General features: G+C 42.9%; 5 protein-coding genes and 2 long non-coding RNA genes across 8 annotated transcripts; 4 read left to right on the forward strand and 3 right to left on the reverse strand.

The window, feature by feature from the left end:
- The first annotated feature begins 1,031 nt into the window (after positions 1 to 1,031).
- LOC137321247 (neuroendocrine protein 7B2-like) lies at positions 1,032 to 20,116 on the forward strand. The gene is made up of 6 exons (XM_067983576.1): positions 1,032 to 1,139; positions 1,548 to 1,767; positions 9,377 to 9,526; positions 11,608 to 11,720; positions 17,285 to 17,338; positions 19,383 to 20,116. The coding sequence occupies exons 2-6, from the start codon at positions 1,569 to 1,571 to the stop codon at positions 19,479 to 19,481; spliced, it is 615 nt and encodes a 204-aa protein (XP_067839677.1). The 5' UTR covers positions 1,032 to 1,139; positions 1,548 to 1,568; the 3' UTR covers positions 19,482 to 20,116.
- A 1,125-nt stretch (positions 20,117 to 21,241) lies between these two features.
- Positions 21,242 to 75,308, reverse strand: smc2 (structural maintenance of chromosomes 2). The gene is made up of 24 exons (XM_067983575.1): positions 74,940 to 75,308; positions 70,065 to 70,214; positions 63,876 to 63,998; positions 61,879 to 61,917; positions 60,612 to 60,722; positions 47,782 to 47,826; positions 46,941 to 47,174; positions 46,124 to 46,273; positions 45,465 to 45,698; positions 44,331 to 44,490; positions 43,830 to 43,947; positions 43,149 to 43,287; positions 42,852 to 42,971; positions 41,338 to 41,542; positions 39,578 to 39,713; positions 37,204 to 37,328; positions 34,437 to 34,630; positions 33,388 to 33,531; positions 33,092 to 33,286; positions 30,153 to 30,353; positions 28,402 to 28,518; positions 27,355 to 27,515; positions 24,817 to 24,964; positions 21,242 to 21,708 (listed from the first exon to the last, which is right to left on the reverse strand). Exons 1-24 carry the CDS (start codon positions 75,105 to 75,107, stop codon positions 21,523 to 21,525), a joined length of 3,603 nt encoding a protein of 1,200 aa, XP_067839676.1. The 5' UTR covers positions 75,108 to 75,308; the 3' UTR covers positions 21,242 to 21,522.
- A 6,912-nt stretch (positions 75,309 to 82,220) lies between these two features.
- dnajc25 (DnaJ (Hsp40) homolog, subfamily C, member 25) lies at positions 82,221 to 97,110 on the forward strand. Its single transcript, XM_067983577.1, has 4 exons — positions 82,221 to 82,545; positions 85,514 to 85,666; positions 88,091 to 88,561; positions 90,436 to 97,110. Exons 1-4 carry the CDS (start codon positions 82,231 to 82,233, stop codon positions 90,556 to 90,558), a joined length of 1,062 nt encoding a protein of 353 aa, XP_067839678.1. The 5' UTR covers positions 82,221 to 82,230; the 3' UTR covers positions 90,559 to 97,110.
- A 3,030-nt stretch (positions 97,111 to 100,140) lies between these two features.
- On the forward strand, positions 100,141 to 118,291 carry gng10 (guanine nucleotide binding protein (G protein), gamma 10). 2 transcript variants are annotated; one of them, XM_067983579.1, is made up of 3 exons: positions 100,141 to 100,491; positions 113,042 to 113,194; positions 116,725 to 118,291. In XM_067983579.1, exons 1-2 carry the CDS (start codon positions 100,411 to 100,413, stop codon positions 113,165 to 113,167), a joined length of 207 nt encoding a protein of 68 aa, XP_067839680.1. In that variant the 5' UTR covers positions 100,141 to 100,410; the 3' UTR covers positions 113,168 to 113,194; positions 116,725 to 118,291. The 2 variants fall into 2 exon arrangements, with proteins under 2 accessions (XP_067839680.1, XP_067839679.1); XM_067983578.1 differs by having other exon boundaries at positions 100,152 to 100,491; positions 113,042 to 113,173.
- Positions 118,292 to 122,819: 4,528 nt separating this feature from the next.
- LOC137320672 (protein shortage in chiasmata 1 ortholog) lies at positions 122,820 to 183,182 on the reverse strand. The gene is made up of 18 exons (XM_067982351.1): positions 183,161 to 183,182; positions 180,038 to 180,274; positions 177,380 to 177,694; positions 171,812 to 171,931; positions 170,591 to 170,767; positions 167,853 to 167,960; positions 166,705 to 166,889; positions 165,589 to 165,661; positions 164,166 to 164,232; positions 161,640 to 161,824; positions 155,669 to 155,786; positions 153,228 to 153,339; positions 149,615 to 149,736; positions 148,550 to 148,643; positions 145,821 to 145,952; positions 143,501 to 143,650; positions 136,622 to 137,852; positions 122,820 to 123,411 (listed from the first exon to the last, which is right to left on the reverse strand). Exons 1-18 carry the CDS (start codon positions 183,180 to 183,182, stop codon positions 123,311 to 123,313), a joined length of 3,549 nt encoding a protein of 1,182 aa, XP_067838452.1. The 3' UTR covers positions 122,820 to 123,310.
- Positions 183,183 to 187,034: 3,852 nt separating this feature from the next.
- LOC137320590 (uncharacterized) lies at positions 187,035 to 195,115 on the reverse strand. The gene is made up of 4 exons (XR_010962594.1): positions 195,056 to 195,115; positions 194,085 to 194,204; positions 189,854 to 189,983; positions 187,035 to 187,121 (listed from the first exon to the last, which is right to left on the reverse strand). It is a non-coding gene; the product is annotated as an uncharacterized lncRNA (long non-coding RNA).
- A 2,279-nt stretch (positions 195,116 to 197,394) lies between these two features.
- LOC137320591 (uncharacterized) lies at positions 197,395 to 209,429 on the forward strand. The gene is made up of 3 exons (XR_010962595.1): positions 197,395 to 197,745; positions 203,854 to 203,909; positions 208,726 to 209,429. It is a non-coding gene; the product is annotated as an uncharacterized lncRNA (long non-coding RNA).
- Positions 209,430 to 250,350: the final 40,921 nt, after the last annotated feature.

Genomic DNA, 250,350 nt, shown 5'->3' on the forward strand with positions numbered 1-250,350 from the left:
TCACACTTTAGGAAGGATGTCAAGGCCTTAGAGATGGTGCAGAAGAGATTTACTAGAATGGTACCAGGGATGAGGGACTTCAGTTATGTGGAGAGATTGGAGAAGCTGGGATAGTTCTCCTTAGAACAGAGAAGGTTAAGGGGAGATTTGATAGAGGCGTTCAAAATCATGAAGGATTTTGATAGAGTAAATAAGGAGAAACTGTTTCCAGTGGCAGAAGGGTCGGTAACCAGAGGACACAGATTTAAGGTGATCGGCAAAAGATCCAGAGGCAACATGAGGAAACATTTTGTTTACACAGCAAGTTGTAGTGATCAGGAATGCACTGCCTGAAAGTGTGGTGGAAGCAGATTCAATGGTAATACAAAAGGGAGTTGGATAAATACTTGAAGGGAAAAAAATTACAGGGCTATGGGGAAAGAGCAGGGGAGTGGAACTAATTGGATATCTCTTTCAAAGAGCCAGCACAGGCACAATGGGTCGAAGGGCCTCCTCCTATACTGTACCTACTATGATATGATACATTGCTACCTCGGTCCATTGGGAGTGGAGTTTAGAACTATCTCAAGTCCATACTTTCTATCTGCTCTCTCTTCCAACAATTGTACTGAGGATAGAAATCAGGAATCATTCCAGGATCCTGCCCATTTCCATTGTTAGTATTATTGTGAGAATGTTATGAGTTGTGAGCTGATTCGGTCACCATCTTAGCAGCCACTAAATTGGTGATGGCAGCTGCCATTTTGTAATCAGCCAGCTTTACAGATCCTGCAGAGATCCTGCTGACCCTCACGGAGACATTACATAGACCAGTTAGTGATGAGGCAGTCTTTAAATAAATGTACACTGGCAGAGTACTTCACAGATAATAAAAAGGTACATTATTTTTTTTTAGTGACAGTCAAGCAGAGACATGCACTCATCCCATTCTTGGTTGCTGCATTGGTAAAAACAAATGGAAAATTCACTTCATGCACCAGCTGGGCCTCTAGACAAGTGATGTCACTGACCTGCTGCCTAGGCAACAGCAAATGAATTATTCACAGCAGATAAAAGAAGCCGGCTCAGAGCTGCGGAAATAATACTCCCATCTGTTTTTCAAAGACCACATTTGCCAAGCTACCATACCTGCTCAAAAGGTAAGTCCGTCTGTCTGACACATTTTGTAAATGTTTAATTCTAAACAGAGATACATCTTATGGTAAGAGAATCAGGCTACTAAAAATATAAACCCAATGTTGCAGTAACTGCTTTAAATGTATGATTATGAGTGATAAAAATACAATGGAGAGATGCATTTCACCAATATCAGCCTTGGTTTAGTAACATTTATTATGCTAATGCTGGACTATTCTTAGACTGCCATTTTAATGTTATGCTTTGTACCTCATTGGCCATCACAGTGCTGCTTCTGTTCTGCAGTATTTGATTTAACGATATTTAATTTCAAATGCTTGTTGTGAATGTTGTAGATAGTGAGTGAGAGTGGTTCTCCCACGTACCGGTTGTCTGCCGGTCATATCTCCCCTCTCTCTGCCTGCCTGCAGGTTGCCGTGCCCTCGGCTATCATGTTCAAGGCAGTGATGCTGGCAGCGCTCGGGTTGGCTCTATCTTCAGGTCACAGCTCCCGGGATCCAGACAAGGTGACTGAAGCAGACATTCAACGGCTGCTGCACGGAGTCATGGAGCAGTTAAGCATTGCTCGGCCCCGAGTCGAGTATCCGGCCCACCAAGCAACCAATCTGGTTGGACCACAGAGCATTGAAGGTAATGGGTTCTATCAATATTCTGGAGACCGCTGTGTTGTGTACAGGTACCTACGGATCTTTTTATTGTTTTGATTTGCAGAAATAAAAGTAAATCCCAGAAAATATGAATGTAACATCAGATAACAAAAAAAATTATTCTTACTGTAGCTATACCTTTTATTGAAGAAACTTAAAAGATTGTAATACCAAAACTTGTATTTATAATACAGCTGAAATAGTGAGGTAGTCCTGCCACTTTATAAATCATTGGTGCAGCCACACTTAGAATATAGTTTATAGTTCTGGACTCCAAACCTTTCTATGAGACCCACCTATTGCTTCCTAAATCTCCTTTCCATTCAGCTCTTGATCACTCAACTACCATTTTTGGCTCACACGCTAGCTGACATTGTTAACGGTTCCCTTCCCACAAAAAAATCCTTCTGTCCTTCAAAACCCCATCTGTCTTCTCTTAATTATCGTCCCCATCTCTAACTTCCCTTTCCTCTCCAAGGTCCTAAAGCGTGTTGTTGCATGGTTCTACTCCTACTAATCTGGATGCAGCCAACACAGCTCTAGTGATGGCTTCTCTTCCCTCCTTTGCACTGTCACCTCAGGAGTCTCTCAAGTATCTGGTCTTTGGCCTCGTCCATTTTTCTCATCGTACCCCGCCCCTCGGTGACACCATCAAGCAGCCATGGAGTCAGCTTCTGTATGTATACTGACAAAACTCAGTTCTACTTCGCCCCCTCTTATCTCGTCCCCACAACCACTTCAGTGCTGTCCGACTACCTGTTTAACATCAAGTCTTGAATGTATCACAACTTCCTTCAAGCTAAAGTGAGCACGGCCAAAGCCGTGGGTTTTAATGGGTGACTAGGGAGAGACCGTTTCCTCTGGTTACAGAGTGAGTACGAGGGGTCATCGATTTAAAATTGTCACTGAGAGAGGTTAGGAGAAATTTCTTTACACAGAGAGTTGGAATGCTTTTCCACTGGGAGTAGTTGAGGCAAAGGCCACTCCGTCTTTTAAGGGAAGAGTAGGTAAATATTTGAAGCAGAAGAAGATGTGGGGTTATGGAGAGAGCATGGAACAATGGGAATAGTTTGGGATTTCTCCAGCAAAAAGCCAACGCAAACACAATGACCTCCTGCTGGGCTGTAAACTTCGATGGTTCAAAGTACTAAATGGTATAAGATAACCCTATGTTATTGCTTCAAAGTACACCAAGAAAGGAGGACCAAAGAAAATGAAAGGAAATTAATGGAAATTTATGAGATATCAAAGAAAAAATTGTTTTTATTCAAGAGTGAAAAATATTTGGAATAATCTACCAAGCAAGGTAAATAAAGTGAAAAACGCTGGGGTTATTCAAAATACAATGAGATGACGGGAGAAGTGGTGCACTTAAGGGATGAGATTTAATTGCCTTTTCTCATCCCTGACTCTTCTTATGTTAATGCAAAGGTCTTCTAGCTGGTCATGAACCGACAACATCTGCTCACCTAAACAGGGCAACTGATGATAACACAAAGCAATTCCTTTGAAAAAGTAAACCAGCTGCCCTACCCGTACACATAGACAGTGCAGGCACCACCTCTAAATATATGTTGTTTCAGACAAAAACACAAGAAATATCAAGATCCATTTTCATTAATAAGGACGTCAAATCCTTGTCTGTGTCATCTCTATTTTAGTCAAAGAATCACAGATTTCACATTTGCACCCTTGAGTGATAAAAATACAATGGAGAGATGCATTTCACCAATATTAGCCTTGGTTTAGTAACATTTATTATGCTAATGCTGGACTATTCTTAGACTGCCATTTTAATGTTATGCTTTGTACCTCATTGGCCATCACAGTGCTGCTTCTGTTCTGCAGTATTTGATTTAACGATATTTAATTTCAAATGCTTGTTGTGAATGTTGTAGATAGTGAGTGAGAGTGGTTCTCCCACGTACCGGTTGTCTGCCGGTCATATCTCCCCTCTCTCTGCCTGCCTGCAAGAGCATTGCTTTCACGATATTACTTGTCAAATGTTTTATTGTTAGGGAAGGGAGAAGAGCTAGAAATTCCATGATTCATTTTCAACTCATTAACGCCGTGCCTGATGTGACAGAGATCTGTGTCAATGCAGTGTAGGTCAGTGCCCCGTGCATTTGTAAACAAGTGAAACAGGGTTCAGCAAAGAATCTTTCATGAACACAGTGAGCTTTTAAATATGACAGTATGAATGCAAGTGCCATCACTCCTTAATGCTGATGCTGCAGAAAAATCTCTTGATAAAATTCGATATGAAATTGGCCCTTAAAATGATCATTTTGTTTCTGTTGTTCACCTCCACTAATCAGTGGGGAAAAATGTTTTGCACCTGCTCCTGGCACCGTGATCAAAAAGAGATCATAGAGCGCCATTCTCTTGTATCCTTGACTGTGTGAGAAAAGGGAGTCGAGCCATTCTGAGTTCACCTTTAATATCCCCCAGAACATAATGATCTGAAGAAATTGAGTCCAAAACTCGAACTGATGAACGTGAATTTTGAATGTTAAGGTCCCGCTCATTGAAAGATCAAGTAAAACGAGATTAGAGTCCGAATCTGAAGATGGTGTTATAGGAACATAGGAACAGGAGTAAGCCATTCAGCCCCTCAAGTCTGTTACGCCATTCAATCAAGTCATGGCTGCTCTGTATCTTAACTCCCGCCGTGCCTCCATATCCCTTAATAGCCTTGGCTAGCAAAAACCTATCGATCTCAGATTTCAAATTATTAATTGAGCTAGCATCTACTGCGTTTTGTGGGAGAGATTTCGACACTTCTACCACCCTTTGCGTGAAGAAGTGTTTCCTAACGTCTCTCCTGAATGGCCTGACTCTGATTTTAAGGTTATGTCCCTTTGTCCTGGACTCCCCCACCAGTGGAGAAAGTTTCTCTCTATCTACCCTATCAATTCTTTTCAAAATCTTAAAAATCTCAATCAAATCACCTATATTCCAGGGAATACAAGCTTAGTTTATGTAACCTCTCCTCATAATCTAACCCTTGTAACCCTGGTAACATTCTGGCAAATCTGTGCTGCACTCCTTCCAAAGCTAATATATCCTTCCTAAGGTGCGGTGCCCAGAACTGTACACAGTACTCCAGGTGTGGTATAACCAGGGCTTTGTATAGCTGTAACAAAACTTTCTCCCCTTTATATTTTAGCCCTTTAAATATAAGGGCTGACATTACATTAGCATTTTTGATTATTATTTGTATCTGACCACTACATTTTAGTGATCTGTGTACATGGACCCCTAAATCTCTTTAGATTTCCACTGTTCCTAACTTTTCACCATATAAAAAATACTCGGATCTATCCTTTTTTGGTCTGGGACTTTGCAGAGTTTGGTGAACCCTCACAGCAGTAAACAACACAACAAACAAAAGACAATTTGCTACAGTTTGCATGACTGTGTAGCACATAATAATTTCCATAAAAGGTCAACTGTGCACTGCTGAAGTCCTAGTAAGCTTTTCTGTTAAGCCAATAGGAGACATTTTCTTACTGTATGTAAACAAGCACAGCTGGAGACATGTTATTTCTGTACTTGTGAACAAGCACAAATAACTGGTACCCTGAACTAACAGCCCATTACAGCTGGCATGGTTTCAGTCATCTGGAATAAATAGGGCACATTTAACCATTTAACTGACCGTCTGTATGATTTTTTTTCAAAAAATATACTTTATTCATAAAATTTGCAACAATACATACAATACAGTTGTCATATCACATTTCAAATGTACACAATACAGATTATACAATTTGCAGGTTACATCAAGTACAGTTCAATGAACACATTGGACATAATTACAGTTCATGACACTCTAGGATGCCTCATTGCATCACAATTAATACAGTTGATTCATTACAGGTACATTACATTTCATTACATCAATTTGAATTTTACATTCTGCCTGAGGGGTTTTTCCCTGATTTCAACCCCTCGGTATACAGTGGCGGGAAGGATGTTAGCTAACCATATGGATGGATTTATTCAACAAGGCAAGGGTAAAATATCAGCATCAGCCGTGGCTCAGTGGGTAGCACTCTCACCTTTGAGTCAGAAGGTTGTGGGTTCAAATCCTACTCCACAGACTTGAGCATAAAGTCCAGACTGAGCCCATAAACTCCCAGTGCCAGTACTGAGGAAACGCTGCATTGTCAGAGGTGCTGTCTTTCAGGTGAGGTGTTAAACCAAGGCCCCATCTGCCCTCTTAGGTAGATGTAAAAGATCCCATGATACTGTTTCAAAGATGAGCAGGGGAGTTCTCCCCAGTGTCCTGACTAATATTTGTCCCTCAACCATGTTTCCTAGAAAAGTACTTCATTGGCTGTAAAGTGCTTTGGGATGTCCTGAGGTCATGGAAGGTGCTATATATAAATGCAAGTCTTTCTTTTTTCATTTAAAGGCATAGGTAAAGATAAAGGCATCAGCATTGTTATGAAATGATGTAGGAAATTAGGCAAAGATACTTTTTAAAACAATGGAGACTTGGCATATTTTAGGTTGAGGTGGAGCAGTGAACCATGACAATCAGCAGCTAATGAGACCCTGTTGCTGTTGTTGCTTAATGTGCACTGCCTGTCCTCTATCACAGAAATCTTAGAGGACAGCAAGCGGGAGAGCATGGATCGGTCACTGACCTTGGACGAGCTGACAAAGGCCGTCCAGTCTTTCGAGAAGAGTAGAACTCCTACTGGAAGTGTATGGGGGTTTGCATCTGGCAGGCAGCATGTCAGAGGCATCATCACCCTCATCTACAAGCGGAAGGGACAGAGGGAAGAAATCAAAAATTGGCGACCCATTTCCTTGCTAAATGTCGACTACAAGATTCTGCCTAAGGCCATCGCCAACAGGTCAAGTCTGCTCTGGAGCGGGTGAGCCACCCGGATCAGACCTGTTCTGTACCCAGCAGGAAGATCTCTGATAGCCTTGCGCTGCTTAGGGATACGATGGTTGCGTGCAGGACGGGGGGTGAACGCCTGCCTCATCTGCTTGCTCCAGGGGAAGGCCTTTGACAGAATCTCCCACACGTACATGATGGACGTGCTCTCCAAAATAGGTTTTGGGGAGGGAATCCGCGATTGATTCTGACTGCTCTACTCGGACATCCGTAGCGCAGTCCTAATCAACGGGTGGGAGTCGGTGCCCTTTCCGATCAGATCTGGAGTCAGGCAGGGCTGTCCTCTCTTCGCAGTCTTGTTCGTATGTTGTATCGAACATAAGAAATAGGAGCAGGAGTAGGCTATCCGGCCCCTTGAGCCTGCTCCACCATTCATCAGGGCTGATCTCACTGAATGGCGGAGCAGGCTCTCAAGCCGTTTGCCATGTCCATGAGCAAGGACACAGGTATCGGTGGTGGGTGGTGGGGGAGGTGGGGTGGTGGTGACGATCCCAGGCAGCGGAGGCTCTCAGGTTAAGGCCTCCCTGTACATGGACGACGTCACCGTCTTCTGCTCCGATCAGCAGTTGGTCCACACACTGATGGGCATCTGCGACCATTTCAAGCTGGCCTCAGGGGCCAGAGTGAACCGAAATAAAAGCGTGGCCATGTTCTTTGGCACGTGGTGACGGGGTCCCTTGTCCCTTTCACCGTCAAGTCCGACTATCTGAAGGTGCTGGGGATCTGGTTCAGGGGGCCCCGGCCTGCACAAAGAACTGGGAGGAGCAGACCGCCAAGGCCAAACAGAAGCTTGGTATGTGTTTGGGGCGATCCCTCTCCATAACCGGCAGGATCCTGGTGATAAGGTGTGAGGTACTCGTGGTGTTGCTCTACATGGCCAGGACCTGGCCCGTTCCCCACAACTCCGCCGTCACAGTCACCCGAGCTATCTTCCACTTTGTCTGGAGGACTAAGGTAGAACGCATCCACAGGGCCACCATATACAAGCCCCCATTCAAAGGGGGAAGAGCGTCCCCAATGCCGCTCTGATCCTGACAGCCACCTTTGTGTGTGGCTGCCTCAGGATGTGTGTAGAGCCCCAGTACGCAAACACCAAGTGTCACTACGTGCTGGGTTTCTACCTGTCCAACACACTGAGAATGCTGGGTCTGACCACTCTGGCCGAGCAGGCTCAGGATGTCCCGTCCAGCTGGACCGTCCTCCCCCCACCAGTCCCAGGTGGAGAAGTTCCTGAGGAGGAACCCCTTCGACCACAAGGCCGTCACAGTGATCGACATGAAACGTTCTAAGAGTCCTGCAAGGAATGGAGAGGGTGGACTCGATCGGTTTCTTCCCTGACCAGACAGCCATTTGATAGAATGTCTCGTCGCCAGAACTGACCAACAGGCACCACGATGTAGCCTGGATGGTGGTGAGAAAGGCCCTCTCAGTGCGGTCCTTCCAACACACATGGAACCTCAGCGCCACCGCGAGCTGTCCTCGAGGCTGTGGCCGGGGGGGAGACTGTCTTCCACCTCCTGATGGACTGCCCCTTTGCGCAGAGGGTGTGGAGAGAGATGCATTGGTATCTGTCCCAGTTCATCCCCAACAGTTTGGTAACACAGGACGCTGTGCTGTACGGACTGTTCCCCAGGACGCACACTGAGACAGATATCACCTGCAGCTGGAAGACCATCAACTCAGTGAAGGAAGCCCTTTAGTCCACCCGAAACCTGTTGGCCTTCTAGCTGAAGGAGCTATCCACGACCGAGTGTCGCTGACTGACACACTCCACGGTCCAGGAGGACGTGCTATGGGACGCACTGAGGCGCGATTCGACCTACGCAAAGGCTCTATGGGGAAAGGCCACCATGTAAGGCCACCCCACCTTGTATTGTACACCATGAATCGTAAGAAATACTGTGTTTGAATTGTGATAATGAGATCGCTTTGTGTACGATCTGTAGTGTTTTGGTTTGAATTGTACTGGTTTTGAATTGTGATATTTACATTGAACAGCGTGTATCCTTAAATTCTATGAAATAAAGTGTATTTTGAAATTTATAAAAGCACTTCCAGCAGAGGTCACTAGATGGTGATCAGGAGTGGGAGCTATGGCCAGCATTCCATGCCTCATTCCAGAGATGCTGGAGACAATTACAGCTCCCCTGCCTCAGCCCCTACTAGGATCAGCTAACTCAACGCAGATCAAGCATCAAAGCTAGGACTTTCCTGTTCTTCAGGAAAAGAGAGGAAATGTGAACAATTGGCATGAAAACAAATATGATCTTTGTAAAGGTTAAGAAAATAAACACATCTGTGGATGAAGTTATATTTCTGCACAAATAAGTAACCCCCACACACACATGTAGAAAGTTCAATTATACTCTTCTCAAAACATTAGTCTCAGGAAGAAAAAAATAGAATGTGATTTTATTTTGCTTCAGAATTATTACCAGCTAAAGTCCTTTTCATGATTGTTAAAAAGCCTCTTCAGTGCACAGGCTAATCAGTTTAACAGTTTGTCTCAATATTTTGACTTTTTCTCCATTTCACTGCAAACATATCATTGCAATACGCTGGGCTGTGATAATGATTACTAATGCATTTTATATTTATTAAAATACCTATATGTCGGCAGAGTGTAACAGACAGATATTGCTGAAGCAAAGTCCTTTCTTCCCTGTGTTGCCCTCAGGAGGCGCTCATGAAGGATTGCAGCATCTGGGTCCCTATGGCAACATTCCCAACATTGTGGCAGAACTCACTGGAGATAATATACCAAAGAATTTCAATCAAGATCAAGGATATCAAGATCCACCTAACCCCTGCCCGCTGGGAAGAAAAGGTAATTCATATACCTTTTCTCTAGAGAAGAGAAGACCGAGGGGTGACCTGTTAGAGGTCTTTAAGATTATGAATGAGTTCGATAGGGTAGACGTAGAGAAGATGTTTCCACTTGTGGGGGAGACCAGAACTCGGGGCTATAAATTTGAGATAGTCACTAATAAATTCAGGAGAAAAATCTTTACCAAGCGAGTGGTGAGAATATGGAACTTGTTACCACAAGGAGTAGTTGAGGCGATTAGCATAGATGCATTTAAGGGGAGGCTAGATAAACACATGAGGGAGAAAGGAATAGAAGGTTGTTGATGGGGTTAGATGAAAAAGGGTGGCAGGAGGCTCGTGTGAAGCATAAACACCGGCGTAGAACTGTTGGGCCGAGTAGCTGTACAGTCGATGTAATTCTATGTAATATACATCATGAGAGGCTCTTTCACTTTCAATACAAATATCTAAACTAAACAACGATTGAACATTTATAACAATTACTTTTGTAACGGTCTTTATTTAACATCATAACATTTTAGTGTTGCTTATTGAACCTTACTGTTGATGTCAGCAAGAATGCTTTTCTGCAGTTCATCCAAGGCTGGTTTTGCTCATGATTGAATGTAAGATTTCCTATGTGTTGGTTCATATTAGTATCTATGAAATTGAAAACAGAGAATGGTATTTTTCTGAGCAATATCTATTCAGTATTTTGTAAGCAATCAACCAATGGCTCAACTGAGTCTCAGTTGATTAAGACAGGCAGTAGCTAAGCCATAAAGACCAGGAAGGTCTCAGGCTTGACTTTTTCCCTGGGGTGGTTACATCTCACTGTTCAGGGAAGGTCCTTACAATCCAACTGACCTGTATGGGATCGGTGTGAGTAATCCAGCACTCGGCCTGATCAATGGCAATCTGCTTCAGACTGAAGCGACCCTGACTCCACTAGACGTGCTGAGGAGACTCGGGCGTGCGGAGCGATCGCATTCCGAACTCGCCCTCGTTCGGACGGAATCTCTCATCGGTGCCGGGCCCCGAAACCTCCCTCAGGACCCTGCACCTCACAACTTGAGGAGTCTCTCGGAAATTCCCCTCCTGCCATTCCACTCTCCGCGGAGGGGTTTCCTGTACAGGCTGATCCTGCACACTCTACTTCCTCGCCTTCGTCTTCCATCCGGACACGACCTGGTGTGCCACCTTGCCGTCCACTGGAGACCGGGGTCCCCAGTGGAGGGCTCTCTACGCGGGAGTCCTCCCCTGCACCATTGGGGATCTGGGGCGGAGAGTGCTGCGCGAAGCAGTGCCATCTAATAGGTTTTTAAGTCATTTTACGGACTACCCAGGCCGCTTGTAACTTTTGCGGCCTGGTCGAGACCGTTTTTTTTCATATTTTTGTTTATCGTGAGAGGTTTGCAGCCCCCTCATCCGCTATTTAAAGGGGGGGCTGCTCCTTAACTTCTGGCTCCACTTCAGTCTCACGCTCCTGACCTTTGACCTCCCCGTGCAGAGTGGGGACGTAGCAAGTCGGAGGACCTCCTCGTGGATTCGCTGCTGGGCCTGGCCAAGGCGGTCATCTACGGGCCCAGGTTAGATGCGGCCCGTGGGGAGGCGGTGACTGCTCTGCCTGCCTGCCTCTCCTCCGCAGTTCTTGTCCGCGCCCAGGTGGCCCTGGAGAAGGAGCACGCGGTGTCCGCTCGTGGCCTTCCGCAACCGGTGGGCACCGCAGGGACTGGAGTGTATAGTGGACACCAGGTACTAATATTATTATTTAATTTTGTAAGTTTCCTATGTTTTATAATTAAGTTCTTATCTGTCGTTTGGTTTTTGGTTGATGACACTGGGGCAGCCCAGGGTCTCTCTATTAGTTATTTTAGAAAAGGCTTCAGACTTAAATTGCAACTCCTATTGAAGACTCTGGTTCATTTGGTGATGCACACTAATTCTGCCGTGCTTACTTTATCGATTAAAACTTTTCTTCAAGGTTGCCATTGGCAGCAAAGTAAATGGTCTATAAATAAATTGGGTTCAAACTGACATATGCTGACATCAATGCAAGAGATGATGAAGCACTCAGGAAAGTGTTATGATTGCTTCCAGCTGCCAATGGGTGCCTGGAACACACTCCTGACACGGCCAAATTCAGCAGCGAATACCAGGCCCATCAACACCTCTTTAATCCCGAGCGTGATTACCCAGCTAAGGGGAAACGGGTAAGCACTAGAATAGATTCTATTTCTATTTTATTTCAAATCCTGTCTGGACATTCGTAATTACACACATGTACTCTGCACATTATTTGGTCAGCTCATTTGGCTAGACTGATTTAAGTTGATCAGTTGATCCTCCTCATTGAGTAAATATTTTTATTGAAGTTATTCATTGATTAATCTGTTTAGGGCTCGAATTGCAGTCATATATTGTATAAATAATGTTATTTCAACAATCTAGCCGGTGACAGCAAGTTAAGAGAACATAAGCAATTCACATTTTTTAATTATATCCCATTGAAACTAAAAGATTGCAATAAATGGAACAACACAATGAGGTAGAGTTTCCGCTTTGGGCACAATTGGGAAATTGTGCTGGTGGGGTTAGGCATAATCACAAATGTAAAATCTTCCATGCAGTTGGGCAGCATAATAGAACGTAATTGTTTCTTTTTTTTTCCTTTCCATTAAAAAGTATTCCTTGATGTATTTAGGAGTGGTAACCTGTTGCAGTTTTATTAATACAGCTGAAAATGGGTTTATCACCAAAAATAAGCATTTTTAATAAGGGTGACCTGTGAGTAACCTGATTTAAAATCACTGAAAATGACCATTTAATAGTTTCATTGGTGTAAGTTAATCAGTTTCTTAGTAAATTAAATGTTTTGAATGAAAAAACTTTTAAAACGTACCTACTAGTGCCTGTGCCCCGAAGAAAATTAGCGCAATTTGAAAAGCCTTCCCCAACCAGTGTAATCAGCAGAATCTCCCAATTTGCCCAGTTTTGTGGGCAGGGCCTGACCCGGGCAAATTGAATCTTGAACCAGCGTAAAAAATCACGGAAAACACGGATGTAAGTGTTTTTGGGCATAACACACTTGCGTTTAAAATCCCCCGATCTTTTGCGCTGGTTCAGCTGATTCCACCCAGATTGCACTGATATAACCAACGGGAACAAGCGGAAACTCGGCCCCAATGTTCCTACTGGTGGAGATAAACACAAATGCTAGAAATCTAAATAACAGAAAATGCTGGAAGTGCAAAGCAGGAGCATCAGCATCTGAAAGGGAGAGAGATTGACTGGGGTGCATTGTATGTTCAGCATGTTCTTATTAGTGCTTCACTGAGAATTAATGACAAATACATGCGGAAAAAAAATACAATTCACTTACCGGGAATTGATCTGTAAGATCAGCTCAATCCAATATCACTAATGGTTTGAAATAAGCATCAATCAAGGAACAAAGGCTGTTAAATGAAGGGTGTCTGGAAATCCAGTCAGGCTTTCATAGAATAGAATGATACAGCACAGGAGGCCATTAGGCCCATCATGCCAATGCCAGCTCTTTGAACGAGCTATCCAATTAGTCCCATTCCTCTGCTCTTTCTCCATAGCTCTGCAAATTTTTCTCTTTCAAGTATATATCCAATTCCCTTTTGAAAGTTATCATTGAATCTGCTTCCACCTGCCTTTCAGGCATCTAGATCATAACTCGCTGTGTAAACAAATGACTCCGCATCTCATCTCTGGTTCTTTTGCCAGTTACTTTAAATCTGTGTCCTCTGGTTACCAAACCTTCTGGAAACAGTTTCTCCCTATTTCCTCTATCAAAACCCTTCATAATTTTGAACATCTCTATTAAATCTCCTCTTAACCTCTGCTCGAAGGAGAACAATGCCAGCTTCTCTCGTCAGCTTCACAATACAACAAAAAGAAAGTTCATTGCTGCTATTTTTCAGTAGAGCTAGGTATCCAAAATGTTTCTCTAAGTGCACCAGAGTTCCATGGTCAATAAATTAATAATTAGAATATAAAACACCAAATTCAAGGAGTATTTTATGTTGAAATAGTCAGTATATAATACTTTTACCAGTTAGATATTTTATATATCAAGAATTTTTGTCAAGGCCAATAAAAATTGAAAGCATAAAAGCCACAGGTAGTGTAAAGCCTATCAACATAGCAGTCCCCAGACCTCTGTGTGCTGGTTGTCTGTTCCATGCTTACATTTTTGCTACCACTGTTCCCCACACTCCTTGTCTCCACTCCTGCTGCTCCCCACACTCCTTATCTCCACTCCTGCTCCCCACACTCCTTGTCTCCACTCCTGCTGCTCCCCACACTCCTTGTCTCCACTCCTGCTCCCCACACTCCTCGTCTCCACTCCTGCTCCCCACACTCCTCGTCTCCACTCCTGCTCCCCACACTCATCTCCACTCCTGCTCCCCACACTCCTCATCTCCACTCCTGCTCCCCACACTCCTCATCTCCACTCCTGCTCCCCACACTCCTCATCTCCACTCCTGCTCCCCACACTCCTTATCTCCACTCCTGCTCCCCACACTCCTCATCGCCACACCTGCTCCCCACATTCCTTATCTCCACTCCTGCTGCTCCCCACACTCCTTGTCTCTACACCTGCTGCTCCCCACACTCCTTATCTCCACTCCTGCTCCCCACATTCCTTATCTCCACTCCTCCTGTTCCCCACACTCCTTATCTCCTCTCCTGCTCCCCACATTCCTTATCTCCACTCCTCCTGTTCCCCACACTCCTCATCTCCACTCCTGCTCCCCACACTCCTCATCTCCACTCCTGCTCCCCACACTCCTTATCTCCACTCCTGCTCCCCACATTCCTTATCTCCACTCCTCCTGTTCCCCACACTCCTCATCTCCACTCCTGCTCCCCACACTCCTCATCTCCACTCCTGCTCCCCACATTCCTTATCTCCACTCCTCCTGTTCCCCACATTCCTGATCTCCACTCCTGCTCCCCACATTCCTTATCTCCACTCCTGCTCCCCACATTCCTTATCTCCACTCCTGCTCCTCACACTCCTTATCTCCACTCCTGCTCCTCACACTCCTCATCTCCACTCCTGCTTCCCACATTCCTTATCTCCACTCCTGCTCCTCACACTCCTCATCTCCACTCCTGCTCCCCATACTCCTCATCTCCACTCCTGCTTCCCACACTCCTTATCTCCACTCCTGCTCCCCATACTCCTCATCTCCACTCCTGCTTCCCACATTCCTCATCTCCACTCCTGCTCCCCACACTCCTCATCTCCACTCCTGCTCCCCACATTCCTTATCTCCACTCCTGCTCCCCACACTCCTTATCTCCACTCCTCCTGCTCCCTACACTCCGACTCCCCACACTCCTCATCTCCACTCCTCCTGCTCCCCACACTCCTTATCTCCACTCCTGCTCCCCACACTCCTTATCTCCACTCCGACTGCTCCCCACACTCCTTATCTCCACTCCTCCTGCTCCCCACACTCCTCATCTCCACTCCTCCTGCTCCTCACACTCCTCATCTCCACACCTGCTCCCCACACTCCTCATCTCCACTCCTACTCCCCACACTCCTCATCTCCACTCCTTATCCTCACACTCCTCATCTCCACTCCTTATCCTCACACTCCTCATCTCCACTCCTTATCCTCACACTCCTCATCTCCACTCCTCCTGCTCCCCACACTCCTCATCTCCACTCCTGCTCCCCACACTCCTCATCTCCACTCCTTATCTCCACTCCAGCTCCTCACACTCCTCATCTCCACTCCTCCTGCTCCCCACACTCCTCATCGCCACACCTGCTCCCCACACTCCTTATCTCCACTCCTGCTCCCCACACTCCTCATCTCCACTCCTGCTCCCCACACTCCTCATCTCCACTCCTGCTCCCCACACTCCTCATCTCCACTCCTGCTCCCCACACTCCTCATCTCCACTCCTGCTCCCCACACTCCTCATCTCCACTCCTGCTCCCCACACTCCTCATCTCCACTCCTGCTCCCCACACTCCTCATCTCCACTCCTGCTCCCCACACTCCTCATCTCCACTCCTGCTCCCCACACTCATCTCCACTCCTGCTCCCCACACTCCTCATCTCCACTCCTCCTGCTCCCCACACTCCTTATCTCCACTCCTCCTGTTCCCCACACTCCTTATCTCCACTCCTGCTCCTCACACTCCTTATCTCCACTCCTACTGCTCCCCATACTCCTTATCTCCACTCCTACTCCCCACACTCCTTATCTCCACTCCTGCCCCCCCACACTCATCTCCACACCTCCTGCTCCCCACACTCATCTCCACTCCTCACACTCATCTCCACCACTCCTGCTCCTCACACTCCTTATCTCCACACCTCCTGCTCCCCACACTCAACACCACTCCTGCTCCTCACACTCCTCCTGCTCCTCACACTCCTTATCTCCACTCCTGCTCCTCACACTCCTCCTGCTCCCCACGCTCCTTAGCTCCACTCCTCCTGCTCCCCACGCTCCTTATCTCCACTCCTCCTGCTCCCCACGCTCCTTATCTCCACTCCTCCTGCTCCCCACGCTCCTTATCTCCACTCCTCCTGCTCCTCACACTCCTCATCTCCACACCTGCTCCCCACGCTCATCTCCACACCTCCTGCTCCCCACACTCCTTATCTCCACTCCTGCTCCTCACACTCATCTCCACACCTCCTGCTCCCCACACTCCTTATCTCCACTCCTCCTGCTCCCCACGCTCCTTATCTCCACTCCTCCTGCTCCCCACGCTCCTTATCTCCACAACTCCTGCTCCCCACGCTCATCTCCACACCTCCTGCTCCCCACACTCCTTATCTCCACTCCTCCTGCTCCCCACGCTCCTTATCTCCACTCCTCCTGCTCCCCACGCTCCTTATCTCCACAACTCCTGCTCCCCACGCTCATCTCCACACCTCCTGCTCCCCACACTCCTTATCTCCACTCCTGCTCCTCACACTCATCTCCACTCCTCACACTCATCTCCACTCCTTCTGTTCCCCACACTCCTCATCTCCACTCCTCCCGCTCCCCACACCCCACCCTGCCTAATCTCCACCCCTGCACTTTCTTTTTATCTCTGGTGTTCCTTATTCTCCACATCTTTACCGGATTGTTTTTCTCTCAATACTTGCACATTTGAACTATATTTTCTCCACTGCTAAATTTTACATCTTGAACTTTGCAGGCCTATTGGAAAAGGATGCTCCCCAAAGTGCAAGTAGCCAAACCTAAAAATGGAGTAAATAGTTTAATTGTGAAAGTAGGCAAACTAGAAAATGCTGGACTGAGGTTTCATGGGCTGGGAACGGATACAAAGGAATAGTCCCAAGCCACTCGTGCTCAAATGTAGAACCTGGTTGAAGTGGCATTATATGATCTATCCTCTCAGCTGGGAAGGGTATTCCAAACTTAAGATTCAATAAGTAGGTTCACTCATGTAATTTGCTTTTTACATTATTGGTGCATTTATTATATGGTTTTCTAAACTGCTGCCCTTCAATTATCTACTGTTCTGCCAAGCTACCAGTAGTGACTCATCATGAGCTACAGCTGTTATTCCAAAATGTATTGTAAACATAAATGATAAACTGGCTTACAACACTAGAATAAATATTTATAGTAGTTGCTATGTTAACTTGCAGTCATTGCAAGGAATACAAAAACAATCTGGGCTTTTACACATCTTTATCATCTCTTACAGACAATATGTTGTGCTAAATATGTTTAAACTTGTGTTTAAATTCCTTCACAGAACAAGAACATGATGTACGGAAATGTGAAAGGTGCAGCAAGGAGGAGGAAAAGGGTAATGTTTTGCATTTTCTTTTCTGTAGTTGGTTTATATAAATTTTTATTCCATTCACTGATCGAAATATGATTTTCCATAATGTCCAAAAAGGCCTTTTTATTTTTTCAAATATCAAAAGTACATTTTGAAAAATATTTACACAAAATAAGATTTTTTTTAAAAAAAGCACAAGGGGGACCAGGTGATACAATGAATCTACTCATTGTCCCTTTACCTTTTGATTTAAACCCAGCCCAACCTGCTGGGATGAAAGTCTCTCTGCTGCCAACTGATTATTTCTCCAGCAAAATACAGTGAATGGAGGATAGTTATATAATACAAATTACATGCATAACATCAATCCCAGTCACTTACAGCAGTGGGGGCTCCAAGCGTGATTGACAGGAGAATTACCCAATCATCTCCATTCTGACCGGGAATAGTGGTGTCACTATATGCAGCCATGAAGTTAGGCAGTCTCAACCCAATCAATCACTACAGGGCTATAAAGGGGGGAAAAAACCTTCAAAATGCTGCAAATCAGAAATAAAAAGCATAAAATACTAGAAAAACACAGGCGATCAGTCAACATCTGTTAAGAGAAACAACAGATTATGATGTTCCAGGCCTGTACCCTTTGTTAGAACTGGTAATTTACAGATGCTGATTGATATTACCCACACCAGCATTGTTTGATGGTGTTCATGGTTGTTTTACATCCAAGAATATCAAGGTGACAGCTCACCCCCACCTTCTCAAGGGCAACTATGGATGGGCAGTAAATACTGGTCTTGCTAGTGATGCCTACATTCCGAGAATGAGTAAAAACAAAATCATATTATATGATACAGTTTTGAGCTTGGATATTGCTTTTTGACATTTACCTCAACTGAGTCCAGTAATCCTTACAGGAGTTTCTTTTGATTGCTTATACAGCACAATACCATTGGCTTGGAAAAGTCAATGAATCAGCATCTAAAGGGTCCTAAGCAGATGGCTCCATTTATTTATTAACTTTTAAGCATTCAAGTTTCATATAATTGCTCACTAAATATGCAGTCTCTAGTGCAGTAAATGTATAATGAATATACTTTTAAAATTTAAACTGATAAGTTTAAATTTTCTGCCTTTAGCAGCAGAATGGTGAATGGCTCAGGGATGCAGAATGAAATGAAATAATTTTAAATTAATAAAAATTCTGATATGCAGTACCATTATTCTGTATTTACTGATACATTCCTGCCCTCCACAGGACTGTATGGACATTAGAATTTAATATATAGCTGCAGTATTTTTGTTGCTTTCTGCAGCAAGTTGATTTAGTAGGTGTAGATTATGAGCACATTGATGTTTTGGAAACTTGTGCCACAAATTCACAAATTGTAGACACCTAACAAACAATCAGAACTTTGTACGGTCACACCTTTGGGATTTAAACAGGCAAAACATGTCAAAGCAATCAGTCAGCAAGCAATATTAAAAAATATATTTCAGGTCATATATTTTGGTCAATCACACCTAAAGTTCTATATATAAAATTGTTGATTTGCCCTGCAGGTAGGGACAAGATTTTTTTAAAATACCCATCTGGCTCTAATTTTCCAGCCTGGGCTAGATGCCTGTTTACCCCCAACTGCTAGTGGCAATTGTGATTTCTCATGCAAAATGTCCAATTGCAGCAGGCAGTACATACAAAGATTTCAATATAAGGGTGTACCTCTGGCAGAAACCCAAACATGATAACATCAGGCATTTGCTCAGCAGGAAATTAGACATAATGAAGGATAGATAAATATAGATAGATTAAAAATATATATCTCTAACTTGATACTGCATGTGTCGAAGAGCAAGTTGCTTCGCTACCCTCAGTCAAGAAAGGTGTATGATAAAGAGAGAGGGGGGGAAATGAACACCTTAAAATATAAATCAAAAGCACTACTATTTTGAAAACTGTGTTTTATATTTAATAGACTGCTATTAAAGACTAAACAAAATATATAAAGTTTAAGCAATACTATTTCAATATAGACATCAGTTACTGAAATAATCCTTTTATTTCCAGAGTGTGAATCCATACCTGCAAGGGAAGAGACTCGACAATGTTGTTGCCAAGAAATCGGCTCCTCATTTCTCTGAAGAGGACACAATTGCCAATGAGTAGATCAGTTACCAAATCTAACTCCACACCTAATTGCATAGTCATCATATCAAAGTTCATAAAGCTATGGTATTCACTGTTGATAAATAGCTAGCAAGTAGAAATATGGATGCTTTGTATCTCTGGCAGTGGTGGCAGCTTTGGTTTGAGAGAAATATTGCAAGAGTGCCTTGATAGTTGCAGTAACATTAATCAAGCAAGCCTCCACTACAATTGTAATAAAAGTCTATCTAACTTAATAATGCATATGAAAGTTACTGAAATATTGAATGGTTCTAATTTTAACTTCAGCAGTCATCTCACAGTTTAGATTTCCATTTCTCTGCACACTGCTTATCAGGCATATATTGAACCAATGCTGGGGGCGGGGGCAGGGGAGGGGGGTACACATTACAAACGTTAATGCCCAGAGCTTTAGTTCAGCTTCTTCACATCTCCAGTTCAGACTCATGCCTAGGTAGTAACTTTTGTAGTATGTCAAACCTCAAAGGGTAATATCTACTGAATGGGTAAAAACAACCCTCAGTTTTAGGTAGGAGCACATTAAAGGGTATGGAGAAATATTAGAGTGTACCATGTTACTATTACTCAATGTGGTTATGGCAACCTTTTCTGTGGTAATAAATTTCTGGTGAAAACATGCACACAATTTCTAGATCATTATATGACAGCTGCATTGGTGTACAAATGTTCAGGAAAGGTAGAATGATTTTTGTAACCATAATTCTATACAGGCTTATTCTTGGTCACAGCATAATTGGGGGAAGGGGAGGGAAAACCGAATGGGGAGAAGTCATACCTCTTAACTCCAAGCAACTAGTTACAGAGCTCAGTGTTATTGGTAGAGGGCTGAAATGCCTAATACATCTCCATAGTCCCCAGCCAGAAAAATACCTAACATGACAAGAACCTGAAAAAAAAACTATCACCTTCAAGTTGTTCTTTCAATTATTATTATGGCAAGTGATTTTTACCTCAGATTTCCTCAAACTTGCATTTTCATTGCCTCCAGGGCTTGTGTGAAATTGCAGTACCCATTCAGCAAATCACACTACACACTGGAGTATAATTATATATAAATGCAGGTTGTGTATAACTCCTATCCCAGTGTAGAAATATGACATTAACCTAAAACAAAAATTTATGTTTGTACAATTTTTAAAATAAAAAGATATGTTATTGAGACGCCATGGTGAAAGACTAAGGTCCATAGAGCAGCCACTACCAAAGTGACAAAAAGGTAAATCAGGAGAAAAAAAATGAAGTGTCACAGTGTGGGTTTTAAATGTCTGAAGATTATAGGAAGGCAGCAAGATGTGGGCTGTAAGGAGTTCTATGGTTGAGATTGTGAGAAAGAATCAGTTTGAGTTCAATGTGTGATGAATCTTGATTTCAATAGTGGGGATGTAGGGATGAGAAACTAAGTGTATTTGGAACTTAAAGGGAACAAGATGACCACAACAGTACCGATTTTAAAAAAAGAGAAAGCCCCAGAGGAGGATTGCCCAGGAATGCGAGAGAAATGTTAGCGGAGCCTCTCAGATATGCAGTAGTATCAGAGTCTTGTGTAGACTTGGAGCTTTTATACAGTGTTGAGTAGGAAATAAGCAATTCATAAACTGAACATAAACTGTGCTAGGAGGTAATGAAGGTTAATCAAAAGCATGACTAATACTATACATCATTCCTTTACTTTCCTATCACTTAAAACAGAAGAATAGTTTTAAGTTTATATCAAAAGCACATTTAATTTTCAGCCGTCCCTCTAATGATTTAGCAGTCAGTATTTTTGAACATTGATGCATGAAATAATGTATACAATTTTTTTAAGTTACTGTTGTACATGAAAAGTTTACATAATTATAGGAAAAATGCAACATTCGAAAGGAGTTTATTAGAAATATTAAAAACATCAAATCATGTAAAAAAGTATCAGGAAAATATAAAAAGGAAAAGTGACTTTACTGTACAGTATTACATATACAGAAGACAGTGTGCATAGTTCTATACCGCCATTTGTGAGAAACTTGTGCGGGCTTTAGACCTATATTTGCAGTCTGTTCCTCTTGCCTTTTGTATTGTCTGTTCGACTAGGATGGTGATTGGGCGTGATGGAACCATTCTGGCTCTGAGCAAATCTTCCAACTGTTGATACGCCATCCACAAACTTGGTTTTGAACAAGACGTTAGCATTATTGAACATGCCATCTTTCAGCGACACGACGATGAACTGCAGGAGTTTTTAAAAAAACAAGTTACTTCGACAGGAAATTTAAAAAAAACAAAAAAAAGTTGTTCCCATCTCCTATTTCTCCTCCTCTACCCTGCCAAAAAGATGCAGAACAGACAAAATAACTACCAAAGTAACTAGCTGCGGGAGGAGAATGGAGTTTCACTTGTCTCAATTATAATTTACCTCGCTGACAACAGGCTCTGACTCCCAAGATACAAGGTAGACATTCAAGGGTTGGACCTTTGGCAGCGCAAGGGACAGTTACAAGGCTGATCCCTAGTGTTAGAGGTCTGAGTTGTCAGGAAATGAAGAAACGTGGGCTTTCAGCCTACAAAAGGAAACCACTGAGAAGTGATCGTATAGAAATATATATACAATAGCAAACAGTATGGAAAGGTAAATCTGGAAAACCACTTTAAAATTAAATTGAGGGAGCAGGAAAAGGGGACACAGGTGCAAACTAGTAAAAGATAAATTTAGGATTGGTGTCAATAATCTCTTCTTCACACAGAGTGATCAATACTGGAGGCAAGAAAAATTGACGTCATTTAAGAACCAACCTGAATGCTGCAAAGAGACGACTTTGGGGTTTTTTGGATGGATGAAGTGAGATGGGCTGAATGGCTTTTCTCATCCATAATTATCTCATGACCAGCTATAAGATCTTCATAGTAGAAAAAAAACACACACACTGCTGTGGTCATCTCCTGTCTGAACTTTCCTCTTCTGTTCCTTCTAAGCTCCAAATTCCCCCAGTCTCTCCCCTTCACATTAGTGATGACCATTGCGCCGCCGCCCCCCCCCCCACCCCCACCTTTACCAATTCTCTAACTTCCCCAGCGTTCACAAGATAGTTACAGGTAAGGGCGGCCATTTGGCCCATATTAGTTCATCCATCCAGGAAGATTCTAATGTCTCCTGTTCAGCATCTAATTGTTTCTCAAACAATTCCAGGGTTTTTGCCTTCACCCTGTGTAAAGAAGAATTTCCCCACATCAGTCCTAAATTTACCTTTTACTGGTTCCAATTCATGTCTCCTTGTTTTACTCACTATTTAACAAAGTAATATTTCAGATTTACCTTTTCTACAAGATCTCCTCCTTTCCAGGCTGGAAAACAGCAACTTGCATTTATATAATGCCTTTAACGTAGTAAAATGTTCCAAGGCACTTCACGAGAGCGTCATTGGGCAAAAATTGACACCGAGCCAAAGAAGCCCAAGTTTCTCCAGCCTTTCCTCAATGCAGAGCTTTGACACCAATGATCAACCAAGTGGTTTCTCCTGCAGCACTGCCACCATTGCTCAAAGGTCTCCCTTGTGTCTTAGCAACCAGAAACATATGTTGTACCAAAGGTGTGGTCTGACCAGAAAACTATACAGTTTGACTACGACTTCCTTTGACTTGTATTTTACTGTTTTGGCTATGTAGTTCAACATTTTGTTGGACTTATCGATTGCTGCTCTACATTGGTTGGACACACTGAGTTCCAGCCTGCTAAGATAGCTAGGTCTCTTTCGGCTTCATCATGAGCCACTTCAACTCCATCCACGGTTGCTTCTTTTCCTAAAGCATCAAGTTTTGCTGAGATATTGGGGGTGATTTTAACCCCCAAGACCGGGTGAGTTGAGGGCGGGTGGGAGGTTAAAACAACTACTTTTTGGAGCGGGATCTCATGCTGGCTCCAACCTGCCCACTTCTGGGTTTAACCCAGGTGGGTTTGCATGTGTGTTGACAGCAGACACCAGGAAGGCCCCTCCACTTAAAGCCGGTGGGCCGATACTTAAAAGGGCAATGTACCTCATTGAAATACTTGAGGTACTTAAATGAATTTAATCTTATCTGTTCGGGTTTCCCATCGCTTCCAATTCACGTCAGGTGAAAGCAGGCGGGAATGACCAGATCCATGAGATGAGTGCCTTTATTGTGGGCCTGGAGGAGCAGGAGTGCTTCATCCAAGCCCAACGAGCTCACCTGGCGAGACAGGACCTCCACGATCAGCCAACACCCCCCCCCCTCATGCTGACTGGACCCTGAAATGTCGTCTACATCCCCCCCCCCCAACCTTCCCCTCCCCCCACCGATTTTTTTGCAGTGTCAATGATCTCCCTCCCGCCCCCCCTCTCTGATTTGCAGCTCCTTTCCCTCCCGACAGGGAGCCAGCCTATCAAGCTGGCTGCCTGGTACATGGGAAACCCAGCTCAAATACTCACCTTCAATTGAGTCGCGAGCGCAGATTGCAAAGCACTCAATTCGCTTTCGAGTTCCCCATGCGGATATCTGCGGACGCGTGGGGTGCCCAGCTAATTGCTGAGACATCACACTCAAGTCTGATCTTTCCTCACCTAACATCCTGACACGCTTTGCCAGCAGATGTTGCTGGATGATCAGCAGCAAGAACAGTAGGCAATTTGGCATCCTCAACCCAGTGACACTGAGACCAATTGAAGCACCTAACCCTCACTCTGACCGAGATCAGATAACTCAACATGGACATGAGAATCAAACCTGGGGCCTTCCTGCTCAGTTACGGAATGTAAAATTCAGCTGTTCCTTGGTCGCTCAACTGTGTACAGCAATCAATAACGAAGGCATACAGGAAGGTTCCACATTTGATCCAGAGCCTGTGCTGAATTAGTTGTTCTTAGCACGTGGTGGTAGGACCACTAAAAATGGCCTCAGCATCCTAGATCAAAGAGGGTAAAATTGGCCAGCATTACCACAACTGAGAACTGTCCAATAATCCCAATTGGAACAGGCACATGCTTAGCTGTGATGTTCTCACTGTTGAACAGCCCACCAACGCTCAAATACCACCTGTGCAAGGTTTTGGGGGCCTCAGGCATACATTGATTCCTCGCTGGGGCACGGTTCCATGTTTCAGGAATGGAGGGTGGGGAAAGAGGAATAAGGTGGGGGGGCAACAGCAGCAGCGGTGAGAGGAGGAGGAGCAAAGGAGCTGAGTAAAAGGGAACAAGAGAGGAAACGAAGTGGAAAGCAGAGATTGTAGTATTCAACTAACAAGTTGTTGAAAATTAAATTAGGGCAACGTCAAACTTTTATCTCCTCCTCACATTTCTTTTTACATTAACTGTACACAACATACCTGGGAGTGCCGGAAATGCGTTCGCAGCATTTGCCCAATGTTCTGGGTATGAGAGAGGTCCAGGGCTGCATCTACTTCATCCAGAATATAAATTGGAGCAGGTTTGAACAGCAGCATGGCTAGGATCAGAGACAGTGCTACCAGTGACCTACAGAATATATGTGCAGAACAAATCAAATTTTGTTAGTGTAATAGAACCTGAACAAAAAGAATCAGATGTCCATAGATTTTAAACTAAATATGCGTCTCTTCCCCATCAAATACCAGCCATTGTTTCTTTCATAAATATTCTCACATGCAGAGTCTTGGTTCAGGATTGTCAAAAGTACGTTTCTATGCTATTTAACATAGTGCTAATTTGCTTGAATAATTTTGACTTGATATGACATGACATGCTTGGTAGCACCATACCAAACATATACTGAGTAAAACTATGGGCAAAATATGCACAATTTAAAAAAAATAAAGTCTCTAAATTACTGCATTAGTGACTTTTTAAAATCATGACATAACCTGACACCATAAGCATATCTAATATTTTTTTTCCAAATCTGTCTGAGAAATCAATTGTTGTAATATGTATCTACACCAAGTAATAGACAACTGAAAGTTGATCCCCTAACATGGTGGGTGCTTTGGTGGCCTTTTAAAAAGTTCAGAGGAGAACTACAATGATTCCTAGCTTAAAGAACCTTAGGTGCTCAGCTAGGCTTAAAGAGCTGGGCCTATTTACCCAAGAGCATCGTAGACTTAGAGATTTATAAAATAATGAAAAGGGCTGGATTGCATGCCTATAGGTCCAGTTGTAAGGCAGTTCTGAGTAATGAGCCTCTGGAATGCATTGCCAGCTGATGCAGTGTATGCGGACTCTTTGCGTGCCTTCAAGAAGGAGCTGGACCGGTTCTTGAACTGGGGCAGAGATTGCATCACATAGAAGGTAAGTGGATTAACAGACAACGAACATGTAGCCTATGTGATCACCGGGATTGGTTTCGATCGCCTGAGGGGGTCGTAGAGCAATTTTCCAGAATTTGTTTCCTCCCTCATTGGCCCTGGGTCTTTTTCTTGTTTTTTGCCTGTTGCAGGAGATTAAAAGGCTGCGGGGGGAGGGGGAGGAATTGTCCAGTCAGGATGCTCTGGCCATCATGAGTGTGGGGCAGGCTTGATGGACCAGCTGGTCTTTTCCTGCCCAGCACTTTTGTACATTCGTATGAAATTAACCAGGGTTCTAACACCTGATTGCTATCCAGCGACCCTCACTGTAACATGTAAGGTTAGATGAGTACAAGGTAGGCCTCAGTTGGTATGCTGCCCCCTAGCAATGCTTACTATTGAGGCCCTAGGCGAGAACGTGGAGTAAACAACAATTCTACCAACAGTGAGGGAAGAATTGCACCCTCAATATTTCCACTGGATGGCGTCTGTCTGTCTCAAACTTCAGCTCTCTGTTTACAACCCAAGTAGTTTCCAGGTGCACAAGATCAGTTGCCAACTTCATTACCTTGTCCTTTCTGTATTTTTCTTATAAACTGTCTTGGGCACTAATTTTGTAACAAAATTCAAATGAGCATTACTGGAACTTTAAGTGCCACCTAATTGAGTCTGCTGCTCTAAATTCAGCAATTTATGAGTAAGGGCCCCAGAATACATTGAGCACTCAGTCTCCACTCATCCTGGCCGACAATGATCCAGGTTTCTTGAAACTACCTTTTGCTACCCAGTCACATCCTGAAAATCTCCAAGGACGCAGACAAGTGACTCAGGCAAGAACCTACTGGAAACTGAATAATGAAGCCAGGATAGATTGTGTACAATGATCATGAAGCTGTTGCAACAATGTTGAAAAACTAACAGTAAATAGAGGGATCAGGGGATGATTTTTCTTTTTTATATATAAATTAACATTGGCTAGACGTCAATATTTTCTGCTGGCAAAGGCCATAGTTTAAAAAAAGATTCTGATCAAAACCTTGCTGTGTGCAAATTAGCTACCCTCTTTGCCTACAAAACAACAATGACTATACTTAAAAGTAATTCATTGGCTGTAAAGCTCTGTGACATCCTGAGGATATGAAAGGCACTACATAAATGAGAGTTCTTTCAAAACAGCATCAGACTCTAGGATGGAATTTGGAAAGGCTGTTTAGGCAGAAATTCCAAATATTAGGAGTGTTTGAGAACACGGCTATGGGTTAAGTGGAGCTTGTAAACTGAGGAAAATTGTGGTCTCATATCAACTCTTGTACATAGACCTGCCTGTCTGCAGAGACGCAGTACACCAGTGTCTTTCTCCTCCAAAATTGTGGCCAAGTTGGTGCTTATGGTCCAGGCTCACACAAGAACAAGTAGGTGGCAAATTTTTACAATGAATTTTTAGGCAGAAAATGACAGTACATTACTGAGGAGGGAAACTGAGGTTTATAGATGAAAGATACTGGCAGGCAAGGCACCGGAGCTGAAAATTGGGAGAAAAAAAGCATTTACATTAAAACAAAGATAATTCATTATCAAGAAATTTAATAAAAAGGAAAGACAGACCTTTGACCTCCACTAAGTTCAGTAAGGTTCTCCTTCCAGGCATCTCCAAGGGCTACTTTGAACTCAACTCCATCTAGAACAGTCTTGCCCTCAGGAGGAGCCAACATAGCATTTGCTCCAGGAAGCAGTGTGGAGAAAATAGAGCCAAAATCTTTGTTTACCTAGATTAAATAAAAAGATAAACTTGGATACAGGAATTACATCAGCTAATATACCAGGGTCAAGAAACATTGGTTAAAATTAACTTGTTATATTAGCTACACATCAAGTTGTGTATTCTGCCCAGTCACAAACGGATGAGCAAATTAATTCAGTACCTCCACTTTACAGATTCTGTACTTCAGAATTCAGTAACAATCTACAGGTTCAGGCCACAGTCACCTAACCTGAATATATGTTTAGCCATGTGAAAAATATACTAAAAAATCCCGTATTTTGGGAAGAAAGGATTTTGGGACTGAGTTACATTTAAGTGTTTTGTTTTCAAACAAAGTGAATTCATAAAGGTTTAAAAAGGCCACAGGTACTGAAGTTGTATATTAAAGCCCGAGGATAGTTTGTGGAATATCACAACTCGCAGTCTATTCCACACTGATACAATGCGGGTCAATTATCTCATTGCAGGCCCTTTAGCCAGGATGGTCCCCATTCATTTTGAGAACAGCAGATGTATTTTTTAAAGCCACCCCCTAAAAGGAAGGAAAGGGGGAAGATGAGAAAGGAGGGGGGGGAAGCTGTTTTCTATTGGTCAATCAACAGGGTGGAAGTCAGCATCACAGACTGAAGATATTCAAAGATAGTCCCTGCAAACTCCAAGGTGATTTGGGAACTTCAGTCTGGGACAAGTGTTTGTTTTGCTTTGAATCCTTAATTCTTGGTCTCGTACAAGAGGCTTATTGTCTTTTGTTATTCGTTGCCATTCAAGACGACAGCTATATTACTTTAGCTTTCCATAGATTTATTGACTGTATTTCTGCTCATTCTGCCATATAACAAAAAAAAACTTCCCTCCCCGCAAAAACTGTTAAGATATAAATTAGTGTTTACCTGTGTCCATGCAACATTCAAAGCTTCATTTTTCTTCTGATCCAGCTCTTCAATAGTTGAAAGAATTTTTGACTTGTCATTTTCAACTATTCTTTTTTTCTTCATCAAATCATTGTACTGTGAACAAGCATAAGGGAGTCCACTCAGATTTCAATGAATGTTTCTCACATCCAGTTGCACCTTTCTTACGCACATCAATAAGTGGATGTTCAAGACTGGCACCTACGGTTTCAAAGCTATTTTATAATTAATACCCACCATGACATTGATGTTAATTTACTTAACTTCATACTTAATTACTGCCTATCAGGATAGTTGTAAGGAGTCTTACAACACCAGGTTATAATCCAACAGCTTTATTTGAAATCACAAGCTTTCGGAGCTTTCCTCCTTCGTCAGGTGAGTGTAGGGTTCCATAAAGGCACAGCATATATAGTCAGAGAACAATACCTGGTGATTACAGATAATCTTTCCAACTGCCCGTTATCACATCTCGGCAGAGAGATAATCAAAGCAATCAAAGGAGTGGATGGTGTTCAGACAGAGAAACATTACATCCAAGTCTACTGAATACACAAGCGGTCAGAACACAAAGACCACTTGTGTATTCAGTAGTCTTGGATGTAATGTTTCTCTGTCTGAACACCATCCACTCCTTTGATTGCTTTGATTATATCTCTGCCGAGATGTGATAACGGGCAGTAGGAAAGATTATCTGTAATCACCAGGCATTGTTCTCTGCCTATACATGCTGTGCCTTTATGGAACCCTACACTCACCTGACGAAGGAGGAAAGCTCCGAAAGCTTGTGATTTCAAATAAAGCCGTTGGACTATAACCTGGTGTTGTAAGACTCCTTACATTTGTCCACCCCAGTCCATCACCGGCATCTCCATATCAGGATAGTGAAAGTTATCCGGGTGGCCAAAGATGAACTTCAGAATAGGAGTGAATACGATCCTCGGTCACTTCATAGGGAACTCACTTATATAATTTTAATGGACGCACACACTAGAATGGTGTAGGACACAGGAACTCCCTTACAGATCCCACAGCGCTAAACCTCTGTGTTCTGTTTACAGAGTTCTCTGGCAGTATTTTCTGTCCCATGGGATATTTGTTTGTAACACAACAAATACTCAGTGGGGATGCCGAGGTGGGAAGTGAAACAAAAACAGAACCATTCCAAATGCCGTGGGACAGATATGATTCAAAACAACCCCCACAACATTCACTCCCTCAACCAGAGTATAAATATGGCTCCTCTGAAGCTCTTTACTTAGAAAAGAACAACTGATGGAATGATGTGCATGCACTCCTACTTGTACTTAATCATTGAGATCCTTTAATAGCAGAACTAGCGAAATATACACAACACATAGTTATGGAATAAAATATCACATCATTGGCAGTGCATAACAAAAAGTTCTTTCATACAAGACAGTCTTGAGTTACCTATAAGTCCCTACAATGCACCAGCAGTTCGATACCATACAATATCATCTTTGTTGCAGAGATTTTTGTTCAAGATTAAATGTAATGCCAAAAAGAACCCAAATTATTTACATTTAGAGCTGACTTATGGTGCTTTTATATTAAAAGTGCAGCAGACAGAAAAATAATTCTCCAGCTGTCAGCTGCACTCCTAACAGACTTGCAGGGAACAGAGCATCATGAACATGTGGGTCTACAAATCTGCTTTAGTTTCATTGAACTGCATTCTAAAAGAGATTTAAAATGTAAAGTTATACCCGCTCCTCTGCCTGGCTCAGCATGTTCATTGCCCTCACGTTGACATTTTTGCCCAGTTTATCCTTCTTCTCCTGCAGCTTCTGCAGCCGCTGACCTGCTTCTTTGGGGTTGTTCACTTCAAAATCATAGACTGTGTTAGCCTGGCCAAAGAGGTGTTTTTCAGAAGCAATCCACTCGTACTCTTTCAGCATTCTGGTCACCTGCACAAGTTTTAAAAAGAAGAAAAAGAAGGCAGCAATTGTAAAGACCAACAGTAAAAGCGCAGTCAGAGTCCGATTCCGATTCCAGCGTCCGATTATACAAATCCTACTGAACACTTGATTTGTGAAGAAAATAAGTAGTGTCCAATTTAGGTAGAAAAGAACTAACTGCCCAACTATTAATTCTAATGAGGACACTTTCTTGCCTTCTGTTTTCATTTGTCTGTGCTCATTTGCTGCATTTGGACCAGGAGTGGAATTTGTAAATAATTTAAAACTCTTACACTTGCATTTAAGACAAAGCTACCAATATTTAGGTTCGTAGGTACGTCTGATGGGACTAGCACCCACCTAGCTGCATGGGTGCTGACCCACCCAGGACAGCCATGGTCAGTCTCATTTTAATAAAGGTGCCGAGTTCCTAGCATATTAGGCCTGGCACTGGGTGCTTGCCAAAGAGGGAAGGGGGCAGGAAATCATGCATCAGCAACTTTCAGAGATAATGAGAAACCTTTATAGCATGCAGCTACTTAAAGCATTGACAACACTCAGTTCTACTTCTCCACTTCATTCACTGACCACAGCGCCGTTACAACTGTTTCAAATGGTCTTCCTCCAGCTTACGGTCACCAAAACCAAAAGTACCTTCTGACTCCCACAAACACCTACCTACATCTTCAGCCTCTACCCCATTCACCTTCCCAGTAGCCACCTCAGATTAAATCCAGATAAACAGAATCTTGACGCATTACTGGACTCCGAACTCGGCTTCATTCCCCACATCTGATCAGTTATGAAGACCGCTCTCTTTCATCTCTATGACATAATCTGTGTCTACTCCCTCGTCCCCTGAAATCCTAGCCCATACTTATCATTTCACAACTAAACTTCTTCAATGCTCTAATATAAAAACAGAAAATGCTGGAAAAGCTCAGCAAATGAGGCAGCATCTGTGGAGAAAGAAACAGTGTTAACGTTTCAGGTCGTAGACCTTTCATCAGAACTGGAAAAAGCTCTCCTGGCCGGCGTCCCCCTTTCCACGATCCATTAACAAAAAGCTATACTTAGACTTGGATCCACATCACCTCTGTTCTCACCAAATTCGGCTGGCTTACTATGTTCCAGGAAATTGACTAAAGTTCATCTCACTATCAAATCCACTCCATGGCCTTGCTCCTTATCTCTGTAATCCCCAGCCCTGCCACGAATACATCCTCCGCCCATCCCACACTGGCCTACTTGTCGCTCAACATTCCATTACCCCCATCTCCTCCGTCCATTATGCACCTGCCTCATATATACGTATATGTGTGTGTGTGTATATGAGCAATCTCTTCCTCAACCTCTTGACTGTACTTAACTCCATCCCCTCAGTAGTCTTCCCTTTCTCTTTCCTGCTCAGCATACTCTTGCGATCCAGCATCCCGAGACACCTCCTTGTAGGAGTGCTGCACAAAATGCAAGTTGTTGTTTGATAGTCCTCCACGGATGATTTGAGGAGGTTTTAAATGAGGTGCACGTGTGTAGTGGAACATTGATAGTGGCCATTGGTTTGTGGTTTTCAGAGAAAAATGGTCAAAATTCAATGCCAAAACATTAACAATCCTACAAAATTATGCAATACCGTGAAACAAAAACACAACTTTTTTCAGTCACCATAAACCAATGCGCCTAATTATTAATTAATTTTGACTTTCAAATAGACCTCTTGCTTTTACTCTGGATTCCCATGATTTTAAAATTATATTAGAAGTTGAATAAAAAATAGGAAAGAAACTACTTGTAAAAGACAGATTAAGGGTGTCAGGGAAGGGATGTGTTGTTGACTGGAGCACCACAAGCATCAGTGCTTGAACCTCTTGTTTCTGATCTATATAAGTGACTTGGATGTAGAAACCGATTGTAAGCTCGCTAAATTTGCATTCAACACTAAAGTGAGAGCAGCAGGGATAAAGGATGCAGTTAAACAATTTCCCAAACGATTTAGATCAGTTATGCAATTAGGTAAGCAAGTAGCAATAAAATGTAAAGTGTTGCATACTAGGTGTAAAAATTGAGCATATACAACAAAAAGAATTAGCAAAGGAAGACTTGGACAGAAACCAGAGAGTGACAACAAACTTGTCACCTGCAATGTGAAGATAATATGGAAAGGTAATTAAAAAAGCAAAAGAGATTGTTGGAATCCATAGTCACAAGTAGTGGAATGGGAATGGAAGTCTACAAAGCTATACTGAGACTTTTGATCCACTACTCAGGCTATTCAGACTACTGCGTATAATTTTGGTCACCATGCTTCTAAGCGACAGCATTTCTGGAAAGAGCTTGCATTTGGAACAGCTGTCTAGCCACTTTCCATGTAGGTAGTGCACGGGAAGCTGTGCCTTCTATATCTGTGCCAGCGTTTTGGGCTCTATGGGAAATCAGAAATCAGCATTGGTGTGCAGAATTCTCACCCGAAGCAACTAGCTGAATCATAATGAGGAGGTCACTGGAAGTCTACTGTAGGACTGCCATCATCCTTCAGGATAGCTATGAGAGACTATGACCATTTCACCAATCACGTGGTACATACCCCATTAGTTTTTGAACCCAGAACTTTGCAATCCCATAGCAATGGCACTTTTGATTTGCATTTGTATAGGTGATAACCTTTCCATTAGATTATCTGCTGAATGCATTATACTAGCTAAAACGTTAATCGATTATTAACTGTATACTTATTCTCTTGTACTTACTTTAGCAGCAGCATCAGCACTGTCACGTTTATGCTTACTAATGTTGTGTTCCAGTTCCTGAATCTTTAACTGAGCTTCATTCTTCTGTTTTACTAATTCTGATATACAACTGTTTTTGATTTGAATGTCCTTGTTCTGTGTCTTTATGGCTTCCTTTTGTTTAGCCAGGTTATCCTGAGCCTTCTTCACAGCTTCCTACATTGAAAAAAAAGGAACAAGACACCGTTGTAATCAACAAGATCACATAGCCTCCAGCAGGTGGATTATTTATACTTATTCATTTTAAATGTGAATACCTTATTCTTTGCCACTTCTTCAGCCATGTTTTCAATCTGTTCTTTGTAAGATTTGATGGCTTCATCCACAGCCTCAATCTGCTGTTTGTACCCAGTCTGTTCACGCTTTAACTCTTCCAGTTCTAAAAGCAGAGCATCCATTTCCTACAGATACAAAACACATAAGCTGGCACACAGAGATCAAAGACAGATTTTCCCTTTTTCTCTTTCACCTCATTTTGGAACATATCACCTAAACCCTGACTAAATATCCATTAAAAGGACAAATGACTGGAATCAGCTTTTGTGAATGGGAGTGGAAGCAAGACTGTGAAATTTTAAAATCAGTCTTCAACAAATGTGCACTCTTTTTTTGAGCTCACAACCTTGAATGGAAAATGTGGATGGTCTAACTATTACTAGATGAATGTTATTTTAGGTGACTTTATATGCTGATACCTTGTCAAAGGAAATGATGCTGCAGGAGGCAGCATTTTTGTATAACCCGCTAAAGCAGAGTCACAAGACAGGCTGGAGCATCTTTAAAAAGGATAGGCGTTCCTGTTATTTTAAAACTGGATGACTTTTCCTTTGGTATGCAGAAGCTAACTTCATTTGAAAAAAGCCAATATCAAAAGTGAGCAACTTCTTAGAATAAGTATTATGCTTCCCATCTAGTTTTAGTTACCCTTGCCCATTTCTCCCATCCTCCACCTGAACAATCTGCTCACAGGACATCTCTGATGCTGCTCTTGGTGACACAAGAGATGCCCAACCCAATTTTCTCTCCCCATTACAAGAAGGTGCATGTGAAAATTAGGAACTCAGTAAAACGGATCAAATCTGCAACCCACGGGGATAATTGATTTTCATGATAGATCAGCATGCACTATTGACATAATTGAAATGACAGAAAAAATTAAAATCTTTCAGAACTGTATAAGTTTCAATTTGCTGAGTCACTCCCAGCAGGATTTCTCTTCACAAAACACAACTGACCTACATCTTACTATCCAGAGAGAAACCGGGTACTTGTGAGAAACTACACATCTCATTGCAATGTTATGCACCTGCTGTTTCCCTTTTGTCTTCTTATTGGATGTGTCAGACTTCTTTTTGACATCATCAAGCTTCTTCTCAGCTTCCTTCAGTTCCTTTTCCCTCTCAACCTCAGCATTTTTCATCTTGTTTTCCAAGATGTTGTACTTTTCTTCAGCCTTCTTTTGTATTTCTTTTGTTTTGTTAAGTGTCTCTTCACACTCACCTAGAATTAAAGGAGAGAACATAAGAACAGTGTAATTTTAAGATCGTGCCATGTAGTGTGATGCATCTTTATGGTCTTAACTCTGCTACACCACTCAAATACTCAATGAACAAATTGCTTACTGCAAATGAAAATCTAGCTGTCAGCAAGGTTTTTGTGGGTGGTAGATTATGGAAAACCAGTCTTGCAATGCAAAAATGCAGTTCCAAACACCATCAGGAAGTAATACCTCAAGAACAATGGAGATAGGTATCCAAAAATAGCAACAAAAAAACCCCTCAGAACTTAAACACACTTATAAGAAATTCTCAAATGCTAGAGCACCAAATCCCAGCATTTATATGAGTGAGTAGCACTAATCGAGTGAGCAGATTTTTTTTTTTTAAAATGACTTCAGCGTGGAGCCAGATTGACTGAAATTAAGAGCTCCAACAAGGCTCTTGCCTGCTCCTTATGAGGCCTCAAAAGGTTGAGAGTTTTGACTATCTGAATGGTGCTGCACAAATCACCAGATTCGGTATAGCATGCTCTTTGAATACAAGTGCATTCGCAGAGCACACCACTGAATGGAGTCTTTTCCCCCCCAAACTTTATGCTCTTCTCCTGCTATATCCACCCTTTCTATAGCTGCTATATAATTTTCAATCAATATTGCAACTCCTCTAACTTTGTAGATTGCTCGTTGCAAGATGCTTCCTACACTTAGCTCCAACTGTTTGCCATACTGTGCGATAAGCCATGTTTCTGCAATTCCAGCATCAATATTCTTGCTAGTTGTGCATAGCTGTAACTCGAGTACTTTATTCTTGGTGCTCCTTGCATCATTCATTTCCTTTCTTTTTGGTTTGTATTTGAGAAGCTTACAGTTAAGTTTCTGTATCCAGGTCATTTATGCAGATTGGAAACAACTGTCCACTGAGGGACTCCGCTCAACACCGTCCCCCAGTCTGACATTATACTTCTCATGAGTACTCTTGTGTTTTTTTTAAAAAACATATCCAGTCACATCCACCACACTAGATTTTTTTTGTAAAGGTTTCATTAGTTTTTCTACAAAGAACCTCATCAAAAAAGTTTTCTTAGTTTAAATGCCATTACCCATTTGATCTGTAACCTGTTTGATCTTATTTCACAAAGAAATAAAGTTCATCAGTCAAGATTTTCCCCTTCTAAATATATGCAGGCTGTTCAAGTTAAAGTTTTCTAGGTATTTTTCCAGCCTACTCTTTAGGATAGATTCCATTATTTTACATGTTAATGCTGTTAGGATAGATTTGCAGATGTCAGCCAGATTTATTACCCTTTCAAATATAGGTATTTAAGTTGACAGTCATGTAAAGCTTCACCAATGCTTGGCTCTGTTTATCTATATTTAAACTCATCCCTTATCCCCTTTCACATACAATAGTCACTGCACTCCAAAAGCAATTAATTGTGTTAAGTACTTCGAGGGTTTTACTCTGATAAAGTACCACATAAATTCAAGTATTATTTGTGAACTCGACCTCTTCCAAGGAACAAAAACCTTGAGAATACTGCTTTATAGACCTTCTCTTTCAATTTCCCAGGCAATATGCTGGATGAGCACTTGAAGTGCTGTAACCTACAGGGCTATGTACCTCCAATGGCTTCTTCCTTTTGCCATTAATTGCTACATGGGCTGCCACTGCTGGCTCCTCCTCCACTCTCTGCAGCTCCATCCTTTATTCACTATAACCTTAGCACTGGAAGAAAAGTCACTGCCCTGCTAACACTCAGCCCACTCAGAGGGCAGTCGTTACTGCAAATGGTGGAATCGTAGAAAGTTATGGCACAGAAGGAGGCCATTCGGCCATCGTGTCCGTGCTGGCCGAAAAAGAGCTATCCAGCTTAATCCCACTTTCCAGTTCATGGTCCATAGCCCTGTAGGTTACAGCACTTCAAGTGCTCATCCAGGTACTTTTTAAATGAGTTGAGGGTTTCTGCCTCTACCACCCTTTCAGGCAGTAAGTTCCACACCCCCCATCACCCTCTGGGTGAAAAAATTTCTCCTCAGCTCCCTTCTTATCCTTCTACCAATTACTTTAAATCTATGCCCCCTGGTCACTGACCCCTCTGCTAAGGGAAATAGGCCCCTCATAATTTTATATACCTCAATTAAATCTTCCCTCAGCCTCCTTTGTTCCAAAGACAACAACCCCAGCCTATCCAATCTTTTCTCATAGCTAAAATTCTCCAACCTCTTGATTGGAAACACAATCTTAGTGCCATTTCAGAAACTGGGCACTGAAAATTGTGCCTTGACCCTCAGCACCCGCTGCTGCTATTTATTGCTTTTTATAAAGCAGGAAGTGTGGAGAGAGTGCAAGCCAAGTGCCAGTCATCAAGCTTCATTGCTTGCTCTCAGAAACGATGCAAACAAGGTAGCTGTTAACAAATTAGGAATTTTAAATGTGAACATTTTAAGTTTTTGGTGACAAATACTCAAGGTTAAGGCCTTGTAAAACCTCATGCTAAAGTATTCCTTTGACTATATCCTGCACTCTCATGAAAGGTTTCATTACTTCTCCCTCTTTAGCCGTAATAGTAAGTACCAATAGTTTTTTGAAGGGTTTCAAACTCCTCCTGCTGCTTGTGGTAGGAGCTCTGCTGAAGCTTTACCAGCAGTAATTCTTCCTCCTGAGATTTCAACTCCCACTGCAGTTTCAACTCTCGGTATCTGAAAAGATTGTGAAAAAAAATTATTTGTAACACTGTACCAAATGTAACACGTCAGAATACAGAAGAGGATTATTTCAGTCTATTTACTGAATTGTTTCAGCTAAAACCGGCATAGACTTGCTGGGCCGAATGGCCTGTTTCTGTGCTGTAAATACTGTAACACATTAAAAAGTTGTCTGCAGTGAACATTGTTAATGTTCTGTGGGTCCATTTTCTTCTTCCTCATTGGTTAGGCTTGTGCTTTTCCACTTTCTAATTGGTCATTGTGTATTTTCATTCAGTCACCAAATCTTAATGCACAAAAACTTCATCCACCCACAAGCCTGTACTCTAAACCAGGCCCAATACAAATAACTTTTGCACAGGAGTCCAAAGATATGCGCATGCCAACACAAAATTCTTTCCAGCCACCAGGTAGCAGCCCTAGCTTTGCCACTCCCTCCTGGCTCTTCAGCAATGAGAAACAACATTAGTAAAACCTGAGCTACAGATGGAGAGTACGAGAAAGATTACAATCTAATAGCTTAGCATAGCTATGGGGAAGTGGAGGGGGGAATGGAAAGAGGCAAGATAGTGTTTCAGGCTGTATAGAATAATTTTCATCTAGAAAGAGGACAGGAAGTCACAGCAGAAATTTGGCTTCACACAGGCAAAACTAAATGCCAAAAGAAGCGGTTGGTAACAACACTTAGCAAAAAACAGAATGGACAGAAAATCTCACAGCAGTGAAAACTTAAAATATTTTGGACTCTCTCTAGAGAAAGATGTGGGTTCAGGGCTAAGGCAGGGGGATCCTTGGGGGAGGCTTGGCTTGGTAGCAATGGGAAGAAGGGGGGATGAGACAGAGGCAGCTGGACGGATGGTCTCAATCTTAGTGACAAAGAGGTCCACGAGCTCCTCGCAATTGTTCGAGGCGAGAGTGGAGTGGGCAGGGGACAGCGGTTTAAGGAGGCGGTTGGTGGTGGAGAAAAGCAATGATTGGGGCAGTACCAGGGGGAAGGACCATGAAGGGAAAGAGTAAGGGTTTTACTGGGGACAAGGGCATCAAAGGCAAAAGGTAAGGGAGTGATGGAGCAGATCGACAGCTGCAGAAGTATCGTGACGAACAGAACGTCAAAAGCTAGACAGTTGGGAGTCCAAGTTACAGTCAAAAGGTCCTGTGGTGGAATGAAGTTGACTTGTAGATAGGCTGGAGTCACCAATGAAACTAATGTCCAGGTTTGGAGACAGGTGTGGCAGGCTCGTGAGTCCAGGAGCTGTTTGAGGGTCACTGCTAGAGGTTTTCTCATGGAAAATGGAGAAAGAAGAAGGCATGGAGACTTGACCATGAGACGGCATAGGTTGCTCCAGGGGTCCAGTGAATGTGCAAGTAGTGGCTTCGGTGGTTAGTAGTGCATACCAACAGATCCAGTATACCAGTGAAGGGATGAATGGAGTCAGCAACAATGGGACACAGGCTATGAGCAGCAGAGCAAAGGTCATTAGGCAGCAATGGAGCAGATTCCAGAGCAGGAACAGATCAGTGATAGCTCAATATAGATTGAAAAATTCCCAGCAGAGAAGCGAGGACACAGGAACAGGGCTGATACTTGAATCAAGACAACCCAGCAAAGAATACAGTCTCTGTAGAAAGTGGTGGCGACATTGGAGTACTGAATATTATGTCGACGCTAAGTATTCAGTTCCTAGCATTTCTGGCTGAGTCAGAGGTTGTGGCTTCAAGCCCAATCTAGTTCTCATACACAACATTTAGGCTGACACCAGTGTTGTACCAAGCGACTACTTACATTGTCAGAGGTACCCTTCTTTGGATGGGACATCAAACAGAAGGCCCATCTGCCTGTTCCAATGGTTCAAGTAGACATTATAAATCCTAGAAGAATACTGCTTGAAGAAAAGCCGGGAGTTCTCTCAGTTTCCTGTCCATCATTTTTCTCTCAATAAACACCATCAAAAATAGATGTGGGTTTTTGCCAGCAAACAACACTGAGCACATTTCAAAGCAATTCATTGTATGTGATGCACGTTTAAGGTCTCTGAGAAGCTCGACATGGTGCTATACAAATGAAAGTTCTTTCTTACATGAGATGGGGGGGGGGGGGGGGAGGGAGAGGGAGAAAGAGCAGCATAAAAATCAAATAATTGTAACTTGTTGAAAGATAAGCTGCTGATTTATACTCGAAAATATCTTAAAATATCATACAGGTAGAACAAATCATATTTTGACAACCCAAGAAACAGACATACTTTTCCACAATATTTTTGAGGCTCCCCAGCTCCTTATCCACTTGCTGCAGCTCAGTTTGTTTAGATTTGAGCTCATCCTGGATATCCTTCAGTTCTTGGAGTTTAACCAGCACAGAGGCAGACTGCGTACGAGCACCTGGTTAACAACATTAGTGCACAACTGAAGTTAACAATGGGTGAGGGATGGGTCACAAATCCCTAACCTACCTAAACATAGATTTTACAATGGGAAATAAAAAGAAACATGTAAAAGCAAGTTTGCTTCTCAACTGGGGTGCACAAACTTCAATAATGGAACCGGAGACACGGCCTCCATTTTATATAATGAAGTATCCTGATAAAATGCATATTACCTGATTTTAGGAAGCTATCAAATAGAGACCATTGCTTGACATAGAATTCTACTGCACTGACACTGGTAGTGACAAAAATAGAGTATTGTTGTTCAGGGTGCATTATTAATTGTCTTTTTCTTTTGTCACAGTACATAAAGAGTTAAATGCCCAGGTATACTTTCAGAAAATGCCCTGGCCTAATTGATACTCAACAACTCAAGAAACAGTTGGCAATTATAACTCTGTGGCTAATTGCCTGGTCCAGTGTGTTCGAAAATGTTATTGCGGACAGGTGCCAATTGGAAAGTTTACAGCAATAAGCCAGGTGGGTGCAGGGAAGACAAATAGGAAATGCTTACCACCATGTTGGGGGGGTGAGTTGTAGCCATTCAGTTCAATAACTGGTATGCTGTAAGTCTTCTTGAATTATATTATACAATTTGCAGCTGCATGTGTGGGGGCAAACAGCATTTTAAATCTTATGAATGGCTGACCAGTTACCTGTACTTATGAGGTTTTTTTTTTAAAAAAATACGTTATTTCAGTGCATCTGCAGAAGAGGATCTTGGACAGTATATCAGAGGCCAACCTTTTCCGAGTCAGTCTAAAGGCAGTCAGAGACTCAACCTTAGTGAGCCATCATGTAAAAGTACTCAAAGAACATGTTTGCGGTTCAGTTACGCGCCACGCAGGAGAAGCACTTTGTTGTTTTTAATATTCCAGGAATACTGGAGTCTGCAGTTACTGTAAATTACTGTTTGGATTTTAAGACTATTCATTTCTATTTACTGTTCAATAATTCTGACTAGAAGCGTATAGCCTAAGCCATTGCTGATGGAATGCTTAATCTAACTGCCAAAAGAAAATTACATGAGGGCAAGTGGCATATTCAGTAAACAGCAATGAGGGTTCTCGGTTAGACCTCTGGGCTAGCGACATTTACCTAGATGTTAAGCAGTTAACAGCGCATTGCAGGGAGCAGGGGTTCACTTACAGGAGTGGTCTTGAACCCAAGGAAAGTATCTAGCGCAAAAAAAGCTAACTTAGCCTTAAGCCTAAAAACTTTTTTACGGGCAGTAACACCATTTCTTACATCTATTCTATCAAATACAGCATGTTTCAGCACAAAAATGGTTTCAGCTTTAAGTTTAAGTGATAAGTCAAGTTTAATTAAGGTAACCAAATGAATTTTTCAGTCATTTAGCACAGTAAGGTTTGAGCATTATTTTGCCCTACACAATGTTATATTATTCTTATTTAAGTTAGTCAGTTTCTTCCTTCCATTACAATCAAGTTTCACCACTTATCATGGAATCAGAAAAGACAAGGATACTTACTTTCTTGCATACATCATAAAAACCAGCAAATGTCATGAATGTAAAACAGTATTTTAGCAACCTATCCTAAATAGAGGCTCAAACTAACCTCCACTTAACGTTCCCTGTGGGTCAAAAGTATCTCCACCAATAGTGACTGTCTTTGTCAGGATCCGCTGGTCAAAGGTCACCTTCTTGGCATTGTCCAAGCTGTCACACACTAACACAGACCCAAAAACATACTCCATTGCCTTCTTTAAATCATGCTCATATCCAACCAGGGACAAGGCCGTGTGCACATTGTCTGCACCCACCTGAAATACAGAAACGTGGAATATGTTATCTACAATCAGTTATGCAACAGCAAACTCTTTAGAACATAGAAGGAGTTTTACATAGAGATAGAGATACATAGTTACATAGTGTCTTATGCACAGAAACAGGCCATTCGGCCCAACTGGTCTATGCTGCCGTTTATGCTCCACACAAGTCTCTTCCCACCCCTCTTCAACAAACCTATCAGCATATCCTTCTATTCCTTTCTCCCTCATGCTTATCTAGCTTCCCCTTAAATGCATCTATGCTATTCGCCTTAAATACTCCTTGTGGTAGTGCATTCCACATTCTCACCACTCTCTGGATAAAGAAGTTTCGCCTGAATTCCCTATTGGATTTATTGGTGACTCTTATATTTATGACCTCCAATTTTGGATTCCCCCACAAGTGGAAACATCTTCTCTATGTCTAATTTAAGAAACAAAAATCCAGATCAAAGATACATTTCTTGCTCCTTTGGGGTGACTTGGGTTAACTGGATTCCCTATCCAAGAGACCAGGTTCTTTACATGCTGCCAATAAAAATGACCAATGGATGCTTTTTTGTAAACTGTGGTCCTTTACATTTACCATAATGCACAAGAGTGGAAGATGGGGCAAGAAAGTCTTCACTTCAAGTTAGTTTTGTCACTAGACTCATACAGCACGGAAGATGGCCATTCGACCCATTGTGCCAGTGCCGGCTCTTTGAAAGAGCTATCCAATTAATCCCACTCCCCTGCTCTTTCCCCATAGCCCTGAATTTTTTTTTTCTTTAAGTATTTATCCAATTCCCTTTTGCAAGTTACTATTGAATCGGTTTCCACAACCCTTTCAGGCAGTGCATTCCAGATCATAACAACTCACTGCGTAAAAAAATTCTCCTGGTCTCCCCTCTGATCTACTTGAGAATAAGCAGACAAATTAAGAAAATCTATAAAGCTGCAAACTATCATATACAAATTGTACTGGTCATATCTGACAGACATTGGCTAGTGCTAGTGTAAAAAAAACTTGCTGCTGGCTGGAAACCTTTAAACATTACTTCTAATACTAGTAATAATGGCATCAACTACTATGATCATTTCTGTTCCCATTTATAAAATGCATCAACCAAACTGGTCACAGCTGTTACAATTCACCTGTCATACAGGGTAATTTTTACCCAAACAGGGCTGGGAAACAGTTTAATCATGTATATACACTTTTTTTATTATTATATAAAAGCAGACGCACACAAACAAACAAGTGCAGATAGTACATGGAAGACCATCCTCAAATTCATAGCTTGCAGTGTCCTGGGCTTACCAGATTTTTGGCTGTCTTAACAGTATGCTCATTGATACATCTGGCAGAAATTTTGTTGAGTGGTATGATAGTGTATCTCCGTTTAAGGTCTCCTTTTTCTAAGAGTTTCTTGCCAGTTACCTAAACAAAGAAACAGCATTGAGTAAATCCTCATTTTCCTAATTTTTGGAGACCTACAAAAAAAAACACCTTGCAGCTTAGGTTTAGCAATATGGCAGCAGTGTGTCTTAGTTCAAATTGACTCCAGAAACAGTGGCCTGTACTAATGTACTTATAATATCAGTAATTGTCACCTACCTCCGTATCCACCACAATGTTATACAGACGACCTCCAGCAACCACTTCCAAAGCTGTTGCTGTGGAGATATCTTTCACAGAGAGTAGTGTGGCAACAAGACCTTTCACACGATTAGAGTCCCAATTCTTTTCAGGATCCCTAAAAATAAGTATTCAAAATTTTGCTTTCATTTACAGATTTTTAAAAAAAGTTTTCAGCAATAAAGTTAAATATTAAAACGTCACTTCTTGCAACCCCCTTCCCCAAAAGTCTGATAAAACCCCTACAAAGTACCAAACGTGGTTCAGTTATCCAATAAACATAGATATTCTATCAATAAATGTCCAGGATGCAGAAAAAGTAATGTGTAATTCAGTAATTTAACATACAGTACATAGTTTCCACTGTACTTTAGAAAGATGTTAAACCAACTATAGAATCAAATCCCAATACACACTGAAGAATGGAAAGTCAAACAAAACTAGCAATAGATTTCAAAATGTTAGAATATATATTGTTATACAATGTTTTGACAAGCTATTGCTATGCAATTCAAAATTCCAAAATGTTTTAGCAATGCATACCTGCATAATGTACAGTTCACTAAAATATTTAAAGCATCTATTATTTTTAGATGATGCCAGCAGAGGAGACTGACTTTGCTCTATGCAAAGTCAAGTTCTGAAACAGCACAAACTTACTTGTATTCAAATCTCAAACTAGGGAACTTCGCCATCAAGACTTCATAAGACTCTCTCAGTTTGTTTACAATTCGTGACAGTCCTTGACGTTGGTCTAAAAGTTTCTCCTCTTTCCCATCTTCAGGGGAAAAAAAAAGTTAGAATATATTTAGCACTAAATAATAACAAGATTCTAATTCTTCTGCTTACACATTATTGATCCGTACACTACATTTTTTTTTCGTATTTAGTAGAAATCACATCTAAGCTGAAGGATACTTTTGAATCAACCGGAACTGACATAGCATTGGAATATATATTTTTATTAATGCTACCAAACAGAGTACTCACAGACAGATATATTTAATAGAAAAAATAAATTGAATTTCTAACCACAAATACAAGAGAAAACCCATCATGAAACTTAGAGAGAGATATGCACAAGTAATATTCCTCTATAACATGATTAGTTTATCATGTCAAAATTGATACAGTACAATTATTTTCAAAAATCCTTCAAACCTTCATAATTCAGTTTCTGCATTTCTGCTTCTAGCTTTTCTCTGTTCTTTTTAACAGCTTCAAAAGCATCCTGGTTTTTCTTGTAACCACTGTCTATCTTCTTCACTTCTGCCTGTTTAGTCTTTAATTCCTGCTGGGTGTGTTTCAATTTCATCTGAGCCTACAGCAGAACAATGAAACATTTGAGAGTGGGATTTCAGATTTTGTTTTTAAAAAAATAATTCATTTTAGGAAAAAAAATGGTAATATTTGTAAATCTGTGCTGAGAAAAAAAAGTCAACTTACAGTTTGGCAATAACTTTCTACAATAGTCACTTATATATTACTTATACATGTGTACAGATGGACATAGATTACATCTTTCTTTGTTGTACTTCTGCCAGGCTAAATAATTTATTACGAACAAAACTAAAACTGAAGAAGACATCTCAAAATCTTCTTATGGACTACAGTTAAGCCGATTTTTGAAAATTCAACCCCTAGACAGCCAGCAGCTTGTGTGAATCATGGGCTCTTGCCTGTGTTTGTTTTAAATCTCAGCATTAACATCACGACACAAAGAATCCCCCCTATATTGGTGTCATAGCATACAACTGTACCTGTGGGTACTTGTAATCACCATTATTTTGTCATTAAGACTCTTTCTTCTATAATTAGCATGTTACGTTTTATTTTGCATTATTTATCTAAATATTCTATTTTAACTCTTATTTTTAATATAAATAAGCATTTCTACTTCATTTTCACCGCCTCTACCATCCTCCTGTTTGCATGGAATTACAACCCGTACGTTTAAAAAAAAATCATTCCTCAATTGGCTTAAAAATAGTTCCAAAATGCCTTTTTTTTTTAAAAGCAGGTCAGGAGACGGAGCATCAATTTAGTCTAGCCACTTCAGTAGAATAATTGTAACACGATTTTCAGGCCTGACATTCTGCGGCCTGTGAGCAACAAGACAACTTGGCAGTGATGGACTGAGCAGAGTGCTGAAGAAACAAGTTATCTCATCAATAGCATTTGAAAGATTACATTTGCATGACCCATTACTCGTATACTATAGAACCAGTGTCACAACAGCAAAAACCCTAAGCTTCAAGCTAAAAGCAGTCTCAGAACACAGCATGGTTTATATACCTGCTTAGCCTCTGTTTCCGCTTTGCTTATATCATTCTTGCAAGCCATCATCTGGCCAGCAAGGGTGGCTGCCTCTCCATCCTCATTACTGGAGAGACCAGCAGAAACTGCATTGAAGTGCTGCTGAGCAGCGGCCAGAGCCTGGTCATCTTTCTGACTAGTCTCCTGTAGAGAGTTCAATTCATCAGCGATCTTCTTCATTTCCTTTTCCTTAGCTGCAAGAGCATTACCATCCTGAAAAAAGTACAAACAATAGTTACTTCATCGAGGTGCAATTTTTGCTTAAGAGACAATACTTTTGTAGGTATATGCATTAGAAGTGGAGTGTGTGGGCCAGCAGATATATAACTGAAAACTTGGCTACTCCATGGAATTCAACAAACTACACCAGAATTTTAAGTTCAAATGCCACACTCAACTGGCATTCAAACTCTCCAACACTCAATAGGCAAATTGTGTGTTTTGAACAAAGCAACTAAATGGTGAATGTTGCATTGAAAGAAGAAATGTATCAGTATATTTTAAGACAGGGGAAACATGCTGGGGAGGTGGAAGAAAGAGAGAAATATAAAACATAGACATCTACATAAAATCAACAGCAGTTTTAAAGTCCTACTCCACCAACCACCAGGATTAATTTATTTTGATGATTGCCTCACCTCCTCCATACTTTTGATGAGTGCATTCCGTTTCTTTTCTTCAGCCTTCAAGTTGTCTTTCTTGGAATCGTGTGTACTTTGCACTTTGGCATCTGTACGGTGAACATCAGCAACCACCTGTTCCAGGGACTGAAGCACTCCACCAACCTCCTGCAGGACAACAAATCCCAATTTCAAGTTATCCAAATCATAGAATCATACAGCAAAGAAGGAAGACATTCAACACATCAATGCCAGTGCCGGCTCTTTGAAAGAGCTATCCAATTAGTCCCACTCCCCTGCTCTTTCCCCAAAACCTTTGCAAATTTTTCCCTTTCAAGTATATATCCAGTTCCCTTTTGAAAGTTAGAGACTTGGTGTAAACCCCTCTTTTAAAAAAAAGTGAAGACCAGGCATTCTACATGAGCCTCCAATTAAAATAGTAAAAAGGGAAAAATTAAACATGGAAAAAAAAAAATCAAGAAAATTGGAGGAGAAAAAAAAAAGTGATCTAGATAAGTAGAGGAGGAGAAATCAACTCCTTGCTACGACTGGGGCATCCAGACCAGTGGGAACCAGAACTATCCATTTTCAATGCTCGCTGCCTTGAGCCAGTTATCCAGCAAAACAAAAAACAATTCAACTGAGTTTTTTTTTTAAAACATCAGTTCAACGGCACTTTAATCCTTGCATTCTTAAAGAAGTACAATTTTCATCAGGAACTAGCCAAGTGTGCACATAAAATGTGTGTGTATCGTCTATCATTAGACCAAATACTTTGCAGTAACATTGCCCAATCCAAATGGAAGTCCGGTAGTACATTGCAACAAGCGTATACCTTATCTCGGATTTTCTCCAACTCAGTCACTTCTTTGCCGATTTCCTTCACTTTCTTTTCACTGTCTGCAGTGGTTTCCTGAAGTCTGACGATACTGTCTTGCATCTTCTTTAGATCTTCTGCAGAGCGCAACTTGGTCTCCTCTGCACGAACAAACTGATATGCAACGTACAGACGAGTAAGATGTTCTATCTCACGCATTACTTTCTGGTATTCCAAATATGAGGATCTTTCCTACAAGTTACAAAATATGAACAATCAGAATGGGGCATTGTAATTATCAGACAGTTTACAATCAAGTGACATGTTAAAGATAGCAAGTTCTTAAGTTAAAATATACGTATTCAAATGTTTCAGTCCATTGACCTACAGAAAACCACACACACACGGGATAAAGTAGTTGAGGTTACAATGGAGAGGACGAGCATCAACACATTATTAAAAAAGTTGCCATTTGTGATTAGAATTTAAGTCTTAAAACGACAGGATATGTGCACTAGGGGAGGGGATAACATTTTAAGATTCCAGATTCAGTTGTGATCTGCTCAACTGTCATCAACTATAGGATCCCTCAGCGAGTGGTTCTATAGGAAACAAAGCAGATCAGCATCCTTTTTAGTCCTAAAAAAGGAAAAATAACATTTTAAATATCTCATTAAAAAAAATCTTCCTTTCCAGTTTATTGAAGGAAGGTGAAAGTAAATGTAGAAAAAGGAAGTGAGGGTACTTCAGGTACCTTTCTGAAATGCTACATGTGATTTCCAAATCAGAGATTATACAGCAACTGTGAATATGCATGCTATTATCTTCTCTTCCATTAGGGAAACCATTAAATACATACCTCCTTCAGTTTCTGAAGGGTTGGAGTAATTTCTTCTTCCAGAATCTAAAATATAAACAAAATTAGAAGATTAATTTTGTCTACAGTAGGACTGAAGACGTTTTGCTTTGTTTCATAAATTAAAATGCATAAAATTGTTGAGGTATTGTAAAATGGTACAAAATGGATATTTTTCAATAATTAAAAATATTTAATTTTAACATGGTCCTTCAACACCAACACGGAAATAACTTTTTTTTATGTTCTATGATATTCCACACAATATATAGCACCCAAGCAGTATGTGACATGCACAAGATTCCGACAGAGTTAACATTCACATTAGTCATCAACTACTCACCAACAGTTCAAAAATAAGTCTGAGCATTGTACTGGCTCTTGCTATCATTAAATATTAAGTGTACCCAATTTAAGTCTTACAGTTGCTTCTGAGTATTCTCGAGTGAGTCTTTTTTTTAAAACTCACTGGTACTATCCAGATGACCTAAAGCCTTCAAATTACTTACACAACCAAAGATAATGCATCAACAGTTTATGCATATTTGACAGCAGGGAACACATGATATCCAGCACAGCAACATTTATCCCTTGTGTGCATTTTAACAGCCCCATGTGTCCTTCATGAGCTGCAATGAAAGACCAGGGGCCCGATATTACCGTGGCGGCGGCGGGTCGATTGGGCGTATGGGTAACGTGCCCGGTGAAATCAGTCTGCCCCGCGCGCAATCGCAGGCTGATTGGATCCACTTACCTGTTGTTCCGGGTTCCCCGTTGCTAAGCTGCGCGGCGGGCGGACTGCGCATGTGCAGTAAGTTCTGTCAGCTGGAGGAGCTCTATTTAAAGGGGCAGTCATCAACTGACTGATGCTGCAAGAATTAGGAAAAATTACAGCATGGAACAGCCCAGGGGGAAGGCTGCTCCCAGGTTAATGATGCCTCATTCCAGGTATTATTGGATGGGGTGAGGAGGAGGGGGAAGACAGAAATCTTCCCCCCGGCAGGCAGGAGGAAGCGGCCTGCCTCTGCCACCAAGAAGGCCTGGCTCGAGATGGCAGAGGAGGTCACCTGCACCACCAACATATCACACACCTGCATACAGTGCAGGAGGCGCTCCAATGACCTAAGTAGGTAAGCCAAAGTGAGTACACTTACTCATTCCCCTACACTCCGTCTACCACATCACCGCCCCCACCCCACATCTCCTTCTGCACAGCCAACACTACTCTGTCACATCACTCCTCACACCCACTCAAACCTCATCCTCATCTTACCTGCACTTACTCACCTCGCCAGTACTCATCCCGCCACTACCACTCAACCCAATCCTCATACAATCTCATGGCTCTATCTCATACTCACCCTCTCATGCATCTCTTTCACAGTCAGCCTCACTCAACCTGCCACTACCCATGCTGCAGCCACAGGGCATGCATCACATATGTGCAGTAGGAAGTGTTAAGGCAAACATGTCGTGAGCATGAAGAGGATGCACAAGGGTGCTTGAGGGTTTGTAATGGTTTTTACTTCTATTTAATTTCTGATCAACTCACATTACATATTATATTGGCACCACTACTGCCACGTCTTTGCGAATCTTGTCTGGTTTGTGCAATAATGCCCTTTCCTGAGGATCACTATGAAGACCCACAACTGATGCCACCCATTGTGTCACTGCAGAGTGGGTGTAGTTGTATTTGCAGGGCTCTTTTGTGCAGACGACTGAGAGACATCGACGATGTCCCCGGTGGCACCCTGGAAGGATGCGGAGGAGAAGTTGTTGAGGGCAGTGGTGACTTTGACAGCAACAGGTAAGAAGATGGTGCTCGGGCCAGCTGGAGCAGCTCAGCATGAAGGAGGCTGCAGATGTCCACGACTACATGTCGAGTGACTCTGATCCTCCGTGTGCACTGCTGCTCAGAGAGGTCCAGGAAGCTGAGCCTCGGTCTGTGGACCCTGTGGCAAGGGTAGTGCTCTCTGCGACGCATCTCTCTCTGCGGTTGCCCTCCCTCCTGCTGTGCAGGTGTATGTGTCACAGCACTGTGTTGTGGAGCTCCACGTGTCAGAGGTGGACGGCGTGGCCGATGATGCTGTTCGCCCTCCGAGGTCATGACTGCAGCTACGGCGGCCCCCATCCGGAAGATGCACATCTAAGGGGGTCCGCAAGGTAGGTACATGTGTCTGGACACCGGGGTAAGTGTGCCAGTTGGTGAGTTTTATTGTTAGGAGGAGGGTGGTGGAGGCCAAACTTTGTCCAAGGTGACAGAGTGGCCTCCTGCAATGAGTGAGGGTCTCCCCGCACCACTTGTCAAATGGACCTTTGGAACTGCCACAGGCTGATGGCTGCAACACGTCCATTTGAACTGGGACTGTTTCCCCCAGTATGGGAAACAGTCCCAGTTGTTTGCAAAATCCCAACCCTCCCAAAATATCATGTTAATCAGGTCTCTAAACGACCTGAAATACCTAAATAAATACCTTAAGTGACACCCCGCCGGCTTTAATTGCCATCGGGAATCCCATATGCGGGGGCTGCGCGTGCATGTCAGCGCGTCAGTGGGGAACCTGGAAATGGGTCGGGTTGGAGCCGGGCTCCCGACCCGCCCCGGGAATCCCCGATTTTCATAGCGCCCCCCCCCCCCACCCCGCCAGGAACGCACCCGATCACGGGTGCTAAAATCGAGCCCCATGGGTCAGATTTTTCCGAAAAAAATAATGGTGTCTGAATGACACATGCCTTTATTAATGTGTAATAAGCTTGTAGCGAGGAAGCGATAGCCCATGAATTGCAAATCGCCACAAGCTGCTGGCCGATTTGCGCCACTCCGCTATTAGCTGCGAGAAAAGGGCATCTCGCACTTAACCTCCCCATGAAGTTGCTGCATTTTCCACATTAATTGCGTATTAAACTCACCACAGAAAGTTAAATATAGTAATTAACAGCGTAATTACCCTTTAACTTCATGATAATTGTTAATGACTGCCAATCAACTTCTCCTGACCAGAAAGTGAACAATTAAAAGCGCAGTGTCTCATTCCTTCAGGTTGTGAATTGTTTTAGGAGATTTTAAAAATGTCAATTTTTTTTTCCCTTACTGTCTTTTCTTAATCCAATTTTTCTTTCCCTCGCTGCACCTGATTTGACAATGAATTCACCCACTCTAATTCACCCTCCTTCTCAGTCCTTCCTGTTTATTTCTCAATCCTTTAATCTCATTGGTTAAGGAGATACACTGTTTGTCCCGTTGTTCACTCAGGTCGCGGATGCCCCATTGCCCTCGCCTGCCATTATCAGCTCACACTTCCGGCAACTTTGTGGGCAAAAAATTTTAAAACCTAAAACGTGCATGAACATGTCTAACTAATGGGGCTCGCCGAGAGATGCCCCACTCCAGCAAAATCTGGTGTTTTTGTAGGCTCCTGTGCAGTTTTCTTTTTTTTTAAAATCAAGTGGAAATTACAACATTTATTGAGAGTGCCAAAAATATGTGAAGTGTTGATTTGAGAACATTTCATTAGTGTGTGGTATGGAGCAATGGAACACCTTGGAAAAGGAGGAAGCCGGCCATCTGGATAATTGTGGGGGCTTAGGGAGTTGAGGGAAAAGGTTTCAGCCAGGGAAGCATTCTGAGTAACTAAGTGCATTTGCATTTGAAGCAGGATTACAGCTCCAAATGGGAGACAGGACAGCAGAAGGGGCTGCTAGCTGCACCTCCACTGACATTAGCCAAATGAAAGGCATATGTTGAGGAAAAACCATGGCTTTACTTAAAAATAACTTACCAGGAGGAAAAGCATCCAGCAGAGGAGACAGAGGGGCATTCTGGGAGAAGTCGGCTCAGTCACCTCCACTGAACAGTGGGTAGCAGAAGAACTGGTGTCGAGGAGCAGTTAAACCCAAAACACTACACTTGTGTTTCCCTCCCTCCTCCTCTAACCAAAAAAAAAGGAGGCACTGTGAGGAGGGCAAGCAAGTTGACTAGGAGGAGGATCGAGCTGCTGGAGGCACGAAGTCACAGCCAACAGGTAAGTGATTGGCTGGTGACTGGTAAGTAGTTTTTCTTTCCTTTTTTTTTGACATTGTAGTTGTTGTTAAGCTAACTTAAGGGTTAAGTCATGGCAGGAGATCCCAAACCCATGTCATGTTCCTCTTGTGGGATGTGGGAATTCAGGGATCCTTCCTGTGTCCCTGGTTCCTTCACCTGCGGGAAGTGTGTCCAGCTGCAGCTACTGTTTGACCACTTGACGGCTCTGGAGCTGCGGATGGACTCACTTTGGGGCATCCGCGATGCTGAGGAAGTCGTGGATAGCACGTTCAGTGAGTTGGTCACACCACAGATAAAAATTACTGAGGGAGATAGTGAATGGGTGACCAACAGACAGAGGAAGAGTAGGAAGGCAGTGCAGGGGTCCCCTGTGGTCATCTCCCTCCAAAACAGGTATACCGTCTTGGATACTGTTGGGGGAGATGGCTCACCAGGGGAAGGTGACAGCGGCCAGGTTCATGGCACAGTGGCTGGCTCTGCTGCACAGGACGGCAGGAAAAAGAGTGGCAGAGCAAAAGTGATAGGGGACTCGATTATAAGGGGAATAGACAGGCGTTTCTGCGGACGCAACTGAGACTCCAGGATGGTATGTTGCCTCCCTGGTGCAAGGGTCAGGGATGTCTCGAAGCGGCTGCAGGACATTCTGGAGGGGGAGGGTGAACAGCCAGTTGTCGTGGTGCGGTAGCATAGTGGTTATGTTACGGGTACGGTAGCATAGTGGTTATGTTACTGGACTAGTAATCCAGAGGCCTGGACTAAAATCCAGAGTCATGAGTTCAAATCCTGCCACGGCAGCTGGCGAATTTGAATTCAATTAATTAATTAAATTCAATTAATTAAATAAAAAATCTGGAATTAAAATACTAGTATCAGTAATGGTGGCCATGAAACTACCGGATTGTCGTAAAAACCCATCTGGTTCACTAATGTCCTTCAGGGAAGGAAACCTGCCGTCCTTACCCGGTCTGGCCTATATGTGACTCCAGACCCACAGCAATGTGGTTGATTCTTAATTGCCCTCTGAAATGGCCTAGCAAGCCACTCAGTTGTAAAATCTCGCTACGAAAAGTCAGAAGAAGAATAAAACCGGACGGACCACCCGGCATCGGACCACGAGGCACCGGACACGACAACGGCAAAAAAACACCAAGCCCAGTCGATCCTGCAAGGTCCTCCTTACTAACATCTGGGGACTTGTGCCAAAATTGGGAGAGCTGTCCCACAGACTAGTCAAGCAACAGCCTGACATAGCCATACTCACAGAATCATACCTTTCAGCCAACGTCCCAGACTCTTCCATCACCATCCCTGGGTATGTCCCGTCCCACCGGCAGGACAGACCAACCAGAGGTGGCGGTACAGTGATATACAGTCAGGAGGGAGTGGCCCTGGGAGTCCTCAACATTGACTCTGGACCCCATGAAATCTCATGGCATCAGGTCAAACATGGTCAAGGAAACCTCCTGCTGATTACCACCTACCGTCCTCCCTCAGCTGATGAATCAGCCCTCCTCCATGTTGAGCACCACTTGGAGGAAGCACTGAGGGTAGCAAGGGCACAAAATGTACTCTGGGTGGGGGACTTCAATGTTCATCACCAAGAGTGGCTCGGTAGCACCACTACTGACCGAGCTGGCCGAGTCCTGAAGGACATAGCTGCTAGACTGGGCCTGCGGCAGGTGGTGAGCGAACCAACACGAGGGAAAAACTTACTTGACCTCATCCTCACCAATCTACCTGTCGCAGATGCATCTGTCCATGACAGTATTGGTAGGAGTGACCACCGCACAGTCCTTGTGGAGATGAAGTCCCGTCTTCGCACTGAGGACACCATCCAACGTGTTGTGTGGCACTACCACCGTGCTAAATGGGATAGATTCAGAACAGATCTAGCAGCACAAAACTGGGCATCCATGAGGCGCTGTGGGCCTCAGCAGCAGCAGAATTGTATTCCACCACAATCTGTAACCTCATGGCCCGGCATATTCCTCACTCTACCATTACCAACAAGCCAGGGGATCAACCCTGGTTCAATGAGGAGTGTAGAAGAGCATGCCAGGAGCAGCACCAGGCGTACCTAAAAATGAGGTACCAACCTGGTGAAGCTACAACTCAGGACTACATGCATGCTAAACAGCGGAAGCAACATGCTATAGACAGAGCTAAGTGATTCCACAACCAACGGATCAGATCAAAGCTCTGCAGTCCTGCCACATCCAGTCGTGAATGGTGGTGGACAATTAAACAACTAACGGGAGGAGGAGGCTCTGCAAACATCCCCATTCTCAATGATGGCGGAGTCCAGCACATGAGTGCAAAAGACAAGGCTGAAGCGTTTGCAACCATCTTCAGCCAGAAGTGCCGAGTGGATTATCCATCTCAGCCTCCTCCCGATATCCCCACCATCACGGAAGCCAGTCTTCGGCCAATTCGATTCACTCCACGTGATATCAAGAAACGGCTGAGTGCACTGGATACAGCAAAGGCTATGGGCCCCGACAACATCCCAGCTGTAGTGCTGAAGACTTGTGCTCCAGAACTAGCTGCGCCTCTAGCCAAGCTGTTCCAGTACAGCTACAACACTGGCATCTACCCGACAATGTGGAAAATTGCCCAGGTATGTCCTGTCCACAAAAAACAGGACAAATCCAATCCGGCCAATTACCGCCCCATCAGTCTACTCTCAATCATCAGCAAAGTGATGGAAGGTGTTGTCGACAGTGCTATCAAGCGGCACTTACTCACCAATAACCTGCTCACCGATGCTCAGTTTGGGTTCCGCCAGGACCACTCGGCTCCAGACCTCATTACAGCCTTGGTCCAAACATGGACAAAAGAGCTGAATTCCAGAGGTGAGGTGAGAGTGACTGCCCTTGACATCAAGGCAGCATTTGACCGAGTGTGGCACCAAGGAGCCCTAGTAAAATTGAAGTCCATGGGAATCAGGGGGAAAACTCTCTAGTGGCTGGAGTCATACCTAGCACAAAGGAAGATGGTAGTGGTTGTTGGAGGCCAATCATCTCAGCCCCAGAGCATTGCTGCAGGAGTTCCTCAGGGCAGTGTCCTAGGCCCAACCATCTTCAGCTGCTTCATCAATGACCTTCCCTCCATCATAAGGTCAGAAATGGGGATGTTCGCTGATGACTGCACAGTGTTCAGTTCCATTCGCAACCCCTCAGATAATGAAGCAGTCCGAGCCCGCATGCAGCAAGACCTGGACAACATCCAGGCTTGGGCTCATAAGTGGCAAGTAACATTCGCGCCAGATAAGTGCCAGGCAATGACCATCTCCAACAAGAGAGAGTCTAACCACCTCCCCTTAACATTCAACGGCATTACCATCGCCGAATCCCCCACCATCAACATCCTGGGGGTCACCATTGACCAGAAACTTAACTGGACCAGCCATATAAATACTGTGGCTACGAGAGCAGGTCAGAGGCTGGGTATTCTGCGGCGAGTGACTCACCTCCTGACTCCCCAAAGCCTTTCCACCATCTACAAGGCACAAGTCAGGAGTGTGATGGAATACTCTCCACTTGCCTGGATGAGTGCAGCTCCAACAACACTCAAGAAGCTCGACACCATCCAAGATAAAGCAGCCCGCTTGATTGGCACCCCATCCACCACCCTAAACATTCACTCCCTTCACCACCGGCGCACTGTGGCTGCAGTGTGCACCATCCACAGGATGCACTGCAGCAACTCGCCAAGGCTTCTTCGACAGCACCTCCCAAACCCGCGACCTCTACCACCTAGAAGGACAAGAGCAGCAGGCGCATGGGAACAACACCACCTGCACGTTCCCCTCCAAGTCACACACCATCCCGACTTGGAAATATATCGCCGTTCCTTCATCGTCGCTGGGTCAAAATCCTGGAACTCCCTTCCTCACAGCACTGTGGGAGAACCGTCACCACACGGACTGCAGCGGTTCAAGAAGGCGTCTCACCACCACCTTCTCGAGGGCAATTAGGGATGGGCAATAAATGCTGGCCTCGTCAGCGACGCCCACATCCCATGAACGAATAAAAAAATTTTTTAAAAATATAGGTACCAACGATATAGGTACAAAACGGGATGAGGTCCTACAAGCTGAATTTAGGGAGTTAGGAGTTAAACTAAAAAGTAGGACCTCAGGATTGCTACCAGTGCCACGGGCTAGTCAGAGTAGGAATGACAGGATAGCTAGGATGAATACGTGGCTTGAGAGATGGTGCAAGAGGGAGGGATTCAAATTCCTGGGCCATTGGAACCAGTTCTGGGGGAGGTGGGACCAGTACAAATTGGACGGTCTGCATCTGGGCAGGACTGGAACCAATGTCCTAGGGGGAGTATTTGCTCGTGCTGTTGGGGAGGGTTTAAACTTATGTGGCAGGGGGATGGGAACCGATGCAGGAAGTCAGTAGGAAGTAAAGTGGTGACAGAAACAAAAGGCAGTAAGGGAGAGTGTACAAAACATGACCGGACAGATGGTCTGAGAAAGCAGGGCAAAGACCAAGGGAAGTCTAGATTAAACTGCATTTATTTCAATGCAAGAAGTCTGATGGGCAAGGCAGATGAACTCAGGGCATGGATGGGTACATGGGACTGGGATGTTATAGCTATTATTGAAACATGGCTAAGGGAGGGGCAGGACTGGCAGCTCAATGTTCCAGGGTACAGATGCTATAGGAAAGATAGAGCAGGAGGTAAGAGAGGAGGGGGAGTTGCGTTCTTGATTAGGGAGAACATTACGGCAGTAGTGAGAGGGGATATATCCGAGGGTTCGCCCACTGAGTCTATATGGGTAGAACTGAAAAATAAGAAGGGAGAGATCACTTTGATAGGATTGTACTACAGACCCCCAAATAGTCAACAGGAAATTGAGGAGCAAATATGTAAGGAGATTACAGACAGCTGCAAGAAAAATAGGGTGGTAATTGTAGGGGACTTTAACTTTGCCAACATTGACTGGGACAGCCATAGCATTAGGGGCTTGGATGGAGAGAAATTTGTTGAGTGTATTCAGGAGGAATTTCTCATTCAGTATGTGGATGGCCCGACTAGAGAGGGGGCAAAACTTGACCTCCTCTTGGGAAATAAGGAAGGGCAGGTGACAGAAGTGTTAGTGAGGGATCACTTTGGGACCAGTGATCATAATTCCATTAGTTTTAAGATAGCTATGGAGAATGATAGGTCTGGCCCAAAAGTTAAAATTCTAAATTGGGGAAAGGCCAATTTTGATGGTATTAGACAGGAACTTTCAGAAGTTGATTGGGAGAGTCTGTTGGCAGGCAAAGGGACGTCTGGTAAGTGGGAGGCTTTCAAAAGTGTGTTAACCAGGGTTCAGAGTAAGCACATTCCTTATAAAGTGAAGGGCAAGGCTGGTAGAAGTAGGGAACCTTGGATGACTCGGGAGATTGTGGCCCTAGTCAAAAAGAAGAAGGCGGCATATGACATGCATAGGCAGCTGGGATCAAGTGGATCCCTTGAAGAGTATAGAGATTGCCAGAGTAGAGTTGAGAGAGAAATCAGGAGGGCAAAAAGGGGACATGAGATTGCTTTGGCAGATAAGGCAAAGGAGAATCCAAAGAGCTTCTACAAATACATAAAGGGCAAAAGAGTAACTAGGGAGAGAGTAGGGCCTCTTAAGGATCAACAAGGTCATCTATGTGCGGAACCACAAGAGATGGGTGAGATCCTAAATGAATATTTCACATCGGTATTTACGGTTGAGAAAGGCATGGATGTTAGGGAACTTGGGGAAATAAATAGTGATGTCTTGAGGAGTGTACATATTACAGAGAGGGAGGTGCTGGAAGTCTTAATGTGCATCAAGGTAGATAAATCTCCGGGACCCGATGAAATGTATCCCAGGACGTTATGGGAGGTTAGGGAGGAAATTGCGGGTCCCCTAGCAGAGATATTTGAATCATCAACAGCTACAGGTGAGGTGCCTGAAGATTGGAGGGTAGCAAATGTTGTGCCTTTGTTTAAGAAGGGCGGCAGGGAAAAGCCTGGGAACTACAGACCGGTGAGCCTGACATCTGTAGTGGGTAAGTTGTTAGAGGGTATTCTGAGAGACAGGATCTACAGGCATTTGGAGAGGCAGGGACTGATTAGGAACAGTCAGCATGGTTTTGTGAGAGGAAAATCATGTCTCACAAATTTGATTGAGTTTTTTGAAGGGGTAACCAAGAAGATAGATGAGGGCTGTGCAGTAGACGTGCTATACATGGACTTTAGCAAAGCCTTTGACAAGGTACCGCATGGTAGGTTGTTACATAAGGTTAAATCTCACGGGATCCAAGGTGAGGTAGCCAATTGGATACAAAATTGGATTGACGACAGAAGACAGAGGGTGATTGTAGAGGGTTGTTTTTCAAACTGGAGGCCTGTGACCAGCGGTGTGCCTCAGGGATCGGTGCTGGGTCCGCTGTTATTTGTTATTTATATTAATGATTTGGATGAGAATTTAGGAGGCATGGTTAGTAAGTTTGCAGATGACACCAAGATTGGTGGCATTGTGGACAGTGAAGAAGGTTATCTAGGATTGCAACGGGATCTTGATAAATTGGGCCAGTGGGCCGATGAATGGCAGATGGAGTTTAATTTAGATAAATGTGAGGTGATGCATTTTGGTAGATCGAATCGGGCCAGGACCTACTCTGTTAATGGTAGGGCGTTGGGGAGAGTTATAGAACAAAGAGATCTAGGAGTACAGGTTCATAGCTCCTTGAAAGCGGAGTCACAGGTGGATAGGGTGGTGAAGAAGGCATTCAGCATGCTTGGTTTCATTGGTCAGAACATTGAATACAGGAATTGGGATGTCTTGTTGAAGTTGTACAAGACATTAGTAAGGCCACACTTGGAATACTGTGTACAGTTCTGGTCACCCTATTATAGAAAGGATATTATTAAACTAGAAAGAGTGCAGAAAAGGTTTACTAGGATGCTACCGGGACTTGATGGTTTGACTTATAGGGAGAGGTTGGATAGACTGAGACTTTTTTCCCTGGAGAGTAGGAGGTTTAGGGGTGATCTTATAGAAGTCTATAAAATAATGAGGGGCATAGATAAGGTAGATAGTCAAAATCTTTTCCCAAAGGTAGTGGAGTCTATAACGAGGGGGCATAGATTTAAGGTGAGAGGGGAGAGATACAAAAGGGTCCAGAGGGGCAATTTTTTCACTCAAAGGGTGGTGAGTGTCTGGAACGAGCTGCCAGAGGCAGTAGTAGAGGCGGGTACAATTTTGTCTTTTAAAAAGCATTTGGACAGTTACATGGGTAAGATGGGTATAGAGGGATATGGGCCAAGTGCAGGCAATTGGGACTAGCTTAGTGGTATAAACTGGGCGACATGGACATGTTGGGCCGAAGGGCCTGTTTCCATGTTGTAAACTTCTATGATTCTATGATATCGATGCTAACAAACATTACTACAGCATTCTATCTACAGAACCATACAATCCTCTAAAAGGAAAACAGTACAATTGCAACAATGAGAAGTTGAAAAGAATTAATGACTGTTACTAAGCAAGCACCTGAAAGATGAAGCAACCTGGATCAGTGGCATGCAAAACAGCAGCTACTTATCACATGCTCCTTAGTTAATGGCTCTATGAAAGGAAATAGCTATAAATTATCTTGGGAGTCAAAAAATGTCGTCACTTGATCACAAATCATTAATGTTTTGTGACTGCGTAAAGTACTGTGTCCTTTTGCTGACTTGGTGGTTTCGGACAGGTTGGGAATCAATGGGTTCCTCTTGCACCTTTAAGGTATCAAACCGCAGAAGACCAAAAAGTTTCAGATGGGTTCGAAAAACAGAATCCATATAATCCACCACTATTCCAAAATTGCTGCATGCCAGAAAACCATGCAGAATTGATGTTCATTCAGTAGCACAAATCATTAAACATAATGAAAACAATGCTACTGGCCAAGTAGTAATTTAAGAATGATGCTGAACTTAAAATGACACCCACAGTCCCTTCTCCTGGTCCTGAAGAGAATTTTTTTTTTAAAGTCTCAATTTTCTCCCCATACCCCTCCTCCTGACAGCACTAACTCGTGCTGGGATATAGTTCCATGGGCACCAGTTGACTGCCAGGACCTCACCCAAAAGCAGGACCCTAGATAATAAGCAGTCAGCTATCATGAGCGCAGGAGCAGATATGCTTGACCATCTTCCCGCACAACATATACACACTTTCTTGTAATCGCTAATTAGAAGTAGAAGTCCCAACTAATACTTTTCCACTTTAGTGCTGATGTCAATTGTAGTGCCCCACTGTCACCCATCTGAGACCAGCTAACAGGACAGGCTGGGGTTCAAAGCAGCAGCTTTCCTAATACACAGGGCTTAGTAACAGATCGGGGGTGCATTTACGCATTAGGCTTTCGGTGAAGCCTTTCATCAGCAGAGAACATCTCTTCGTCCACCTCAGATTTTCATAATTTTAAAAATTTGAATTATATCTCTCCCTGCTGTTTTTCCAATGGAAATAGGACAGATTAGGTCCCACTGTCTCTTCACAGTTTCTGAAGATACTCTTCCAGAAATTGAATAAAAGGCAAATAAACTGAATAGCGAAATGGCTTCAGTATATTATTAGTTTCATTTCACTTGTTAAGAAACCTTGAATTCGCCCTTACTTGTGCTAGTCATGAACTATAGATTTTAAAACACAAGCCAAACTCAGTAACATACTACAGGCCCTCTGCAATATTCTTTGAGCCGAAACCATTTACCAGCAACACTATATCATTATTTCACTTGCAATGGGGACAGACAGCTGATTTACCGTGTGAATTTCTTTCAGCTTGGCTTCCTTTTTCTCAATTGTTTTCTGGGCAGCTAACTTCTTACACTCATACATTCTGGTCCCTGCTGCTTCCTCAATCATGGATAGGATCTAAGGAACAAGAATGAAAAATGTAATTCATCATTGCCCTATAAACAGACAATTTCAAAGCTATTTTCGAACTGAATACTCTAAGTTGCATATCACAAAATAAATAAAAACAGAATATACTTTTGTAAAACCCAGAGCACAGGTCACATCTTTAACAGCCTGCAGATCTGGGCTTGTGACCTCTATTCTAGTGCAACTGATAGTACATCCAGTGTGTAATTGATTAGCATGAAAGCTTCTTTTTACAAACTCTTTGATATATGCTGTAAAAGCACCACAACCCAGCAGGACTTAAGAGATACTTAAAGATGGAACTCATTCATTTAAAGTTTTGTAATATGCTGCTTTAAACCACCTCTACACACATTATCACATATATAGCAGGTAAGAGCGGCCTCTTACGTAAGGTTAATTCTTAGGGGAAGGAAAGTGGAACATATCTGAATACTTAATATTCTGTGTCAAGTACTGATAGGACAACGGTACACAATGCTATTCCGCACACACGTTTCCCATCTCAGCTGTTCAGTAATAAATGTGTATGGTGGTGGTGGGGGGAGGGGAACTGATCATTCATTCAGATCATTTACCATTCTAAAAAGCCTGTATCCCCTCTATTCTTTTGAATGAGGAACCTGTCCTTTCCTTTTCATTGTGTCTTAAGTTATGGAATAAACCTCGTGACAGTCCTAAATGCTAAGCATCTGCTTCTTCAGTTATATTCAGCTTGAGGTCTCTTTTGCTTATAACTAAATCCCACAGCTCTCTGTTTTATGGCAGTTGGAATGGGGGGTTCACAGCTGACCTACTGCTCCTGGAAATCGCAGTCAACACAGTTTTACAGATGCTACCTCACCAATACAGAAGTAGGGAGTAGCTCTCATGTACCAGCCTGAAAGAATGTGAGTATAAAACTGGGCGAGGGTCATAACTATCAGTCCAAATTTCAATAATCAATTATTACCAGACTAAATATCAGTATAAACCACATGCAAAAGGATTCAGCTTTCAGTGATCTACTCAAGGAATACATTGTACATTAATGGGAGACAAACAAATTACATTTCAGTACTTTACCTCTATGTGTCACCATTCTATGGACAAACATTTACATGGTTTCTACAGATAATTCATGGCATCAAACTAGAATACTTACCTCTGGAGGCTTCATATTCAAAACTTTAGTGATACGGCCCTAAAAGCAAAAGTAAGTTTCATTAAAAAAAACTCTCAACACAGCATCTATAAAATGTAACATGTATAATGGTTTTCAATTAAAATGATGCCACCATTTCTCTATTCAAACATACTACATCTGGATTATAACATTTCTAAAACCATATGCTACCTTTTTTTGACATATTTACAATAGAAATGTACACATTTTAAAAGGCCATCTCTAAAAAGATGTACTTTGAATCCCTTATGTAACTTACAATCAATAATACCTGAATGCAGCTGTGTATGCAAAAAAATCTATTTTACTTTTTGATCTGCAATTTGCAGACATACACATGACAGCGAAAGTGGTATAATACTTGAAAAGGAGGAAGCCTTCCGTAATACAAGTCAGAGATTACGTAATTTTCTGTATCTGATCCACTAATTGGTTTCCCCCTATATTTTTCCTCCATTCATTACTTTCTTCTCTTGACTTTCAATAGGATTTTGTCGGCCATACTGCATTCCTTGGTAAAGAGAGCAGGCAGACCACTGCTCCAACTTTCCAGAGAAGGGGACTCAAGCTCTCCATTAGGTGTACAACAGCCTGGAGTAACTGCTTATTGTATTTTCCCTCCCAACTCAGGGGCTTCACCTGATGACCTAGCTAGGATTAGGGATAGCATGAACATAAACCATCCTTCAACCCACTCCATGTCACAGCATGTCAAAGCACCACCAGGCTGTACTATCATTTCCCCCAAAAAATCTTGAATTATAATTTTAAGTGCTATATATTGTCACAGCATTTACAATAGCCTTGATGGAAAAGAAAAGGTCGCCACAGTTTAATTTCTTTGTCATCACTAATCTCATTAAACCTATAGCTCTACAATGCACATCCTACATTTAAATGGTGGTAAAGCACCCCCGCCACTGCTATAAATGGAAACACGCAGTTTCTTTGATGCAGGCAGGGCTTATGCACAGCTCTTTTAAGAAAGACAACTTGCAACATCTCATGGTTTTAAACAGTGACTTGATCCAATGTCAAAAGAAATTCTGTTCACCAGCATCTGGAATATAGATTTTTCTCTTATTTAAAAAAATATATTTTTACACACTTGGGTGTGGTGGTGGGTGGGGGGGGGGGGTGGAGGGAGATGAGAAATAAATGCAGGGAATTCCTGTCTGCAAAACAGGAAATTAAAATATTCAAATAATGCAGGACCTGCAGCATAACACCTCCCACATCTTTTTCTGGCCTAAACATCAGATCATAATCATGTCCATATGTAATGGCCCACAGCACCTCGTGCATGCCCAGTTTTTGGCTGCTAGATCTGTTCTTAATCTACCCCACTTAGTACGAGGTGGGGGTAGTGCCATACGACACGATGGAGAGTGTCCTCAGTATGAAGACGGGACTTGGTCTGGACTGTGCGGTGGTCACTCTTACCAGTACTGTCATGGACAGACACATCTGTGAGAGGTAGATTGGTGAGGAGAAGGTCAAGTAGATTATTCCCTCCTGTTGGTTCTCTCTCCACCTGTTGCAAGCCCAGTCTGGCAGCTATGTCTTTCAGGTCACGGGCAACTCGGTCAGTAGTGGTACTACCTAGCCACTCTTGGTGATGGATATTGAAATCCCCAACCCAGAGTAAGAGGTGCCCTTTGATCCTTTTGAAGACTAAAAATTTACATCTCCCCCATTTTGCCGCTTCCCTTTAATTGTTTACATCCCTTTCAATTTCACCTACACACAATTTTACACTCCATTGTTAGTGCACTCCCTGCCCATTTCTAAATCTTAGTGAAGCTATGAATAATTATGTACATGATCAAAAAAAAAACTGAGTGCTATATAGCACATTATCATTCTGGCAAGATTTCCACTAGTTCTTAACTATCTAGTACACGAAAATCAGCTCGCACATTTTTTTGGCTCAATGTAGTGCTGGATTAAAAGCATCAGCTTCTATATGTACAAACCTGCATGATAAGGAAATGCGGGTTGTTAACATTCAGGCCGACTGAACAGAACAGATCGTGCACTCTGGTGTTGTTTGCATTCACACCATTAATTAGGTACTTGTTTCTCCCACCAATTACCACCTGAAAAATAAATAATTTTAAACGCCTTGCGATCTGAATACAATGATTTCAAAAACACATGATGTGGAGATGCGGTGATGGACTGGGGTTGACAAATGTAAAGAATCTTACAACACCAGGTTATAGTCCAACAATTTTATTTGAAAATCAAAGAGTTGTCTTTTTTCTAGTTCTGATTAAGGGTCTGTGCCTAAAATATTATTTTTTTCCCAAGATTTTGTTGGACCTATTTGTGTATCCAGCATTTTTTGTTTATATTTCTAATTCAAACATTGTTTTTTTTACTTTGTATCTGTTGATAGAATGTGTTACCACCTTAAAAGTGCATTAAGACAAATACACTTTTATAAGGAGTGTTTTTTTTATAGTCCTAATTTAAATCAATTTCCAGGCTGATTGCACAAATCCATTAAAGAACACTGATCACTTATATCACTAGAAAAAAGACAACTCTTTGATTTTCAAATAAAATTGTTGGACTATAACCTGGTGTTGTAGGATTCTTTACATTCAAAAACACAGCTGCTTTAATCTGATTAGAAATAGAATTGGAGTCTATGTAGAAATCTGGAGATCATGTAATACTCATAAAAAGCTACATAAGCAACCTCAATCTTTTACATAAATCACAGTGCAATAGCATCAGAATGGTGAATTCCTCAAACAATCCAACCACTTTCATCACATTTCATCATATATACACACCAATCAATTCCACTGACATGCCAAGATTAGAAACATAAGTGATCAGTGTTCTTTAATGGATTTGTGCAATCTCTCAGCCTGGAAATTGATTTAAATTAGGACTATAAAAAAAACACTCCTTATAAAAGTGTATTTGTCTTAATGCACTTTTAAGGTGGTAACACATTCTATCAACAGATACAAAGTAAAAAAAAACAATGTTTGAATTAGAAATATAAACAAAAAATGCTGGATACACAAATAGGTCCAACAAAATCTTGAAAAAAAAATAATATTTTAGGCACAGACCCTTTATCAGAACTAGAAAAAAGACAACTCTTTTGTAACACTGTCCATATCAAAGAGAGAGGAGGGAATGGGAGAACAGGTAAAGTCAAGAGTTAAAAAGAAAAATCTGCAAATGTTGGAAATACACACTAGGCTGGTTAACACTGGGTTTAGGCCTTTCAGAACTGCAATGGTAAAGATCAAGAGTCATCTATGTTAACTACTATTGCAAAATGTCAGCAATGATTTAATAGCCAGAGGTGAGGTGAGAGTGACTGCCCTCAACATCAAGGCAGCATTTGACAGAGTGTGGCACCAAGGAGCCCTCATAAAATTGAAGTCAATAGGAATTAGGGGGAAAACTCTCCAGTGACTGGAGTCATACTTAGCACAAAGGAAGATGGTAGTGGTTGTTGGAGGCCAATCATCTCAGCCCCAGGACATTGCTTCAGGAGTTCCTCAGGGCAGTGTCCTAGGCCCAACCATCTTCAGCTGCTTCATCAATGACCTTCCCTCCATCATAAGGTCAGAAATGGGGATGGTCGCTGATGATTGCAGTGTTCAGTTCCATTCGCAACCCCTCAGATAACGAAGCTGTCCGTGCCCGCATGCAGCGAGACCTGGACAACATCCAGGCTTGGGCTCATAAGTGGCAAGTATCATTTGCACCAGACAAGTGCCAGGCAATAACCATCTCCAACAAGAGAGAGAGTCTAACCACCTCCCCATGACATTTAACAGCATTACCATCGATGAATCCCCCACCATCAACATCCTGGGGGTCACCATTGACCAGAAACTTAACTGGACCAGCCATAGAAATACTGTGGCTACAAGAGCAGGTCAGAGGCTGGGTATTCTGCGGCGAGTGACTCACTTCCTGACTCCCCAAAGCCTTTCCACCATCTACAAGGCACAAGTCAGGAGTGTGATGGAATACTCTCCACTTGCCTGGATGAGTGCAGCTCCAACAACACTCAAGAAGCTCAACACCATCCAGGACAAAGCAGCCCACTTGATTGGCACCCCATCCACCACCCTAAACATTCACTCCCTTCACCACCGGCGCACTGTGGCTACAGTGTGTACCATCCACAGGATGCACTGCAGCAACTCGCCAAGGCTTCTTCGACAGCACCTCCTAAACCCGCGACCTCTACCACCTAGAAGGACAAGAGCAGCATCACATGGGAACACTACCACCTGCACGTTCCCCTCCAAGTCACACACCATCCCGACTTGGAAATATATCGCTGTTCCTTCATCGTCATTGGGTCAAAATCCAGGAACTCCCTTCCTAACAGCACCGTGGGAGAACCTTCACCACACGGACTGCAGCGGTTCAAGAAGGCGGCTCACCACCACCTTCTCGGGCAATTAGGGATGGGCAATAAATGCTGGCCTCACCAGCCACGCCCACATCCCATGAACGAATAAAAAAAAAGAACATACTTCTTTTTTAAAAAAGCTGGAAAGAGGTTAAAAAGTCCTGAAAGATATACAATGGTCATCTGAGTCAGACTGAGATAAGGCATTAAGAGTAAAAAGTTCCAGTACGAAAGGAAACAAGGTGGTATGTGAATAGGAGAAACTGGCAGGAAAATGAGGGGAGGGGTGAAGAGCAGGGACCTTCTCCCAGCATCCTGGCCAACATTTATCCCTCAACCAAGTGAGAACCAGGCAGAATATAGAAAGTTCAGAGGGGAAGTGAAAAAGGAAATAAAAGGGGCAAAGAGAGACTATGAGAATAGACTGGCGGCCAACATTAAAGGGAATCCAAAAGTCTTCTACAGGCATGTAAACAGTAAACAGGTAACAAGAGGAGGGATGCAGCCGACTAGGACCATAAATGAGATCTACTCATGGAGGCAGAGGTACTAAATGAATACTTTGCATCTGTCTTTACCAAGGAAGAAGATGCTGCCACAGACTCAGTAAAGGAAGACATAGTTGAGATACTGGTTGGGCTAAAAATTGATAAAGAAAAGGTACTAGAAAGGCTAGCTGTACTTAAAGTAGATAAGTCACCCGATCCGGATGCGATGCATCCTAGGTGGCTGAGGAAAGTAAGGGTGGAAATTGCGGAGGTACTGGCCATAATCTTCCAAACATCTGTAGATAGGGGAGTGGTGCCAGAAGACTAGAGAATTGCAAATGTTACACCCTTGTTCAAAAAAGGGTGTAAGGATAAATCCAGCAACCATAGGCCCAGTCAGTTTAACCTCAGTGGCGGGGAAACTTTTAGAAATGATAATCTGGGACAGAATTAACAGTCACTTGGATGAGGGTAGATTGATTAGGGAAAGCCAGCACAGATTTGTTAAAGGCAAATCATGTTTAACTAATTTGATTGAGTTTTTTGGTGAGGTAGCAGAGAGGGTAGATGAGGGCAATGCAGTTGATGTGGTGTATATGGATTTTCAAAAGACCTTTGATAAAGTGCCTCATGGTAGGCTTATCATCAAGATTGCGGCCCATGGAATAAAGGGGGCAATAGCAACATGGATACAGAATTGGCTAAGGGACAGGAAACAGTAGTGATGAACGGTTGTTTTTCGGACTGGAGGGAGGTTTTTAATGATTCTGGAGGTTTTAAACCATGTTTTAGCCAACTTGAGGCAGGGACAACTGCTTTTCTTGATATATATTACTAACTTGGACGTGGGTATACAGGGCACAATTTCAAAATTTGCAGATGACAAAATTTGGACGGGTAGTAAATAGTGAGGACGATAGTGAAAGACTTCAAGAGGATATAGACAGGCTGGTGGCATGGGCGGACACATGGCAGATGAAATTTAACACAGAAAAATGTAAAGTGATACATTTCAGTAGAAAGAATGAGGAGAGGTAATATAAACTAGAGGGCACAATTCTAAAAGGGGTACAGGAACAGAGATCTGGGGTATATGTGCACAAATTGTTGAAGGTAGCAGGTTGAGAAAAGCATACGGGATCCTGGGCTTTATAAATAGAGGCATAGAGTACAAAAGTATGGAAGTCATGATGAACCTTTATAAAATACTGATTCGGCCACAACTGGAGTATTGCGTCTAGTTCTGGGCACCGCACTTTAGGAAAGATGTGAAGGCCTTAGAGAGGGTGCAGAAGAGATTTACTAGAATGATTCCAGGGATGAGGGACTTTAATTACGTGGATAGACTGGAGAAGCTGGGGTTGTTCTCCTTGGAACAGAGACTGTTAGGAGGAGACTTGAAAGAGGTATTCAAAATCATGAAGGTTCAAGAGGGAGTAGATAGAGAGAAACTGTTTCCAGAGGACATAGATTTAAGGTGATTGGCAAAAGAACCAAAGGTGACATGAGGAAAAACTTTTTTTAAAAAAAACACAGCAAGTGGTTAGGATCTGCACTGCCCGAGGGGAGTGATGGAAGCAGATTCAATCATGGCCTTCAAAAGAGAACTGGGTAAGTACTTGAAAGGAAAAAATTTGCAGGGCTATGCGGATAGGGCAGGGGAGTGGGACTAGCTGGATTGCTCTTGCATAGAGCCGGCGTGGACTCGATGAGCCAAATGGCCTCCTTCCGTGCTATAACCTTTCTATGATTCTAACGAACATCACCAAAACAGATTACCTGGTCATTTAACTCATTGCTGATTGTGGGATCTCGCTTTCCTCAATATGGCTGTCACATTTTCTTACATTACAACCATGACTACATTCAAAAGTACTTCATTGGCTGTAAAGTGCTTTGTGACACCCCGAGGTTGTGAAAGGCGCTATATAAATGCAAGTCTTTCTTTCCATGGGGTGGAGATTACAGAAGGCTAAAGTTGCTAAAGTCAAAGTTCATAGAGCTGCTGACAGTCCAGAAGGTAAATCAGTTTCTATTCTTGACATTTGCCTTGTACAAGGCTGAAGCGCTGCGGGAGACTAAACACGGAAACATGAGAGTGGGAATGGGAGAAAAATCTGTCGTTATCCTTCAGACCCAAGATGGAGAACTTAATTCTCCAGCTGTAAAATACAAGGATGAAACAGTCCTACATAGATTATCAACCCTAATCCATATTTGATTTCCTTTGTTCTTGGTTAACGTTCAAAGGGGACAGATAGTGCATTTTGGACAGTCTTGCTCCAGTTATTAAAATCTATCAAGACAGGAGATAGAGACTCTATTGGTCCAATGAAACCATCTGTACAAATTATGTTACAGATTCTGATCGAGGTCTACTGTTCCCGAAAGGATTAGCAAAGGCTTGCACTGTGTTATTTATCTTGCATTGATGAGATATATGCAAAATCCTGTGAACTGTAATCTGTTATATTGACTACTGATACTTTTAATAAACTGATTCCATAGTTTGTAGCCTAAAAAATGATGAGTGTTTTCCACCACTTTCCCAAAGTCTAGCTCATGAGACAGCTCCTGATTAACTAACTACAGTACAAGCTTTTCTGTTCAACTCCTGGGTTTGCTACATTACCCAATATTGTGCAAGATCACACTTCGGTTCATAGATTGCAAAGATTTGCAGAAGTAGGCCTCTGCACTAAACACAACAGAAATATTGGAGTAAAATCCAAAAACTTACCGGCCCTCTCAAGAGTCTTGCAATCCTAGTCCTAGGTGATATCAAGAACAATTACACTTCCATTTGCGTCCTCTTTACCTCGTAGCACTGCAGCCAATAGCAACCCTGACTTCTGTAAAGGAGGTAACACCACTGCTTCAGGAGACAGCAAAACTAACCTAGAGGTGGTTTCCGCCAATACCTCAAGGCAGTGGTTCTCAGTAGAAAATATAAATCTTTCCTCCGGAAGCAGAGGTTACCACTCTCCTGGTCACTGGTTCCCCAATTGTTTGCTTATATGCACCTTCCCCAACCATCAGGGAACCAGAAACTAAGTGGAGAATTGCAACTTGTGCACAACTATTTATTGCTCAAGTGCTATGGAATCCACCCGACAATGTAGAACGGGTGAGATTCCAGATCAAAAGCCTAAAAGGGAAGGGGAGGGCGAGGGGAAAGAAGAGGAAAGAGAGCGGGATGAAAGTGGGAAAAAAAAAACTTTAAGTTTTAATTTCAAGAATGTGGAATTTTAAATAGAATAAAAACACTGGAAAAGTACCTGTCTAGAGACTGTAATTTCATCGTGTGTCTCAAAGCCCAGAGGACTTTGCTTTTTGTCAAAGTTGTCGAAGGTAATTGAAACAGTGGCTTTTGTAATCCCTGCTTGTCCATTTTTATAGACCAAATCCTGAAGGTTGGAGGCTCGCACCTAATAACAGAAAACAAAAATGAAATGAAAGTTTCAGCATTAACACCTTTTGAAAAACAAAAACATTTAATTTGAATTTTATATTGCTATCTGAATAAACAGCAGAGTTGAATCAGTACTTAAAATTAGCTCATAGTCAATGACCTTGGTTTCCATAAAACTCTATTGGTCAGCACTCAAATAATTTCTAAACTATACACCAAACATTGCAGTAGATACATAAACCACTTAAGCCCTTTATAAACTTAAAATTACTGCACAATCATTTCCTTTAACCCCTGCTGTGAAAAGTGGCATTACTTTTCCATTGAGGATACCAGTTACTTTCAAAAAGCATCTGATAAGGCTCTACACAACAATAACTTGCATTTATATAGCACCTTTAACGTAACAAAAATCCCAAGGCGCTTCACAGAAGCATTATCAAACACAATTTGACACCAAGCCACATAAGGAGATATTAGGACAGGTCAAAAGCTTGGTCAAAGAGGTAGGTTTCAAAGTGCGTCTTAAAGGAGGAGAGAGGCAGAGAGGCGCAGAGATTTAGGGAGGGAATTCCAGAGCTTAGGGCCTAGGCAGCTGGAAGCATGGCCACCAATATGGGAAGATGAAAATCTGGGATATACAAGAGGCCGGAATTAGAGGAACACAGAGTTCTCAAAGTTATAGGGCTGGAGGTGGCTACAGAGATAGAGTGGAGCAAGGTCATGGAGGGAGTTGAACACAAGGGTGAGCATTTTAAATTTGAGGTGTTGCTGGACCGGGAACCAACATAGGTCAGTGAACACAAGGGTGATGGGTAAATGGGTCTTGTTGCGATACGGGCAGCAAAGCTTTTGATGAGCTGAAATTTATGGAGGGTGGAAGATGGGAAGCCGGTCAGGAGAGCATTGGAATATTCGAGTCTGGAGGTAACAAAAGCATGGACAGGGGGGTTCAACAGCAGATGGGCCGAGGCAGGGGCAGAGACAGGAGATATTACAGAGATGGAAGTAGGCTGCCTTGGTGTTGGAAAGGATATGGGGTCAGAAGCTCAGCTCAGGGTCAAATAGGACGCTGAGGTTACAAACAGTCTGGTTCAGCCTCAGACAGTGGCCAGGGAGGGTGATGGAGTTGGTGGCTGGGGAACAAAGATTTAGGCAGGGGCCGAAGGCAATAGCTTCGGTCTTCCAAGTATTTAATTGGAGGAAATTTCTGTTCATCCAAGACTGGATGTCGAACAAGCAGCATGACAAATCAGAGACAGTGGAGGAGTCGAGAGAGGTGGTGGTGAGGTAGAGCCGGGTGTCGTCAGCGTACATGTGGAATCTGATGCTGTGTTTTCGGATGATGTTGTTAAAGATATTGCTGGCTAAAATTGAGGTGCCTGGAATTGAAGATAGCCTCACAACTTTAATAGGAAACTGGTTAAGTAGTAGACAGGGAATGGGGATAAAAGTTATACTCAGATTGACAGCCAGTGAAAGATATAAATGACAAGTATTTGGGAATGGGAGGGGAGTACGTTTTCAAGTCTGCAGATTATACTAAACTAGAAGGAATAATGAATGATGGAGAGCAGAAAATGATCCAAGGAGTGGGCAGAAATATCGCAGGTACAGTTTAAAGTAACAAAACATGAGATAGTACACTTTGGACACAAGAATGGCAGATGGGAATATACTCTAAATGGGGAAGGTCTGGGGTGGGTGTGGTGGGGGGGGGGGGGAAGAGAGAGAAAAGAGAGGGGTTAGTGAACAATAGGATTGAGGTGTCCAGGTACACAGTTCATGAAAAGCTAGCTCACAGGTACAAAAAGCAATCAAAAATGCTAATGGATGCTGGGCTTCATCACAAGAGGATCATTTTGAAGAAATGACCAATTGGACAGATAAAGGGAATGTAGCAGATGCAAGGTATATGGATTTTCACGGGGCATTCTATGTGGTTTCTCACTAGAAGCTTGTTAGGAAAAATCATGGTACAAGAAGAAATGTAGCAGCATGGATAGAAAGTTGCTCAATGGACAGAAAACAAAGGAGTTAAATGGTTGTTGCTCCAACTGGAGAAGGGTTGGGAGCGATATAACCAAGGTGTCAGCAATGGGTCCACTTTTGTACCTGCTATATATGATGATTTGGACTTAGGCACAGGGAACACAATTTTGAAATTTACTGACAACCCAAAATTAAATTATTGTTGGCTTTAAAGGCTGAATCACAGCACACTCCAAAATGCTGGTAATTACACCAAAAGAAAAAAAGTGTCAAAAATTTCTTGGTGGGCATACTACAAGACCCCCACCCCACAGGATATAAACCTCACAGCCTCAGTACCAACATCCTCTCTCCTTCAGAAATTTCTAAATCTACCACCTCTTAGGTGGATGTAAAAGATCCCACGGCACTATTTTGAAGAAGAGCAGGGAAGTTCTCCCCAGTATTCTGGCCAATATTTATCCCTCAACCAACATGACGACAAACAGATTATCTGGTCATTATCTCATTGCTGTTTGTGGGAGCTTGCTATGCGCAAACTGGCTGCCGTGTTTCCTACATTACAACAGCAACTACACTTCCAAAGAAAAATCAATTAATTGGCTGTGAAGCACTTTGGGATGTCCTGAGGTTGTGAAAAGGCGCTAAATATAAATGCAACTTGTTGTTGCAGGGTTTAATATTTATATAAAGCAGATTTAATGCAGCGAGTGGGAGCTTTTATGCTGCAGTCTGCTGAGCTGGAAGGCCTGGCTGCGGTAATGCAGAGTTTACTACCGCCCTCCATCTCTTCCGCGGTCTTGTCCATACCCAGGTGGCCCTAGAGATGGGGCACGCAGTGTACGCCAGTAAGCTTGAGGCCTTCCACGACCGGTGGGCACTGCAGGGACTGGAGGGTGTAGTGGATAACAGTAGTACTTTAAAATTATTTAAGTTTTTACAAGTTTCCATTGGTTTTTGTGGTTAAGTTCTTTATTAGCTGTGACCCCTTTTTAAAAAAGGATGGAAGGAGACTTTTGTTTGGTTTTCGGTTGGTGACACTGGGGCAGTGGGCACCGCAGGGACTGGAGCGCATAGTCGACGCTAGATGATAATTATAATTTTACAAGTTTCCTTTGTTTTTTTTGTGGTTACGTTTTTTTATTAGCTGGGGCCTAACCAGTGATTTATAAAAGGTTTGGCATAACTTCCTTGTTTTTGTAGTCAATGCCAAGGATTCCCCTATGCCTTTTTTGTTTCCATAGAGTCATAGAATGGTTACGGCACAGAAAGAGGCCATTCGGCCCATGCCGGCTCTTTGAGCAAACCAGTTAGTCCCACTTCCCCGTTCTTTCCCTGTAGCCCTGCAAATTTTTTTCCTTCAAGTACGAATCCAATTCCTTGTTGAAAGCCATGATTGAATCTGCTTTCACCACCCTTTCAGTCAGCACATTCCAGATCATAACCACTCGCTGCGTAAAGAAGTTTTACCTCATGTCACCTTTGGTTCTTTTGCCAATCATCTTAAATCTGTATCCTCTGGTTCTCGACTCTTCCGCCAATGGGAACAGTTTCTCTATTTACTTTAAACCCTTCATGATTATGAATAACTCTACCAAATCACCTCTCAACCTTCTCTGCGCTAAGAAGAAGAACCCCAGCTTCTCCAGTCTATCCATGTAACTGAAGTCCCTCATCCATAGAACCATTCTAGTAAATCTTTTCTGCACCCTCTGTAAGGCCTTCACATCCTTTCTAAAGTGCAGTGCCCAGAATGGGACACAATACCACAATACTCCAGTTGTGATCGAACCAGTGTTTTATAAAGGTGCAACAGAACTTCCTTGCTTTTGTACTCTATGCCTCTATTTACAAAGCTCAGGATCCTGTATGCTTTTTAACTGCTTTCTCAACCTGTCCTGCCACCAAAGATTTGTGCACATATACTCCCAGGTCTCTCTGACCCTGCACCCTCTTTAGAATTGTACCATTTAGTTTATATTGCCTCTCCTCATTCTTCCTGCCAAAATGTATCACTTTGCACTTCTCTGCGTTAAATTTCATCTGCCACGTGTCCGCCCATTCCACCAGCCTGTTTATATCCTCTTGAAGTCCATTACTATCCTCCTCACTTTTTGCTACACGCCCAAGTTTTGTGTCATCTGCAAATTTTGAAATTGTGCCCTGTACACCCAAGTCCAAGTCGTTAATAGAGATCAAAAAAAAAAGCAGCGGTCCTAGCACCGACCCCTGGGGAAAACCACTGTACATCTCCCTCCAGTCCGAAAAACAACCGTTCCCCACTACCGTTCCCTGTCACTTAACCAATTTTGTATCTATGCTGCCACTGCCTTTTTAACAGCCTTCTCAACTTGTCCCTGCCACCGTCAAAAGATTTGTGTACGTAAACGCCCCCGCAAGGGCTCTGTGTTCCTACACCCCCTTTAAAAGAAGAGATGGGAGGGGGGGGGGGAAGAGACACTTGTTAGATTTTTGTTTTGAAGTGTGAGTGAGTGGTGAAGCAGGGGGGCATCTTAGTTATATTTTAATTTAAGAAAAGCCCCCATATCATCTCCCTCTCCCGGAACTCACTGCCTGAGAGGGTGGTCGAGGCAGAAACCCTCATCACATTTACAAAGTACCTGGATGTGCACCTGAAGTGCCGTGACCCACAGGGCTAGGGACCCAGTGCTGGAGAGTGGGATTAGGCTGGGTGGCTCATTTTCGGCCTCCTTCTGTGCCATATATATTTTCTATGATTTCCCCTCACCTGGGACAGGTTACTGATCCCCAGCAGGAAGCAGATGGAGTCCAGGATGTTGGATTTGCCGCTGCCGTTCAGGCCGGTGATGGCGTTGAAGAGAGGGTCGAAGCCGTTGATCTCGGTCCTCTGCGCGTAAGACTTGAAACCGTCGATGATGATGGACTTGATGTACATCTTTCTTTACTTTTTTAAAAAAAAAATAATTTATTATTTAATTCTCCCTTTTCTGCACAGAGAGAGACTGAGACTCAGGACCAGCGCGCCGCCGCCTCCGCTCGAGCTCCTTCAAACACTTTTAAATTTTGGCGCCAATCATCGACCGTTACTTGAAGGTGACATCCCTAACTTTACACTATATGTGTATTTTAATATAAAATAAACTTTAAATGTCGCGCATAAGAATTTATTTGCACTTATAGTGGACTTTGATCGTTCTAAACAATAAAAGAAATACCACTGCCCGTTTCAGGCAAATTTTAAACCGCCGCAGAGCGGGGTCCTGAGCTTAAATTGAATGACGTCACGGATAAGGGGCGAGGTCACGTGGTTGGGCGCTGATCTTAAAGGAGCCGCTCGCCTATTGTTAGGCAGTAAGGCAGAGAGGTGTGAAGGGATACATTTGGGTAGGAAGAAGAGCAATTTAGTTAGTTCCATACCCCCGCTCTTATGATTCTATAAGAGCGGGGGAATGGGACTAACTGGATTGCTCTTACAAAGAGCTGGCACAGGCTAGATGGGCTGAATGGCCTTCTTCTGCACTGTATCCATTCTATGTTTCTATGAGAGGCAATATAACCTAATTCGTACACTTTTAAAGGGGGTACAGGAACATAGAGACCTGGGAATGTACATACACAAGTCCTTGACGGTGGCAGGACAATTTGAGAAGGCTATTAAAAAAAGTCATATGGGATCCTTGGCTTTATAAACAGAGTACAAAAGCAAGGAAATTATGCTAAACCTTTATAAATCACCAGATAGGCCCCAATTCTGGGTACCACACTTTAGAAACATAAGAAAGATAAAAAAATAGGAGCAGGAGTAGGCCATACGGCCCCTCGAGTCTGCTCCGCCATTCATTAAGATCATGGCTGATCTTCGACCTCAACCTTAGGAAGGATGTCAAGGCCTTAGAGAAGGTGCGAGGAGTTTTACTGGAATGGTACCAGGCATACGGAACTTCAGTTACGTGAAGAGACTAGAGAAGCTGGGATAGTTCTTAGAGCAGAGAAGGTTAAGGGGACAGTTAATAGAGGTGTTCAAAATCATGAAGGATTTTGATAGAGTAAATAAGGAGAAACTGTTTTCAGTAGCATAGGGTCGGTAACCAGAGGACACGGATTTAAGGTAATTGGCAAAAGAACCAGAGGCAAGATGAGGAGGATTTTTTTTACGCAGCAAGTTGTTATAATCTGGAATGCACTGCCTGAAAGGGTGGTGGAAGCAACTTTCAAAATGGAATTGGATAAATACTTGAAAGGGAAAATTTTGCAGGGCTACTGGAAAAGAGCAGGGGAATGGGACTAATTGGAATAGCTCTTTCAAAGAGCCAGCAGAAGCACGATGTGCTGAATGGCTTCCTTCTGTGCTGTATCATTCTATGATTCTATAATATTGTAATTCTGGTAAGACCCTCTCAATCCCCTGAACTGTCCAGGAGAACCTGATTTCCACTTCTCCTGCCAGATCCAAAAAGGAATTATCTCAGACAATTTGGGCTATGAAAGAAAGAACTTGCATTTACATAGCACTTTTCATGACCTCAGGACATCCCAAAGCACATTACAGGCAAAGAAGTACTTTTGAAGTGTAGTCACTGTTGTAATGTGGGGAAACGCAGCAGCCAATTTGTGCACAGCTAGCTCCCACAAACAGCAATGTGATAATGACCAGATAATCCGTTTTAGTGATGTCGGTTGAGGGATAAATATTGGCCAGGATACCTGGGAGAACTCCCATGCTCTTCTTCAAAATAATGCAATGGGATTTTTTACGTCCACCTGAGAGGGCAGATGGGGCCTCAGTTCAACCAACGTCTCATCTGAAAGGGTGGCTTCAGGGCACTAAGCAAGGATCTCGGGTCAGGTGAGATGATTGGCTAGGGTTGCCAATCCTCCGGGATTGTCCTGGAGTCTCCAGGAATTAAATATTAATCTCCTGGACACTGCAGTGAGCAACCCAAGAGAAAAAACATAGGGTCATTAAAAAAAAATTGTGTGTTGTTTTCCTTTTATTGGAACACTTTGGTTTATTAGATATAAAAATATTAGAGATGGGAAAAAAAGATTGTTTGTCTGGGCAGGGTTGTTGGTGGCGGGAGGTCATGTGATGAAACCTCCAGGGATATGTTCAGCTGGAGTTAGCAACCCTACGATTGGCATGCAAAGGTCTTACGCCAGCTGGTTTATATAATGGTGCTTGTGGAGTCAGAGACTTGAGCGTGTAACTGTAACTCTCTCCCATAGCTAATGGACGGCAGTTTGGAGGCACGCTGCACCAAACCTGAACATCCTAATGAGCTCCTCCCCAGGATTTGGCACAGGGTAGCTGTCCATGGCTGCAAGTGGCCGAGATTCCCACTCCTCGCTCTCCCAGGGATGGAGCAGGGTGCCTGGAATTCTGGGCCACTTCCCTTCATGATGTCATAGGTCTATATTCAGAGGTGTTTTTGAGTTGTAAGCTTTTGTGAAGCTTTTGCTAGTTTTTTTTTTGGTCGGTATACATAAGATCGATAACAACAATCACCTTTAATAAATCCCTGTAACCCTCTTCAAGGAGAAAGATTTTGGAGAAAAAGAAGGGAATGAATTGAAAAAGTAAGAAGAGTTGACTGATGGGCCACTTGCTTGGAGCATGGGCAATTCAAAACCACTGACCAAACTGTAAACAGAGATAAGAGGGGTGGCAGCTTGCAAGCTCTGGCAACGTGTCTCTGTCGTGACTGAGGCAAAAGCAATCATCTCAAATTAAGGGAAGCTGTTCCTCTCCCTAAATTGGTGTCTATGATCTACGTTACAACTGCAGCACAGAATATCTTATAGAAGACTGAAAAACTGATAACAAATAATTCTATCACCTAATCACCCCTGTGCTCGCTGACCTATATTGGCTCCCGGTCCAGCAATACCTCGAATTTAAAATTCTCGTCCTTGTGTTCAAATCCCTCCATGGCCTCGCCCCCTTCCTATCTCTGCAACCTCCTCCAGCCCTACAACCCTCTGAGATCTCTGCGCTCCTCCAATTCTGGCCTCTTGCGCACCCCCAATTTCCTTCGCTCCACCATTGGCGGCCGTGCCTTCAGCTGCTTAACCCCAAAGTTCTGAAATTCCCTCCCTAAACCTCTGCGCCTCTCTACCTCTCTCTCCTCCTTTAAGATGCACCTTAAAATCTATCTCTTTGACCAAGCTTTTGGTCACCTATCCTAATACCTTTATGTGGCTCTATGTCAAATTTTGTTTGATAATCGCTCCTGTGAAGCACCTTGGGATGTTTTACTATGTTACAGGTGCTATATAAATGCAAATTGTTCTCTGGGGGAGAAACTGCAGATGATGTTAAAGTGGATTTATGTTCTAGAAACTATATTTTCAAAAGAATGAAGCCAAGAAATCCTGATACAGGTGCACTTGGATATTCATGGCACCTCATACATTTGTGCACAAATGATGTGGCACACTAGTGGGGATTTTGTTATATATCTACTATCACATTTTCAGTTTCCTATCTATTTTACCTGGAAGGGATTTTTGGCTTAAGGCACAATATGCTTTTGATAGGAAGTTGAATCCAAGATTGTAATATTTTACTAATAGGCAAAGTTCCAGCACCCTTTTTTAACAAAGAAAAGGGCTGGTGCAGTTGCCACAATGGGTTCCCTTGAATAGAATGGACCAGTCATCAAAACTGTTATCTTTATCAAATTGAGCCAAATAGACAAGTCGTTAACACATTCAAATGATCCCAGCATGAGTCCACACCTGCTAAATTGCAGCAACTGCCTTGCCTATGAGTCCAGTAGGGATCCGGGCAGAAACCCACTCTTGGGAGGGTGCTACCTGGTTTGATCGGTAGCATTACTAGCCAATCCCCGAACAGGAAGGGAGTCAGAGGTCAACCAATCAACTTCCTGTCCAGGTAGGGAACAAGAAAGGGGGTCAGTTCATAGGGTCGCCAACCCTCTAGGAATTAAGGATTAATCTCCTGGACACTGTTGCAAGCAAACCCAGGAGAAAAATCATAAGGACATTCAAAAAAAGTGTGTTTTTCCATTTATTTTTAACACTTTCATTCATTAGTTATAAAAGTTTTGATGGGGAGGGGGAGAAAAAGGCTGTTTGACTGGGTGGGGTGGTTGGAGGTCATGTGATGAAACCTCCAGGAATACAGCCAATCAGAGTTGGCAACCCTATCAGTTCAGCAAGGTCCGGGCAGGGAGTCCCACTTTTACCTTGCAAGAGAAAGTTCTCCTATGTTTAAGCTCAGATTCACAGAAAAGGCTGACTGGAAAAAAGTTAACTCACTAATATTGATAATGTGATATGTTTTATTACTTTTTTTTTCTATATCACAAGGAGGGACTGAATTAAGTTGAAGTAAGCTGAAATTTGCTATAACTGTTGCTTTTTGTTCAATTACATGCGTAAAGTAACGATGATTTGTGTCTGACCTCATCTCACTACAGTGTTAACCATTCCACCTGACAGAAGATTGGAGAAGCATACCTGGAGGAATATCCAGTTTATATTGTAACTGGGTTTCATTGTTAAGCCCCTAGGCCACACTTTCATATGACTAGATGTCGGGCAGCAAAGGTTAAAACTCCTGATATTAACTGAGATGCGATCTATTTATGGGAGAAACTAGTGATGCTGAACACGTGACTATCTAGAACAGACCTGAAATTTAAAACATTTCTGTGTGGCAAGAGCGGAGAGGTCAAGTGTTTTTGCAGTATTCTGTAAAGTGAAATTCAAGAATGATTTGAAGTAATGTAGCATTAAAAAAAAAATTCTCAAATTGAGACTTCCAGTGCAATGCCAAGACTAGCAAAAATTAGCACAAATTTTAAATGACTCCAAGATGAGCTGCAAAAACTTTATTCTAGATACAACTGTTATAGTATTAAACATCTTATGCACTTGGAAGATGCTAAACACTCCCCTGATTCACATGGCAGCATTATAGACATAGTGAAACACCTGATACTGAGGCTTTTATTATCTCTGTAACCTCCTACAGCCCTCTGAGATCTCTGTGCTCCTTCAATTCTGGCCTCTGGTGCGTCCCCGAATGGCTTTGCTCCACATTGGTGGCCGTGCCTTCAGCTGCCTAGGCCCTAAGCTCTGGAATTCCCTCCCTATACCTCTTCGCCTCTCTACCTCTGTCTCTCCTCCTTTAAGACGCTCCTTAAAACCTACCAAGCTTTTGGTCACCTGTCCTAATATCTCCTTATGTGGCTCGGTGTCAAATTGTTGTGAAGCGCCTTGTGATGATTTACTATGTTAAAGGCGCTATATAAATGCAAGTTGTTGTTACTACTGAATCCACTACTCTACACTACTAGATGTCCCCTTTGATCCTCAAGTGCCCCTTGATAATTAGAGACATTCTGTTGGGTTCCAGAAAAAATACTCATAATCATTTTTTTTTGTTGGGAAGATTGACCCCTAGCAGGGCGTGCCGTATAGGAATGTCAGTGAGAGGGAGGGTCGGGCAGTTGGGGCTGGAGGACGTGACAAGTGCCTCGATGGTCCCTTCAGAGAATACCGAGAAAGGCAAGAGAGACTCAAGCCTGAGACAGTAGCAGGAGTGTAGGAAGGTAGTGGAATAGTGAAGGGTTTGGTCAGGTTCTTGAGGGGGTGCAGTGCCCGTGAGGGGAGAAATGAAAGGAGGGTAACAGGAAGGGGAGGAGACAGGAGAGGACTCCAAGAGGGGTAAAGTGAAGACAGGAATATCATTGAAAATATCAAAAATCTCGCTGACTTGTTACATTTGTAACACACATTTTATGCTATTTAGATTTTGTGCTTTCTTTGAATGTATTTTCTGCTGCAGCTTTATGGATACAACATAGGTCATTTTTCCCTTGGGGGGGAAGAGTTCTGTAAAATGACAATTTAGGGAAATTATCAAGAGAAAAACATTATGATGTGAATTCAAGTAACTGACCCCTTTGGACTTCTGATCTCCCCTTATTTGGACTCAGTGACACAGAGCCCAACTATTTGTACAAGGTGCAAAATGCACCTTGTTTCTGTTGAAGTTAATGCTAGCTCAGGTCGGCTGACTCCAATAGCAACCAATAAAATTTATCATAGCAAGACCAATACATATCCAGCTATCCACTCAGCAAGGTAAAGAAAGAACTTGCATTTATATAGCTCCTTTCACTACCTTAGGATATCCCAAAGAGCTTTACAGCCGATGAAGTACTTTTGAAGTGTTGTAATGTAGGAAAAGCGGCAGCCAATTTGTGCACAGCAATGTCCCACAATAGCAATGTGATAATGACCAGATAATCTGTTTTTAGTGATGTTGGTTGAGGGATAAATATTGGCCAGGACACTGGGGAGAACTCCCCTGCTCTTCTTCGAAATAGTGCCAAGGGATCTTTTACATCCAACTGAGAACAGATGGGACCTTGCTTTAACGTCTCATTCAAAAGACGGCACCTCCGACAGTGTAGCACTCCTTCGGTGCTGCACTGGGAGTGTTAGCCTGGATTAAGGGGTCAAGTCTCTGAAGTGGGGCTTGAACATAGGAACCAGGAGCAGGAGTAGGCCATACGGCCCCGCGAGCCTGCCCCGCCATTCAACTCAATTTTTCCACCAGATCCCCATAATCCCTTGATAAGAACGTACAACCTTCTGACTCAGAGGCGACAGTGCTATCCGCTGAGCCAAGGCAGACACCATGAGAAACGTCACTACAATTCATTCATAATTTGAAACAAAAATTTAAACAACCACCAAAAAAAAATCTTCACTGCACTGCCTGAAAGGATGGTTTTGAAGCAGATTCAATAATAACTTTCAAAAAGGGAATTGGATAAACGCTTGAATGGGGAGGGGGAATAATTGGATAGCTCCTTCAAAGGGCCAGGACGGGCCGAATGGCCCCCTTCTGTGGTTAAAGAGGAACCAGGAGACGGTTGGGTGCGCGCGCAGGAGTGAACGGACGTTGGGGTTTGAAATGGTGACATGTCTCACGCGCCGCCCCTCCCCCCCCCCCCACGTGGGTTGTAGTCGAAGCGTGGGCATTGCGCATGTCTCATTGACGTCGCAGCGAGGCTGCTGACATGGCGGCCGCGGGGAGGCAGAGGGAGGGGATGCTGCTGCTGGTCCTCCGTCTCTGCGCCGTCTCGTTCGTCCTGCAGTCGGGCTGGCTGTTGGGCCGGGCGGACGGCCTGGTGGAAGGGCTCTACTGCGGCGCCCTCTCCTGCTACGACGTGCTCGGCGTGACCAGGGACTCCAGCAAGAGTGAGATCGCCCGCGCGTACCGGCAGCTGGCCCGACGCTACCACCCGGACCGGTACAAACCGAGTGGGCCCGAGGCCGAGGAGAACCCCGAGGAGAAATTCTTGCTGGTCGCCACCGCCTACGAGACTCTGAAGGTCAGGAAGGGGAGAATGGGGGTGGTGGGCATGGGGGTTTGGGCATGCACTGGGCTGGCACCCCACACCCGCTCGCTTCACCCTTAGTGTTGCTGCTGGTGGTTTTGTTTGCAGGCGTCAGCAGAAGAAGACATGCATCGCTCACAGCTACCGTGATCGTTAATTTTAATACATTTGGAGCTTGTAGTGGCCGGTTGAATAAAAAAACTGCTTTGGCTTGCGGGGGAAGATTGCCAACTGTCACTTTTAGGGAAATCATATCTCAATTTCTCCTAGATCTTCTAATGCACTCAAAAGTCTTCAACTTAGAAGTTAAACTATTGACCTTTTTTCCCATAATTGCCATTTGTGCAAATACTGTTAAAGCATGACATTGTAAAGTGTGTGCAATATTTCATTCACTGCTTTTTGTGTTCTAGTAAGAATGATTTTTTTTTTGCTAATATACAGCAGTTTCAAAGCATTTGCCTCTATTTTAAAAGTGTCATAAAATTCCTATGATTCTTCATTTGGCAAATTTCTGATTTTGGAAAGTTTGTGGAGGAGAGGTTCTGAGCAGAAGTACTTGTATGCAGAAAGAGGAAGAAAATCTGAAGTTGAATGACTCTGCTCGTTGTCGTATATGTCCTAACGGCTTACTCGTGTAGTAATGACAGAGGTGAAAGAGCAGATGTTATGGGGAGACAAACATGCGTGTTTTTAAAAAAAAATTCTTGTGTTTCTTCCCCCCCCCCCCCCGCCTTCCTTCTCGTGAAAGTATTGGCCCATTGCTGGGTTCTGTAGACCCCAGGCACATTTGGTACATTCCTGAGTGGTTTATTGTGTAAGCCTTGACATGTGTGTTGACTTGCCATTTGACCTGGGAGGGGGGAGGAGGAGGAGGAGGAGAATGCTTTGACAGTGAGGCCTGAGCTGGTCCACATGAGCATTTCCAGCATGGGTCATGCATCGATCTTGATGGGAACCTTAGATGACCTTCCTAACCCAGATGTCTCAAGGGCCAAATAGTGACTTTCACATCCTCGATGTCCCAAAGCACTTCACAGCCAATGAATTACTTTTGATGGACAGTCACTGCCACATTTGGCTACATAACAGCCAATTTGTACACACCAAGGTCCCATGAATGGCAATGAGATAAATCACCAGTTAATCTGTTCTGGTGGTGTTGACTTAAGGGATAATTGTTGGCCAGGGCAATAACTTCTTGCTCCTCTTCAAACAGTGCCATGGGATCTTGTACATCCACCTGAACAGGCTGACAGGACCTCTGGCAGTGTAGCTCATACTGCAGTGAATGGTCAGCCTAGATTATGTGTGCAAGGTCTGGAGTAAGGCTTCAACTCCCAACTTCCTCAGAGTGCTATCACTGAGCGAGGCTGAGTGGTAGTACCCATACCACCATCCCAGCTGAGATCAGCTAACTCAGCTCAAACTGGAGGTCAAACCTCACACTGCCTTAGTTTATTTGGATCTCGCCTCCGAATTGTTAACCTCGGGTTGTTAACTTTGACCTTTTTTTAAAAAGATAATGTGTAGAATATATTAAATAGGTGGACCTTTTTATAGGGAATAATTTAAACAGTTCTCACTTTGTGGGCATTTAGGTTATGACTGGTAAATGGAATGCAAATGAGAGTTGCTGAAGATGTTAAGGCTGGTCCTCACGGAGAACTGCTGGAGTAAAACCAAATGCAAGAATGTGATGATTACTACAGGCATATTTACAGGCCGGAGAAGAAACCAGCCTTTTTCTTTTGAACTCTTGTATGCTTAGGAGTGGGCCATTAATCCAGAAGTTATGGATGGAATACCAGCAGCAAACACTGCCCTTTATATGTACATGTTGAGTTAATTATCACCTGCTGATCCATGCAATATTGCAGTGCAGATTCACCAGAATGATACAGGGGCTAAAATGGTTAAATTATTAGGACAGGTTGGCTTGTATTCCCATGAGTATAGAAGATTAAAAGGTGATCCAACTGAGGTGTTCAATATGATTAAAGGAGTTTATAGGGTAAATGGAGAGAAACTATTTCCTCGGGTGGGGAAGCCCAGAACAAGGCGGGCATAACCTTAAAATTAGAGCTAGGCCGTTCAAGGGTGATGTGAAGAAATGCTTCCTGACACAAAGGGTAGTGGAAATCTGAAACTCTTTTCCCCCAAAAAGCTGAGGCTGGGGGTCAATTGAAAATTTCAAAACTGAGATTGATAAATTTTTGTTAGTCAAGAGTATTAAGCGTTATGGGACCAAGGTGGTTAGATGGAGTTAATGTACAGATCACCCATGATCTAATTGAATGGTAGAACAGACTCGAGGGGCTGAATGGCCTACTCCTGGTCCTATGTTCCTAATAGGCTTTGTCAAATTCATGACTTTCCAACTTCTGATCTAGTATAACTTCTCCAAGCTGTCTTGTGCTTTCAGCAATTACAAGGTTTACATTTTAAGACCTCTGTCATCGTTAAAGTTTCTCTGTTGTTACACTAAAATCAAAAATATTCTCAAAAGTAGGTAATTGGGAACTGTAGAATAAAGTAGAAAATAGATTTTTTTTTTGTCACCTTTTGTTCATTTTCTTTTTGGAACATATTTCTAAAGTACTTTGGGAAGAATATTTAGCTTTATGAAATACTTGCATTTTTTTAAAAAGTGCTGTTTGAAAAGAGAAGCCTGTACTGCAACTGTTCCATTAGTGTGTTTTATGTTTGGTGTTAGTACTGTATTAAATAGATAGATTTGAGACTGTAAGTGGGGGAAACTAATTCTGCATTTCTTGCTATACCTATCTGATGTTTTTCATCCTACTCCTTCTGTTTCTAATTAGTTTATTATAGAAAATATCAAAATGCAGGTTGCATAAAGTTTGGCACTTTTTAAGGCAGTTAGCAATTTGTAATATGAGCTTAAAATTGTGGAACAGTTAATAATGCTGCCTTTTGTTTTTAACCCCATTCCTTAAAGGATGAAGAAGCCCGGAAGGATTATGATTACATGCTTGACCATCCTGATGAATTCTACAGACACTACTATCATTACTACAGGAGAAGGCTGGCACCCAAAGTGGACGTCAGGATAGTTATAATGGTCACAGTCTGTGCTATATCACTCTTTCAGGTAAAATAGTTATGTAAGAATGTGTTTTGCAGTTACACGCAAGTGCAGCACAATTTGAACTATGTTTTGAGGTATGGGTGAAGTAAACTGCTGAGCCTCAGCATGTGCATAAATGGGATGTTTAATAGATCCCAGTCAGTCGAGCCAATTTCTGCTGACATAATCTTGTCAATAAGATGTTCCTCAATTATCTGACTGCCACTGTCAACTATATTTGCTCATATGTTCCACTTTATCAGATAACATAGGCAATTGATAGGGACAATAATTATAAATTGCTTTGAGAATTGATCTCTTGATTCTTATGCTTGGGTAGAATTGGTGAGGTGGGCTTGATTGACTCCATGTTCTGATGCCTGAGCTACTCTGTACATTAGCTCAGAGGAATTGCATGTTGCCTTTCATCTGTAGCTGTAAATCTGAAGCTCTTTCAGCTTCCAAGGTAGTTGTTATTCATGGGATACAGTGGTTATAGCAGCCCAGAGGTCATGAGTTCAAATCCCACCATGACATTGTGAAATTGGAATCGGAAGGAAAGGGGTATGACATATTAGTGAGGGATTCAAGAAAGTGGTCAGAAAAATTAATGACTGATATAAATGAGATGGAATGAAATGAGGGCCAACATGGTGCCCATATTCAAAAAGGGAGACAAATCAGAAACTGGCAACTATAGACTTATCTGTCTTAATTCAATTCCTTGTAAAATAATGGAATTGATCATTGGGTGTAAACTTGAAGATTATCTGTACAATAGTAGCTTAGTAAACAGCACTTATCATGGACTCAGAAGAAGATTCTGCCTGACCAATTTCCTTGACTTCTTTGAGGAAGTGACACCTCAAGTGGTAAGCCTTAGTTCCAGAATGCATTTGACAAAGTTTCCCACAAAAAGCTATCGGTTAAGCTTAAAGTTGTGGATATTCAAGGTAAATCTTGGGTATGAATAAGAAATTGGCTGAAGGGTAGTAAGCAACGGGAATTTGTTTGAGGATATAGGGAGAAGTACTGAATGAGGTGACCCAAGAGAGAAGATTTTATGGAATTTGAGGTGTGTCAGCAATAAGTGCTCTCTTGGGATTCAGAGTCTCACAAAGGCCATTTTGGGACAACTACTGTTTCTAATTTACATCAATGACTTGGACTTAGAAACCCCATTCAAACTGGTCAAATTTGCAGATTATAGTAAAGAAGGAGGGGCTGTGGAATTGGAGGAGGCGGCAAAGAAATTACAGAATGTGCTGAGCAGAAAAATGGTAGATGAAATTTAATACCGTGTAAAGGATTGACTGTCGGAAGGAAAAATGGGCAAAATGAGTACTCCGTGAATGGTGCTGAAGCAGTTAGCAGTTCAGGATGAAGTTGAAAGGGACTTGAATGTCTTCATAGACTTGACACTGAATATGTCCAACCAATGCAGAGCAGCAGTTGACAAAGCCAAGAGAATACTGAACTAAATAGCCAAAATAGTAGGATAAAGTTAGAGGATGTTCTGATCAAACAATATGGTTCTGTGGTCAGACCACACCTTGAGTAATGTGTCCAAGGCAGACATTTGAGCATTGGAGGCTGTGCAAAGAAAAGCCGCAAGGCTGAATCCTAGTGTTAAAGGTCCTAGTGTATGAGGAAAGATAGCAGATTCATGGACTTTTCAGCCTTGAAAGGAGTTGTCTTGAGAGGGATCTAGCATACGAAGCTAAACGGCACAATAAAGATAAAATTACTTTAAAGTAAACTGAAGGGGTAAGACAAGGGTCACATATTCAAAGTAATAAATGGCAAATTTGGGGGTGATATCAAGAATTTCTTCACACACAAGCGATGAGCACATCCAGATAAAATAGCAAAGGCGAGTAGGGGATGTTGGGATCGTTCTGTGTGAATTAATTAATTTGGGCTAAATGGCCTTCCACATCTATAATTATTTTGTCATGTGTATGGATGTTTGCAGATTCTCACTGATGGCCCAGTAAGATGATGCATTAGCCTGTTACTGTTTAAACATGTCCCAAGACCTCAGGGTCGAATTAGATTAATATGGGTGAAGATTGCTGTCCCATTCAGATGCAGAGAATAGTTTGCAAGATTGTAGCAGATTTTTTAAAATTTGCCCATTACCATGCTGTAAGTAAACTCCTATCATACATTTTTTTAAAATTGTCAGTCATTGTCCTTTCCCTACACCTCATGAGCAATGTGATGGGAGAATAACTAATTAAAATAAAATGCATTGGTATAAAAAGTGAGTAGTTTTCTTTTAGCTAGTATGGTATTCAGGAATTTAGTTCTTGGTTGTAGTGATTTGTGACTGAACACAGATTGGGGGCTGTTCTATTTGTAAAACAATGACAGTATTTTAAGGCTTTAACTGGTAGTTGTCTGCGTTGCACTGTGTGTATTTTTGAATTTTTGTTATTGTTGCAGTACTACAGCTGGTGGAGCAGTTACAGTGAGGCCATTCACTATCTCACCACTGTGCCAAAGTATAGAATCCAGGCTACAGAAATTGCAAAGCAGCAAGGTCTACTCAACAGAACTAAAGAGAAAGGCAAAAACAGACGCTCTAAAGAAGACATCAAAGAGGAGGAAGAGGAAATTATTAAAGACATTATCAAAAATAACATTGATATTAAAGGGGGCTATCAAAAGCCAAGGCTATACGACATACTCCTTTTCCAGATACTTTTGTCTCCTTATTACATCTGTCGATATATAATCTGGTACTGCACGTGGATTTACCGCTTTCACATAAAAGGGGAAGAATATGGAGAGGAAGAGAAATTGTATATTATCCGAAAAAACATGAGCATGTCACAAGGCCAGTTTGATGGTCTTGAAGATCATCAGAAAGAGACTTTTCTTGAGAGGAAGCTGTGGTTAAGGGAAAACTTTGAGGTAAGCATTGCATATTGTAATCTAGAGCACAATGAATTATGTAAAACGTACCAAATAAAACCCTGGTCTTTAAGAACTGTAATCATGTGGAAGTAGTGTAATGATACTTTCAGTCTCGAATATTTGTGGCATTGTGTATGGTGCGCCTAAAAAGGGAGGAAAAATTAAGTCAAAGGATAGTGCGAATTGACAAGTGTAAAATTTACGCAAAGCACCTAGTTGTTTTAAAAGCTTTGCATCCTCTTCTCACGTGTTGGTGGTATCATACTGAACAATTTTGCTAAAAATAATGGTTATAAATTTTTACTGACTTAAATTTTGCATTTTGTTTCTTGCTGCATGGCTTCCTTGAAAGAATTCATCTTGTACGTGGGAATTTTTTTTTTCGGTCAGTTTTGTCACCTTTCCTGGTCCCCTGAAGTTGTTCACTCCTTTGCTGAGGTGCAGTCAACAGGTGACAATTACTTTCTAGTAATTTGCCCAAGTAGCCATTGCTCATGTCTGACCCTTGACGGTGACTGTCGGCAGGCATTTCAGCTTGGGAAGGGGATGTGGAGGGAAGGGATTGCGTCCTAGCCTGATACTGTCCTTCTCAAACATCCATGTGCATACGTTTCAAAGCAGGATTCACTGGATTCTGCTCGAGTGAGAACCCTGGCTCTTTTTTAATTAATTTGTGGGATGTGGGCATTGCTGGCAGGGCCAGCATTTATTGCCCATCCCTAATTTGCCTTTGAAGGTGGTGGTGAGGCGCCTTCTTGAACCGCTGCAGTCTCTGTGGTGAAGGTACTCCCACAGTGCTGTTAGGTAGGGAGTTCCAGGATTTTGACCCAGCAACGATGAAGTCAGGATGGTCTGTGACTTGGAGAGGAATGTGCAGGTGGTGGTGTTCACATGTGCCTGCTGCCCTTGTCACCTCTACCACCTAGAAGGACAAGTTAGGGAGGTGCTGTCAAAGAAGCCTTGGCGAGTTGCTGCAGTGCATCCTGTAGATGGTACACACTGCAGCCAAGGTGTGCTGATGGTGGAGGGAGTGAATGTTTAAGGTGGTGGATGGGGTGCTAATCAAGTGGGCTGCTTTGTCCTGGGTGGTATAGAGCTTCTTGAGTGTTGTTGGAGCTGCACTCAACTATTACACTCCTGACTTGTGCCTTGTAGATGGTGGAAAGGCTTTGAGGAGTCAGGAGGTGAGCCACTCGCCACAGAATACCCAGTCTCTGACCTGCTCTTGTAGCTGCAGTATTTATGCGGCTGGTCCAGTTAAGTTTCTGGTCAATGGTAACCCCCAGGATGTTGATGGTGGGGGATTCGGCGATGGTTATGCCGCTGAATGTCAAGAGGAGGTGGTTAGACTCTCTTGTTGTAGATGGTCATTGCCTGGCACTTGTCTGGAGCGAATGTTACTTGCCGCTTATCAGCACAAGCCTGGATGTTGTCCAGGTCTTGCTGCATGCAGGCACGGACTGCTTCGTTATCTGAGGGGTTGCAAATGGAACGGAACACTGTGCAATCATCAGCGAACATCCCCACTTCTGACCTTATGATGGAGGGAAGGTCATTGATGAAGCAGCTGAAGGTGGTTGGGCCTAGGACACTGCCCTGTGGAACTCCTGCAGCGATGTCCTGGGGATGAGATGATTGGCCTCCAACAACCACTACCATCTTCCTTCATCCCTTCTCTAGCCCAACTGTACAGTGGCTAATTGTAACACCTGTAGTGCTGGCCCTATTTGCGATCGGCAAACTCAGTACAAACCTTAGCCAACCCTGACCCACCTTGTTCTGTCTGGCTTAGCTATTCGCTGGATCAACTTGGTGAGCCAAATGGGAGCAGCATACATGAGGATTTAATAAGATTTTTTTTTACATTTTAGGTTTATAAGCTGGAACAAGAGGAAGAACTTAAAAAGAAAGTAGCCTCAGATCCTCGGTGGAAACGGTATCGACGGTGGATGAAAAACGAGGGCCCAGGGAGGCTAACCTTCATAGATGACTAAATACCTCTGCCTTACACCACTGTTTACTACAAATGTTTTTTTATACAAAAGAAAACCTATTTTGATAATGGAATTTGAATATAATTGATCTAATAGCTCAGGATTCAGTTTATACAATAGATTTACAGCCCTACAACCATTTAGGTTCATCCAAAAAAAAAATGCGTTCCCCAAATATTAGTGGAAATGTGTACTGATATTTAATGAAGGGTCTGACTACATTATTTCTGTTATCCAAATTATATTTTTGAACTATAAGGACTAAAGTGGACAGATTTTTTAAAAAAAAAATCAATGGTTGCTTATTCACTTTATATATAAATATATTAATATATAGGGAAGATGTAAATTGCTTTGTCAGTGGTTAGTTAAATCATTGATTCTTGTTCACTGCAAAGTTTGTAGTTGTAACTTAAAATGTCATAGAAATAAAAATCAAAATGTGAGATTTGACCATTAATGGTTATTTAGCTTTCTGGGTGGAATTTTAAAAGGTAGATGTTCCAGACCAGATGGCAGAAACTCTTGTGGTGCCTGTAAGTTAGAGCTAATGTTATATATATTAAATAAATATGCAGCTGCTAAATTGCATGCAGCGGGTTTGTGAACACAGATGCAGGTTACAGTTTGTATTAATCTTATTTATTGCTTGCATCCCCTTTGTACACTGTTCACGTTTGGATGTAATCATTTTTACTTTTTTAGTTGTCTAATTTGATTGATAAGTCTCAATTTTTTCAGATGGCAAGCTATAAGTGTTAGCTGTTGGAGCTTTTCTTTTGGTCATCTCAGTTCTCTTAACCTTGCCTCTTGGGAAGGGCTTGATAAGATTCTTTTTAGTTTCCTTATGGTTCCATGGGAACGTCTACTGAATTAGACAGTTTCAAAAGAGAAATGGCTACTGTTCTGAAGTTTTGATACTTATTAAAATAACCATTTTACTTGCCCTCATTATAGTCTCCTCCCACCTGTTGCACTATTTTAAAATGGATGTTCATTTTGCATTTTTGTTACGCACTTGTGCTTGGTGCCTCAATGTGGCGTTTATAAAAATACATTTAGCATTATCATTTCAGATTGAATGAATGAATCAATCTGGGCAGAAGTATGGACCTAAGAACCCTAGTGTTATGTGGGTGTCACTGTAAAGGTACAGATAATAGCCCAGTGCCAAATGCCCAAGCACAGCTGATCTTTTTTCTTCATGAAGCATGGATGTGATTGAACCTGCGACGTACTAAGTTAGTGCCTCCAGTTCAGCAATGCAGTTATGGATATGGAGCAATGAGTATAGATGATCCCTGGTAGCCACAAACTAGTTTACTAAAATGTTACGGTTTTATTAAAATTTCTAGATGTAGCTACTATACATCTCAACTATATGTTTGGGTCAAGATTGTGTTTTTCTAGACTTGTATCTATTGGTATTAGACAAAACTGGATTAGATAATAAAATAGAGTTTATTCAAAGCTACCCATCCTATTGTATGTGCCTTCCTTAAATATCCATCCCAAACCTAAAATCTTGAACAAACACAGAACATTTTTCAGTTGTGAAGTATTTTTTTTATCCTTGTGGCTTTAGAATGGGATATCAAAATCAATTGTCTTTGAAAAATGAACCTTTTATTAATTTAAAATACAAAGCTTTGAAGGTACAAGGATGCCTTTTTGCCATTTTAAAAACAAATAAAATTGCCACTGTTTCTATTTTTAAGCTTTATGAGGAATAACATCTGCATACAAAATACAGAAGCATGCATTAAAAAAATAAAGCACAACTGATGGGTCAAAATGTCACTGACAACTCAGTCTTTGTGTAATGTAATCCTCTGTAGATTTATGCAAACCCTTTTAATTGGGCGATAGTCTCCTTTCAGCAGCAGGCAGAAACCTTTACAGTGACACTTTTAGAAGTGACAGACTTGTTTTATACCAATCATATTGAAAATACTTTATTGGAGGAAGAGGGTAGTTGAATTATATGTTGGGTGAATGTAATTTTGCTTTACTGGCGAATAGAAACCGCTAGATAAGCACATGATGGAGAAAGGAATAGAAGGATATGCTGATAGGGTTAGATGAAGTAGGGAGGGAGGAGACTTGTATGGAACATAAATGCCAGCATAGACCAGTTGGGCCAAATGGCCTGTTTCTGTGCTGTAGACTCGATATAAAATTAATTTCTATTCATTAATAAACAGCAACTAGGTTTCGGTTTTGGATTTAGTGCATAGAAAACATCACATGCAGTTCACAAAAGGTGTTGCATTACTAGTTTTATATTGAGAATAAAGCTCTCAAAGATTGATTATCTCAAGCCTGAGATTTATTACTACCTGTAATCCCCCCTCAATAAGTAAAAGAGAACAATACAGAACCTCACAGAATATTATTTTCTTTTAGGGAATAATAGCTGTCCTCACACTTAGCCAGTACCTGAGCTATACAGACCAAGAAGGTTCCAGGTTCAATCTCTAGTCTTTGCGGAGTTAACTATTGGGGGATGTATAATTGCCACAACACCCCTGGGTTAGAAAAGAGAAAATGAGTTAGGATTTCTGCTGCGGACTACTGTTCAGCCACCCCTGCTGGAAAGTGCCCTGTGTGGATAGAAGGATTAGGCTGAACTGTGATACCCCTATCTCCCCTCAAAAGTGGCTGTATCCTGTTGACGTTCTGATCAAGGTTTACACGTGAATAGTGACCACTTGGGCAACAAGTTTAGTGGAACTCTTGGCTGATATTTGTCCCTCAACCAACATCACTCAAAAAAAAACATTTGGTGGTTATCGCGTTACTGTTTGCGGGACCTTGCTATGCACAAATTGGCTGCGGTGTTGCCTACTTTAGAACATTGACGACACTTCAAAAGTGTTTAATTGGCTGTGAAGAGCCTTGGGACATCCTGAGGTCGTGAAGGGCACTACATAAATGCACATTCTTTCTCACTGTACCCCAGCAAGGAATCAATGCCTTGGGTGGGAGAGGAGAAAATTGGTGGAAGAAATAATTGACAGAGTAGCAGAGCCAGGACTTTGTTCTGAAGTTGTAAATTTGACCAAAGCTTAAGTGAGGCACGAATTTTGAATTCCGAGTGTCTGCCCTTGAAGAGCTGCTTGGCTGATTTTCTTCCGTTTCATTTTCTCCCCTAAGTTTTATCATTGGGATTCGTGGCTTCAATTACTAATGCTGAGTTTTAACAATTATTTTTGTGGAGTTTGTAAGATTATAATGCTAAACAGGGTTTGAATACCAGTTGCAAAAGAATGAATTCAATGTGGTTAGAATCATGCTCTCTCTTTCCCCTCCCCCCCCCCACCATTTGCTTTTATTCCACTTTATACTGAATTTCGATTCTTGAATTATTGCCAAAATGAATTGCATCAGGAAAATGGGTCAATACTGATGTTTGTCAAAATGAAATTACTATACTATTCAACTAAACTTTTTCCTGATGAATAATGAATGAAGGGAGAAATAAACAGAGACCCTTGGGGCTATGGTGACTTCATTAGAGTACTACTTGTAGAGTAAACCAGCATCTGACCCATTCTTTATTTTTGTAGATTTGTGTGTAATATTGGCTTAGTGTCATAGAATGTCACATTACAGAAATGGCACAGAATATATTTATGGACTTTTTCTAAATAAGAGTTTAGGATGTACGTTACAAAATTCTGTACTGCTACACCATTTGGAGGTATTCCTGAAAGATGCACCTGATCTGTTGAGCAGGTTTTTCCTTACAGTTGTTAAAGGTTTTATAGTTGAGCAAGTGGAGATTTAAGTGCTGCTTGATTTTCTAAACTTGGTTCAGTGAATTCCCCATTTTATAAATACTTTCGTATGCAGTAAATGTATTTACTGAATGTTTGTGTAAATCTTATTTTGGGTGAATGCTTAAAATAGTTTCAAATATCTAAAAGCCCTTAACATTGCATGTTTACACATTTAATGTTACTCTAAACAAAAGATTGCTCTGTTCCGTATTTGAAGCTGACATTCTATTAAAGAAAAAGGAGGACTGTAACTGAAGTGTAAAGAACTTTTTTCCCCCCCCTGTTCCATATAATTATTTAACAACTTTTCTTTCCAGAGCAATTCTTTAATAGAAGGAAAGAGCAATATTCCAGTTTAACAAAGGGAAGTCGGCATACTGCTGACTTCAGCTGATGAGAATGAGATTCTTGCAGAGAGTATCTACTAATCTGGATTCTCGTGTAGCAGGATTTGCTGAAACTCTCATCCGTGCCTTTGTTACCTCCAGGCTCAACTATTCCAATACTCTGCTGGCCGGCCTCCCTCCGTAAACTTGAGCTCATCCAAAACCCGTATTATAACTCTCACCAGGTCCCATCACCATCATGCTCACTGACCTACGTTGGCTCCCGGTCCAGCAATGCCTCAATTTTAAAATTCTCATCTTTGTGTTCAAATCCCTCCATGGCCTAGACCCTCCCTATCTTTGTAACCTCCTCCAGCCCTACAACCCTCTGATCTCTGCGCTCCTCCAGTTCTGGCCTCTTGCACATCCCTGAATTCCTTCGCTTCACCATTGGTGGCCATGCATTCAGCTGCCTAGGCCCAATGCTCTGGAATTCCCTCTCTAAACCTCTATACCTCCCCTCCTTTAAGTTGATCCTTAAAACCTACCTCTTTGCCCAAGCCTTTGGTTACCTGTCCTAATATCTCTATGTGGCATGGTGTCATATTTTGTCTGATAACGCTCCTGTGCAGCGCCTTGGGCCGTTTTATTGCTTTAAAGGTTCTATATAAATGCAAGTTTTTCTTTTAAAGTCTTGATTGCGATCTGACTTTTTAAATGCATTTGTTTTTAAACTATAACTGCACAATTTGGCATTCAAAAAGGGCGTCAGAACATTCTATTCCCCTCCGCCACTGAGATTTAGCTTAGCTTTTGGGGAGAAATGTTGGGTTTGCCTTATTTGGAGAGACGTTATACATACAGGATCACGTATGAATTTCTCAGGTGGGATACCGTAAACATTAGAAAAATGTTCACATTTTGTATATTGTCAAACTTGAGCATTGGAAGGACTAGTGTGTCCCATGTGTATCTCTAACAATGTTACATTTAGATGGGCAGAGCTTTGGAGGTGAGGGATGTTCGGGATATTGCAAGAATGTATTTTGCATCAACATTGAGCCAGTTGCACAGTTGCAACACCTGGAATGTAAGCAGCTTGAAACTCATTAGATATAGTGAAGCAGAGCCAAACCCAGTGGGCTAGGGTATGTAGAGTCTTTGCTTGCAAGCTCCATTCACAGCATTACACAAGCATGAAATCACATTTTAATAAAAAAAAGGTATCTAGGTTTTTATGAGGAAGAATTATTCGTCCTTCCTCCCTAGTGCAAATATTGTATTGTATTTAAATTTGTGCTCACACCTATTAGCACAAAGTACCTCCTGTTTCCAATTAACAGCAGTAACAATTTAAACAAGCTGCCTCAAGAGAACTGCAGTAGATCTCTAAAATGTATGTACCTGACAGGTAAAACATTGATGTTTCACTGATGGCATCATCACACAAGACCTTGAGATTTCTTTTGTAGTCTTTTGGTGTGGTCTTTATATTTCTTCCATTCTCTTGGCGTTCTTGTGACTGATGCAAGTGATTAATGCAATAAATTGTGTAATTCATGTCAGCATCTTGTTGCAAGACCTCTGCTGCTGTCTCTAATGCAATTGTTTGTGTCTGATTTTCTGAACTGGTCCAGTAGTACTGTTTAAGTGTTTTTAGTTTGTGTATGCCTTATATATTTAAATTAGTCATTAACTTGCTGAAATTGTATTTGCTTTATCTGAATCCTATTAAGAATATTGTGGCATGCTTTCCACAAATACATTTCTTAAATCTTAAGTGCTTTTAATTTGTAAAATGTAAATTTCTCTTATGTATAGAATTCTGAAATCTACTTTGTTAAAGGCCTGCCATTAGACCAGCTTTGAAGCCTAATCCTAGCTGATGCATCTGACATATTAAAAACTCCTACACATTCTTTTCTAAAATTCCTTGATCAGATTTGTTGCAACATAAACCTTAATTATACATAATTCAGGTACATGAGTTCTTTAATCGGAGGATCTCCATGATGTGTTTATGCATTTCTAGGTGTGTATATGAGGAGAAAAAAAATCAACAAATTTAAAGTAACTTCTCGCTAGTACACTTTTTTATTGTTCTACACAGAAACTGGTGTAGGATTTATTTGAATATCCATCTATAATGTTCTGAAGTGGGCAACCATATAGTTTACAAGTGAAAACTTATTTTGTGGACATCGGTATTTTCGCACCAGATTTTTAAAAAATTACACCATTTGAAATATCACAAGCATGCTGTTTGCCTTCAAGGATTAAAACACCAGCTAAAGTAAAAGTTTAGTAATCTTGTTGCTGTACCTGGTCTACTGCAAATAACGACACTGGATTGTATGTTAGAAGTTTGTTACTTTGGGAGAAAATTGTTTTACCACGTGTACTTGTCTTTTCAAAAGTTTTAAATAAAGTAGTATTTCTGAGTATGTGTTTGAAATTGTTTAAAATGAAGATGTTATATCATGTGGACTGAATATTATATTAAGTGCGATTAATTTTTTTTATCATTGAAACTTAGCTGAAGGGGTAAATCATATAGTGCACAACACTGAAGTTGAAAAGAGCAGGAGAGATGAGGAGGTAAATCCAGAAGTAATGGTTAGTGGTACAAAGCTTGAGTTTTAATAACCTGTAGATTGTAGTAAGAGAAGATTTAGCGAGGTAAAGAGTTCCACAGTTTTAAGATCCTGAGGGAGTTTTAAGAGTGGGAGAATATTCAGTGAGCCTTCATGTCAGCACCGTTTGGATGGAAGGTGGAAGAATGTATAGGATGACCTATCTGAAGCTTAGAAGAAAAAGAAATGTTTAGAGGAGCAATTGCCATCATTGTGGTAAAATAGACAAATGTATTAAAAAAAGACTTGGATTTATATAGCGCCTTTCATGACCATAGGACATCCCAAAGTGCCTTATAGGTAATTAAGTATTTTTGAAGTGTAGTCACTGTTGTAATGTTGGAAATGTAGTAGAGGGAGGTTGGAGAATTCTGATCATTCTTACATGATTTCTGAACCTGGAACTTTTTTTCACTCCCTAAAATCTTATGTTTCACCTGTATTTATACCGAGTGATAGAAGAGATATTTACCGTCCTCCCTTGTGTCAGATTTCTTGGGCCATTAGGCAACATATTGAGTAAGATTTCTTAGCATACCAACCAGAAGGTAGAGAAAGAGATATTTCAAGTATTCAAATTTGAAAGTAACTGAAAGATTCTAGCAATGAACAGCTTTTAAACGAATACAACAACTTGCATTTATATAGCACCTTTAATGTAGTAAAACATCCCAAGGTGCTTCACAGGAGTGACTATCAAATAAAATTTGACACCAAGCCACATGAGATATTAGGACAGGTGACCAAAAGTTTGGTTGAAGAGGTAGGTTTTAAGTAGCGTCTTAAAGGAGGAGAGACGGAGAGGTTTAGGGAGGGAATTCCAGAGCTTAGGGCCTAGGCAGCTGAAGGCACGGCCACCAATGGTGGAGCGACTAAAGTCGGGGATGCGCAAGAGACCAGAATTGGAGGAGCGCAGAGATCTCGGAGGGTTGTAGGGCTGGAAGAGGTTACAGAGATGGGGAGGGGTGAGGCCGTGGAGGGATTTGAACATGAGGATGAGAATTTTAAAATTGAGGTGTTGCCAGACAGGGAGCCAATGTAGGTCAGTGAGCACGGGCGATGGGTGAATGGGACTTGATGTGAGTTAAGATATGGGCAGCAGAGTTTTGGATGAGCTCAAATTTATGGAGGGTGGAAGATGGGAGGCCGGCCAGGAGAGTGGGGGTGGGGGGAGGACAGGGAAAGAACAAAGGGAAAGATTTGATAGGGTGGAGGGCAGGAGTGATTAAATGATAAAAGGGATGATGGTGCAAGGTAAAAGGTGAAAATGGGACAAACATGACAACAAAAGATGGCCCCAGAGGAGGTGTAAATGGTCTACAGATGTTGCTTGACCTGTTGAGTGTTTCCAGCATTTTCTGTTTTTATTTCTGATTTCCAGCATCCACATCATTTTGCTTTTGTTTTGGCAAACTTTAGTTTTCTTTGTCAGCACTATAAAATGATAAAAAATGATAGGTGACACTCATTTTGGTTTAAAAATGTAACCTATTGAAAGTGATGCATTTAACTTTTAAAAAAGCTGACCTTTATTTAAATAGGTTTACAATCTCTGGCACAGTTTCAGACACACCTGATGTTTTCTCAATGTTGACAACATCAGATGACCCAGGTGATATCAAAACAAAATTTGACACCAATCCACATAAGGATAAGAATATTAGGACAGGTAACCAAAAGTTTGGTCAAAGAAGTAGGTTTTAAGGAGCATCTTAAAGGAGGAGAGAGAGAGAGACGGAAAGGTTCAGGGAGGCTCTTTGCACCTTGAAAGAAAAAGCTTACATTTGCATAAGAAACTCAGCACAACTGCACCATTTACCAATCAAATTGTTTTTGAAGTACTGTATAATCACTGTTATGTAGGCAAAACCAAAGCCTGGTCTTACAAATGAGGGAAAAATGTTGGTTAAGATACTAGGTGAACTCCCTACATATCTCATCCAAAAACAGCACCTCTGAGAATGCAGGACTCCCTCAGTACTGTCCTAAAATGTCAGGCTAGATCACACACACCAGTCTCTATTGGTATTTGAACCCACAAACTTCTATCTCAAAGGCAAGCGTGCTATCAATAACTACCACTTTACATAGCATTTACAGGCCATTCGGCCCAACTGTCCATGGTGTTTATGCTCCACACAGACCTCCTCCCACCCTACTTCATCTAACCCTATCAACATATCCTGCTATTCCTTTCTCCTGTGTTTATCTATCTACCCTTATATGCAGCTATGCTATTTGCCTCAACTACTGTCTGTGGTAGTGAGTACCAAATTCTAACCACTCTCTGGGTAAAGAAGTTGCTCCTGAATTCCCTATTGGATTTATTGGTGACTATCTTGTATTTCTGGCCCCTAGTTTTGCTCTCCCCACAAGAGGGTAAATATAGATGTTTCCAATCAGACCCTTTCGTAATCTTAAGACCTCGATCAGGTCACCCCTCAGCCTTCTATTTTCTAGAGGAAAGAGCCCCAGCCTCGTCAGTCTTTCTTGATATAACCTCTCAGTTCTGGTGGTATCCTTGTAAATCTTTTTTGCACCTTCAGGTGCTTCTATATCTTTTTTTATATAATATGCAGATCAGAACTGTGCACAGTATTCCTCAAGTGTTGTCTAACCAAGGTTCTATACAAGTTTAACATAACTTCTCTGCTTTTCAATTGCCTGCCTTTGATAAAACACAGATGCCTCTTTAAATAATTATATTTGAGCATGACTACTTTTCTATTGGATAATTAGCATCCCATTTCCCCCCACCCCCGACTATTCACGCTGTCTGGTGTCATTACTGCTGCAAAGCTTGCAGTGAGCTGGTAGGTGGCAGTGTGAGCGCTTTTGCTGGAGGCTGATATGAGCCCCATTTTGCGTGCGCACACATTGATAATGTGAACTGTATGTGTGAGAGAGAGAGGGGGAGGGAGTTTTTTTTTAAGTTGTTGGTCCTTTTCCCTCCGGTGGATTCCCAATGACATCAGTTCCGATAGCGGGAGCCCGGGCGGAGCATTTCCAAGGTACAGACAAGAATAGAGGGAGTCAGAGCAGCAGCAATTGAAAAGAGAGAGAGAGAGAAAAGTTTGCAAGAGAGAGAGAAAAAAAAAAGAAGCAGGAAGCATGACTTCAAACTCGAACCTGTCGAGCATGCAGCGGATGGTGGAGCAGCTGAAGTTTGAGGCGGGGATCGAGAGGATTAAGGTGAGTTGAATGAAGCGCGCGGATACAAATGGCTACATTGGAGCGAGCGCCAGCGTTCCATTCCCGGGATCCCGGCTCCTCGCGCTGCTGGGGATCCGTGCAGAGGAGGCGCGAGGAATGTGCTGGGCTCCAGCTCCGTGGTTGCACGGGGACAGATACATCGGGGAAGGGAGCAAAAGTAACGGGTCGCATTTATGTAAAGTTATGTTGAGTATCTTGGTTTAAAGTGGGTTTTCTTCCTGCGCTGAATTAATTGCAACATGGCACTCTTTTCTATGGGTGCAGAGTTGTTTTTTTAGTTGTGCATCAACACAAAAGCGCCAGTACAACCGATGCCCTGAGGTTTAAGACCCCTTCCACTGGGTCATCTCACACTGGTTTGCATTCTCAACGGATCTGAGACCTGCAGTTCGAGTTCCAGCCAGAAAAAAAAATCCTGTTTATGTTTGGCTCCCGCCTGGCTCGGACTTCAAAGCCACGCTGCTCAGAGGAGAGCTCGGGGCATCCCTGGATATACACATGTGCGGAGCTCTCCCAACAGTTAGAAATTTAAATGTATGAGAGTCCCCACTTTTCAAACATTTAAATCGAGGTAAGGTATGTTTACAAAGAGCCCAGGCGGTGCTACAGACTGTAACCCAGGCGGTGTCAAACTAAAGCAGAGTGTGACTACTCTTCTGGCAATTACACTCGGCTTCGATCCAGAATCAGTTTGGGCCATTGTTTATTTACCTTACAAGTTTAATATCTGTGTGGAAATTGCTTTGCCCCAATATTAATCTTCTGTAAATGCACCCAATGAGCGCAATATAAATCCAACCTAAAATAACCCTGAGAGGCAGCGGCTGTCAGTTGTCTTGTGGTTTTAAGCGTTTCCCCCCCCCCAAAAAAAAAATCCTGTGGTATTGTTAATGTAAGTCACATATTAATTTGTCGAGAGCATGAAGTATTTGTTCTAAAATATATGAGAGAATATTTTTAATGTCTTTCCACCTGCGAGCTGCTTTGCACCAAATAGGCTAGTTCAACTAAGTCACCTGCTCTGTGCCATCTGCTGCCTTAAGACTGACAGAATCATAGTTACAGCACGGAAGGAGGCCATTCGGCCCATCGAGACCGTGCAAGAGCAATCCAGTTAGTCCCACCCTATTTCCCCTAGCCCTGCATTTTTTTTTCCTTTCAAGTAGAAGGTGCTGTTGTAGTGGAATGGGACAAGTTGACTGGGACAAGTTGAGATTGTTTCTTGATAATGGTGCAATCTACTGTTGTAAACAATTTTACAACACCAAGTTATAGTCCAGCAATTTTATTTTAAATTCACAAGCTTTCGGAGACTTCCTCCTTCCTCAGGTAAATGTTCAGGATCTCGAACATTTACCTGAGGAAGGAGGAAGTCTCCGAAAGCTTGTGAATTTAAAATAAAATTGCTGGACTATAACTTGGTGTTGTAAAATTGTTTACAATTGTCAACCCCAGTCCATCACCGGCATCTCCACAGCAATCTACTGTAGTAAGGAACTCTTTCTATATAGGGATAGAATTGAAAAGCAAAGAAGTTATGTTAAACTTGGGTAGAACCTTGGTTAGACCACATTTGGAGTATTGTGCACAGTTCTGGTTTCCATATTATAGAAAGGATATAGAGGCATTGGAGAAGGTGCAAAAAAGATTCACAAGGATGATACCAGAACTGAGAGGATCTACTTATCGGGAAATGCTGAACAAGCTGGGACTCTTTTTTTTTCCTCTAGAAAAGAGAAGGCTGAGAGTCAACCTGATAGAGGTCTTTAAGATAATGAAAGGGTTTGATAGGGTAGATGTAGAGAAAATGTTTCCATTTGTGCGGGAGTCCAAAAGTAGAGGTCATAAATATAAAATAGTCGCTAATAAATCCAAGAGGGAATTCAGGAGAAACTTCTTTACCCAAAGAGTGGTAAGAATGTGGAACTTGCTACCTCATGGAGTAGTTGAGGCAAATAGCATGGATGCATTTAAGGGGAAGCTAGATAAGCACATGATGGAGAAAGGAATAGAAGGATATCCTGATAGGGTGAGATGAAGTAGGGTGGGAGGAGGCTCGTGTGGAACATAAACGTCGGCATAGACCAGTTGGGCCGAATGGCCTGTTTCTGTGCTGTGGTTTCGATGTAACTTGATTTAGCTGCCAGACTAAGGTTTGGCTAAACTATCTCTTCAGCAATGGTAAGTGTGTTCAAGTGACCTAAAACCTATGAACTCAAACCTGGGATCACCTGGTTGGAAAGAGGAGATTATATTGTCTGGGACACTATGTAAAAACATTTCCTCGGAGAAAATGGGTTGCAGGTGGATTTTATGTATTGAATGTGGTACACTCCTGTGAAGCGCCGTGGGATATTTTGCTACGTTGAAGGTGCTATATAAATGCAAATTGTTGTTGTAATCGCTTAGTTTAGGGATTATAAATTTTTCCCCTTTTGAGGGGGACTGCAAGAGCATTTCTCCATCTTCCTCGCCCCACCTCCCAAAAAAAAGTACCGTTCTTATTTCCAAGTACTAAGAATTGAGAATTGTTATACAGTTCTGTATCATACCATTTCTTCCAATTTATAGTATTCAGCAGCAATTGAAATGAAGACATTTTAAAGATATGTGATTTAAAAAGTGTGCACAGTTTGAAAGTTACAGTACTCAAATTTAATTGACACGCGTTTTTGAACTGGGGGCCCTGGGCTCTATGATGTCATCAGATTTCTGTATTTTCCTGTTGACTTATGAGCACGTTCTCTCTGTTTGTATCTGATTAAAAATGTTTTCTGCAATGATGGCACTTCCTTCCTTTGGGGAGCTAACCTTATCTTTCAGAAGTTAGGATGGGAGGGGGTGGTTCCCTGAGAGTGTGTCAATATTTGCAGCAGGTTCCCCACACAGAAATTCTTTTTGAAAATAGCAAATCACTCGTTTTCTGCCTCAGTAAAAACTTGAGAGGGTCCCTGAGAGTCCAGTTCTCTATTAAATGTAGAATTCCAATCATCATACAGTCATACAGCACAGAAGGAGGCCATTCGCCCCATCATGCCTGTGCCAACTCCTTGAAAGAACTATCCAATTCGTCCCACTCTCCTCGTTCTCTGCTCATAACCCTGCAAATTTTTCCTGTTCAAGTATATATCCAATTCCCTTTTGAAAGTTACTATTGAATCTGCTTCCACCACCCTTTCAGGCAGCGCATTCCAGATCATAACAACTTGCTGCATTTTTAAAAAAAAATTCTCCTCTTCTCCCCCTCTGGTACTTTTGCCAATTATCTTAACTCTATCTCCTCTGGTGAGTGGATGTCAAATTCACAGCACGAACTGGATAACATCCAGACTTGGGCTAACAAGTAGCACACCACATAAATGCAAGGTAATGACCATCTTCAACAAGAGAAAGCACAATCATCTCTCCTTATCAGCACCACTGCGGCTGAGTCTCTTACCGTTAGTATCTTGGGGTTCACCATTGAGCAGAAGCTGAACTGGACCAGCCTTATCAACACCATGGCTACAAGGGCGGGGCAGAGGCTGGATACTCTATGATGAGTGGCTCCCTTCCTGACCCCTTGAAGCCTCTCCACGATCTACAAGGCTCAAGTCAGGAATTTGATGGACTACTCGCCACTCACCTGGATGGGTGCAGTTGCAACGACACTCAAGAAGCTTCTAATACCATCCAGGACAGAGCAGTCCACTTGATTGGTGTCCCTGTCACTGGACACCCCTCCACCACCAGCGCACTGTGGCTGTAGTATGCACAATCTACAGGATGTACTGCAGCAACTCTCCAAAATTACTTTGACCGCACCTCCCTCTCCTGTAACCTCTACCACCGAGAAGGCCAAGGGCAGCAATGCTGCGGGAAAACCATCACCTCTAAGTTCCCCTCCAAGTCACACACCATCCTAAATTGGACCTATATCACCATCACTGGGTCAAAGTCCTGAATTCCCTACCTAACGCCATTGAGGGAACACCATAACCACAAGGTCTGCAGAGGATGGAGAAGGCGGCCCACCTCCAACATCTCGGGGCAACTAGGGATGGGCAATAAACATGGCCTTACCAACGTCATCCACATCCTGAAAACAATTTTTTTTAAAAAAGCCTTGTGTTTCTGCGACCGTGACTGACTGACAGGAGATAAATGATTTGCTTATTTATGTAGAATTAAGTATTCAGGTGATGAAATGTGAAGACGCACAACAGGGTTGGAATGAGCGAATGGGCCAGTACGCTTCCAGATGTCAAGAAAATTAAAAGAAAGACTTGTGTATATACAGTGCCTTTCATGCCCTCAGGACATCCCAAAGCGCTTTACTGCCAATGAGGTTCTTTTGAAGTGTAGCCACTGTTGTAATGTAGGAAATGTGGCATCCAATTTGCACACAGCAAGCTCCCACAAACAGCAACATGATGACCAGATAACCTGTTTTAGTGACGTTGGTTGAGGGATAAATATTGGCCAGCACACCAGGGAGAACTCTTCTGCTCTTCTTCGAAATAGTACCAAGGGATCTTTTATGTCCACCCGAGAGGGCAGGCGGGGCCTGAGTTTAACGTCTCATCCGAAAGATGGCACATCCGACAGTGTAGCACTCCCTCAGTACTGCACTGTAATTTCAACCTAGGTTTTGTTCTCCAGTCTCTGGAATGGGACTTGAACCCACAACCTTTTGACTCAGAGGCAATGCAGCTGTAAGTCACTATGTTTGTCAGGAATTACTGTATATACTCATGTACAAGGTTAGAAATTTGGGTTACTGCTCGGAGGTTGAACGTTGGGAGAGTAGGGGTTGAAATCACTTTTTATATGCAAGTCATTGTGGACGGATGGTGCTGTAGTTTAATACGGGGAACACGCTCTCCTGCTTCCTGCTCTCCTGTTAGTCCTGAATCCTTCCGTTCCCACTCTCCCATTTCCCTGCCTCCATTCTCCCAGATTCCCACTCCTGGTCTGTGTGCAGTGGTGGTACCAGCCTGTGGAGGGGAGAGCACACATTAAAATCAAATTAGCTGCTCTTGGGGGAGCTCTGGCGTCTTGTATGTGGGTGACTGGATGATTGCGTTTTTTGTTTTGGCTGGAAAGTAGGGGTTGTGAAGTGGGTCACCTTGTGTACAAGTATATACACAATGTGTAATTATACATTATTACTCCCAAACCATTTTAAACAAACATTTCCAATTAGTCTGATACAAAACAGACACATACCATGAGTGGTTTAATTGTGGTTTCTTAGTCCCTTTGTACAGTACACAATGGAAACTAAAGTTTTGGACTTTGACTTTTATTCAGTTTTTCCTCTCCTTTTAAAACGGTAGTCGAGAGTCTTTGTTGCAGCTGTGCAGAATGGATGTGGGCTGTTGGAAGTGACTTCATAATGGCAGTGTGTAGTGACTGAGTTTGTGCTGTGTGTTACATGTAAAAACTAGGAAGATGATGGGAATTTGACTGATAGGATTGCCGATACCTCAAAAAACAGAGACTAGTATAGATTTTTTTTTTAAAAAGCACCCCTCAAATCTGAAATAAAAAACAAAAATGCTGGAAATATATATACCAGGGTCTGTGTGTATCTGAAGAGAGGAGAGAATATTTTAGCTGTCTTTTAGGAAGATAGGAGTAGGCCATTCAGCCCCTCGAGCCTGTTCCACCATTGAATTAGATCACAGCTGATCTGTATTTTAACTCCAACTACCCACCTTGGTTCCATAACCCTTAATACTCTTTTCTCCGGACCTGCTGCATAATCACATATTTTCTGTTTTTTTATTTCAGGCTGCTAGTCTACCCTGTACTTCCTTGAACTAGCAGTAAAAGGGGCTGCAAATACAGGTACCAAATTAGTTATTAATAGTTGTTCCAAGATAAGCTGAAAATTAAAGGGGATATCTCTTGTTAATCACATTTCAGCTTTCCCACCCCCCACTGCAAATATGTTTTTCATTCTTCTGGACTGTCCTCTGCCAGGAAGAAATATTAGAGATTTTATTTTTCTGTGCCTCGTTTTCCCCCAGCCCCCGTCCCAGAAAAGATTAGAAGCTGCCAAGCACGTTGTAAGGACAGTGTGAAGTGAACTCCTATCACTCAGATAATTAGATCAAATTAATTTCCTAACACGTTAGCCTGTGGGAGTAGTATATTAATGGTGCTTTCAGCTCCTGACAAATGAAAATCAGTCCTGTTCATTTCTGGAGTAATTTCGAATTAATGAAATGATTTCTTGAAGTTATGAGGCCGCCACATTATGCACTTTGGGGATAATATCCCTTTTTTATGGGTCAGCTCTCTAATTTGCCGACTCCTGAGACGATTACTGACCTGAAATTAGACTTTCAACCCACCGTGTCGAGAATGAGGAGCAAAACCATGTCCGTTGCAGTAGGTTATGATGCTACACGAGATATCACAGCATAACAAATGCCTGGCTCTAGTGATTCACTGTGTTGTGATCCAAATGTACCGCCATGGGGGGAGAAAACTTTTCAAAGCAATTTACATTTTTCAACAATGTTAACACTTTGTAGCATATAAAAATATATTTAGTAAAGATACATACGTACATAGTGAATATTTCTCATCTTTGCTGTTTCTTTCTGTTTATTGTCAACAAAATTCGAATGCATATTTGAGCAAGTGCTCGCTTCTTTTAGAATCTAAATTTGAGAACCTTTTAGTTTGCAGAGAGATTCTGCGGTTTCGTGTATTTTTATAACTTTTTAAATACAGTAAATCTTTTTTTTTAGAAAAGAGGGGAAAAAAACCCACCCTGTCACACACACAGTGCAGGCTGGTTGACCGATACTGGGTGTTAGTTCACCACGTCTCTTTTTTTAGCACTGCTGAGATAACACTTCCTTTAACAGGCATTAAATTGCACACTGGAATTGTGGTTGAGAAACAGTTGAAACTCCTCCCCCAATTCCCCCAAAGAACAATTATTTAGAGGCTTTGGTTGCCTCAGTTAAATGAGATAGCAATTCCCCCACATACTATTTGCGAAGTTTAGGAATTAATGAGAAGCCGTTATGGAACGAAGGAGTTTGATCCTCAGTAACCACCACCTGCATTTATATAGCGCCTTTAACGTGGTAAAATGTCCCACAGCGCTTCACGGGAGCGATTATCAAACATAATTTGACACACACACGTATTAGGACAGGTGGTCAAAGAGGTAGGTTTTAAAGAGCGTCTTAAAGGAGGTAGAGAGACGGAGAAGTTTAGGGAGGGGATTCCAGAGCTTAGGAATGATTCTTGTTTTAATAAAATGTTTTTTCGTAAACAATAGCGGCCTGGTATCTAAATTTCTAGGTTGGTGACAGGCTAATGGGCCCATTGTAATTTTTTTTAAAAAAGTTAAAGGGAAAGGGCCAGTAGTTGCTGCTGTGATTTCCAACAACACTGTAAAAGGCTTAAATGTGGCGTTAGGATCTGCACTTTAAAGACAGATATTATCCTATTGCAGATATACAGTTAGATGAAGAGGAGTGGGTGCAGGTTCTTGTGGAGCATAAACGCCAGCATTGACTAGTTGGGCTGAAAGAATTACATAGAAAGACCAATGAATAATTTTCTGAGGCAGGGGTTACTGCTTCTGTCGCCAAGGGGATTCCTGTTTAGAGTGGAACAGACACTGGAAGGATTTCCCCCAAGCGTTCATTTCTGCCGGGTTTCTGCGTCTAGTAAACTTCGGAAATAATCATCAGAGATTCTCGTGTTACATCAGGGCCAGGAGTGGATGGGCAATGGAAAATAAGTCAGAAGGTTAGAGAAGTGGAAGAGGACGAGAAACAAATTGAAAAACAGCAAGCAAGGACAAATAGCAGCAAAGAGGTGCAATTCTTTTTTTTAAAAAGGGAAATGTGAGAATATAATAGTTATAAAAGTAACAGTTGATTTAAAGCTATTTATATAACTTCTGTGTGCGTTCACTGAAAAAATGTACAGGAAAATATATACAGGAAAAGAAAGGGTGGTGTACAGGAAAAGGAGTGATGGTTTGTTAATATTAACATGTACTGTGCCTGTTTAAAGTCTTTTACAGTGGGTTTAATAGTAAATCCAATTGTCTTGGATTTCCAACATGCCTTTCAGTTGATTGGGATGAGATTTTGAAGGTTTGGTACTGTTTTGAATCAGTCGTGATTACAGCTTACAAATTCCAGGTATATTTTCTTTTGCACGTTTGTAGATAAATTTATTTGCGTATTATGTCCAAACCGATACATTGTTACTTGCTTTCCCTCACCCACCCCCCAAATAATGACCCAGATTTTGCTGGAGTGGTGTATCTCGCGGTGTGCCCAGTCAGTTGGACTTTCTCCCCCTCGCCCTTCAGCTCGAAAATGTTTTGCCCTGAAACTTGCCGGAAGTGCGAGCTGATAACGGGGGCATCTGGGACCTCGGTGAACGACGGGACCAACAGTCTATCTCCTTAACCAGTGAGATTGAAGGATTGAGAAAGAAACGGAGGAACAGCGGAGAAGGAAATAGGGTGAATTAGCATCAAATCAGGTACAGAAAGAGAAATAAAGAGAGGGAAAGAAAAATTGGATTAAGAGAGAGAGAGGAAAAAAAGAGACAAAGGAAAACGGCTACGGCTACAAAGGCTGCGGACTGGGTGCCGGAAGGTGGGATTAGAATGGGCACCTGGTTGTTCTTCGAGCCGGCGCAGACACGATGGGCCGAATGGCCCCCTTCTGTGCTGTATCTTTTCTATGGTTCTAAAAGAAAAAAAAATTAATAAATTTTAAAATTGTTCCCTTTCTGGGCTGGAGAGGTTGAGTGGCATTGCAGGAACATAAATCTCCTTGCTAAAAGGTCCTTACGCTATTAAGTACCAGCCCTAACTTTCTGCGGCAAGTTTAATTGGCAATTAATGAGCAAATGCAGCAACTTCTTGAAACTCACGGGGAGGTTGAGGACGAGCTGCCGTTTTCGCGAAGCTAATGGCAGAGCAGCACAAATCGTCCAGCAACTTGTGGCGATTCGCAATTCACGGGGTATCTCTTCCTCGCCACAAGTTGCTGGACAATTTACACATTAATAATGGCGAGGGCCATTAAAGTCACTGCTATTTTGGCAGCAAATTCTGGACCATGATTGTTTCTGAGAATGGTGGCTGGCCCCAAGTTGGGCTGTTGAAGCAAAATGTCCTATCAGGGAGCACAGGGGAGGGGACTGATTGAGTGGGATTGACAGGGATCAGGGAGAGATTGTGTCGCAGACTGTTTCATGCTTCCGGTTAGGGGAAGGTCTGTGGTGGTAAATACAAATGAATTAGAGAAAATGGATGGCTGTGATGTTGCATGAATGAGATGAGATGCACTGACTGGAGTATTGCCACCAAGATATTTAGTCTTTGCTTAATAAAGGAGCCAAAGCTGATTCCAGGCATCCGCTGAAGTTTACAACTGATATGTTGCCGTTAGCAATTAAAAGCTGTAATGTGATTTTTGGATGCAGATCAGTTATAAACTGCTTGAGTTTTATTCACGATGTTGGATAATCCTTTATCCTTTTAATAACAGATTTGTGAAAGCTAGAGACAGTAATATGTCCCTCAATTAGCTTATTGTTTCAAAATATTTATCTTAAGACTACACACAGACAACACGCAGTCCTACATCTAGAAGCTCACGTGTAAAGAACTCCCTGGGAACCGTGAGCAAATGCCTATCCGTTCATGGTACCTCTCCTTGAAGGTAGCTAAAGCTCCTAACTGAATTCTGCTTTGTAACCCTCTTTTATGTTATTTTTTTTTAAAAATCATACGTTGTATAATTTTTGCTGACTTTGACTTTGAGCATTTTAGGGTCATCAAACAGATTGCTGAAGGCACTCAACCATAGGGACATATCTTGGTCAATGTCCAGTTCCATTGTCTAAAGTTTCATCCTTCGCCAATGTTATCTTAGTGTCATTGTGATCAGAAGATAAGATTTGTGAGCACACAGTCTAAACCAATTCTGATCTTTTTTTTAAAGAAAGCAAACAAAACTCTGGGGTTCACTTCTAGAGGGCTAGAATTGAAAAGCAGAGAAGTTATGTTAAACTTTTACAGAACCTTGGTTAGACCGCACTTGGAGTACTGTACACATTCTGGTCTCCTTATAAAAAGGATATAGAGGCATTGAAGAAGGTGCAAAAATGACTTACAGGTTATACCAATCAGGAATGACTGAACAGGCGAGAGACGACTGAGAAGTGACCTGATAGAGGTCTTTTAAGATTATGAAAGGGTTTGATAGGGTAGACGTAGAGAAGATGTTTCCACTTGTGGGGGTAGACCAAAACTAGGGGTGATAAATATCTCAATGACCCTGAGATAACATTGGTTTTCCATTACAATCTCTTAACATAAGATGGCATTCTTTCTTTGAGCTGTTGCAAAGAAAAACCCGTACTCCACTCTCAGGGCTGGGAAATTAATTAGCGATAGCGGTCGTGATCCAACTTTGGACTGAGCGGTAGGATTTGGGGCTGCGATTGTGATTCCTGATCCTCAATGCGTTTGTTCTAATTAGTGTCGGAGGGTGGGTGGGTGAAGTTGTTTGGTACCATGGCTATCCTTGTGCATGTTTCAGCTGACACTTGCAGAGCCTTTGTTAAAGGAAAAAGAAACAAAAATTACTTTTGTTCCATATTGTTACACTGAGCACATTTTGGTTTGATTTAAAATTTTGCATTTGCGCACTAACCACTAAAAAATGGCACAAGTAGACTTTTAAAAACTAATCTGACGCTATAACGACAACAACAACTTGCATTTATATAGTGCCTTTAACGTAGTAAAACGTCCCAAGGTGCTTCACAGGAACGTTATCAGACAAAATTTGACACCGAGCCACATAGAGATATTAGGACAGGGGCTTCATCAAAGAGGTAGGTTTTAAGGAGCTTCTTGAAGGAGGAGAGGGAGGTAGAGAGAGAGGCAGAGAGATTTAGGAAGGGAATTCCAGAGCTTAGGGCTTAGGTAGCTGAAGGCACGGCTACCAATGATGGAGTGAAGAACATTGGGGATACGTAAGAGTCCAGAATTGGAGGAGCGCAGAGATCTCGGAGGGTTGTAGGGCTGGAGGGGGTTACAGAGATAGGGAGGGGCGAGGCCATAGAGGGATTTGAAAACAAAGATGAGAATTTTAAAATCGAGCCAAGGTAGGCCAGCACAGGGGTGATGGATGAACGGGACTTGGTGCGAGTTAGGCTATGGGCAGCAGGGTTTTGGATGAGCTCAAGTTTACGAAGGGTGCAAAGTGGGAGGCCGGTCAGGAGAGCATTGGAATATAAAAGAATATAAACTCTGGTTTTGACGGAATCGTGAGTCATTCGCAGCCGTTTGATGAAGCTGGGGAACTGAGTGGAGCGAGACTTGAATCCTGCCATGTGGCATTGAGCCTGTGTGGGTGGTCAAATATTTCCAGTACATAAAATCAGCCTTACTGTCTCATGGAATTACTGTTATGAAAAGCAGATACAGGTGGAACAAGAAGTGACATTATAATGCCAATCTTCCAAAAAAAAATGGCACACTTCAGGCGAAGCTTGACCTTTTAAAATTTCTCGGTGTTTAAATTCGAGTGATCCAAAAACTGTTCAGTGGTGTAAATGATGCGATAGGAATCCATTAGCTCATTATTTATAAACTTTAAAGGAAGATGTGACTCACTACTCTCTGTGTCATGTTCTCCTATAAAATGTATCAGTAGTGAGTTGGTGTATTCCTAGAACCCCCGCAGGATTTTTTTTAACCAAGAAAAATATTTTTAATTTTTTGAAATATATAATTTTATGTGGCCTGTCCATGCTGCAAAGGTTGAAGGTTAAACACTGAAGTGAGACTGAGCAAGGCACTGATGGGTGTTACGCCACTTAGAAACATTAGTGTCAACATGAATCTTTCAAGACTAATTTGGTCCTATTACATTTTGTTCTCCCCTCTCTTTCTGTACCAGGGCAGGCACTAACTGCTGAGTATTTGCTTCAAATGCGGTAAATATTTAGCGGGAACTGAACCCCACCCCCTGACCCTCTGCCAAAAACAAGCACACACTGAAATGAATAACATACATCATTGATGTGTATGAACTGCTGCCGCCAGCTTAGATTTCCTCAGATTCTCAATTTATTTTTTTATCGATTTTAGTATTGTGGTCGTTCAGCGTTAACTTGTATGGACAGTTAAAGATATACTGGCAAACCCCCAACAATAACATCACAGTGTCTGTTAAAGATGGAGCAGGTACAGAATTCCTAAATGCAGCGGTGGGCCTGGGGAAGTTTACAGAGTAACAATTGGGACTGATGCATGGGAAGAAAATCAAACTGAAAAGAAAGAAACAAAATAGAATGAAAAGGAAAAATGAAGAACAAGCCAAGAAAATGAAAACCAAGTTTTAATTGATTTTTAAATCAGAAGTGAGTGTCTAAATTCATAACACGTTTTTCCTCACGGAGAAACACGTAGCTTGCTTCTGCGTTTTTGTGTGTGAAATGCAATTCCTGACCGGGCAAACTTTGTTTTCAAATCCAGGTTTCACAGGCTGCCACAGAACTCCAGCAGTATTGTATCCAGAATGCCTGCAAAGATGCACTGTTGGTAGGAGTGCCTGCAGGAAGCAATCCCTTCAGAGAACCTAGGTCCTGCTCCCTTCTCTAAAACCAGGTACACCACGTAGCCCTTAAGGTTAGCAGTTTATGTTATGTTGTAATATGTTATAGTCAGCCGTGGCTCAGTGGGTAGCACTCTTGCGTCTGAGTCATAAGGTTGTGAGTTTAAGTCCCACTCAAGAGACATCAGTGCAAAATCTAACCTGGGGGGAAAAAATGTTGTCGAAAGGCACAGTTTTAAATTTGCTCCAATTTGCTGATGATGCAAAATAGGGAGAGCAGTGAAGGCATAGGATGCAACAAAAGATTTTCAAAAATTGTAGCTGCATTTGCACTAGAAGTGTGGAGCGGGACTCCTATCAACTCTATAGTTGCAGCCCAAAGATATAGATTTAGATTGGTTGTGGAATTGGGTATATACTTGATAAATGAAATTTAACAATGAAAAATGTAAAGTATTACACATAGATGGAAAAAGTTTGGGACATATGTATATAATGACGGGAATTGAATTAACAACAGGGAAACTTAGAAATGGAGGCAGGAGGAATAATAGGTGTGATGCCCAGATAATGTGGTAAAACAATTTTAAAAAGCTAATTTAAGGTATGCTTAGGTTTTATAATGCACTAGTCAGATCGCAATTAGCGTACTGTATTTGGTTTTGATCGCTGCACTGCAAATAAGATGTGCGTGCGTTTGAAAGGGAACAAAAAGAATAACAAAAAGCTGATCCCAAATGTTAAGGAGATGAGCTATAAGGAAAGGTTAGAAAAACTTAAGCTTCACAGTCTGAAAAGAAAGTGGTTAAGAAGGGACTTGTCAAAGTATATAAAACATTAAATGGTTTCGATGAGAGAAAACCAAAATATTACTTCCAAGTAAGCCAAGAATGTAGGACTGTACGTAAGAGGATGGAAATAGAAACTAAAACCAACTAATGGATTCCTATCGCTCTCATTTATACCACTGAACAGTTTTTGGTGGAGAAAATAATTAGAATAGATATCAGGAAAAAGTCTAAATTCAGAGTGATAAATATTTGGAATAATTTATCAAGCAAATATTCCAAACAAAAATACCGAGGCTATCCAAAATGCAGTTAGGTATCATGATGGTAGGGGTTAGTGTACTAGAGAGGTGAGCTTTAATGGAGACTGACTTTTCGTCTGTTACTTATCAAACTTTATCTTATACTGTGTAATAAAATAATATTGCATCAGATAAGGTGAAAGAGGCTCTGGAGTGTATAGATGTGTCTTTTCATAGCAGCTAGGACATGCTTGTCACCTGGTTTTATAAGAATCACGGTTATTTCTGAAGCAGTTGGAATTCATTTAATGCAACTTGTTTCAAGCCTAAAGCTTTGCTGTCAGTTTGAGTTTCTGTTCTAACAGCCAGAAGCTTCACCTGGCTAATGAGCAGTTTCACAACTTGGAGAGGCTTAACGCATCATTTCTCGGCAAAACCAACCATCGGACCCTTCCAATCTAGAGACTTTCATTTAAGAGGAAATCAATCAACTCCATTTTTTTTTTTGCAAAATTTATCAGGAGTTTAAGCTTTAAAACAGCACGTAACTGAGCCGTACAGTTTTGAAGGACCCAGTTTAAGTCTGTGCGGTGTTAGCTGATCTCATCTGGAGCAGGGGTGCAACAATTAGCTTCAATGCCTCTGCCAGGGATGGTAAAAATCAGCCAGGTTTCTTGGTTCTGAGTATTTTCCAGTGATGCTTCTCCTCCCATAGTGGAATAGCCTGCTAACACTCATAATCAAAGCTCACACACGGAAGATTGGGCTACGTACCAAAGACACTCTAGCAGGAGTTGGTACTCTTAGTGGAGGAGGAGAGAAAATTAGAAAAAAAAAATTATGGGCGTAATTTTTACTCCGAGCCGGGTACCTCGCGCGTCCGCAGATATTCGCATGGGGAACCCGGAAGCGAATTGAGTGGGCTGCAATCTGCGATCGGGACTCAATTGAAGATGAGTATTTGAGCTTCCAGGTTTCCCACGTGCCAGGCAGCCAGATCGATAGGCTGGCTCCCTGTTGGTAGTGAAAGGAGCTGCAAATCAGAGAGGTGGACGGGAGAGAGAGAGAGATCGTTGGGCTTGGAAGAAATTGAAGCGGGGCGGAGTTTGGGGGGGACGTGGACGACTTGGGCGGGGGGGGGAGGGTCAGCCAGCATTGGGGATCGGGTCGGGGTCAGCAGGGATCGAGGGGTGTGAGGGGGGTGGTCAGTGGTGATTGGGGGGTCAGCAAGGATCAAGGCGGGGGGGAATCAACCAGCATCGGACATCAGGTGGGGGTCAGCAAGCATCGGGGGGTGGGTGGGGAGGTCAGCAAGCGATGATGTCGGGGGTCCAGCCAGCAATGGAGGGGGAGGGGTGTTGGCCGATCGTGGGGGTCCTGTCGGCCAGGTGAGCTTGTTGGGCCTGGATGAAGCACTCCTGCTCCTCCGGGCACTCACCTCATGGATACGACCCTTTCCGCTTGCTTTCACCTGATGTGAATTGGAAGCGATGGGAAACCCGAACAAGTACGGTTAAATTCATTTTAAGTATCCAATACATAAAATACTAAGTATCTCAATGAGGTACATTGCCCTTTTATGTATTGGCCCGCCAGCTTTAAGTGGGGGCAGGACTTTCTGGTGCCTGCTGTCCAAACACAGACAAACCTACCTGGGTTAAACCCAGAAGTGGGCCAGTTGGAGCCAGGATGCTGTCCCGCTCCAAAAAGCTGTTATTTTAATCTCCCACCTGCCCCCAACCCACCCATTCTTGGGGGTTAAAATTTACCCCTATGTGTTAAATGAAGTCATGAATAATGGCACCAGGATTTATTAAGGAAAAAATGGACATTCAGTCCTTGTGTTTTGGTTGGACTTAAGGTATGGTTGTACTTAAATAACTCCTGTATTAGTTAATCCAACTTTTTTTTTCCATAGATTCTCTCACATCTGTCATAGATTAACAAAACTTTGGGTACATAGAGGAGACCATTGTGAGGCAGAAGGAGGCAGGTCCTGATTCATGCACTCTGGCCTCCTTTTTTTGGATGATGATATTAGGAACTGTAGGGCTAATTTTGCAATCCTAGTGGGGAGCATAGATCAGAGAATCAGCGCTATAATAGCAACAACAACTTGCACTTATGTAGTGCCTTTAAAATGTCCTATGGTGCTTTATAGAACCATTAGCAAAAATGGATGCTGAGCCAAAAAAAGGAGAGATGATAAGTATTTGCCATCCCTGTACTCAATCCTGTTATCAACTGTGTTAACAGCAAGGAATGCCATTGCTGTCAATGGGAGAAGAAAATACTGACACAAGTTAGTCATGTTATAAGAGTTCCTTCCAGAGCTTAAAAAATAAAGCATGCGGCATAAAAAAAATATATTTACAGCCCATTTATCTCTAAACAAGGCTTCCAACAGGATGTGTTGCTAAAAACCCTATTGGTCGAGATGTCACTTAGCACTTGAGGAAGGACCTCTCTGCCTACAAACTTCAAAACTTTATCTTTGTCAGTAATCTGTTGTTAGTTACTGTTATCTCCTTTAGGACTTGCCAGTTTAATTTTTATGATCTGTTCCTTTTACAGGAAATTGGGCACCTTTGGAAGAAGCTTGACTACTGCTAACGCTGCCTCTTTGTGAAGAACATTTTTCCAATGCCATTACTTTTCTTTTTGCCAAAAACGATTTCTGTATTTATTAGTGTCTTTATAACAGTTTCCTACTAATCTGGCTTCTTGCTACATTTTGGAAATTAGAATTTTTATTAGAAGAATATTACAACAGGGTTGGACCAGAGGGAAATTGATGGCATAAAAATTCTATATTTTCAAATTGTAGTACATTTGCCGTTGTTCTAAGAGCAAAAGGTTGTTTACATGTAAAGTTATTGGGGAATTTGGCCATAACTTAAAACAAACAAAAGAATTGTGCCTGCATTTAAAATTTTTATGGTTATTTCCAATAAATATGAGTTAAAACTATGTCTACCATGGGTTACATGCTATTGAATCAAATAACTGGTCAGTTCTTTGGGGGGGTGGAAAAGAGGGGTGTTGTCGATGGCCACAACTTGATTTAAAATGAGAGTCCTAGATGAATTATGAGGAGTGAAATAACCTGCGAAATCTAGCACTAACTCTGCAATATTTTAGTATGTACTGCATTAGTGACTTGTTTCATTTTGCTCTTAAAAGGAAGTGAAGTTTTTTTTTAAAAAATGAAGCCACTCATTCAATGGGTGCATTGTCCGTTCGGACACTGTGGCACTGTTGAGTATACTTCACGTGTGTTACTCGCTTATTTTTACTGCAATGAAAAATAACAGTCACAGACATAGCTTAGACCTTTACAGTATTACTTTATATTTTACCAAAAGAAAACAAGTCATTTTAAAAAAAAAAGGAAATGCTTGAATGTTATTACATCATCCCAAAGATTTGCAAGCAGTCTTTATCAAAGCTGCTGTGACATGACTGGGAATCAACTGCCACTAATACCATACATTTTCCTTTCACTATTAATTGTATGACTCACTAAATGCAGCTATAATGTAGCACATTTGTATGGTTTCATTAAATTTATTTTGAAAGATAATTTAGAAAAATGTCTAATGTGTTGTAGTGTGAAATGAATAGCTGGTAGATCAAACACAGTCTGCCCACAAAATTCTGAAATGTATTTCAAATGCTATTTGATGTTCAACTTGTATCCTACTTGGATATGAGTGCTGTATAAGCACCAATTTCACAGCATGTTTACAGTCTCTGATCAGCCACAATTGAGAATTTCTGGGTGTGATACACTGGCACAGGCCTAATTTAAATGATTTAACCCTTCTGCTGCTGAATGTGTGTAAACCTAATGCATTTAGTAATGAGTGGGAATTTAACGATTAAATATGATGTTTATTCCATGTTCAAGATGTATAATTTGGAATTACAAAAAGGATTCAATGGTTTAATTAATCCCTTTTGGAGATTGGTAAGAATGTGTTTAGTAAGTATTTGAATTGTTACATGTAACAAATGCTATATATGCATGCTAGTTAGCTGGTGCATATTCAGTTCTAAGACTTCTGAGGATAGTTTCATTGTTTATGTATCCTACCAAAGTTTTTGTATAGTTATTAAAAGTAAACACCTTTGAAATATAGGTCTCTGTTCATCTGCGCTCTTCAACAATTTTCCACTGAGTGATTTCTCCTGTTCCTTGTTTTTCCTCCCAAAATGTATTATCTGACACTTCTCCACATTACATTACATCTGCTCATTCTGGTAACCTATCCGTGACCTCCTGAAGTCTTTTATATTCGCCCTCACTGTTGGCTAAACCCCTACTTATAGTGTCTTCAGAAAATGTCAATATTATGCCCCTTATACCCGAGTCTAAAAAAAAGGACTTGTACTTATATAGCACCTTTCAGGACCTCCAATAGTGCTTTACACTCTATTTTTGAAGAGTTCTCTGTTGTAATGTCAGAAACATGGCAGTCAAATTGCGCACAGCAAGCTCCCACAAACAGCAATGTGATAATGACCAGATAATCTGTTTGTGTTGTTGGTTGAAGGATAAATGTTGGCCAGGACACCTTCCCTAGTTCTTCTTCGAAATAGTGCCCGTGGGATCTTTTACGTCCACCCAAGAGGGCAGACGGGGCCTCTGTTTTATGTCTCATCTGAAAGACGGCACCTCCGACAGTGCAGCAGTCCCTCAGTACTGCACTGGGGTGTCACCTTAGATTTTTGTGCTCAAGTCTCTAGAGTGAGACTTGAACCCACAACCTTCTGTCTCAGAGGTGAGAGTGCTACCACTGAGCCACGCTGACATCTATACATAGTGAGGACAAAAGTGGACCCAGCTCTGACTGCTGGGAACATCACTTCCAAACCTCCAAATTGAGCAGTATCAAAATAGCCAAAAAGAAAGTTTAATTTACTTAGAGAGACAAATTTAGTATTCACAGAGCTGACAACATAAATTGTCTTGGTTGTCGAGCAAAAATTGGTGTTCATTACCAGTAGCTAAAGCCATGGTGCCTCTTAAATGGCGTATTTTTGATTTCCTCAAAGAGATTTTCAGACGTTGTCAGCTGAAGCAGCTGCTGTTTGGTCAAAAGTCTGGAGGAAGTTCGTTATCATAGTTTTAAAGCGTTGTAGCTCGGCCAACTTACACAAATAACTGAAATACAATTGAAAAGGAAATGGCCTAGATCTTGCCATAGATATTCACATCCTTCTACTGAGGATATGTGCTAGTGAAGAGTTCATAGTTGTAACATTCCTTTTTTGTGTTTCAAAATTCAGATGAAGTCTCTTACAAGTTGCCACTGTATTCATGTTAAGTAATACATTACCTGATGCGGTTTGGGGTAACAAAACAGATTTACAGTTTTGTGTTTGATCCTCTAGTGCCATAACAGGAATCCTTAAGAAAATGAGTTTCCTTCTTTGGAGAAAAGTGCTTGTGGGGAACAGGCAGAGAAACCTTGCTGCATTGTCATCTCCCTCTCTGCCCTCTTCCTGCAGCTAAAGCAAAGCCTGGACAAATTACAACCACACTGAGGCTGCTTGTCAGCTAAATGAGCCCATTATGTTATATGGCATTAGGCCTGGCCCAAGATGTATACCCATGGATCCGTGGCACATAATAAATAATTGCCCTATATTTCCATCTAAGTGGCATATAAAACAAACATGCAGCCCAAGTCAGGTCATTGTTAAATGTCTGGAAAGTTCACATATAGATGTTTAGGAACTTCTGCCTTAATCTTACAAAAGAGTATTACTATAATATGAAGAAAGGTGTCGAGGACAATAACCAACTACTGTCAAAAGAAGTGTGGCTGTGCTTGTGCAGCTCTCTGTGTGCTTGTGGAATTGGTGATGAGTATGTTAGTGCACAGAGGAATTTCATGTGAATATGCTAACGTTACAAGCACCCACTGAGAGTTATTTCATGCCAGATGTCACTTGGTCCAGTGGCTAACAGTAGAAGATGGCCACTTAGAAATAGGTTTGGTATTCTAAGATTTTAAAAAACGTTGCAAATAGTGGAAATCTGAAATAAAAGTACAACTTTATGGAAAGACACAGATTTGAAAAGAGAAACGGCAGGCTAACTTTGGCTGTAGACCTTGTCAGAACTGGAAATTGGTTGTTTCTCTTCAGTTTTCAGCTCTGACAAAGAGCCCACACCCACATGTCAACCTGTCCCTATTTTTCAGATGCTGTGTATTTGCAGAATTTTCTGTTGATTATTCTCAAGTTGCTTTCATACTACTTGCACCCCAATCAAAAAAAAAGCACGCTCGTGCCACAGGACACAACAACTGTGTGTAAGTATTGGGCTGATTTTCAACTTTAGTGCCTGGGTTTACAACAACACCTGGGCACAGTGCAGAGTAAATCAGGTGGGGAGGATCACATGCCTGCAATGGAGGCTGTCCAATTGTCCTACCATTTAAATAAATGGAAAGGAAATGAGCTGAGGTCCAGTACAACTGTGTAATCCTCCCCTCCTGATTTTTCATTGCAGTGTCCAGGCAGTGCTTCATGCCCAGGTGCTTAAAAATTAAAATCTACCCCAGTGGGTTAAGGGTGCACAGGGAAGCCGAGGCAAGAATAAGATGACTTCTGTGCAGTGGTCTGTAGCCTTCACACATGAGAAACTTGTGAAAAATAAATTATTAATCCTGTTACAACAGACAAAGGTGAATGGAGCAGATTGTACTTTTTTTGTAAAAAAAACACACACAAAACTGAATTTTATGCAATGTGCTGTCAGGAGGTTTTAATTTAACACCCCTGAGTAGCATTTGCTTCCTTATATGTGTCACACTGCATATCTGCATTGTTAACTTCAAACAAAAGGAGCCAGTCATCATCTGATCACATATAAACCTCAACTATGGCAATTATTTTGCATCAGATCAAAAAACAAGAATGACATTTGCATTTCACTGGTTAATATTTTCCTAATTACAAAGTAAAGCACCCTTTTCCCAGTATTTTTAAATCCTGTAAAGTACACACTAAATTGTCAATGTGAAAACTATTTTTCTGGAGTTGTACTAAAGATGCTTATTGTTTACTCCATCCATGCCATCCTTTCAACATTCATTACCTTCCACATCAGACCAGTCAACTCACTCTTGCAAATCACAGACCAGGTTTTAATAGTTGTAACAACGGCAAAAAAAAGTACATTTTACACACACATTATACACAGACTTGTCAGAGGTACAAAGAATGTGCATTCATACAGCTCCGCATATCTCCCAGAACCATCACAACCCTTTTAACATGCAATGAACTGCTTTGAGGTGTCGTTCCTGTTGTTTTTGTAGGCAAATGTTGCAGCCATTTTGCATGCAGCAAGGTCCCACAAACAGCAGTGAATTCAATGGTTCATGAATTTCTTAGGTGATGTTTGAGGAAGGAATGTTGACCAGGACTCCAGAACTCCCTGCTGCTTTTCGAATGGTGTCAAGGGATCTTTACTGTCCACCTGAACCACTAGAACAGTCAGTCAGGGTCTTCTCAACCCATTGATGGCTCTACCAATAATATAGCACTCCCTCAGTACTGCACTGAACTGTTAGAATAAGCCCTATAATCTAGGCTATGTCCTCAGCGGGAGAGCTGTGTTCAAAGGGATACTGGGTTGAAGATGGATATTGTCACCTAGACTCACTGACTCACAGTTCCTGTGAGTGCAGCTCAATCCTGGAATTGGGCTTGAATCCACAAACATTTGATCCAGAGTAGAGTAATAGAAGTGCAAGGGTCTAGTCTTAATTGTGAAATTGTCTGTGCACTCAGTGGCCAAACTCTCAGCTGCCAGGAAGAGGAAACTTGTCTTGCATCATTCTGGTCTGGCTTTGAGTCTGAGTCACAGAAGTGAAAAGGTAATGTGCTAGTACACTCGGCCAACCAGTCCTCCAGATATGCTAATATCTCCCCCAGAGTCTCAGGCATGGCACAGTACTACAATCCTGATATAAAAGAAACACAAAATGCTGGAAACACTCAGCAGGTCAGGCAAGATCTGTGGAGAGAAGATGGTATGGTTAATGTTTCAGGACGATCCCTATTTGTCAGGGTCATCGACCTGAAATGTTAACTCTTTTTCGCTCTCCACAGATGCTGCCTGACCTGCTGAGTGTTTCCTGCATTTTCTGGTTTTATTTCAGATTTCCAGCATTTGCAGTATTTTGCTTTTTGTTTTATCACTAGAATCCTGGTTTCTGAACAAAAATTAAACTCATTCCAAATAATGACAAATTAGCTTGGTGGCACTGAGTCACAGTGACATATGAGGTGGTCATGTAGTTTGAGACCTGAATACCCAAAGTGATGGACATTCTTCATCTAATGGGTCATTTTAGTAATTTCCAAGCAGTCCCTTTACTAGTTGGACAAAAGTTGAGATCGTGGGACTGTATTGTACAGGAAGGCCTGGGTAGAGAGTCCTGGGAGGTGTGATGACAAGTCATTGTTTGCATCTGTAGTCAGCCTGGTTGTAATGACTGCCTGACAGAGAATCCAAGTTAGGAGATGTGTTCTAAACTCCTCCATCCTAACTTTGCAATATATCATATTTAAATGCAGTCTTCTAAGGTTCCTTTTAATTATTATTTTAAAAAATCAAACTGCATTTTGTTCAATTCAAAAAGGAACAATTTAAATAATTTTTAAACTTACCAAAATTGTTCAATGGAGAAAAGAAACTGAGTAATGAGGTTAGTTGTTTTTAATGGAATTTTCTTTCAGCATTAGAATACTTGCAGAAAACTGCAATACATTGGGATGATCATGGTTTCACTTTGCAATAATTCTGTATCCACTGCCTCAACAGCAGCTAAGGAATAAGTAGCATCAATCATTCATTCAACATTCTAATTTCATGTGACATTTACTTACTACATTTCATCTGCACAACTTCAAAATGGCAGTAAGGAGAAAGTTAAACTGGACCTCTGTCCAATATCATGAATGTAAATGGTAATTACCGTAAAAGGGTTCAGCATATGTGTGAAAGATAATCTAATATTTAACTAGTAACACACAATACATTGTGTTGGTTAAAACTGTTAACGTTTAACCTTACATAGCATAACACTCAAGTTAAAACTGATCTTGAAGAAAAACTGAACATTTCTGAAAAGCTGCTTTAAAAGAATATGAGTCGAGTCTGCCCGTCAATTCTTCCAGGAACCTTTTCATAGGCTAGTCGCCGTTTCTTCACTTCTGGTAAAATTCTGTATCTTGGTTCTAATAATTGAAAAAGAAAGGTCACAAAAAGATGCTGGAAATTATGTCGTGGGATACCAGTGTACGAATGCTTAAATCGTTTAGCTGAACGTTTCTCCACTATTTTAGCAGAGGTGTTAACCCATTACATTTTAAAAAGGCTAATGATTCCGTTAAAATAGTGACAAGCAGAACTTAAATAAATCTGTTAACTGTTTGTATGCTAGAATCCCAAGGTATAAATTCAAGGACTAGGAGTAAAATCTTGTCACGGATGTCTCTCATATCACAAACCTGAGTTTTGATGAGATTTTTATGTAAATACCCACCACTGCAGCCACAGAGTTCTGTCTCGCTGAGGTCACCTGTTAATATAGGTGAACTGAAAATACTGCCAAAATTGCTGTATTAATGCCAACCTGAGGGGTCTCTGGACATAGAACTGTCAATTGACCTATTTTCAAATACTCAATGGAGCATCTTGAACATGATATAATTTCAAGCAACAAGGTTCACATCTTGTCTAGGCCTTACATACCCAAGTACTCCTAATGTAGCCAATATATGATCTGGTCCCCTTCATACAAACACAGTTTCCTCTTACCTGATTATTTACCTGATCAAGCAACCTGGTTTGCTTTTTCACAAACAACTTGACCTGTTGGTCTTGTGACAGTCTTCATTTTAATCATTGTTACTTCAAAACTCTTCATATTTTGTGATATACTATTAAAAATCTTCCATATGGCATACACTTCCTAACTCCAAACCTTGATTCCTGTGTCACACTTTTATAATTGATGGAACACAATGGAAAAAATTCATATGTAAACATTTACAATTTTGGCAGTATTTTCAGTTCATCTAAGCATGTCAACATTTTGCCGCCATACTTTGTTGAACTAATCACATCACTCAAAATATTTTTAGGAAAAACAATACAATTTTTTTCTCAGTACCTGAAATTGCTAGTGTCCAAAATAAAGTTGTAAACAAGATCTTATAAGTAACATATTTTGCAATACCATCATTACGTTTACTCATTAAACTGTCTTTTGTGTCTTTAATACCTCCGTCAAAGATTTTACTTCAAGCTATTAGACTTTTTATTCATTCATGGGATGTAGGCGTCACTGGCAAGGTCAGCATTTATTGCCCATCCCTAATTGCCCTTGAGAAGGTGGTGGTGAGCCGCCTTCTTGAACCACTGCAGTCCATGTGGTAAAGGTATTCCCACAATGCTGCTGGGGTGGGAGTTCCAGGATTTTTACCCAGCAACAATGAAGGAACAGCGATATATTTCTAAGTCAGGATAATGTGTGACTTGGAGGGGAACATGCAGGTAGTGGTGTTCCCATGTGCCTGCTGCCCTTGTCTTTCTAGGTGGTAGAGTTTGCGGATTTGGGAGGTGCTGTCGAAGAAGCCTTGGCATGTTGTTGCAGTGCGTCTTGTAGATGATACACACTGTAGCCACAGTGCGCCAGTGGTGGAGGGAGTGAATGTTTAAGGTGGTGGTTGGGGTGCCAATCAAGCAGGCTGCTTTGTCCTGGATGGTGTTGAGCTTCTTGAGTGTTATTGGAGCTGCACTCATCCAGGCTAGTGGAGAGTATGCCATCACACTCCTGACTTGTAGATGGTGGCAAGGCTTTGTGGAGTCAGGAGGTGAGTCACTCGCTGCACAATACCCAGCCTCTGACCTGCTCTTGTAGCCATGGTATTTATGTGGCTGGTCCAGTTAAGTTTCTGGTCAATGGTGGCCCCCAGGATGTTGATGGTGGGGGATTTGGCGATGGTAATGTCGTTGAATGTCAAGGCAAGGTGGTTAGACACTCTCTTGTTGGAGATGGTCATTGCCTGGCACTTGTCTGGTGCGAATGTTATTTGCCACTTATCAGCCCAAGCATGGATGTTGTCCAGGTCTTGCTACCTGCGGGCATGGACTGCTTCATTATCTGAGGGATTGCGAATGGAACTGAACACTGCAATCATCAGCAAACATCCCCATTTCTGACTTTATGATGGAAGGAACGTCATTGATGAAGCAGCTGAAGATGGTTGAGCCTAGGACACTGCCCTGAGGAACTCCTGCAGCAATGTCCTGGGGCTGAGATGATTGGCTTCCAACAACCACTACCATCTTCCTTTGTGCTAGGTATGACTCCAGCCAATGGAGAGTTTTCCCCGATTCCCATTGACTTCAATTTTACTAGGGCTCCTTGATGCCACACTCGGTCAAATGCCCCTTTGATGTCAAGGGCAGTCACTTTCACATCACCTCTGGAATTCAGCTCTTTTGTCCATGTTTGAACCAAGGCTGTAATGAGACCATCTCAAAGACCAGGACTTCAACTGGATATTTTTACCTCATAACTCGGACAGAGCTTTCAACCATGTGTGCATTCAGAGCATGTGCATTTTGCAGAATTTCCCAGCATGTAACGTGTAGTCTAAGTATATGTAGTTTGTAGAATCTTCCAGCATGTGATCTGTGCAGAAACTTGAGTTGAAGTTGAGGGGCACCTCATCCTGTGAGGATTCAAGAGTTTCTTTCATTTTTCCAAAAGACTTCCCAAAAAAACTGGCTTTGATGCTGACCAGCAAAAAGAATTAAAGTTACTCAATATGACTTATATGTTGTGATTTTTTTTACTTGCCAGGAAATGATGTACAATGCAATGGCCTTGCAGGGAACTAATGCAATTCATTAAAAATGCAGCTGCTGGATTCACATATTGGAGATACTAACCTGCAACTGTAGGAATGTGAAAAATGCCTTTTAACAACTACACTACAATGTGCCTTAACCCCAGTCTCAGTTGAGCATCCTCTACTGCACTAGTGTGCAATATCTAATTCATACACAAATCAGCCTTGTGGCCTCTCCAATGCAAAGTCTGAAATGCAAATATGTATTTGCTTAGCACAGATACCACTGTACAAAGCAACTAATAGATAGGACATAAAAATCTATGTCTGGTACAGTTCCAAAAATTAACGTTCTAGGAGGCCCAGTAGCTCTAGCAGGAAAGTGCCAGACTTTTATTTCAAGGTTCTGAGTTTTAATCCTAGTCTGAATTGTCCAAATGCAAGTTTTGCTAAGCCTCTAAAGCAGTGTTACTAAAATTTAGCAACAGCCATAATACTAAAAGTTCATGCTGATGGTGTGCATATTTTGAGGAACAGGACTCAACAGCTTTCCTTGATCAACTGAGATGAGGCATAGGAGTTTCTCGTCTCAGCTGATCAAGGGAGCTGATGTTCTGGATTTCTTGCCCTTGTTGGAAGGTAACTGAAAGGGTAAATAGTAATCCATTATGTAACTTAGTTATTTTATTCAGGAGAAACTTCTTTACCCAGAGTAGTGAGAATGTGGAACTCGCTACCACCACGAATAGTTGAGGCGAATAACATAGATGCATTTAAGGGGAAACTAGAGATGATGGAGAAAGGAATAGAAGGTTATGCTGATAGGGTTAGATGAAGAGGAGTGGGAGGAGGCTTGTGTGGAGCATAAACATCAGCATGAACCAGTTGGGCCAAATGGCCTGTTTCTGTGCTGTACATTCTATGTAATTCTAAGTAATATGTAATTCTTCAAACTTACTTTGAAATCAGTACTTGGCAGAAACTGAAAGTAGACAATACCCAGCCTTCGACTGCTCTCCAAAAACATAAACATTAATCCCATATACTTCAGAATAGATGTGCTGACACTTGCCCTACATTGCTCCAGTGTGTTCACTACATTTGATTCTTCAACCAATTTTGATATTACCACAACAAACAAATGAACTTTTAACACTTACATAATCTCTCTATTTGCCAGATGGTAGCAGTACATTATACAACAGGCAATTTAGCGAGATGTTGCTTAACAATAGATTTAGCCAAAACTTTGTTTCTATGAGAGATAAATCAAAATGTCTTGATAGCCTTGAAATTGCCCACATAGTAGGAGATGATAAGATCCATTCAATGGAACAATTGGATGTGGTATCAAGTAGAACGAAGAAATAAGATTCCTGAAATGAGTGGAACTGTGAAATAAATTCAGGGAGGAATTTAAGATGAGGCTTGAGAAAAGTTCTCTCCTAATGTGAGATAAGGTGGAGCGGTCCACCATCAGGATTTGCCATTCACTCATTCTTCAAGTGAATCAAGACTATGAATGCGGTTATTGTACAAATCAGAAACTTAAAAGATTCCGAGACACCTTCGGCAGCAGGATTTAACAGTTCAATAAGGGAATACCATGTTTTAGGAATGACGCAGTATATCTGAAACTTGCACTGCCACATATTTTGTTGTATTCAACAAATTCAATAAAATTTAGATTTTTTTTAAGTCGTTGATTTTTTTACCGAGAGCTCCATCAGCAATAAAATATGAAAACTATGTTGCTAGTTTGAGGATTTACTTTGAGAAAGGATGATGGCAGTGATGTGGATCTAAAGGGAAAATTGGATCTATCTATCTATACTAGCAGATCTCTCATGGTGTTATGCTTAATTGGATGATGAACTGTTATATAAAGAACAGCAGTGTTAAACCACATAATGCACAATGTATTATTCTATTGCTAAGTTGGAGCGTTGTCCTTTTAAGGTCGCAAGCTCAGGCGCCTGGTCGCGGCACCCAGCATTAAGTGATGGACTTTCTCATTTTTAAGATTTTGCATCTATAATGAAAGGTGATGTCTGGAGTGTGATGGACATAATGTGCACTAAATGTAATGTTTGGCAGCAGAGGGATTTAGGGAGGGATTTCCAGAGAATGGAGCCTAGGCAGCTGAATCATGAACACCAATGGTGGGATGAAGGAAGGGGGCAGAGGCCAGAGTCAGAGGAACTTAAGAGTTCTTGGGGAGCTATTGGGCTGGAGGAGGTTACAGAGAAAGGGAGGGAAAAGGCAATGAAGGGATTAAAATATGAGGATGGAATTTTTAAATTGGAGGCTTTGGGGGACTGGGAGCCAATGCAGGTCAGCAAGGACTGGGGTGATGGATGAGTGGGACTTGGTGTGGGATATGGTATGTGCAGAAGAGTTTTGGATGAGCTGAAGTTTATGGAGGGTGAAGGATGGGAGGCCAGCCAGGGGAGCATTGGAATAGTCAAGTCTGGGGGTGATAAAGGTATAGGTGAGGGTTTCAGCAGCAGACAGGCTGAGGCAGGTGCGGGGACGGGCAATGTTACAGACGTGGAAGTAGGTGATCTTTGTGACAGAGAGCATATGGGGTCAGTAGCTCAGCTCGGAGTCAAATAGAACATTGAGGTTGCGAACAGTCTGGGTCAACCTGAGACAGTAGATGGGGAGGGGTATGGAATCGGTGGAGTTTGTGACGGAGGCTGAAGACGATGGCTACAATCTCCCCAATGTTTAAATGGACGAAACTGCTGCTCATCCAGGACTGGATGTTGGACAAGCTCAGAGACAGTGGAGGGATTGGGAAAGGCAGATCTGGATGTCTCCAGCGATGATGTCAAGTGGTGAGTATTCAATCATAATCCTGACTTGAACCTTGCAGATGGTGGACAGGCTTTGAGGGGTCAGGAAGTGACCCCTCAAAAAACCCAGCCTCTTCTCTGGTCTTGTAGCCATAGTTTTGATATGGTTGGTCCAGTTAAGCTTCTGGTCAATAGTGAACTCCAAGATATTGATGGTTGGGGACGCAGCAATGATGGTGCTATTGAGGATTAGGGGAGACAGCTGAGCTTTCTCTTGCTTGAAATGGATATCACCTGGCAGTTAAGTGCAATGTTACTGGCAACTTGTCAGCCCAAGCCCATGTTATCCAAGTCCTGCTATAGGCTGCTTCAATATCTAAGGAGTTGTGAATGGTGCTGAACAGTGTGGAACCATCAGCAAACTACACAACCCCTGACTTACAATGGACAGAACATCATTGATAAAGCAGCTGCAGCAGGTTGGGTTGTGGGCACTTGCTTGAGGAACTCCAGCAATGATGAATTTGTGTTGTGATGATTGCCCTTCGATAACTGCAACCCTCCACTCTCCAGAAACTTTAAAATACCAAGATTCCCACTGTTAGTCAGAAAGTTCCCCAGCTAATGCGGTGAACCCTTGAACCCATTAAGGAAATCTCACCTCTGTTCCAAGTAAAGCCGCATTACCAGCTGTGTCCAGGAGTGGTTAAGAACTTAAGAAAGCACTTGCACATGTATATGTATCTATCTATATGTATGTATATATAGTGCCTTATCACATCTTCAGGGAGCCCGTAATGTTTTACAGCCCGTGCAGTGCAGTCACTATTGTTATGTAGGCAAACATGCCAGCCAATTTACACACAACTAAGACTCACAAACAGCAAAATGAATGACTGACCAGATAACAGGTTAGAGATTTGACGAACCCATTCAGGCTGGTGGAAGTGTGCGGGGCGGGATTTCCATATAATACTTTTGACCTGATGCTGACCCTGTCCCAAATCCTGGGGGTGGGGGTGGTCATTAGAATAATTGAGGCAGGTGCCTATGCCTGTAGCATACCCTAGAGGCGCCCACCCCAAGGAGCAGCTCCCTCCTGCACGGGGAGGGGGTCGCTTCTAGGCCCAAATCAAGCTGAAGTACATTGCTCACAATTTTTAAAAATTCTCCTCAGGGAACAGATGACCCTCGGGGCATTAAGTAGGCTCACAACAGAACCTATACCTGCTCTCAGCAGATATATGTCCCACTGGTCCTATTAGGGTTGTGCTAGGTGAACTTCTTGGGGTACTTCCATACACATCCCCACAGCTGCTCCATAATGTTACAGCAGCAGGCCTAGGAAGCATCTTCAATGAGGCAGATTGTGTCCCCCATCATTCCCCACCGGACTCATACTCCACTTCTGCCACCCCGGGTCACAGAATTTTTACCCTATTCTGTTTACGATCATGTTCCCTTCTCCTCTTCAAAAAGTCCTATGAATCTGTTACATCCACCTGAGCTGGCAGACGGCGCCTCACTATATTGGGGCAGAAATTGCTTGGAACGATGAACCAACAGTGCTCGCTGCTCCATAGATTTATACTAACCCACTAACTTATGCGGTCTTTACTTTGGGCACTTCCTTGAATAGGAAGCGGAGAAGAGACCAGAGTCAGTTCAAGCGAAGCTAGGACCTGTGGGAGAAGCGAGAGGATCGATCTCTCCTCTCGGCCCATCAGATCGCAACATTTTTGACAAGCTGCGAAACGGTCTCTGCAGGCTTCCAACATGAAAACCAGGAAGTGAAAGGTACAACATTAAAATCATTGTAAAAAGTTATAGATAGCGAAAAAGAGAGGGTAAGAAATAATTGGATAAAAGACAGAAGGGAAAAGTACAAAAATAATTTTTTTTAATTAAATTTTTTTTTAAATGACCAAAAACTATTAAAATAAGGAGTAATGAGACTCCACATTTTTAGAAGTTAATTTTTAGTTGTTTGGCAGTCATTAAGGCTTACTGCACTATTAAAACTTATTTTAGACCTGGTATTTTTAAGCATACCTGTTTTGTGACGATATTAGTTACTTTCCAGCTGGACAGTTGAGCAAGTTTGCGCTTTTTCAATGATTTCACTGATTGCAGCCGGCGATCTCCCTTGAATTTGAAGCTGTCATATCGCTGGTGAACCAGTAGGAGCAAACAACGTACAAACACCGGAACTTGCTCCTCCATTTCACCACTAACAACGGTCAACGCTGTTGAGCTCAACATTATTTTGCAAGCAACTTCTACCCCAATGTTTCATCCAGAGATGGCACCTCCAACAGTACAGCACTTCTTCAGTATTGCAAGTGTCATCCTAGACCATATGCTCAAACCTGCAGTGGAACTGGAACCTGCAATCTTCTGACTCAACGTGAGAGCACTACCAACTGAGCCAAGCTGAGCAGGACAGTTTTTAAAAATGCACTTAAGCAACTTAAAGTCGATATCTGATCATGGTGAAAAACCAGATTTACCTACAGCTTGGAGATCTGGAGGTAGGGGTGGTGGTAGAGAGATGGTAGCAATGGGGTGAGGGGAAATGGGGAGCAGGGAGGAAAAATGCCACTGCAAGAGATAGGCAGCCTAAGGCCATCGTGCATTCCTGGCCATGTTCAGGAATCAGCTTTAAGTTGCTTAAGTGCATTTTTGAAAGCTGGCCTGCACAAGGCCACTGCAGGGCAGTCCAGGGCTTTGATAGCAGTGGAGTGATCCTGGGCTTTTTTTTTTATTCGCTGGCGAGACCGGCATTTATTGCCCATCCCTAATTGCCCTTGAGAAGGTGGTGGTGAGCCGCCTTCTTGAACCGCTGCAGTCCGTGTGGTGAAGGTTCTCCCACAGTGCTGTTAGGAAGGGAGTTCCAGGATTTTGACCCAGCGACGATGAAGGAACGGCGATATATTTCCAAGTTGGGATGATGTGTGGCTTGGAGGGGAACGTGCAGATGGTGCTGTTCCCATGTGTCTGCTGCCCTTGCCCTTCTAAGTGGTAGAGGTCGCGGGTTTGGGAGGTGCTGTCGAAGAAGCCTTGGCGAGGTGCTGCAGTGCATCCTGTGGATGGTACACACTGCAGCCACAGTGCGCCGGTGGTGAAGGGAGTGAATGTTTAGGGTGGTGGAAGGAGTGCCAATCAAGCAGGCTGCTTTGTCCTGGATGGTGTCGAGCTTCTTGAGTGTTGTTGGAGCTGCACTCATCCAGGCAAGTGGAGAGTATTCCATCACACTCCTGACTTGTGCCTTGTAGATGGTGGAAAGGCTTTGGGGAGTCAGGAGGTGAGTCACTCGCCGCAGAATACCCAGCATCTGACCTGCTCTTATAGCCACAGTATTTATATGGCTAGTCCAGTTAAGTTTCTGGTCAATGGTGACCCCCAGGATGTTGATGGTGGGGGATTCGGCGATGGTAATGCCGTTGAATGACAAGGGGAGGTGGTTAGACTCTCTCTTGTTGGAGATGGTCATTGCCTGGCACTTGTCTGGCGCGAATGTTGTCCAGGTCTTGCTGCATGTGGGCTCGGACTGCTTCATTATTTGAGGGGTTGCGAATGGAACTGAACACTGTGCAATCATCAGCTTTGATAGCACTGGGGTGATCCTGGGCTTTGCTGGCACTGGGGTGATCCTGGGCTTTGATGGCACTCGGGTGATCCTGGGCTTTCCTGGCACTCGGGTGATCCTGGGCTTTCCTGGCACTCGGGTGATCCTGGGCTTTCCTGGCACTCGGGTGATCCTGGGCTTTGATGGCACTGGGGTGATCCTGGGCTTTGATGGCACTCGGGTGATCCTGGGCTTTGATGGCACTGGGTGATCCTGGGCTTTGATGGCACTGGGGTGATCCTGGGCTTTGATGGCACTGGGGTGATCCTGGGCTTTGATGGCACTCGGGTGATCCTGGGCTTTGATGGCACTGGGTGATCCTGGGCTTTGATGGCACTGGGGTGATCCTGGGCTTTGATGGCACTGGGTGATCCTGGGCTTTGATGGCACTGGGGTGATCCTGGGCTTTGACTGCACTGGGGTGGATCTGCTGAGGTTTGGCAGCATGGGGGTGGTCCTTTGGTCTACCATCACTATGAAAGGAGAACTTAGAATTTGGCAGAGAGGAACTTGAGGCTTGGCAGAATTGGGGAGGGGCAAAATTGTGGTTCAGGTCGGTGGATTCCTGATGTCTGTCAGTGGTGCGAGGAGGGTCCTGGGTCTGGCACAACTGCTTGTAAGTTTCTAGATGTCTCAAACACTGAATTCAGTGTTTCATGATTAGTTCCTGCACATGAACACTTCTGCCCATCCCAGCTGTGTTGAACCAACAGTTTAGGGGCATGTCTAGGGGGATTCCTAAGCTAACCCAGCAACCCACAGATGTGCCCCAAATGGCCCAGTGAGACTTACACGTGTGAAATATGTATTTTCTGATGTTTTTATTTTGTTTAAAACCATATTTAAACATTAGAAATTCCAGTTACTGAGAAAAAATGGCAAACTAAACTTTTTTTCAAAAAACATTTTAAGTGATTTAAGTGGTTTACCTCTTTTTTTCTTGACTGGTCCTGACTAGTTTTTCAGGATTGGTTGCTTTCATCGGCCCTTTGTAGTTTCTCAGTGTCAGTTTTCTAGCAGCTTACCTTGCTTTTGACTCATGTGGACCCTGCTTCTTCAGTTCTGATTTTCTGTTGTTTTACTTTGTGTGATAGCAAAGGTACAATAATGGGAAATAAATGTGGCAAGGAGAGGTGGAAGTAAATGGTTTTTATGATAAAGGGAAAATGGGGTTGGAAACTGTGGGTGTCAAACAGTCTGGCTCGTCCTGAAACAGCGGCCAGGAAGAGGGACAGAGTTAGTGGCAAGGAAGTGGAGTTTGGCGGCTGAAGCAAGAGAGGTAGTGGGGAGGTAAAGCTGGATGTCATCGGTGTACATGTGGAAGCTGACCCCATGTCTGCAGATGATGTCACTACTGGACAACATGTAGATGAGGAAGAGGAAGAGGCCAAGGATGAATCCTTGGGGGACTCTATGGGTGACAATGTGGGCATGGGAAGAGAAGCCATTGCTACAGATAGTCTGGCTACAATCAGATTTGCACACTATTTTAATTTTTTTCCCCCTGCTCATCATGGTGATAGTGGTGGAGCATGAAATAATTTCAGACCCATCAGTGCGAACATTATGTAATATCCAATCAGATATAGAACAGCTAGATGAAGAGTAAAGATCCCACTACTTCGCCCAATGTGCTTCGGCCCCAAATGGAATTTTTCCCATTTCTCACACCAATTATTCTCAGGCCTGTCTGTGTGGCAGTGCCAATTAATGCCAAATGAGGGACAGTTTTGTCCTAAAGACCTGTGTTCACTAGCAACTGGATGAAGACCGCCTAAATCCAATTTGCAAAGGGCCCTTACAGCCAGCAGACAGCAGTTCTGCAGTTCAGGGAGAAGGTCAGTCCAGGGTTTAATAGCACCAAAGGGGGTTGCCCTGAAGTGCATCAGCTGTGCAGTGTGTAGCCAGGGGCTTCATAATATTGCAGTTTAGCAGCACAAAAAAAAAGTAATGGGGTTTTGGCAGCATTGAGTGGGTGGTCCTGGGGTTTTGCAGCGAACGGGTGGCAGTCCTTCAGTTTTGTAGCATTGGGACGAGCGTCTGAGAGTTTGGAGGAACTTGAAAGGTTTCTGGGCTTGGCAGCACTGCAGAGAGGGAATTTGGCCTCCAGCAGAACAAGGGGTTGGACTGGGTCCTGGGATCTAGAAACATTGGTTGTGGAGTCCTAGGGTCTCTCAGCAGTGAGAAGTAGTGCAGAATCACTGGGGAAGTTGTTCAAATCTGGCAGAATTAGACCAGTAAATGCCATGGGCTGGTAGTACTGCAGCAGGGGGAACCAAAGGTCTGAGAGAGCTGGGGCAAGGAAGGGATGGGGGATCTGCCAACACAGGGAGGATCCTCCCAGGGCCTGGCAGCACAGGGAGAGGGGGCAGAGAGCCATTACTCCCCCAAACGCCCCCCCCCCCGCCCCCGCCCCCAGTCTCCTGTAACCTACCTGTCCTAGTGTTACCTTGCAACCAAGGATCACTCTTTCATCTGATATCCGCAATCACTCCTGGTCTACCCTTCTCCCTCTCACCAATATCCTCTCTTGCTGTTGATTGGTACCCTCTTGCTGGATAGGTAGCTGGTACCAAGGAGCAGCGAGGTAGGAGAAGAGTGGAAGGAGAATGGCAACAACGGAGGTAGGAGGTCACTTGAGAGATGGGAGGGATAGATCAGATCGAGGAGGCAGTTCTGGTGTCTGATAATATATTGAGGAATGAAGATAGGCAACACTGGAGGCTGTTGGTCTTCATTCTGCACCTGCCCCATCCCTTCCTCTCCCCACATGTACTTAGCAGGAACTAATCAGATGTGAGATTAAGGGGTGATTCGATGTGACACTGGTCACATCATCTTGCACTAGACTGACAGTACATTCGACACCCTCCACTTCAGCTCTGACTTGACTCCTAGCTGCCCAGTTTCCCTCATCTCAGCCCCAATGCTAGGTCCTAGTTGCCCATTCCCCAGGATCTGGCCCATTTCTTTTTCCCAGACCCATGCTGCCCTGCTCTTTCTCAATCCTCTCCTCCCTCTTACATCCCAACTCAAATTTCTACTTCAACGTTATGCTTTCCAGTGTGGGAGGAGGGGGGTACAGGGACCTGAAGGACAGCGGCTCCTGCTTTTGAAGAGTTCAGCATTGCGAGTTTTCTTAAAGCACTTCAGTGAAAGAGATATCCAGACCAGGATTCAGGCGCATGTCACCTCCCCCCACTCCCCACCCGACTTCCTGCAAACCAGGGTTGCTCAACTTTACTGGAAAAGGTTTAAAAAAATAAACCAGACAGGTAGAAATGGCAGATGCTGTCTGGGATGGTGCTGGGAACAAACTCCTGATCTGTAATCTGACTGGTGTTTTTATGGTACTTGGACTCTTTCAAAATAAGTTTCAGGAATACCCAAGGAGGCTCACATCTGCCCCAGGATCTCTAGGGGAGGCGAGAAAAAGGGACAGAATGAAGAGACATACAGAAGGGAAGAAAAACATATGGAGAGTAATTGTGCGACAGACATTCAGACAGATTGTGAGTCATTCAGAAAATGAAGACGCCAGGGGGAAGAAGTAACTTACAGAAAGATTGGAAGATAAAAAGTTAGAAAGAGAGTTGGAGACCAACATAAAAATAGAAACAAGAGAAAATGTGAGACCCAGAGAGAGAAACAGAAGGCAGAAAGATTGGAAGACAAACAGAAAGAGGTGAATACAGAGTTAAAGTGGGAGGTCTTTAAGATTATGAAGGGTTTGATAGGGTAGACGTAGAGAAAATGTTTCCACTTGTGGGGGAGTTCAAAACAAGAGGTCATAAATTTAAAATCGCTAATGAATCCAATAGGGAATTTAGAAGAAACTTCTTTATCCAAACAACATTAAGAATGTGGAATGTGCTACCACATGGAGTAGTTGAAGCAAATAGCATAGATGCATTTAAGGGGAAACTAGATAAGCATGAGGGAAAAAGAAATAGAAGGGTATACTGATAGGTTTAGATGAAGTAGGGAAGGAGGAGGCTCATGTGGAGCATAAATGCTAGCATAGACCAGTTGGGCCAAATGGCCTGTTTCTGTGCTGTAGTTTCGACATGAGCATGGTTACAATAAGTCAGATATATTTTATTTTTATGAGAGCAACACCAAAGATATCAATTATCATAAAAGTAAATAAAGCGCTTACCTGGTGAAGTTGCTGAATATGTATAAAATGCCGCTGTATCAGATAAAGTTTCCTCTATGTTAGTTGACGGTGACTGTATCCACTCATTCACTTTTGTCCCAGAGTATCGTCTTTTCTTTCCTTTTCTTCTTCTAATTGAATCATGATCAAAGGCCTGTTCTTCTACAATTTCATTGCAATAATCAGTTGCTTTAAGGGGAAAATAAGCACTACTACAAATGTCAGGCTTGTCAACATATGTATACTCACTATTAAGTGAATCATAATCTGTAAATTTAGGTTTAATGTATGCCATCTGTTCACGATTAGTCCTTACAGCTCTATTACGTTGCTGACAGAGAGGGTCACTGAACGGGTAAAATGAATCATCCAAATATTTTCCAGATAAGGCTGGGAAAATCTGATGAGATAGTATTGGATGATATGTCTCGACCGATTCGTTCTGCATTGTTGTAAGGTCATTGGCCTCGCTTCTCAACTCATAGTGAAGAACACCCACATCCTGCTGAGGAAAGAAGCCATACTGTGTATTACTGCTGGCTTTCGTACCCATCACCTCTTTTGCTCTGTTTTGGTACTTATGTTCTGTAGTGTATGAGTGTTCACCCGTGTAAAACTGTTCCACTGAGGGCATTTTGCTCTTTTCAAAATAAATGTCAGTCTCCCCAAGATCTGAGCTATTCTTTAATGCTAAATGACTCAGATGATCAAATAACATATTGCTCAGTGGTTCTATTTGGTGAGATTTTACAACTGGAATAGTATTCTCAGAGCCTGAAGGGTCCCGATACTGCACTTCCACATTATAACCAGAACTTTCAGGACAATGAGGTAGACCATCGTTCTCATTTATCAGATTTTCTGCCATTTGTCTCACTTCTGCTTGCATGTGATCATTCAACTGGTAGCATGGTGAAAGGGTAGTAGCCCAGGTTTCAAAAACTGGTCTAAAATTCTGAGGTTGTGTATCCGAAAAAACTTTCCCAGACTCCCATAGATCCCTTGGTCCATGAAAATTAATCATTTCCAGGTCTTCCGATTCTTTAGGTCTATCTTTGGTAGAGTGAATACTCCTCAATATTTCATAGTCTGGGTACAGCTGATGGTCAACAATTTCAGTCATGGGAGGTGTAAAGCTTAACTCAGCTCTTTCAGAAGGCAATTCCTCTTGTGATTTTCTTGATTCCTGTGATGAGCTAAGCCTGTGCAACGCAGTAATCTCACTGAAAAGCTAGAACAACAATTTTCATTACAAATACACTGGATGAAGAATAAGTGAGTTCCAAGGAAATTAAAAAGCACAATTGAAGCACTGGGAACATCTTAATCATAACACAGACCTGAGTGGTCTGTGACCTGATTCCCAACATTTGTGTAGTTGTCATTAAACTCCCTGGTGTCATTTTTTACTTTGTGTAATGATACTTTCAAAAATCTACAAATTATAAAATCATAAAAAGTAAAAAAAAAATTTCTAGCGTGAAAGAAAGTAGCCCGTGTAGTTTTCTTGTCTACAAATGACTACAATATCCTGGACCTTGATAGTTTTTTTGGATGATTTGCTCTCAAGCAGAAAATGGCAGTCCAGACATTGGGCCGGAAATTGCTCCGACCGGCGTGGCAAAGTCCGCAGCAACCCGTACGAATAAAATGAACGAATTTAACTTACCCTGTATCCATGGCGTGGAATTGCTTGAATTGAGAAGCTGGAAATAAATCGCGAGATCAGGCCAGCCTTGAAGGGCGTGGATTGCTGCGCGTAGCAAATGGCTGTAAGTATGGAAGCCCCGCCCACAAGCAGGCAAGTAAAACTCATTCATTTCCAATGGATTCAGCGGCAGTTGGAGAGGACGCCATTACGGAGTGGCGTCCTCAGGTAAGCAATTTCTGGCCCATTAAGACTACTTTGGATGGTAGTAACATTATTTATCATATTCCAACATATGTATAACATATCAGTAAATATTTTACACTGGTAGAATAAAAACATCAATTTTGCCAATTATTATGGATTGGGGTAATACAATTGAATTGTATAATACTGTAAATTTCTAACTGATACATGATGTTCTTCTTTGCTGTTATAAATCAGACTTGATTGGGACTTAATCTACATTTTCAGACTAAAATCAATGCAGTCAAAATTATTTTTCTGTCATTTTGTTCTATTCAACAGTTTACAAAGCACTGGCGATGAGCTTTGGGAGGACCTGGCATCGGAATGATGGCACTCAAGTTGGAGGCCTACTGTAGAAAGGCCTTGAAATAAATTGAGATTTCTGAAAGGCAATTATATACCACAATATACAGGATATTTGCTGGTTTCATACCAGAATGGTAAGCAGATTTTCTACAGAGCTAATCCTCTTTGACAACTGTTCCAATTCAACTACATAATATTACGCAAAATGACGTTACCAGGTTGCAAATTGGCATGGATATTGTTAAAAGTTACATGAAGAAGGTCCATATCCACCTTCAGCAGGTTATATCGAAGATTCAGCCTCTGTTTCTTCGTGTTGCTGTGCGCCCCTCTCTGTTTCCACAGACCCTAAAGATGAACCTGTGGAAGATCTAGCAATAGCTGAAAGGTCTTTCTACCATTTGCAAGAACAGTATGGACACTGTTCCCTTACTGTTTCATCAATATCATCATGTAAGACTGTTTTAGTTTCAGGGATGGACACAACTGAGCTCAATGAAGCAACTCATATATGGTACAAGAAGGATGTAGACAAGCCACAGGTTACTGCCACAGAATTCAGAGAGGTACAGAGTAATGTTGGCCGGAGACTGCAAAAACCTATTGAGGTTAATTCGAAGTGCTAACAAAGACACTGACCTTTTGAACTGAGGTGACCTGGAGTTCAGTCACTGGTCTGAACTGGCCAGAACCGGTTTGAATTTGTTCCGCTTCTTAGAGAGACAAAGGAACGGTGATGCTACCTAGGCCCTTGGAACAGAGCCAATCAGGGGATGACATCGATCACTCCAGCAACTTTGAGCCAACCAGAGAAGACAGCATCATTCGAAAAGACAGACTTGGGGAATAAAACTGAAGAATTGCTGGTTTGGTCCCAGTGTGTGTCTTTGTTTGTTTGTGAGCGAGAGAGAGAGAGAGAGTGTGTGTGTGTGTGTGTGTGTTTGTTTTTGTTGGTGTGTGTCTGTCTGTGAGGGAGACTCTGGAGACTAACCCTCGTGGAAGTGAATACCTTGCGTCAGGGACGTAAAGACTGCGTCCGGGACGTGGAGACGACGTCGGGAGTAAGAGGGAGAATTGCCTGGCCAGCAGTGTCTCTCCTTTCCGGGTAATATAATATCCTTGCTATTCTGTGACCACTCTGGGAGTGTTGTCAGGAAAACCTAGTGGGTGTGCGTTTAAAGCCTAATACTCGGGGAGTATTAATAGAGAAACCTAGTGGGTGTGCGTTTAAAGCCGAATACTCAGGGAGTGTTATCGGAGAAGCCTAGTGGGTGTGCGTTTAAATCCTAGTTTGAGTATAAACCTGTATAACCTGCTGTAAACTACATGCCTATATCTAACTAGACGTATAAGCGGGATGTACATGATCTAATAACGTCAATAAAGCGAATTGAGAATTAAGAGAGAATTGACTCTTCCTCTGTGTACTAAGCCAAAACCATTAACCGGTGAACTTCCGGTCGACAGTAGTTTATAATGTAGTTCAAGTTCAGCAGAGCAACATGGACACAGGACTTGATTCACGTAAATCAATGACTTCACAAGTTGAACAGACATTTGGGTAAATTTTGCGAGACCTCATGCTGTCTGCTGAGAGGGCCTTGCACATTGCCAGTGCATATCAGAAAATCAGGGCAGTGCACCCACAGTATTACAATATGCGCTGGCTGCATGCAAGACCCAGCTGATGGCATGGAGTCTTGCAAAGTTTAGCCTATTATGAGTAATCCTTTCAAACTTTTTGTACTCTGGCAACGGCTTATCTTTCCACTCCTACAATGTCACCTCCAGAGACCCAAGGATCCATCCTTGGCCTCCTCCTCTTCATTTTTTAAAAATATTCGTTCATGGGATGTGGGCGCCGCTGGTGAGGCCGGCATTTATTGCCCATCCCTAATTGCCCTTGAGAAGGTGGTGGTGAGCCGCCTTCTTGAACCGCTGCAGTCCGTGTGGTGAAGGTTCTCCCACAGTGCTGTTAGGACGGGAGTTCCAGGATTTTGCCCCAGCGACGATGAAGGAACGGCGAAATATTTCCAAGTTGGGATGGTGTGTGACTTGGAGGGGAACGTGCAGGTGGTGTTGTTCCCATGTACCTGCTGCTCTTGTCCTTCTAGGTGGTAGAGGTCGCGGGTTTGGGAGGTGCTGTCGAAGAAGCCTTGGTGAGTTGCTGCAGTGCATCCTGTGCGCCGGTGGTGAAGAGAGTGAATGTTAAAGGTGGTGGATGAGGTGCCAATCATGCGGGCTGCTTTGTCCTGGATGGTGTCGAGCTTCTTCAGTGTTGTTGGAGCTGCACTCATCCAGACAAGTGGAGAGTATTCCATCACACTCCTGACTTGTGCCTTGTAGATGGTGGAAAGGCTTTGGGGAGTCAGGAGGTGAGTCACTCGTCGCAGAATACCCAGCCTCTGACCTGCTCTTGCAGCCACAGTATTTATACGGCTGGTCCCAGTGTGGGAAACAGTCCCATGTTGATCCAAAATCACACACAGTCCCTTAATCAGGTCAGTTAATGACCTGAAATACCTAAATAAATACTTTCAAGTGGCATCCCACTGGCTTTAATTGCCTGCGGGATTCCCACCAGCGGGGGCTGCGCGCGCACGCCGGCGCGTCAGCGGGGAACCCGGAAGTGCGCGGGTTCAGTGCGGGCTCCGGTCCAGCTCCGGGATTCTCCGATTTTCGGAGCCCCCCCGCCAGGAACGCACCTGATAGCGGGTGCTAAAATGACGCCCATTATGTCACCTGTGTTTTGTTGACTGTTAGAAAAGTTCAATGCTAATGGCTTATGCATGTGAGATATCAATTCTAATTTCTAACACCTATGAGACAGAGGGGGAGAGAAAGTTTGGCCTCCACCACCCTCCTCCTGACAGTCAAAGTCACCAACCTGCACACTTGCCCCAGGGTCCGGACACATGTACCTACCTTGTGGACCCCCTCAGATGTACATCTTGCGGATGGGGGCCGCCGTAGCTGCAGTCATGACCTCCTCGGAGGGCGAACAGCATCACCAGCCTCACCAGCCTCGCCATCCACGCCGTCCACCTCTGACACGTGGAGCTCCACAACAGATTGCTGTGACACATCCACCTGTACAGCAGGAGAGAGGGCTACCGCAGAGAGAGATGCGTCGCAGAGGGCACTACCCTCGCCACAGGGTCCACAGACCGAGGCTCAGCCTCCTGTACCTCTCTAAGCAGCAGTGCACACGGAGGCTCAGAGTCACTCGACATGTAGTCGTGGACATCTGCAGCCTCTTTCATGCCGAGCTGCTCCCGGCTGGCCCGAGCACCATCTTCTTACCTGTCGCTGTCAAAGTCACCACTGCCCTCAACAACTTCTCCTCCGCATCCTTCCAGGGTGCCACCGGGGACATCGCCGATGTCTCTCAGTCGTCTGCGCAGAAGAGCCCTGCAAATACACTTACACCCACTCTGCAGTGACACAATGGGTGGCATCAGTTGTGGGTCCTCATAGTGATCCTCAGGAGCGGGCATTATTGCACAAACCAGACAGGATTCGCGAAGACATGGCAGTAGTGGTGCCAATATAATATGTAATGTGAGTTGTTCAGAAATTCAATATAAGTAACACCCATGACAAACCCTCAAACACCCTTGTGCATCCCCTTCATGCTCACGACACGTTTGCCTTACGCTGCCTACTGCACATATGTGATGCATGCCCTGTGGCTGCAGCACAGGTAGTGGCAGGTTGAGTGAGGCTGGCCGTGAAAGAGATGCACGAGAGGGTGAGTATGAGATAGAGCCATGAGATTGTATGAGGATTGGGTTGAGTGGTAGTGGCGGGATGAGTACTGGCGAGGTGAGTAGGTGCAGGTAAGATGAGGATGAGGTTTGAGTGGGTATGAGGGGTGATGTGACAGAGTAGTGGTGGCAGTGCTGAAGGAGATGTGGGTTGGGGGCAGTGATGTGGCAGACGGAGTGTACGGGAAAGACTACGTGTACTCACTTTGGCTGACCTACTGAGGTCATTGGAGCGCCTCCTGCACTGTATGCAGATGGGCGATATGTTGGTTACGCTGGTGACCTCCTCTGCCACCTCGAGCCAGGCCTTCCTGGTGGCAGAGGCAGACCGCTTCCTCCCGCCCGCCGGGGGGAAGATCTCTGTCCTCCCCCTCCTCCTCTCCCCATGTATTGATACCTGGAGTGAGGCATCATTAAATTGGGAGCAGCCTTCCCCCTGGGCTGCTCCATGCTGTAATTTTTGCTATTTGTTGCAGCATCTGTCAGTGGAGGACTGCCCCTTTAAATAGAGCGCCTCCAGCTGACAGATCTTATTGCGCATGCGCAGCCCGCCCGACGCGCAGATCAGCAGTGGGGAACCCGGAAGACAAGGTAAGTGGATCCAATTAGTGGATTGTCTGCTACAATCGCGCGGGAAGCTGACTAATTTCACCGGGCGCCTTACCCACGCGCCCGATAGCCCCCCCGCCGAGAACCCACAGCCCTGCTAACATCGGGCCCAATCAGTTGGCTTCACAATTCAACTAGTGTTTTTTGGAAACAAATAACATTAAATGAAGAAAGACTATACTATTATTCTAATACTATTAGAGTCCAAATCTGTGTAATGTGCTCCAGCACATCTTTCATTGTATCTGTAACTGGTTAAGTATATTATTAAATTTATTCAAATTTAAATAAATGCCTGACCTTCAGAACTTTTCCTGGCACCTCAGGAAGGATATCCTGCAGTTCATTAAAAGTTGCTGACAGCAGCCACAACATTGACGGAGCTTTTTTCAACATTAATTGCGCGACCAGTGAATTTAAACTGGGAAAATCAAGTAGCTGCTTCTCATCCTATAATAAAAGAAATGAATTTAGTGTATATAAAGTCAATCAAATTGTTAGCACATATAAATTATATGCCAAACACTAATATGCAAAATCACAAGACAACATTTGTATGAACCCTCATGTGATTCATCAGCTAGCATGTGTAAAGCACAGTTAAATGCTAAAGTCTGGCAATGTAATTCTTCTCAGGGATTCACCTTTTTGAGCTCCTTTACAGACTAAAATAGAGATTTCACTGTGATCATGTGAAGATAACACTCCCCCTTTTTTTAAGAAGTGATTTCCACCTTTTCCCAACTGGGTCTTTGCATATCTTACACTGTTCATGACTAGCAGCGAGTGACAGCCCGTCCCCAGGCATCTGCCAATGTTGCCCTGAAACCGGCAGTGTGCAAGAATGGTAATTCCCCTAATGATCATCACTCATTCCCCGTGAGCAAGAAGCAGCCCCTCCACTTGACTATTCCACACAATTGCAATTGAGATTAGGAATAGGGTCCACACCTTCTGTCAAAATTTCAATGTCCTAATTCAGAGGCACTCAGACGTGACCTAAATCATACGAATTTAAAATTGTGAGCGACTTCATTATCTCCTGAATGACGACTTGATTTAAGATGATACCAAGAGAACAGATGCCATAATTGTACCAATGCGAATAAAACAGGTTTCTATTATATTTATTCATTCCAACTTGTCCACTGCCTGGGCAGTAATCTGGTGGACTGGATCGCCCATCCTTTATAGAACCCACCCGATTTTCATTCCTTTTAAATCAATCGGGTGGGTTCTATAAAGGGTGGGTGATCTGCTCCACCAGATTACTGCCCAGGCGGTGAAGATAAAAATCTTCGTACAGCAAGTATTCCTCCTATCCTTTCCTTTGCCATAATAATTCCAGTCATCTGAACTAAGCATATTCTAGTAACTGTGAATCATCCTTCCCGAGGTTGAACTTTGGCAATATTTTTTTAAATCTTCTGAATCTGGACAAAATTTCCATGCAAAAAGAAAATACAAAGTAATTCATAAGAGGAAGTCGTTAAATTGCCTTCAATTAGAGCATTTTTATTTTCTGATATCATCCAACCACTGTTTAATTTTAAATCTGTCACTACATTCGAGCTTACTCTGCTCATACTGTAGTTTGCTGCTGATATTGCTGTCATATTATCTATACTATATTAAATATTGTACATTTGCACACACTTCCTGCTAGCTTTTCCCATTATAAATTCCTATGTCCACATTTATAATGGCAACTACCAAGGTAAATTTGTAATGTTGTCCCTCCCACCAGTAGTGACACTGTGTTAACCTCAGCTTTGTGTCTCCTAGCTCATCAGCCTGTACTGCAGAGAAACACCTATGCTGCAACCAACTCTGCTTCCCAAATTGCCATACATTTTGTTATTGGACTATAAATAATCATATAAAATCAATCGTTATTTAAAAATAAGGACAGAATGTAAGACGTTTAAATAGGTACAATTATGTCTGTACACACTGAACCAATTATCTACTGCTCTCTAACACTGCATCATCTGAAGGCTACGCTTGGTCTTGACTCGCCGAGTGCAACGCCACAGGTGGTCAACAGGTGGTCCGTTCTGCTGCAATTCCATCATCCTGCATAAGTTTCTGGAAGTTCTAGGCTGTTATAAATCTGCATCACCGACAGACAAACACATTGAAACACAGAGTTCCCCACTCCCCACAATCTGTTTTTGGAAGGAGTGTGTATATGCTATTAATTTTTTCCCCTAACAATTTACGAGTTGTCCAAAATGAGCTCAACATTTGATACATTTGTGTTTCTTTATCTTTTTGGATTTCTTTGTTTCTTTCAGCCAAATGCAATGTTACAGGTTCTTCTGCAGGTGTGAAAAGTTCAACAGGAAGCAAATAATGTAAACATTTCTCGTCCTGTTGATAGTTAAATTTAATATAGACGTAAATTGCTGGTTGGTTGATTTTCAGGTGAGCAATGAGCTTACTGCCACATTAGCAAGTGGGAGCAAGCAGCCACTTTCCACTGGGTGTCCAGGTGGTTAATATTCCTGTGGATATTTCATGTAAAGCGGAGGTGGATCAGTAAGGATTGCCCTAATCCTCTGGACGTCTACAATAAAATTATAGATAATACTCCTCAATAGTAACATGAAACACAGACCTCAGTTGGAAGAGTGGAAAGCCAAGACCTGTCAAGCCATGTGAATGGATCCCTATTGCTTGAAATCAATGTGAAATCTGCTATTTGACGAATCACCTGGGTTGTCTCTACAATTCCTGGTGCAATTACAACCTAAAAGTATGAGGAGAACAACATTACTAGAATTATAACTAACTCAGTAAACTGTATTAAGTATCTTAAGGCCTGCTTTTACAAAGCAAACAGATTTTGGAATAATTCTTGATCCTGCAGGTCAACATAAGCATCTAGATTTACAAGTTCGATATCTGCAATAATTCATGTTACAATGAATAAACCAATTCCAACAACATAGGAATTCACAATGAAATGTTACTAAATATTTACTGTTGAACAAGGGAAGGAAGGTCGTCAGTAATATAAGCTCTTCCACATTATTGTTACCTCTAAGTAGGGCATGATTTGGTGCGGCAAAAATTGCCGTAGATCACAGTAGAGTTGCGGAGGGATATTCTTCTTGTAGTTCCAGTCAGTTTATCCCTTCACCGGCTCTTAATTTTAATCATCAGCATATTTTAAAGTGCCAGTGTGCTGCCTCTCTCAGCTTGCCTAAAATGTGATGGCATTTTCCAACTGGTTACTTCAAGAGCTGGACATACAATTGGCAAGTACCCTCAAATTTGAATTTGAATTAAAGTGCCAGCAAGCTGAGCAGAGCTGAGCACATGTTGCGTTTGTAAGACCAGCTGGTTACTGTAGCAGCTACTCTTACAGTTGACACATGTTCCATTCACTGGCACTTTAATTCACACTGTAAATTAAGCAGTGCCAATGAGCTGAGCACTTGCCGACTGTACGAGCAACTGTTAAAAATATAAAAATTGCAATTCTGTAAAATGTTAATGCTTGCAAAGTTAAAGCTCTGGAAAGAGAGGTTACTGGAGAATGAGCTATTAAGTGCAATACTTTCAGGGCCTTTCATTAATAGACAAATCCTTAGTGTGAAGGTTTCAGTCACAAAGTAAATCACTGAAGTGCCCAATCATGCCAAAAACCTAAACATAACAAAGAGCAGCAGGCTGCATAGGAAAATGGATAAGTAGCATTAATGTATTCTGCATCTTCTATCCTCTTTTTCCTATCATTTTCGCTCTGACTCTCTCCCTTTTTTCTGTATGTCTCTCATTCTTCACAACTACTTGTCCAATTTGCAAATGTTTTCTGTTGCTTTCCCTCATTGGAGTGCTTATAGTTTTAATAGAAAGCTTTTGGTATTGCTGGGCTAGTCCTCACTCTCCACCAAGAGAAATGCTGGAAATTACTGGCACAGTGCATACACATACTGATTGCGATCCAAAAGCAAGCGACTGCAATCACCCAAGTGAGACTCCTGCTGAAGGCAGGAAAGTTGGTAACCTCAAATACTTTACATAATAGCTTCTTAAACATTCTTTTGTGTGAAATCAAAAGAGAGAAAGGGAAATTAATTGCCTTTCACCCATTGTAGCACAGGGTTGTCTCAGGCTGGATTGCTCAGAAGAACTTATCCATCAATATGGTGAGGGGGAATGTTGAAAATATGGGCGGGGGTTTTCAAATAGAAAGCAAATGATAGCAATACATCATTCAATGTATTTCCCATCATTTGCCCCCCAGCAATGCTGGGCACTAGGAATGCCAATGCATTCCTGTCATCCAACATTGCTATGGCATGTAGAAGCAGGGATTTAAATTTTAAAGGCCCCATGGGGAGCTGAATCAATCACGGGCAATTGATTGAATTCCCCAGCCCCGCTAAATATACATATAAATTTCTTTTAAAGAGGACCTCTTTCTTATGACCCGTATGCAGCCAGCCCTGATATGCTGGAACAGGTGCCTGAGACCTACTGCAGTGATTTTCCTCCCTCCCAAGGCAAGCTCACAAACGGAGTGGGACTCCTGCCGTGAACTCCCACACCGCCAAAGACGTGACAGGATTCTGTGAAAGTGGAAATCCTGGCCAATGTGTCTAGATAGAAAATTATTTAAGATTTTCCATCTCTGTTCAGAAATATTCATTTATCAAGTATTCACTAAGAAAAGGAAAATATAATGTTATGAGTATTATTAAAATACTCACCACCAATTAATGCTGAGAACAGTGAGAAGTATCTGTTCTACATGGGAGTAATGTGGAGGTATCACTAATAGCACTTACCCCTAGAGTTACCTTCTCCTTTAAATGGAAGCAACTATATCTATTTACTGAAATATTCAGAAAAAAATGATCTTTACTTAAATGAATAATTTAAAACAATGTTCAAAATAAATGTTTTTCACCAATTTTTATTTTATTTGCCATCTTCTTTGATTGCCTGGTAGCTCAGTGCTGGAATGGGGCCTTTTGTTATTGCGCAAAGCTTCTATTAAGTAAAATTGTTAAACTACCTCAGTGAAACAATATAGGCACAAGCTAGAGGTATACATGCAGCTGTGAACAAGTTGTCACAAATTAATTGCAGGATCTATCGCAATAAAGTAACTTCCCAATTCCTTCAAAGGCTTTTCCTTAAAATGGCCTACTCCTGCTCCTATTTTCTATGTTTCTATGAAAAGGTAAACATATATTTAGTGTTTCTTACTTGGTGTAGTCTTACGTTGTGGATATTTAGCACTTTTAACAGAAGTCACTTCTGATTGGTTTGAATTTCACTAGAGAAAAAATAATTTCACTGACTTATCAGATTCATCATTATCTATATCTGTACCTTCACTTCAGTTTCCTCTGATTTCAGCACAAATGGTACTAAAGCTGCATAGATCAAGGCAAGATTGTGAAAAACCCTCCCATTAAAACAGTACCTGAAAGGAAAGGAAACAACAGGACAGAAGAAATGATTCTAAAAATTAAAATTAAATAACTTATGTGGGTCATTTCATGAGGCTCGGCTGCCAGCACGGAACCTCGCTTTTGGCAAGAGTAGGTTGGACATAGGGCCTCTGCTCCAGGCGAGGTTCTGCACTGGTATGAATTTACTGCCCAAACTTTTGACCTGGATCAAGAGTAAAACCAATGTTTAGTTATTTTCCTATGTGTGGAGCATAAACACCGGCATGGACCTGTTGGGCCGAATGGCCTGTTTCTGTGCTGTACAGTCTATGTAAGTTATAGAAATATATATGTGCTCTGGTGAAGTACATTTTCAGTACAATGAGGAAGGAACAGGTAAGAAGAGAGGGAGCATTTTGTAGCTTCAGCCTCTTAAATTCCTCTTTGATGGAACACGTTGCAAAATACTGTCATTTAGCAGAAACATAACCATCAGAGACAGATTAAATGTTTTCCTGCAGCTTATACAAATTATGACATTTTGTTCTTAATTTTAAAGAAGTTATTGTTTTATTTAACTTCCCATTTAAGACTACCAACACCGTACATCATTTCTCAGCCAAGCAGGAAGGGAGAAGACCAAATCATGCATGTCTATCAATATTGCTGTTGAAATGGGTAATGGGAGATGTGTAAAAGTGATCCAGTAAACTCACTCTCCTTCCTTATAGTAAAGTGTCCAGTCTCTGGTTGACATTTTCTGATATGGGAAACTATGAGTATGAACTTATGACATACATTTTGATCACGGTCAAGCATTTTGGAGCACCACCATGCTGCAAAAATCTACAATCTTGCTATTTTCAGAACTAAACGGAAACAAGTGCTTAAACTAAAATTGCAACAAGTACTTGTATCACTCCTTTTGAGAATATCCATAGCGCATGTGAAAAACAAATGAAGAGTGATCAACTAATGTGTTAAAGTGTAATGTTCTACTTACTGTGAGCTTAGGTTTTGTTTTGGATAGAAAATGAGCCAGCAACAGCTATACTGTAGTGCCAGTGTTGTTAGTCTCCGAATAATAAAATCCGATGCTTTTTCAGTAGTCAGCTCCTCAATATCCTAATAAATGTAAGCAGTTAATACTCCTGTGGAATTATTATTTTAGTGGTAAGTGGCTAATATAGTTTATTTACCTTGCAGTTTATGTAATTCACATGTAGGGCCCGATATTAGGAGGGAGGCGGATTGGCAGCGGGGGGTCGACTGGGCGTGTGGGTAACGCACCCAGTGAAATCGGCGGGTTTGGCATGCGATCGTAAATAAATTGAAGCCACTTACCTTGGCTTCCGGGTTTCGTGCTGGAAAGCTGCACAGCGGGCGGACTGCGCACCCGTATCATAGGCTGTCAGCTGGAGGAGCCCTATTTAAAGGGACACTCCTCCACTGACTGATGCTGCAGAAAATAGGCAAAATTACAGCATGGAGCAGCCCAGGGGGAAGGCTGCTCCCAGGTTTAATGATGCCTCACTCCAGGTCTTACTGGATGGGGTGAGGAGGAGGAGGAGGAGGGAGATCTTCCACCCAGCGGACGGGAGGAAATAGCCTGCCTCTGCCACTACAAAGGCCTGGCTCGAGGTGGCAGAGGAGGTCACCAGCACCACGAACTTATCACGCACCTGCACACAGTGCAGGAGGTGCTTCAATTACCTAACCAGGTCAGCCGAATTGAGTACTCTTACTCATTCCCCTACCCTCCGTCTGCCACATCACCGCCCCCACCCCACATCTCCCTCTGCACTGCCAGCACTACTCTATCACATCACTCCTCACACCCACTGAACCCTCATCCTCATCTTACCTGCACTTCCTCACCTCCCCAGTACTCATCCCACCACTACCACTCAACCCAATCCTCATACAATCTCATGGCTCTATCTCATACTCACCCTCTCATGCATCTCTTTCACGGTCAGCCTCACCCAACCTGCCACTACCTGTGCTGCAGCCACAGGGCATGCATCACGTATGTGTAGTAGGAAGCGTAAGGCAAACGTGTCGTGAGCATGAAGGGGATGCACAAGAGTATTTGAGGGTTTGTCATGGTTTTTTACTTATATTTGATTTCTGATCAACTCACATTACATATTATATTGTCACCACTACTGCCATGTCTTGGCCATTCTTGACTGGCTTGTGCAATAAGGCCCTTTCATGAGGTTCTCCATGAACACCCTTGATACCACCCATTGGGTCACCCTACAGTTGCACGACTACTTTGTGCAGGTGCCTGTTGTGCAGTACTGTGTTGTGTAGCTCACGTGGCGGAGGTGGACGGCGTGCCTGGCGAGGCTGGTGAAGTTGCTCGTCCTCCAATGGAGTGATGAATGCAGGTATGGAACCTCCCCTCCCCCCACATCCTGACGGTGTGAGTGTGAGGGGGTCCACAAAGTAGGTAAATGTGTTTGGACAGCAGAGTGTGGAGACAACGGTGTGTCAGGCAAAACTTTGTCTGAGGTGGCAGAGTGCCCTGCTACAATGAATGAGGTAATCCCCCCAACTGTCAAGGAATCCTCTGCATCTCCCAATGGCTGCTCACTGAAACACGTCTGCAACAACAGGGAGTGTTTCCCACAGCATGGGAAACACGCTGAAAGGAGTCCAAAATCACATCCCTGCTAAAGTCTCTTCCCGATGAGGTTTGTCAATGACCTCAAGTACCCCCCTAACTATCAAAACTGTCAGCTTTAATTGTCGGTGGGAGTCCCGCATGCAGGGGCTGCGTGCGCACCGATTCGCATCATTGGGGAACGCAGAAGCGGGCAGGTTGGAGCCGGGCTCCGAACCAGCTCCAGGATTCCCCAATTTTAGTAACTCTCCCGCCACGAACGCACCCGCTTGGCCATCCTAAAATTGACCCAGTATGTCTTTTCAATATGCGCTGAGAATTCCAGATTTTCACTACGCTTTGTGTGAAAAAGCGCTTCCTGATTTCACTCCTGAATAGCCAAGCTCTAATTTTAAGATTGTGCCCCCTTGTTCTGGATTTCCCCACCAGAGGAAATAGCTTCTCTGTATCTACCCTATCGAATCCTTTTATCATTTTATACACCTCAATTAGATCACCCCTCAATCTTTTAAACTCCTCATAATTTAACCCTTTAAAGCCCCTGTATAATTCTGGTGAATCTGCGCTATACACCCTCCAAGAGCAATGTATTGTTCCTGAGGTGTGGTGCCCAGAACTAAACGCAGCACTTCAGATGGAGGACTGACCAAGGCTCTGTACAACTGAAGCATTATTTCCTCCCCTTTGTATTCTAGCCCCTTAAGATAAAGGCCAACATTCCATTAGCTTTTTTGATTACTTTTTATACCTGTGCACTAAGTTTTAGTGATTTGTGTACCAGGACTCCCAAATCCCTTTGCTCCTCCACAGCTCTTGCCATTAGGAAAATATTCCAATTTGTCTTTCTTGGATCCAAAGTGGATGACCTCACACTTCCCCACATTGAGCTCCAACTGCCACAGTTTTGCCCACTCACTTAATTTGTCTATGTCCCTTTGTAACCTCCTGCTCCCATCTACACAACTTACGGTGCCTCCTAACTTAGTGTCGTCTGCAAACTTGGATATACAACTCTTCCGCCACATCCTGCCAATCAGAGTACATTCTCTCCATCCCTACCCTCTGTCTCCTACCTCCCAACCAATTACTGACTCATGTCACAAGGTTACCTCCAATTCCATGCGCTTTTATTTTCGTATCTCTTGCATGGAACTTTATCAAATGCCCTTGGAAGTCCATACAGACAACATCCATAGACACTCCCCCATCCACCATGTTAGTGACCGCCTCAAAATATTCAACTAGATTAGTCAAACCCCTCATCCTTCAGCACATACTTGTTCAAATGTTCAGTCACTCTGTCCCTGATGAGAGATTCCAGTAACTTCCCCACAACTGACAAACTAACAGATCTGTAGTTTCCTGGTTTCTTCCTCTCTCCTTTCTTAAATAATGGAGTGACATTTGAATTTTTCCAATCCAAGGGCACAATTTCCAAATCTAGAGCACTTTGGAAAATTATGACTAATGGATCTGCAATTTCCCTAACTGTATCTTTTAATGCAGGTGTTAAATCCAATAAGTTCCTCCCCTTAATTTATTTTTAGTTTTCCTTGTACCGCTGGTATTTTGTCCTCTTCTTCTACTGTGAAAACAGATACAAAGTATTCATTTAACAAGTCTGTCATTTCCTTATTATCCATTATAATATCAACTGCATCTGTCTTTAATGGGTCCACATTCCTCCTTACCACTCTCTTTCTTTTAATATATTTTTTAAAACTTTTACTGTTAGCTTTGATATCCCTTGCAAGTTTTTTTTCATACACCCATATTGCACTTCATTACTTTCTTTGTATCCCTTTGTTGTTTTTAATTAGCTCTTCCAGTCTACTGGATTTCTGCTTTTCCTAGACTCCCTGTGCTCTGCCTGTCTAGCTCCCAGTCAAGGAAAATCAACCTTTCATGTCATCAAGCCAAAGTGAAAGTTTTGATCTAAAATGGTGTCTTTCCTGTCAACCACAGAAATTGTTTTTCTTCATACCTGCACTATTACAGCTGTGGATTCATCCACTGTAATAACAGCATAGTGATCTGCTCCTCCAAACAAGCGTAGCAGCTCATTAGTGGTTCTCTCCAAAAGAGTTATATTGTACCTGCAATGTGAAACGATGCAGATCAATATCGAGCTCTTATATCCAGGTAATCTTTCAGGTACATTAATGATCATCTGGACAAGACACAATGCATTTCAAATTTTCAAAGCTAATCTGTATGCCATTGCCAACCATTTGTGTTTTTAGCTTCTTGTCATTGCTTATGGATGGAGAAGGAGTTGGGGGTGGGGGGTGGGTGGAGAACAAGAAAAGATGCTTCAGCACTTGGAAAAGCCAAGCTGATACATAGCCTGAGATCCAAAACTTTACTTTGAAACAGGCCCATTTTATGCTGATTGTCTTAAATGCAACAGAAACTTTAGTATCAGCATTCTGACCATGCTATAACAATTCTTCAAGGAGCCAGGAGGTGCAACTGATGCACTCTGTGCTTGACCTTTTATTAAAAGTATGGATGTGGTAATGTGAAACTGTAATGATGTAATAGTTTAAGTCAGACAGTAAATAATCAGCACAAGTTACTAACATACATAATTGGCTCTCTATTTATTATTGCTAAAAGCCGAAGAACATACCAACCCTCTGAGGATCTTAAACACCATATTTTGCACTACGGATAAAAAACATTGATAATCTTACAATTTTCCTTATTGTTCTGAAAACATCAGTAAGCGAAGACAAAATTCCTAATTTTTCATTCTAACTTCCATTATGATGCCAAATAATAGGTAATGGAAAACATGTTACCATGAAATGGTAGAAATTACAATGTTGCAAATTTAGTTATGTGAAGGCAAGGTGAATGGACTTAAGCAATCAATGTTGCACCAATGCAAGAACCTGGAAGAGATAACAGGGATGTGTCAATTTCTGGTTAGATTGATGCAATCCTATGTTGTGGATGTAGGTCCACTGGGATGCACCTGGGACTGGTAAGCTATGAGATGTGTATTTTTCATCACTAATCAGTGAAAGAAAATCTTTGAAAACTGAGTACATCATGAATTGGGGAGGTGGGGGGGCAGGAGGAAAATAAGATTTTGACAACAGAATAAAGCCTATCCACACTAGTGTTTGAACTCATTCTGTCCCTAATCAGCCCAACATTAATATTCTAGATATATGATTCTATTAAAAACAATGTAACATACACATGGTACTGTATTTTTAAGTGTGAAAGTGTGTAAAATTCTTCATATCCCCTTGCTTAGAATCACAGAGCGTAACTTTTTGCTCCATTGGGAGCCAGTTTTTGGGTATCAATAATGTTGCCAATGGCTTATTGATATCTGCAAAATGTGATGACATACACAACTGTTTCATTGTGAACAGTTGTGTTAAATGCGGACAACATGTGTTAAAAGTAGTTGCAAAAGTTTTCTGAAAGTTTCACGAAAACTGCAAGTAAAGCCATTATTGGGCGGGCAAATACATTGTAGGTTTTGAATATTAAAGTGGCCTAAACATATGGTGGCAATAGGTTGAGCTCAGAGCTTGTATAAACGGAGTGAACGATGCAGGAAACAACAAGAGGCTAACGACATTGTCCTATTGCGGTTGCTGTCATCTTTTTGCCAGAGGAAGTGTGATTATCATCCATTCAGTTGAGAGAACTCCAATGCCAAGGCAAAAATGTCATTCAACAGTCTTCCTGATATCAGGTCACTCAGGAGCCTTGCAGCTACAGAAAAGGTATTGCATTACACTCGCAGAATACAATAAGGCATTTGCCATAGAACAGCTTTTCCTTTATTAAGGGTTCTAATAGATAACACCCAAAAGTACACTTTCATTATCTTTCTAAAATCAGATCTGGCAAGACTTCAATATCTTATGCATTGTAATAGAATAATAAATATGTACAAGTGTGTTTCAAGGTAGTATATAACTGGAGTTCTGGTCATGTAAACAAATCAATCAAACTTCGCTCTCTTGTTTATGATGTCACCTGAATTATGAGATGTGTTACTTCCTAGAAATCAAGCATTAGATATTTATTATCTGAGCTATCATTGATAGATACAAAAAGAAAAGATTCAGGGGTAAATTTTACGATTTAGCTATCCTGGTGCAGAGCTTTGTGTGACAGGAGTGTATATTGGGAACTTAGACACAGATGTCATCATGCCCAATGCTTGATCCACACAATTTTCCATCCATTGAAATTACATAAAATTAGACAGCAGTGCTAAATTTACCCCTCAGTGTTTTCGCCACAGCTCTTGCACACCTCCTGGTGTCTGACCACTGAGCATCATTTCAGAGACTAGGGAGTAAGTTGCTTGCTTGCCCTCTTTGCATGGTCCCATCTAAGCATTTTACAAATCAGTAGCTAGTCAAGAAAATTGTAAAAGAATGTACAAGCTACCTTGATTCTAGAATTTGGAGCATGGTTGGAGTGTTCAACAAGCCTTCAGACATCAGGAACATGTACGGAATCTGCAGTTCCATCAACAGGAACTCAGACTTAATGGTTAATATATCTCCTAAAGAACAAAAAAGGACTGTTATTCATTGTAGTAACATTTTTTTTTCTAAAGCAGGATATTTCAGAGATGCAAACACTGTGCAGCAATGCATTTTATACTGAATTTGGCAAAAATTGGCATCATAGTCTCAGTCAGAGAAGGCAAAGATTGCTGATTCTCAACATGCTAAGGGGTGCTCTTCTGAGGCTGGATTAAGGCCCGTTTTTGGGGCATACATCCTGATTCAGGAGAGCTTGATGCTGACACTGGATGCACAAGATGGAAAGATGTTGGGTTATAAATTTGGCCGTGTAGCGCCCGTTTTTTTAGGTGCTACGTGGCCTTCTAAGGTCCCAAAATAGCATCCGGAATGCATGCGGACGTTTCTAACGTGACGTGTGCCAGACACCGTCTTGGTAAAAGCGCTTGTGCACGCACAGATACCAAACGTCGGTACCATGTAAAGTAAAGAGAATATGCATTAGAGCTGTGTGCAATGCTGATTAAAAGGGATAGATACCATTTTGGCACTCAACGCTTCAGCCAATGCACTCTTAACCACAAACAGCTGAACATGTCATAGACTGCCTGGAAGAACCCCCCACCAGTGCTATTTAAAGGGACCATGGAGGATTTACAGGTTAGTTGCTGGATTGTTGCTTCTGGCTGCTGATGCATTTGTACCTGTTTTTGGAGGTCTCCTATACTTGAATACTAGGACTAGGGGACATAGCCTAAAATTTAGAGCCAGGACTTGCAGGAATGAAGTTAGGAAACGCTTCTACGCGTAAAGGGTGGTAGAAGTTTGGAACGCTCTTCTGCCAATGGCAGTTGATGCTAGCTCAATTGTGAATTTTAAATCTGAGATTGATAGACTTTTGTTAACCAAGGGAATTAAGAGATATGGGGCTATGGCGGGAAAATGGAGTGAGGTCACAGACCAACCATAGTCTCACTGAATAGCGGAACAGGTTCGAGGGGCTAAATGCCACTGCCACTTGCTTCCTCCTGTTATGCGCCACCTTCTCCTGTTAGAAAGCGGGACATGTGTCGGTGAGTGCCCTGCAGGATGTTTGGGTGATTTGCCTGTCGTGGTTGAATAGCTGCCAGTGCGTGTGACCTGTGAGTTGAGGGTGTGCGGCTTGCAACAGTGATAATGTGTGAGGGTGAGAGGAAGTATCTGATTGGAAGAGTTGAGTATTGAGTGAAAGAGTTTGTTGGTAGGTGGGTGATGGGGGTGTAGTGCGTGGAACAGTGGATGCGGCTAGTGGTGCAGTTGGTAGGAGATGCCACTTGACAGCTGACCTCACTCACCTTGACCACTCGTGTCAAAGCACTGAACTTCATCTATGTTCGTGGTGCTATAAGCCTGGCATTGACTTCGGTCTCTACTGCCTCAAGCATATGTCTGGAGGGACCTCTTGCCCCCCTGTGGATATAGGATGCCCTCCTTCTGTCCACCTCTTCCACCAAGGCCTCTAGTGCATCACCAGAGAACCTTGGTGCTCGCTCTCTCGCAGGCCTGGTAGAAACTTAGATCGGCAGATTGGTGAGATCTGACGTGCAGATTGGAAGATGTGGGGATTTAATAGTATGCAACCTTTATTCAATGTTTTAATATAACTCAACAGTTTGTAAACATAGGGACGGAACCTGCATCTGTGTTTTACATGCAGGGTGCCTTTAAGAGGTGCAAGGCACTTATGCGATATCTGGGCTCTCCTGCTGGTGAGAAGTCATTGAACAACGCAGCCAGGCTTGGCTACTCGCGCTGGAATCAGGTAAGTGAGCAGGCAGCACGAATCTCACGTGCTGACTACATCGGAATGACTGGGCACGGGTTAATTGCTCACCGCGAGCCCCGCGCCCGGATTCGGGGGTTATCGAATTTAACCCCCATTGATTTCCTAACATTGACATCCCTCAATTTGATGAGCACAAAAAGTCTGCTTAAAAATAGATATTAAAAAATAAAATTAAACAGGGTTTTTAGAGAAACCAAAGGAGAGGAGAGTTGGCAAATTGTGCATACTACTTTGCAGAAAGAACCTGACAAGATTACATAGAAAAAAAAGAAGCAAAAAAAAACAGCTTCCATAATGGCCTTGTGGTTAAAGGTACTGCCAATGTAGTGCTAAGCTATACACAGCAGAAGGTGCTAAGTATGATAGCTGGTCTGTGCTGAATTAGTTGATCTTAGCCAGAGCAAGGCCTGGGACACTCATGGGCTAGCAAGGGCAAAACTTAGCTGAGGCTCCTGCCCCCAATTGCCATCCAGTGATCCCTGCTGCAAAATGAGTATGTCCAGATATCACTTAAGGACAGAATCAAGCTTGGCTGTGATGCTCTCCATAATTAAATAGCCAGCTAACAACTTTTTAAGCTCACATATGAAGAATGGTCACTTGGGCGAGGTAATGGATGGAGGCTGCTAGTGTCTGTGGAACTGTAGTCTGGCAAGAGTTGGTGTCTTCAAAAGAGGAAGGAACAAAACCGGTAGAAAATTGAAAAAATAAATAGGGTAGAAACAATTACGCTTTTTTGAAGATTCTGAATAACTCCAATATCCATTTATCACAAGCTGATATATGTGTATTTAATCCTCTGAAGTTATGCTTCAGCCCTGCTCCCCAATGCTGCTGCTAATGGAAGGGATCCCCATTTCTACAAACTATAGGCTTGAACTCCTGATCTTCTGAGAGCTCCCACCTACAACATAGGAACATAGCAACAGGAGTAGGCCATTCAGCCCCTCAAGCCTGTTCTGCCATGCAATTAGATCATGGGTGATCTGTATCTTAACTCCATCTACCCACCTTGGTTCCGTAACCCTTAACCACCTTTGCCTAACAAAAATCTATCAATCTCAGTTTTGAAATTTTCAATTGACCCCCAGCCTCAACAGCTTATTTGGGGAAGAGAGTTCCAGATTTCCACTACCCTTTGTGTGAAGAAGTGCTTTCTGACATTACCCCTGAACGGCCTAGCTCTAATTTTGCTCTGGACTCTCCCACCAGAGGAAATAAATTTCTCTCTATCTACCCTATCAAATCCTTTAATCATCTTAAACACCTCTATTAAATCACCCCTTAATCGTCTATATTCAAGGGAATAGAAGCCTAGTCTATGTGCAACCTGTCCTCATAATTTAACACCTTTAACATCATTCTGGTGAATCTGCGCTGCACACCCTCCAAGGCCAATATATCCTTCCTGAGGCGGTGCCCAAAACTGAATGCAGTACTCCTGATGGGGTCTAACCAGAGCTCTGTAAAGCTGTAATGTAACTTCCACCCTTTTGTATTCCAGCACTAGAGATAACGGCCAACATTCCATTAGCCTTTTTAATTACACAGAGGCAGAAATCTCTCCACTAGTGGTAGCACTCAAGCAGCAGAACTGAGCAGAGAAGTGTATACCGCCAATTTCAGCGTCTGAAAAGTAGGCATAGGTTTTCCTCTTGAAATCTAAAGCGAGTATACAGTATACATCCACTACCACAGCCCCCGCTGTACTTAACCTGAGAGGTCTTGATATTGACACTTGGGCACTGAGTACAAAAGTAGAAAAAAATTGAATTTCTTAGTACATATATCCTTTACTTGGATAAGGACAAACAAAATTCACCAAAAAGTACACTGACTAACCAAAAAATATGCTGAAGGAATAAAGTCTACCTTCAATTTTGAGAATCACTGCATAGTGATGAGGAGTCCCTTGCTTACATGAGATGAAAAACAAACCAGTTAGTTATTATTCTTGTATTAGTGCAGAAGCTGCATGTAAATTGTCTGTGTGGCTATCAAAGCCTTACTCCACTTTGTCTGCCTTGTTGATGGGAGGGACAGCGAGCTATAGCCAAGTGATTTGCTCGATTTAATTTTTTTTTAAGTGGTATTTTTTCCCCCAGATTGCACTGAGAATCAACTTAACTGCCTCCATCTAAACAGGATTTAGGTCACTGAATTGAAAAATACAATAGCCATGATTTTCCCCAGGGGAACAGTAGCCTGTTTACTCCCAGTAGTAAAGGTGAAAAGTCCATTACCACTCACATCATTAAGCAGTCTTTGTTTATGGAAATGAAGACAATGTACATGCTGCATAGAAATCTATAATAGAAATGGGGTTGGCTTTAAAACAATTCAAATCATAGAAAATTTACGGCACAGAAGGAGGCCATTCGGCCCATCGTGTCCGCGCCAGCCGAAAATGAGCCATCCAGCCTAATCCCACTTTCCAGCACTTGGTCAGTAGCCTTGCAGGTCACAGCACTTCAGGTGCACATCCAGGTATTTTTTAAATGAGTTGAGGGTTTCTGCCTCTACCACCCTTTCAGGTGGTGAGACCCCCAACACCCTCTGGGTGAAAACATTTTTCCTCAGCTCCCCTCTAATCCTTCTACCAATCACTTTAAATCTATGCCCCCTGGTTATTGACCTCTCTGCTAAGGGAAATAGCTCCTTTCTATCCACTCTATCTAGGCCCCTCATAATTTTATACAATTAAATCACCCCCCAGCCTCCTCTGTTCTAAAGAGAACAACCCCAGACTATCCAATCTTTCCTCATAGCTAAAATTCTCCAGTCCTGGCAACATCCTCTTAAATCTCCTCTGTACCCACTTTGGTGCAATTACATCCTTCCTGTAATGTGGTGACCAGAACTGTACGCAGTACTCAAGCTGTGGCCCAACCAGTGTTTTATATATAACCTTCCGGCTCTTACATTTATTAGCCAAGGCATAGAATATAAGGAGTCTTACAACACCAGGTTATAGTCCAACAGCTTTATTTGAAATCACAAGCTTTCGGAGCTTTCCTCCTTCGTCAGGTGAAGCTCCGAAAGCTTGTGATTTCAAATAAAGCTGTTGGACTATAACCTGGTGTTGTAAGACTCCTTACATTTGTCCACCCCAGTCCATCACCAGCATCTCCACATCTTGGCTAATAAAGGAAAGTATTCCATATGCCTTCTTAACCACCTTATCTCTCTGTCCTGCTACCTTCAAGGATCTGTGGACATGCACTCCAAGGTCTCTCATTTCCTCTGCAACTTTCAGTATCCTCCCATTTATTGTGTACTCCCTTGCCTTGTTTGCTCTCCCCAATTGTATTACCTCACACTTCTCCAGACTGAATTCCATTTGCCACTTTTCTGCCCACCTGACCAGTCCATTCACATCTTCCTGCAGTCTACAGCTTTCCTTCTCATTATCAACCAATTTTTGTATCATCTGCAAACTTCTTAATCATACATAAGTCCAAATCATTAATATATTTCACAAAAAGTAAGGTACCTAGTACTGAGCCCTGTGGAACCCCACTGGAATCAGCCTTCCAGTCACAAAAACACCCGTCAACCATTACCCTTTGCTTCCTGTCACTGAGCCAATTTTGGATCCAACTTGCCACTCTCCCTTGGATCCCATGGTCTTGTACTTTTTTGACCCATCTGCCTTGTGGGACCTTGTCAAAAGCCTTGCTAAAATCCATGTAGACTATATCAAATGCACTACCCTCATCGACACCCTCTTGTTACCTCCTCAAAAAATTCAATCAAGTTAGTCAGACACGACCTTCCCTTAACAAATCCATGCTGACTGACCTTGATTACTCCGTGCCTTTCTAATTGACGGTTTATCCTGTCCCTCAGAATTGATTCCAATAATTTGCCCACCAGCGAGGTTAGACTGACTGGTCTGTAATTACTCAGTCTACCCCTCACTCCCTTTTTAAACAATGGTATAATGTTAGCAGTCCTTCAATCCAATTCAAGATCGATTTAATAAAAGAAGAGCCCATGTAAATGTATAAATTGATTCTGTTTTATACATGGAATTGTAATAGACTTTCTTTTCAGATATTGTTACCTGCTTCTGGACCCTTAGGAAGTATGGTTTTAAAGATCAGATGATTTATATTCTGCTGCTTACAGAGCTCAGCCCAGCACGAATTCTCCATGTAATCATATTCTACCACCAAGGAGAACTGAACCCAAGGAAAATCTGCTCCGATGTGATGACTGTATGCTACCAAACAGGAATGTTTTTCCAGACTGGTAATGGACGATGCAGGTAATCACAGAATGACAAAAAAGAATGAATGAGTACAGTATTACAAATTAATTACCATTATCACAGAATACCGAATAATGGAGCTGGATTTAAGACCGTGTTATGGATACTTACAGTAATATGAGCTGCTAATAGCTGTAACCTACTTAGTATTATAAGCAATTATTTCTGCTAATTGTGAAGTAAGCTTCTTAACCTGCCGCACAATCTGGTTATTGTGGGATTGAATCCCACAGGGTCCAGACCACACTCTAATCCATTTAGCCGATGACTTTTGATTAGTTGTCGGCCAGGTCCCCACATGACACCTCACCTCTGGGACAGGAAAAATTTACATAAATCACTTCATCCTCCTGCCAGCAGAGCATAGGACAGATTTAGCATCAGAGTCCTGGAGAAGTCTGACACTCACTGCTCTTCCATCTGAAGTAGCAACACTGGATGAGAGCAGCCAGTGAGTGAGGAATATGTAAATAATGAACTGGGTAAGCTAATCAATTAGTATGACCTTTGCTTCCCGCGCCTTATTTCTATCCCTCTCCTAATTTTATTTTACTTTCATATAGGAATAAAAACAAAAGTAAAAAATGAAATTAAACAGTGCTGCTAGCTATTACTTATATGTTAAAAAAAAGTCAGTGGCCGGACCTGACCTCTATCACTTTAAGCACACTCTAAGCACAATGTTGATAGTTTGTGCATGTACTTATATGACAGCTAAGGGATCCTTATAGATATAGAATATCCCAGTGCCCTTATTATTGTACATAAGCACAAATGAACAAAAAGAACTTCAAACTTAAAAAATACTAACTTGAAATACACCAAGTTTTAATCAGGTCCTCTGAACCCAAAATAACTATTCTTTACAAAACTATACACTAGGTATTTGCTTTTGTACATTTGTGTAAACATGAACATCTATCTGCACAATTACACACCTGAACACTGCATAACAAGATACTGGCTACAGTTGTTTAAAAGGACAACAAGATAAATATTCCATTCCATTTATACAGTGGTTCTGGCATTTAAAGCATGTATTTGCTGTGCAAATCTGACACTCGTATACAAGGTTAGTAATTTCTAAAACATTTTCCTCCCTACATTTTGCCTCTGATCTCTTTTCCAACAATGCCAATCATCTGCCACACAGTTGCCTTCACCCACAAGCATTGAGGGAGTGGATTTCATCATGGCTGCTGTTAATACTTCTTTGTAACTGATTAGCGATAAAAATAAGTCAGGACAGGAGGATAAGGAGTACTCTTGTGTCCCAAGATGAAGCATCCAGTCTCTGCAGTGTGCTCTAAAGGGCTGGCTGAGAGATGAGAGAACTCACCCCACTCAAAGTGAGAGTCAGAATGAAGAGCAGCCTTGGGACTTGACCCATGTTGCCTTCCAATTGGGAGTCAAACACATCCACTGCCAGCCCAGCCCTAGAATAAATGGCACCAAAGAGGTATATTTCCTGATTGACACTGTTCTTATACAAACGCCTAATGCACTCATATTAAATCCTATGTGTGTTCTTTTGTTAAAACATAGACATCAACTCATTTGAAACAAATGTTAAGTATTCATATGGGAAAAGTGCCAGTCAGGAAATATTTTTTTTTTATTCGTTCACGGGATGTGGGCGTCACTGGCGAGGCCAGCATTTATTGCCCATCCCTAATTGCCCTCGAGAAGGTGGTGGTGAGCCGCCTTCTTGAACCGCTGCAGTCCGTGTGGTGACGGTTCTCCCACAGTGCTGTTAGGAAGGGAGTTCCAGGATTTTGACCCAGCGACGATGAAGGAATGGCGATATATTTCCAAGTCGGAATGGTGTGTGACTTGGAGGGGGACGTGCAGGTGTTGTTGTTCCCATGTGCCTGCTGCTCTTGTCCTTCTAGGTGGTAGAGGTCGCGGGTTTGGGAAGTGCTGTCGAAATATACCCCAATATGTTTTCTTCCACAAAAGATAAAATCATGGGAAGAGTGTAATTATCCCTCAATTTATTTTAACCAATTTTAGGATTTAATTTTCTCTAGTGCTGAATGAATTTGCTTAAAATTCCTTCAAATACTTTTTAGCACAGCTGTTAACCAGTTTATTTTAAATGGGAACAATTGTATTAAAGTAAGACATAAAGGGCTTTTACACAAACGCATTAAGCGATATGCTACTGGAAGAAAGTAAACATCTTATAGTCCATAAAATAATTAAATCATAATCTAAGAAATCAAGTGACTATGTACTATCTGCAATAATATCTGCCTATTTCCTTACGCACTCCTGCATAATTTGAAAAACAACAATTGAAAGTACAACTTTACCAACCAGTTTAAAACTTTCTGGCGACTCAAAGTGGCATTTTCTTCAGGAAAAACTGCAGCTGGTTTTAAGTCTACAAAATTTAAGTGTGACACATTTAGAGTTGAGGAAGCACAAAAGCATTGAGAGATATTATACTTTTCTGAAGATAATGACTAATTCAATATACCATAAGGAATGTCACCTTTAAACAAAATTAGAAGATACACATCACTGAATGGAACATGAAAGCCCCAGGTGCTTTTGCTAAATTATATATTGTTACTGTACACAGTGGCAAACACTACTCAGATTGTATCTATACATGTGAACGGGAGACTTGGGTTTTTGGGAATAAAAATATATTTTGTGCGAGCTATTACAGTGTAACAGGACCAAAATGAAGTACGTAAGGGGCATTTAGTTGTGTGGGATTTCATTGCGTGAGTTGCATGAGGTATTCCCCCCCCCCCCAAATAAATACACATTGTTATTTTAGTTCATCATGAAATTATAGTAAACATGACTTTAACAGACAAAGAAAGCTTCAGTTTACAATAAAGTATTTCCTTGAACAAACATCAGAGAATATACACTTCTTCAGGATTTATACAAGGATTGCGTGAATGCTTACCCATAAAAGGAGATAAAGTACAACTTTCAATTAAGCGTCATCAGATAAGCAGAAATTGTTACCTCATATGGTGTCAGGAAACCAAACTACTTAAAAAAATTGTTTCTAAGGACAGTCTGACTAGCACACTGGATTAGACGCTAAAAGCATTTTCCCTTTAGGACCTAGATTCAAATTCAGCTCACATTAATGAGATGAAAGACCCCTTGCTCTCAGAGATGCATGGTATTTGGGGAGCCTCAACTAGGATCTTAGTGAATTATACAGCCCATGATTTGGCATATACTGATACTAATCTGGCAACCTCACTCAAGAGAGGCCAATGGATAGTGTGGGAAGTAGAGAAAAATCACAATAGAGCTCTTTCCATCCTTTCTTGTGACCTCCATTCTCCTTAAATACAAGCTAAACTGATCTCTAAGATTTACACAACTTCCTAATAGCTCTGATCTATTCGCTAGCTCCCCCTCACCCCCCCCCACCCCGCTCACTGCTTCCAGAAGAGAGGAGACAGAGGGAAGGAAAGACTTACAGAAAGAGGGATAGTGAGAGAGACAAAAACAGAAATACATAAACAACAATGAGAGAAAGGATGCGCAAGACATACAGAGAGAAAGAGGGAGACAGAAAGAGTGGAAGACAAACAAAAAGCTAGAATGAAGGAGGGAATTAGAGTGAGAAACGAGTGAAGAGACAGAAAAGGAAACATACACTTCAATTAAAAAAATGTTGTCTGTGGCCAAGGCCGCAAAGGCCCAACTAGTATATGTACAAGACTTTCAGAAATAATCTGACAAACCACACCCTATGTCTCACCATTCACTTTGGTGAGGCTGTTAGTAAGTGTAGCTCTAACACAGTCTGAATCCATCCTGATGATGATTAATACCTGTTCAAGAAAAATTACAAATAAAAAGGTTCTGTACTTCAAGTAAATTCAGGTGTATCACAAAAATGATTTCTAGTAAATAAAGTGCACTAATTAGTGCCATGAATGAAAACTCTTATTAATTTGAAAGCAGGGCCAACAAATGTTTTTATATTTCATGCAACTGTACACAGATGGAAATGTGGTTAAAACTTAACACCTCCATTTAGTCACTCATCTTGTTAACATTGTGGTAAGATTGCTCAATAAAAGATTAAAGTCAACTCCACAATCTGCATCAACCACAAAGATTGATTGGACCTCAGTTTTACATTTCATCTAAAAACAGATGCCTCTTCAGCTCAAAACATTTAGTCTTCTTATTCTCTGATGTTGGTGTTTGCATGTAGTGCAAATTATATAAAGATTAGAGTATCCATGGGTGGAAATGAAAAAGCCCGTGACACAATTACTAATAAAAAGTGACTTATACATGGAACGTACAGCACAGAAACAGGTCATTCGACCCAACTGGTCTATGCCGTGTTTACGCTCCACACGAGCCTCTTCCCATCCCTCCTCATCTCACCCTGTCAGCATATCCTTCTGTTCCTTTCTCTCTCAAGTACTTATCTAGCTTCCCCTTAAATGCATTTATGCCATTTGCCTCAACTACTTTATGTGGTAGTGAGTTCCACAGTCTAACCACTCTCTGGCATGTTTCTTACATGCTAATTTAATATTTGAGTAGTGTTTATGTAAAAAGTGAACCTCTACTCATTTTTTACATTTTGTTATCCGACCAGTTGCCTTCCTAACTGCCTGATGACTATATCAAACCCTCCAACCCACTATGTACCTCAAACTATCCTCCTGCCTAGTTCATTCAATCCTCTCTTCTAACCTGTGGTTTGCTTACAAATGCATGATGGTTTTCAATGTAATTTGTATCATCACTGCATTACTCATATTCAGAATGTGACATAAATGACAGAAAGTACTGCACAGCTGTTCTGGGTCCCCAAATTTTTTTTAAAAAGCACAGCCTCTAAGATGGATCATACCTTGTGTTCTTTTGTGTGTGTTGTTTGTATCCACATTAAAATCTGATTCTGAAGTTCAGTTACTTTGGGGTTGCTTTCTTGCTCAGTCTGACTGACATATTGAACAATTCGGAGTTTCTTCCAAATATCATCTAAACATGAACCCAAAGTGCTTGTATACATTTCTTTGGCTCTGAATAAATACCCTGTAAGTGAAAAAGGAAATAAGAAGTGTGATTAGAAAGAAAATACTTAAAAACCCTGAAACTTGGACAGCACTAGTCTTTTATACTACATCTAAGTTTCAAAGGCAAGTAAGACAGCAACAAAAACATGACTCTCCTACTGTTCCAGTCTTTTGTTTAAAATATTAATAGCTGTATTGAGGTTCAGGAAATAATATGAACAAACAATAATTTATGTCTTCTGTTGTTCAAGTGAATTTACACAGTAATAACAAGAATATTAATTGTGGGGAGATTTTCAAGTAGAACACAAATGGTAAATATTAAAAACCCTTCAAAACCTACAGTGTAATTTCTATGACAAAACCAGACTCTAAGTTTATCTTTTGATGCAAGTACTGTATACACTGAATTTGCGGGTGCCTACTTTTTTTTAGGTTCTATTTCTTCATACACAGGATTAAAACATATTTAAAATCATTCTTACAGGCAAAATATGATAGAAAACATGAAAATGTTAAAATCTGCAATGGACATTAAGCATTTAGGAAAACTGTATTTGCAATGAGTTTTGCCAGTTGTTGACTGGATGGCCAGTCAGAATGTTTTGAATCAAACTAACAATACCCATCTTTCCCCTCTTCAAGTATACTTCTTGTTGGCCAATTCACATCTCAACATATTATGAAGGATGCTGGTAAAAGGTTTAGCAGCTGCCCTCTCTTCAAACAACAGCCAGTATTTTATACAGTTTTATTAATTTAAAAAAAAACTTATTTACAACATGATCAGGTATAAATCTAGTTTGGTAATGATAAAAACAAAATAAAAACTCACCCAGAAAAAACAAAATAATAGTTATACTTAAGTGTTCTAGTTGCCTTCAGAAATAATTCTTCTGCAGAACTGAATTACTTGGTCTTGTTTTCATTACATTTTATCTTAACTCAGTTACAGAAAACAATTTTCTATTGCACTTTATACCAATAGCAGTGTCCAGGTCACACATCAACAGAAGATCACGAACTGTCACCAATAGATGAAGAAGTGCTGCATGCTTGTACAAGTGAACTTCATTTTCATCATGTTTGTCTAGAACAGAAACAGGAAATGGGAGTTATTTTATGCATTAGAATATCTAGTACTGTGACTTTGGCGCAAACAGGACACCAGTACCATTCTTTATATTTTAGCTGTTTCCAGTTAAATGTGTTACTGAGTCCCATGTAACCCTCTGTGATATGATTCGACTATGCTTGAGGTCCAACTTCAAAACTCTTTGTACTATCTTAGAGTGCCATTATAACTAGTGGTGCTGGTTTGAGACAAGTACCTGCAGAGTTAGCAAACTCAAGTGATAGTGCCAGCTCAAACATCATTCTCTAGCTAAGGAAAACAGAGCGCAGAGATGTTTAGCATGCAGGTAGCCCGGTGTAGTAGCTTCACTAAATGTGTGTCTCATTTGAAGGTAAATCACAGCTCTACTAAAGGGATGTTCTATAATCTTAATTTTACTCTTTCAACATTCATATATTTATTAAATGTAATTGCTAGTGATACATTAACCTACCCTCACCTTAGTCATTTTGTGAGATCAAAATTACTAATTAAAATTCATCAAGGAAAAAGTTACTGACCCAGAAGAGTTGAAAAGTCACTTTTCATTAAATAAACTGTTGAAAGTTAAAGAATGAATGAATAATATTTCCCAAGTAAAATAAATATGCAACCACGGTTATTGCTTAAAATATATTTACAAAAACAAATTGAACTGTCTGAGAGCTTGGGAAGGACAATTTACTGGTAGGCTCTTTCACAGGGTTATACTCTAAACTGGCCATTGTGGTATTCAAGGATGTCCAAACAATCCTACCTAGCTGGTTTTCAGAAGATTCGATGGATTACTGAGTGGAGATTTCACTGAGCTGTGTGGAGGAGGGCTGTTGACTGCACACCAGTGTAGTGAGCAAACGGACCAGAAAGGCAACTTCCTTATCTGACGGTGTCCAAAGTACAAGCAACATATGATGCAAAGCAATTGTGTAGTTATGCATCTCGTGGAAACCAAACTGCAAAGCTTCAAGAAATTATCATTGGTCTGAGGTCTCAGGGCACACTGTGCTTCCTGTAAGCTCCCGAAGTTAGGTGTAAGTGTTGAGGTATCAACTCGTGTGGCCCACTCCTTATCTGATGTATCTCTTCGTGTGTTCCAGATTTATCAATCCTTTCCAGAGGTGGTCTACAAGAATACCCCCAAAGTAGTGTAATGTCCTTTGACCACTCAGGTGTTTGAGCTGGGATAGGGACTGTGGAGGCCACGGCCATCAATCCCATTTGTATCCCCTTTATCAACTTCATCCTCTTCTAACAATACAATGGTGACTTCTGCCAATGAAATACAGAGCAACTGTCCTTGAAGATATGGAACACTTCTTTATGAATGTGTCTTTGGAATAGGAATTTATCGATGAAATAATTTGTAGGAAGACTGCAACATAACACGTTGAGCTAATTCCACTTTAAAAAAATCTTCCGTAATGCTGATGAAACTGGATACTAATTATTATGTCTACATTTTTAAACACCGTACGTCATCAAAGTAGCATGCATTAATTTATGTTTTTTTCCCCATTTCTTAAATATTAAAAAGAAATGACTTACCAGAATCAGAGGATTGTGACCGATTCCCAATAGGTGGAATATTTACACCATTTTGTTTTGCCCAGATTAGTTATTTCTTTGCTGTCTTATCGATACCCTTCACCATGGTGGCAATTTGTTTTGGTTTGGGCCACTTCTATCCTTGCCACCCAGGTAGAGAGAGCTGGACTGGTTCCTGGCTGGGGCAGAGATCACTTCATACAAAAGGTATGATGTGATAAAAGTTATAGTCAATGTGGTCTCCTGGACCACACTGATCGCCTAGAGGGAGAGGGATTTTCCAGATCTTTCCTCATAATTGGCCTTAGGTTTTTGATCTGTACTTTTGCCTCTCCCATAAGACTACATGGCATCTAGGGGGTAAAAAGTCTCTTCACTGTGTGGGAGAGGCTCGATTCCTACATTACAACAGTGACTACATTTCAAAAGTATTTCATTGGCTGTGGGACATCCTGAAGTCGTGTAAAGTGCTGTATAAATGCAAATCTTTATTTTTCTTTTTAGATGGATCAGCTGGTCTTTTCCTGTCTGATGTTTTCGTATGTTCATATGACGTTTTCATCTTTTTGTAGGAATCTTCTTGACTTCTTCTAATTTTCTTTTAGATGTTATTTGTTTTATAAGTATTTAATACCACGGCATTTCAAGACCCTTCAAGATTCCATTATGGTTGACATCATTGTATACCTTCCTTTTTAAGAATTCTTTAACAAGATTTTGGAGCCCATGCGCAGAACAATATTGTTACTTTAATTGAAACCAAACTTATTTGCAGTTAATAAGATGGGACGGTTGCATCATTTCAACTGACATTACCGAATTACTTATTTCTTCTTGGTAATAAATGACTGTGCTGTATGTAAGAAAATTGCATTTTTTGTGGTCATGCTACATCATTCAGGATGCGTAACTGAGAGTAATGATTTATGAAAAATAAACAATTGAAACAGTTTTCTTCGTTATTAATTTTCTACGTTTGATTTATTTTTTGTCTTGGATAAATTTTAGTTGGAGTCTCCTAGGAAATTTTTCTTGTATGGGGAAAAAGTTTTAAGACTAACCTTGTTTAACACCATCACTGACTACCTTCTCCTGATGCTTCAGGAAAAACCTAGTCTGATCAAAAACAAGTGTAGTAAACTTCCCTGTTACCGCCATATGAACATCACAGCCCTTCAAATGTTTGAGCACAGGGGTTGCTGTGGCCTCCAACAGGTAGTATGCTTGACACTCGCTGTCTGCAAGAAGGAAAAAAGAGATTTCTAGTCTACAATATTATAAATCACATTGATTATTTCAGTTTTATTGTATGGATATATCATAGAATCATTATATCACAAAAGGAGGCCTTTCGGCCCATCAAGCCTGTGCCGGCTCTTTGTAAGAGCAATCCAGTTAGTCCCATTCTTCTGCTCTTTCCCCATAGCCCTGCAAATTTTTTCTCTTCAAATATTTATCCAATTCCTTTTTGAAAGCCACGATTGAATCTGCATTCACCACCCTTTCAGGCAGCACATTCTAGATCATAACTACTCGTTGCGTAAAAAAGTTTTTCCTCACGTCACCTTTGGTTCTTTTGCCAATCACCTTAAATCTGTGTCCTCTGGTTCTCGAACCTTCTGCCATTGGGAACAGCTTCTTTTTATTTACTTTTTCTCAACCCGTCATGATTTTGAACACTTCTTTCAAACCCCTCTCAACCTTCTCTGCTCTAAGGAGAATTATTTACTATTTATCAGTTTGCAAACTGCTTTTTATTGCTTGTTCTTGCCATGTTCTTTTTTTATTGAATTCTTTACATTCAAGTACATATTTTATGAAGCCATTGTACATTTTAATTGCACGGTGCTTGCGACAGGAGCGCATTGATACATCCAAGTTTCTTGGTATGACTGTGTTTCTGCTGGGAGCAAAGCAGGGCGAGAAATTGGGACAACTTGTTTGGTCTTGGCTTCTGGGGATTAGTTAAGTTGGTTATGCTAAGAGGTTTAGATGATTTGGTTAACTTGGATGTTTGTACAAGTAGCCTCGGACTACAAGTTTTGTGACATTGCCAGCACAACCTTACATTTAGGCTGCAGTTCCGATACAGCCACAGTCCCAAGTTATACTGCCAATTGCACTGAGCTCAGTGATAAAGGAGCTCAGCACAAAAAAAAATGTGCAGAGTTCTGTTCCTTGTGTGGATATATTTAATGTTAAGAGACAGCAAGCAGAAGCACCCAATTTTTCCTAACTTGGTGACTATTTCTACATTAAAATGTCAAATAAATTTTGAATACCTGATGCTTGGACTTCTACCAAAGTACTGTTTAGATCTTGCTGGTTAGTTTCCTGCACAGACGCTATCTTTGGTGTCACTGATTCACCGTTCACTGCGATGTTGTAAACACTTTCATCAACTGAAATAGAAAACCAAGACACTTAACTGCTGACAATTCAGGAAATTAATCACAGAACCATTTTCAACAAATAAAGGGAAAGACAAATTGCAAAGAACTACAAGTAAAACATATGGTGAAATCCACACACAACTGTATTTGCAATTTTTATACAAGAATTTTTTTTTTAAATCTAGGTCTCAATGGCATGGATCAACTCATACTCTAGATCAGCCAAGAAAAAACAAAATGGGGGTGATTTTGAGGCCTCCCACTCGGCAGAAACAAGGTGGTAGCAGCCCGAAAATGGTTAGGAGCTCAGCAGATAAGTTTTAATTAATTTTTGTGGTGCTGCAAGGAGCAGGAGTGCTCCTCCGAGCTCCACAAAAACAACCTAGGTTCCTGCCACACCGGGGCCCTCTCTCTCCTGAGAACGGACCCCTCTGGCAACTACCCTCTTCCGGCTCGGAGGCCAGAGCTAGTGGGCTGCCCTAGGGCACATTTTCTGTCCTTAGCCCTATATTCAAAATAGACCGGGCCTTCCACGGGAACTATCGGGTGGCTGGTTGGTGCCGTCAGGTCGCCTTAACACCACTCAGGGGGATAATCTACCCCAATCTCTCTCAAAGACACAATCCCAAAAGCAAAACTATCTTCGGCTGCAGCCTCTAATTAAAATGAGATTTCTTTCTTGATAACTGATGAACCTTTACTGAAATTCCTTATGGAAGCATCTTGTTTGATGCCTTAATTTGTTTGTGGAAGCATACTGGTGGCAGTGGACAAATGCCAGTAGATCCACTGATTACGGGTCAGATTTGATTTGCATTGACACTGCTTTGGAGCTGGAGGTCTACAATTGCTGAAGTTGGAGACCGAGTGAGGTTGTGATGTAGCAAAATGGTGGGAAGATCACCCTATGAGCAGAAACCCCTGGCCCTCATGTCAAATATATAGTGGTGTGGATGAGGAAACAAACAGTGAAGGGCGCTGGTAATGCAGAGCTAACAGAGGGCGCAGTTAATGAAGGGTGAGCAGGTGCAAGACAGAGGTCCACCCTTCATTCTCCTTTAAAGAGCTGTATGGCATTTGATGTGCCAGATTCATGCATTCTCTTCAAGTACATGCATTATGTTCTGGCAGGGATCACATTAATGGAATAATTATTCTTGCTATTTTAGGTACACCATAGGATTATTGGTGCACCAATGGTAACAAGCATACTGTCAGTGATGCCCTACACAATGGGGAAACCATCAATATGCTACCTCTGCTGTTATTGTTGGTGGTGAAATGTATGTTGCTGGGTGTGTGGTGAAACGGAACTTCAAATATCTCCCTAATGCAACAGTGGATGACAGAGGCTGACTCCTGTAATGTAGAATACCTGTTGGCCATGACGAGGCTATGGTTACCTCATATACCACTTGTAATGCTGTATGGACGGTTGAGTAGCTATGCAGGTCTTCACAGCCTCTCTGCTGAGCCTGAGTCTCATCATGACTGCTCCTCTATGATGTCGATGCAGCTGACTCTAAGATTATAGATTAACTGTATGGAATAGTTTGGCTCTGAGAGTTGTGCATCACCACGCCCCCTGTGCTCACAGGCTATCCTAAGCTTCCTGCTCCACCTGAACTAACAGATAGATAACAATTGACACTGAACTCATGTGGGGCTGAAAACTCCTCTCTCCTATTCATTTCTATTCTTTCTGTTGTGATAGCTCAAAACCTTGTTCTTTGTTAACAGCAACATTTCACCTAGAGTTTAGAATTTAGTTTTCATTTATAAGCCATGCGATTTCTTTTGAATGGTTTTTAATAAGGTCTTAATAGTCCTCGGAAAGGAATTTTTTCTCCCACCAATTTTTGTTAACTGTTTTTTATGATTGAAGAAAAACTCAGAGCAGCCATAACAAACAGGCAAAAAGATCACTGCAGTTTTCTACTAGTTTCACTCACCTGTTTATTTACATCTACTTTTTCACTAAAATGAACAGAGAAAAATATCCTGCTGATCTTGTAATTTTAAGAAGTAACACACAGTTTAATTTGAAATTTTGTTGCCAGTCAATTGGACTACTACTTGAAAAATTTGAGCCCAAAATTTCATGGCCCTTCTGGCGCAGTGCTGCCGTAACTCTCAGCCTCCACCCTTATTTCTCCTTCAAAGAGCTTTGCAACGTTTGATGCCTCAGATTCATGCATAGTTTGCAGGTAACATGACATTTGACTGAGTCGACTGCATCATCCTCTTTCGTACCGTAGGTTTCTGGAGCAATCTTGCTTGGTTCCTCTCCTCCCTGTCCCTCCAAACCCAGCGCAAATCCAACAGTGGTTTCTACTCCTAGATCAGTCGCGTTTGCAGTTCCCCAAGGATGTACCTTTTATCCCCTCCTTTTTCTCATCTACGTGCCACCCATTGGTAATACCATCCATGGGCACCAGGTCAGCTTCCATACCTAAGCTCACGACACCAGGTCTACCTCTACACCACTTTCACATCTCTGTGCTGTCAGTCTGCCTACCTGATATTAGGTTGTGGAGGAGCCAGAATTTTCTCTAATTGAATATCAGGAAGACCAAAGCCCTTGCCAGTGACTTTAGCTCCCTTCTTGATTGTGTGCTCAGATTAAACCAGACTCTGCCCAACATCAGCGTTCTGTTCGACCCAGAGCTGAGCTTCGATTACCATATCTTATCCATAACCAAGATTGCTTACTTCCACTACAACAACATCACCCTCCTTGCTGAAACCTTAGCCATGCCATCAACACCTCTAGACTCAATATTTCCAACAGCCTTCTTGCCAGCCTCCTAACTTCCACCTTCCATCAACTTGTCTAAAACTCCACCACCCATATACTGCCCCACACAAAGTCATACTTATCCATCACCCTCAATAAACTACATCTGCTCCCCAACCCCCAAATAATTCCATGGCCCCACTCTAGCCTACCTCTGGAATCTGCGTCAATCTTGCTTCCCCTCCTGTGCCCTCTGGTTCTCTTGCCTCTTCTCCCCCTCCATTCACTCCACCATTGATGGCAGAGCCTCAATCGTCTCATCCCTAGTCTCTGGAATTCTCTTTCTAAACACCTTTGTCTCTGTACCTCCCTCTCCCCATCTTTAAAAGCCTTCTCAAAATCCATTTCCAACCAAGCTTTCAATCACCCCTAACTTTTCCACTAAGGCTCAGTGTCCAATTCCTTCTTCCTCTTTTTAAGCAACTTGGGACATTTTTCTATGTTAAAATATAAAATATAAATCAAAGTTGTTTGTCTTCCTCGATTGCTCCCTGCTGTTCAATGAAATCAACCATTCCAGCTTCCTGCATCACAGTCCATCTTTTAATTAGAGAAAACGATCACATTTCTCCCTCATCTCAAAAAGCAATCAAATGAAAACTTCAGGATATTAATACAACATTGCAATCTACATTATTTAATTCCAAATGAGTGCAGGAGAGTCTGGAACATTAGACCTGGGGACACATTGGCCAAACAAGACAAATGCTAGCTCTTTTGAGAATGTCACCCTTCAACATCCCAGGGACTGTAAAAGGTGTCAGCCTAGCTCAGTTGGTATCATTCTTGCCTCTAGGTCAGAAGCTTGTGGGTTCAAGCCCCACACCAGGACTTGAATTCACAATTCAGGCTGAGAACCGAATTGTTAGAGGGGCCTTCTTTTGCAATGAGAGGATAAACTGAGGTCCTGTGTGCTTTCCAGATACATGTAAAGATTCTACGGCCTTATTTGAAGATCAGGGAGGTTTCCTGGCCCACACTTCTCTTTCTGCCGCTACCCTCCCACCCCCAAAAAAAAGATTAACTGGCAATTCATCTCATTGTTGCTTATGAATTTCTTTAGTCAGGAAAACTGAAATAATTAATGATCCTAGAGTATGTGAGGAGGGCTGATTCTGACAAAACTGGAATAAAATGACTTTAAAATATGTTCATTATTAAAATGCAATCTTGCAATATTGAATATTTCTCTCATAATTTTGCTATAGAAAATGGTGATTATTTGCAAATTTCAGGAAGTTTTTCAACAAATTCATCACTTTACACATTTAATCCTGATAATAAAGCTTTTGTATGGAGTTGCATGTTTGAGTGATGGTGTTATACGTATTATATATTGATGGCGTAAAGGTAGATTACTCATCTTAGGTGCAGAAATGATTCTTTGATTACGTAGCCACTCCAACCAGGAAAATCAATGAAACATCTGTCATTTTAAGAGAATTTCAACCATTGGTCTGCTTAAGGGATGAGGTTAGCCAATGAGACTGCAACAGGCCCATTTCACTTAGAAAAGGGAAGGGAATCGGCCACTTTAGTTATACACATTTCCTACTCTTCTTTCCACTGGATTTATATATAATAGTTAAGGGTACTAGTCTTGTTGATGTACCAACAGGATGCTTATCACGTAAAGTATTTGTAGCATGTAACAGTTATCAAAAAATAAGGTACTAATTGTAATCCACCTCGCAGCATAGCCCTAGGCCATTCAAATGAACTGCACCTGCAAATCTAGGCAGGTTCAGGTCTGGCCAGGTGTAGCACACTTCAGGTGCACTGCACTGCAGGCAGAGGGTTGACAGGAAAGTCATCTTTATAGTTTCTTATGGTCTCTTGTAAGATTGCACAAACTTTATTCGAGAGAATCAGAAAGCGAAGACCTACAGAACAAATGACTGAACTATGAAATCATAGTACTTTCTCTCCAGTCACTGTGCAATTTGATGATTATGGCAACTAGTGCAGGAGTTATAAGCTGGGCTATAAGCAGGTTTACAATTGTTGGCCTTTGAATGACTTCCCTACACCGATGCAGAGGTACCTAGCTTCCCAGTGGAACATCCCCACAACAGCAAAGATGGTTATAATGTAGCAGTGTATCATCCTATGTAAGTTGCTGTGTTTCATCAGCTCAGCAGGCTAGAAGTCCTACAGACCCTGCTGACTGTACTAACCTGCTCCTTGCAACCCTCCATCACGCAGCTCACAACTATCATCAGAAAGACATCCTGTTCTGACAACCACCTCAATGAAAGTCTTAGGGCAGGCTTGAGTGCCACTTTGCCTAATGTGATACAACATTAAGAGGCTGACCCATGAAGCATTCATCCAAAAGTTTTACCTCAAATAGTGTTCAATGTTGTTTTCTACAAATTATAGATTAGCTTCTTTACTTGGGACTGGACTTTAATAGTTGGTGTAAGTTGTTATGATGCACTATGACTGTGACTAACCGTGGAAAATACGAGTTTACAGCAATTGTCCCAAAAGAAAGATTAAATTCAAAGTAATCATTCAGCTATGCAAAGTTATCAGGCAATAGCATTACAATACAAAGGATGATTCTATTCACTATACTTTAACTTCAGGGCTCAAAATGCAGAATTATCTAATTATTTGTTCAATTAAAATGGGAGAAAAAAATTGCACAAACTTACTGGTGATCATCTGCTTTTCACTGTCACCTTTTGTCTGACAAGGAGCTGGGACCTGGTTGGACCGTAGCATTATGAAGTTGCTAAGAGGATCGCAGTCTTCCTGGTATGTTTTTATGAAGATGTCGCAGCTATCTTCAGAATCAATGGAGCTCTTGTGGGAAATGGATGATACGTTTTGTGACTGTAAAGGTAATACTTTATATCCAGTATTTATGTCTTGGTGTGTATAGGAATATGTTGCCTCTTTATTTTCAGAGCATGTATTAATGAAAATGTTGTTGTTCCCATTAATTAACGTTGCATTATCAGAACATTCTGTAAAACAAAGTGAGAGATAATCGTTATTACTGCAGCCTTTAAATTTAACTTGTTTAACTTAATAGATATGGCATCTAAATTCATGGTTTACCTTTACCATAAGCAATGGCCAGAACTTTTTTAACAATGCATCAATGTCATGTAGCAGTGCACAAGGCCATGAAATAGGTTAGTGCCATATTAGGTACACTTACACTACAAGTTTAGTGTCAGTGCAATGTGGTTTTTGTTTCTCCACCAATACTGAACTTGAGTAGTGTAAATCTGGTGTTAAGACCCAACCTGACCCTAAATGAAATAAAGCAAGACTCCTCTTTCAGGGTCAGTCCCTAACTCCAAGATTCAGGTTGCATTTACATCATTACTGAAGTGCCCACTTTATGCTGATGTTCCAGATGTAGTACAAATGCATCATTTATGTTTCAAGTATGATTACGTCACATTTACTCAAGATTTAGAATGATTAAAATACAGTTCAAACACCTCATCTAATCAATATACATATTTCAAAGGAATTAAAAGCTCAAGACCCCTTCTGGTACTAAATATATTTTCCACTCATTAAAACATACCATTATACAATGAGGAGTTTTGATGGAGTAAGTAAGGAGAAACTATTTCCACTGGCAGGAGGGTCGGCAACCAGAGGACACAAAGTTAAGGTAATTGGCAAAAGAACCAGAGGGGAGATGAGGAGAATTTTTTTATTACGCAACGAGTTGTTATGATCTGGAATGCATTGCCTGAAAGGGTGATGAAAGCAGATCCAATAGTAACTTGCCAAAGGGAATTCAATAAATACTTGAAGGGGAAAAAATTTCAGGGCTGTGGGGAAAGAGCAGGGGAGTGGGACTAATTGGGTAGCTCTTTCAAAGAGCTGGCACAGGCACGATGGGCCAAATGGTCCCCTTCTGTGTTGTATGATTCTATCTTCTTTAATATTGCTGTTAGTGGGGTATTTGTTTCACTGACTCCTGAAGTGCGGGTCTCGCTCAGCAGCAGCTGAGGCCCTAATTATGTTTAAGGGTGCATTTATACTACAACTACGGTACACATTAAAATATACCACCATAGTTATACCAGCCATAGTCATGTATTTTAATGTGCAAATTTGCTGGATTCGCTAAATCCAGCCACTGCGAAACCCAGTAAAAAGTAGGTATTCTGCTAACTTTCACAACTACATTTTACAACAATAACTTAAATTTTTATAGCATCTCTCACATAATGAAACATCTTAAGACAGGGAGAGCAATGGCTACTAAGTAGGAGAGAAGTTGGAGAGGAGACTCAAGGCATGGTTAAAGATGCAAAAGGATATTTAAAGTTGGGGAGAGTAAGAACAAACAGAAGAGATTTAGGAAGACAACTCCAAAGTGATGTGTGTATCGTTTGAAGGCTCTATTACTAATAGTGGAGCACAGGGAAGAGGGGACACATTCTGGACCAAAGTTACAAGAGCAGAAGGCATTTGCTTGGACATAGGGCTGGAAGGCCGTGAGGGATGGAAAGACAGAACAAAGATTTTGAAATAGAAACATTGGGGGACAGGGAGCGAGTGTAGGTCGGCAGGACAGAAGTGGTGGGTGTCCGGGACTCTGTGCGGGATCGAATGCGAGCAGGAGAGTTGAAGTTTGTGTAAGGTACTGGGCTTTATGGGACATGGAGTTCCAGAGATGGGCTGGGAGTGGGTTGTGGAGTGGGTTGTGGAGCACTGTGGGAAATGTAGTTCTAGAATCCTTCACTCTAATTTTTATGGCTGTACCGCCAAAGTTGCGGTAGACGAGCGGGTGAACCTTCACAGAATTTCACCCCCCATGAGATAGATTAAAAATAAGGGGTAGTATGAGTTGAAGAATAGCAAAGTCATAGTACAGCTTAGCTTAGTTGGTAGTTTTCTTGCCTCTAAGTCAAAAGGTTGTGGGTTTAAGCCCCACTACAGACTACAGCAGATAATCAAGGCTGATTGTTCAATGTTGTAGAGGGAGTGCCACATTGTCAGAAGTCCATCTTTCAAATATGTCATTAAACCAAAGCCCAGACAAACTACTCTGTTAGAAGAGTAGAGGGTTTGACTTGGTGTCCTAAGCAACATTCCGCCCCAACCAACACCACAAAACAACTAACTGGTAATTGATTTGTTGTTTGTGAGATCTTACATTGTGCAAGGTGGCTGCTGTTTTGCTTACAAAACAGTGATTGCATTTCAAAAATAACACATTGATTGTAAAGCACTTTGTGATAATAAAATGCTATACAAATGTACGGCCTCTCTTTTTTCATCACAGAGTCAGTGTGTATATTTCCAATGCTATCAAAGAACATAATCAATGTACATACTCTCTAACTGAACCATGGTAACTGGTGAAAATTCTTCCAGCTTTGCAGTCAGCAACTCTTTTGTTTCGTCATGGCTTAGTTGCTCCACTATGTCTGCCTGAACTGCAGTTACTTTCATATATTCTTCCCATAAACTTTTTACTGGGGAGCTCAACAGCTCCTCTGGAGAGGCATTTAGCAGCTCAGTCAACTCAGAGATTGGTTTATGGTGGAAAACATGTTCCTGTATCTGAGGTTCTACAAAAAACAAAAATGAACTATTAAGTAACAGTAAGAAAATAAAAGGAACAATAAAATATTCTGTAGAAGACCTTAAGTTCTAGTTTCTGCAAAATTAGTTTTTTCCCAGAATGATTTTTGTGTTTCCACTTTAAGAATGAAAGTTCAATTTCCTTAAGTTTGCACAATGAAATTATCTTTAATGTTCCTTACACCTCCGTGAAGCACCTTGGAATGTTTTTCTACATTAAAGGTGCTATATAAATGCACATTGTTGTTCTTGCAATGATTTCGTATCTATCTCCATATATATTACATATATATTGTAAAAAATTGTTAGTGGTCTCAAATTTCTAATGATAATGCACCTCAAGACAGTACTATGAATGTAACAATATGTGACTCATTGAGTACAGTGGGGCAAAACATAACACTGCATGGCAGGCTACTATCCTCTCCCTCCCCTATCCAGGCATTAAAAAGTGGGATGTATTCTAAGAATTCGCAATAACCACACCCCCATTTGTAAACTCTTACCTCAATCTGTGCTAAACTGGCAAAAAATTAAAACCCCAGGTCCGTATAGACAATGAGCTCGATGTTACCAGGGCTGCGGGTTCGCGGCGGGGGGGGCTATTGGGCGTGTGGGTAACGCGCCCGGTGAAATCAGTCTGCCCCCCGCGCGATCGCAGCCTAACCGGATCCACTTACCTGGTCTTCCGGGTTCCCCATTGCTGATCTGCGCGTCGGGCGGACTGCGCATGCGCAGTAAGGTCTGTCAGCTGGAGGAGCTCTATTTAAAGGGGTAGTCCTCCACTGACAGATGCTGCAAGAAATAGGAAAAATTACAGCATGGAGCAGCCCTGGGGGAAGGCTGCTTCCAGTTTAATGATACCTCATTCCAGGTGTCATTAGATGGGGTGAGGAGGAGGGGGAGGACAGAGATCCTCCCCCCGGCAGGCGGGAGGAAGCGGCCTGCCTCTGCCACCAGGAAGGCCTGGCTCGAGGTGGCATAGGAGGTCACCTGCACCACCAACATATTGCCCACCTGCATACAGTGAAGGAGGCGCTGCAATGACCTAAGTAAGTCAGCCAAAGTGAGTACACTTACTCATTCCCCTACACTCCGTCTGCCACATCACCGCCCCCACCCCACATCTCCTTCTGCACTGCCAACACTACTCTGTCACATCACCCCTCATACCCACTCAAACCTCATCCTCATCTTACCTGCACTTACTCACCTCGCCAGTACTCATCCCGCCACTACCACTCAACCCAATCCTCATACAATCTCATGGCTCTATCTCATACTCACCCCCTCATGCATCTCTTTCACGGTCAGCCTCACTCAACCTGCCACTACCTGTGCTGCAGCCACAGGGCATGCATCACATATGTGCAGTAGGAAGCGTAAGGCAAACGTGTCGTGAGCATGAAGGGGATGCACAAGGGTGTTTGAGGGTTTGTCATGGTTTTTACTTATATTTAATTTCTGACCAACTCACATCACATATTATATTGGCACCACTACTGCCACGTCTTTGCGAATCTTGTCTGGTTTGTGCAATAATGCCCGTTCCTGAGGATCACAATGAAGACCCACACCTGATGCCACCCATTGTGTCACTGCAGAGCGGGTGTAGGTGTATTTGCAGGGCTCTTTTGTGCAGATGACGGAGAGACGTCGGCGATGTCCCCGGTGGCACCCTGGAAGGATGCGGAGGAGAAGTTGTTGAGGGCAGTGGTGACTTTGACAGCGATAGGTAAGAAGATGGTGCTCGGGCCAGCCGGGAGCAGCTCGGCATGAAGGAGGCTGCAGATGTCCACGACTACATGTCGAGTGACTCTGAGCCTCCGTGTGCACTGCTGCTCAGAGAGGTCCAGGAAGCTGAGCCTCGGTCTGTGGACCCTGTGGCGAGGGTAGTGCCCCCTGCGACGCATCTCTCTCTGCGGTTACCCTCCCTCCTGCTGTGCAGGTGGATGTGTCACAGCACTGTGTTGTGGAGCTCCACGTGTCAGAGGTGGACGGTGTGGCCAGCGAGGCTGGTGATGCTGTTCGCCCTCAGAGGAGGTCATGACTGCAGCTACGGCGGCCCCCATCCGGAAGATGTACATCTGATGGGGTCCGCAAGGTAGGTACATGTCTCTGGACCCCGGGGTATGTGTGCAAGTTGGTGAATTTGATTGTCAGAAGGAGGGTGGTGGAGGCCAAACTTTATCCCAAGTGATGGAGTGGCCTCCTGCAATGAGTGAGGGTCTCCCCCACCCCCCACCTGTCAAATGGACCTTTGCAGCTGCCACAGGCTGATAGCTGCAACATGTCCATTTCAACTGGGAGTGTTTCCCCTAGTATGGGAAACAGTCCCAGTTGTTTCTAAAATCCCACCCCTCCTGACATATACCCTTAATCAGGTCTGTTAATGACCTGAAATACCTAGGTAAATAGTCTCAAGTGGCACCCCGCTGGCTTTAATTGCCTGCGGGAGTCCCACATGCGGGGGCTGCGTGCGCACGTCGGCGCGTCTGTGGGGAACCCGGAAGTGGGCGGGTTGGAGCCGGGCTCCCGGCCCGCTCCAGGATTCCCCAATTTTCGGAGCCCCCCCGCCAGGAATGCACCCGATAGCGGGTGCTAAAATGGAGGCCAATCAATCAGCAACAAGGTGGGGAGCTGAAGCACGAAGAGCTGTCAACAGCGTTCCCATGTTTAAATGACCCCAGTGCAAACCATTTAAAACTGTTATTGATCTTCATGATTTTATTCAGACAGGATAATATCTCCTGATTCCACTTCCCAAAATTGTCTCGCACTCCCCGCACCTGTAGACCACCCTTACTCTGCTGACAGGAATACCTTGCCAAACCACTGAGAAAAGATTGCAGCCCCAATTCCCTCCCTCTCACTGAGAGCTCCCCCTACAGACATGTGGAAATGAAGGGAAAATCAGGAGCCGGAAAGATGCTTAATCAAGTTTAAAAGCTCAAGACATTAACAACAGAAATCAGAAAATAGACGGTCATGGTAGCAACTGCGAATCAACCACACCAGTAGCAACTGAGACCGCCAAGCTCCCTGCCCCTAAAACTGGCAGTCAGTCCCTCCCCAGAGCATTGACCCCCCCCCCCCCCCCCACCACCACCCAACCCTCTACTCGGAAGTTACTGACCTCCCTCCCCACCTGCTGAGCAGAAACTTGTATCTCTTGCCCTCTCTTCCACTCCACATGCTCCTCTTCTTACCCTCCTCCTTTCCCCATCCACTATCCCCATTCCCTCTCTACTTCCTTTTCTCCCATTCCATGCCCGCCTCCCCACAAACGTAGGTCCAGTTATCTCAATGCCTTCCAAAATTGCTTGATCTGAATACGTGATGTGGAGATGCCGGTGATGGACTGGGGTGGATAAATGTAAGGAGTCTTACAACACCAGGTTATAGTCCAACAGCTTAATTTGAAATCACAAGCTTTTGGAGGCTTCCTCCTTCGTCAGGTGAGTGTAGGATTCCATTAAAGGTACAGCATATATAGTCAGAGAACAATGCCTGGTGATTACAGATAATCTTTCCAACTGCCCGTTATCAAAGCAATCAAAGGAGTTGAATGGTGTTCAGACAGAGAAACATTACATACAAGACTACTGAATCACAAACGGTCAGAACACAAAGACAGAGAGAGAGAGAGAGAGAGAGAGAGATAAAAACAGATAACTTTTTTTCGCTGGTGGGGTTACATGTAGCGTGATGGCCTCAACCGGGATCTTGAGTTCATGTCACGCTACATGTAACCCCACCAGCGAAAAAAAGTTATCTGTTTTTAATACAACTGGTCATTCTCTCTCTTTCTCTGCCTTTCGGGTGTCTCCCTCTCTCTCTCTGTCTTTGTGTTCCGACCGAGTGTAATGTACCCAAGTTTGCTGACGCTACAAAGCCAGGTGTGAAAGTAAGCCGTGAGGAGGACGCAAAGAGTCTGCAAAGGGATATCGACAGGTTAAGTGAGTGGGCAAGAAGGTGGCAGATGGAGCATAATGTGAGGAAATGTGAGATTATTCACTTTGGTAGGAAAAATAGAAAAACAGAATATTTTTTAAATGGTGAGTATATTCAAGACTGAGATCAATAGATTTTTGGACTCTAAGAGAATCAAGGGATATGGGAATCAGGCAGGAAAGTGGAGTTGAGGGCGAAGATCAGCCATGACCTTACTGAAGGACGGAGCAGGCTCAAAGGGCCATATGGCCTACTCCTGCTCCTATTTCTTATGTTCTTAACTCTCAAAAAAATGTTTTACTTTTTAATTTTAAAAAGCTTTACTAATTGACTTTGGACTATCTTCAAATATTTTTGCAATAAGACCAGGAAAAAAATGTAACATAAGACCATAAGAGATAGGAGCAGGAGTAGGCCATTTGGCCCCTCGAGCCTGCTCCGCCATTTAATGAGATCATGGCTGATCTGATTTTTACCTCAACTCCACTTTTCCGCCCTTTCCCCATATCCTTTGACTCCCTTGCTGATCAAAATTTTGTCTAACTCGGCCTTGAATGTATTCAATGACTCAGCTTTTTGGGGTAAAGAATTCCAAAGATTCATGACCATCTGGGTGAAGAAATTATTCCTCATTTCCATCTTAAACGGGCGACCCCTTATTCTGAGACTATGCCCCCTAGTTTTAGATTTCCCCATGAAGGGTAACATCCTCTCAGCATCTACCCTATCGAGTCCCCTCAGAATCTTGTATGTTTCAATAAGATCTCCTCTCATTCTTCTAAACTCCAACCTGTTCAATCTTTCCTCATAAGACAACCCTTCCATACCCGGAATCGACCAAGTGAACCTTCTCTGAACTGCCTCCAATGCAAGTATGTCCTTCCTTAAATAAGGGCACCAGAACTGTATGCAGTACTCCAGGTGTGGTCTCACCAGCATACTGTACAGTTGTAGCATGACTTCCCTGCTTTTATACTCCATCCCCCTAGAAATAAAGGCCAATATTCCGTTTGCCTTCCGGATTACCTGTTGCACCTGTATGTTGACTTTTTGTGTTTCATGTACGAGGACACCCAGATCCCTCTGTACCGCAGCATTTTGTAGTATTTCTCCATTCAAATAATATTTTGCTTTTTTATTTTTCCTCCCAAAGTGGATGACTTCACATTTTCCCACATTATACTCCATCTGCCAAATTTTTGCCCATTTGCTTAACCTGTCAATATCCCTTTGCAGACACTTTGTGTCCTCATCACAACTTGCTTTTCCACCTATCTTTGTATCATCAGCAAATTTGGCCGCAAGACACTCCATTCCTTCATCCAAGTAATTGATATATATTGTAAATAGTTAAGGCCCCAGCACTGAGCCCTGTGGCACCCCACTAGTTACAGATTGCCATTTTGAAAATGACCCTTTTATCCCGACTCTTTGTTTTCTGTTAGTTAGCCAATCCTCTATCCATGCCAGTATATTACCCCCAACACCATGAGCTCTTATCTTGTGCAGTAATCTTTTATGTGGCACCTTATTGAATACCTTTTGGAAATCCAAATATACTGCATCCATTGGTTCCCCTTTATCCACCCTGCCCGTTACTTCCTCAAAGAACTCTAATAAATTTGTCAGACATGATTTCCCCTTCATAAAACCATGTTGACTCTCCTTGATTGTATTATGAGTCTCCAAATGTCCTGCTACTACTTCCTTAATAATGGATTCTAGCATTTTCCCAATGACAGATGTTAAGCTAACTGGTCTATAGTTACCTGCTTTCTGTCTCACTCCCTTCTTGAATAGGGCTCTTATGTTTGCAGTTTTCCAATCCGCTGGGACCTTTCCAGAATCTAGTGAATTTTGGAAGATTACAACCAATGCATCCACTATCTCTGTAGCCACTTCCTTTAAAACCCTCGGGTGCAAGCCATCAGGTCCAGGGGACTTGTCAGCCTTTAGACCCATTAGTTTACCTAGTAGTTTTTCTCTAGTGATAGTGATTGTTTTTAGTTCCTCCCTCCCCTTTGCCCCTTGATTTTCTATTATTATTGTTATGTTATTAGTGTCTTCTACTGTGAAGACACAAACAAAATATCTGTTCAATTCCTCTGCCATTTCCTTGTTTTCCATTATTATTTCCCCAGTCTCATCCTCAAAGGGACCAATGTTTACTTTAGCTACCCACTTCCTTAACAATTTATGTTAAGCACAGTAAACAATTCCAGACAAGGTATTATTGGCAAGTCTATTGTACATGATTAAATGAAAATTGCTATTTTTTTTTAAGAACCCATTTGGAAATTATACATTACTTACTAAAACTGAAAGAACCAGAGGACATAATCACTCCCTTGTCCAAAAAATTGTAAGAGTGGGCAATTTTTTTTTTCTGGCTAGGTAGCAATGTTTTCTAGAGACAATTTTTTTTGCACAGTAACTATTTCTAATATTTACTTCCAACATTCAGTTTTTTCTTTCAACTCAAAATATATTCATCCAGCCCAATTTTCAAAGAGGTAATCAACACAGGCTTCACTGTCTCTGATATCTCTTACATAGCCTCATCTAGAGTTTCCTTCTCCTCCGATGCAAACAGGTCACTGCTACGTGCAAGTTTATAGCACATCCCAATTATGTTATGGAAATTCTATGCTCAGCCGTCTTATGTACAAGGCTGTTTGTATGAAACCTTTTGTTATTCTGCGTGGAGTACCTATCTTCCCCAGTATGACAGGTTCAGAAGTGTGGTTGACAGTCAACTATAATAAAATGACATATTTAGATTTACCTCCCAGCCTCAGAGATGAAAAAGATCTGTAGAAATTTTCTGACTGCCATATCTGAAATTCCAGAAAATCCTTTGTTGCCCCAGATAAAAGTGTACTGAAAAAGTGAAAAGAAAACAAGCAGGCTTTGGTCTATGTATTGTTTTGAAAGTTCGTGAATTTTATAAATTCGAAAACTGAAAATACTGACTGCAGAATGAAATCATGAACTATACTGAATAACACTGTGCAACATGATTAAACATGTGGATGCACCAGATGTCAGAAAACTCCAGAATTAATTATTCAAAGATTTGTCAAAGTATAACAGCAAATCTTTTGTTGACAGAAAACTAGTCAATGTAGCATTAACTCACTCCCTGATTGAAATTCAACCTCCACACAAAAGTAGGCTATTCCCATCATCGCACTGAGGCAGCAAGGGGAGTAAAATCACCTGGGGGCTTAAGAAATTCATTCTAAATGGTTACGTCCCTCCACTGCATATATCCAGCTTTGTACTGAATGTTACCTTCTTTCAACAGAGGAGACGGTACTGAGATCCTCAAAAGCACATGGGTGCCAAAAAATATGGGGCTAGATTTTCGTCTTCACCACATGGGCCATAATTTGGCGGAGTGGATGAACCGCCTTTCATAGAACCCATCTGATTTTCATTTCAGTGATTTGAGCCTTTCGAATTTAATACCGGAGTACGTCAGAGCTGTGTTCTCGCCCCAACCTTATTCTTGCCAGATGTTGGCAGATGCAATTTAATGCGGATAAGTGTGAAGTGATGCACTTTGGGAGGAACAACATGGAGAGGCAGTATAATCTAAATCGTACTATTTTGAGAGGGGTGCAAGAGCAGAGGGACCTGGGAGTGCATATTCACAAATCTGTGAAAGTGGCAGGGCAAGTTGTTAGGGCAGTTATGAAAGCATATGGGATACTTGGCTTTGTAAATAGAGACAATGAATACAAAAACAAGGAAGTCATGCTAAACATTTACAAATCACTGGGTAGGCCTCAGCTGGAATATTGTGTACAATTCTGGACACCACACTTTAGGAAGGGTGACAAGGCCTTGGATAGAATACAGAGGAGGTTTATCAGGATGATACCAGGGATGAGGGACTTCAGTTACGTAGAGAGATTGGAGAAGCTGGGATTGTTCTCCTTAGTGCAGAGAAGATTAAGAGGAGGCCTGAAAGAGGTATTCAAAATAATGAGGGGTAATGATAGAGCAAATAGGGAGAAACGGTTACCTCTGGCAAGTGGGACAGTAACCAGAGGTCACAGATTTAAAATAATTGGCAAAACAACTAGAGGGGAAATGTAGAGAAATGTTTTCACACAGAGGGGCACTACCTGAAAGGGTGCTAGAAGCAGATTCCATAGGAACTTTCAAAAGGCAATTGGACATGTACTTGAAGAGGATTAATTTGCAGGGTTATGGGGGAAAAGCTGGGGCGTGGGACTAAATTGGACAGCTCTTTCAAAGAGCCGGCACAGGCATGACTGGCCGAGTGGCCTCCTTCTGTACTGTAAGATTCTACTACATCATGAAGTCAACAACAGAAAGAAGTGGATGTGGGACCAGCCTAGGCAATGACTAAATATACAGATCTGGACTTTAACGTCGATATAGCGGCCTTGGCTGAAACCGTGAACACCCTCACCGAAGCTCCATGAATCTTTGACCAAGAGGCCGCTAGCCTTGGTCTTCAGGTCAGCTGGAACAAGATGAAGGTGCAATCACTAGGATGCAATATCACTCCAACTACCTTCATAATAGATGACAATCCATCCAAGACAGTGGAATCAGTGACGCAATTCACTTACTTAGGTAGCATGATTTCCCCCAATGGGACTGTTTTCCTGACTGCCATAGACACGATGCACTTTTGAGTGCCACAGTGAACTCTCCATCTATATATGGAGATCGAACATAAGTCGCAATTTCAAAGTACTGCTCTACAACGCGTTCGTGATACCAATATTTAAATACGTGGGCACGCATCAAAGTAATGAATAGGCGAATCAATAGATTCGATTCCAGATCACTTAGTACACAACTGTAGGTTAAGCCTCTGGACAAAATCTTAAATGAGATTGAATGCAACCTGACTAATCAACCATCGCTGTCCAGGTTGGTTGATCATTACCAACTCCTCGGATATGGACACCTCATGCGCTACCCCCGAGTCTGACCGCCAGCGGTTCAACTCCAAACCACCACCAACGTGAAAGAAGCCACAAGGCAGATCCAGAATAAGGTGGGATGACAATGTAAGAGTGTTCTTTAATAGCAGGGGCTTTACTGCCGATGAGGCACAAGTGAGAGCCCTGAACCATAACGGTTGGAAGAAGCTGGCAGCGGCAACGTTCTCTCATGGATAAGCTTCTAGGCGATAGCTGCAAAGCACTGCCCACTTACAGAGGGCTTTCCACAGTCTATTTGCGTTGTCACTCCCTCAAAAAAAGTCAAGTTGATGAGAAGTAAAATTAACGTTAAAGCTCAGAATGAAGCTGTAGATATACAGTGAACATAAAAGGGAAAGTGTCCCCAGATGGTTTTTGCCCTGTGGGATGTCAGAGATATCCTATATGCATGCAGAGGTTGAAAAAATGAGGACTGATTCACCTTAGTCAACAAAGAATCTGACATTGCTAACTTCAAGTAAAGAGTCATAGTGAAGTTGACATCAATGTGTCAGTTTGTTCACCGTGATTTGTAGGTACGATCAATAAAATGTTTCTACAAAAAGTGTTTAAGTACAGAAAACCTTCAAATATTGGTTCAGAAAATTAAGTGAGATTAGCAGATTAATAATACTTTATGCTTACTCAAACTTCAGCGGACAAAGTTCCTCCACATGCAGTTCCTTTGTTGATAAAGTTATTTCCATACAATCTGATGAATATGGAGGAGTCAGTGGAGTTTCTACTTCCATGGTTTTAAAAAAGTCACAGCAAACTGCAAACATAATTAATGATAGAATGTCAATTCAGTAATTTCATTTAGAATTTAAATAATATTATCTTTTTTGTCAATAGAGTTGATAATTTTTCTTCCCTTTTCCTCTCCTGAAAGTGATGGCTCATGCTGAGGTATGGTCCTACACGCAACAGAAGCGTTTTATTTTCTTCACCCAATTGGGAATTCTTCATGTGTGAGCCTGGACAATGAGCACTGGTAGTTCAATCTATTGTGGGGACCATCACTGCCAAGCTTGAACCAGTCCTTACCCAACACCCCGATGCAAACACACTTCCATCCTAACTACTTATTGCCCACCTCTAGCCCTGATGCTTGTGAAATCCAAAGTGGCATTTATACAGCATACTTGCTACTTGCTTTTTATATATATATTCATGCTGAAACAAAAAGCTAATTACAATATCAAAGTTGCTTAAATATCACAATCTGCTCATTATTGTAACATTAAACGTAAACTACTGTAAGGTAGCTGGCTATTCTAGAACACACTACAGATATTGTGTAAAACAAAAGATTAATCCCTCATGTTCCACAAAACTGAAACTCAAAATATCTATACATTCTGGTGTTACCAGAAGGTCAATGGAAATGCAGCCTGTTCAGCTGGGTCTGAATGAGACCTCTCAAGGTTAGGGTCTAAGCAATTGGGCACTAACAAAGATTGCTCTGGGTCTTGCAATGACCTAATGAGTGGGAAAGCCTTGCAACAATTGGAATCACTGTCCTAATAGTAAACTGAGCAAAGAAGTGTTTCATCTTGCAACAAAAAGACTAACGAACATAATAGCCTTGAAGGCAATTGGGGTCACAACGCCCTGGTCATGAACTAAGCATTCACAGAAGCAATGTGTAGCACCAGGGTGCCAGAGCCAACTGACATTCTGCCAATCAGTTTCTGACAAGCGCCTGTCAAATTGAATGGCACCTTGCAGAGTTAATCCTCTTAATTCGGCTGCTATGGTTTGGTTCCATAAGTGGGCTTGTCTAATGTAGAATTTGAGGTATAAAGCCATGCTTTTTCTCACCTCTAATTTAAAGTAAGGGGGAGAATTTAAAGTAAGGGGGAGAGAGAGAGAGAGAGACAGAAAGACTTTCTAAGAAAGAACAGAAATTTAAACTTTCTGAAGAATTTTTGAAGTAGCTTGTCAAAAAGCAGACAGCATTTGTTAAGAATTTAGTAAAACTTGTAAAGTGTATCACAGCTATTGATTAATAGCTTAAGTTTCTGAACACAGAGAAAGTAAAGTAACTGTACAGTACAGAGATAACATCATGCAAGTTTACTTAAGCTAGAATAAGAAGACGACAAGCGAAGGAAACAATGACCACAGACAGTGATAACAACTATTTACAACAGCTCACCAACAGCATGCCCAGAGAACAAAACTGAGTATCCTAGAGGAAGGCAAAGCTAATCAACCAGTAGACTAAAAGGAATAGATCATATATATCTTTTCCTTTTTCAGGAATTTGTTAGTGACACATTGAATACAAGCTTAACCTTGTTAAACTGTATTGCAATCTTGGAGATATAATATAACTCTAATGCTTTGAGTAAAAATCCAGCTAAGGTTGAGATACCGTGATACACATAAGAACTAAGTACTTGGAATTCTCCATGTTTAACCTTATGATGTCATTAGATGATATTTAAATATTGTGTTCCTATTGTGATTGGCTTGGACTTGTCTCATTATTAATACAATTTGGACTGGGTAGTGTAAGATGGTTCAAGGGTGAGCTTGTTTAGCATCTTAAAACCTTAGACATGAATGTTAAATCTGTAACCCAATTCTATAATGTGAAAGTGTAGGAAAGGGGAAAAGATTCATTGAATACCCCTTGATTAATGTTCCTTATATATTTTACAGATTTACTGTTAATTAATCTTATGTTACTAAAATACTAAAAACACAATTTGAGCAAGTTCTACAGCAACAACACAAGGTATAAATTTGTCTTGGGCAGAAACGCAAAACGGACGATAACGCAAAACATCGGGCTGCCAATTCGCTATTGCCCGTTTTGCACTAGCTGCCCCCCAACTTCTTTTGATTTCTACTCTATTTCAATGCTAAAGCAATACGGCACCTTGCCTGCCTGTTTTTGACAGCAGCCAAGCACTGCGCTGATTACGTTATGGATTTATCCACAATATTGCCATAACCGGGAATTTCCTTGGCGCCAGACCCACTCCACCGCCATAACTTCGCCGGATGTGCGGTGGAATCCCAAGCGGCTCAGCGGGAGCAGTTCCAAGGAAATTATTGACCTCTCTCTCTTTTTTGGTCAGCACGCTGTTTGATTGCTCCCTCATTTGGCTGCTTGCTCCCATACTATTTATTTTACATTAATCCACACTGATCTACATCTGCCACCTACTGGCAATCTGGTCCTCAAAGCTCAGGCAACTTTATTTTTGTGCTTATATTTCTTACATGCTGGTTTGTCTGATTTGAATTCTGCAGGCCTGGAGGTTTGGAAAAGCTGCTCTTTATGATGCTGTCGCGTTTTTGGATCAATCCTAAATCAGAACACCAAGATCTGTTACCATCAGTGTTACATTTTTGGGTCTTTCCAACTTTCTTATCCGAGATTATTTCAGCTCTTATAAATCAAATCACTCTCAACTCCCCACACCTCTGAGAGTGTCTATCCTTGTATTGCGATCTAGATGCAAGCTGTCAGTAACAAGGCCAGGAAAACAAATAGCAAATTCTGTTTTGTAATTGCTTTTAGTTACTGGTTTTGAAAGAAGTAGAGCAACACATAAGACCTTGTTTTAATCAAAAGCAAAATACTGCAGATGCTGGAAATCTGAAATAAAAACAGAAAATGCTGGAAATACTCAGCAAGTCAGGCAGTATCTGTGGAGAAAGAAACAGAGTTAACGTTTCAGGTCGATAACCCTTCATCAGAACTGGAAGAAGCTGAAGACCTTGTTTTAAGTTTAAAATACCAAACAAATTTATTTTAACAAAAGATGAACAAGCAATTAAGTAAAAGTCATGCCATGCAGTTACATATTTACATCTTTCCATCTAACCCCTTGAATAGACAAAATTATAAAAGATTATAACTTGAAAGATTGAACTAAAAATCTTTGTAGATAACTTTTAAATAATACATTGCTTTCATTAATTTCTTATCACTGTGGGAACCTAATTAATCTACACAGTTTCTTGGAAATGCAAACTATTTTTTTTTCTTTCAGGAGTTTCAAACTTTTAAAAAAAAATTTGGATTGACTCTCCAAACTGAATCCCTAATTCAGAAAGAATCCCAGTAAAGTGTTATCTAGATTTCCTGGATTTTGAATATCTGACTAGCCAAATTTAAAAAGGAAGTGTGATGTGCCAACTGAACCAAACACAGCATTATTTATGTTTGAATTATCTCTTTCTCCAGCCTGTAACCGAAAAAAACTTGCAACATTGTGCTGAAATAAGCGTGATACAGAAATCTGAACTGGAGTTGTTTTTTTTTAAACTATTTATGTTCTGTGACTAGATTTAAAGGAGCAGCTACCAACCAAACACTAGATAAAATACCTCCTTTTTGCAAATTAACTTGTGGGCCTTTACATCATGGAAATGTACCTTAACATGAGGCATGAGGAGGAGGCAAAATTGGAGGAAAAATGTTGCCATGTGCCTCACACAAATGTATACTATAATTACTATTTTCATATTATTCCGAAATCTCTCTAAAGTGTATATTTCCCAATAAAGCAGATTCTTTAAGTTTGAATCAAGCTCTTCAATTGAAGCAGATGTAGAAAATCTAAAATACAAGTTATAGAAAAAGATTTTGAAAGTGATGCTTCCAAAATGGTTTAATTTACAAAGCAAAATATATTCAAGCTAAAGATTCTGCAACTTTTTAAAAATGAAAAATTTTAATTTTTAATCTACCTTGAAAGTACAAATCAATCAGATCTGTTAACACAGTAAGTAATAAATTATCGCAAATCAATCTACCTGTGGAAGCTTCTAAAATATTTGCTGTCAACAACCTTAAACTCTCAATTTATAAAATGATGCAGTTTTACATAAACACAGTACAAGACAATATTACCTGGTTCACTAACTTCTACTGTGAATTCATTAGCATCTTCATTATTTTCGTTCAACGAATAATTCACAGTTCCACAGAATTCAAATATTTCTGATTCCAGCTTAAACTTAGTTTTAAAAGCTATGAAAAAAAGTAAATTTGAATGACATTTAAAACCAATTCTTAATCATGTCAGTCTGTTTTTTCCTAATTGCTAAAGGATGGAACTACACACAGATTGTGACATACTAATCTGGGGGTATAATATTTTGCCAGATTCAATTTTTACACTAATGTTTTTTTTAAAAACCATCTAAATGTCTGGCTTCTTAAAAAAGGTGCCACATGATTACTTCCCACCAACGCACTTCTCTTTCAGACATCAAGACAAAGTAGTACAGTTGCTCCAATTGTTCACTATGACTTGTGATTTATGGAAACAGGAATAGTTTTGTCAGGTTTTGCTTCCTCCTTGATATTTCAATGTTCATTTCTGCCAAGTCAACGAGCACTCAGGCTAAAAACAGGAGACACTTCTTTGATCAGACAAAAACCAATGATCTTTTCTTGCCAATTTTTCTCTCCCAATTTTCCAGAACATGTTGAACTCTGGGATGGTGTTACACGGGTACAGGGTGCCTTATGGTACTTTGCTCAAGTGACCATTATTTTTGCCTGAACCTTGACAGAGAGCACCAGCAGGCTAATTGACTGCAGGGGAAATCATGGCCAAGCCTAATCCTGTCCTCAAACAACATCCTAGCAAGGGTTAGATTGCAGATCAGGAGCAGGAAATGTGGACAATATTCCTCTTTATAACCCAGGTGCATTAAGGCCAATTACAGTAGCCATATTGCCATGGAGCTGAATCGGCAGTAATTAATTAAGGGGAGGGGGAGCCGAGGGTCCGACAGTGGGCGGCATGATTTTTGTGGGGCCACGATGAGCGTTCATGCTCCTCCGGCCTCACAAAAACTGTTAAAAGAACTTACCTGGAGGGTTTCCGGAGCAGCTTCTAGCAGCCCCTTTAAGAACCCCTGGTTAGGCCGTTCTATTTGGAGTTCCACTGGGCGGAGCTAGTGCAATGCACGCATCACCACACTAAAATTGCATTGGAGCCCAATGTGCGTCATAGAACTCTGATTTGCACAGATTAGTGAGGCTTCCAACTGTTATGGGCAGAAACACTGGACAACTATTTCTCGGCCTGCTTCAAAATTGAGAGGGGCTTTGACATTGGTGAGATTGGGCGTTAAGTACTACACAGTGATTTCAGTCTCGCTACTGCCAGTGCCCACTGAAAAACGGGGCATTAACAAGACAAAAATTGGCTCCCATATAACTTACCATTATCTACGATCGTTTTATGTGAATTAATACTCGTTACATCTTCTGCTCTCAGTTGTAAAAAGTCTTTAATTTCTGAGACTGTTGAGGTGCCTTTAATCCAATTTAAATCTATTGCATTGCCGATACTCAATTCAACAGGCAGCATCAAAGACTGTCAAAAAAGATGCATTGTTATATTTAATAATTAACATATTCTTCCCTCAATTATTTATCATAATCTTCAATGCCCCATACACCACAAGCCATTCCTCAATCTCTTATTTTCCATTACATTTCATTCAGCTGTCAGGAATACTACTTGTGAGTAATTTGGAATAAAAAAAACTTAAATGCTGAAAAATTTCTTCCACAGAAGTAATCAATAGTTTTAATTGTAATGGAAGATTTTTTTTTAAAATGTTCATTATTTTATACTTTAAAATTACTATAATATAGTAGACCTATAAATAATGAAGTGATCTAATATATAGCTATGATATTCCCCTGCAACAAGCAATAAAATAAATCTGAATATCACTGCTGTTCAAATCACGTGGTACAATTCCTCATCTGTTCACATGTTTTAATGCAAGCAGCCCGCCAGCCATTGCTGTTGACCACAATACTCGTACTGGTAAAAAAGGTCTAAAAATAGCAAACAATGGTAACTAATGTTGTACAATGGAACCCATGGGTAGGTTGACAGCCAGCTTGGAAATTCTATTTGTGTGAAGACGAAGAGAGGGGTTTCCTCTCCTGTTGTTTCTAGGACGATGATGTAGGTTTGCATTATAACCATAGTTCTACAGCAACTTGCATTTAAATAGCACCTATTACAGAATTGTTCCAAAAAGTAATTCTGCTATCTGAAGAATCGTAAAACATTCTTCCCCTTTTTCAGAGTGTCATGTGGAAATGCTGGTATTACGCTTTCACTAAAACCTTTCTATCAAAAAAGGGTAAATTTGCCAGTGTGCAGCAATTACCTTTTCCCTAGTCAAATCAGAGGAAAAAGAATACATACCTCTGGGAAAGAGTTATTTTCGATTATTATTATCTTATCTTCCATGATCGTTGTCTGGGGTCTGTAGCACAGTTTTGATGTTTAGCATGGTCTCATTCCAAGTCTGAGATTGAAGCAAACTGAGGGAGGGGGTGGGAAAGTGTAGGAAGTGCACATAATAGCAGCAGGGTGGAACACAAGTAGGACCAGGGAGAGGAATGCAGAGTTTAAAAATTAAAACCACTGAACCTCAAGGCAAGTAGGGGCTTAACTGTTTAGCAGCATAAGGGCATACCAAACTTCCCAGTACTAAGCTAGGAACCAGAATTCATTTTTAAAGGGCTTATAGCACTATCATTTATTTAGTTTAGTGCTAGAAACCAGCTTTAACATACACTATGGGAAGAATGGGCCTACGAGCATCTCTGCCTCACCCTTTTCCCATCTTTCCTTCCCACTTTCCATCGCAACTGTCCATTTCTTCCTGCCCTTCACCATTTCCCTCTTGCTCCTACTGCCTCCATGCGAAATGTCTTGCTTCCCGCCCCTCACTCTTTCACCACCCTCTCTCCCTTCGCTTCCTGCCCCAAGCACTCATGCCTTCGAGCCCATTGCTTTTTCCCCTCTCCCCGCCTAATGTTTCTGTCCCAGGCCGAATCTCTCCCCAATCAGCCATGTACACATGCCACTGGAAAAGCAGCTTGCTTGCTAGAATCTTAAGAAAATATACTGTTGATGAAAAATTACTATGTTTGTGCTATGTAGATTGTGTAAAACATTAGTAAATAAGCAGTTTTAATCCTAACAAGAAATATTTGACGATTATAATTTCTTTGTTCAATTTTCTGCAGAGCCTCCTCTAGTCAAGAGATGGCAGCAATGCACAAGAAACTTAATGTACAGATTTTAGCCAGGACTAAAACACTGGTCTGGTAAAATGACAGTATGGGCTTGATTCTTATATGGAGCAGGGAAGAGAGCGAGCGAACGAAACCCGGAAGTGAAGTGAGCGTGTCGGAATCTGCGATCACAACTTAATTGAAGCCAATACTTTTTGCTTCCGGGTTTCACCTCTCCAAGCTGAGCAGTAGTTGTACTGTGCACCCACATGATGCGATCTGAAGTCCACTATTTAAAGGGCTAATACAAAAATGGATTTTGGAGCAGTAAGGAGCAAATGAAGCAATGGGTTCAAAGAGAGCAACGCCAGCACCCAGATTCACACATGGTTCCAGTGAAGTACTGCTGGGTGCAGTAATGAGGACCAGGAGGGAAATAATTTACCCCAGCGATGGGAGGAAGAAACCTGGTTCGGCCACCAAGAAGACGTGGCTGGAGATAGCTGAGGGGGTGAGTAGCAGGAACATGGTGCCCCGATGTTTTGGCTGCAGTGCAGGAAGCGCTTTAATGATCTAACCAGGTCAGGAAAAGTGAATACAGTTGCTGATTCACCTACATCCTGTGGTGTCCAGCACCCCCCTCTCACACTGACTTGTCAAGCGTACTCCATCACATCACTCCTCACACCCACTTAAGTTTCAGCAGCACCCATCCTTCACTTTCCATGCACTTCCCCACCTCCCCATGTATCCATCCACCACTGCCACTCACCCCGATCCTTATGCAATTTGATGCATGTGTCTCGTGGTCACTCTCAGCCAATGCACTGCATCCATCAGGTGAATACATCACCTTCAGTCCCTCACAGGTCTGTTCTTTCGCCCCTTGTAGGAGAGAGCGCAAAACGCAAGGGAGAGGGCAAGGACTGGAGGTGGCCCTCTACAAATAGTCCAGCTCACAGATGCAGAGGAGGACGCCATGGAGATAAGTGGCACATCTGCATCCCAGATGGAGAGACTGGGAACCCGCAGACACCCGGTGACAGAATTTAAACATCTTTCACACACACAATGACTTTATTTCATCAATGACTGAACTATGAGAAATCTGAATATGGTGATTGGCAAGATTCTTACTTTGCCATGACTAATTCATATCGCTTTCTGTTGTCTTCCCAGGCTTTCACACGTATGAGAAGAATGTGAGGAGATGCATGGCATTGATTCCTCAGAGGACCTCATTCCTTCTGAGGGCGCACCGTCACAGGACATACAGCCCTGCACCAGCACAAATACTCGCATTTCGGTGGGTCCTCTTACACAGTTAGTTGGGTTTTCACCTGATGATTCACAACTCATAAGGGAGCATGAGCAGACAGCGGTGGCAGGAGCAGCTGTGGACAGTCTGCGTCAGAGCTCTGCTCAGCTGGACACAGATGCTGAACCCCGTGGGCCATCGTTGAGAATGAAAATGATTGGGGTACAACTACAACTTTGCGAGGTACTGGAAAATGAGCCAGGCGCAATCTCCATAATAGCTGGGAGGATGGAGGAGACCAACTCCAATACTAGTGGATTGTTGTCCCAGGTAATTTCGACAATGTCTGTCAAGGAGACGGTGGTTGCCTCCATGGAGTTTCAAGCTCTATGCAGGCCATGACCACAGCCGTGCAGACTTTAGAAGCCAGCATGTCTGCCGCCTTCAACAGAATGACAGATACCTTTTCGGTGGCCTTACAATACGTCACTGATCTGCACCAAGCTGTTGTCGAGCAGCGTGGTAGGAGTGCTGGCCCAGGAGAGGGATGATGGTGAATGGGGACATAGAAGTGGGAACTCCATTCAAAGCGCTCCCATCTCTCACCCATTGTCCCCCTCCTCAACCAGTACCCAAATGCTGCCTCCTCTCCCGATGGCCGAGTCTGCCCCTGCACAGGTGAAGCAATCTTTGGTGGGGCCCTCACGGGCTCCAAAACCCAGAGATCATTGGCAAAAGGCATCTCAGCAGTCAGGGCAGGAATCTAAGCAGCCTGCCTCTACCTTTGCTGAAGCCACAGGGATCCACCACGTAGAAGCAGTAGGTAGGATAAGTTCAAGAAATTGAAGTTCACCAAGGGTATGCACATTGGTGTGTGAAGAAATGTTATGTTGTGAAGTTTCCTTTTTGTTTAATACTGGCACATAAAATTTATTAATTAGCACCACTTCAATGTCTTGCCCATTGTTGTGTCCTGAGTGTGAAATCATTCTTTCTTTTGCTTCATGATGAATGCCAATACATGACGTAATTCATTTGGTTGATGTGCAATGGGTACTTGCATGGCTGAGGGGCTGTTTTGTGCAAATGGGGAGGGTTGGTTGTGGTGGTGGGAGCCGGATTGATTATTTCAATGTCCACTTTTTTCACACTCTGACTAAGAGAACCTGTGAGAGATGAGGACATCCCTGGCAGCAATATGCGCAACTGATCTGGTGATGGGTGTCCCGTCTTCATATTCCTTGTCCTCTTCAATGTTGTCACCATCAGAGGATGATTGACAAGCGTCTTCATCCTCCTCTACCCGTAACCCTTTCTGCTGCACTATGTTGCGCAGGACGCAGCACACCACGATGATTCTGGACAACCTCGCTGGTGAGTGCTGAAGGGCGCCTCCAGAACTATCCAGGCACCTGAAGCGCATCTTCAACATGACAATGGCTTGCTCAATGACACACCTGCTGTAGTACTCTTGGGCCTCATTGGTGGGGTTCCTCACAACCAAGTTTGAAGGGGGTATCCCTTGTCTCCAACAAGCCTGTTGGGAAGAGGTCTGGCATGTTCGACTGGCGCAGTATAAATGCATCATGACAGTTCCCAGGGACCCTGGTGCATACCTGCACTGATGGCGTGAAACCCCTTTCAGTTGATGAAGATTCCTGGCTCAAGTGGTGGTCCTTGGATTGCCATGTGTGTGCAATCGATTTCACCCTGCACCTGTGGGAAGCCAGCCAGAGAGGCGAAACCGACTGCCCATTCATTCTGGCTATTGTCCTCGCGGGGCAAGTTCACATAAGCGGGCGCCCTGGCAAACAACCTATCCATCACCTGCCTTATACACTTATGTGCAGATGACTGATACACCCTGGAGATATCACTGGTGGCGCACTGTAAGGAACCAGGGGCAAAGAAATTGAGGGCAGTGGTGATTTTTATTGCGACAGGCAATGCTTGGCCACCAGGTCCAGCAGGGAGCAGCTATTCTTCAAGGAGGTTGCAGATGTCTGTGACCACTTGCTGGCTCAAACTAAACCTGCGCAGGCACTGCTCCTCAGAGAGGTCCAGGAAGCTCAGCCTCTGCCTGAATACCCTCTCACGTGGGTAGTGCCTCCTGTGACCTCGGCCCCTCTGTTGCTGTTCTCTAGATCTTTGTTGTGCACGTCGCTCGTGTGCACCTGCAGATCCCAACACAGCACGACGTGGCTGCCGTGGTGGTCATTTTCTTTCTCCTCACATGTCCTTTCGAATACATCCATTGCACCCCCTATTCTGATCTTGTCAGTTTGAAACGCTCCAAAGTTTTGCAAAAGCTGTCTCCACAAAGGGGGTCGATTTTGCAATGGTGGCGAGTTGGCGCGGGGGAGTGAAACCCGCATAAACAAAACTTACTGTTTCCGACGCGATCGCATGGTGAATGCTGATGATTAACGTCCTCTCCGGGTTTCGTGCCCGTCAGCCAGCCTGATTGACAGGCTGGCTGCCGTCAGGAACTACAACGCGAGGGGGGGGTGGCGCGAGAAAGAGAAAGAGCAAGACGACATCCGGCGCTGGAACGGAAGATTGGGGGGGAGCGGAGAGGAGAAGGTCAGGGGAGGGAGAGGGGAAGGTCGGGGGGGGGGTGGTGGGGGGGGTGGAGAGAGGCGAAGGTCGGGGGGGGGGGGGGGGAGGTGAAGGTCGGGGGGGGGGGAAGAGGCGAAGGTCGGGGGGGTGAAGAGGCGAAGGTCGGGGGGGGGGGGGAAGAGGCGAAGGTCGGGGGGGGGGGGGAAGAGGCGAAGGTCGGGGGGGGGGAAGAGGCGAAGGTCGGGGGGGGGGAAGAGGCGAAGGTCGGGGGGGGGGAAGAGGCGAAGGTCGGGGGGGGGGAAGAGGCGAAGGTCGGGGTGGGGGAAGAGGCGAAGGTCGGGGGGGGGGGAAGAGGCGAAGGTCGGGGGGGGGGGGAAGAGGCGAAGGTCGGGGGGGGGGGAAGAGGCGAAGGTCGGGGGGGGGAAGAGGCGAAGGTCGGGGGGGGGGGGAAGAGGCGAAGGTCGGGGGGGGGGGAAGAGGCGAAGGTCGGGGGGGGGGGAAGAGGCGAAGGTCGGGGGGGGGGAAGAGGCGAAGGTCGGGGGGGGGGAAGAGGCGAAGGTCGGGGGGGGGGGAAGAGGCGAAGGTCGGGGGGGGGGGAAGAGAGGTGAAGGTCGGGGGGGGGGGGAAGAGAGGGGACGATCGGGGGGGGGGGGAAGAGAGGGGACGATCGGGGGGGGGGGAAGAGAGGGGACGATCGGGGGGGGGGGGGGAAGAGAGGGGACGATCGGGGGGGGGGGGGGAAGAGGGGACGATCGGGGGGGGGGGAAGAGGGGACGATCGGGGGGCGGGGGGAGAGAGGGGACGATCGGGGGGGGAGAGAGGGGACGATCGGGGGGGGAGAGAGGGGACGATCGGGGGGGGAGAGAGGGGATGATCGGGGGGGGAGAGAGGAGACGATCGGGGGGGGGGGGAGAGAGGGGACGATCGGGGGGGGGAGAGAGGAGACGATCGGGGGGGGGAGAGAGGGGACGATCGGGGGGGGGAGAGAGGGGACGATCGGGGGGGGGGGGGGGGGAGAGAGGGGACGATCGGGGGGGGGGGGGGAGAGAGGGGACGATCGGGGGGGGGGGAGAGAGGGGACGATCGGGGGGGGGGGAGAGAGGGGACGATCGGGGGGGGGAGATAGGGGACGATCGGGGGGGGGAGAGAGGGGACGATCGGGGGGGGGGAGAGAGGGGACGATCGGGGGGGGGGGAGAGGGGGGACGATCGGGGGGGGGTGAGAGAGGGGACGATCGGGGAGGGGGGGAGAGAGGGGACGATCGGGGAGGGGGGGAGAGAGGGGACGATCGGGGAGGGGGGGAGAGAGGGGACGATCGGGGGGGGGAGAGAGGGGACGATCGGGGGGGGGGAGAGAGGGGACGATCGGGGGGGGGAGTGAGGGGACGATCGGGGGGGGGAGAGAGGGGACGATCGGGGGGGGGAGAGAGGGGACGATCGGGGGGGGGAGAGAGGGGACGATCGGGGGGGGGGGGGGGGAGAGGGGACGATCGGGGGGGGGGGGGGGGGAGAGGGGACGATCGGGGGGGGGAGAGAGGGGACGATCGGGGGGGGGAGAGAGGGGACGATTGGGGGGGGGGGGGGAGAGGGGACGATCGGGGGGGGGAAGAGAGGGGACGATCGGGGGGGGGAGAGAGGGGACGATCGGGGGGGGGAGAGAGGGGACGATCGGGGGGGGGAGAGAGGGGACGATCGGGGGGGGGAGAGAGGGGACGATCGGGGGGGGGAAGAGAGGGGACGATCGGGGGGGGGAGAGAGGGGACGATCGGGGGGGGGTGAGAGAGGGGACGATCGGGGGGGGGGGGGGAGAGAGGGGACGATCGGGGGGGGGGGGAGAAGAGAGGGGACGATCGGGGGGGGGAAAGAGAGGGGACGATTGGGGAGGGGGGGAGAGAGGGGACGATCGGGGGGGGGAGAGAGGGGACGATCGGGGGGGGGAGAGAGGGGACGATCGGGGGGGGGAGAGAGGGGACGATCGGGGGGGGGAGAGAGGGGACGATCGGGGGGGGGAGAGAGGGGACGATCGGGGGGGGGGGGAGAGGGGACGATCGGGGGGGGGGGAGAGGGGACGATCGGGGGGGGGGGAGAGGGGACGATCGGGGGGGGGGGAGAGGGGACGATCGGGGGGGGGGGAGAGGGGACGATCGGGGGGGGGGGAGAGGGGACGATCGGGGGGGGGGAGAGGGGACGATCGGGGGGGGGGGGGGGGACGATCGGGGGGGGGGGGGGGAGAGGGGACGATCGGGGGGGGGGGGGAGAGGGGACGATCGGGGGGGAGAGATTGGACGATTGGGGGGGGACGATCGGGGGGGGAGAGAGGGGACGATCGGGGGGGGGGGGGGGGAGAGAGGGGATGATGGGGGGGGGGGGGGGAGAGAGGGGATGATGGCGGGGGGGGGGAGAGAGGGGATGATGGGGGGGGGGGGGGAGAGAGGGGATGATGGCGGGGGGGGGGGAAGAGAGGGGATGATGGCGGGGGGGGGGGAGAGAGGGGATGATCGGGGGGGGGTGGGGAGAGAGGGGATGATCGGGGGGGGGGTGGGGAGAGAGGGGATGATCGGGGGGGGGTGGGGAGAGAGGGGATGATCGGGGGGGGAGAGAGGGGACGATCGGGGGGGGGTGAGAGAGGGGACGATCGGGGGGGTGGGGGGGGGAGAAGAGAGGACGATCGGGAGGACATCGGAGGGGTGAAGAGGGGGACATCGGACATTGGAGCAGGGTGGAAACGTAGGTTGATTTTGTGTTTTAACTTCCTTCGATGGTTTTTTATTTAATTTATTTTGTTTCTTTTTCCCTGATCCAGCCCTTCAGCCTGGTTTCACCAGGCATGAATCAGAAGTGATGGGCAAAGCCGCTCAGGTAAGTTAAAAATCATTACAATCACTTAATCTGTCACAGGTAAAGTGCCTTAAATACCTCAACGAGGTACATTTGGCTCTTTAACTGTCATCCCACACACAGCTGCGTCCTTGGGAAACTCGGAAGTCGGCGGGTTAGAGCCAGCTTCCGGACCCGAACAGGATTTCCGCGATTTTTGGAGCCACCCCGCCCCCCCCACTTCCCCCTAAAATTGAGCCCAAGAACTCTCTGCCAAACATTTGCCAGAGGGAACTGAGACACCAGTTGCAATAACTGAGTTTTTATTCGAATGAGGCAATTAAAAGTTTAAAAACCCACAAGAACTGCAGCTGCCGGGAAACCCGTGCTAGAGACGTTAAATTTGAAGTTGGGTGACATTCAATTTAAGGACAGCTACTTGACGTCTACTAACGATGTTAATTGCCCCACTAACGACCCATCCGCCAGCACTAATCGGGACTACCACGTCGGCTAGTACGTTGTGCACATGCATTCAAAGGCGCCCACGTTAAACCTGGAAGTGGGCGAGTTCGAGCCGGGTTGTGGTCGCGATAAAAAAAAACAATTTTCATCTCCCACCCGACCCCAACCCACCCATACTTGGGGGTTAAAATTCCCCCTATGTATCAGCCGTGACTCGGAGGTAGCACTCTCACGTGGGATTAAGTCCACTCTTGACACTTGAGCACAAAATCTAGAGACACAGAAAAAGGGACTTTGTTGAGGAAGGGAGAGCCAGAAAGAGAAACACAGACACATGGCAGCGAGAGAGAGGAAAAAGGCTCTATAAGGGCTGGAGGGGAAATAGAAAGGTAAGACAAACAGACTAAACCTGTTGACGGGTAGGGAAAGGAAGGAGAAAACCTTCTAGCAGGGAAGGGAATTAATTTTTAGTTTTAAAACTGTTTTCCAATCTCTGAATTGCCACGTCTGTCTGTCAGTGATAAGACACTCCCCAACTCCAGTCTTGAACCTAGAGCTGCAAACAAGGCCAGAGTCAGGATCTAGGTACAGGAGCCTGAATCATGCGTGGGGCCATGGATTCAGAGAGTGACTTAAGGCCAGGGTTGAGGCTTGGGGGAGGGGTCTGTCTCAATCTTAGGCTGTCAGCCATTGCACAAGGAAACCAGGAAGAGAAGCATCTGAAATTGCTTTAGGAGCTGGGTGTGCAAGCAGTGCTTCCAGTACCAGGCAGGGCCTAATTTACATCAACACTATTCTGGTGAGTACTGTGTGTAATTCCTCCTACAAGATACTGTGATTATAAATACCCGATTCCACGCCCCCCCCCCCACCCCCAACCCCAACCTTTCTACACTCTGTGCCCAAGAACCTATTGGGGACTCAGAACCCTGTTGAGCTGGGGTTGGGGGTTGGGGGGGAAAGAGAGAGACAGAGACAAAGGTAAGAGAGAAAGACAGAGAGAGACAGACAGACAAGACAGACAAAGTCAGAGAGAGACACAGATGTTCTTTCCTCCCTTTTGTGCTTACATACAACAACCAAAATCCAAATTATTGAAATATCAGGCTTACTGCCATATAGCTATGGCAAGTGTGCCAACTGTCTTCCACCACCAGCAGTAAACGCAAATCACCCACCAAAAGCAAAATCCTGTCCTATACACTTTTAAGTGCTATTGTACCTCATCATCCAGCTGTGAAAATGGTTTGTAATCTTCCTCAACCAAAAGCATTTCAGTTGCTTTTTCAGTAGTATCCTTTTCTGCGGGATAGAGCATACAGGACCTGAAACAGTGCAGCATAGGGTCAAAACTAGCAAATGCCATACATAACATTTTAAGTGGTAGTCATTTTCCATCAACAAAAAGAACATTAAACATGCAAGAATAAAGTATTCTATAAAGATCTGGAATGTAACATAAACCATTGCGGTACATCAAAAAAGTCTACAACTGAAGAACAATCACAACACTGCAAACTTTAGTTTGAAGCTTCCTAACTGAGTGGTTTAGCAGGTATGGTAATGCACATAACTTACTAGTTAAAAGGATAGAAATTTTGATCTACCAAGTTCAGGAATGAAAGCTTAACACATTTGCCCATTCCTGTGCATGTTATTTCTACACAGCATTAACTTGTTTAAAATAAAGGAGCTAACATCTGATTAAAAATATCACACATATAGAATATAGCATTAGTGTTTTGGGTGTTTGTATGTGAACTTTGCCGAATGGAAGCTCTACACAAAATGGGCCTGAACAACCGTGGGCTATTGATCCCGACATAAGTACCAAATCCATCATAGTAAACCCCACCAGAGTATGTGAGGTTAGGGGGAGGTTCCTTATTTTAAATATTCCTAGCAGGCACCATGCCTCGGCTCCACCAGACCCAGCAGCCGTCTGGTTGGGGCCTATCAGCCCAATTGCAAAGGAGGTCGACCCTTGAAATCTTCTTGTTTCTGTCTCCAGAGGTCCAGCCCAAGTGCCAGGCCTGGACCCCCAGATGGACCATACTTCTGCCAGCTGGGAGGCTGGTATGCCTCCTTTTGCTCTGTACACCTCCTTTTGACCCAGTGTACCAGCTGCCCAGCAACTCTTGGCCTGGGAGTCCCTTCCCCTTCTGATGCAGGGGATCATGTTTGTGTTGGACCCCAAACAAGGGTCCATAGAAAGTCGCAGCACAGGGCAGCATGAAGGATCCAGCGTATCCAGGTTCCAGCCAAATTCACGGGTCTTATGCCACATTCCTGCCTCCCGTATTGGGGAAGTATGCCAGAAGATCCGCGGATTTTCAGAACCAGTGTCTCTAATTTGCATCCTCTAACTGCTAAAACCATTCTTTTTTTAAAATAAAGCCTGCAACATGAAATTTAAGCAATTTACTGACGTCAACTCGAACTCCAAGCTACAATCACAATCATCTGGATTCCCACAGAGAATACTTGAGCAGTTGCCTTAAAGGTACAGGCCAGGTTACCATCTCTCTGGGGAAGGGCGTTCCACAGACTCACGACCTTCTGAGAGAAAAAATTTCTCCTCATCTCCGTCTTAAATGGGAGACCCCTTATTTTTAAACTGTGTCCCCTAGTTCTAGTCTCTCCCACAATGGGAAATATCCTCTCAGCATCTACCCCTTCAAGTCCCCTCAGGATCTTATATGTTTCAATAAAATCACCTCTTATTCTTCTAAACTCCAATGTGTACAAGCCCATCCTGTCCAACCTTCCCTCATAAAATAACCCCCTCATCCCAAGAATCAGTCGAGTGAACTTTCTCTGAACTGCCTCCAGAGCAATTATGTCCTTTCTTAGATAAGGAGACCAAAACTGCACATAATATTCTAGATGTGGTCCCACCATTGCCCTGCACAACTGTAGCAAAACATTTCTATTTTTATATTCCATTCCCCTTGCAATAAATGACAACATTCCATTTGCCTTCCTAATCACTTGCTGTACCTGCATACTAACCTTTTGTGATTCATGTACTAAGACACCCAGATCCCTCAGTACCTCAGAGTTCTGCAATCTCTCTCCATTTAAATAATATACTGCCTTTCTTTTCCTCCTGCCAAAGTGGACATGTTCACATTTTCCCACATTATACTCCATCTGCCAAACTTTTGCCCACTCATTTAACCTATCTATATCCCTTTGCAGACTCTTTATGTCCTCTTCACAACTTAGTTTCCTACCTACCTTTGTGTCATCAGCAAATTTAGCAACCATACATTCAGTCCCTTCATCCAAGGCACTGATATAGATTGTAAATAGTTGAGGCCCCAGCACTGATCCCTGTGGCACTCCACTCGTTATATTTTGCCAACCTGAAAATGACCCATTTATGCCTACTCTCAAGCTAAAGTGTAGCCTTCAGGTGAAGTAGGGTTAGATGGCAAAGGACAGATAATTGGACTAGAGCACACAGATATAATTCGGTCGCCATTTTAAAGCCATATAATCTGACCTTTTTTTACATTCCCTTTATAAATTTCTATGTCCACAATTATAATGGAAACAATCTTTGTAAATTTGTCACCTTGTAATTACACCCTCCCACCAGTGGCAATGCTGCAGCCAAGAATGGGATACTATCAAACTGGAGAGGGGGCGGGGGGAGAAGCAAGAAGCAAGTTGACATTTAAAACACTACAAAAGGTCCTGTTTACATGAATGGAAAGATGACAGGACATACCAATTTTAATAATACAGTACATGGATGTAAGAGTAGCTGTCAGCTTCCTGGATCAGAACCCTATCTCTAGGACATTTGTGTACAGTCCTATACTAAATGCTTTCTATTTGATGTACTGCACCATTGTGCTGTTGTCTATCTGCAGAAGCAAGGACCTGCTCTGTGGCTGAGGCTGAAAAATATGTAAACATGGAATGTTCACAGCATTGCTATTGGAGCACCAATGTACTATCCCCTGGAACGTTTCCAATAAGTAACACAAAGTTAAGAGAAATTGCTCTGATTTGTAAGCAAAGTGCCCTTGGATTGTATCCAAGAAATTCAGTAGCCTTGTAGTCCGGATGCTTTCAGTGAATGACCAATATAGTCACAACCAAATCACCTTTCTTACAATTGTAAAAGCATGTTCTTACTATAAAGTGCAATTTCCACTAGGCAGTAATTAGGTAATAAAATTACTATTAGGCCAAATTTAGAGCCCTTGATGCTTTGACTTCTTCATAACAAATGCTTTACTGACACCTAATATATATTATATTCCCAAGCCAGTTTCAGTGAATCTAGAGTTTGTGTTGTGTCTTCATTCATGTAGATAGATTTAGTTTCTTAAAAATTAAATGAATAATATTGGCCTTATTCTTTTCCCTTATTTTTCAGGCTCTGTGATCAGCATATCTTCTGATTTGGACATTTATCATATTCAACTTACTGTGCAGAAGCAAACCTTTTATGTAACATCTTGATATGATGCCTTGATATCCCTTCCAGTGAATGATGAATTTTGAGAGGTTTGGTTTTCTGTTGGGGTACAAGACAGGCCATGGGGTTCCTTACTTCTTTAATTCACTCTCCTTCAAATGGAACACTGCTGAATTTAAAAAGACCAGATTCCTATTGATTTTTGACTCCTTTATTAGTCCAATTTTCAGCACATTTGGTAAGGCTATGATTCTTTTCTCCTTGGCAGGATCGGTGTGTTAAAAATGACTGTGCTTCTGAGGTTGCTGAAACGCTCTAAAATGTTCTAAAATGCTCCTAATATGGATGATTGTAAAACAGGTTGAATGGTTGTTGCTGTGTCTATCTTATATTGGGTGATTTTATTTTTACTTTTGGAAAATTGAAAAAAAGGGTTTCAGAAAAGTTTATTTTTAAAAATTTAACTTTTAAGGAAATCATATCTAATAGAATTTAAGTCTCACAGATGAGGAACACTTTTTTTTAAAATTACTGTTTTGTACAGGTATAATAAATTTCAGCTTCAATTCTTAAGTTTAACAGCTCTCACTTTATAAAAAACAATGTTCTTTTTTTACCTGAAAAACATTCCCTCAGTCAAAGGTTCTCCTTTGGAATTTACGAACGGGTCTTTTAATGAATATATTTTCAATCTGCTTCTGAGATTATGCAACCTGGGCAACTGTTTTTGAAACTCTGACAGGTAATCTGCAAATACAATTTCATCGTGCAGAAAAAAATCTAAAAGAAAATTAAATGTAATTTACATCATTAGCAATTTTGTACAAAGCTGCAATAGAAAACCATCAAAACCTGCAGGTCACATTTCTTTCGTGCAATTTCATTACCTCCTGCATATGACTGCTCCAATTTTATAAGACACTAATCGATCTAACTTGATCTGCACGTGGTAAGTCAGAGGATATGCTGTTTCATACCATGAAACACATTATGCATTGTATAATATGGCTGATTTCCCATTTCTTTGCTCGCTAGCAAAATAAAAATTGTCACTTTTCTTATTCCTTTCCCAATTTTTTATGTGAGTTCTTTGTCCTTCACTCTCTCTCTCTCTCTCTCTCTGTATGGCTCTCACATTCTTTTTGTTGTGGTGTCTGTGGCTTTTTCTGACTGTTTTTCTAACTTTTTATCAGTCTTTCCAGAAATCTTCCCTTTGCTCTGGCTCCTACATCTTTCCCAATCACTCTCTCACATTCCTTTTCAGCTGTAATCAAATTCTATGCCTTAAGTTAAAGCCCAGCATAATCGGGAAGTTGCCTGGAAACAAGTATATGTTCAGAGTGAGTATTCTGATCGGGGTGGGGCTGGCTGTCTGAAAACTGTGAAACACACATAGGTAAGAGAAAAATCGGGTTGGTGGTTCAGGACAAATGGCATTAGAGGAGACTAAGGTTGGATATCAGAGGGTGTAAATAAGTGGCTGGGAGGAAGAACATGACACAGGGTTAGAGAGGTGCTGTGGGGTCTGGGTATACTTGGGGAATGGGGGTGGGGATTCAGTGGAGCAACAATCTGGGAGCATTCAGGGCTTCTGGAGTGTGGAAATATTCAGGAGTGGTAGTCAGGGCTTAGGAGGACTTAGGAAGGAGTATTGGGATGCATGAGCAACAGAGGCTGGGTCAGTGAACAACTGTTTGGGCAGGGGTGTTGCTGGCGCCAGTCAGGAGGGAGCGGGAAACCAGAGGCAGTGAGCAATGAGGGGGCTCCAATGAGCACCTGGGAGAGAGGGGCTTGAAGCCAGTGACCAATTGGGAGGCACAGGGCACTCGTAGAATGAACACTCAAGGGGAGGGGGAAGAGCATTGAACAGTTGGGAACAATGTAGCAGGGAGGGAGTCACAACAAAGCAGTTAACACTGGTTGGGTGCAGAAGAGCAGTGAAGTTCTGAGAGTGGGAGATTGTGCACGAGTAGCAAGATTGCGCATGTAAGGAATCCTGAGATAAAACAGGATCCAGGTGTAGGTGAACAATGGCAGCTCCAGGAAATTAACAAAACCTCAGGAGCAGGATGGGTAAATGTGATTAGCACTATTTGCTCACATGCAGGGTAAATGTGGACAGACTAGTTGGGCTGAATGGCTTGTTTCTGTTTTGTAACCTCTTATGTATTTCTACGTATATCCTTTGACATGCTTAAGAAGCTCTGATGGTATTTGTGGACATGTTTACTTGGATAACGACAGGCTTATGCAACCTGTCTCAAGTGCAGCCATACCTCCCTCTGATCATTGCTTTGTTACTCCAATCCAAAAAGGCAAAAAAAAAACAACTTCACTATTATTTGCAAAACCAAGGGAGATCCATCTTTAAGGTCTGAAGGCTAGGAAGTTAGTTTGGAATATTTACAGGTGCACAGTGAGGAGGTTGCATTTCAGGTGCAACTGCTGAAAATGCGAGAGAGGGAAGCGCTCCCTTAATTTGCAAAACTTTCAAACCTTTCAAGAGGCTCATGCAATCCAGAAGTGCATGCCTTCCGGGCACTGAGCAGTACTTAGTCGAAAAATAAAGTGTCGTTTCAGCATATTTTCAGTGCTTACACTCAGCACTGAATTTATTGCTCTCCCCGGCTACAATCGCATAGGAGCTAACAATCTCATCTAGAATATCCACCTCACTATTAAATTCAATGATTTGTTCAAATTTACACTGCACATTAGGTACTAATGGCAAGGTTATTTTAAAACAGCAGCAAGCCTAATTGGCATTTTCTTAGCAAACCATCATCTGGGAAAAATATTTCATGAATGAGTTACATATGAAAGCTATATTTAATAAGCTGGAGCTTACACAATACTGAAACTATTTGCGCTTTAATAATATCTTACATATTCTAATGTACTATTCCCTAAATCAGGTCTATCCTCACAGTTTTACTTCATAAATCTATATTATGCATGTCACCTCAACAATGTGCTGCACCTGTGCAATGAAAGAGAAGAGCTCACATCAAGCCATGAGGGAGCTAAAGAGCAGTCTTTCACAACAGCACAAAAGAAGCTCTATTTCTCACGATGACTCAAGTACTGTTCGGAACTTATAAAATTGAAGTGTTGCTAAGTAATTACATGTTTATTTTTGGCACTGAGCCTTTAAGCATTACAATGGAGGTTATGAAATAAGGGCGGCCTGGTAACCTTGGAGGACAAGTCAACAGGGATATTGGTAAGGAAAAGTCATGCCTAAAAAAAGATTTCCCATGGATCACATTATAACCTGCAGAACATTTTAAAGCAAAGTCAGCCTGGTAGTAAACATATTTAAATAACACTACCAATTCACAATACCCTATGAAAAAAAAAATCAGAGTTTAAAACTGGCTCCCCAAATAATTTCTGATTTGCCACAACACTAATCTGTTATTACACACCTCGGGTACATTCCATTCAAAGTAATGGAAATTCAATTTGGCAGAAAAACATATTACACAGCAATAACTGTTATTTGTTTTAAATGGAAACAAAACTATAAACATAATTGGGGTGAAATTACATGAAGTATTCTACAGTGCATATATTGATAATCAGTAGAGTGCAAGCTGGAGAATGTCATGCTGAAATTGTTCTGACGATACCGAGTAGCAATTATGGTCACCGAGACACAAGGTAAACATTCAAGCTTCTGTAGGAGATGCAGAGAAGTGCCACAAGCCTGATCACTAGTGTCAAAGGAAAGTTTGGGGAAACTTGAACTGTTCAGCCTTGAAAGAACCTTGCAATTATTTAAGGAGTGGTTGCATGCTGTGATGAGAGAGGGTAGGGCTGTAATTTTTTCTACATGGATGAGCTAAGATGGGTTGAATAGCTTTCCTCATCCACATTTATCCCAATTGTCAAGCGCAACTTTGGTGGAAAAACTGCGGAAACCCCAAGAAAGAGGCGTGAACAGGCTTGACCCCCATTTTTCCAAGGTTTTGTGACTCTTCCATCGAAGTTACAGCAGACGAGCGGCAGAACCCCCACGGAAATTCACCCCCTCATATCTGACTGTTTATCACATAAATAACTTTATCATTCCTATTAGGTACAATAATAAATTGCAAGTCAGCCTATGTCTAATTCAGTCTAAATCTACTAAACTAAAGAAGTTGCAGTAAAATCAGAACCAAAGTTATATAATTATTCAAATGAACCAGTCTAACTGTAAAGTGCTTATATTCCCACATTTAAATATACTTGGTACATAACACAGGGCATAGGCCGCACTATGATAGATTTTCCTGCACTAAATCATTATTGTTACATGCCAAACCTACTGGTAATAAAAACCTGCAAGAAGGTGCATGGCTTATACAGTACATATATTTTATAGTACTAGCAAAGGGTGCACAATATTATGGCTACCACGCACATTATGACAGATAAGAGACCGGGATAGATGAATACTTCCATCTCTGACATTTACAAATACTCTATACCAGCAAGAGCCAAAGTGTTAACTCCTCCATTAACAGAAATCATCTTATATATTCAATCAAATGACTTCCTGTCCATCTCCATTATATTAAATCAAGAACATTTGAAGCAAATAGTTTATATTCAAATAATAATACTGATTTATTTATTGCCATTGAATCCAGCTGCTTTCATACAGTCAATACTAAAACACTACCTGTTGCTGTTTGTGATTTTAAATCTGCGGGAGCAGTAACCTCAAATTTCTCCTGTTCATCATTTGCAAGTTGCAGAACATCTCTTCCTAAAAGTGAGCTAACGTCTTCTATGTCAGTCTGAGAATTCGGATTTGAACTTGGCACAATTTCTAAACTGTCACTACCAATCTGAGGCGCCACAGGATAAATACATACTCTAGAAAAAAAAACGATATGCAAGGTGATAAAAATATATGAATAATTACATATGCACAAAATTATGGCCACCGTGTGCATTGTGATAGGTAAGAGGCTGGTAAAGCTTAATATGTCCATGTCTTACATCTATGAATTGTTGCACGAACGTCTGGCTGCACAGCAGTCCATCACGGAAGGAACAGCTACTTAATGCTCTGACCCACAATGGGTTTAACTTTCAAGATCAGAGTTGAACAGACTTGGAGAGAGTTCACAAACCTGAGTGGAAAGTTTCTCTAATCAGAAAATGGTTAATAGCTTGTGCCCAAATTTACAATAAGCACTTCTGACCAGTCAAGAAAATCTGCCCCCTTCAAGTTTAACAAGTCATTCCATTTTTTTTTATAAGTTCATGGGATGTGGGCGTCGCTGGCGAGGCCGGCATTTATTGCCCATCCCTAATTGCCCTCGAGAAGGTGGTGATGAGCCGCCTTCTTGAACCATTGCAGTCCGTGTGGTGAAGGTTCTCCCACAGTGCTGTTAGGAAGGGAGTTACAGGATTTTGACTCAGCGACAATGAAGGAACGGCGATATATTTCCAAGTCGGGATGGTGTGTGACTTGGAGGGGAACGTGCAGGTGGTGTTGTTCCCATGTGCCTGCTGCTCTTGTCCTTCTAGGTGGTAGAGGTCGCAGGTTTGGAAGGTGCTGTCGAAGAAGCCTTGGCGAGTTGCTGCAGTGCATCCTGTGGATGGTACACACTGCAGCCACAGTGCGCGGATGGTGAAGGGAGTGAATGTTTAGGGTGGTGGATGGGGTGCCAATCAAGCGGGCTGCTTTGTCCTGGATGGTGTTGATCTTCTTGAGTGTTGTTGGAGCAGCACTCATCCAGGCAAGTGGAGAGTATTCAATCACACTCCTGACTTGTGCCTTGTAGATGGTGGAAAGGCTTTGGGGAGTCAAAAGGTGAGTCACTCGTCGCAGAATACCCAGCCTCTGGCCTGCTCTTGTAGCCACAGTATTTATATGGCTGGTCCAGTTAAGTTTCTGGTCAATGGTGACCCCGAGGATGTTGATGGTGGGGGATTCGGCGATGGTAATGCCGTTGAATGTCAAGGGGAGGTGGTTAGACTCTCTCTTGTTGGAGATGGTCATTGCCTGGCACTTGTCTGGTGCGAATGTTACTTGCCACTTATGAGCCCAAGCCTGGATGTTGTCCAGGTCTTGCTGCATGCGGGCTCGGACTGCTTCATTATTTGAGGGGTTGTGAATGGAACTGAACACTGTGCAATCATCAGCGAACATCCCCATTTCTGACCTTATGATGGAGGGAAGGTCATTGATGAAGCAGCTGAAGATGGTTAGGCCTAGGACACTGCCTTGAGGAACTCCTGCAGCAATGTCCTGGGGCTGAGATGATTGGCCACCAACAACCACTACCATCTTCCTTTGTGCTAGGTATGACTCCAGCCACTAGAGAGATTTCCCCCTGATTCCCATTGACTTCAATTTTACTAGGGCTCCTTGGTGCCACACTCGGTCAAATGCTGCCTTGATGTCAAGGGCAGTCACTCTCAACTCACCTCTGGAATTCAGCTCTTTTGTCCATGTTTGGACCAAGGCTGTAATGAGGTCTGGAGCCGAGTGGTCCTGGCGGAACCCAAACTGAGCATCGGTGAGCAGGTTATTGGTGAGTAAGGGCCGCTTGATAGCACTGTCGACGACACCTTCCATTACTTTGCTGATGATCGAGAGTAGACTGATGGGGCCGTAATTGGCCGGATTGGATTTGTCCTGTTTTTTGTGGACAGGACATACCTGGGCAATTTTCCACATTGTCGGGTAGATGCCAGTGTTGTAGCTGTACTGGAACAGCTTGGCTAGAGGCGCAGCTAGTTCTGGAGCACAAGTCTTCAGCACTACTGCTGGGATGTTGTCGGGGCCCATAGCCTTTGTTGTATCCAGTGCACTCAGCCGTTTCTTGATATCATGTGGAGTGAATCAAATTGGCTGAAGACTGGCTTCTGTGATGGTGGGGATATCGGGAGGTGGCCGAGATGGATCATCCACTCGGCACTTCTGGCTGAAGATGGTTGCAAACGCTTCAGCCTTGTCTTTTGCACTCACGTGCTGGACTCTGCCATCGTTGAGGATGGGGATGTTTAGAGCCTCCTCCTCCCGTTAGTTGTTTAATTATCCACCACCATTCATGACTGGATGTGGCAGGACTGCAGAGCTTTGATCTGATCCGTTGGTTGTGGAATCGCTTAGCTCTGTCTATAGCATGCTGCTTCCGCTGTTTAGCATGCATGTAGTCTTGAGTTGTCGCTTTACCAGGTTGGCACCTCATTTTTAGGTATGCCTGGTGCTGCTCCTGGCATGCACTTCTACACTCCTCATTGAACCAGGGTTGATCCCCTGGCTTGTTGGTAATGGTAGAGTGAGGAATATGCCGGGCCATGAGGTTACAGATTGTGCTGGAATACAATTCTGCTGCTGCTGATGGCCCACAGCGCCTCATGGATGCCCAGATTTGAGCTGCTAGATCTGTTCTGAATCTATCCCATTTAGCACGGTGGTAGTGCCACATAACACGTTGGATGGTGTCCTCATTGCAAAGACGGGACTTCATCTCCACGAGGACTGCGCGGTGGTATCTCCTACCAATACTGTCATGGACAGATGCATCTGCGACAGGTAGATTGGTGAGGACGAGGTCTAGTAAGTTTTTCCTTCGTGTTGGTGAACCTCCAGAGAGACAATTATCTGTTGGTCTCTCTGTTTTCAATGCAATATTTTTCCACTAGTATACTGGTACAACTCAATTCCTTAATTGGTACATTCATGCTTTAATGCTCCAGATTCACACTATGCTTTGAAGATGATAAGAGGTGACACAGTTAGGAACATGAGTAGGCCATTCAGCCCCTCGAACCTGTTCTGCCATTCAAATAGATCATCGCTGATCTGTATCTTAACTCAATTTACCTGCCTTGGTTCCATATCCCTTAATACTCATGCCTAACAAAAATCTATCAATCTCAGTTTTGAAATTTTCAATTGACCACCAGCCTCAACAGCTTTTGGGGAGAGAGTTCCAGATTTCCACTACCCTTTGTGTGAAGTGCTTCCTGACATCACCCTCGAACGACCTAGCTCTAATTTTAAGGTTATGCCCTTTGTTCTGGACTCCCCCAGCAGAGGAAATAGTTTCTCTCTAATAGCTGATTATTGTATCATCAGACTGACCCAGGTTCAAGTCCTTGATTCTTCACATGGGGAATTACCAAAACCATTGAGAGCCCATAAAAATATCCAGAGCAAGCAGAGAATAAGCAATTCCCCACAATGAGATTAAACTTGGATCTCTCTCTTGGCTGTGGAGAAGGAAAGGGAGAATGAGAGAATGGAAGAAAGAAAGAGAGAAAGGGAGAAAGAATGAATCTCTTCTGGCTGCGGAGCATCCCATCTGAGCATAGTGACAGGGCCAACCCCCAATGAGGTATCCCACCCACCCCCACTGAGCATGTTTCCAGCACAACCTCTCTCCTCCGAGGTAGTTCCCGACTATTCCCCTGATCCCATTCCAGTCCTTTCTCTCTCCTTCCCTGATCATCTCCAATCCCCCTCCTCTGCCCATTCACCTCACCCTCCTCCCACTCCCCCCCTCACCATCCCCCTACCCTTCCGTCCTCCATGTCTCTTCCCCATCCCCCGTCCCTCCTCCTCTGCTTGGTCCAATTATGCCCCTTCCCTCTAATCCTGCTTGACCTGAAGTTTGCACTTGTTCTCATCTCCCCGTGGGCAATGTCACAGGTGAATGACTAGTTTTTTTAAATTACAAAAATGAGAAACAAACACTTGGCCATTACCGCTCAAGAAAGCTTTCCGAGCAGACATGTTTCTTCCATTCAGTCAACACAGAGTCACAACTCATCAGCTTGCATGTAGAAAGCACTGTCCCTGCCATAAAAAGTTTAGACCATTATCATTCTATTTAAACAATGGAGATAAAAAGTTTAAAACATTAAAATAGAAATACTCTATCCGAAGCATTAATCTGTCTTTTATCAGATGCTATGTTTCTCCAGCATTTTCTTTTTTTAAACAGGCTTTTTTGTTGAATAAGGTTAAACAATAAGAGACTAAGTAGCTTCAAGTTATTCTAGTAATGTGTGCTGTGAAAAGCTAACAACGTAAACTGTTAACCACTAACTGACTGTTTCTTGTCCTTCAACCAACTTCCTATTCATGCTACCATATTCTCTATATTACCGTAAAGGGACATGACAACATTTCAAATGATGAGCTAAAAAGTTATGTATAAATAATAATGGGTGACTTCAACTAACCCATTACAAACCAGAATCACCCCAATGAGATGCACACAATGAATAACAGGACTAAATGTCATGTGCAACTCTTTCCGGAGTTCAATGGAGTTTAAATTTCCCCAGGCTATTAGCTTCAGTGAGCACCATAGTAGAAATATACGATTTGAAGACTAACATTAAAGAAGGAGAAACATATTAGAAGAAAGAAAGCAATGCGAAGAGTTGACAAAACAGGAAAACTTTTAAAGTATTAAATTTGCAAAAACAACTATATGCACAAAAATGTGAGCAGTCTCTAATATTGATAAATAGACCAATTAAAGTGAAAATAATAAAGAAAGACACTCTATTCAAAGCTTACAGGAAAAAAAGAGGAAGAAATTTGGGAGTAGTATAGGAAAAAGTTAAAATAGGTTAAAGAAGGTGTTACGGGTGCAAAGAGGGTACTAGAGATGAACGTAGTAAAGAATGTTAAAAATAGGAATGAAACAATTGTCAATATCATGAGATTAAAAAATGATGTGGTAATTCAAGATGAGGGAAAACAATAGAATTACTCATTATCTTCTAGAAGTATTCATTAAAAAGAAGTGACTTGCTATACAACTACTGTAGAAGAAATATCCTAGAGAATTTTGAAATCAATTGTGGAGAAAGTACTTGCTAAGTTAAAGGAACCAATTACTAATGAATTCCTTGGGTCATATAGCGTTTCTGGGATTTCTGGGGTTCTGGCTCATAGTCAAGAAAGAATCACTGCGTGTTGGAGATGATCCACAGGATTGGAAGCAAGTACTTATATTCAAAAAAGGGGAACAAACCTGATCCATGCAATTAGAGGCCATCAGCCTAACATCAGTAACAGGTAAAATAATGGAAACTACTCTTAAGGTATAAGCTGGATGAATGTCTGTATAGCAACAGGTTAGTAACAAACAGCCAGAGGAAGCCAATGAAAGTACTTATCTTACCCCACTAAACCACATAAATTGTATTAGGTCTCACCCAAGCAGCAGAGTGTTCTATTGAAAAGAGTGAAGAAGAGCTGATGAGACCAGTCACTACATACAAGGAATGCTACCTCCTGCCAGCTAATCAGAGTACAATTGACAGTGGATATGGGGAAGTTCACAATCCACTGTCGCAGGAAGCCTGGCGCTGATAAACAACAGTGAGGCACCCTGAATGGACAAACAAAAGTACTGACTACACTTGGAAGCAATGTTGTGTTGCTCCAATGTTATGTTTCTATGTTCCTGTCCATCAAAAGAATTAACATAGGAAAAAAGTCAAAGAACCAAGATGACAGATACCTCGAGTCCATGGCCTCCTGTAAATATCATTATCGAGTCTACCTTGGTAACAGTATTTGTCAATGTGATCTAGATGATGAGGTGTGGGAAGTAGTAGCCAGTTTACCATAAGCTTCTGTCTGGTCAAAGCCTACACAAGGTAACAACAAATCATTAACATGACAAGTGCAAACATTTTATCAACATGGAAATTAAATTAAATGGCCTAACTAAATCCCATCAACTTTAAGTATGTAAACTACCTAATGCATAGGACGCAGCTGTGTAAAAGGCACTCATTAAAAGAACTTATATTTATATAGCATCTTATCACACCTGCAGGACATCCCAAAGCACTTCAGAACCAATTCAATACTTTTTAAAATGAAGGTATTGTTGTTATATAAGCAAGCATGGCCTAAGTGTATCTTCAAATTCTTGGTGAATCTTGAACCCACAAACTTCTAGCTCAGAGTGCCACCAATTGAGCCAAGCTATATATTGGATGAGCCAATTTTTTAAAAATGCACTATTTCTTTCAAACAGGGTAGACCTTATTCTCTAAAACAAGGATCAAAAAGTTCATCGGTCCAAGATGCACTATCAACTAATTTTAGGGCCAGACCGGCAGAAAACACTCCTTGGGAGTCTTTTGGTCTGAAGGCCAACTGACACGGCATTGACTGTGGGAAAGAAAATTAAGATGCTTAAAGCAGGTGTGAAGAGTGTGGATCCATTTATGCACCAGGCTCATCAATTTTGTAGCTCCCTAATCAGTGTAGAGAATGCAAAGTCAGAAATTTACCCCCAGTGAGTCTACATGAGGAATAGGCAAATTGTGCTAAATCTTAAATACCTCCTATGTTGTGGATGATCATCTTTGCCTACCTAGCTGGGGGAAGTACCTTTCATTGAAAGTACTCTTCCCTTGACTTACTTTCTGATAATTTATTCTGTTTTTTCAGGCTTTTGGGCTTAAGTTTAACAACTGCCAATGTGATGAAATAAAAAGCAAAGGAAATGTTGCACACTTAGAAAATTGCATTACCTTACACGAAGGATGATGGGAGGTTTGCACTCGTCACCGATTTGTGAACACAGATATTTCACCCATAGCATTGCTCATGGACAAAAGTAAAATAAAATTGTGTTGCCTCTCTCTCTGTATAGCTGTTTTTCTGCTTGTCTCTCACTATCTAATTCTTTATCTGACTGTCTTTATCTTCTACCCATTATTTCCATCTCTCTGTGAATGGCTCTCATGTAGTTTCTCTTGCAGTCATCTGTGTGTGTAACTCTTGATTTTCTTTTTCCCTCTTGCTGTAAGAAAATTAGGCAGATGTTCCCTTTTAAATGAATTTAAATATTCTTGCTGTGATCTGGTTAGAGTTGGTGTACAACAGGTATGAGTGATGCTGCAAAGATTTTTGAAAACAATTATGCTCAAATATCCACAAGTGTTACTTTAGATGACGTGACTCCCGGGCGGCTAATTTTCATCCCCTCCACTGGGCGGGAGCAGGGCTCAATTAAAATAACAGCGTAGACCCGCTAGCTGCCATTTGGGTCAGGGGCTTAAAATAGGCACACATGCTCCTGCAATGCCTGACCCTCCTTGGCCCACGAGCTGTATCAAAATCAGTGAGCAATTCGTGAAAACTGGTCGGGCCATGGACCACGTCCATTGGGCTGGAGGCAGGCTACCCCAATGAAAGCGGTCACATGAAAAATCCCTACCACTCACACTCATTTGCTACCAACTGAACCAGTGGAGGAGTTCGTATTTCACTTTTTAAATTTTTTGTCTTTGCTTTTCTGTGGAAAGCAATATCCTGAAGTCCATAATCATTCGTGTAGCCAAGTGAGATAGAGGGGTCAATTTTCGGATGGCCGAGCGGGTGCGTTCGTGGCAGGGGGGCTCCTAAAATTGGGGATTCCCCGGCAGGGGGGGGGGTTCCGGAGCCCGGCTCCAATACAGGTTCCCCAATGACGCACTTAGATGCGCACGCAGCCCCCGCATGTGGGACTCCCACGGGTAATTAAAGCCGGCGGGATCCCACTTAAAACAATTAATGACATAATTCAGGTCATTTGCAGACCTGATTGGGAGGATATTTTAGGAGGGGTAGGATTTTCATCTCAACAGAGCGTGTTTCCCGTGCTGGGGGAAACACTCCCAGTTGAAACAGACGTGTTGCAGCCACCAGCCTGTGGGAGCTGCAAAGATCCATTTGACAGGTTTGGGGGGAGACCCTCAGTCATTGCAGGAGGCCACTCTGTCACTTTGGACAAAGTTTGGCCTGCACCATCCTCCTCCTAACACAAAAATTCACCAACTTGGAACCTCAACTCCGGTGTGCAGACACATTTACTTACCTTGCGGACCCCCTCAAACGTACATCTTCCGGATGGGGGCCGCCATAGCTGCAGTCATGACCTCATCGGAGGACAAACAGCATCACCAGCCACGTCGTCCACCTCAGACACATGGAGCTCCACAACACAGTGCTGTGACACATCCACCTGCACACCAGGAGGGAGGGCAACAGCAGAGAGAGATGCGTCGCAGAGGGCACTACCCTCGCCACAGGGTCTACAGACCGAGGCTCAGCTTCCTGGACCTCTCTGAGGAGTAGTGCACACGGAGGCTCAGAGTCACTCGACATGTAGTCGTGGACATCTGCAGCCTTCTTCATGCCGAGCTGCTCCCAGCTGGCCTGAGCACCATCTTCTTACCTGTTGCTGTCAAAGTCACACTGCCCTCAGCTTCTTCTCCTCCGGATCATTCCAGGGTGCCACCGGGGACATCGCTGGTGTCTCTCAGTGATCTGCACAAAAGAGCCCTGCAAATACACCTGCACCCACTCTGCAGTGACACAATGGGTGGCATCAGGTGTGGGTCTTCATGGTGATCCTCAGGGAAGGGAATTATTGCACAAACCAGACAAGATTTGCAAAGACGTGGCAGTAGTGGTGATAATAACATTTAATGTGGTTGGCAAAAGAAACAATCTAAATGAAAAACATGATATTCCGTCATACACCCTTGTGCATCCCCTTTGTGCTCACAAAACCTTAGCCTTACGTTTACGGGAACCCCTACTTGGTGCTACCCCTGTGGCTTCAGCAGAGGTAGTGGCAGGTTGCTCTTGTCCATGCCCTGACCGATGAGATGCTTTGCGCGGACGCCCTCAGAGTTTCAGTGCCCATGAAGGCCCCTCCAAAGACTGCTCCACCTGCACCTATGCAGAGGCAGACTCGACCACCTGGAGAGGAGGCAGCATTGTGGGTACTGGTTGAGAGGGGGGCAACGGGTGAGACGTGGGAACGCTTTGAGTGGTGTCCCCACTTCCATATCCCCTTTCGCGATCATCCCTCTCCTGGGCCAGGCCCACATCACTCCTTCCACCCTGCTGGACGACAGTTTGGAGGACTTGTGTGAAGCCTTGGAAGGCCAGTTGTAACATATCTGTCAGCCTGTCTGAGGCGGCAGAATGTTGCTCACCCTGAATCCGAACGGCCGTTGTCAGGGCCTGAATGGACTCATTGTTGAGCTGCGCTTGAAGCTCGACGGAAGCTAGCCTTCCCTCCATCGCAGACATTCCCGCACCTACCCGCGACACTATCTCAGAGATGCCTTCACGTCCCTGTGACACTATCTCGGAGATACCCTCCTGTACCTGTGCCACCATTCCACTCATGCAGGAGCTGGACTCCTCCATCCTCTGCACGATTGTGCAGAGTGTGCGTGGCATCTGTTCTAGCACGTCGGCAATGTGTTGCTGCCCCTCGATGACTCTCCTTTTCATGGCTGGCCCCCAGGGTTCAGCATCTGGATCCAGCTGAGCAGAGCCTGGAGAAGAGTGCTCCCACCGATGCGGACTCTCCACAGCTGCCCCTGCCCAGCTCGTGCTCACATGTGCGTGGTGACTCACCATATGCAACCCCAACTAATTGAGGATGGGGACCCACCGAGGTGTGTGTATCTGCACTGGTGGATGGCTGGCTCAGATGTGACGATGCCCCCTCAGAGGCCGGCAGGTCCTCTGAGGAATCGCCCTCCACAGTCACGGCAGTCGCAGATGGCCCTGCAAGAGAACAGAAAGCAATATTAAGCATGTGGACAGATGTTGAGGTGCTGCAGATGCCAAGTGATGTTAAGATCATTCGTTATCATGAGTGCTGAGTGTTAGATTTCTGTCACCAGCCGCCTGTGCGCTCCCAGTCTTGGCGTCCGCCACGGACAGGCACTCCAGCGTGCGGCTTATTTCTAGTGCCTGCTGCTCTGTGTCCGTCAGGACCACCTGGTGTGACAGGCCCCCTCCGGTCCTTGCCCTCTCCTGGGCATTCTGGCATCTCTTCTCCTATCAAGGCAAAACACAGAGAGGCGTGATTGAGTGATGGTTGCATAGTGACCCACTGCATGCATTGGTGTGGGTGGGGATGACCTTGAGGGAGATGCATGGGAGGGTGCGTGTGAGACTTAGCCATGAAATTGTATGAGGATTGGGTTGCGTGTTAGTGTTCGGATAGGAACTGGGGCGGTGAGTACGTGCAGACAAGGTGAGGATGATGGTTGAGTGGATGTGAGGAGTGATGCGAGAGTGTTGTGGTGGCAGTGCAGAAGAGTTGTGTGGTGGTGGAGGTGATATGGAAGACGGAGTGTGGGAGAATGCGTAAGTATACTCACTTTGGCTGACCTGGTTAGGTCATTAAAGCGCTTCCTGCACTGGACCCAGGTTCGGGCAACATTGCTGCTGCTGGTGACCTCCTCTGCCACCTCGAGCCAGGCCTTCTTGGTGGCAGAGGCAGGCCACTTCCTCCCGTCCGATGGGAAAAACGTTTCCCTCCTCCTCCTGACCCCATCGAGCAGCACCTGGAGTGAGGAGTCAGAGAACCTTGGAGCAGCCTTGCCTCTGGGCTGCTCCATGCTGACAATATGGTTCTTTGCTGCAGGAGGAGCATTGGCGGACTGCCCCTTTAAATAGGGCTCCTCCTGCTGACAGCCTGTGATGCGGGTGTGCAGTGCGCCCACTGCGCAGGTCTGCAACGGGAAACCCGGAAGCACGCGTAAGTACTTCAATTAGGCTGCGATCGCGTGCGAAGCACACCGATTTCACTGGACGCGTTACCCACGCTAAAGGCTAGAGGCTAAACAACATTTTTTTTTTAAATCACACTTTTCATTTGTCATTTTATATCAAAATATTTAAAGAAATGCAAAAGATCTCAGTCACTAAGCACAACTTCTTATTGTCAAACCCCCTGTCAGCTTGTTACTACATCAGGGATATCATGCACCTAGGGTAATATGCTGCTGTGATGCCATAATAGATGTGGTGATGTGGAGATGCCGGTGATGGACTGGGGTGTACAAATGTAAGGAATCTTACAACACCAGGTTATAGTCAACAGTTTTTTTTGAAAATCACAAGCTTTCAGAGGCATTCTCCTTCGTCAGGTCACACACCTGACGAAGGAGAATGCCTCTGAAAGCTTGTGATTTTCAAATAAAACTGTTGGACTATAACCTGGTGTTGTAAGATTCCTTACAATAATAGACGTGGAGCATTGGATAGTGAGAGTGAGGCAAGCTACATTCAATAATACAGCTTTCAGAAATCTACAAACTGTTTGAACACAAGGATTTTCCAGACAGAGAAAATCCGATAAGCATGATGATCTCCGTGGATGAATTAGTTTTATATATATTTCATAAAGTTAAAAACTCCCCCGGTAATCTTGATTTATGGCTTAGTCACCGTTCATATCATATTTCAATTAGCTTACTCAGTGATACCTAATGCTCGAGTTACTCAATTTATTTTTTTCAGATACTGTAGCTAGAAGATCTGCGTATACTAACACTTCTACGTCATTTATGTACAGAACACAAACTACCCTTGTCCTTTACCTCATGAAGGTAGTCTATGGAATGGTACTTAACAGCTGTATACATCATGACACGTCAATGAAAGTTGCCTAAATGAATATACTTGTCAGGTGTTCCTGCATTATAGACAGAAAGAAGCAGCATTTAATGGTGCTAAATCTGATGAATTAAAAATTAATATTTATTTTGATAAACAAACTATAACATATTGAACAAAATTTTCCTGTAATCAAGTTACAATTATTTCTTAATAAAATTTCTCTAATATCACAGTTGTTAATTCCCTGTGAAACACTGTAGTAAATACAAACACAGCTAGCATGAAAGGCTAGGGTTAAAACTCAATTTTGCTTGATGTGGGGTTCTTAAGACAGGCTTTTCTGCAAGCCAGAGACAAAGGGCAATAAAAAGGACCAAATGGACTTATTTTTCTGTGTCTATAATTGTTTCTGACCCAGAGGTCTCTTGGAAGACAAACAGCTCCCCTCCAAGTCAAATACCGGTGTCATTCCTTATAAAGATGCACCTCCTGTAAAAAAGGTGTCCTTTGGTTGACAGATCAATAACATGTAAAATAACAGAATCGATCAGGAGTAAACTTGAGGATTATCTGTACAATAATAACCTAGTAAACCGCAGCCAACCATGGATTCGGATGGGATGGTCCTGCCAAAGAAATCTCCTTAACTTTTGTGCAGAAGTGACACCCCAAGTGGACAGTGGAAAGCCCTCTAATGTGGACCTAGATTTCCAAAAGCATTTGATAAAATTCCACACAAAAGATTAATAGTTAAGATCAAAGCAGTAGGAATTCAGGGTAAATCTTGGATAAGAAATCAGCTAGAGGGTGAAGAGAAGGAGAAGTAGAGATTTAGGGAAGGAATTCCAGACAGCAAGGTAGCTAGAGTTTCTGCCAACAACGGTGGGGCAAAGGGGAAGGGAATGAACAAAAGTCTCGAGTATGAGGCAGGGGATGAAAGGGTGCAGGAGATTGAAGAGATAGGGTAGGGTGAAGTCCTGGAAGGATTTGAAGACAAGGACAAAGATTTAAAATTCAATGCATTGGGGCAAAGAAACCAATGTAGGTCAGCAAGGATGGGAATGATGGACAAGTGGGACTGTCTGCAGGACAGGATCAAGGCAGCTGATTTTTGGAGTTTATCGAGGGTAAAATATGGGAGGCCTGCAAGGAGGACATTGTAAAAATTGAGTTTACTGACAGAAGCATGTAGCAGTGAGGGTGAGAAGGTGAAAGGGGGTGAAATACGGCAGAGGTGGAAATAAACAGTCTTTGTGATTGATGGGATGTGAGGTTCGAAGCTCAGCTCTATGTAGAACAGAGTGTCAAGCTTTCACATGTTCTGGTTCAGGCAGAGCAAGTGGCCAGAGGGGAACGGAGTCAGTGTCAAGGGACGAGTTTATGATGATGGCACAAAATAATGGCTTTGCTCCTCCTGATATTCAACTGGAGGAAATTTTGACTCATCCACAACAGACAGGGAGTATGACAGCACAGAGGTGGTTGAGGGATCGAGGGTAGCTATTGTCTTAAACGTATTTATGGTAGCTGACCCCATCGTGCAGATGACGTCACCAAGGGGAAGAAGCCCTTTTTGAAGAGGTGACTAAAGTAGTGGACAGGGGAATGTCAATGGATGTTATTTATATGGACTTCCAGAAGGCATTTGATAAGGTCCCACATAAGAGACTGTTAGCTAAGATAGAAACCCATGGAATAGAGGGAAAAGTACGGACTTGGTTAGGAAGTTGGCTGAGCGAAAGGCGACAGAGAGTAGGGATAATGGGTAGGTACTCACATTGGCAGGATGTGACTAGTGGAGTCCCGCAGGGATCTGTCTTGGGGCCTCAATTATTCATAATATTTATTAACGACTTAGATGAAGGCATAGAAAGTCTCATATCTAAGTTTGCCGATGACACAAAGATTGGTGGCATTGTAAGCAGTGGAGATGAAAACATAAAATTACAAAGCGATATTGATAGATTAGGTGAATGGGCAAATGGAATTCAATGTAGACAAATGTGAGGTCATCCACTTTGGATCAAAAAAGGATAGAACAGGTTACTTTCTAAATGGTAAAAAGTTAAAAACTGTGGATGTCCAAAGGGACTTAGGGGTACAGGTACATAGATCATTGAAGTGTCATGAATAGGTGCAGAAAATAATCAATAAGGCTAATGGAATGCTGGCCTTTATATCTAGAGGACTAGAGTACAAGCGGGCAGAAGTTATGCTGCAGCTATACAAAACCCTGGTTAGACCGCACCTTCGGAAGGACATATTGGCCTTGGAGGGAGTGCAGCATGGGTTTACTAGAATGATACCCGGACTTCAAGGGTTAAGTTACGAGGAGAGATTACACAAATTGGGGTTGTATTCTCTAGAGTTTCGAAGGTTAAGGGGTGATCTGATCGAAGTTTATAAGATATTAAGGGGAACGGATAGGGTGGATAGAGAGAAACTATTTCCGCTGGTTGGGGATTTTAGGAGTAGGGGGCACAGTGTAAAAATTAGAGCCAGAACTTTCAGGAGCGAGATTAGAAAACATTTCTACACACAAAGGGTGGTGGAAGTTTGGAACTCTCTTCCGCAAACGACAATTGATACTAGCTCAATTGCTAAATTTAAATCTGAGATAGATAGCTTTTTGGCAACCAAAGGTATTAAGGGATATGGGCCAAAGACAGGTATATGGAGTTAGATCACAGATCAGCCATGATCTTATCAAATGGCGGAGCAGGCACGAGGGGCTGAATGACCTAAGCCCAAGAATAGATCGTTTGGACTCTGGAGGTGACAGTTCTGAGGTGGAAAATGTGCTGAAGATCAGTATGTCCAATGCTGAACCAAAACAGTGAAGTGCAAGTCAGAGGAAGTCATACTCAATCTGTTCAGTGTGCTAGTCAAACCACACCTTGAGTACTGTGTCCTGTTCTGGTCACCCAGGCACAAAGGAGACACTCAAGAACTGGAGGTAGTTCACAGAAGAGCCAGTGTCAGAGGTCTGAATTATGCACCATGGGAAAAACTTGGGACTTTTCAGCCTTGAAAATAGGAGATTGAGAGGAAATCTTATAGTTATTAAAGATTGTTTATGTAAGGCAGCAAACAATCTAGAAAAGGAATATTACTTCAAACTAAATTGCAAGAGCAGATCAAGAGTACACAGATTCAAACAGCCAAAAGGCAAATTTAGGATTGGCATTAGTAAGTTCTTCTTCATGGTAACAGTGATCAATACATGGAATGGACTTCCAGCAAGAGTGGCAGAGACAAAATCTCTGGATTTGTTCAAGAATAAAAATTATATACTGCAATATTGGGGGGGGGGGGGGAGGGGGAGAAAGTATAGGTTCTTTCTGGAAGGATAAGTCAATTGGCCTTTATCACGTGAGATGAAGCCCACAAATTGTATTAATACCGCAGCTAGAGCTAGACCATTCTCGGAATGTAGCTGCAGTATAAATGCAGCCAAAGATCCTTGGGTGAGTTTCCCTATTGAGCACCAGAAAAAAAATGTTCTCAAACAAATGGAAGTTTTCGAAATTTCGTCAATTTTTTTGAATGAGTAAATGATGTACGATATTTTGCAACTGGATATGTAAACTTTCCTATTTTAGGTTTTTTTAATGATTAACAATTTTTATGCAGCAATCAGTCCCATAAAGAACAATTTAAACACACACAAATCAATCAATCAATCAATCAATGATGCTGCTTTTGGTAATAAAAAAAATTAGCTGCAGGAGGCAGTCACTTTGCATAACGAGAAATTTTGCATCTTGTACGCAAGACAAAACCTGTTGGAACATTTGGAGATTAAAAATAAAACCCACTGATATTTTCAACGATGAACTCAGAATTCTGAGAGTCAGTCGTGAAACTTCCTGGGGCTGCAAACTAAGAATTTTCGTTGTGACGCGAGCAAATGTTTACTCTCAACCTCCTCTTTGGGAACACATAAATAGCTCCCTGCCTTTTATGGATAATACAGCTCACAGTTTCCACAAGTTGTGGCCAAATTCCTACCCTAATGGCTATTTGCCATTTAAATTTTCCATTCGCCGCGAGGACCGACTGGCCGAGCACGTATACACCGCGCCAACCGGCCCGGCCCCCATCTCCATGGCAACATACTGCTTCCCCCCTCATCTCCATGGCAACATACTGCTTCCCCCCCTCATCTCCAAGGCAACGCAGTACTCCCCCCCCCCCATCCCATCTCCAAGGCAATGTACTGGCGTTCGACTGCACGTGACCATTTTGGGGCCGTTAGAATTAACCGTTGCCCCAATTATTTTAAATCGGCGTTGGTTCCAAAGAAGGTTCCAGGTTCTTGGAACCGGAACCCCAAAGGACAAGATCTTAAATAAAACCCATAAGGAGATCAGAGTCATGAACAAAATACTAACAAAAGTGCCCCCTTTTTAGAGGAGCATAACTAATAATGAACTAAACCAGAAAAACAAAAGGAAAAACTTACAAAATGAAATTATAGTAATAATACACCTGGTGTCCCTCATGCCTTCCGGTCCGTGCGGTGCCCACCGGTCGCGGAAGGCCTCGAGCGTACTTGCAGACACCGCGAGCTCCTTCTCCAGGTTGCTGGAAGTGCGAGCTGATAATGGGGCAGTGTGGGAAACAGGGCATCTGGGACCTGAGCAAACAGGGCAAGCAACTGGGTATCTCCTTAACCCATCAGATTTAAGGATTGAGAAATAAACAGCAGAAGGGCTGAGAAGGAGGGTGAATTAAAGGGGGTGAATTCAATGTCAAATCAGGTATAGAAAGAAATAAAGAGAGGGGAAAAAAGATTGGATTAAGAAAGAAAAAATAGACAGAAAGGAAAAGTAAGAAAAAAATGTAAAATTTGACATGTTTAAATTCTCCTAAAACAATTCACAACGTGAATTAATGAGACTCCACACTTATAATAGTTCATTTTCAGTGCCAGAGAGGTTGAATGACAGTCAGTAATACTTATCACGTTGTTAAAAGGGTACTTACACTTGTAGTTACTAGTCCTAAATATCTGCTGTGGGTTCAGTTCATATCTACCATGCAAATATAGCAACTTCACGACAAATTCCTTCATCACCTGATCTCATTCTGCCTCCTCAAGATTTCTGTGTGTATATCTGTTTTTCGCCCTTCTAACCAATTTTTTAAAAATCCAGTTTGTTATCCTCCCCCTCAATTCCATATCCATTAATTATCTCGAATAATCTCCTGTCAAAAGCTTTCCTAGGGTCGATGTACACTACATCCATGACATTTCCCGCATCTACCAAGCCTGTTACATTTTGTGCGGGGACCATAGGGTGTGTTAATGACTGTCAATCAACCACTCTGGCACTGAAAATTAACTATTATAAGTATGGAGTCTCATTAATTCATGTTGTGAATTGTTTTAGGAGATTTTAAACATGTCAAATTTTACATTTTTTTCTTACTTTTCCTTTCTGTCTATTTTTTCTCTCTTAACCCAATCTTTTTTCCCCTCTCTTTATTTCTTTCTATACCTGATTTGACATTGAATTCACCCCCTTTAATTCACCCTCCTTCTCAGCCCTTCTGCTGTTTATTTCTCAATCCTTAAATCTGATGGGTTAAGGAGATACCCAGTTGCTTGCCCTGTTTGCTCAGGTCCCAGATGCTCTGTTTCCCACACTGCCCCATTATCAGCTCGCACTTTCAGCAACCTGGAGAAGGAGCTCGCAGTTTCTGCAAGATTATAGCAAAAGTAGATAGGGTACTAGGGTGTGTGGCCAGGACATCAAATACAAAATACAAAACAGTATACTGTCCTCATATAAGATTGCAGTTAGGGCTCATCTAGAATACTGTGTCCAGTTTTGGACCCGCTCACATGATGGGTGACATAGAGGCCCTGGAAAGGGTCAGAGGAAGGCCACTAAATTGATAGCTGTTTAAAGGGCCTTAGTTACCACGATAGGCTTAGAGAGCTGGGGTTCTTTGCCCAAGAAACGGGTAGACTTCAAGGAGATTTCATTGAAGTCTTTAAAATAATGAAAGGATTAGCATAGGCATGTTTGGTACCGATGTCATGATCGGAATCGGACTGCAATATTTACTCGGGAGGCTTGAGCGGGAAATGGCAGTCAGTTTCCTGCCAGGCCAACCCAGTGCGGGACTGGATTAGGATCAGAAGAGGCCTATAAAGGTAAGTTTGTAATTTTTAAAAAATTTCCAGGAGGAGCAATCCCACAGGCCCCATCTCCCGATTGCGGGAATCACATGGTTGAATAAATAAAATTAATGTGTTTCAGTAACTGCCTACCTACTGTTCCCGATTTGATCAAATTGATTAAATTTTCTTTATATTTACTACGGTCTATTTTGTGGCATTTGATAATGTATACAATAAGATACATGAGAAATTTATATCTCTGCTTCTTCCTTCCAATGCTTCTGAACTTATATGCCCTTTTTTTTAGTAGTTAGGCGACCTCCATGCTTAGTATTCTGGAAAGTCATTTTTCACTGCTAATATGAAAATTCCATATAAAGAAAGACAGACTTGTATTTATATAGCACCTTTCACGACCTCAGGATGTCCTAAAATGGTTACAGCCAATTAAGTACTTTTGAAGTGTAGTTGCTGTTGTAATGTAGGAAATGTGGCAGCCAATTTGCGCACAGCAAGGTCCCACAAACAGCAATCTGATGATGACCATTTAATCTGTTTTTTTAATGATGTTGGTTGAGGGATAAATATTGGCCAGGACACCGGGGAAAATTCCCCTGCTCTTCTTCAAATAGTGCTACGCGATCTTTTACATCCACCTGAGAAGGCAGACAGGTCCTTGGTTTAACATCTCATCTGAAAGATGGCACCTCTGACAGTGCAACACTCCCTCAGTAGTACACTGGGAGTGTCAGCCTGGATTATATGCTCAAGTCTCTGGAGTGTGACTTGAACCCTTAACCTACAGACTCAGAGGCGAGAGTTCTATATAGAAGGTGTGATAAAGCTGTCATCATTGCTAGGCTGCACCCAGTCTCCACCTTACCAATGAATTACATAAGTGGAAACCGAGCATGAGTCCATTCAATAGTTGAGTGATGATGTGGTAAGTAGAAAGTATATTTAGTTTCAGGGTGGATTCAGTCACGATGATATCATTACCTGCAATGTTACTCAAGCATAGTTATCGTTGGAGGTCTCTAGAAACAGGGAGTTATTTTTGGGAGGGTCTGTCTACCCAACATAGCAACATAACAACACTCAATGTTGTACGAACATACAATAAATGACGGACAGGAAAAGACCCTCTGGTCCATCCAGCCTGTCCCACACGGTTGTGATACCTTGTGCATCACAATATATACACTCCCCACCTTACACCACGTGATCTCCTGGGAGAGGCGAAAAAAACAGGCAAAAGAAAAACCTTATATGTACATAGCACCTTCACATACTCAGGGTGTCCCACACACCAAATAAATAAAATTAACATGAAATTGGACATAGTAACAATGAACAATATAGGAGAACAACAACAACTCTGGGGCGGAGATCACCTCTTACAAAAGGTAGGTAATGCAATGCATTGAATTCGGAGCCAGAGTGATCTCCTGGACTAGTGTCGATCACCAAAAAGGTCGGAGAGGAATTTCCCAGATTTTTTCCCCTAAATTCACCTGGGTTTTTGCCTGTTTTTTTCGCCTCTCCCAGGAGATCACGTGGTGTAAGGTGGGGAGAGGCTGGATGGACCAGAGGGTCTTTTCCTGTCCGTCATTTTTTGTATGTTCGTACAAAAACTTGCATTTATATAGTGCCCTTAACATAGTAAAACTTTCCCAAGGCGCTTCACAGAGTATTATCAAACAAAATTTGACATGAGCCACATAAGGAGATATTAAGACAGGTGACCAAAAGCTTGGTCAAAGAGGTAGGTTTTAAGGAGCATCTTAATCTTAATTAGGAAATCAATCTAAAAAGAATTTTTGTGACAACCCAGTACAAGTTGCCTATCACCAGGCTATTAAATGCCCTCCATAATCTGTCTTGCACAATTTTTTAGTTAACCATGTGAGTAATGAGCCCACTTGATGCCAATGTGAAGTCAAAGGTCACATCATACAAACTTTTTGTACATCAATTGACCCTTCTGTTCCATGTCAGTATTATCTACCTCTGACAGGATATCAAGTGCTCGAAATTCCAGGAGTCCTGCTTCACTGGTGGAAGTGCGGCAGAGTAAAACTACTGTCCACCCAGGCCCAGCAACGCAGGCCCCGTTCTAAATCACATGGACGGGGTCATTATCTTGACAGATGGTCCTCACCTGTACAGGGACAACTGAGTTACCTGCCCTGGGAGCAGTCTGGAAAATCAGAGTGGCCCCATGAAAACCATCTTTTCCCTATAGGAATTAAATGGACATTTTTAGAAAAGTAATCATTTCCCATCGAGATTGATTACCTTTCACTCTTTGCACCTTGTGCCTTTACTAGTTCCACAAAGGAACTCACGTCAGCTCTCAGCTGGCATGAGCTCTGTTGGGCATAAAGAAGGCACAAAGGACGGAAGTCTCAGGGAACATTGGATGGGGCAGAAACATTGCAGATTCAGGATCTACCGCTAATTTCTGGCTCACCAGGTAGAAATTTGCTTTTCATGTCCCTCCCCAACCCTGTAATTTTGTCTGTTAATTCACCTATTTTGTTTTTAGTGTAATAATCCTCACTCTGGCACAATGTGCAAGGAATTGGTAAAATATGAGAGTATCTAGCATTGTCATAAATATAAGATAGTCACTAATAAATCCAATAATGAATTCAGGAGAAACTTCTTTACCCAGAGTGTGGTTAGAATGTGGAACTTGCTACCACAAGGAGTATTTGAGGTGAATAGTATAGATGCATTTAAGGGAAAGCTAGATAAGTACATGAGGGAGAACGGAATAGAAAGATATACTGATAGGTTTAGATGAAGTTGGGAGGAGGTTTCTGTATTGTAAATTCTATGTAATTCTATCTATTCTGAATAGACTTGAATAACAAATAATGATTAATTTGGTACATCCAATATGACAGAATCCATGTAAGATCTTGTTCTTTCTCCCTAACTTTCCCCCTGTAACCTGATCGTGTTCAGCAAATGGCAATTTTACATTTTGAAGTAATTCCACCCATAGCCAGTAGGTGGTATTTAAACGCTTTAAAAGGACTTGTATTGAAGCTAAAATAAAATTTGCACTTAAAAATATGTTTTATTGTCAACAAATTTTTATGCTGTGTCAATACTGATGATGCATTGAGAATTGTTTATACTTATAATGGTCATGTTCTGTTTCATAGTTCTTTTGAAGCTCTTAAATAGACTGAATTTTGCAAAGCCTTTGAATGCCTCAGTTGTGTAAAGACAACTACACACTGAGTGCATGATTTCAATTTTTTCAAATTGTAGCTAGTATTTATGGAGCTTAATTTTCCACAATATGAATGTACATTCAACTTTTTTTATATTTATCAAACATTTCAATTAGGGAAATGGGTATATTAATAAAACAGAAACATAGAAAAAAGGAGCAGGAGTAGGCCATTCAGCCCGAGTCTGTTCTGCCATTCAATATGATCATGGCTGATCTTCTGTCTCAATACCATATTCCTGCTCTCTTCCCATACACCTAGAAATCTATTCTAGCTCCTTCTTAAATATATTTAGTGACTTGGTCTCCACAGCCTTACACAACAATGAATTACACAATTCATTCATGAGAATGACAATTTTACCAGTCACGGCATGCACAGGACACACTGTTGTGTAATTGTTTTCATATGGGGCGTGGTGGGACTAATTAGATAGCTCTTTCAAAGAGCTGACAAAGGCACGATGGGCCGAACGGCCTCCTTCTGTACTGTATGATTCCATAACTACAAAACTCACTATTTGAGGTAGTTGAGAGATTCATAACCAGAACCTAAGAAAGGTATACAGTACATAACATTATAAATGAATCAAAAATAAGAATGGTGTAGTTTCTGACCGCACTACATTAGAGTAAAGCACATTTATTTTATTACATTGTCACAATCCTGTCCTCATTAACTGATCAGAATACAAAATCAGAAAAACAAAATAGAGTCCAAAATACAACATGAGTCAGTGACCAGTTGAATGAGCAATGCATGAATAAATCATAAAATTTATAGTGGCTGTGTATGGTGATACTGGTAATCAGCAGTGTGCATTGTTTTTTGGAGGCAAAAGTATATTAATAGCATACAAGCAATGATAAATTACTGTGTGAGGACACCAGTATCCATGATGAATGAGTGAATGAATCAGGCAGACTTTTAGGGCTATGTTTTCCTTTGTTTGACAAAAAGTATCAATGATCATTTTTTTGAATGTTATTTACGACCCATTAATAAAATGTGCTTAAAACTTTTAATTGTGATTTTAATGCAAAATGCAGAATTTTATATCAATGATCTCAATGACATCACCTCTCATTCTTCTAAACTCCAGAGAATATAGGTCCATTCTACTCAATAATGGGGGTGAGGAGCAGGAGTGGCAAAATATCACCTAATCATGTTGCACCTTTAATAACAATCCTTTAACACTTCTGAAGCAGATAACCTTAGCTGGCATAGAGGACAAAAAAAAATTCAGGAACGCAGCTGTGGAATATGGAAAACTGTTGAGAGATGGCTGAGGTCATGAAACAGGTTCCTAGCAGATGGCATGGTTGACAAATGGCACGGTGTTTATAAGAACATAAGAAATAGGAGCAAGGGTAGGCCATACGGCCCCTCAAGCCTGCTCTGCCATTCAATAAGATCATAGCTGATCTTCAACCTCAACTCCACTTTTCCACCCGATCCCCATATTCCTTGATCCCCTGAGTGTCCAAATATTCATTGATCTCAGCCTTGAATATACTCAGCGACTGAGCATCCAAAGCCCTCTGGGGTAGAGAATTCCAAAGATTCACAACCCTCTGAGTGAAGAAATTTTTCCTCATTTAATGGTCCTAAATGGCTGACCCCTTATCTTAAGACTATGACCCCTAGTTCTAGACTCTCAAGGAAAACAGCTTCTCAGCATCTACCCTGTCAAGCTCTCTAAGAATTTTATATGTTTCAATGAGACCACCTCTCATTCTCCTAAACTCCAGAGAATATAGGCCCATTCTACTCAATCGTGGAGGGAGGACAGCCCCCTCCACCAATATATGGAGGCAAGAAACTCGGGGATACATAACATGTAAACCCAAAGGTCCTGGTGGCAGGTCCACAATTTATATCATGTCTTTCAGTAATTACTTCAGTCAGTGCTGTAATGATTCCTAGAATCTTCCTCTTTGTTCAACTGAATAATATCAGACCAGATCTGGAGGTGATTTTCATTTCGGGAACGCCCATTTTACCTGCAGGAAATGAGCGCTAAGCTACTGAAAATCAGGTTTCGATCTTGCTTGGCTTTGCCAACCCTACACAATTGGCCTGGAGTCTCCAGGAATTAAAGATTAATCTTTTGGATACTGCTGCGAGCAACACCCAGGAGAAAAATCATAGGAGGCGTTAAAACAAAATTGTGTTTTTTTAAATTTTCTTTGTAGTAATAGGAGGTTATCCAATCTAGTATTGCCATAATAGAAGCTGGGCAAGGAATACTTTGCATGAATGAGGAGACTTAGGATGTATAGCATAACTATAATTAGAAATTGCCAATGGCAATCAGTCTACAATTGGCAGTTTCTAATTAAAGGGGTTAAATGTATCTTTAATTTGTAGCATGCAACATGCCTACAGATCTGTGCAAATGTATTTTAGGTATTTTCCGTAACTCAGCACTATCCTTTTGCTTGCAGAACAAGGTGGTTTTTAATAGTGGGAAGAGATCTTTTCAGGTGTGGGCTCGAAACAATTCAGGGCCTTGACCCCTTATGAGGATGTCACCTGAGACCTCATACGCTGGGAGAATATTGGCAGAGTAGGAAACTAAAGGTTCCTCCAAGCTCATAGCTACTACCATAATATCATGTAACATTGTGCGACTGAGTGATTGTCACACAAGCACAAGCTCAACATCATAGGGAATATCATGTAATGAAAGTAATGATTCATGGTGGTTACTTGAGGCAGGATTTTGACATGGAAGAACAGAGCCAAACCACAGATAGTGTCTCCAAGCATACATGCATCTTAGATAACCCTGCATTACCATTAATATATCTGCCGAACATTAATAGAACTACAGACTGTAGAAAGCAAGATTGAGGAGCGAGCTCAGACTGAGTCACAGGTGATGAGAAGCAACTGGCGTTGGTTGCTCAAGGCCAAGCACCTGCTGATCAGAGGTCCAACATGGTTCCTGTCTTTGCTGCAGCATCTAATGATGCAGACCTCGCAGAATTTGAGACAGGTGACAGAGAGGTCGAGCACAATGTCATTGACATACAGGTGGAAGCTAACCCCATAGCTTTCGATGTTGTCGCCAAGGGGCTTACAAATAAAGTTTGCTGTCTAAGCAGCATCACCTACTTGAGATGCTTGTGTCCATGTAAAAATATATTACAAGGAGTGGGAAGGAGTAGAGAGGAGTCCACTATCTGGATCTATGCAAATGTAAGGAATCTTACAACACCAGGTTATAGTCCAACAAATTACGATCTATGCAGTCATCGATGAATAGTACCCTGCACTGCAATATGCCATGGAGCACAAGGCAACTCCTGTGGTCTCTGCAGTGCCAAAGGTCATAGGCACACTGGAAGCATCTCTCATGAATGCTCACAATGCTGCCATAGAAGCTCTGGCTTCAAATCTTAAAGATCCTTTTTTTGGCCAGCTTCAACACGCTTGGAGATCAGATAGAGAAAACTTTGACTCCGGGAATCAATCTAGCAAGTTGGTGTCCGAAATGAATTGGATACTGTGGGTGGCAACCATCACACTATTGACCCCATAAGGTTTTTTGGTTCTTTTGTCTTGATGCAAAGGGGAGAAGAACAATACACAAGCTGTCTAGAGATAGCTCTTAGTTTCATGGGGAGGTGGCCAGCCATTGTTTTTGGTATTGCTGCCTAATCAGAAATTATTCAGGTAAAGTTTGTTTGGTTAGTCCATCGTGTCCTTAAAATGCTAATGTGTGTGAATGCACAGACTCATGTCAGAATCAATTTAGAATTGATTTTTGTTGTGGCAATTTTAACCCCCAAGAATGGGTGGGTTGGGTGGGGAGCGGTTGGGTAGTAAAAAGCAGTTGAATTCTTCAGTGGGACCGCATCCCAGCCCCAATGCGCCTGCTTCTGGGTTAACCCAAGCATGTTTGGATGCGCACGCGCCACAGAAACCTGGAAGGCCCGTCCCCACTTAAAGCCGGAGGGCCAGTACTTAAAAGGGCAATGTACTTCATTGCGATAGTTGAGGCACTTAATTTTTTGTGTATTAGAAATGTAAAAACGAATTTAACCTTACCCGTTCAGGTTTCCCATCGCTTCTGATTCACGTCAGGTGAAAGCAAGCGGGAAGGGCCGGATCCATGAGGTGGGTGCCTTTATTGCACTGCTTGTGGGCCCAGAGGAGCAGGTGTGCTTCATCCAAGCCCAACAAGCTCTCCTGGCGCGACCCCCCACCCCCCCCCACCTCGGATGGTGGACCCCCCACCTCCCGATTTCTTCCACGGCCCACGAGCTCTCCCTCCCTCCCTCCTCTCCAATTTGCAGCTCCTTTCCCTCCCGACAGGCAGCCAGCCTGCCAATCTGGCTGCCTGGCACGTGGGAAATCCCGATGCACAAATACTTACCTTCAACTGAGCTGCGATCGTAGATTGCGAGGCACTCATTTGACTTCCGGGTTCCCCCACGCATATATCTACGCAGGCGCTGGGTTCCCGGGTCCAAGCTAAAATCATGACCCAATGACTCAGTAGACAGCCAATATTCACTCCGTACCAGTTTCAGTGGCAGAAATATGAATTTTCTGATTTTCTGACTTGAGAAAGAATCTGTTTTGCATAGAAGCTCGCCTCCACTGTAAAGAAAGAGCAGGACTATATCTGAACAGCAGTGATTTTTTTAAAAATTCGTTCATGGGATATGGGCGTCGCTGGCGAGGCCGGCATTTATTGCCCATCCCTAATTGCCCTTGAGAAGGTGGTGGTGAGCCGCCTTCTTGAACCGCTGCAGTCCGTGTGGTGAAGGTTCTCCCACAGTGCTGTTAGGAAGGGAGTTCCAGGATTTTGACCCAGCGACGATGAAGGAACGGCGATATAATTCCAAGTCAGGATGGTGTGTGACTTGGAGGGGAACGTGCAGGTGGTGTTGTTCCCATGTGCCTGCTGCTCTTGTCCTTCTTGGTGGTAGAGGTCGTGGGTTTGGGAGGTGCTGTCGAAGAAGCCTTAGCGAGTTGCTGCAGTGCATCCTGTGGATGGTACACACTGCAGCCACAGTGCGCCGGTGGTGAAGGGAGTGAATGTTTAGGGTGGTGGATGGGGTGCCAATCAAGCGGGCTGCTTTGTCCTGGATGGTGTCGAGCTTCTTGAGTGTTGTTGGAGCTGCACTCATCCAAGCAAGTGGAGAGTATTCCATCACACTCCTGACTTGTGCCTTGTAGTTGGTGGAAAGGCTTTGGGGAGTCAGGAGGTGAGTCACTCACCACAGAATACCCAGCCTCTGACCTGCTCTCGTAGCCACAGTATTTATATGGCTGGTCCAGTTAAGTTTCTGGTCAATGGTGACCCCCAGGATGTTGATGGTGGGGGATTCGGCGATGGTAATGCCGTTGAATGTCAAGGGGAGGTGGTTGGACTCTCTCTTGTTGGAGATGGTCATTGCCTGGCACTTATCTGGCGCGAATGTTACTTGCCACTTATGAGCCCAAGCCTGGATGTTGTCCAGGTCTTGCTGCATGCGGGCTCGGACTGCTTCATTATCTGAGGGGTTGCGAATGGAACTGAACACTGTGCAATCATCAGCGAACATCCCCATTTCTGACCTTATGATGGAGGGACGGTCATTGATGAAGCAGCTGAAGATGGTTGGGCCTAGGACACTGCCCTGAGGAACTCCTGCAGCAATGTCCTGGGGCTGAGATGATTGGCCTCTAACAACCACTACCATCTTCCTTTGCGCTAGTTATGACTCCAGCCACTGGAGAGTTTTCCCCCTGATTCCCATTGACTTCAGTTTTACTATGGCTCCTTGGTGCCACACTCGGTCAAATGCTGCCTTGATGTCAAGGGCAGTCACTCTCACCTCACCTCTGGAATTCAGCTCTTTTGTCCATGTTTGGACCAAGGCTGTAATGAGGTCTGGAGCCGAGTGGTCCTGGCGGAACCCAAACTGAGCATCGGTGAGCAGGTTATTGGTTAGTAAGTGCCGCTTGATAGCACTGTCGACGACACCTTCCATCACTTTGCTGATGATTGAGAGCAGACTGATGGGGCGGTAATTGGCCAGATTGGAATTGTCCTGCTTTTTGTGGACAGGACATACCTGGACAATTTTCCACATTGTCGGGTAGATGGGCAAACTTATCCATAAATCAAGATTAAACTAGTTAGCGTATAGAAATCCACAAGATATTCAGTCTGTATAGATTTGTTAAAGGCAAGTTGTGTTTGATAATTTATTAGAGTTTATTGAAGAAGTGAGTGAATGGATAGATAGAGGGAAGGCAGTAGACTTTCATGTATTGATTTTTAGTAGGTGTTTGATAAGTTATCTCACAGGAGGTTTTGTTACAGGCATATGGCATGAAAGGAAATTAGGTTTCTGCCTTTCCCATTGCTAAAAAAAGGGCCCTAACCAAAGTCGTAAATGCCATTTGCCGTGCCTGTGATCATGGTGCATTAGCCCTCCTCATCCTTGTTAATCTCTCTGCAGCCTTTAACAGAGCCATACACAACCCTTCTTCAGTGCTTCTCCTCCACTGCCCAGCTAAAAGGGGCTGCCCATGCTTGGCTTCACTCTTACCTACCTGATCCAACCATCTGTAGCCATGGCTTCTCTTCCCACACCCGCACTGTCACCTCCAGAATCCTTCATGAATCCATCGTTAGTCCCCCTCCTCTTCCACATCTACATGCTTCCCCTTGGCGACATCGTCGAAAGCTATGGGGTTAGCTTCCACATGTATGTCAATGATACTGTGCTCAACCTCTCCGTCACCTGTCTCAAGCCCTCCACTGCCTCTGTACTATCAGACTACTTATCCAACATCCAGTCTTTGGTGAGCTGCAACTTCCTCCAGCTAAACATTAGGAAGACCAAAACCATCATCTTCGGGCCCTGCCATAAATTCAATATCCTTGCCACCGATTCATTTGCCTGGCTGGTCACTGCCTCATGCTGAACCAGACTGTTTTCAACCTCTGTGTCCTGTTTGACTCCGAGCCAAGCTTCTGACCATGTCCTCACTATCAAAAAGGCTTCCTACTTCCACCTCCATAACATCGCCGCCTCAGTCCCTACCTAAGGCCATCTGCTGCTGGAACCCTCATCCATGCTTTTATCACCTCCAGTCTCGATCTGTTGAGAGCTCTCCTGGCTGGCCTCCTATCCTCCACCCTCCATAAACTTGAGTCCATCTAAAACTCTGCCAACCACATCGAGTCGCATTCTCCCATCACACCCATTCTTGCTGACTTACATTGGTTCAGAGACTCCCAACGCCTCAAATTTAAAATTCTCATCCTTATGTTTAAATTCTTCTATGGCCTTGCCCCACCATATCATTGCGATCTCTTCCACCTCTACAAACTCCCCATACTCTCCGTTCCTCTGAGTCTGGCCTCTCATACAATACCCTGTCCCTTTGCCTCAGCATTGGTAGCCATGCTTTCAGCTGCCCACTCTCTAAAATTGACTTCCTAGACTCCTCCAGGTTTACTACCTGTCCCTCCTCCATTATGACTTCTTTAAAACTCTCCCTCTGTAAATACAGCTTTTGGTCACCCCTCCTAAGCGCTACCTTAGCTTAGCGTCCATTCTTCTCATGCCTCTGTGAAGCATCCCATGCTAAAGGTGCTATATAAATGCAAGTTGTTGTTGAACTGTAGCATGATGGATAGAAAATTGGCTGAGAGACAGAAAACAAAGGATTGGTGTTGCTCGGATTGGAGGAGGTTTGGAAATGGTGCACCCCAGGGGTCAGTGCTTGATGTATATAGATGATTTGGACTTGGGCAAAGGGTGCACAATATTGAAATTTGCAAGTTACACAGAGTTAGAGGGTTTGGCAAACAACAAGGAAGACCCATAGACTTTACGAGGACAAGTTGTTGTTGACGCCGATAAGTTAGCGGAATGGGCAGACAGGTGGAAAACGCAATTTAATGCGGAAAAGCATTTTGAGAAGAAATAGCAATACACACTCATTGGAAAGACACTGAAGGGTGCGAATGATTTGAGAGATCCATGGTTCAAACAAACAGGCCCGGAAATCATTGCAATGGCGATGCTGACGACAAATAAGTTAGACCGTTGTGTTCCCCAATCCTCCAGTGGCGAATTCACGTCACAATTTGCTGAAAAAGTAATTAGAATATGCCGCAGTGGGCAAAGCAGCCGACCGGGAGCGGCGTGGCCAATGTCTGCCACTCATCCAAGGTACCGGGGCCCGACACAGAGTGGAGCAACAGGTTATTTAATGTTTCCATAAAAGTAAAAGAGCTAAACAATTTGTGCAGGTTTCCCGTTTTCATATTTTTAAAACATGTTAAGTATAAATGGAGTTTGTTTTCTTCTTATTTTGTAATTGGTCCTCGTTGCTTATAATCGGGACGGCACCAGTCTGCTAAAACAAGGCCAGCTCATTGTGAAGGGTTTGTTAAAGTGAATAGGGAAAGACTATTTCCTTTGGTTGGGGAATCGGTGACAGGTGGTCATCAATTTTAAATTGGCAGCGAGGAAAGAGGTTAAGGCAAATTTCCTGACACAGAAAGTTGTTAGACCATGGCATACATTCACACACAAAATAGATAAAGCACAGACCATTGCATCTTTTAAGCGAAAAATTGGATAAATATTTGAAGCAGAAGACGACACAGGGCTGTAAGCAGAGAGTGGGGCAAAGAGATCAGTTTTGGATTGCTGTAACAAAGAGCCAGCGTAGACAAGAAGGGCCAAATGAACTCCTGCTGTGCAGTAAACCTCTTTGGTACTATGCATTGGGATGCGTCAGGAGGGTATAAATGAAAGGAGTTACTTTATCTGATCATCCTATCCTTAAAAGGATACTGATGCATTGAATTTGTTTTCATTAGTTGGAGTAGTATTGCACTCTTTGGGAACTCAAACTGGTATGCCTTTTATAATTTAACCAATAAGGATGCTCTGGGTTGCCCCAGTGTCATCAACTAAAAAACAAATATTAAATGTGCCCACTTTTAAAGGGGCACAACTAATTACGTAACTTAAAGAGAAGGAAAACGGAAACTTAGCAGACTAAATAATAATATTATACCTGGTGTCCACGCTACACTCCTGTCCCCACCGGTAGCGGAAAAAAGCCTATTTCACCTGGTATTCCCCTAGCTACAAGTTAGTAGTCCAGAACTAACTTGGTTAGTTCTGGACTACTCCCAGTCCAGTACTAACTAAACCTAACTCTGCTTAGTTTCCAAGACCAAACCGGATCGGGTGCTATCAGAGCACCGTGGAAGTTGGCCTCAAACCGTTAAGCGACGGCCCCCTGCAGGGGTTCTCATATCTCAGGATTTTAGTGCATTCAGTCGTCATCTGAGTTCTACTGCCGCTTTTGGGTCGATGCGCACCTGAAACCACTTCACATTGCCCTGGCAGTACAAGAATGCCTAATAGGGCTCATAATTCAGGTTATTCATTTAATGAGAGACACGGATAAAATGGAACTTAGCAGGTTTTTTTTTAGCTTTAGACTGTGGTTACAGAATTAGAACAGAGAAGTACAAAATTAGCAAGTATCATGTGCGACTAGAGATTAGAGGGCTGATTTCCTAATTTGGTGTTGCTGGTGACGAGCAGCACTCACAGGGAGCGTGGTCAGAAAATGGCAGACCTGCAGACTTTAATTTTCCATCCATTTAAATTAACTATCAGGAAAAACTGAACAGGCTCGGGCTCTAAGAGAAGGCTGAGGGGTGACCTGATAGAGGTCTTTAAAATGATGATGGGGTTTGATAGGGTAGATGTGGAGAAGATGTTTCCACTTGTGGGGGAGACCAGAACCAAGGGCCATAACAATAAGATAGTCACTAATAAACCCAATAAGGAATTCAGGAGAAACTTCTTTACCCAGTGAGTGGTTAGAACGTGGAACTCGCTACCATGTGGAGTAGCTGAGGCGAATAGCATAGATGCCTTTAAGAGGAAGCTAACTACATAGATGACTACATGAGTGAGAAAGGAATAGAAGGTTATGATGATAGGGTTAGATGAAGAGAGGTGGGAGGAGGGTCGTCTGGAGCATGAATACCAGCATAGACCATTTGGGCTGAATGGCCTGTTTCTGTCCTGTAATTTCTATGTAAAATAAATCTGAGGTTGTGGCCCCAAGATTTCCTGATTGGTGCCCCCTGCAAACGTTGTTACTTGCTGTGAGTGCCTGATACGGGAATTTTTTTTTTTATTCGTTCATTGGATTTGGGCGTCGCTGGCAAGGCCAGCATTTGTTGCCCATCCCTAATTGCCCTTGAGAAGGTGATGATGAGCCGCCTTCTTGAACCGCTGCCATCCGTGTGGTGAAGATTCTCCCACAATGCTGTTAGGTAGGGAATTCCAGGATTTTGACCCAGCGATGATGAAGGAACAGCAATATATTTCTAAGTCGGGATGGTGTGTGACTTGGAGGGGAACGTGCAAGTGGTGTTGTTCCCATGTGCCTGCTGCCCTTGTCCTTCTAGGTGGTAGGGGTCGCGGGTTTGGGAGGTGCTGTCAAAGAAGACTTGGCGAGTTGCTCTTAGAAGTTGTTTTCCCCAATAGGATAAGTGGCTATGCAGAATAGATCCTGAGCAAAGCTGTGAATGCAATGTTAATGAAGCATCTTTACAAAGAGCTGATGAAGATACTTTTAAGAATGGAACATAAGAAATCATGGAACGAGAAAAAAACATTTGGCTCATCAAGCCAGCTCTTTCCACAGACTATATATAATCTTCTCTATCACAAACTCTATTCAGTCCAGGATTGAACCTGGGGCCTTCTAGTCTCAATAGAGCACAAGACAATAACAACTTACATTTATATAGCACCTTTAACGTAGTAAAATGTCCCAAGGTGCTTCCAGGAGCGATTATCAAACAATATTTGACGCTAAGCCACATAAGAAGATATTAGGACAGGTGACCAAAAGCTTGGTCAAAGAGGTAGGTTTTAAGGAGCGTCCGAAAGGAGCAGAGAGAGGTAGAGAGGCAGAGTGTTTTAGGGAGGGAATTCCAGAGCTTAGAGCCCAGGCAGCTGAAAGCACAGTCGCCAATGGTAGAGCGATTAAAATCGGGGATGCGCAAGAGGCAAGAATTGGAGGAGCACAGAGATCTCAGAGGGTTGTAGGGCTGGAGGAGGTTATAGAGATAGGGAGGGGCGAGGCCATGGAGGGATTTGAAAACAAGGATGAGAATTTTAAAATTGAGGCAGCGCAAAGGCAGTGCATTTGCTCACTGAATCATTGGCTGAGCTATTATGTTCTTAATGTATAATGAATAAAGGAAATCATGTTAATTGCTGTCTTCTGTTTTAATTATAGGCTAGAAAGATACCCAATTATCTAGATAGGTTGTGTTAGGATCAAAAAGGAAATATGTTTTCTGCTCCAAGGGCCTGTGGAAGTGACTGCTGTCGGTTTATATGCCGCTGATAGATGTGAATCCCTGACAGATGATATCACAACTATAAGTACCACAGGAAAACAGGTTGGTACACTGTTTGGCCTTGCCCATCAGTATATATCAATTTTAGTTGCAGAGCACCACTTACAATCCCTAAGATAACAATGTTTCTACCAACTTATGTGGCTCCCTAGGATTCCAGGAATAATTCATAATAATTGAATGTCGCTATTTGAGTACCATCTAGTAATGCCAGGGTGTATAGAAGTCAAAAGAGCTTCCTCTCCCTTGATGTCTAGTTGGTATGTGAACCCCCCGATTTAGGATTAATACCTGCATTCTCAGGAATACCCATGATTCACAGGTCCTGCACCAATCCAATGATATGGAGCTCTTGCAAGGAGAGGGTAAGGTCAACAGCTGGCTGCTGGGAGTCAGGGCTATGCAACTGGGGTTCATGACATCCCTGCACAAGAGCTAAAATCTAGTACAATAAGGTAGGACCAGGGTTCTGATTGAGTGCTTTAGCCTGCTTAAACAATACTTCAGGTGCCTGGATCACTTGAACTTCTCCCTTATGTGTCCTTCTGAAAAGGTGGCTAAAATCATCACCATTGCTGGAGACACCAACCTGCAGTTGACTTGTTATCAGCAGGCAACGGGACAGGGAAGAGCAGGAACACCTGTCTCCTGCAGAACTATCATTGGCAGCACGAGAAAAGCAGCAGCAGCAACTGACTGATGCCTTCTTCCCTTCAGCTACTACAGTGGGACATTTGTATTGTGTAGGCTGCAGTGGCATCTATCCTTTCTGCTTGGCCAATATAACATCACCATTGGCATTTGCTGATATCTCTTGATTGATATCCCCTCCTTTAAGTCCCTCCTCATAACCCGCCTCTTTGGCCAAGCTTTTGCTCACCTCTTCTTCAGCTCGGCATCTATTTTTCCTTACACTTCTTTGAAGTTCCTTGGGCCTCTTTTCTAAGTTAAAGATACTCTATAAATGCAAGTCTTTGTTTATTGAACAGCTATAGGGAGCATGGTGCCTTAATTAGTGGCAACATTTATTTAACAATAGTTTGCATTACTGTGTATTTCCTTGTCTGTGTGCTATTTGTGTCCTATGTCCTTAATGGAGTGTATGAGCAGAACTGTGATGTGAAAACAACAACAACTTTCATTTATATAGCACCTTTAAAGTAGTAAAACGTCCCAAGGTGCTTCACAGGAGCGATTATCAGACAAAATTTGACACCGAGCCACATTAGGAGATAAAGCATGATCAAAGAGGTAGATTTTAAAGAGCGTCTTAAAGGAGGAGAGAGAGGTAGAGAGGTGGAGAGGTTTAGGGAGGGAATTCCAGGGCTTAGGGCCTAGGCAGCTGTAAGCACGGCCGCAATGGTGGAGCGATTAAAATCGGGGATGAACAAAAGACCAGATTAAAAGATAAATCTTTACAGGAAAATATACCTTTTCACACATGTATAATAGAATGGAAATGGGTGCCACCAAGTGTATGGTTGAGACAAATCTACTGTCTCTTTGCATGCCATTGTGCTCTTACGCTCATAGTATTCTTTCTCAAACCTATGGATACTAATCTACCTCTACTTGCTATGATACATGGGGGTGTACCAGGGCTGCTGGCTGTGAAATTAATCTATCTACTGTTGTGGAAGCAGAAGGTCTTCCCTCTGTCTTTTGTCATGAGCAATCATGATGCACCAGCATCAGTCCCAGGATGATCTCCTGAGCTGTTCTTGCCCTACATCCAAAAGGTCAGATGTGTGTCCCACTGACACTTGTGTGTGGGATTTGGTGTAGCCCAAGAAAAATCAGATGCAACTGCTCTCCATTAAGTCACTTTGGTATTGTGATGTTTTCAGTTGCTACGGTCACAAAGCTAACCGGGGCCAATGAGCAATAGTCATCGCAGACCAATAACAATGCTGGAAATGGCTGTGCGTTCTTGCTGGGGATCAGTGAATTAATTTGCTTGCCCAGAAGCTAACTACTTTGATAAGAGGTCAAATTTGGCTTGTGGAGAAGCTAAATTCCTTGCTGGCTAAGAAGCTGATTGTATTGCTCAAGAGGGTGAATTCTCTACATCATGGGAAGCTGATTCTTCTGCTGAGAAACAGATCCCTTATTACTGAGAAACTGATTCCTTTGCTGAGAAACAGAATCCTTTAATTCCGAGAAACTGATTCTTTTGCTGAGAGACAGTTCGCTTAATGCTAAGAAACTGATTTCTTCACTGAGAACCAGATCCCTTAATGCTTAGAAACAGATCCCTTAATGCTAAGAAACTGATTTCTTCACTGAGAAACAGATCCCTTAATGCTGAGAAACAGATCCTTTAATGCTGAGAAACTGATTCCCTCACTGAGAAACAGATCCCTTAATGCTAAGAAACTGATTTCTTCACTGAGAAACAGATCCCTTAATGCTGAGAACCATATCCCTTAATGGTGAGAAACTGATTCCTTCGCTGAGGAAAAGATCCCTTAATGTAGAGAAACTGATTCCTTAATGCTAAGAAACAAACCCCTTAATGCTGAGAAACAGATCACGTAATGCTGAGAAACTGGTCCCTATAATTCTGAGAAACTGATTCCTTTGCTGAGAAAGATCCCTTGATGCGGAGAAACTGATTCCTTTGCTGAGAAAGATCCCTTGATGCGGAGAAACTGATTCCTTTGCTGCAAAACAGATCCCTTAATGGTGAGAAACTGATTAATTCACTGAGAAACAGATGCCTTTAATTTTGAGAAACTGATTCCTTTGCTGAGAATCAGATCCACTAATGCTGTGAAGCTGATTACTTTGCTGAATGATTTGCTGATCTTATTTGAGAGGCTGGGTACCTTTTGTTCAGCTAAATCTTATTTGCTGAGAGGACGATTCCTTTGAGCACCTAAATCTTTTTTTCTGAGACTGACCCTTTTTGCTGGGAAACTCCTTTATAAAAAATGCTGATTGATTTCCTGAAGGGCGGCCAAGCAACTGATGCGCACTTTCCTTTGCTTGTGGAGATTATAATTCACAGGATCATAGGTTTGATCTAATCGGTGGAGAGGGGATTGAGCGAGTGTTCTCTTCCCATCACCATCACCGACCACATTCTTTATAAAGTGGGACATTCCAGCTCTGCACTGAATGAATGATTGACAGCCGATCCGAGAGGGCGGAGTCTGAGAGTCCAGGGGCGGGGTCTGAGAGTCCGAGGGCGGGATCTGTGTGGGGGCGGAGTCTGTGTGGGTCCGGGGGCGGGGTCTGAGAGTCCGGGGCGGAGTCCGTGTGGGTCCGGGGGCGGGGTCTGAGAGTCCGGGGCGGAGTCCGTGTGGGTCCGGGGGGGGCGGAGTCAGAGAGTCCGGGGGCAGGGTCTGAGAGTCCGAGGGCGGGATCTGTGTGGGTCTGGGGGCGGGGTCTGAGAGTCCGGGGCGGAGTCCGTGTGGGGGCGGAGTCCGTGTGGGTCGGGGGGGGGGCGGAGTCAGAGAGTCCGGGGGCGGGGTCTGAGAGTCCGGGGGCGGGGTCTGAGAGTCCGGGGCGGAGTCCGTGTGGGGGCGGAGTCCGTGTGGGTCCCGGGGGGGGCGGAGTCAGAGAGTCCGGGGGCGGGGTCTGAGAGTCCGAGGGCGGGATCTGTGTGGGTCCGGGGGCGGGGTCTGGGAGTCCGGGGCGGAGTCCGTGTGGGGGCGGAGTCCGTGTGGGTCCCGGGGGGGGCGGAGTCAGAGAGTCCGGGGGCGGGGTCTGAGAGTCCGAGGGCGGGATCTGTGTGGGTCCGGGGGCGGGGTCTGGGAGTCCGGGGCGGAGTCCGTGTGGGGGCGGAGTCCGTGTGGGTCGGGGGGGGCGGAGTCAGAGAGTCCGGGGGCGGGGTCTGAGAGTCCGGGGCGGAGTCCGTGTGGGGGCGGAGTCCGTGTGGGTCGGGGGGGGCGGAGTCTGAGAGTCCGGGGGCGGGATCTGTGTGGGGGGCGGAGTCCGTGTGGGTCCGGGGGGCGGAGTCTGTGTGAGTTCCGGGGCGGAGTCTGAATCCGGGGGCGGAGTCTGTGTGGGGTCTGGGGAGGCGGAGTCTGTGTAGGCTGGGGGGCGGAGTCTGTGTAGGCTGGGGGGCGGAGTCTGTGTGGGGTCGAGGGGCGGAGTCTGTAGGCTGGGGGGCGGAGTCTGTGTAGGCTAGGGGGCGGAGTCTGTGTAGGCTGGGGGGGCGGAGTCTGTGTAGGGTCGAGGGGCGGAGTTTGTGTAGGCTCGGGGTGGGGCGGTGGAGTCTGTGTGGGGTCCGGGGGGCGGTGTGTGTGTAGGCTGGGGGAGGGGCGGAGTCTGTGTGGGCTGGGGGAGGGGCGGAGTCTGTGTAGGCTGGGGGGGGCGGAGTCTGTGTGGGGACCGGGGGGCGGAGTCTGTGTCGGCTCGGGGG

The sequence above is a fragment of the Heptranchias perlo genome, chromosome 4 (assembly GCF_035084215.1).
Source record: "Heptranchias perlo isolate sHepPer1 chromosome 4, sHepPer1.hap1, whole genome shotgun sequence".
Classification (NCBI taxonomy): domain Eukaryota; kingdom Metazoa; phylum Chordata; class Chondrichthyes; order Hexanchiformes; family Hexanchidae; genus Heptranchias; species Heptranchias perlo.

Excerpts from the sequence above, each read along its gene's own strand:
- LOC137321247 (XM_067983576.1), top strand. The coding sequence starts at position 1,569 with ATGTTCAAGGCAGTGATGCTGGCAGCGCTCGGGTTGGCTCTATCTTCA. Across the intron at positions 1,768-9,376 it reads TGGACCACAGAGCATTGAAG|GAGGCGCTCATGAAGGATTG; the intron begins GTAATGGGTTCT and ends TGTTGCCCTCAG. Across the intron at positions 9,527-11,607 it reads CTGCCCGCTGGGAAGAAAAG|CTGCCAATGGGTGCCTGGAA; the intron begins GTAATTCATATA and ends GATTGCTTCCAG.
- gng10 (XM_067983579.1), top strand. The coding sequence starts at position 100,411 with ATGACTTCAAACTCGAACCTGTCGAGCATGCAGCGGATGGTGGAGCAG. Across the intron at positions 100,492-113,041 it reads CGGGGATCGAGAGGATTAAG|GTTTCACAGGCTGCCACAGA; the intron begins GTGAGTTGAATG and ends TTTCAAATCCAG.
- LOC137320672 (XM_067982351.1), bottom strand. The coding sequence starts at position 183,182 with ATGTCTGTAGGGGGAGCTCTCA. Across the intron at positions 153,340-155,668 it reads CTCCAAATTCTAGAATCAAG|GTACAATATAACTCTTTTGG; the intron begins GTAGCTTGTACA and ends TTCACATTGCAG. Across the intron at positions 143,651-145,820 it reads TTTCCACTCTTCCAACTGAG|GATGAGAAGCAGCTACTTGA; the intron begins GTCTGTGTTTCA and ends CTTTTATTATAG.
- dnajc25 (XM_067983577.1), top strand. The coding sequence starts at position 82,231 with ATGGCGGCCGCGGGGAGGCAGAGGGAGGGGATGCTGCTGCTGGTCCTC. Across the intron at positions 85,667-88,090 it reads GTGCTATATCACTCTTTCAG|TACTACAGCTGGTGGAGCAG; the intron begins GTAAAATAGTTA and ends TTATTGTTGCAG. Across the intron at positions 88,562-90,435 it reads GGTTAAGGGAAAACTTTGAG|GTTTATAAGCTGGAACAAGA; the intron begins GTAAGCATTGCA and ends TTTACATTTTAG.
- smc2 (XM_067983575.1), bottom strand. The coding sequence starts at position 75,107 with ATGTACATCAAGTCCATCATCATCGACGGTTTCAAGTCTTACGCGCAG. Across the intron at positions 42,972-43,148 it reads ACATTGTGGTGGATACGGAG|GTAACTGGCAAGAAACTCTT; the intron begins GTAGGTGACAAT and ends TTCTTTGTTTAG. Across the intron at positions 27,516-28,401 it reads TGAATGTTGCATGGACACAG|GTAAACAAAGATTTTGGCTC; the intron begins GTAAACACTAAT and ends TATTTAATCTAG.